At 39.5% G+C, this 243207-nt stretch overlaps 7 protein-coding genes and 2 long non-coding RNA genes across 32 annotated transcripts; 5 read left to right on the top strand and 4 right to left on the bottom strand.

Moving 5' to 3' along the window:
- Positions 1 to 12002: 12002 nt before the first annotated feature.
- On the top strand, positions 12003 to 13558 carry SOD3 (superoxide dismutase 3). The gene is made up of 2 exons (XM_064418505.1): positions 12003 to 12170; positions 12642 to 13558. Exon 2 carries the CDS (start codon positions 12658 to 12660, stop codon positions 13378 to 13380), a length of 723 nt encoding a protein of 240 aa, XP_064274575.1. The 5' UTR covers positions 12003 to 12170; positions 12642 to 12657; the 3' UTR covers positions 13381 to 13558.
- Positions 13559 to 14234: 676 nt separating this feature from the next.
- On the bottom strand, positions 14235 to 65673 carry CCDC149 (coiled-coil domain containing 149). 10 transcript variants are annotated; one of them, XM_064418481.1, is made up of 16 exons: positions 65387 to 65493; positions 57846 to 57972; positions 57026 to 57187; positions 56453 to 56491; positions 45477 to 45584; positions 39886 to 40002; positions 38450 to 38622; positions 36923 to 36995; positions 35535 to 35619; positions 34157 to 34301; positions 27882 to 27958; positions 26495 to 26527; positions 22731 to 22838; positions 21679 to 21720; positions 17729 to 18310; positions 14235 to 17105 (listed from the first exon to the last, which is right to left on the bottom strand). In XM_064418481.1, exons 3-15 carry the CDS (start codon positions 57083 to 57085, stop codon positions 17730 to 17732), a joined length of 1641 nt encoding a protein of 546 aa, XP_064274551.1. In that variant the 5' UTR covers positions 57086 to 57187; positions 57846 to 57972; positions 65387 to 65493; the 3' UTR covers positions 14235 to 17105; position 17729. The 10 variants fall into 10 exon arrangements, with proteins under 10 accessions (XP_064274551.1, XP_064274552.1, XP_064274545.1 ...); XM_064418482.1 differs by lacking the exon at positions 65387 to 65493 and adding an exon at positions 58074 to 58193; XM_064418475.1 differs by lacking the exon at positions 57846 to 57972 and having other exon boundaries at positions 65387 to 65673.
- A 425-nt stretch (positions 65674 to 66098) lies between these two features.
- Positions 66099 to 85554, top strand: LOC135299443 (uncharacterized). The gene is made up of 3 exons (XR_010361428.1): positions 66099 to 68267; positions 82342 to 82479; positions 85304 to 85554. It is a non-coding gene; the product is annotated as an uncharacterized LOC135299443 (long non-coding RNA).
- Positions 85555 to 90642: 5088 nt separating this feature from the next.
- Positions 90643 to 130247, bottom strand: LGI2 (leucine rich repeat LGI family member 2). Of its 10 annotated transcripts, none has more exons than XM_064418488.1 (12): positions 130123 to 130247; positions 127815 to 127940; positions 115791 to 115877; positions 115410 to 115545; positions 111239 to 111475; positions 109826 to 109897; positions 106932 to 107003; positions 103715 to 103786; positions 103099 to 103170; positions 101879 to 102048; positions 97133 to 97297; positions 90643 to 94663 (listed from the first exon to the last, which is right to left on the bottom strand). In XM_064418488.1, the coding sequence occupies exons 6-12, from the start codon at positions 109855 to 109857 to the stop codon at positions 93846 to 93848; spliced, it is 1401 nt and encodes a 466-aa protein (XP_064274558.1). In that variant the 5' UTR covers positions 109858 to 109897; positions 111239 to 111475; positions 115410 to 115545; positions 115791 to 115877; positions 127815 to 127940; positions 130123 to 130247; the 3' UTR covers positions 90643 to 93845. The 10 variants fall into 10 exon arrangements, with proteins under 10 accessions (XP_064274558.1, XP_064274560.1, XP_064274557.1 ...); XM_064418490.1 differs by having other exon boundaries at positions 127826 to 127940; XM_064418487.1 differs by lacking the exon at positions 130123 to 130247 and adding an exon at positions 129267 to 129806.
- A 7905-nt stretch (positions 130248 to 138152) lies between these two features.
- On the bottom strand, positions 138153 to 158708 carry SEPSECS (Sep (O-phosphoserine) tRNA:Sec (selenocysteine) tRNA synthase). Of its 2 annotated transcripts, none has more exons than XM_064418497.1 (11): positions 158510 to 158708; positions 157004 to 157158; positions 154635 to 154753; positions 154388 to 154546; positions 153699 to 153852; positions 150151 to 150253; positions 147863 to 147992; positions 147652 to 147743; positions 140512 to 140605; positions 139804 to 139894; positions 138153 to 138674 (listed from the first exon to the last, which is right to left on the bottom strand). In XM_064418497.1, the coding sequence occupies exons 1-11, from the start codon at positions 158621 to 158623 to the stop codon at positions 138425 to 138427; spliced, it is 1461 nt and encodes a 486-aa protein (XP_064274567.1). In that variant the 5' UTR covers positions 158624 to 158708; the 3' UTR covers positions 138153 to 138424. The 2 variants fall into 2 exon arrangements, with proteins under 2 accessions (XP_064274567.1, XP_064274568.1); XM_064418498.1 differs by lacking the exon at positions 158510 to 158708 and adding an exon at positions 157987 to 158142.
- Positions 158709 to 158828: 120 nt separating this feature from the next.
- On the top strand, positions 158829 to 183033 carry PI4K2B (phosphatidylinositol 4-kinase type 2 beta). Of its 5 annotated transcripts, XM_064418504.1 has the most exons (11): positions 158829 to 158843; positions 159486 to 159543; positions 166079 to 166236; positions 171365 to 171565; positions 172058 to 172189; positions 173481 to 173634; positions 175113 to 175180; positions 175667 to 175763; positions 177784 to 177917; positions 178983 to 179042; positions 181558 to 183033. In XM_064418504.1, exons 3-11 carry the CDS (start codon positions 166102 to 166104, stop codon positions 181729 to 181731), a joined length of 1155 nt encoding a protein of 384 aa, XP_064274574.1. In that variant the 5' UTR covers positions 158829 to 158843; positions 159486 to 159543; positions 166079 to 166101; the 3' UTR covers positions 181732 to 183033. The 5 variants fall into 5 exon arrangements, with proteins under 5 accessions (XP_064274574.1, XP_064274573.1, XP_064274571.1 ...); XM_064418503.1 differs by lacking the exons at positions 158829 to 158843; positions 159486 to 159543 and adding an exon at positions 160281 to 160387; XM_064418501.1 differs by lacking the exons at positions 158829 to 158843; positions 159486 to 159543 and adding an exon at positions 160306 to 160336.
- Positions 159774 to 164518, bottom strand: LOC135299444 (uncharacterized). Its single transcript, XR_010361429.1, has 3 exons — positions 164404 to 164518; positions 163670 to 163818; positions 159774 to 159880 (listed from the first exon to the last, which is right to left on the bottom strand). It is a non-coding gene; the product is annotated as an uncharacterized LOC135299444 (long non-coding RNA).
- A 223-nt stretch (positions 183034 to 183256) lies between the features above and the next one.
- Positions 183257 to 195124, top strand: ZCCHC4 (zinc finger CCHC-type containing 4). The gene is made up of 15 exons (XM_064418496.1): positions 183257 to 183385; positions 183541 to 183659; positions 184218 to 184300; positions 184990 to 185265; positions 185744 to 185824; positions 186141 to 186213; positions 186701 to 186851; positions 187360 to 187460; positions 188629 to 188750; positions 189320 to 189395; positions 189894 to 189945; positions 190644 to 190788; positions 192434 to 192627; positions 194090 to 194195; positions 195084 to 195124. Exons 1-13 carry the CDS (start codon positions 183310 to 183312, stop codon positions 192555 to 192557), a joined length of 1479 nt encoding a protein of 492 aa, XP_064274566.1. The 5' UTR covers positions 183257 to 183309; the 3' UTR covers positions 192558 to 192627; positions 194090 to 194195; positions 195084 to 195124.
- Positions 193318 to 210002, top strand: ANAPC4 (anaphase promoting complex subunit 4). The gene is made up of 28 exons (XM_064418474.1): positions 193318 to 193484; positions 194090 to 194195; positions 195084 to 195216; positions 195838 to 195912; positions 196040 to 196066; positions 196170 to 196214; positions 197686 to 197770; positions 198134 to 198244; positions 198773 to 198856; positions 199113 to 199199; positions 199911 to 199975; positions 200069 to 200111; positions 200211 to 200287; positions 200725 to 200825; positions 200910 to 200961; positions 201254 to 201309; positions 202494 to 202540; positions 203469 to 203525; positions 203687 to 203743; positions 204298 to 204391; positions 205052 to 205149; positions 205663 to 205724; positions 205816 to 205854; positions 205941 to 206042; positions 206664 to 206741; positions 207473 to 207643; positions 208818 to 208941; positions 209298 to 210002. The coding sequence occupies exons 1-28, from the start codon at positions 193377 to 193379 to the stop codon at positions 209511 to 209513; spliced, it is 2400 nt and encodes a 799-aa protein (XP_064274544.1). The 5' UTR covers positions 193318 to 193376; the 3' UTR covers positions 209514 to 210002.
- Positions 210003 to 243207: the final 33205 nt, after the last annotated feature.

Below are 243207 nucleotides of genomic sequence, written 5' to 3'. Positions count from 1 at the left end.
TAAGTGTGGACTCTATTAACTCAAAGAATATTATAGAGAGGGGAAAAAAATTGCAGAGAAAATAGCTTTTCATTTGGGGACAATTATTTATCTTAGCCTTGAAAGATTAGTATTCCAATATTGCAGTTTCTGACATCAATTTTCTCAGTGTCAGAAACAACTCAGACTTCATCTAAGCTTCAAAGTACCCCATGAGGAAGTGAGTCATCGTTATCAACATTTTGAAGAAGGGCAAATTGGAGGTAAGCGGAGGCCAGACTCCTTATTCCATGTCAAGAGAAAGACTAAAATGCTTCCAGAATCTCAATCTGTCTTTCAATCTTAGGACCATATTTCCTTTTGTGATGTGACAATATTCTTTGATGAAGCTACAAACAGCAATTATCAAACTATGTAGTCACACCACCAGAAGTGCTCAGAACACAGAGATTCTCTTCTGCTGGCTGAAAAATGAGACTACAGGGCTATAATGGGGAACTATGTAACTGTGTGATTACATAGTATGCATGCTCTACTCTACCTTGTAGAGAGATTTACCTTTTAAAGTGAAGTCTTTTAAAATCTAAATTTCATGTGGAATTCTAGTTGAACTCTCCCAAAGCTGATTTTAAAATCCTCACCCAGCTGAATATTGTGAGAGCAATCTTGATATTAACAATTACCTATTAAATCAAAAAACCCCTAAGAATCCTACTGTGCCATCTTAGATCCAGTCAAAAACATGAGTAAACATCCATAGTCATGGCAAAAGATATTCATCCTTCCTGCAGAAACAGACAAGTGGATTTTAATAAACTGAATAGCCACACTAAGGGAGACTTCATAGCCATTTCACAGGAGGTTTAGGTTGGATATCAGGAAAAGGTTCCTCACCCAGAGGGTGGTTGGGCACTGGAAGAGGCTCTCCAGGGATGTGGTCACAGCACCAAGCCTGACAGGGTTCCAGAAGCATTTGGACAATGCTCTCAGGCATTGGTAGGATTCTTGGAGTGTCCTGTGCAGGGCCAGGAGTTAGTCTTGGGCAATCCTTGTGACTCCCTTCCAACACAGGTTATTCTATGATTCCATGAGAAGCTCAAACTGATGATGGGATTCAGACTGGAACAGGATTATGACTAATTCACAGCTAGAAAATACATAAATATAGCATAAACAACAAATGCTCATTATGCTACTAAGTACAATTTCAGATTATATACGTGGACCTGCATTTTCCCTTTCCTTGTAGATCCAAGAGGGGAATAACTTTAAAACTAGAAAAAAATATTTTTCTGGCACTGACCATGGGCATTCTTAGGTCAGTTCTCACAGTCAAGTTTTTACTATGAAACAGCTGCTGCTTGCTGGATCTTCAGCCAGTTAATAACTTTCCGCTCTACCAAATAACTTTTTGAGTGGTTTATTAAGTGATTAGGAGTCTGCTCATATAAATCAAGTGGACTTTATTATCCCAGCAATTCAGCCCTGTAGCAGAAGGAAAGGTGTACCTGGAAGTACCACACAAATTCCTTCCTCAATACTCTTCACTTTTCTCTTGGAATTGCAAACCACATCAGCTGTGACTCAAATGCTGTTTTCTTTTTTCCTTCCATGTACAGGGCTATGCCAGCATCCAGCCTTGCCAGGGGTATTGGATCTGGCTGAGATGGAGCTAATTTTCCTTAAAGTATCTCCTGTGGTGCTTTTGTTTGGATTTATGGTCAAAACACTGGTGATAACACAGAGATGTTTTAGCCACTGCTCAGCAGTGCTTACAACAGAGCTAAGATCTTTTCTGCCTCATCCCACCCTACCAGCAAAAGGAGGCTGGGGGTGCACAAGGAGCTGGGGGACACAGCTGGCACAGCTGACCCAAATGACCCAAGGCACATTCCACACCCTGTGGCATCGTGTTCAGCAATAAACAGAGAGACCAAAGTGTTTCCAGAGATGTTGTTGCAGGCAGTGCTGGGTGAGCAGTGGCTGCTGGTGACCAGTGTCTGCTTCTTCATCACAGGTTGCCTTTGCCCCTATTTCCCACCTCTGCTTAAACTGGCTTTATCTCATCCCATGGATTTTTCTGCTTTTGCCCTTCCAATTATCTCTCCCCTCGTGTTGGATGGGAACAAATTGGGTGTGAGCTTCCTACCAGGGTACACACCACAGTAGGGTACAAGTTGTTATGCAAACTGTTCATAGCGTCTGGAAATTTCCTGACTCACCTTCCTCTTGGAAGAAGAGAAATTTCCTCCTCAGTAGCCTTTGGGTGACCTTAGCTGGGCAAGTTCATCACTGTGAGAAAACGGTGTCTCCAGGGTCAGATTATTTATTTATTCTTCATCAACATTCTTGTCTGATTTCTTGCTTTAAGCTCACTAGCTGAGTTAGCCAAATACAAATACATTCACAAATATGCCAGTATAGTGACATTTACAGAGTTAATGTCATCATAATCTCATGCCTTAGGAGCAACAAGTTTCCTTGAGATCCTGGTGTCATATACTAGGAATGTTCAAGTTATAAAAAACTACAAAAAGCATTAGATATTTTCACTGTATTTGAAACTAACATTGAAGCACACACCTTGTGTATTGATTTTATTTTGTTGCTACAGCACGTACCAGCAGTGGAAAAGGATTCTGAAGTAAACAAGTCATTGGGATATTTGGGATTTTATGGTGAGATACCTCTGCCATGACCATTACTCTTTTTCCAGTGAAATCATTATACATCCTTTGCACTGATCCAGCTTAACACATCATGAACATGACCTGTCCTTGGCATGGTGAGATACCTGGGCCTTGCCACAGTGCAGCTCTGTATCTGCTTCAGGATCAGATGTTTCATAACAAGCACAGCAGAGCTTCCAGTAGAATTACTCAGGCGTACTCCTGTTAACAAAATTTGGTAATCCTCTAATAAAAACATCCAATCCATATCTGGCTTCTACCACGTCCTACATGACCTTATAATCCTCAAGTTTAATAACATCTGCAGGTTTGGGGAATAAAGTCTTGCGAGTGACAACACAGATGACAACTCGTGGGAGGAGACCTGGAGGATGAAGATGCAAAGAAAGTATGTAACAAAATGAAGGGACAAAGAAAATGGATTTTTATCCTTTTTTTCCCCCTGCATCTATGAGAACAATTTCTGATGCATTCAAAGGATTGTCTTCCCTTCAAGAAGGTTACAGTAAAATATTTCTGTGTTTTTATTCATTTTTTGCTGGCATGCTAATGCCGAGAGTAGCGACAACATCCAATCCAAGGATTTCTTCATGTGCCCTGGAAAACAGCTGGTTATCCTATTTAACTGGAACTGAAAGACTCCACATTCATAAAACACCCCAGCAGGAGCCTTATTTTGTACAAATGCGTGCAAACTTCAGGGGGGAAATCTGCACCAGCATACCTCATTATATCTAATGGAATACTATTAAGAACTCCATGCCCTATGAGTTGAAAGCCTTTCTGTAAGCAGGTGGCATTCTCAGCCTTGCCTATTAATGCAGACATTGGAGCTGATAAAAACAGAGTGCCTTCATGTGTTTTTCTCTTATCTATCCTCTGTTTTTCTAGAGCCAAACATCCAGTTTCAGAGATGCTCAAATCCTTTGTGCTGCTGAGCTGGAACTAGTGAGATTCTCCTGGTTGGAAATCAGAACCCACAGAACCACGCTGCACCTCTGTGGAGATCCTTTAACCTGGCACCATTTGGGGAGGTTTTCATTCCACTCCACAGTTAAGAGAAAGAAAAAAAAAAGAGAATGTAAATATAAACAATACTAAGAGCATCTTCAGCTAGAAGTGACTATTCCTACATGCTTTTACTCAGAATGGCCCCTGACTTTAATAATTTATTTATTTGTGAATTAATCTTCACAGGGGAGGAATTCAGGTGCAAATATTTACCCCAGATAAAACCTTCAGAGTTTTCAAAATATTTGTGCTAACATTCTCAAGGTGAGTAATTTCGCAATTCAAATCTTTTTATGTAATTCTCCTAAAAATGGCTCACTCACACTGTGGCCCATTTGAGAGTACAAGAAAACAATCTTAATGACTTCCACTAAAATGTCAAAATTATTTTAAACAAGGCAGAAACTGGTTGTGCTCTTAATCCTGAACATCTGATCTCCAAAACCATTTGCCATGGGAGAATTCAAGCATGTGCACAGGCTTACAAAAGCTGCACAAAACTAAGAGGTGTTAAGGTCAGATGAGGGCTGGAACCTCTGAAATTCTGGAGTCTAAATAGGATTTAGGAGTCTGTGTTTTCACCGAGAGAACAAAATTGGGTATAATGAACACACATTGTTAAACTTCATCAGTCTCTCAGGGTTTCAGTTATTCTCACAAAAGTCAACCACTGGGATAAATATGGCTAAAAAGGTGGGGAGCCACTTTACCATAAAAACTATTTTTACTCTGTAAAAGGTTGCACTTTTCAAATTTTATAATTTCTGCAGTTCTGAAAGATACAAATTCAAAGGATTTACAACAAACCTCTTTGAAAAGTACTCAGAGGCTCAGGTCCTGACTTACACATAATTTTCAGTGGATGTGGGTATCCAACACAGATAAGCCATACCTTTTAAAAATTATTTTATTCTATAGTAGCATACCACACCATCTGAGGTGAAATAGCTGCTCTGAAAAAGCCCCCAGGAGTTCAAGGGCTCTCCTGCCCCTTGCTGTGTTCAGGGATGAGGATCCTCCTGGATCCTGCTGCTGAGTGTTGACTCCAGCAGGAGTCCAGGGCTGTTCCCACCCAGGGCTGCCAGTTGTGGCATTCACATTTTCAGAAAAATCCCTTTGCCCAGGATTTTTCTCCTGGGAAGCTGAGAAGCCTCAGAGAACAAAGAAAACAATATTATCTCATTTGCCTCTCCTGTGTTTTACTGCTTTAGAATGTGGCTGGACATTGTTTATCCAACAGGTGAATGTTTCACTGGTTTCATGTGAATTATTTTGACTTATTGGCCAATTAAGGCCAAGCTGTGTCAGGGATCTGGAGAGAGTAACAAGTTTTTATTATTATCTTTTTAGCCTTCTGTAAGTATCCTCTCTGTATTCTTTAGTATAGTTTAGTACAGTGTTCTTTAATATGATATAGTATTATAAAATAATAAATTAGCCTTCTGAGAACATGGAGTCAGATTCATCATTCCTCCCTGCCACGAGGGTCCCCACAAACACCACAGCCAGTGAACAGCCCCTGCCTCCACACACAGTGCCCTTTGCTGGGCTCTCACCAGAGCAGGAGCTGCTCCTGGTGTAAAGCCAGCTGGGATTTTGTCCTCCTGGAACACAACTGCCCTCAGCTTCTGCTGAGCTCTAGGGCAGAGCAGAGCCCACAGTGCCTGCAGGTGCCACCAAGGATTTAAACACTAATGGGGCCTGGGAGCACCAAGGTCCTCCTGAATTTGTAAATAAAGCATCAAGGTATTTCACTTTATTTAGTGACTTACAAGCATTGATGATTCTACATTTAAATGCAGACTTAAGAATGGGTTTAATTTTCCTGGTTTTGGTTAAGGTGTTCCTTCAGTATTGGCAGTTGTACTGTAGTGGTGGGGAACATGGGTGAACTGGGAGACTTTCACAAACAGGTGCTGCTTGCAAGAAATAAGAGGGTCAGAAATGGGAAGTTCTGGAAATTTATTTAGTCTAGCTATTAGAATGAATTAACCTAATCCTTGCTTCTATTGGCTCTTTTGGCAGAGGGGAGAAAGCAATGTGGGGATGTGCACTTAAATGGTGGTGGTTTTGTTAGTTTTTGTATGCTTAAGGTTTCAGACACCACTTAGTGCCAGGCAGCTCTTCAAAGACATTTTGCTTCTCCCAGGGTAATAACAGTAATGAAGGTTCTTTGAGATAGGGTCAGTAAATGATTTTGGTTCCTATGAGGACTGAAAATTCTGTAATGATAAGTGTGGCTTAATCCAGGAGCCACAGACACAGAAAAACTTCTAAAAGAGGCAAACTTTGTGTATTCACCTAAAAGGGAATGGATAGAAGGCCAGAAAAGGAAATTGATTAAAGACATCAGGAACTTTTTATTTCCTTTCTACAGCAGAATAATTTGTCTTATAGAGAAGAAGTAGGTGATTATCTGAACCAACTTTGGTAAATATCTACTATCTCACATGACATTGCTACACACAAGCTGGGGAAAATACCAGTCTTAATCACACTCTTATAAAGCAGGTATGGGGATGATGGGAAATTGGTACCAGTTTAGGAACCAGTCAGTTCCCAACAGGGAAAGCAACCTGCTTCGGATGCGGGAGTTTGTCTATTCAGCTTTGTTCAGCCCTCCTGCTAATGGTGGGGATGATGGAACAAAAAGGAAACGGATTAAATTCACAGCTGACACCAATCTGAAGGAGCTGTAAATACACTGCGAGGAAGGATTAGAATTCAAAAAGTTCATGACAAGCTGGAAAAGTAAGAGGTGGGGAAAATAAAAATATAGGAGGTAACTCTAAGACAATTGTAAAATCCCATGGCAGAAATAGCAGCTACTGAAATATAAAATGCAAATAATTGCATAAGCAGCAGTTCTGCAGGAAAGGGTCAGTCAAAGATCACATTATGATGAAGAGAATAATATAGTCTGCATGACAAGCATGGTGGTAGTCCTTGCTGTTTGTCTGGCACACTGGGGTCTTTGTGACTTCTCTTCCAGGAAGAGGTGCACAGTCCTTAGGAAAAGGTGGTCTACTTAACACAGGAGCCTACTCAGTTTAAGAGGAAAGATTAGGCAAATGGGAAATGTTTAGCTGAAAGATGGAAGAGCCATGGGTTCAGAGTTAAACTCTCGAGTCTGACGGTGGCTGTTGCAGAGAAGAGAATAATCTGTCCCCTGTGTCTGTAGTGGGCACAATCAAAACAATGGTTCCAATCTGCAGTGAGAACCAGGCTACAGAGCTGAAAAACCTGTGAGAGAAAGGACAGTCAGGCCACAGTTGATGGCAGATTCTTCAGCATGATGACTTTTAAAAACAGGATACAGAAGCCTACGTCTTGATTTACTAAGTCTTGATTGCTAAGGTTTGGTCTGGTGTCTGTAAATCTCTTTCAGACCATAGCACAGATACAAACCAAGGGGTGATGGCACACACAAACAGAAGGCAGGGTATGGCCTGTTATCAATGGCTGTGTCTTTTTAGTACACTAAGGATGGAAATATCTGAAAATCATGCTCAGTTAATCTGTGATGATCATTAGAATACTGAGACAGCTCCTATTAAGTTCACAAAAATAGAAATTTATTTGTATTTAGCTATTTGTAGGTAACCACTGCTCATACATCTGACCTAATGGTCCAGCATTTCTATGGCTCCTGAGCTACAGCTTGAAGCTACACAGAGAGCTGAAGTTGTGCAAATATGCACAATGTATGCAATGTGCACTTTGAAATTGAAAAGCCCCAAGATATTTCCATTTGTGGACACTGGGCACTGAGCTTGAAAAAAGTCTTGTGTTTATTTCTTGTCTCATCTCAAAGCCCTCATCAGATTAATGCTACAAAGAGGAAAGGATAAACATTTTATAAAAGATCAGGGAATAAATACAAACACAAATAATGACCTAAATTATCTGATAGCTGGCCTCCATCCCAACTTTTCACATTATATATTTATATTTTATATTCGCATGTGAAGATGAAATTCTGTTAAATTAGGCTGACAGACTTAGAATGAGTTTCTGAGTGCAGTTTGTTCTGAAAACTTACTTACAGATCATCTCTCCCTCACTCTTATGAAATGATTTCTTCACAAGCTATTAAAGAGGAAGAATTTCAAGAATTTTTCAAATTGGCTGATGCAGAGTAGTTTGACAGTTGCATGAGCTTCTATTTGCAAGAGAAATTATTCCCCAGAGAGAACAGTGCTGTTTCCCTTTTGTTTATTTGAGTTTTGTTACGGGTAATGCCCTGAAAAGTTGGAAATGCTTATAGCTTTTTTGTAAGAATATTATAAATGGATGCTTATCTCAGGCAGTAAATATTTTTATTACTTTAAATAGAAATACCAAGTCAAGGAACAGGATTAAACAGGAAGAATAACTCACGACCAGCAACATATTTTCCATTTGCTACAGCAAAATGTTTCATTTTATTTTCTTTTTTTTTTTCTTCATAGGAATCGCAAACCAGTTGCTCCATCGCAGCTCCTGGGGGTGTGGCGCTGCCCGCAGCCCGGTGCCAGCCCTGTCTGCCCCACGCAGGTGCCCAGGAAAAGCGGCTGAGCCCGGGCAGAGCAGCACCAGAGCTCCGCCAGAGAGAGAGACAGAGAGAGAGGGAGAGACAGGGAGAGGGAGAGGGAGAGAGAGACAGAGAGAGAGAGAGAGAGAGACAGAGAGACAGGGAGAGAGACAGAGAGAGGGAGAGACAGGGAGAGACAGAGAGAGAGACAGAGAGACAGAGAGAGACAGAGAGACAGAGAGAGACAGAGAGACAGGGAGAGAGACAGAGACAGAGAGTCAGAGAGAGAGAGAGACAGGGAGAGACAGGGAGAGACAGAGAGACAGAGACAGGGAGAGAGACAGAGAGAGGGAGAGGGAGAGAGAGAGAGACAAAGAGAGAGAGGGAGAGTGAGAGGGAGAGACACAGAGAGAGAGGGAGAGTGAGAGGGAGAGAGAGACAGAGAGAGACAGGGAGAGACAGGGAGAGACAGAGACAGAGAGGGAGAGACAGAGAGAGACAGGGAGAGAGAGAGGGACAGACACAGAGAGAGACACAGCGAGAGAGAGACAGAGAGGGAGAGAGACGCGGAGACAGAGACAGAGAGAGCTTCACAGGCCAAAAGAGAACGGCCAAAGCCACGGCGCCTTCACAGCCACCCCGCCTGCCCGGCTGCTGTCCGTGTCCCCTCCCTGCCCTGCTGTCCGTGTCCTGTCCCCTCCCCGCCCTGCTCTCCGTGTCCTGTCCCCTCCCTGCCCTGCTCTCCGTGTCCTGTCCCCTGGCCGTAGCGCTGCAGATGACAGCCAGCAGCGCCGGCTTTGGCCGCAGACCCCAGTGCAGGTACCAGGACACGCCGATGTCACACGGGGCTGGCGCACGCAGCACAGCCGGCACCTCGCCAAACTCAGTACGTGGAAGTTCTGCTGCCTTGTGTCTCTAACTCCACACAAATGCTGCGTGCCGCTGCTGCTGCCTATGACCCACCATCAGTCCCGTGACTCAGAAATGGCAGAAAGTGCCCAAAACCAAAGGAGCAGATCAGGTGCCCACGGATCTTGACTGTTTCCCTCTATAAATGTCCCCTTTCTTCCAGCTGCTCCAGCTGCTGCCATATGTGGAGAAAAGCAGTCAGCTCCATCACTTACCCCCAGTGACATAAAAGTTTCTTTGTCTGGGTGTTGTTTTTATGGAAAACCATTCTATCAAAAACCAGTGAGAGCAGATCCAGTGCTGGAGACACAAGAAAAGCTACAGCTTGCTATGAAAGGATTCTCTTCTACGCAGTGTTTTCCCCATCGTGTTTAACTCCGTGCTGGACAAATCAAACACCATGATGTCAAACAGCAGAGCAATGCAATGGGAATGGTGTCATTGCAAACCAAGCCCACCATCCCCTGATGGTGACAACATGGACTGGGAGCTTGTGAGCAGAGTCTGCCACAAAGCTCACTGTAGAACAAAATTCTTCCTATGCAGTCTAGAGAGCCTTGCAGAAGTTGCTTTGACTAATCTGTCTTGTGTAGCCCAGGAATCTTTAGGACATTGCTTGAAACACAGGATACAAAAGATCTGGTAGAACTGGAACAAAAGCAGAGGTCTGTTTTTTTTAGAGCAGTGATTGTAACACAAGTGCATGGTCAGGTCACTGTGGGCTTTCTTCCCAGTAACTGCTGTCTGCTTTAAAGGCTGTCAAGCCCATTATTCACACCTCTTTGTAACGAGAAAATTAAAACACAGGCAGTGGGTAACAACAGACTTTAATGATACACCTGGTTAGTACTTAGTGACCATCTTTCAGGCTCCAAATGAATGCCAAATCACCCTGGCAATTGCATTCCTTGTAGTTATCATCCCTTCTCCTTTTTAAAATACATCTTTCTGACAGCGGTCCACAGCTACTCTTTCCTTTTCATTCTCTGAAGTGCAGAGCACTACAAATACATCATTTCACTTTGCTGCAGTCCTTTCTGTCCCTTTGATCATCTCCTTTACACCTTCTGCATTTCTGCTTCTCTCCCTCATGTGCACTACATCAAAAAAGAGCAGCAAGTAGGTTTTTCCAGGGACAGAATCCCAGCTGGTGTAGACAGCACAAATGCCACTAAAGTCAGAAACATTGCTGTATTTAAGCCAGCTAAGATTCTGTCCCTAGTACATATTTCAAAATGCCTTATAATTCAGTAAAAGATTTACAATTATCTTTTTTGTGACTGCTGGCTCAGGAATTTCCTCGTAAAAGTATTAAACTCAATTGCAGTTCACTCCTTTGTGACTCAAAGAGTAAACAATGAATGAATGAATGCTTCTTTCTTCCTTCAACTTGTTGTGACCCCTTAAAAAATGGCTTATGCTGTTAAGATGTGATTTTTCTAATAGTACCTAGACGGAAGTTTGCTTCCTGTATTTTACAAACTTAAACCTTTGCATTTGGCTAATCTTAGCTGAACATTGTTGTGTCTATTTATAAAACTTGCTAATAAAACTTTCAAATGTTTTAAACCCAAGCAATTTCACTGTATTACTACAGTGCAAGTGTGGCCTTTCCCAGCGCAGAGACTGCTCCTATGAAGGTGGGAAGAGCTGCAAAGGAGGCAGCGTAGGCTGGGGGTGACGGACAATCCTGGCTCTCAGCTCCTCTGAAGGCTCAACTCCCTCTGAGCACTGCACGGTGCCCAGGAGCACAATGATCTGAAAAACTTGTAAACACCCTGAAGAAATGCCACTTGTTCCTGCTTCACAGATTAGGAACTGAAGCCCAGAGTAAAGTAACACATTCAATATCACAATATTCAAAAATTAAGTTAGTTAATTCTGTATTTCCCTGGCTAATGATCCGAGTAGTTGGCATTCCTTTAGCTCTACTCTCCCTCATATATAAAGAAAAAAAATTGTCTCTCTCACATAACTGAGTATCTTGTATCTGATGTAGTATATGATACTGGTACGATGAACACACACAATTTTACCATTGCAGAAGCTGACAGTCCCATTCCTTACCCAGCTGGCAGAAGGCATGAACTGGGAAAAGGGATTTTCTTTGCAATTTTCTTACACTGAGAATTGTTCCAGAGTAGTAAGAGATACTCTTTTCTCTGCACAGAAATCTCACCCTGTTAAATTGATCTTGCGACAGACAAATCCACATTTCAGCTACATCAGTGGGAAGTGCTGTGGGCAGGGCAATGCCCCTGAGAGGGGAGCATTTCTTAGTTCATGGGATGATGAAACACATGTGAACTCTCCATGCTCCAGGCAGCTTCTGAGCAATTTCTCTGCACCTCAGTCTGATGTTGCATTGCCTCAGTACTGCTTACTTCTCTCTTAGGAAAGAAATCGCTGCTACTTAAAAAAAAAAAAAAAAAAAAAAAAAGCAGAAGGGCTTCAGTGGAGCAGATATAGAAGAGCAGATACTAACTAACCCCAAAACTTCAAAGGCATCATTGACACGTACCTCAACAATTACACTTTAAACTGTTTCTAAATCCACAAAAACTTTTGTATACATCCATACAGAACAGTTTATGTTGCTCAAGGACCAGTTTCCATTTTGATTAATGAAGAAATAAAAATGCAAACTACTCACAGACAACCAGCACACAAATGAGCAAACTGCCCTCCCTGCCTGCTCAAGTTCACTTGTTTTATATGAGTGCATGAAGTCACCAAAAGGCAGATTAATTTCAAAGTTTTGTGATATATTTTTTTTATGCCTGTGAGGACCAAGAGTCAGACTCACAAACTCACCAGGAAAGGATAAAGCATTCACCCTGCCCAAAGGAAAAATGCCCAGAACGTTCTCCCCTCCCTTCCTTCTTCCCTCCGTCCCGCCTCCCTCCCCTCCCACAGGCTGCCGCCTGCCCCGAGCCAGCGTTACCTAATTTCTACACAAACACGCAGTTTCTATAAGCATCACCTTCCAGCAGCCCTGGCCTTCTGTCCAGTCACATCTTGGTTTAGGCGAGCAGAGGTGAAGAGCTACTGCTGAGGGGTTCTGCAAGGTAATCAACTTGTTGGATTTCTGCTTTTTGTTTGTAATGCCTAGCTAATGGTTAAGTAGATGGACCAAGAAAAAAACTCCTGGCAAACTGCCTTGCTGGAATTTGTTGGAAGTAGAAAAGCCTACTTTTCTACAATACAAAAATACAAACTCAGAAATAGATTTTAAAACATTTTGGCTTGCTTGCTTCCTGCAGGGAAACAGAGGTTGTTTTTGAGATCAAGATCTAATTTAAAATATGTAATCACTAGAATTTCTTTTAGTCACGGGTGCCAGTTGTATATGTTTAAATACACATATGCATTCTGATTGAGTTTCAGTTCATCACATCAGACAAGTTTAGCAAGCAGCAGTCCCCTGGGACCACATTCCAGCTGTTTCACTCAGCTCCCCACCGGCTGTGTGTCTTTCTCTCCAGCCATTCTGCTGCAAAACGCCCTGATTTCTTTGTACCTTCCTGTATCTTTTGCAGGCTCAAAATTGCCAAGATGTTTCTGATTCTTTCTCTGGTCACTGGGCTCACCCTGTTTGCCTCTGGTGTTATGACAGACAAGGAAGACAAGGAAACGGAGTCATTGCATGAAATACAGAAACAAGTGAACGACCTCTGGCAGAATTTGCTCTACCCAGTAACACTTGGTAATGACACTGATGGGATGATTTACGCCAGTTGTGAAATGAAGCCCAGCTCCAAAATAGATGCTGACAAGCCACAAGTGACTGGACAAGTCTTATTCAGGCAGAGTTATTCATATGGAAGACTGGAAGCCTTATTTCACTTGGATGGGTTTCCATTGGATAACAATCAATCCAGCAGAGCTATACACATCCACGAGCTTGGAGACCTCAGCAATGGCTGTGATTCTACAGGGGGACACTATAACCCTTTCAGAGTCAATCACCCTCGTCACCCAGGAGATTTTGGCAACTTTCTTCCTAGAGAAGGCAAAATCAGAAAATACAAAACAAACCTCTTTGCCACAGTCTTTGGTCCATATTCCATCATGGGCAGATCTGTTGTGATCCACGAGCAGGAAGATGACATGGGCAAGGGCAATAATAAGGCCAGTCTGGAAAATGGAAATGCTGGGAAACGTCTGGCTTGCTGTGTGATTGGGATAAGCAACAAGAACTTGTGGGAAGAGAAACTGCCGGAGGTTATGGACAAGAAGAAGAGGGGGCTCAACAGAAGAACGTACAACCAGGCTTAGATCAAGTCCAAAATGCCAGCTACAGTCTGGGCAGCACAAAGTAACTCAGGCTGTGCTGTTGCCCACTAAGATATATGGCTAAAGGATTCCTATTTGCTTGCTCCTCTATGAAATGTATATCACTTTTGTAGAGCTTCCTTTATGTAAGCCCATCAATAAAACCAGCATCAGCTCAAAACTGTGAGTGTTTTCTTGGAGGAGAAAAGATTCTCTTTTGTGCAGTTTGGAAGTTGAATGCATGTAAGCAAGAGTGCATGGGCTAAAGAATCTGTGCACTGCAAGGGTATTTTAAGGGATTGTTAGACACCAAAGGAAAAAAAAGTAAGAATTTGCCTCTCATTAGACAGACTCTTCTGTAGTTAGGTGCCAACTTGAAAACAGAAAATTCTCTATGCTGTTAACAGTGTTGGGTATTGTGTTGCAAGACCTTAGTAGTGGACTTCCCCTAGAAATAAGGGAAAGTACAGAAATTTCTGTGTTGAACCTGAGATCCATTTATTCTGCTTCTGTAAGTCTCCAGTCTGTCTGTGCCTGTTAGTAACAAAGTTATAAACAAAAGTTATAAAGCTGCTTAGACAATGATGATAAAGTTAGCAGATCAGGGAGAATTATTTTCAAAGCAAAAAAATACTGAGTGTGTTACTTCATACAAAACTGTACGAACAAAGTCAGTTTGGGCTGGGAGAAGTGACAGTGAAAATATTTAAGGAAGATAATTCTCAGATTTGAAACTTTCACTTAATAAGGCTTTACTTTTAAAATTTAACACAACTCAGAATATTAAAACACCACCCCATGGCTATCATTCATCTAATACTAAGAAGAGAAAAGGAAACAAGCAGATAGAACAAGTGTATCAGTAAATATTTTTATTAAAGATGACAAAATTTATTAATATAGTTTAACCACATTGTGCTGTTAATCCAGGCAGCAATAAAAGACTAGTTTGCAAATAAATTAAACTGCATAATTTAGAAAGCAAACTACAAAACAGAAGCTGGTAAACAAAATGCTATCTTTTAGAAATGCAGCAGATTTTCAACTTAATCTCAGTTAAGATTTTGAAATACATTCCTGAGCTCATAGGGATTAAAGAAATTCCACTGTCTTTATTATACAAATTCCCATATGCTTAAAAATAGTCTCACTTAGAAAGGAAGCAGCATTCTAAAAGATGCTTCTTAATCTGTCATTTTCACACACTTATTTTACAAATTCAATTAACATTATTTTTCCAATAACCCCATTATCATACTATCAAATGAAATCCTTCTCACAAATAATGCATGACTTCACCTTTAGGTACAACAACCTCCTTAAAATCAGTTTGTGAAATGCAGCTCCTCCTGCTGCCACAAAATTCCCTTCCCAGTTTGCTTCCCCAAAGCCCAACACCAAAAAGGTCTGGTTGTGATTTCTGCACATCTAAGGTAGCAGAAAAAGGGAACACAGGTCCTAAAAAACAAAACCAACCCCTCCAAATCTAAGGTGGAGTTGAGTCCACAAAAAAACGCTAGTTAAATTTACTGGGGGGAAAAAAAAATCATTGTTATATTAGCACAATATCAATTAAAGCAATATCCAAGGAAGATACTGACAAGAAAATTTAATTATTATAACCTAGTGCAGCAACAATGTCTTACTTTTACAAGTCTCCTTGCTTTGAAGTCTTGTGTTCCTGGGAGAGAGCTGAAAATATAGCTAGAATACACATTTGCTACAAGAGAAAGGAGAGAGCCAGTATTGCAGCAGTGGCATCACACTGGAAATGAGGTTTTCAGAGATCTGTGTATCTTACAGGAATTTAATGATTGCAAAGATTTAAAAATTACATCTAAGAGGGAGAATGGTGTGAGGACATTACCAAGATTCCCTAATTGTTGGATTGTACATCAGTATGCTCTCACAGAAAAGACATTCTGAAAAGAATCAGCACATCAGGCACTAAAAAGCTGTTGTCCCAGCACTGCTTCAACCTTACACCAAGCTCTTCGTTCACTAATAGCATTAACTGGCTGTTAAGGGACTGTGAGCAAAATACTCATTCACTCATCTGTGGATCAGGAGAGACACAGGGCAGGGAAATAGTGAAGGGCCCTCAATGTTTCTGAGCTCAACACGTGAAATCTGGACCTTCTTACTTGCTTGCCTCAGTTCTGACTGCACTGATATTTAGCTCTGTGAAGGATCAGTCTGTGAAGGATGGAAAAAATACATCTCAAACAAAATGCTACTTCATGTGACATTCAGCCCTTAGAGGAAAAAAATCCTGCACATTCTCCTGGAGATTTTAGATTCTACAGCTATTTTCTTCTGACTGTCACGAAAATGAGTCAGTAATGCAGTCAGTTACAATTACTGGGAACACCTTAACACTCTTTCAAACACAACTCTTGGGTTTTTTTCAGGTAATGAGGAATTTTAATGGTGAGCAAGATAACAAAATAAAAACTTTTTACTGCTTCATGTCCCTAATGCGCTTAACTATTTATATAACTTTTGTTCCTAAGGACTGCTGCTTATCATCAGTGGAATGCTGCAATGTCCAATTACCCTTAAAGACAAAGTACACATATTTGAGGAGCACTGTAAGTATGGCTTTGTATCCTGAAGACAGACACTGAAAGGGTTACACAAATGCACCTGCTAGGGAAAACACATGAGAATAGAGACAAGCCACATTTTTCACCTTCCGACTATCACTCCTTATATTTATATGTAATAATTTACATACAGCCTTTCTTCTGCTGAATACAAACCATTCATGGGCTCTGACACCTTGATTATGGCAGCACCTGCTACCTCATCTTACACATACAGAAGAGTTTGTCAGTACTGCTAATATAAACTCTCTTTATTCAGCAGCTGACAAGTGGGCTGTAAAAACTTGCAGCTGGCAGTTATTTGTCAAAGAAGTACTCAGTCTGGGAGGGATTTTCCTTTTTATTAGTAGTATTTTATTAAATTTGCTTTAATTCTCTCTGATTGGCTTCAAGTTCTAGGAGTGAGAAATGAACATTTACAGACAATTAGGTCCCAAGCCAGCAGAAAAATTGCCTTGATGGCTGCTGGCCCTCAGAAGTTCCACAGCTGCAGAGACTATTCCTTATGCTACAAACAGGAGAGGAAAGACCTGCCTCCCCTTCCCCAACAGCTGCTAACTTCAACCTCAAGTATTCCCTCGTTGCTGCCTTCCTAGAAGCAGAGTGGCACAGATCCAGCATCAGGACCAAGCCAGGGAATGACACAGCAGCTCCCTTTCCCCCTAGTTATTACAGGAATGTTTTTCTATGACTAAACCTCTTCAAGAGAAGTTTTAGAAAGTGGCAACAATGCAAATAACCCTTCTATTATACCATAGACTGGTGAAATGAGGAGGAAAGGAAGAGTTATCCTTAATTCCAAGTAATAAGAAAATAAAAAAGACACAGAATTCCTTTAGAGAGGAGAGCACAGATGGAGTAGGCTGAAACCTGTCACCCATTAACTAAGCCCAAGGGCCCATTCCAGCTCCTCTAAGCAGAGGAATGCAGCTCCAGAAACTGACAGCCAGATAAGCTGGACAGGACATCACTGGTTCTCCTCTTGCTGTTTTCTCTGCTTTAGAACAGCAGTGCTGTTTCATACAGTAAGACTTCTGGCTTCACCGATGTTTCCTTCGGAGCTTCATTAAATGGGGCTCTCAGTATCTGGTGAAATAACTTGCTTCATTTTCATGAGATGAGCTGGGAGAGGAAAGGAAAAATTTTGGACAGTTGACAAAATACAAAGGTATAAAGGTTTGTAATGAGAGAACTGTATACATGCAGAGATGGTTTTCAGAAACTTCCTGTAAGGGAACAGTGTTCTTATGCTACAGATGGACTGACAGTCACTACATGTAAAGAGAAGCAGAACACAGTCAGAGAAAGAAGCAAAAGCTTGCAGCCTTAAGATGCTTCTCAATTTATCACTCCACATTTTCCATCCTTGAGGACATTTCTCAACATAAAAATACAGTCCAGCACTAGGACCATACATGTTTCAGGAGCCTAGTGATAACAAGATAAATCATTATCACTGGCTTCTTTCCAACACTAATGTAAATTACATCAATCTATAGAGAAACTTCAAATCATTACAAAAAACTAACATGAATAAACCTCATCACTAATTCTTTCCCTTAGGTAATTTACAGTTTTGGTACACTACAGCCAGAACTAACAGAAAAGCATATTTTTAAAGAATTATTAACAGTTCAGTATAAAATAATCAACCCTACAGCAGATTATTTTACTGATCATATCTGCAGCAGCACAGACACTGCACAAGGATTACAGTGAGATGCTTGAGGGCCCAGATTTCATACCTCAAGCCAAACTGTTATCCAAATATTCACGGTTTTCAGCAGCATCAGATGGTTTCTTGTTTTCAGATTCAGAGAGCTCCTCAAAGCTGGTATTTGTGTCTGCAGTTTTAACACTGAGCCCTCCATGCCTTCCAGCACCTTCAGTATGCACCACATCCATGGTGCTGCTATTTTGATCCTCTCTTTCATTTGGAATTTCACTATCTCTCTCTAAGGTTTTGTCATTGTCTTTCAGGGCCTCAGTTTCACCCCTTTGTTCATTCTCAGCGTTTGAGGGATCTGTGGGGTCAGATGGATCAGGGCTGGAAAGTGTGCACTCTGCCTCTGATGAATCATTAAGCTCTGCTTCAACTCCCACGTTCTGCTCCCCCACAGGAGCGCCTCCTCTTTTCGCTTCCAGTTCTGCAACTGTCAGTTTAATTATCTGACTTCCAAGCTTGTTTATATCTTCTTCCTCAGAAGGTAGCTGGGGTAATGAAGGGTAAAAATGTTTATTTTGGATTCTGTTATTTAAGTTTGTTCCCTCTGGAGCCAGAGATTCACTTGCAACAGCGTAAGTTTCATCACGTTCTCCCTTCTGTTCTGCTGAAAGAGAAATGGAACAGCAGGATACTCAAGTCATTTGGAGGCATTTGTTATACATCTGATCTGAAGAATATTACTAACAGTGCTGGACCACAGAGATGTTTATCTCAGTAAGGAATTTTTAAGAGTGCTTCCCTACCCCTCCCAGGCCTATTTCTTAGACAATAAGCAACCAACACTAAGTTTCTTGCTGGACCTGGCCCTGTTTTGGAACCTATCTTTCCCTAATACTACCAATTCTAAAAGTCAGACAGTACCATAGTGTAGAACAGCAAGGTCAGAAAAACTCTTCTAGAGGAATATCAACTCCAAGCAAGGCACTTAGCTATGGAAATTTTTGGCACAGCTTACCATTAATCCCCCATCACTACCAGTTTCAGGGGATAACACAAGCTCCACTTATTTGGAGCTTTTCACAGGTTTTCATCCAATAATGAAGTTTTGTTATTGGTCTTGCAACATTTCTCCAAACATAAATGATTATTTTGATTAGGGCAACAGCATAAAACAAAGCAGCAGCTCAAGAATTTTAAGCATAACATTATACTAAAATGCAAACACTGAAAAAAGAGTCAAAACAGAAAAAATCAATGTGCAAACAAACACCCTTGTGAAAGTGTCCTTTGATGTGTCCATTAAAGGACAGGAAGCCTCATTAAAAATAAGCTTGCAAAGTAAAGTAAGAAAAATTAGGAAATGCTAAAAATCAGTCTGCCTTGAGAGCTCAAAATTACTCTTGTTGTGCAGACATATTACATTTTAGTATTTAAGAATTTACTCCATTTCTCTCACAGGAATCCTGCGTCACACAAGGACCAGCCTACTGTCTCTATCATACCTGCTTCATTTAGAATTTGGGAGATACTGAGTGAATGAGACCAGGGTTTGCACAAGGGGAACAGACACTCTTACTGCCATCAACAAAACTAGGAATGCAACTCTGAAGAGCTGGAATTTAAGTCTGTGGAAAAGGCAGGGATAAATTAACTTTTAAAAGGTGATCACCCACTGGATCTAAGCCTCATTATCTGAGAAGTCAGCTGGAAAACTAGGAGCTTGACGTGCAGTACTGCTCTGCTTGTGCTGTACATCAAAGTGCTCCAAATGAGCCAAAATGTATGTACCACAAACTAGCACTTGAAATTAGCAGGGACTCCACATTCCTCTTTGCAAGCCTCAGTTTCCTCCCTCTTACAGTAGAAAAACAACAACCTATCACCTTGCTGCAATCTTCTGAAGATAAATTGTCTCAAAGCACTAAATCACCAAAGAAAAGTTCATAGAACAGCACTGTTTTCTTCAGGGAATGCCTGAAATAGCACCCAGGAGTACAGCAGGGACAAGGCATTCAACAATGGAGGGGAAAAACCCCGAGTAGCTGTTCAGTAGCAGCTGTGATGCACAGGTACAATCCATCCCATGACACTATCCATCCTGTGCATCGGATAAAGTGAGATTTTGTGACACAAAACAGGCTTTAATTCATATGATTGTACTCTTCCATTATGCATGTTCACACAGGAACTGCACAGTAGATCCTACAGACATCCACCATCCAGCTTAACTGAAACAATGATAACAAGTGCAGATTAAAGGAGGCTTTGATGAGACCAGGGTAAGCAGATTGGATAAAAAAAGCCTGCAAAAGCCCTCTGATTATCTACAGATCTAGCTAGAGCAACACTTGATGCATTATAAAAAGTTCTGATGAAGAATAAGTGTTTGTTCAAAAGCTAAGATTTCTCGAGTCAAACAGGCACCAAATATCCATGCTCCTCTTTAAAAGGCCATAACTGACCAATGTGACATGAGATCTAATATAAAATGCTAAGTAAGAATTTCATTGCTCTTGTGGTTATCTACTGTTTTCACTCAACTGATCATTGAATGAATAGGAAAATAAGAGTGGTTTTGTTTTTATTTCAGTAACACTTTAGCCAAGAGAATACTTGTTTCATAAATGATGGTGGATGAACACACTCCTGTTTTATTCCCAGTTGTCAAGGTCCCTCAGATTTTGGAGGGTACATGGTATAGATGAAAAATTGCAATATGCACCAAGTTCCTAAACCTCAACAGCAGTCATTCTCTGTGCAGAATGGTACAAAACTGACTGCAGAGGAGTTGTGTGACTCCAAGCACAGGGATAAGCCCCACAGCTGAAAACACACTGTTTCCTTTTCAGGCTTTGAAGGTAAAATGGCAGCCCCAAATATCCTTCAGAAAAAGCATCTGGAGCAGCAGAACAGGTTATTCTTGCATCACCTACTGCTAGAAACTATGGTGTTCCCTGCACAGCTGGTTGTAGAAATGGGCTCATTTATGTCACCAAAAAGTTGTCCCAGTTCAGTTATCACAGAGGTAACTTTTATCTCAGTTCTCACTGCAGGTAATCAGATATATTGGGACATAGAAAACCCAAGCTGTTTGTGCAGGCAGAACAGTAATTTCTTAACCTGCTTCAGTCTGATGACAGAATTTCTGTGATTAACCTTGGTTTTCATTATGGTCATGGGATGAAGAGAAGGAAAGAAGGAGATGACCTACTGGGAGCTGATTCTTCCTATAACTGCCACAGGTCTAATCCTGGTCTGTCCTTTCCTATCCAAGGATGTTTACTTCTGCTCTTCTCTTCCCCTGCCCATCTTTCTGTTCCTGTTCCATATCCCCTTGTTTATCCAGTCCCTATACTCACTGTGCCCATTTCTCATCCACCTTTCAATATTTTTTAATCACATCTTGCTTTCACTGCCAATGTTCTGATTCCTCACTCCTGTGCTCTGACCTCTGCTCAGCCACATGCAAGTCCCTCCTCACTCAGACTTCCATTGATGCTGTCAAACCCCATCTACTCTAGTCTTCCTACCACTTCAGAGTTCTGATCTTGGCCTTCCTTCCCACTCTGCTACAGGCTTTTTTCCCCTCTAAGTTTACTTTATCTCAAAGGAATGGTGCTTACAGAATTTTGCCACCACTGGTGGCACAAAGTAAGCTCAACAGAATACCTTGTTTGTTTTTATCAGATGAGATTTGTAAGTGAATCATGTAGAATGAGGTGGAAACTCCAGACTCCTTCCTCAGGCTGGAAGCCTTTCCCCTAGATTTCAAATTCCTATAATTGTAGATACAGGAAATGCTTGCATATTTGAGAAAAAGAAAAAAACAACCCAAATTCAAACATACAGCAGACAAAAAAGGCCACCAAAACCCCACGTGGTCATCAGTGTTTAACATTAAAAGAAAAAAAAAATTAGCTGACGTAGAAAATACAATGTGGAAAGCTTCAGCCCGGAGTTAAGGTTTGGCAGTGTTACAAAGCAACAGCAAGAGGGTCTGATGAGATATGATAGGCAGATCAGACTTGCCTGTCTGATAGTCTTTAATCACAAATGCAATATCAGCCTCACCTAGGACAAATATGGAAAGAAAAGAGCATAATGCCACCAAGTAAATACTTTCAGTAACTGCAGATTTAATTAAAAATCAACAATTAAGTAGGTAAAAGAATGAATATTTATGAGTTATTATTACTCACCAGAGAACCATTCATTACAGTTTCACTTCTTATTTTTAGCAAAAATATCAGCTGATCAAGATTATAAAAAAAGATGAGCCTCGCTGTCACATTTTATCAGATAATGACATAGACTATAAAGTCAAAATTAAGCCACAATCTATTTAGTTTCAGGACTAACAAATAAATTGTTTATGATGCTTCATGGTTAGCTGAGAAAGATCTGGGCACATCATAATGTTATGCCCATTAAAGACTTTATCCAAATGTCAATAATCAAATATAATAATCCATCTCCCATCCATTTTGAAAAACTAAGGAAAAACAAAACAAGGTTATCAGCAATTGTCAAATAAAGTTAAGCTTGATTTTGGAGAGATGTTAAAGTTTGCTATTGGAGAAGGATTTTTAACAAAACACATGTAAGACTATGAAAAAAGCAGTCAATTTCTCTGGGAAAATGAGCTGGGTATTTCAATTTACCATGTGCAATCAGGAGGCCATTCATCTAGACATCACCTATAATGCAGGAAAGTGCTAAACCAGTTCCACAGACTGCTTCCTACTGTGCATTTTAACTGAGGGGAAAAGTGCAGGAATCAGTTAACTGCAACACAGATGACATGAATAACTTCACACAGTGTCACGGTATCTGGCAGAAAATTCTCTGAGGTGCAAGACCTGATCCCTAGCCTTAGCAATCCATTCAATAGTAACTTTTCAGTCATTTCTTTGCTATTTGTACTGGGACCATCTATCTGTTTTACTTGTGGATGATGTATTCAATCTCTGTGGTCACTGAAACTTTGCCTTCTGCTATCCCAGCATGAAAATTTATTACATTTTATTTGGAAAGAAATGAGTGCTCAGCTCTCATCATGTTCTTACGTCCCAGGTGCTCACCTTGCACTTCAGTTCTCTGAGGCTTATCAGGAAACGCTAACAAGGGTGACCTGGACCGCTGTATCACGGGCAGGGCTGGGTCACTGAATGTTATCGTATCCTTCCCACCTGCAACAATCACACTGTTAGAACTGCTGCTTCACCAATTACAGCCACTGTGCATCAATGATGTTCCCTACAAATTTTTAACAATGATACTGAGAAGTACAGAACAGGAAAAGCATCTCAAATGATCCTTTCACAGCGTGGAAAAAAAATACTCTACTGGAGCCACAATATGCAAAGCAAAGGCAGAAAAGATGTATGTTTTTATCTGCAGTACTGAGTAAAGGCCAGATTTTGAAAGACCAGGTTCTGTATGCAGCAAATTGAATTAGCAATTAGAATTCAATTAAAAATAGTAATAATCGGATCATACCAAAGTAATGGATCACTTGCATGCTATTACCAGCAAGTGTTCAGCACTGACTCTTTACTCTCTATTATTCTGTTTCATGTGATACAAGCAGGTTCATCATTATGTAGCTTTATGCTTCAGATTTACATATTATCCTGCAATGCTTCCTTAAAAAAACCCTAAAAACTTTGCATAATTAAGAATTGAGGGAGCAAACAAGTACACATTCCTGGGAAACAGGAGGGATTTTAATCTGAAAATTCCCAAAACATTTCTGAGCATTTTAGTTTTAAACCAAATGGAAAAATGCAATTTTCCAGCTCTTTTGCAGACAAAATAGTGCAAGAAATCCTTCATCTGAGGACTGCTGTAGATGCTTAGTGTTTACATATTTTAGCAATGCAGAAAGCAACACCTGCAGATCCTTTAGGAAGTCCTCCACTATTCAGGATGCTCATGTTTTTAGTGACTGACACTACCTTAAACCTAGAGGGGCAAAGGCAGGAAATGTGCAAGATCAGCTAAGCGTGGTGCTTGTGTGGCCTCCAGAACAAGTGCCAACTGATAAGTAATGGCTGGGGAGGCAGCAAGATACTGCTCTATTTATCTCCATGAGAACCGACATTTATGTAACAGCCACTTCGCCCCTCTAAATCTGTTAGTACGTTTCACCTTAAGGCAACATCCTAAATCTAATCACCCATCCAAGACAAAGACTTTCAAGAGAACACCAGGTCAGGAGACACCTGGAATAAATCCAGCTCTGAGAAAGTTCTGGTGCATACTAAGGAATAATGAAAGTCAAGCTGTTCCCATGGAGTCTAACTGGACCACTCCAATCCCTAATTCCTTTTAAGGGCACTGGCTGCAAATACCTTGATCCTGAAGGTGGTAATGATCTTTTTATACCCTTGCCATGCTGGGCAATACACTGCAGCAATATAAGTAATTAATGCTTTTAAAGCATGGATCTTGTGGAAATTTGATCCCCCTGTCAAGTATGCATCAGAATTCTGCATTCATCAGACTCAGTAATAAAAAACAGCATTAACTAATAGCAAAGAGGACAACCCTCCCACTGTGAGACAAAATTAATTAAAAACATAAAAAATGCAAAACAAATCAAACCAATATTTCAAAATGCAAAACAAATCCAACAAATATTTCAAAATGTAAAAGCTCCTAGATGAAAGTACCTTCCTGTAACAGTGAAGGAATTGCGTGTTGGAAGAACCAAATCATACAGGGAACTTGTGGTATGAAAATATCCAACAGATATTCACACAGAGTCAGAAGCAGCCGCATATCCAAAAAGATACAAAATAATCCAATGGAGGAAGTAAAAAGATGATGAATAAAAAAATGGGTAGCGGTTTTAATACGAAAGTAGAAAGCAGAAGCTTTTAAATTTATTTAATAAAAAAAAGTGAAGCCTGAGCTGAAGTCTTTGAAGATTGCAAGACAAGCTTCACAAAAGATACTTCTTGACTTTCCAGCCAGTATTTACAAAGTAAACACATTCACTTTCCCATTTTTCTCGGAAAACCAGCCTGGTTACAGAAAATAAAGCTAAGCTCAGTATCCACATGTCTTAACAATAGATGTGACCCAAAGAGTCTGATGAATATTTATTTATTAACATCGATTCACATCCATTCATGAAGGAGGCACATAGGGCTACTGCTGCACTACATTCTGTGAATCATGATCTGAAGCTGGATTACACACAAAGAATTTCAACTAGCTGCTGTGTAAGCTCAATTTCATAACTTATATAGCTTCATGTTCCTCTAATGAATTTTTCAAGGACTATAGTGAAAAGTATACGGATCTCAAAATACATATAAGTTTTCAGTAATAGTAAATTTTTTCATTTTCTTCTCCAGGGTTGGGTATTTTCTTATAACCTCTGCTGCACCCTATGCCACTGTAACTGGCTACAGCCACAGCAGCTGCAGAGCCCTTTAATTCTACCCTGCCTCTGCTGATTACTGCAGGGCGAGAGGCAGCATCGAAACTCTCTTATCATCCCACACAGAAGTAGGCTGAGTCATAGTTGGCTCTTTCTTAGACTTTTTTTCAGTGGAAATCTGGAATTTTCAGGAAATGACAGATTTAAAAAAATACGGAATTACCCATCTGAATGTCTAATGACATCATGCAAAAAGAATTAAATGCTGTTTATTATGTACTGTTATTGAATACATTTAACTTATTTCTGTGCATATTTCAACCACAATGTAGCCAAGACAAAGCAAAGAATTAAATGCTTCTGTGAACATCACATTCTATGCTTCCTTCTCAAGGGAAGCAGGATTATAAAAAGAAAATCAAAGCCAAATCTATGCCCAAACTTGCTTTCTTTTCAGCAATGAAAACAAACCTCACAAGAGATTCACTTAACTAAAGCCCATTTTCTAAGCAGGGAAATATAAAGTCTGGTAGGCAGAACTTCCACAGGGAATGAAATTTCACCTTCTCAAAAATTAAATATGCACTTCTTGTTGATTAGCTTCCCCATAGTTCATTCATGGCTTTCTCAAAAAGCAGATGACAAATATGTCACCGAACAAAAAAACCAGAGGCATTCAAGATCTTTCTTCAATAGGATCAAGTATATTAACAGCATTTGGAAGATAATAATATCTTGGTGACAGTGTATGTTATAAATGTTATATAAACAATGATGACTAAGTAGGAACATTAACTTCACAAATCCTGCGATTTGTAATGTGCATTTCTTTCAGCGCTAGAATGAACATCAGCTTTTTTTGCATTTTTTTTTCCCAGTGACAAAAAATTCCACTCACAACCAAATAATACTTTTTCACTCTGGATTTAAGACTGACTAGATGAGATACTCTCCATGTTCTGCTCCTCACCCAAGCCAATATTCAACTGCAGAATCCATTGTGGTATTCTCACACTAATTGTTACACATTGCTGTTTTATGGAGTGGAAGCGTCACATGCTCTGAAAAGAAAACTGGTGACCCACCAGGTGTTGCAATGCTCTTTTTGACCACCTCAGGATTAGAGTGCACTTGGAAACAAAAGTGCACTCCTGATTTAAAAGGCAAGCAAAAAAATCAACAAAACCACAGGGCTCAACAGAACTCACAATACAGTGCAAAATTCCTTAAAAAATATTTAAGATCATCCCCTCTTACTATTTTTGATAACACAAATGAACTTTCATGCAGAGCAGCCTCTATTTCTCCTGTGGTCATCTAACTCAATTGACTGAACATCTTAATCTGCTGGATATAAAAATGTTCAGAAAACATTTCCATTTATTTACATGCAATGACAATATTTAACGTACTGCTAGGATCAGTTACTAAAAAAATATGTTAAGCAGAACCTACTCCCAAATCCCACTGAGACATTGTAGCTCAGGCCTTCAGGCAGCAAAAGAAAGGAAGGAAAGAGACAGTTGTTATTGTATAAATGTTAATTTGATGCTTTACCTATATAGATCAAAATGGTGCAAGAAGTTCCCACTTCCATTTTTTAAAATACATTTTGCAAACATGCGAAGTGCTGCATTTATTAGTGTAAAAATTTTATGGAACACTAGTTTTGAAAAACAAAACTAAACAAACAAATCCCTACAATACCTTGAATCAGTGAGTTTGAGGAACATGTCTTTAGTAATGTACTAAACTGCATTAGCAAGGTCTTAGACAAACATTTCACCTTCATCTCTTGGAGAATGCAGAGGCACAACTGCACTAAGTACACTACCTGTGTTCGGTGACTAACTGTGGAGCAATCTTTGGAAACAGATTTGGACCTCCAGTTCTGGAAAGACTCAAGCAGGACTGAGGAAGCCCAAAAAGGTGAGCTGAAGCAGAAACACACATCAGCCCAAACAGCTGAACAGCACAGGTTTGTTACAAGGGCTCTTCAGCTCTGTCAAGTTTTCTTCTACAGGTACAAGTTAGGTGGAAAAACCAGACACAAAAAACCAGAAACCTAAACCACTCTTTCCCACTCTTACTAGCACTGATAGGAATGTGTAAACAACAAAGCCTAATGATGCAAACACCACCAACAAAGTAGCATAATTTACAGTGGTTATGGAAGACACAATTAGGTGCAATGGGAAGAAAAGAAGCAAGAAAGTAAATGTAAATTAAATATTGCACATTTTCCTAACAACGATGTCTATTAGGAAGCAGATTAATCTCCCATTACTTGAGTAATTTAAAACCAAATACAATACATAAGGGACTATAGGGAATAAGCCTGTTCTGGAGAGATGGACTAGAAAATTTAGAACCATTTACGTTTCCAATTTCTAGGAGTTTATGATTCTAAAGAAAAAAATAGCATTTAAAAACAGTAAAAAAACTAAATCCATGGTTAAAAGAAGTACAAAATTAATAAATAAAATTAGTTGAAAAACATAATGACCAATGACCTGTGCATCATTTTATGCAATGTTTAAATAAAATAGTTCACTTGTCTTTTGCCTGCTGTCTATGGAAATACTTTGATTACTTCAATATTTAAACCTTTTTTTTAGCACTTTTCATGTTATTTTCAATACCTATTTGACTTAAGAGTTTACAAAGTCTATTTTTGCTTTCCACTTAATATTTATTAGACATTTCTAATTTTTCAAATGTGCTGAACAGAACATTCACAAGGTAACTGCCATTAAAAAGAATCACGGCTAAACTTGTCTTAAATGCAAACATACCCTTGAAAATTAAATACTGCAAGCTATTTGCTTGAAATTTTACTAACCTGGAAGACTCCACAAGCCAGCAATTTCCAAAGTTCTTAATTTCTTTTCTAGTTCTGCCACGCGATTACCTAGAATTCTTTGGAAAAAGAATAGTTGTTATACCAAGGTAACTAAAGCCCAATTACTTTTATGACTACAGCTGAATTTTTAAATTGCTACTTAACCAGTGCAGTAAACCTGTATACAGTCATCTCTTTTCACTAACAGCAATGGAAAGCCTCTCCCAGAGTTAAAAGAAAATTATAAATATAATATACTAATATAATGTTAATATAATATATTCATATAATATTAATATAATATATTAAATATATTTGTCTAATGTATACCATGCTTTTAAAAAAGCAAAAGACCTAGGATGTACTAGACATTCAATCTTTGCAGCAAAGAAAAAGAAAAGCAACTTGCAATATTTCAATCTTCTTGCCTGCAAATATCACTTTATTTTCTTTATAGCTTTTACCTTTTAAAAGGTAAAAGCTACACAGAGAAAACATGGAAAACTCAAGACAGCATCTAGATTGAATCTGAAGTTCCAAGACACACATTTTTGCTACTCCTTTATTCAGGGAATTTTCTCTATCATTAAGATTGCTTAAAATGGCAAGGAATATTTTTTCTATTACACCTTTTTTTTTTTTTTTTTTAGAATTGAACTGCTTTCTACTTTACTAAAAAGCTTCAAGCTCTTTAGTGCCTTTGTCATCCACTCAGTATTCACTGTATTTCTCGGGTCATGTCTTCTTTTGTATCTGACTTCATACACAAATACTATTTGCAGTTAGCTCTCCTGCAGGATTTAACTTTTAGTCTTAATTCTCTCCCCAGATCAAATGAGAGATTTCTATCTTGAAAAGAAGGCTCGTTTCTCCAATGAATTTTTGCAAGTGTTTCACAGGCACAGCAAGTCTGCTAGAGTCAAAATCTTTAAATAAATCCCAAACAATACTCACTAGACTGAGAAACATAGACAAGGCAGCAATTCTAAACATGACAGCAGAGATTATGGACAGCAAGTTTTACTCATCAAATTACAGCAACAGGATAAATCAGTTAAATTTGAACTGAATGCTGAGAAGCAGCATATCCCAAGCCAGCAAGGCAATAGTATCTTCCTGTGCATACCAGAGCTGTGTAATGCTGCACTGAGAGCTCCTCAGCAAGGGCTTTGTGTGCAGACATTTGAGCACACTGGGAATGTCATTACTGACAAGATGGCAGATTCTGGGAAGGACGTGAAGAATAGCACTCCCAACAAATATCAAAGGGCTAGGAAAATTGATTAACAAGGACTAAGCATTTTTGAAATCTCTACTGTGAGGGCTTTGCAATGACACAATAAAAGCCTATAAGTATTTTAAAGATTACAAAAATATCAAGATGAGAGACAGTATGTAAAACAGAAAGAGAAAGCTTATAATAAACATCAAAGAAAGTACTGAGAGGTACAGGGGTGTGTGTCAACTAAAAAGAACAGTCCATCACACTAAAAAGCAGAGGAGAAAAGACAAAGCAGTTATGTTTATTTCCCCAATGAAACTCAGTGTTTCAGTAGGTTAAAAAGGTTATGATGGATTTACTACTGTCTTCTCCAATTAAAAGCAAAATTATTCAGGTCTAGATTTCACTTTCAGAATGCTTCCATCTGGTATGAGAAACTCAGCCTTAATAACACTTTTTATAACCCTGACATCTAGCAGTTGGGCTCTGCAGTACAACACAGGTGACAGCAAAAGGCACAGAGAAGCTTTCAGGAAACTCTGCCTTGCACACTGGGAGCCCCTTCCCACCTTCCTGCCTAAGGCCTCACCAAGGGTCAGCTAAAGAACGTGGAATTCCCCAATTAGAGGGGAACAGAGAGAAATGAGGTAAGACTTCTTCCACATCATGTTAGTTCTGGCAAGGAGCTGACAAAACAATGCTGATTTGGCTAAAGATTGTCACCCAAAGGAGTCAGAAGTTTAGCACATCTAATCCTTATTATTTTCATAAGTAGTTCACCACTAGTTCCAGGGCAGAAAACAGGGGAAGGATGCTGCTCTCCCTCCCTGCCAGCCAGCCATACCACATATATCTCAATCCTCTGTAAGAAGTTATTGCTACTGCTCTTGTTATTCAGGTAACAACAGCAAAGTCACTTTTCTCTTGCTTCTCTTAAATTTTATAATTTATTTATCAGCTGTACCACACTAGTTCTAATGGTTTTGGAGAGAATATATCCTGATAATACCTACTGAATCCTCTGAAGAGGCACTGAGTTATTTTTTTTAACCTTTGTTGCAGGTTTTTATATAGAAGGATCATTTTGTGTCTCAGAACAATGCTTGGCAACAGCAGAGGACAGTATTTAACCCCACTCCTTTCATTAAGGAAGAGAGCAAAATACATTCAGTGATGAGTATCATTCTAGTTTGCTTAAAAAAAACTCATTATCCCAAGACAGGTATTGGAGAAATAAAACCTAAATAAAGCTGCAAATTCTTATTGCGATAAATTGTTGAAAGATAAATGTGTAAGCTATTCTGAACACAATGTGGTTTATCTCCAGATAATTTGCCACCTCCATACATGCTGTGGGAAGACTGAGCTGTAGTGGCCTGGGTAGGCCTACCTGGGTGGGTATTTTTAAAGGGGCTGCATGGGCTGGTAGCACCCAATTCCCTAATCTCTTTTTTTTATCTCTAGACACCATGAACCAGATCCTTCAACTGAAACACAAGGATTATGTCACAGACACAGGTGATAGCTATTTCCATTGTTCTCTGGTCCTGTGCCTAATCCAACAAGGGAGTTAGTATAAACCTCCCTCCAGCATAACGTTTTACAGAAATCTGTTTGTCCAAGAGTAGCAATGGCCCCACCTGACTTCAGAAGCCTCTTTCTGGCTCTCTCATGCTTTCCAACCTACACAGCCATGATCTGGAGGGAGCTGTGGTGATTTACGGCACCTGAGCTCCCTTCACCTGACTTTAATTTAGCTCTTGCTGCAGAAGACATACACCCTCATGCACACACCACCACCTAAATGCCTGTAAATAGGACTGTCACAGTCCCATATCCGGCTCTGCACCTCGCACGGAAACATGCGCTCAAGTTACAGACTGACACAATCCTTTTTGTAATTTTGGACATGACTGAACTTGCCCAAGTTAGAAATGTTAAAATTAGTGCAATATATCTAAGCACCACAGCAGCTTTTACGCTGATCCAGCTTGCACAAGTGCTGGCAATTTCAGGAACAAATTGCACTGAAAAGAACATCTAATAAATGGTTTATTGCTGGTAGAATAAAAAAAGAATGTTTATCCATTTGCTAAGCAGAGTTAGGACAATTTGGTTTTGCATTTATGGAACTGTTTAATCTTGCAACACACTACTGCGTAGAGAATTAATTTACAACTGCCTTTTCAAATTAAGCTAATGGGCTTGTGAAGAAAAACACAGGACGTTACTTGAACTTAGCATTAGTAGCTACCAACCACCTTGGAAAAACAATCTGGTTTTTTCCACAACAACTTTTTTTTTCCTGAAAACTGGGGATAAAAAATAAAGGCTAGATTTAGCCTACTTGTCCCTAGGCACATACTCCCACAATTCCTTCTATCATGCCACATCTTTAGAAGAGTGGCAATAATAGTAGTGTGTCTTCTCCAAGAACAAGTGGCAATGGATTTTTTTAACAACAGTTTAAGAACAGAAAGTAAACTTCAACAGAACATCCAAATTCCAATCTACACTAAAAAATCCACTGTCTTCTTATTGCTTCAGTTATTCAGAAAGCAAATCCACCATTCTGCTATTGTAAACTTATACAGCCAACTCTCAATCTGCAAGCTACCAAAGAGGTCTAGACCTTAGAGTAGGTTAACTGTATGGGGGAAAGTAAGTTCATATGGTCTGAAAAATCTCATTTACTGATAGTAAGAGAATCACTACTAGGTCATTCACCCGTCAAATATCAAATGCAGAATTTCCTCCACAAAAAGAAACAACCAACCCAAAATCTCATGTTCTTTACCCAATAAATCTCACTTTCTTTGAACAACAATACGAAAGAGTAAATGTGTCCTCCAAACATACTCTTTGCACAGGGAAAGACTGCTGTCTTGTGATTTATGTAAAACTTTATGTCACTACATGCCTCACATCTTTCTCAACTTCTCTTTTGAATGGAGAAATGTCTTCAACAAAAGAATGCATCTTCTACTAGTACCAGCTTATGACCCTGTCTGTTTAACTTGTACACTGGTCATACACTCACATCTAACCTTCTCCAACAGGTGGGCAGTTTCTTTCCCATTTTCACAAGTCAGCAGACTTTTAGTTATTTACATGACAAATAAGGGCCCTCGTTTATTTGCATTTCAAATAAAGGATATTTTTCCTTGATGTTCTACCTGCATTTCCCTTTTTCACATTAAATTTTTATGTCTTAGGTGTTTCCACTTGTAGTGGTTCCCATTCCTTTCCATATAAAGAAGCTATTCCCTTAATAGCTTCTTTAATCCACTGAAGTCAAAAGTGACAAAAAGAATGAGAATACTACAAAGGAATGTTTTTGAGGCTCTTTGCTCAACTTGGTCAGGATTTATCCATTTTTTTCCCCTGAACGGAATATAACACTACAGTTCTACAGTTCTGGACTGATATGGACTGTCATGTCCCTCTAAGACCTTGATCTTCTGTTGGCCATAGAATAGCAGTTTACCCAATTATACCCTGCTGGCTTTATGTGACCAGTGGGGCACACAGACATAAGGGTCATATCTCCTTGTGTGGGTTATCTCAAGATAACCCATACTCAGTAGTTGAAAGCAGAAAGAGTAGTATCAGAAAACTATCATTGCAATAATATTTGAGAGATGAAAGAGACTGCATATCACCAAAGAGGAATACAAAACTAAGAACTTTGCAAAAAGAAAAATTATGCAAAATAAAAACACTGGGTAATGATACAGTATCAGGATGTAAAAGGCAAGGATTGGTTACATCTGGAACAACAAAAGTTGTTCTCTGAATGTTTTACTTCTGATGTTACATTAGCAGTAAGAAGGGAGTAAGCATCTGTTAGCCCTTCTTTAGCACTGTTCTGTGCAGTAACTCCTCTTGTATCACAGGACAAGAATTGACTGAGCTGCCATCAGTCAGATCTGGGCTACATTTTCACCATTTTAGTCTTCTTTTAGCTGATTAGCCATTTGATGTTTCAAAAGTATTAAAAGTGGCTATTAACTGCTCCTCCACTTCTGTTGCCACATCACTCAGAATTATGCAATGGAGTCTGCCTGGTATCTAAGTTATCAATTTTCAAAGTGAATCATCCATTCTAGTGTAATACAGTTTACTTCAGTACTACTTCTTTTCAGGAAAGATGTCTGGCTGTTGCTGGCATCTGGTCCTGATGTGCTTTTGAGAAGCCTGAATAACCTCTGATTACCACCAGTGACTCAGGGTTAAAAAAAATAACAAAACAAAACAAAAAACTCACCAACAAAAAAGAGGGGGTGAAATTGAGCACAAAATCAAGGAACATTTCCTAGCTCTGATTTTTATACACTGTATAAGGACAATAATATCAGAATGTCACAAAATGTGTCAAAATTTTTTGTAGTCTGCCATGATAGGAACTGTACAAGCCACAAAGAATTATATTGATGAGCAGAACAGCTAAGAGTAAACAAATCCTCCTTTAAAGTTCAGTTCAGATTTTAAAAAAACCCCATATAATAGCAATCAAACTGTTTTATCTGCTTCAACTTTTAGCAAAGTAACTATAGGAGCAACAGGTATCATCTGAATGACACAGGCCACTGAGCATTTGTCAAATGTTACATTAACCCTTTGAGACTCTTTTCTAGGAGCAACACTTACTAAACCCATCAGAACTTATTAGAAAATTCCTACATTGAAAACCATTTACCACATATCTTCTCTCTGCTTCAAGGGTGTCCTTCCTCCCAGAAGCTTTTCTTTAGCTGTTCTTACAGACTTCCTGCTAGAAGTCTGCTTTTAGTTATTACAGTTTGTAATAACCTAAGCAGCAAACCAATCCTTGCATAGCAGAGGCAGACAGGTCTCTGTCACCCCCAGAATTTAAGATGAAAATGTAATTTTTCTCAAATCACAAATCTGTTCTTAGAAACTAAAGAATCCGCCACTCAACCATGATAATGAATTTTCTGTGAAAATGCATCTTCCTTCCCATTGCCCTAAATGTTTCCCCAAACTAACTTTCCCATAACTTGGTATTTTACTTAGAAGTCATGCCACCTACTTGTTGGTTTGTCTTTGGTGTTGTATGACCATGTTTTTTTCATGGATGGTTTCCAGTAATGCAGTGGCCAGTGATTTGAGATCTGAAATGGATTGTGGTGTGGCTGGTAGGCTACATCCATGATCCTCCGACAACAACTCTTGGACTATAATGTTAAAAACACAAATGAGTTTTGGCTTCTCATGCACAGAAATGCAACACAAACATTTACTTAGCATTAAGGAACTATTCCAATTACTTAAATGAATACATATATTTTTCCTTCAATTAGAAAACAAAGCCAAAAGATCAGAACTGTAATTTCCAGCTGGCATAAATATAGTGGCTTTCCAAGTTAATTGTTATTCACAGCAATAGCCAGAACAAGTATAGGCAGACACATCTTACATTAACTTGATTCTGCTTTTGGAAAAATCTTTGTGTTCAGAAGGATACAAAATCATTATTCTACATTCTTTTAATGACCAGTTGGTCATTAAAACTGAAGCCTCCAAGCAATATTTTATACTAATTTTTAGAACCATTATATCCTTCAGGTTATTTAAGACTGGTGTGAAAATACAGTCGCCCATGAACTCTTCCTCTGCAACACAGAGTCTGTACCTTCAAGCCAAATCAGGAAGTTCATTAGTATCATTAAAATATGTAATTAGAATCCGGCTCTGCTTCTTTACATAAATATATATATATACACATGTATGAAAGTACATGGAGAAGAGGAGAAAAGAGAAATCAAAACCAGAAAAATGAGTTTCAACTTAGCATGACACTTACTACTAATCTCGTGTGTGTGTGTATGAATATACCTACATTTCAACAGTAGGGTGGCAAGGAATACTGTTTTCTTCAAAGAATTTTCTCATTCCCTTTCTTTCCTAATCTTGATATTGTCTTTGAAACGGGGAAAAGAGATTATTTTGCTACCCATGAAGAAACATGGGGCACAAAGATTTCTTGTAAAACATCTGAATGTAAAAGCTTCCAAGAACAGCAGTAGAAAACCTGACTTAGTGCCCCTCCTCCACCACCCAATCTACTTTTCATTGGAATGAGAATTGTGACTGCCATTGTTAGCAGAGCAAAGAGATGAATACAGAAGTGATTTGTCAGGGTCTAGAGAGTAAAGAAATATTTGATAAAACTAATGGGCGACAGAATGAATGGCAAAAGAATTAACAAAAGAAGAAGCAGCAATCCAGAGGCAAATTTTATGTTGTAAAGTCAACTGAGAAGAGCACAAAATTAGCACATAGTAATAAACAGGGAATAGGAAGAGAGCTTTTGGTTTGGTTGGAAAAGGAAAGGGTTACTGAAATTAAGAGGTTAGATGAAAGGGATTCAATGAGATATGCAACATCATGCCGCATTTTTGCAATACCTTGCTTTGCAGAAAGGACTCCAGTCAGAGCACTGCTACTGGATCTACTATGAGTCTTTGAATTTTTTCGTCTCTCTAGTGCATTCTAGGGAAACAACAAATATCTTATTTAGAAAAACAGTAGCCAACAAATCCTGTCATTAGGAGGAAAGAATTTGGAACTTTGGATTTTGGTCTCAGAGCAACTCTGCAAGGCCTACACCTTACACCTATAATAAACTATGGGGGTGTAACTCTCAAAGATTATTATTCTCCAGCCTAAAGTATTTGGAATGTTACAAAGACTCATCTGTCTCATTGTAATCACTTTACTGCAGTCTCTCCCACCCACTCCCCCCAATGTATATTTAAGGCTTGCCTATTTTTTAATAATCTGCTGACTGCCAGTGAAGATACTGCAGTATGCTGTAGACAACATCAACTGGAAACAAAAGCAGACTTTTTCCAGCATTTCTTTGGATAGGCTTCAAAGGGAAAGTTCCAATTCCTCTATCAGAGTTTCTATAAGGCCTTTTAGTACCAAATACTGACTTTCAGGAATTAGAAGCAGAATGGTCCTGCTACAGAAGTCCAGATCTTTCAATTACAGTTCTGTGAAACCCACTGGACCACCAAGATGCTCAGTTCTCACCAATAAACTCACACAAGAGACCCAAGCTGCAAGCGGGAACAGACACTGAAATGAACTTGGTATTTTGAGGAGCTTTACTCATGCACAAAAACCAATCAGGGCTGTGACTACTTTATAGTGATCTAAATGAAGAAATCCTATTGACAATCCTAAGATTATCCTTCTCATGGACTGACAAGCAGTTCTCCCTCCCGCTCCCCAAAATGACTTGCAGAAGGAAATAAGAATGCACATCTTCTGCGAAGGGCAAAAATCAGTCCTGAAGGTTTTATGTAAAACAGCATATACTTTAACTTAAAAGTTATAACATATAACTTCTAAGGAAAAGAAGAACAATGAAAGCTTTGTTACCATTAAGCTACATGAAGAAATAGCACAGCCACCAGAAAACAGGGAGACACAATCTTTTTGTGACAGCAACACAGCTGCAGTTATTCACCACTGCATGATCTGGTACTTTTCACCTAGCAGCTGGCTGGAAAACTGATTATCTGCCCCGCAGCAGACTGATGGTTCCCCCACAGAACTTTAAAAAGGCATTTAATTAATTTTTCAAAATACTCTTAAAAGGTATCCCTTTGTACTACCCTCAGCTAAGAAGCCTACAAAGAAGAATGAGCATGTAATATGAATACACACTAATATTGTCAGTGTCAATTTTTCTTTCAAGAACAAATTTGTTCTTCAAATACATTTAACATGAAAATGAAGAGTAACAAAGAAGCACAGCTTAGATGATACACTGAGAAGATCTTACCTTATATTTAGTAATACTAGACTTCAGAAGGTTGACTTCCTCTTGAAGTTGTTTTAATCTCTCTTGAAGATACCTGAAAAAGAAACATAATCCTTTACTTCACGAACCTTCAAATACTGCCTCAAGCAGTCTTCTTTACTATTTGGCATGTCCTCTCTTTGAACTAGCGAGAGTTCTTTTCCCTCTGCAGTTCTCTGAGGGATGAAATAACAAAATCTTACTGTTCTTGACCCCATAAAACTTAAAGTAGGGAAACAAATTGCATCAGAACAGGAGGCTGCCCTTCTGTTAGATTGGTCAAGCATGCTGCACAACTATTTTGTATTGGTCATCAGGTTTCTGGGGAAGAAAGCTAAAAGAATATATTTATGTCTAGAGGAAACAGTCAGGAAGCATTTATGTACGCCCTCTGTGCTTGAAGGTCTGTCAGATGGACACATGAAGATTTGTATATATGTCAACATAAGACTCAGCTATGCAGAACTTTTGCATTGCAATATCCATCACTTACTTGGCACTTCTCATTAGCAATCACAAAGTAGAAAATTTAACAGTATAGTTGAAAAATGGTACACAGTTAAATGAAACAGTACAGTTCTTCCTATTAGAGTTTATGCACTTGGATGAGACAGTTATTTCCAAGTAGAAAAATATATTTTTTATAAATAAAGGGTTTATAAGGTATCTTCTTTAATGTATTACAACTGTAGCTGTATTAGGGTTTATTACAATTTAATTATTTCACAGGAAAAAACTCACATCACTGTCAGGGGAGCAGGGGGCTTAAATTGATACAGAACTCTGTAGGTCACACAAAACCGAAAAAAGCCCTGAAGTTGCGGGGAAGAAGTAACGCCTTTGGCAGTACACTTTCTTGCCTAAAGCATAGGTTTTGTAAATGGAAACTGTCTTACAAGTTCTATTTCACTTTAAGGCAATTGCTGACATTAAGGGAGATACCTGCTATGGCTCTGTCAGTGACTCCTCCCTGTCATCCTTAGTAGAGACCATAAACACATTCTTTTCCCAAGAAACCAGCAAGAATATCTACATGGGTGATTTCACCAGCAACTTTTGTTGGCAAATCATTCCATGCTGATAACCTATCCCTGTGGAGAAAATTATGTCTGTAACTGCAATTCAGGGTACTCAAAGTCCCTGTTTCAAATTCAAGATTAGTCCACTACAGTTCACTGGGAGCTTCTGAATATACAAATTTTTAATATTCTTGCTTTTGGTGCCATACAGTGATGGGAATAAAAAGGTCTTCTCTTCCTTTTCCTTGTTTAGCTTTATTTGGGAACATCACTGGCATCTCTGTAGCCAAATACAACATTGGTAATTTCCTGTAGCCTAGATTTCTCAATATTTTTTCATGCTTAGTTACAGTATAAACAAAACAGGCAAAACAAATTTCCAAAATCTCTTAACTTTCATTCTTGAATATATTTTCTTTGTTGTGATTGACTTCCTGATACTCCTATTACAACAACACACTGATTTTCTGGGAAACAGTAATGCACTCACCTGTTCTCCATACACAGAGCATCTATGTCAATGATACGGTTTTCATGCCCTCCTAAGACATGATTCAACTCTTGGTTTAGTCTGTCAGACTTATCTTGGTAAACAGAGCGTTCCTCTTTCACATCCTGTAACTCATCCAGTGCAGCCTGAAGATCATATCTCAGAGTCTCTATCTGAGAAGAAAGAAGAGCTGTATCAGTATGAGTTTAAACAATAGCTAACATAGGACCCAGCCTGAAAACAGCAACAAGCACATGTTTGAACAGTTTGATTTTGAACAATCAAAAGTCTTTTCAAAGCTCATAACCCCAGGTATTTTTACTCAATTTCATTAACTTGGAGTTAAGTAACTTTTCTAGAAAACAATTAAAATGTAACAGCAAAAGAAATCTCAATCCCTACTGTAATTCTGCTCTACAAACGTATTAAGGTGGTTATATCATATAATTTCTAGGACTCCAAGAATTAAGTCAACAAGCCTTGTCAAAAAGCCTGTAAGTGGGAATTTGCACTAATCATGGGATTTCAGCAATGAGGTTCCATAGAATAAAATCTGAAAAAGTACAAAAATAAGCAATCATGGAGGCAACAGGATGAGCTATGCTATTAAGCAAAAGAGTGAAGAAGTCCAGTGTGAAAGATACTCAAGGACAAAGAGCTTCAAGGAGATGAAACCAAGTGTGAGAAAATTCAGCAGAAGTCTGCACCCACACCCTACAAAACATGGATAAGCCAAGAAGGACAACAGACCACCATTTAAAAGAGGCTGAGTGACAAACAGAAAGAACGTAAGCTTGGTAACAGAGTTAGCAGGGAGGATCACACAGAAAGAAGACCAACAGCCTTTCCAGTAAGGTACAGTGGTGCTGCAATTGAGGGAAGACTGAAAAACTAGAAATTCCTGGATCACAGAATGGCTCATTCATGTTGGAACTGACACTGGTAGGAATAAGTGTGGGAAAAACTGAGAATGCAGAGCCGCAAAATTGTCCAGAAATTTAGGTATCAGTGTTACAGAAAAGGTCTGATGCTGCATGGCAAAGAGCATTCCTACAGACTTAAGGAAGAGAAATAGGTCTGATGTGAGAATTTTTCAGAAGAGGAGAAGAAATAGCTTGGAGGCAGGAGGAAGAGGACACTAACAACACTTCTGCACAAAATTAGATTCAGAGGGTATCTTTAGGAGGTACATCAGCCACTGTACACTCTGCTGAATACTTGTAAGAGCCTTCACTAAAGGGTACCTTTTATTGACATTCATTGACAATATCCAATTGTCACAAGTTGGTGCTGGACATTAAAAAGAAAAGGAGAATCAATAATCTAGACAAAAAATTCCAGAGATGAGGAATTCACTCTAACCATTACTTCCAACATCAATCAGCCCTTCAAAGAGAACAGAAATTATTTACTTATTACTACAATTTAATTATCACCTGTTCTCGAGCCTTCTCCAACTGTTGAACGAGGTCCTCCCGCTCATGTGCTGCAAAGTGGCGAGCCCCAACTTCATCATCTCCCAGTCTTTGCTTTGCTATGGTCATTCGAAGGAGCTGCCATGACAAAAACAATTGGGTAAGTAAGAAAACATAGGGTGTAGCAGCAGAGTATATTTGTATTAGAAAGAGTAAAGCTGTCAGCTTTATATTTCAGCTCTTCCAGGCCAAACATCTGCTATTATTTAAATCAGAGGGAGGCTTCTGAGCTGAGGCTCAAATCCAGTTTTTAGTGAAAAAATCCTGTTCAACAGTCAAAGCATCCACAGGAATTCAGTCAGACCCTGCAACAACAGTCATCAGAGTATACAAATTATGAAAGAATGAAAACACAGACATGTGGTCAATGTTTTTTAGGAGTGACAGGAAAATCTGCTAAATCCACTGAGACTGAAACTAGAGAATTATGAGAAAGCCTCTTTGTAAATATGTAAATATTAAAATTCTCTGCAGCAGAGAAGTCTTTCTTTAGTTAATAAAAATGAACAAAGTGGCTTGTCCAGCTTTATTTTACTGACACTACTTAAAACCCTCCCTGTGCTACATCACTGCAGAATTTGTATTAACAGTGGCTAATACATTTGCTTATGCACTATTTTTTAATCTACTCATATAAGCTAATTCATGTCAAAAGCAAAAAAAAAAAAAGGGCCAACAACAAAGAGATTCAGCCATAATTCTCAAGCTAGCTAATCTGAGCTCGTGGCTTCTGAAAATAGTCTGATTTGAATTAATACACATTTACATTCAATACATTCAATATCCAAAGCAAAATGCAACAACCTTTCAAGGACCATGGAGTATTAAATACCAATCTATAAGGCATTCAGCATTTACAGTTGTTTATACTCAGTACAACTAGGCCTCATCTTTAGGAGCTCCACAGAGACCAGGGAAACCCACCACAATAACCAGCCTAACTTTCCCTGTATCTTTGACTGCCCCAAGGAATTAATGCACATCATTATATTGCAGTGTTAGGGAAAAAAAATCAATCTTCTGAAGTAGAAGATTGTACATTAAAATCTATCTTTGGTATTTATGGGATGCCAGTCACCATAGCTACAATGTGCCAATTAAAATCCTGCTGATGCAAGACAGACTACCAAAATCATCCTCCCTGCTTATTTCAGCTCCAGTTCGGTGCAAGTCACTGAAGCTAGTACAATGTGTGCTGATAAGAACTTCACTTGTTCAGGGGAAGCTGTGGCTGCAAAAGTAACTGGTTTTGGCAAACTATATTTCACTATCCCACAGGTGAAGTGCAAAGTACTGCATAGTTAGTAAGGCTGAGAGGATACTAAAAGATATAACTCCTATTAATTTCTTTATCAAAACAAGTAAAAAAGGCAACTAGCAAACCCCAGAATGGCTTCATAGCTATTGGATTGTTTTAAATGCTACAGTGCTGATGAACAAAAGGTGTGGTCATGTCATTTAATTCAGAAAAATTAATTTAATTTCTAGAATCTCTCTCTAGTGACAAAGACCATACAAAACAAATGTAGTAACATTTTGAGGTTTCAGTCTTGTTAAAAAAAATGGAAATGGAAAGAGGAATCTCACTTTATTAATGTCTCCAATTCCTGCAGCAGAGCAAAACTTCTGTGTAATGCTTGGCACCAGGCTGGGAACTGGACCAAAGCTGTCACTTACGCACTATGAACAACTCTCCTCCAGCCCAGGAGGGGGTGAGGCATAATATATAACTGCAAGCAATTAGAACTTGCAAGGTCAAACAGTCTGTCAGAAAAAGAACTCTTTATTTACTACCAATTTTGAGGCAAAAAAACCCCCAAAACCATGAAGTCTTATGAAAAGAATGCTTCAAAAATACAAATTGATCCAGTAAAATCAGCATTATTAGCATACACAAAATACAGTAAAATATCAATCCATAAAACAACAGAGTGCTTCTTCCAGACAGTTGGCCAATCAGAGAGTTGACAGGGCAGAACAGGCCAAGTAGTTTAATTCTGCATTGTGAAAGTCTCATGAGGCAGCACCACCTGCTATAAAATTCTTCCCTCAAAATGCTGTGACCCAAAGAGACACTGTAATGCCACAGGTTTAAGGGTTTATTCTATATATTAATGGTTTGTTATAAACTTTATACACCTGCCCTCTAGCTGCTGGTATTTTTGTTTCTGTCATTCAGAAATCACTGAGGGAAAGACCACTCAACTTCATTTAGGTTAACATTACCCCTCAGGATTCAGCGAACAGCATTCACAGCTGAATGGATTTAAATTAATGGCATCTTCCCAGAGAAAACTCCTGTTTGTTAAGAACCTATAAACTGTTAACCAAAATAATCCACTTCTGCAACCACCATCTTTTTATTTTAATATCACAGCTTCTTTTTACATCACTTTCAGCCATGATAATTATTTACAAAGTAGCAACACTGTACCAGCCCCACAATGCCTAAAACCAGCATCACTGGGATAGGTGCTGTGCAGGCTAGGAGTCCATAGACAATGCCTGCACCAAAGTTGGACACTCCTGATTATTAATAAAACATGCAGAAAGAAAAGGGAAACAAGCACAACCAATTCTTCATGGAAAGCAGAAACCATCATGTTTAGCCACATTGACAGCAATTGTCTTCACCATGATCTCTTACAAAATCTTAAAATGTGGACCAGAACTCACAAATATGCTACCTGAAGTCCCAGTTCTGCCAAAACACACACGCCCCATTTAACTCTTCTCCCTGTTGCTGCAGGAATGTTCGTCTGCCTGCAATAAGGAGCTGACAGTAACACCGCAGCCATTGTTCCCCATGCACCTTCCTCTTGCTCAGCACTGCTCTTGGCAGCTTACAAAAGCAATTTTTTGCGTGGGTGGGGGTTCAGGTAAAGGCAACTGAGTCATCCTGTCTTGCAGAAGTCTCCAGTTTCTCTTAAGCTTTCCTTTTTACCCTTTCACATGAGAGAATTAGATTTTTTAACTATCTCCTTCTATGTTTTAGTAATTGTTTTCAAGCATTATTGCCAAAACATTAGGAAGGAAAAAAGATTTACAAATAACTACCATAAAGATAGAAGAGTTCTCATGTGTCAGAATTTGTGAGATTGTGATCAATCATAAAAATAAATAGCCTTAGATATCTGTCACTGGAATGCTGCAGTATAACTATTGCTGTATTTTTCAAACTGCAGCAACAAATCCTTCCAGAGACTGTCTGAAGAAATTTTATTATTTGTGCCAACAGAATTCTGCTTGAAATAAGAGGAAAAAATTATTCCAGCTAAACCAAATTCAAAGTAATTTTTTATTGCCTGATGACGTGTTTAACATGATTTCAACAAGTAAAATATCTCCGGTTCAAGGTTTTCTTGCTAATCCAAGTGACTGTATCCTACTTGTAGCAAACATTAAAGTGGTGAAAAACAAGCCAAGCCATCAAAACATTTCTTTATCAATAGAACTAATGTGTGATATTTAAAGAGGGGGTTTTTTTTCTTTTTTGGTCCTGCAAAGCTCTTGCCACTCAGTGACAAAGCCTGCATGAGTCACCCCTGCTCAGACATAGGCAGAATTGTTCATCCATAAGCAGCTTCACTTGCTGCAAAAGCAGCTGTTTGTTCATCTCTTGCCAGAAGTAAGGCTGACGTAGACCAGCTGGGCAGGATGCCCTCCCTCACTTTGGAAAAAGCAGTGAGAACAATGCAGGGGAAAAATGTAAGAACAAGCAAATTATTATGTTTTTTTTGTTTTTGTATATACCATGCATTATCTGGACTCCAGTGCCTGAGGTAGCCCAGCTGCCAGTACAGAAGAATTGATGAGCAGAAGAGAATGGCTTTGTGAACAAGCCTAGAATTTTATCACTGAAGCTTGTAGGGAGAGAAATCTGACACAGGAGGAGAGTGTTAAATCCCTCAGAGAGATGGCAATGCTTTTTTAGGCATTTTGAAAACCAGCAACCTGACTCTAAAATAAGCTCTATTTCTCATTTACTTGGAGAGTGAAGAATGTGTTCCAAAAATGAAAATCCTAGTCTAAATTAATCTGTGTCTGATGCAGCTCTTTCCTCCCACTCTGTATTTAGTGATGCACTATTTTGCACCTTTCAGAGAAAGGCACACTGGGCAGAATAACCCCTTTTGTAATTTTCCATTCATTTTGAGGATCATGAATTTAAATTCAAGCTGAGAATACAGATGTCACAAAGATAACTAGCTAATACCATGTTAACCCACAAAGATGAACCTAAACAGTGCCAGTTCATGCACAAAGAAGGAGGCTCTGTGTTACCAAGATCATATACTTTCATAAGGAACTACAAGAGGTACATAATCTTGATATTTAAACGTGTTGTAGTTTTCCTACCTTTGTTTTCTGTTTGCACTTACAAACCCTTGCTATCTATTTAGGACTGGATTGGGAAAGGCTGTGTGGCATAATCTTGGTACTGGAGAATTGAAAGGCACTGACTTCTACACTGTAATACAGTTCAAACAGTAAAATGCAAATGAAAATAAACAGTGGAAAATCTGGTCTTTAAAGAGTTGAGCAAGTCATGCTGAATGCTATGCATATTACAAATTCAGGTTTCACTTGAACCTTTCCCAGGTCTCTGACCACCTTGAAGGGAGGTCTTTGTGACAAACAGTGAAAAAACTTGCATTATCATAATATACTTATGTTTAAAAGAAAATAAATAAAATAAACTTAAATGGAAAAAGACAAACCTCATCTGAATAATTAAAGACATGTCATTTTTATTCAAATTTTAAAATGCCATAATTTAAAAACTGTAGTTGAGGGAGGGAAGTTATAATTATTTGTTTCAATTTTTTACTTTGCTAACCACCTCAACTCTCCAATTCAACCTCTCACTAGTTTGATCTCTGAATGTACTTTCGCATAAAGCTCCAGCTGTGAATGTTACACACATTTGGCTTGAGTTTAAATATTTCAATTAATGGAGACAACAGGAGTTTGATTAATACCAAATGGCAGATTTTAAGCAATGTTCCACATAACTTGCTAAATTTAGCAATGAAATAAATTGGTTATGTAAGGGTAATGGGATGAGGCCTTAATAGAAAGCTCACTATACACGTTTCTGGTCAACTACTCCATATTTTTTAACGGAAAAATTATGCTCCTTCGTCATCTACTAAAATTTTGCAGTTCAGTACAAAAACCTGGAAATTATCACATGTAGAAAACATGCTTATCTGTACTTACATGTAAGAGGAAAGACCAGTAATAAAATATGGGTTGTGTTTTTTTCTTTTTAAAGAAAGGAACATAGAAAGTCTGAGAGCATTAAAGCAAGGCTAAATACAAAATACATAGTTAAGGACAACAGAGCATAATACATAATACATAGTAAGATGCACTTACTGGTATCCTTTACAGCTTCTGTAGTTTCACTGTTCTAAGCACTCTTGCAATTAAAGTATTCTAAAATTAAAGTTCTGCAACACATTATTTTATTTGTTTTCTTAAAAAGTAAAGACAAAACTCTAGCCCAGTTTACGCATTCCATGCCATTTACTGGCAGTTTGCAATACCTTATTGTCTCCTTGTACTTCTCCCAGTCTCTGTTGAAGCTCTCCAATCTCTTCTCCAAGATGTTTATTTCGATCTTGAGCCTCACTCAGTAGTTGAGCAAGATTTGCCTAGAAAAATAGTAAACATCAGTCAGAAGTCAGTGTCTGTGGAGAGAAGTGTAAGTAGTGCTTGAAAAAAAACCCTTGAATTACTCCTTATCCACCAACAATCTTTACTTTTATTGTTGGTGGTACCCAGACTTCATGCTTCATCAGAGAGATAACAAGAAAAGTCACCTGGGCTCCTTTATCTTTCTATATAGTAGAAAATACATACAGCATGAGCACATACAGACTCCCAGAACAGCACACAAACCCCAAATGAGACAAAGTGAAAACATTTATGCTAGTTCCAGTATCATGGCTGGTAAGAAGAATTAAATCCAGAATACTTTGACAATATTTATACAAAGCTGCCAAAATAATAGTTTTAAACTTGCATATAATTAGACAAAAGGCACAGCTGAGAAAGAATTATGATACAATGAAAGTCCTTAATAACATCTAGAGCAGATTTCCAGCCAGTAAAGAGGCTGTCAGCCAAAATCCCTGACCCTGTATGGAGCTATACCATGGATATCTACTACTGCAAAACTTCAAATATGACCTGATGTTTGTTGTTAGGCATCACCTAGATTCTGGAAAAACAGAGGTGAAAGCTGGAGTTTAAAACCCAAACACTCTGCTCCCCACCCAATAATTCAAGTTAAATGCAGTCATTCACATTAACCTACTAAGTTAGCAGGGCAAGCAGTCTGCTTTATGATCTTACCATTTAATTACATCAGTTTGATCACTGACAAAAAATAAATGCAATTTGCTCTTTTCCTATGTATGCTATCTGAAAATGAGCAAATACTGCAGGTAAATTTATTCCATTTTTACCCTAAAAATGTCTCATGAATACACAAACATCAACTCAACACAGGAAAAGCCTACCAATGACAGCTTTTTCTAAGAGAGTTAGAATCATAGTGGATAAGGTGCAACCTTTCAAGACATTGCCTATGGACAACTTGGCGTGTCATCCATTGCCATAAATCTCAAGAGTATGAAAACAAATTCAAAAAGAATTTTTTGGATCTGCTAATATGACTTAGTAAAGCCTCATGTATCAGAGTCAGTATCTCTGAGCCACACTTACACATATGCCCTGGATTTGAGGCCAATGCATTAACTGATGGCAATTCATCACGTGACTGTTCCTAGTTCTCTTTTGATATTTTAGGTTTAGTTTTAGATTCCCTACCTGCTGTGCTTCTCTTTCAAATCCTCAATTCCTCTATTCTGACATCTCTCTTTTTCAATCTGACTCTTTTACCCAGTGATTCTACTACCACTTGAGTCTCATAGGAAGTTTTCATGAATTTTATCTTTACAACTCACACAAATCAACAAGGTATCTGATAGCCATTACTGCAATCTTGCTCCTTGTTCACTAACAACTGCTATTTCTACAGGTCCTGCTTTACATTTAAGAGAACTAGTAAGAGGAATGTATGAAAATGAATAGTAACGTGAACATAGCTGTGCATGCATATGACCATTTACAGGATTAGACTATTAAGCTAACATCAAGTAGAACTTTTGTACATTACCATTGAAGAAGATAACTCCAAATTCCAATTGGTCTAAATTGATAGCAGCTTCAAACTTTTAAACAGGAAAAATAACTCAAGAAACTGACAGCATCCTACTTGATCAACAAGAAGCCTAAGTCATTGCTACAGCTTCTGTACTTCTGTTGCTTTGAGACCAAAAGTTCAGAAGAAAGTAAGGTAAATTTCACACAATTTTGGAAGGGATTAAAGCATTTTTAAAACTACTGACAAACCTGAGGACTGCAATAAATAATTTGGGGGAAGAATGTAACAGCAAAAGAACCCCTATAAATAGCCAATTTATAGCCAATACAGGACTAAAATTAAGCTGCTTCTGATTTTATTTTCAAGACAACAACCATTCAAGCAATACAAAAGATTCCTCATGTATGCTTTGGTGGATGGATCTTTTTCCTACCTCTTAAATAAATAGTAATAGTCATTCACAGGATGAATGAATCAAGGAGCTTCAGAACACATTCAATCAGTGGTTTTGAAAAGTACTTCTTAATGGCCATTTAAAAGAAAGAAAACAAAGAACCCATGTTTGCAGAAAATTGTATTTACACTGAAGTATCTATGGCTACTGCTTAGATGGAATTTTTTATTTTTTTAAACAAAGTTGACTTTCAATAAAAACTGTGTTAGTTAAAAGGAATATGATTTGCACAAACCTCTCTGAAACACCTCTATTTATAAAGCTCCTTTTTATGATGAATTGGCACAACTCTTAACGCTGCAATAGCACATGTAATTTCAACACCTGGAAAGAACTCAATCTCACTAATCAGTGTTTACAACCGTAACACCAGGATTTCAGCAGTCTGTAGTTAAAACCTGGCTCACAGTAACGGCAGGAAAGGCATTACCATGCCTATACTAAATCTTCCTGCTCAGATTTATTTCCTTTAAAACCATTTCTCTGGGGTTGCAATTCTATGCTGAATTTTATTTGTCAGTCATATAAATGACTTAACGTGACAAAAACCTTTATACTCACGACACAGGTTTTGGAAGAAACTTGAAACAAAGACTTTTAGACACCAAAATAAACCAGCTTTGTTTGACCATGCCAAGAGCATTACAATGAGCTAAGTATAGATTTGCTCCTTCCTGCAAGCCTTGTATTGTACTTCTATTAAACTGAAACAACCAAGCTATGTCACAGAAGTAGTCTCCAGCAATTACTCATTTCCCTGGCTTAGAGGTTCCATACAATGTATAATTTAGACTGTCACGAGTTTCAAAGGTTTTGGCAAGACCTCATTAAAGCACTTGGTTAAATAGGGATAGATAGAGAAATATTTGATTTTCCAAAGTGCTCTATGAGGCTTAAGGACAGCCAGCCAAGAAGATATATTGATTGATACCTGGACGTGGTACCATTTCTTTGGCATAGATAGAAAAACATACCATATGCTTGAAAGACGATAAAACTAACAATGGAGGACTGCCTTAGTGAACCTGCAAGCACATATTTTTTGAGGAAAAAGGAGAAATGGCAATTCATTTTTCCATTTGGCAACTTCTTTCCATATTCATAGAACAAACATAGAATTCACTCAGAAATCCAAGATTAGTTACTTCAACAGACAATAAAGCTCATATTATTTTCCCATGCAACAGAGAACAACTCCCTGTAAATTAGCCAAATTCAGCTTCTCTAAAATCAATTTCTTTGAGAGTTTTTTTTGCTTTTAGGTGAAGCCTTAAAAAGACTCCTGGAACTGTGAATGAAAGAAGTAAATAATGCTTTACTTCTTTCATTCACACTACACAAAACTAACTCTAAAATACCGATGAAGAGAGGTTTCTGAGCCCTGAATAAAGAAGAGAAAGATGCCGAGGTACCTTTCTGCTGCCTTATCCTGTCTTCCCTCTGCAACAACTTATAGCAGTGGAAACTGTTTCTCCTACCCTGCTCTCAGTGCAGTTGTTTCTAATACAAAATAACAAGTATTGCTTCAGCCCCATCTCGGTAGCTGGCCAGTGTCAGACCAGCTTCCAGAGCTCTAGCCACATTCTGTTTCTGGCAGGTTCTCTGGAGCCTCTGCAGCACGACAAGCTATTTGTTTTATATGCCTCTGTTATGGGAAGCTTGTATGTATCATAGACTCAAAGAATAGCTGGAAGGGATTCATAATGATCACCAAGTCAAACTGCCTCTGCCTCACAGGACTGTCCCAGAAGGAAGCCACGTACTTAGAGTGCTGTGCAGATCCTGCCTGAACTCTGGCAGGCTGGGTGCTGTGGCCACTTCCCAGGGAAGCCTGCCCAAGTGCCCAACCACTTTCCCAGTGGAGCGTGATTTGAGCACTGTCTAAACCCCAACTGCAGTGCTAGACATAATACACTGTCCCAATATTGTTTTTCCTCTGACCACATGCAAGTGCAACCACAGCCAACAACCCCATCAGAAGCTAAGAAGAAATGAGAAAAAGATGGCTCTGAGAGTGCCAAGTGGGAAGTGCCTACCTTTATTACATAAATGAAAAAAAGCATGATAGATCAGAACAGACCAGAGAGACAAAGATTCAATGGGACGGCATTACAGACCTCCTCCTTTTCCACTTAGGCTTTGTTAAAATTTGCAAGAACATATTTTTGGGACAAAAGGTAGAAAAGAACTTCACTTTTAGCTACAGATGAGCATCAAAAAATACTGACATAAATATCTATAAATACTTATTAACATAAGCCAGTAAATACCTGTCAGACAGCAACAGATCTTTGCTCACTAGTGACCAATGGCCTGATGAGAAAAAAACTCCAAATAGTCATCCCTGGCATTATGCACTGCACTGGAGTTTGGCTCCTTTAATAATTTTGCAAATCTAGCTACACATACACACAGCGTTACTTTTCTTCACAGCACTTTAAAAATGATGGATAGTAACAGTCTTTAATACAGCTCTCAATTCTTTTACACATAAATCTTATCCAACACTTAAAAAAAGGGAATTAAAAAAAAAAAGTAACTTTTTGCCTTTAGAGTACTCCCTGAAAAAGTAATATGGCAAGAGGGAAGAGGGAGAAACTTCCAACATACCTTTACAGTTTAGAAGTATTTTTAAATACAAACATTCCTATATTGCAATTGACAGTCTTTTATGTTTGTTTCAGCCACACCTTCAAACAAAGAAGAACACTGAATTACAGGTCTGACAGAAAAAGGTTTGAGAAAACATTCAGCACACTTGATGGGTGTGACTGATCACAAATTTAAGTGCGGTTTCTCCTCCAATGAATTCATATGATTGCAGTGGCTGAATTAATACAGAAAAACCTGTTTTACTTACCAACTACCACTGTTCATTCCAAGATATGGGAACTGATGACTGCCCTTAGCACTAGCTTCCTTGCAATAAAATCCCAAATTGTATTTTTCTCTTCAAGATGAAAAAACAGAGAAGACTTTTAAAATTACAGATCCTGGGTATACAAACCAAAATACACTTAATATGGGTTGTATTTTCATGCTGAAAAACAACATCAAAAATCAAAGCTTTGTCAAGCAGTCACTTGACATAGAACAAGAGAACAAGAAAATCCTCTCCTAAATATTCTGAACTCCTGAAGGTATCTTAAACTTTGAGATAATGCACAAAAATAATCAAAATCCCTTACACATTTTGAGTGTTGTTGATGGAATGTTTATTGAGAGTACTCAGGTGCAGAGGTGTGCACAAGTATTGCTCTATTCCATTAAGGTAAGATACAGCAACCAGAGAAGAAGTTGCAGTACACATCAGACCTGAGGGACTATCACATCTATATGTGATATATAGAGAGAATGTGCATTTCTTCTCTCCTAGACTTCACTGGTGGACTTGGCAGCATAAGGTTAATGGTTAGACTCGACGATCTTAGACATCTTTTGCAATTGAAATTATTCTATGATTCTGTGTTAGTGCAAAACCTATTTGTTGAAGAAACAACAGTGTCACTTCACAAAGCATGACTCCTAGTGTGGCTAACAAGTTCTAGGTTTTACATACTACCACCTGCTCTGACCAATGCAATGGAAGATTTCTGTGTCCAGAAACAAAAATCCCTCAACTGGCTATGCTCTTGGAGCTGGGACATTTTGAAATCCATGGGAATATTGCTTTCTATGTGTTGCAAGGACAAACAATGTCACTGTTTCCCAACTGCTACCTCATGCACCTACAAACCAAAGCAAAGTGCACCAGTCCACATTTGGCACATGTATAATGTTTTTCATCTTCAAACCCCTTGTAGAGAGGAGAAAATCACATTAATATTCACAGCAACACTGTGAGATAAATACAAAATTATTCCTTACCCTGTAATGTATTTTATCCACAGATTTTATCTCCTAGGACTCTGAATGCAGCTTTTGCACCTTAACACAAGGCTAGCAAAACTTAGTGAATTCATTAATTTACAAGAAATAGCCACATTAGTCACTATGTATGATCATGTCATGAACAGTCATAAGGTAATCCCTGAAGTTTGCTTCAGAAGTGAATTGTGATAGCTGAGTACATTGAGCTAGAAGCCGGAAATGAAATGGATCCAAATGGATCAATTTGTGGTATGTCACAGCACAACCCTGTCTGGAACCTCTGGTCTTTCTGATGTTATGCCTGCCCAAAAAAGTCATGCCCACAGACATATTCATTAGCAGGAGACAAGCTGTCTGACCAACATCTCAGTGAGTGGATACCATGCTGCTGTGATACCAAGAGCCCTTGAAGCAGTCAGAATCTTGGTCTGAATGAATCACCTTGGGATATCCATGGATAACTGTAACAGCACTAAGGGCCGTGACCTTCAGGTTCTCTGGTGGGCCTTTTTGGTTAGTAGGAAGATAAGCCACCAAGCTGTGTTCTGTACTAGCAATACATAATCATTACGTTATGGAACTTGTTACTGGGAGCCTCAAAGATGGTTCTGTGACCATGGAATCCTCTCTAAGGCTCAGCAGCTGCTTGGGAGACACAGGATCCTCTTGACTACATGAGGCAAAAGTACCTTTTCCAGTAGGCTGAAGAACTTCAAAAGGAGAGCTTTACTCTTGAAATTATGTGGGAGGGAATAAGAAAGCTTAGGATAGGGTGGGCAAGTCAAGAGACTGGGATAATAGGAAGAGAAAGGACTTAGCAACTCACAAAGCTACTGAGCTGAAGTATAATTCCTTTGACCATAGGAACATACAGAAGGAGACTACCATAGAACAGCCTTGTAGGAAAGCTCTAAGTCTGTACCACAGAACCAGCACACTCTAATGCCCCTCCAAGGACTCTAACACATGCAGCAGGGGGAATAAAGAGGAGGAGTTTGAAGACTGTGTGCAGTTACAGGGTTACAAACTCTGGGATCATGGAGAATCGGTGGGATAGCTCACACAGCTGGAGTGCTGTGATGAAGGGATACATGATCCTTAGAAAGGACAGCAAGAAGTTGAGGAAAGGGCTTGCCCCCTCACCCTTTTATCTGTGAAAGCACTCAAACACTGGAACAGGTTGCCCAGAGAGGCTGTGGAGTCACAGAGAATCGAAACTATACCAAAAATGGCAACCTGCTCTAGTGGTTGTGTTTGAGCAAGAAGATTGGACTGGTTGACCTCAAGAGCTGTGTCTTCCCACCTTAACTCTTCTGTGGTCTTGTGGCATTCAGTTCCATTTAATTTGATTCCTTATACATTTAAAATACAAATCCAAGACCTCCCCAGTGACATATGCATTGCAACTTTATTCTTGACACACAGCACCAGTGCAAACCCACTATCTCCAACTGAATGGTCTCACTGAGACCAAATTAAGGAAAGCATATTTAGGACTGTGGCCCCACACAGTTCTTTTTCTAACCAAGCACTTTACTTCATCTTTGTTTATTCAAAGGATCTCATTTGTATGACAAGAACTTCCATTTCATATAGAAGGTCGAAGGATTCACTGACTTGTTATTTTAATGGCAAAGCTTCTCCCACACTGAAGCTATACTGAAAATTTAAGCAATGTAGATGAAAATAACAAGCAGTATACATTAAGCTAGAAATCAAATCTACGTTTTTTTTCTTTAAGTTTCCCAGCATAGCAACCCTGGCCAACAGATACCTAGTAAACTTCCATTAAAATGTCCTGTATCACAGTTAATGCACATGAATACGTATCATAGCAGAACTGTAGAATGGTAGAATTTCTATTTATATAGGATGCTCAACAGACACTATGTATACAGAGAAATATTTTAACATGTCTTTCAAAACAGGGAGTGTCTACTGTTTACCACTGTGCTGGTTTCAGCTGGAGTAGAGTTAATTTTCTTCACAGTGGCTGATATGGGGCTATGCTTTAGATTTGAGCTAAACACAGGGCTGATAATATGGAGATGTTCTTGTTCTTGCTGAGAAGGATTTACACAAAGCCAAGACCATTTCTGATTTTTGTACTGGCAAAGAAATTGGGGGTACCTAGGAGATTGGGAGGAGACAAAGCCAGAACAGGTGACCCAAACTGACTATAGGGACCATGACCAGGCCACGTGATATCATGTTCATTGATGGGGGGAAGTGGGGGGAAGAGAGAGGAAAGAGGAAAGGGGGTGGGGGAGTGGGCAGTGTTTGGAGTGATGGCATTTGTCTTTCCAAGTCACCTTTATGCTTGAAAGGGCCCTACTCTCCCAGGGATGGGTGAACACTATGCCTGCCCACGGAAGTCATGAAAAAATTCCCTGTTTTGTTTTGCTTTGCTTTAACTATAAAGCTACAACTTTTCCTATAAAACTGTCTTTATCTTGACCCACAAGTTCTGTAGCTTTTACACTTGTGATTCTCTCTCTGATCACCCTGGTAAGGCAGTGAGTGAGGGGCTGTGTGGGCCTTGGCTGCTGGCTGGGATTAAACCATTACAAACATGTGTAAATTAATTTTACCATAAAACACACTCTTCCTAATTCCTATTGTCCTGAAACATTTTGCCCCTCCATTACTTATCCAAAAACTACTCTACACCTGGCATCGTAAGACATAAAACTACCTTCAACCACATAAGCATGAGGAGCCAGGAAAGCACTGACAGCTCACAAGCTGTGAACAACACTAATGGTGAAACATCTACAGTAGAAACAGCGATTTCTGTAGCAGCGTTTCTCATTTTCTGCTTCTGTTGGTTGGCAGAATGTGATACATATAGAGCAATCTTTGGATAGAATAATCATAGTATCATAGAATTGTTTCATTTGGAAAAGATCTGAGATGCAAACACAGCTTTGAGCAGGAAAACACTACAGAGCACAGCATGGTAAGATACCTTTAAGTAACAATCTTACAAAACCAGATTTTGAGTTGGCTGCTTGCTGACAGAAAATGCCTGGTTACATGATATTTCCATAAAAACCGTGAAAATTCTGTGCTGGAAAACAGGATGAGAAGGCATGGTGGAAAACAAGACATTTTAAGCAGTCACCAAACATAATTGATAATAAAGGGGAAAAATGAAGACAAGAAGGAGAAGACAGTAGCAATTCCAACCCATCTATTACATTTAAGGTTCTAGACTGGAATTTCAATAATAAGCAGTAATTTCTCAGTTGTGGCAAACAAATGCAACAGATAGAAAACTGTTAAGCATATTGTGTTTTCATCTTATTTCTGACCATGAAAACAGTATGCACTTTTGTGTTGTGTAGAATTCACTGGAGGATCAGGGTCTCCTTTCATAAAGTGACTGAGGCCACAAACTTCTCCCAGTACGCATCTAGGGTTCCAGGAAAAAAGGGAATGGAGGAAGCACAAAAGCCAGAGAGCACCTCACTCTTTCTTAGGTGAGAAAATGCTAAGAAATGTATGTATGGTAATAATGGAAAAATATTCATAACTTTCTTTTATTATTCTCTGATGCATTTCTCAAAACAAAACTATACTCTTCAGAATGGTTGCACTAAGTACTCTAGGTTATCCACCTTGTATGCTACAGACACATTTCTCAAGAAAATAAAAACTCAAGAAGTACTAGCAGTCTACTACTGTACAACCTAACATATATATTGTTCTAGGGGGCAACCTATCAATAACCCCATTTTTTTCTTTCACTGCTACCTAGCATGAATACATAACTTCCTCAGGAAAAAAAAAAATATACTCCTGGGTAGATTATTAAAGGTTTTCGAGGCACTTGCCCTGGTAAGACAAAAAGACAAATTCCCAAAACTTAATATGATCACAGCTTCTGAATTTAGACTGAATTTGGCAAGTATTTTAGAAACAACTGTCAGTTTTATTTGTTTTGAAAGATGAATTAGAAAGGCCATGGGATGGCAAATCTTCCATACACTGCTTTGGGTTTTTTCTTTCAACTGGCTGTTCCTCAGCAACACTCAGAATGCACAAACTTGTAACTGGTCATAAAGGTTTATTAGAATTCTGTTGAAATAACAGAATTGCAAATAAATTATGCTAAATAATGAGGAAGTTAAATGATTCTACACTGAGCCACTGACTTCTTGGCAGCTATTTGTTTAAGTGCCTGAAGGAGTAATTATATTGCCTCTGGAAGTTTAGTTTAAAGCAACTAAAATCCTAAGCCGTAAAATTTTAAGCAAATAGCAAGAACTACATGCAAATTCTCAGGGAAAGGGTTATGAGTAAAACTTCTGATCCATTAACAGAATGTAATAACCATGTTTTAAACATAGTTAAAAGACTCCCAAAACAAGCAATTACAGCAACAATTTTGTTCTTTTAGGTTGTCATCATCTCCCTGCTCACATACTGAGTTTTGGGTGCCATTTTTCTCTAAAAATTAAGATAATTTTAAGATGTGACAACCAACATCCCACAACAGGGACACACTATGTAGATATCCAGGAACAAAAATGCATGTGAGCAGGCAAAAAGTTTTTCATAGGAACCATAAAATGCAATTATCATTGTTTTACCATTTTAACTCATAGAGTCAAGTGGCCTGGGAGAATACTTAATGGAAAACAGCCCTCACAACAATAAATTAACAATTATGGAAAGCAGACAATGCATTCCCAGCTTACTTTTAAATACGAGAAGTCCTGTCACAAATCTATTTTAGGACTCAATATGGAAGAATAAACAAAAAGGAGAATAACCTCAAGTCTCTGCACACTGACCAATTTCAGACTCAGGTGAACATGAAAGCAATAGCCATATATTCTATAGTTCAGGTATTTCACAGTGAAATGTGTAGACAAAAGCAGAATTTCACAATTTAAAGACTGAGCTTTTCAATATTCAGAAATGCTTGCTTTTTTACCAAATATCTTAATTAATATTTTTATTATTTTGCAAAGTACTTTCATAGAAGGTAAATAAAACATCAGCTGAAAAAAAATTCCTACCTGTTTCCTCTTTTCAGGTGGAAGTGATGGATCCCCATCCTACAAATAAAAAGATATATTTTATCAGCAGCTTATTTTTTAAACCAGAAACTATATTAATTCTGTGAATCTAATTGTAGGACATGTATTTTAACAAAAATGTTATCATTTTTTAAAATAAATACTGCTTATTAATACCAGTAATACTAACTTTAACATAAAGAAAATTCTGAAGTTGAAGATTTGTTTACATTACTAGAACAGCAGTTCATTACAAATTTGTGTTGTATTAATTTTCATACTGGTACATTAAGTTGCTGTGGAATAATAATACCACAGTCAGTTTTTAAATGGAATTATCACTGAAACTAATTTCCTCAGAGCATGCACTGCTTTTCTGTGTCCTATATAACAAGCACTGCCTCATCACTGCAGAACAAATGAGTAATAATATGATCAGGGCTGTGCAACTGCAAGACTACTGCAAACAAGAACCTAGACATTTTTACAGCAGCCATTATAGACTTCTTTCCAATTTTTTTTGAGGTTCACCTTTGTCCCCCAGTTATACAGTCTTCATAAAGAACAACCTACAATCAGCTCCCGATACTTCTTTTTCAGAGACTGGTGTCGTTCCCGCAGCTGGTTGGCCATAAGTTTGTACTGGTCTCTTTCTTGTTGACATGTGTCCAGCTCTTTGGAAAGGATGAGCAATGCCTCCTTTTTACTTTCAAGCTTCCTTTTGCACACCAGATACTGCAGAAGAGAAAAAAACCCATACATTAACAAGCCATTTCTACCCAAGCCAGTACTGAATACAAGAGGCTCAAGGTCTTCTGTGAAATGCTGGAAGACTGCACAAGAGCAAAGTCTGCCACAAGTCAACTTATTAATTACAATCACGGGGAAGATATCTCATATAGAAAGCTTGAAATCCATCTGTAAGGCCACATGTTCACCTGACCACTGTGACTTAGAATATTTACTAATTTGAGTTTCTCATGCTTTTTCTTATATGCAACAGCATGAGGAACCTTGCAATTTGCCCAGCAGCCCTGACAAGGCTGCTAGAAGGAAGAAGCTTTTGCAAAATCCCTTTTCTACACGTGTTCACAATATCCAGCTCCCAGGTAGCAACCAATTGTTCCTGCTTCACTTCCCACTGCTGTCCTTCTCCCCAGTACCAGCAGTGTACTCTGGGCTCAGCCTCCCAGCTGGACACTGAAATGGGACTACGTACAGCAAGTAGAAGGGGCTGTACGAATGATATCCAAAATTTACCTTGACCATGAAACAATTACTGTGTGATGCCCTAACACCACACATAAAAGAAACTTAATTATGCTGTGATACTACAGGCACATACCCATTTGAGGCAAAAAAAAGGGAAATAATGCAGGAATGCCAAACACACCTAAAAGAGATGAGCCTTCCCATGCAGCCATCATTTCTCATGTGAAGGGGTCATGCACTAAGTGAAGCAGAACTTGCAAATCTTAGCTGTTCTGCATTAGTCTGATCTGCCTCACTGCCTTTCCACACTGAAAGGAAGAGTAACATATATGTCATCCTCAATGTTACCTATCAGAACTTTCAGGTAACTTTTTTCACTTAGCATGATGTTCAATCAGCAGATTATTACCCATCACTTGACACTGTTCATGCTAAAGTATGTATTTCCATTTCTGATGATACTGACATACAGCGTGGCTCTAAATACTTTCTGAATGTGATCTGCAAGAGACCAAATACCACAGCAGTCATGAAAACAATTTACAGTTTCATTATATCCTCTGACAAGAATACTTTGTCATTATGGGCTCTTGCATAAAGCAACAACATCATCACTTCCACACTGTTCAAGTCAGTGCTGTTCTTTGGGACAAAAATCATTCTTTGTATGTACTACTTGCTTGGAATTAACTTTGTTAACCTCAGTTTCAAATCAATGAGAAAGGAAAAAGTGAGTTTGGTATATTAGTACAGACAACCTTTTCCAAAAATGGTAAATGCTTAGTTGCAAAAAAGTGGGAAGGAAATGAGAAAAGCAGTTCCAAGAAGGATTTGAACCCTCAAAAAGGACACTTCCACCTTGGATTAATTTTATTTCTGGCAATACTGAAGTTGAAATCCTGCCATAAATTTTCTGGATTATGATGCCTTGGCATCAACAAAGGCAAGTGTACCTATGTACTTATGTCCTTACTGATACCTTACACAAATGTCAAATCCCCTGATAAAGGACTGAAAGGTATGAGAAGCTAAACTTTAATATTGTCAGTAAGTGATTATAGTAAACTGCTTCAAACTTGATAAAGTAATTCCTTCCCTTACAGTGAAGTATTTGTCAATCTCTCTTCTTTTTTTCCTCTGTTTCATCCCCTATCTAAGTAATTCTAAAGCAAGCCTTTGCTAAATTATTTTAAAATCTGATAGAGTAGTTGCAAATAAAAATTACTAAAAGCAAACCTCACAATCACTTAAAAAACCCCAACCCAAAAGCCTAATCCCTGAACCAAGCAGCCTGTCCTGTTCCTTTACCAGGAAGAATCCCATGAAGAATGAAGCTGGCCCATCCAGCCAACACCGTGTGGAGTGGAGAGCCCTACCCCACACACACAATGTGAATGGAAAGAAGCCAAACACCTTGCCTTTACACCCACAGTACTGCAGGTGCCTGCAAGCCCTGCCACAAGTGCTGCTGGGAGAAACCACACAGGAGAGTCAGGAGTGAACCAGAGCATGTGGATTACACTGTAAACCCACTACTCACCCAGCAGGAAATATGGACCTAGCAGAAAACAAATGTTGCTTCTGCCATGAGTCACAGCCCTCTACAAAGGACACACTCAGAGCATACAAGAAGGCTTCACCTCTTACAGCAGCACCGGCAGGGGCTGGGGAATTCTCCACTACCTATTAGCCTGAGGATAATGAACCATAAACAGATTGTGGGGACAGTAATGTTCAGGGTCTGAATGAAAAAGAATAAATATGGCCTCCTTGATTAAAATCTGTTTTAACTAGACGAGCTATATACTGATGATATTGGCATCTCTCCCCAATATACTGTTTGGATTTTACTACAAAAATGACCACATAAAAGACTTTTTGAAGTAATTTTTGCCTTTTACACATACTGACTTTCCCAAATAAATAGAATAAAACCAGTAATAACATATTAATTTGTTTCCATGGGCTTATGGTACAAGAAACAATAAAGCCAGAGCATTTCTGTAGAATTTGATTATTCAACAGGGCTATGTTTGCAGTTGCCATTACCATTATTGAAGGAAAACCAAATTTCACAAAGACAGACCCCAAAGATGTTATTCAATATATTTGTTTGTGAATGTTAAAAAACAATGTAGCAATAATGGCCATAAAATGACCCAACAGCTGTATACCAGAAATGGGATCTAGTCAGGGAAATAATTGAGTCCCATCAGCGATTTCCCTTATATAGACAATAAGTGCAACAAAATTGGTATGCTGTCAAAAAGAACATAGGAGTGTGACAAGTTGTTTTGGAGCAATGAAAGCAATAAGGCAAATTTTTTCAAACAATCTGAAAAAAAGTATTCAGTAGATGCTTCTGGCCTTCACTCATGCAGAGACTTTGTTCCCTGCAACTGAAGTAAAACCCACATCTCAGGTGTTGTTTATCAGTGAGACAAGTGAATTCTGTTATGCACTATAGTTACTATGAAATAGTCTTACTGTCTTTTGTTTTTTTTTAAATTATTGGTACAAAATAATCTATTAATTCAAAAAGCAAAGTTAAATGAGAACCAGCTGCTATACATTCAATCTAAAAGTTACAATGTACAACTTTTCAGATCTGTCTAGTCGCTTTTATCTACCAATGTGCTGTTATCTGCAATAAAGTAAATTATAATTGCTACAAGGAAGAACATAATAATTAAAGGAATATATATGACATCCTACATTACTGCCTGAACTGCTTTACAGCCAGATGACTACTGAAATTGAGTAAAAAGAGACTGACATTACAGGAGAGTATAACTGCTCCAAGGTGACCCTCTACATCGAACACTTACTATTTGTCCATTGCTATTTTTAGTCACAAATCTGGGTAGATCTCATTAATGACGCTGTAGACATGGTCTAATAATCTGATGAAGCTGGGACACAGTCAAGGTTTTAGACTTTTTTTTTTTTAAACCAACAAACACAATGAATTCCTATCAGATTTTTTTTTTTTTTAATTTGTACCAATTACTGGCCTATATTTTGGTATTTAATGACAATTAAAGTCATGGAAAACATCTAATTTTCTGAGAGTAGAAGCAGAGATACTATCTCCAGTCTGTGTTTTGGAATCAGTGTGGATCATATTCTGTCTTTTCTTGACACTTGAGGGCCTTGTGTCCTCAATACTGAAGGGCTACTACATTACATTGGGCCTTGAAACCTACCATCTACCATGCTCTCTGAGAAACCATGAAGTCTACTCACCATCTTTTAACAAGAGATCCTACTGCTACCAAACTGCCTTAAGTTTTATCAAATTTCTCCTGACTGTAGTCTTGGAGACAATTCTGTTGTAGAAACTGAAGGGACCCAAAATGCATTGCAATCTCACTGTTGATTGTTGTTGACTGTGTTTCTATAATGTTGCTCCCCTTGACTTCAGATTAAACTGTTAACTTATCTGAAAGAGTCAAGCACTCAGACCTAGAGAAATTACTGGCCATTTGCTTGCCATTCACTTCCTGATGTGATTTATCTCTGATAAAACCTGAAATAATGCAGTGACCTTGGTTTTATCCCAATGTATCGACTCTGTTTTTCCTGCTGCCCAGCTCCTGCTTGACTGGCTCTCTCCAGCTGCTGAAGCACAAAGCAGGCTGGTATCATTCGCTGATGATAGAAGTGATACAAGCAACTCCTTAGAACACCATGTCTTGTCTTGATGGCAGTGCTACACCACACCATCTTCACCAGCCATTTAGGAATACCACAATTTAGTAGTTAACATTACTGTGCAATGTGGCCCAGCCCTCAGAAGTTTTGTATGCTGTGTATCACACAACATTATTAATTTCTCTGTTTGTTTCACAACACCCCTGCGAGTCTCTTAGTCCAACCTGAAACATGGAAACACGAAAAGCAAACACTTGTTTTGCTGCCCAAAAGTCCAGCATGCAGGTCTTCACAGCACTCTCCCACAGCTCCAGAGGATTTTGGAGCACAGTAAATCACAGTGCCAGCTCTTTCAGCATTTTCATTTCACTTTCTAAATGTCAAAGTCACTACAATACAAACTCAACCAAACAGAGACCTTAGATTATCTGCTCCGCTTTGTTCTTCCCTACAGCCCCTGCATTTTGCACATTAAGAAAAACTGTTAAACTAGTGGCTCCAATGCCTGTTGGTCCCCTCACAGAGGTCTGGCGAATTACATTTCATGCTTTGTTTGAGAAGGAAACATGACAGAATGTTACAGAGAGAATATGAATGTGAAAAAACTCACAAGTTTTCCTTCCTCTTCACTCCTGCCCGCATAAAAAGTTGTGCAACCAATGGGAAAGGTGTGCTCTGCCAATTACAAGCAGGGTAGGTATCTCTTCAGAACTCACGTCTGGAAATCATGTTGAAATCTAGCTATTTCAACTAGAACTACTGCTCAACAGTTTGGTAAGTCGAAAATTACTAGGCAAGGGAGCTCAAGAGACAAACATATCACATCCCTCTCTGCTGCTAAAGACCATACACAGTCAATAACCAAGAAATAGCCACTTGTGAATGAAAATTAAATGGAAATTACATCTCTTCAAACTACTTGTAGGAGGCACAGTCACATATGAGTAGTTGTAAACAGCACACACTAAACACTCTAATGTGTGGGAGGTGACAAAAGAAAGAGAAGCATTTTGACATTGGATTTAATTCTAGAGTTGGGTACATCTGAGGCACCTTCAAGATCATCTAGTTCCAAGTCTTCTGTCATGGGCAGGGACACCTTCAACTAGTCCAGGTTGCTTGGACTTCCACCCAAACTGGCCTTGAACAACTCCAGGGATGGGGATGAGGAATGGAATGTACTCTTGGGATAGTATTTTGGGGTTTATGAAGATCACTGGTTAATGGAGGACTTGGGCCACCAGCAAGAAAGTTCTAGCTACAGCTCAGTCTCTTGTGTCAAATCAACAGTTACTGACCAAGTCTTTACCCTACAACTTTATACTGACTTTTAAATACTCTGAACGTGGGTCACTGAGTGACATAAATGTTAGATGAAAACCAAGAGTCCAAGCAGAAAAATTACATGTTAACTCAAGAGAGCAATTAATCTTTCATATATGTATATATTTTAGATATACATATATATATATCCATATATCCATCACCACTACATGAAATTAGCTGGAGAACAGGTAAAATGCAGATTCTTGCTCCTGAAGTGAGTTCTTCTGCATCCACTCTGTGAGATCATCAATGGAAATAATGACTCTTTTATGCTCCTTCAGTGTTTGCTAAGTTGGCTTTGTCCCAGTATTCCTCCTACGTCACCCTACTCAGTTAGTTTAAAGAATGCTCAAGGTACATGTGGTGCAGATTGTTCAGAGTACCAGGTGCACACTAGGCCTGAAATACGCGTGGCTGTAAGTGGAAAAATACATAAATACAGAGGCAAAAGAACAAGCAAGAAGTCAGTGGTGAGCATAATAAAACCAGAGAAATATATGTGAAAGAGTAGAGAGCACTGAAATAGAACCAAAGTCATAAGGAAAAAGAAGAGTAAATATAGAAAAAGACTGAAACAGACAAAAATATTTCTTCTTTTCTAATGAAAAATGAAACGGCAACCTACAAAAATAAATGCTATATGTGGAAGTGTTTGTGCATAAGGACCAAACATACATCCTTATCACTTTTATTAACACCTGTTGCACCACAGTTTTAAAAGTTAGAGTTGCTTTGACAAGTATTTCAATTATTCCTATCTTTCAAACCTGGAAGATTTGGCTTATGCAAATAAAAACATATGTGACTACAGGTCTGAACCCATCAGCTTCTGGTCGTTTACACCAAGATTTTAACTGTCAGTTTTAACTGTCTACCACCTGCAATGGGAGAGTGTTTGTTTAGAGCTTTTCTTGCCTGTGCTACCTTGTATTTTGAAAGCATTTCAAGATTTTTATGAAATGCACAGGGGAAGAAAATTACCCAGAAGACACTGAAGCTAGGAGGCCTTGAGAAAATCTGTACCACTGAGGGATATGGTAAATTCAAAACCTTATTACAAGTTACTTCAGAAGTCTGAGCCACTTTGTCACAGACCCATTAGGATTTGGAGTTAATGGGTAAAACACATGGAGTGAATTGCAACAGCCAAAGGAAGAGGAAGGCAAAAGAAGAAAACCTGTGTCTTAACAGCATCCAGAACAACAGGCTGTAAGCCTGCTGTGGAAACAGAGGGAAAGGAAGGAAAGGTGGAATATAAGTCACTATGCATCTAATTTTTCCTGAAAAAAAGAAATTATATATATGTTTAAGTATCTACAAGAATGCAGGTTAGCACAGTCAATAAACTTTACTACAATTAAGAAGCCCCTAAACTGAAGTAGGTGTTCAATTTTAGGATAGAGTTTTTAGGTTTAACTGTATAAAAAGTAAAAAAGTTCCAAAGTAATTCTAAATGACATTTTAAAGCAAGGAATAGCAACATTTCCTCTGAACACACCTCATGATTTGCCTCCCATCTGAAACCACCCCTATCCCAAATAAAACTCCATTTGGTAAATGACATGTCAGATTTAACACTGCACAACCAGGATACTACTAAAAGTGCACTTTTCACTTTCTCCTGGATCATTTTGTGTCTTTGGAAGTACTGTATTCACAGACAGTCTCCAATTCTGGATGTGCTGCACTAGCACAGATCTGGGCCCATACAAACTCCCATTGAAAGCACCAAGAGCAGTAACAGGTTCAACACCCTAAACTCAAATATCTTTTTTACAGGTCAGGGCTTTAGGCCTTACACTCAGTTAACATAATAGAGGCGAAGCCCTCCTGAAAAAAAAGGGAATTCCCCTGTGTGCATCATACTCTAGGACAGTAGACTCAGACAGGTTTACCCAGGCCAATGCCATTTGCACAAAAGTTTTATCTGCTAGCTATAAGCATAAAATTACTATTTTTACAGTAATGCAATGTAAAAATCAGCATGCCAGCCTGCTTCATGAGTTTGGCTAATAAACAGATTTATCTTCAGTAATACTCTTTTAAATGATACTGACCTCAAGTTGGTTTGAGTTTGCTAACCCACCCTATGTGAAAATGTGTATCTGTAAACACTGTGGATGCTTTAATGGGGATGCAGTGGACAATAAAGTTTCCATTCATGTAACTGGCAAATCCTCCACCTGTTGAGGCTCATGGACACGGCGCTATTACATTCTTTTCTCCCACAGTACAAATGTCACCATGGGTCTCAAAACCCTTTAATATGTGATTCAAGTGAAGTGAGAACACAGAGCACACGGCACAGGGGCAGCCCGGTCACCCAGGCCGGTGCCGCAGCCGGGCTGCGCTGCTCTGCTCCTCCGGGCCCGAGGCCTCGGCCATCCCCGCAGCTCAGGGAATCCTCGGCGGTTTCAAACCAGCCACAGCAGCAGCAGCAGCGCCTAGGGCTGCTCTCCGCAGCCCCAGGGCGGTTAACACACGGAGAGGTTCGCAGGCCCTTCCTGCGGTGCTCCGCAGCAGCGCAGGGCCGCGGCGCAGCCCGAGCAGGGCAGGGCCAGCGGCAGACGTGGCCACAGGGACCGGCACAGCTCCAGCCGCTGCCGCCCGCTGGGCCGGGCGCCCTGACGGCGGCTGTGCCCCTCTCCCGGCATTCCCTCGAGGCGCGGGGAGCAGCCGGGCCCGCCCGCCGCTCGTCCTCGCAGCCCGGCGCCCCGGCCCGCGGCCCCCCCGCCGCCTCACCTCGCTCAGCAGCCCCTGCCAGTCGCTCTCGCTGCGGTGGGAGCTCATGGCTCCGGCGGGCCGCGGCGCCGGTGAGCGGCTCCTCCCGGCCCGGCCTTCGCCGGGCAACCCGCGGGAGAGGCGGGGACTGCGGCCGGCTCTGCCGGCCCGCCCTGCCCCCCGAGCGCCGCCGGGACCGGCTCGCCGCACGGCCGAGCTGCCGGCGGGGCCGGGCCGCGGGGCAGAGCGGTGGGGCCCGAGCGGCACCTGCCGAGGGCTCTGCGGGAGCGCCCGGGGTGCGTGTCCCGGAGAAGATCCTCCTCTCCTTACGTGCGCCTCCTGCATGACAGCCCGGCACTGCTGCCATGCCAGGCCCTGGGCAGCCAGACTTCCCTGAGGACTGGTCCATGAGGGAAGCGGCATCAAGGAGGCTTTAGTATTATATACGTGTATAACAAAATTATGTACTCACTTGTGTTGGGTGTATATTGTAAACCACAGGGAGGACAAGGCATCCACTTTCTCAAAACGTGATAGTGGAACACTGCCCACTTTGGGCACAGATCTCCGTTGTTGCTCAGTTCACGGAGGTGTAAATAACCTAATGACTTGATCTGGATTCTTTATTTCCCGGTTAGCACAGACGCTCCTCCATGAGCTCCTCACGTTCCGGATGCCTGCTCCAGCCGTGCCCTCCGCAGCTGCCGCGGGTACAGCATCCCCACAGGCCAGGTCTGCCGTGATCGCGTCATGTGCGATCTTTAGTGTACTCCTAACACGGCGAGTATACGTGTTCCAGGCAGAGTCCAAGCCTAATTGCATGGAGTATTCGAGCAGTTTAACCCACAAGTACTCTTTGTTTTAAATAACACCACAAACAGCACAAGACAACTTGATAAAATATGCGTGCCTTGTTCCTTACCACAATTTACCCATTGTTAAGGTTTGTTTGTGGTTTGGTGTCTAGGCACAACGTCCTTCTGTTCTCTAAAATGGCTTGGAGAGCCTCATTTGACAACTTCACGTCCCTTTGAGCATGTGATGCCTTGGCCTTGCCACTGAGAACAGTTTCTGTTCCTGGTGCTTAATAATGGCTTATATAGAAAGAAACATAAGCCATATCTAAACTCAACAGGAACTCTCTCTGAGTGGAGGAATATAAATTTTAATAAATGCCTGTGGTTATCTCCATATTAAAGTGGAAAAAAAAGTCTAGGAAAGCAGCTAGCTTTAGTGTGGAACTTCAGTTGAATAGTTAAAAAGTTCACCTGCAAATTATTAACTTAGACATTTTCTCCAAATTATGAACCATTTTCTCCTCTAGCTGTTCCTCATCTCTAGGCATTCTGTAAATTTAATGTTGTAGAGGATACATTTGTGTTTGCTATTTGTCCATATTTTTCTGTGGTTTACGTTGTCATGTGTGTGATATATTCCAATCCTGCATCTCCTTGCAGGCTTCTCAGCAAACTGTTTCTGAAAACAACATCTTATTTGAACAAGCAAGTAGCAAATAAAGAAAATTAAATTAACAAGACCTGTAATTTAAACTCCTGCTTAAAAGAATTGTTAATTGTATTAGAAACTCAAACATTTTCTTAGTGTTGTTAATAGTTAAAGTTATATAATTGCTAGTGCGGATGAACCAAATTGAATCTTTTTCCCAGTTCTGCTTCTCATTTACAAAATTTCTCTCCTTTGTTTTCTTGGTTGTGTAGCATGCCGGACTCAGAATACTCTTGCAGAAAGAGCACTGCTTTAAGAAAGATAACCCTTCAAAAGCCCTCATTTTTGAGGGATGTCACTCATTTTAATCCCAAATATGCTCACACTCCTCACAAACGTAAGGTTTTAATTTTTATTGATGATAACTATTCAAATGAGAAGTAAATATTCAAGAAAGGTTATTAAAACAAAAGCAACTCTCAGTGTTTTCAGCTCTTATGATTTTATCAAAAGGCTGATGAGAGCTGGTGTTTTTCAGAAAGCCCAAGCTTTTGTATGAGAATAAACATTTTCTTTTGAAGTAAAAGTAAGATTCAAGGGAATAAATTAAAAATAAGCTGAAATGGGCCTTGAGTACATTTGATAGGATCAGAAGGAAAATAAAAGAACCCAAATATGTATTTTTTAGTAGTCCCTTTCAGTTCCTGATATCAAAACTTTTGTCAGTTTCTTTCGCTTTTCTGTTCCTCTCTGCCTTACTTACCCGCGGTTACTGCAAAACCCAGTGTAACAGTCCCAGTTGGAAGCAGGCTATTTTTCCAGCCTCTAGGCAGGAACAGATTGAGATATGGGTCCTGTCGTAACTCAGGCAACCAAGTTAAGAAGATGACAGGAAAGAAATACTATCACCCTAGTTTATAAATAGGAAACTGAAGAGAGTAGTGATTGCCTTGCCCAAGAAAACTGAAATTTCAAACAAAACCATGAAGCAAAATTAGTCTGCTGTTTTAACTGCAAAACTAACTGGGTGTCTTGTTTTTTTTTCCTGTCTGCTGCAGTAACTGCTTTTGCACCATTGCCTTGCCAGTATTAGAAGAACACAGTGAACGCCTGAGACAAAAAATCATCTCTCAACCTTCCTCTTCAGCTACCATCCCGTTGTCTTTGTCTCTAGATCTGTTATCTTCTCTTTCTTCCTCTATACATTCACTGGATAAACTTATCTGCTTCTAGTGTTTCATCTTCCTTCTCTGCAATTCTGCTTTGTGATCAATCTTTCCCTTAGTATCTTGATTTCATCTGTCTTTTCACCAGATTACCCTCCACTTCTCTAAGCATTTTCTACATTTCATTAAGAAAGCTCCAAACTTTCTGAAAAACTTTTTTTTTGGCCTGGACAAATTACACATTCAGAATCAGATCTAAGCTACTGTGTCTCATTGATGCAAGTACTCAGGTAAACATATGTAAGAGATTTAAACGGTTTTCATTTGTATGAGATTTAATCAACATTTTAAAAACACAGCTTTCAGAAATCAGCATCTTTGTCATAAATTAAGAAAGAAAATAGCCTGGGTTTGTATCCATGGGTAAGCAAATGAAGGGATTGCTTCAAATTTTGCAGCCTCTTTTTGTCAACATTTGTCTGCTGCACTAACACCATCATTATATCTATGTCCAACTGTAAGGAAATATATGAGTAAAAACCCAGTGTAAATCCTTAAGATCTGGACAGGCTACATAATTGAAATGTAATGAAAACATGTTGTGCTTGTGTCCTGAAGGATGATTCAATCTGACTCTCAATGGATCTCCATTTAATCAGGGTTTAAATACCTCTGAATGAGAATATAACCTATCAAAGATAAAACAATAATTTTTGTACTCTTGGTAATTTATATTAGCATTATTCTATTTCATGTGCTTGCTAATCTGATGATAACCACATGCTCAAAACTTCATGCACACATTTAGGAGGAATGTGTTTGTTGAGGTTACCATTACCTTTAGGTTTTGTCTGTTCCCATATTTGTTTTCTTTCCTTTACTTTTGCCTTTTGTTTTTTAGAGGCTGCTTTTTGTCCATTTATATTCCAGCTACACCTTCTCAATTTTATCAGGTTCATTTCTGGTTCCACTTTCCTGTATCAGCTCTTCTACTTCACCATGCATGATCTGTCAGCAGGACAACATGATCCGCAGATCAGAAGCAGTTTAGCAGTTATTAATTTGTGTTGAATCCTTTTGTGGCCAGCCAAGTCTGTGAAGGACACATCTTAGGCAAACAACAAAGATCACTAAAATTATAGTGTTTCTCTTTTCCTTTTCAATGGTTTTGGACTTTCAATATATTGCTTTCCTTTGTGAATTAGATACTTCCTGTAGCATTAAAATTGAAGGCAGTCTTTATTTTCTTTTTTTTTTCCTTTGCTTTTTTTATGCTATCTTATGAGTGTTAGTTGGTGCAACTGAATACTGGAATTTAGAGCAGAGTATCTCTTTTAGAGAGAGAGTGGAAAAAAGAATTTTGGGGAAGAGACAGGAACAGACTATGATCTGTCACAAACCAACTCTAGGATGAAACTTGGTGTGGAGGTCTGGCCAAAGGGGGAAAACCAAGACAAAGCAGCAGTTAAGAGCAGGGAGCGCAGGGAGTGAGCAGGATGCTCATGGAAAGAATTGAGAGGAAAGTTGTAAGATTGTGGGACAGAGGAGAGACTGCAAGTTTGGAAACAAAATTATTTTGGAAATGAACAAACACAAGGGAACTGTCCTAACTTTTAGATTTTCTCAATGACTGAAAATCCAAAGTCAAGAGTGTTCTGTTACATGGATTTTCTAATACTAATATTTTATGCATAAGTTCATATGCAAGTGCTTTGAATAATTTTGTTTTAAAGCCCAATTTCTCCAAAGCCCAGTGATGTTGCAGCATCTAACTCTTAGGCACACTTCTGTCTAGAGAAACCTCTGGCCTCCAAATACCAAAGTCTTCATTGGAAAACAGCTGATTAGGTTCTTCCTAGCTTGCCTAGGGTGGAAATGCTCAAAAAATGGGTTGCATGGTGGGCACAGGTGTTAAAGCAGGTAAGCAGACCCTAAAAACTGCTAGCAAACACTCATTACATGGAACTGTTCAGTTCAAACACTCTCTTTTGTGGACATACTTAGCCTGGTACCTCGTCTTCAGTGGAGTCCCCCAGGAACACCAGGCTGTGGGTGAGGCTCTGCAAGATGCTGGTGGCATCAAACCCAACTTGGACAAGAAGGCTCTAAGTTCTCTAAAAGCATCCATAAAATTAATAGGTTTGATCCAGGCTGTATTGAAAAAGTTTGGCACGGTTGTCTGTCCTAGTAATAGCAAATAATCATGTAGGGTTTAATAACAAGTTATGTTCACCAGCAGAATTTGTGGCTCTTCTTCTGTTTTAATGCTTGACATTACAGTTGAATAGAGTTAGTGTAAATGAGTTCTGTTTTCCCAGAGGCATCAAATTCCTCCTGTCAAGACAGTCTCTCAAGAGAGACTTGAAAGTCTCTCACTGCCCTCCTGCATTATTATTATTTTCCTTAAAATTTTCTTGGTACTGATGTAACTAAAAATTGAGTATAAGATCAGAGAAAATATTTTGTCAAGTGACTTAGACAGGCACAACTGATGGATACTAAGCAAACATGTACTGCATTTTATTTTCCTCTGAATGCACTACAAAAATATAAAAAAAAGTTCATTTTACTAAAAATCCAGGTGGTAAATTCACGCTACTTTCTGCTACTATGAAATTGAAGAGTGACACAGTACTGCCATCAAATCTGACATATGAGTGATTTTTCAGACCTGTAGGTTCAATTTTCAACTGGTGGGGTATGTCAAATCCCTGAAAACTGTCAGACCATTGTAGTGATGTTTATTGCTGTGACCAAACCAGACTCTTCAGCATGAAGACCATCACTTTACATATGTGGTCAATAATACTCAGCAGACTGTAAGCAAAGAACAAGATAGGATACGTAAAGTACAGCCAGCTTGATCCTGTTCTTTCCAGTCAATTTAGAGAGAATAAAGAAAGAAAGCCCACTGGCAAAGAACAAAAAAATGGAATTGAAACAGAACTTACTGAGAATATCACAGAAAAATAATTTTTCATTTGAAAATGTCTGTCTGGAAAAAACCCAAAATTTCTCAGCTTTAGTGTGAAGTTTCTCTGGGTTCTTGAGGAAATTTCCCATCAAACCCTGACTGTATGCTTTCAAATGGCAATGGCACTGAGCTAAGTTTGCCTGGTTTATGTTCAAATTACACAGACTTTTGGGACTTCAGACTCAGCCTTTTTAAGTGAAGGTTGGTGAGCATTCTCTTACCTCCCTAGAAACTTGTCCAGTCAGTACAAGCAGTTGAATCAAGGAGCTGAAGCTTTATTTCTCATCCCAGAAAAGACTGTAGTAGAAAGGATATAACTTCTCTCTCTTCACATAAATACTTAGTTATAAAAGTACAACAGATTTAACAGAAGTAATGAAGGGGTCTGTTTATATACTTCAGTTTAGAATCAAATAGAAAGAAACAGAACCTTCTAATTACCACAAGAACCATTGGAGTAGATGCTGTTCTAGAGTGGCTGTCTCTTTTCTTTGCCCCTGCTGCTCTCTTGTATGGGGAGAAAAGAGTCTCTTTTCTACATATTTTCCTTTCTGAATTCTAATTGTTCAATGTCACATAATTGCTCTTACACCTAGTACTACCAGGTAGCTTAGGAGCATTTTACAAGTATATGCTTCCCCTTTAGCTGCTCTGGACAAGAGGTAGATATGTAAAAGTTGTAATGTTAGGGTTAGGATTAGGTTATGATTTTACTAAGTTATTATTCCAGTGAAAGTAGATCTATAAATTTAAGTTGTTTAGTACTGCTTGATCTACCTTTGAATTTCATACTTTTTTTCCTTTTTGTTCTTCGTTTGTTACTGTTTATTTTAACTTTCACTGAGAATGTTTGTTTTTTTCCTCATGCTTGTTGGCAACTGAATCAATTTAAAATATAATCTTCTGGTCCTAGTGAGAGGTCATATGTGGATGCTATGTTTACTTATTCACTCTGACAAATCGTGGAGGCATCAAACAGTCAGTACCAAGAAGAACTCCATAAAACTAGATAAGGCATTGGCTGAGGGCTCTGACTTGTGTTCAGCAGTGGACAGAAATCACAGGCTGAAGTGTCTCTCCCTGGCCCTTGCCTTGTTCTCCAGAGGCAACTTGTAGGGAGAAATAAAAATTATGAAACATCTTCTGAATCACAATTTGAGCCAAACCTACTGAAATGAATGAAAAAGTGGATTTCAATCAATTTGTACATGTCATGCATATTTCTGGTACTTTCTTTAGCCATCTGGTTTACATCTACTATCTTTTAAAAGTGAGATTCCTGAAACCTGCCAGAAGAGCAAAAGAAGTAGTTTTTTTGGGTGTGTACTAGCAATTTGGTGTGGTATCCAAAAATAAGGAGACAAAGACACTCAGATCTCATCTGAATAAGTCAAACTGTACATGCTTTTGCCAAAAATATTTTTTTCATGAAGAGTTTTCTTTGGCATAGACTTCAAGGTTTAAATCAATATTGTCGTTAAGTAGAAGTGTCTTTGTTTTTAGAAAAACATTTAAAGGGTGGAATAAATAAAATTAATTAATGCTTTCATCGTTGGAGGTGTGGTCCAAAAGCATCAAACTGTTCAAGCAACTTCAAGGCTGTCCTGGTTCAGGGACAAAAAATAAACCTAAGTTCCACGGTGGAACTTTAAGTGCTATGAAGTGCCTAATTCCCATCAAAACTTTAAGATGTGTAGCCTTTCTCCTTTAAAAGAGGCAGTAACATGTCATCTAACAGAGTGTATTGTGGTCCCTCATTTCATGTTTGAGCCAATCTGTATACACAGAGAATGAGTCTTTCTTGGAACATTGCTAGTTTTAAGACCCTCCTACAAGCTTGCTGTTCTCAGTCATATTTGTACTCAATTCTAAGCTGTTCCTCAGTCTATTCCTAAAATGAGGAGAAAAAATCCACTTAGTAAGAAGGAATCTAAGCCTGGTTGTCAAGGTACTTGCTTGGACATTTTGCTGATGGAGAGTGAGCTCTGTACTTTCAATTCTGCATTGTGCATAGGTTTCACTAACAGCACAAGCACAATGTCATTTTTTTCAACTTTAGTGGTTGGGTAGATTCTGACACACAAGGAAAATGGATCTGTTTCAATTTGGTATTTAACAAGGTGCACAGATGGTGTTAAAAAGCAGGTAGAAGTGGTTAATCACCTGTGAATTTTAGGCATTTTTCTGCTGTCCATAGAGGACTTGAGAAGTGCATTTGCTGCATGGGTTTCTCCACCATGATTTGCATTTTCATGTTTTTTTTCAATCAATCACCCCAGAGTGGCTTGCAAGTCTCTTAATTCCAAAGCAGTGAAGACCTGCCCATGTCCACACTGTAGTGCAACAAATGATTTGGGACCTAAATCGTGTGGTATTTGGTATTCATGTTCAGGCAAATCTGTACCTCATCACACCCTGAATTGTTTCATTCTACTGACACCATCTGTTTCTTGTGCCTCAACCAATTTGTATTCCATTTCAAAAGTTGTCCCCTATGCTCTGCTTTCTGACCTTGTAAATTGATCTCCTGTACAGTCTGTAACAAATACTTTCCTGAAATCTGGATGAATTATGTCAACGATTTCATCTTTATCAATTCAGCAGTGCTTTGAAATGACCCTAATACATTTGTCATACATGATCCTCTTTTAGCAGAACAAGGCAGCTTTCCCTTTACTAAATCACATTCCTAAATGAATTGTAATCTGCCTTAATAAATGTTTCCATTATCTTGCTCACTACTACAGTCAGTCTTACAAGTCTGTATTTCATTCGGTCTTCCCAGTGTCTCTTTTTGACAGCTACTGAAGACACCAAACAATGAAATGCCTTTCAGGTAAATATTAAGTGCTCCTTAAAAGAAGAAGAAAAAATTAAAATCTAGTAAGATATAGTCCTGGTGTTCAATAGTAGTTTTAGAGATTCACTTAAATGAATGGAGAATAAAGGAGGATTTCTTTATTGCTGGCAGTTAGTGGCAGTGATGGATCATGGCATAGACATTCTCAGTATGGCCAAACAATTTCAGTGTATAGAATTTTATATAGCTACAGCTAAAATTCAATGAACTGATTCAGAAGGTTCAGGATAAACTATAACAATAAGTTAAACCCTTAAATCGATTTGGTATTTTAAAAAGATAGGGAGCAGGAGATGTCATCTTCCCTCACAGATCTAACTTTTACTGGAACTGTAAATCCAGAGCAGAGTATTGGTGGATAAGAGTATATAATGTATGATTTAAGACCCATCCTGGAAATCAGTGAGGATTTGAGTACACCAACTCTAAAACATTATCGGAGCATTATAAGGGTCCATCCAGAAAGTTAGAAAGATTTTTTTTTTTTAACAAAAAAGATAAATTTCATATCTTAAAGAGGCTATTTTTGAAGAGTGCCAGGCAAGATGAGAAAAGAAAATGACTGTGAAAAGAGAAGCAGAGTAGCAGAGGCATAGATAACCACTCATCCTACTATCCTCTCAAGATACAAGCTGAGGATGATTTCTATCAATGACTTCCAAATATAACATTATTCAGCTTTCATTATGTTGTCAATCTAATTTGAATGTAAGTTATTCAGAGCACGTGGCTGTTTTGCCTTTGTGTTTTTCTGTAAAGCGCTGCTCCCCCAAGCCAGGAAAAAAGAGAATTCTCGGATTAGAGGAGATAACATCCTCATTGAAAGTCCTGTGTACAAATGCTTGTTTTCTAATCACCGTTTTGAAACCTACCCCTGCTACACTACACTGAGAATTTCTTCTTCAAAGTAAGAAGAATTGCAGCTTATTTTTTGCTAACCCTGGAACAGCCTCTCTGCTTTATGAGCAGTGGGAGAAACTCCTGCCAATTTACATTAGATTCTAGGGAAAAAAAGACCTGAATCCCAAGGTTTGGCTTTGGTGATGGCCTGAAGTTCAGAGAACTCACAATATTGAACAACCTTCATGTCTGAGATTAAATCCTGAATTCTCACTGAAGTGAAATAGAGTTTTTTCATTGACCTTAGAAAAGGCAAGGTTTCAATTCTTCTTTTTGAGACAGGAGTTATTATAGTTTTTGCATTCTATGGCATGGTTACATAGAATTGAGTACTATAGAGATAGCCCACAAGTAATACAGAAAATATTATCCCTAGATCTGCAAGATCTAAGAGAAAAGCCAAAAAAATAGCTTGTTATGTGCTGGCAAGTCCACCTTCCTCATCTTAACTCTAAATAAAAACATAAGAGTTTAACTGAAGAACAATTAAAATCAGAGAACATGCCCTTTATTAGCCTACTGAGTAATTTTCTAGATTTCAGCTTCCCTTTCCCATCATCTCCCTCTTTACAATGAATTTACTCTAAATCTCCCTGGTTTTTTGTTCTGTTGTATTTTTCTCCCCCTCTTTGTATGTATTTTTCTTTCTGCTGTTTGACTCTAGATTTTTGTATCTGACTTTATTTTATGTGTCTGCCTGCCTTTGAGCAGGGTCCGACTGAGGAACTAGCTCATAACTATAAAACTCCAGACTGGAGAGGCTTTCCCTGAATCCCCAGATCCACCATTGGCCAACCCATGATTCCAATCTCACTCTCAAACAAGGACAGTGAGCACCACTGTCTGATAATTACTTTTGGGTCCAGGAGACTAATCCGTGGCTCTCAAAGAGAATTCACTCTGCTCCCTGTGAGCGTGGGTCAGGTGTATGAGGCAGGACTTCAAAAAATGTCAACTAATGCCAGCACAGGAATGGACCAAACAAGATGAATACCTACCATAAAAAGCCAGGGATGTAAAAGGTATATATAGACTTGAGCTAAGCCAGGTGCATTGAACATCCACCTGAGAATACAATAGGAACTAGTTGAACATATGAAGACAAATACTGGCTCCATCTGAACAGAAAAAAAACCAAAAACAAACAAACAAAAAAACCCCCAACAAAACAAACAAACAAAAAACAAACCCAAAAACCACAAAAACCAAATACCAAATAAATCAGCAACTAAATCAAGAAAAGTTAAAGGGCTAAAAAGAAAAGGAAGCTATTACCTGGGGGAAAGCTAGGGGGTGGTTCTTGCCTTCATACACCAGGATGAACATATTTGGTGTGTTATGTCCTGGCTGTGGGAGCTGAACTGCCCTCTTTTCACAGCAGCAAGAGGTGTGTTCAAGCATGTGATGCAAAGTGTGGCCAGTCCAAGCACAGGGAGCAGGTCAGGTAGAGGTGCTGGTGTGCAGCTGCAGAATGGCTCAGTGGGGAATGCCTGCTCACCAAGCAGCACAAGGCATAAAGGACAGGCATGATGCAGAGGAACAGGGAGAATAATGATGGTTTTAGTCCTTTAGAGATTAAAACACAGCCAAGCAGAGGCTGACAGCTAAAAGAATCAGCCTCTTAACAACTTACAAAGGGTGCAAAAAGAACTTGGACGACACCAAGCTGACCTGAAAGCAGCAGAGTCAGAGCACTGGGGCATTACCTGCCAACAAGCAAGTCTGAGTGCAGGCACTAAACACCTCCCAAGCAACAGGAGAAAGCAGTACAGGAAAGCTGAGGAGAGGCAGATTTTCAGGAGAATGCTGGACACAAAGCTACTCAACTCCCAGCCCACGTGGAGTGGTCCTGGCATGGAAGAGCAAGCTGCACACTGTGCAACCTACACACAGAATCAAGGGTGTTACGTGATCCCACATGTAAGTGAAAAATGGTGGGATTTTGTGACTTTTCGAGGGTCTGATTCATGATTTTGGGCTCCAAGTGAGCAGCAGTAGTATTAGTTCTGTTAAACATTCCCTGCTCAAGGATCCATTCCACATATATCATAGTCTTCCTGAATTTTACAAAAGCTGAACAAGGCCGAAGAAGATACAGGAAAAAGCAAATTATGATAAAAGGATGGAAAAACTTCATGAAGTTGAGCAGTCCACAGGATAGCATTTACCCCATGGCTTATCTACATAAAAGGCAAAGAGCTGTCCTGTCCCATGCAGGCTGTACCTGAGATGTTCTCCCACAGACATCCTGTGGGCAGCAGGGCTGTGTTGGTGTGTGTGACCTGGACCATGACTACCACCCCAGCAAGAGGCCATGGGGGAGTGAACTCCCCTATTGCATCTCCTGTTGGGCTCATGCCTGCCAGTACAGCTACCATTTGTCTTTTCTTTTTAAGGTAGTGATATAAATCGGCTCCCAGGTTTTATACTGGCATAATGTTAGGGTGAGAGCAGTTAGCAACCAGTAGGGGAAAATACACTGCCACAATAAATAAATAAAAATGAGGTGTTCTGTTAGAGTATTGGGGCATTTCAAGCCCCAGGGGTTATTAATGTAAACGAATCTTGTGCTTATTCTGTCAGGGAACACAAATCAATAGTACATGAAAAAATAAGAACCAACAGTCTTAAAATCCCAGAAGAAAACAAACCACACAAATCAGATCCCATTATAGATTTCAGGACCATTCTCTTGATCAGAGAGAATTTTTCTTCCATAAATAAAGTTGTTAAAGGTGACCCCATATTAGAGTGAGAGTTTTGAATTTACCTCCCAAAACATCTGAGGTGCTTGAAGCACTGTTTTTCTTTTGGATCAAGCCCAGAAGGTCTGAAAATATGGTTTATTTGGACAGCATGTGAAGGTTTGATTGATCCCAGAGCTCTGCTGGCATAAAGATTTATTGAAGTGTGCTTTCAGGAAAGCATAGTTGATTGTCCAGTGCTATCACCATGAGCACCAGATTCCCCACAAAATCTAACAGCTTAGCTATGACTCTAAATAACTAGTACAGAATTTAAAAAAAAATCTATAAAAAGTGATTGCAGTAAAGAGAAACCAGTCTTGATACCAACACCACTGGCAATCCAAATATCTGGTATTTCTCTGCTGCCCTGTCATCTGCTCACCAGAGTCACAACATTGAGGGATTTTCTGCCTCCTTGTCTCTGAATCCTGAGTTTCTACTAGCTCACATTTTCCAAGTGTTTAGAGGCATATGAAAGCAAGATGTTGAAACAGAGGAAGACTTTTCCTTGGTCACTTGAACCTTGGCTTTCAAGTGTTCAAGTGAAACACTTGAACAAGAGACCTTAATTACCTGAGACTAGTCTAAATTACCTAACTTGCTTCTGATAAGAATGGGTTGCAATGTTTGGTTTGAATCAGAATGGCTTTCAGTCTATGAAAAGCATGTTCTGCATCTCACAGGTTATGTGTAGTTCCATAGCAGAGAAATGCAGATTCAGCCCCTATCTGCACTAACCATATTGGTACCCAGGTACCTTACCTTGCTTATCTGTGTTTAGAAGTCTTTTTTTTTCAGCAAGGGAGCATCACTTTAGTCTTTCCATAGCTTGTTATGTTGTTTACAATCTTACTCAGACTGCTGTTGAAAATGCTTTTTCCGTTTTCCCAGTATGAAGTTACAACACGCTGTTACTGTTTACAGCAAATAGGCTGGCATGACTGTGCAAGCTGAGGAGGAACACACATGCAGTGGGAGATTTGCTGTGATGCTTTCACAGAAACTTGAATTATATACTATTTTTTAATAATTTTATTATCAAAATAGCTCATTTTGTTAAAGAAAAGAAAACACCCTCAAAATTATTTGTGGAAAATGTTATGGAAATAAATAATTTGGAAATGTGACCTGCTGCCAATAATCTCTTAAGAACTGGCCTGATTTTAGTGACCTCTCAGAGGAACATAATACTACCTAGGCTGTTTGGAGGTAGTGTATACTTTCCAGGAAAAAAAAAAAAAGGAAAAAAGCACTAAAAATTAGTGGAAGGAGAAAATATAATTCAATTAAATTGCTTCCAATTTCACTTTTACCTATAGAATTTGGTCTATCAGATTCTCTACAAAAGATGTGGTCTAACCTCTAGGGAACAGCCACACTCATGATCCAGAGCAGGAGGCTGCTCTCTGAAGTGGTGAAATTGCTTCTAGGTATTTGAAGCCTATGTGGTATTTTTGTCCTGCCTTCAGTCCTCCAGCATGGTGTGTATATTCACGTATGTGAACTAAAACATGTTGCTCCCTCTTGGGACAAAAAACCTTGTCAACTAATGCATCAAAACCACTTTTGTGTCTATCATAAAATCATAGAACTATAAAAACAAACTCTGGAGCTCATTTGGTGTCCAACACCTTGCTCAAAGCATGGGAAATGTCAAAGTTAGGTCAGGTTTGCAAGGCTTTGTGAAGTCTAGTTCTGAGTGTCTCCAAGGGCAGAGATCCTACAACTTCCTTGGGCAACACAGTGTTTCACCACAGTGAATTAATTTATTTCCTTCTATCTGATGACAGAAGAAAGTGATGACCCAATGGGGTGCTTTCCAACCTTACCTGTTCTGTAATTCTATCTAACCAGAATGTCCATTACAGCAACTTGTGTCCATTGCCTCTTGTTCTTTTCTGTGTAATACTTAACCAGAAGAAAAATTGTACTCTGTTCCATCTAGCTCTACCCATATTACAAGGCAGGGAGAATAAAGACATTTTGTGGGCATTAGAGCTTCTTTTTGCAGGCTGCCTTAAATTAAATTACCCTGTTGATTCTCCATCAACAAAAATAATGGCTGAATTCAATGGTTTTTATTGATGCATCACACTGGTGTTCAGATACACGATTTCCCATGCCACAAGGCTGCCTTTATAAGGATTAACAAGTCTTCATCTCTGTGGTAGAAATACACTGGATTTTTCATATTTATGAGAAATATGAGGAACTAGTGATACTCACTCTCTTTTACTTTTCCCTTAAAACATATGTGGCAAAACTGAAACCACTGAAATAGCTGGTTAACTGTTATAAATGCCTTTATATTATTACATATAGGTAGAACGTGTGGATGAGAAATTACTGTACAACCTTAACCTAGACTGGCTTGCTTAATTTTTGTTCACCTGAATTATAATATTTTCTTTAAAAATTAACAGTTCCATTAATCATAATTATTTTTTACACCCATAGGAAAATAATAAATTAGATGACTACACTGATGATACTGGATGATTAGGAAATATGACAAAGGCTGCCACAATTTCTTATCTCTTCTGAGGTGCCCGCTTCTACCTAAGAGCAGTGGAAGAGGTCAGGGCAGCCATCAGACTGCCTGGCTGGATGCTCAAGGGATATATTGGCATCCTGCTGATATTCCTGTCAGTCTGGTCCTAAGTGACTTGATCATGGACCTATGGACTTGGGGAAGAGTAGAAAATGCAACTCAGGTGTTCAGCATCCTGTCCTGAGGCCTAATCATAGGCCGAAGTTGAAGAGCTCCAAGTATCCCTTTCAGCTCCAGTGCACCAGAGATACTCATGCACTCTCTAGAGGAACCTGGGGTGTCATAGCAGTGCTAAAGAAAAAAAAAATTTAAAGGCAGAGACCAGCAGCATTGCTCCTTTTCCAGGTTGGTTGCAGTCACTAGTAATACTAGTCCCTTTTTTCTAGATGTGGAATTTTTACACAACTACAGTTAGAGAAGGGAGACTTTCAGAGCACTTGCTTTCAGTCTTGCTTTTTGTAATGACAAGACTATATATGAAGGGCAATGTTCTCAGCTGAGCTCTGGTTCAGGCATTGTTGACTGAGCTGAAATAGCACAAATGTGGTAGCTGTCTAGATATTCACTTAAACATCACCCTGATTGGGAGTACACTGCAGTGCTGACGTGTTCAGACACCCTCCTATACCTTGAGAATGAGGGCCCAAATCCTGGTAGTGGAGTGGTGCAATAGGGAGACAATCTTCTCCCCTGGCTCCTGTGTCATGATGAATAGAAGGGAAGAGTTCAGGGCACTGGTGGGGAGATGGATCCACCATGCAAAGCAGTTAGGATAGATTTCAATCAGTGCTTCACTGACTCAGTGAACATTTCAGTGGACTACACAAGATGTGACATGGCCTTGCTTTTTTTCTGTTTGTTCCATTGAGCACATGTGCTGTAATTTCTTCAGTATCTACAGGAGCAAACCCTGAGCTGCTGCAGTGTAGGGGAAAGGGCAGGAGTTGGGAAACCGTGGAGTGAGGCATCCTGTTAACAACTAGAAGGAGGGGCAGGGCTTAGGTCATGGACCTTGGCATGGTCATGGACCATGGCAGAGGCAGCTTGAGCATCTTGAGGTCCCAGAGGGGAGGATGTACCCCTGCTTCATGGGTCATGAAGACCAGGACAAATCACCAGTCCCTTGAGGACTCAGACTTGCCAGCACTGCATAAGCATACCATTAGTGCCTTTAACTCTGAGTGTCACTTATGTGCTAGGGCTCTTTCATGCTTCCCTTTCCTGTTTGCAGAGGCTTGTTTAATTTTGCTAACGACTCTGAATGAAGATAAGGCCCGTGTGTGTAATAACAGACTAAAATTAAACTTCAAACAAATTATCTGTTAGGGTTTAGGAAAATCTTATCTGGGGAGGAATTAATCCTTGCAGCTTGTTTTGGGGCTTTAGCGGGCCACCAGGGATTTGAAAGAGAACAATTTTTCAGGCTGGAATATACACAGCAACTGGAACAATGTGCATAATTCCGTGGATATGATAAAAGAGAAAAAAATCCCAAAAAGGCACATAAACATCTGAAGTTCTGCTCCCGAGCCAGCATGAACTGACTGCAAACTAAATGCAGCTGCTGTAGATCATCAGCTGTCACTGTCAAAGCCCTGGTCTCTTTGTGACTGATGTCCCTGCTTCCTTTGTCACTGTGTATGAGGACAATCCTGTGAGTCAGCTCTTCTGCCCTAGTGCTGCCTGCTGCAGGGTTTGGAAAGCAGCCATTGCACCCTCCCAGTGACATCAGGTTGCTCTGAGAAGATGATGTTGCTCAGTCCAGCATATTAATCAAATCAACACAGAGGGGGCAAGAAGTGCCCGTGGGGGTTACTTTGCTGCAGAAATGCTCACGTGGCTCAGCCTGCTGTTGGGAATGGGATCAGAGGTTCCCATTCAAATGGGGCTGGCAGAGACTGGGAAAATCAGCCCCATTTGAATGCTACCACCCCATAAAGGTTTGAGGGATGTAGTCCCAGGAACAATTTCAGACTAACACTTTAGTTCTGCTATTGTCTGTCTGACAGACAATAAAGACAAAACAGGAAGACCTCTCAAAACATCTTCTTACCCTCATACCACAGAGATACCTCAACTTTCCTTTTGCAAGAGGTTCCTGGTAGAGGTCTTTCATCTTTTTCCATTCATTTTTTCTTTCTTTCATCTTAGCTGTCCACACCAGTTGTAGGGTGAAAGAGCTGTAGGAGGAGGGAATAAGAGAGAAAAGGAGCTTTAACAGCCAGGAGAAAATAAATGGGTGGTCTTTGGAAGCATAAACTAGACCAATAGTGAGGAAAATCACAGGGGGGAAAGTTCAACATTTACTGGTTTTTTTGATTTTCTTAAACAGATTTTTCTTGCAGTTCTGGGGGCATATATTTGCAGAGTTCAGAGTGAAAAGGCCTCTCACAACTGCACAGCCATACTAGAAGAGAAACTGCTGGAAAACATTGTCTTAAATTTTCATTATCCTCAACCACACAATGGGGTAAGATACAAGTCTTAGGTGGAAATATGCAATGCCTAAACTCTGAAAAAGTTTTCACAGCATATGTTGTATATTCCAATACTGTTTTGGGAATATTTGACTACATTGCCATACTGTCAGATTGTTATGATTTGGGGTACTTAGAGCAATCAAATGAGTAATATAATAGGCTAAATCTGCATCCTGAAACGCCAGAAGACTGAATACACCCATTTGTTCAAAACATCTGACTATATTCCCTGAAGCTGTTTACAAAGAGGAATATCTTGCTTGACAGAAGGGAATGCAGTCACATGCTCAGAACACAGCAGGAAAGCATGAACAAATGAAGAGCAAAACATCCATCCTCTTTGATGGGTGGTTTAGATTCCTTCCCATCCATGTAGACAACACCTCTTTGGCCACTCTCCCTTCCCACCCATCCTTCCCCCTTCATAATTTTCAGCAGTAGTCCTTTTGTATTTGCAGGTCTGTTTCCCACCTGAAGAGCCCCAAGTCACTTCTTGACCTATCATAATTATGCAATTTATTTGGAAGTTAAACAGCTGAGGCCTCACTGAAGTCCAGCTCTGCTGTACTCCCCAGCCAGCACCATCTCAGCAGTGGTACATGTTTGCATGCTTACTCCACCCTGCCTCTAGGCCTGGGCTGCACCAAGAGAGAAGCAGAGATGGCTTAGTGCAATGTGTGCTCTGCCTGGTCAGAAACCACCTCTGTCTCCAGAACAGGCTCCCTCCACTACCTGAGCTGCTCTTGACCCTATCTTGCTTGTCATAAATCTCAGGTGTCAACAGAGGAATTGAGAAATAGGGAAGGAAAGATTTTTGAAATAATATTTTCATTTCAAAGAGTCTAGACTAGAGACAAGAGGTTGAGTAGTTTGGTGTGCTCATGGTATAATAAACCAGCTCTTTTCTACCTTCAGTTTCCATCTATAACACCCATATAAGTCTTGACAACAAATGTCATATGTTTTATTGTAATGGATATTGCTTGCAAAAGGCAAATATGTTTCCAAAGGATTGAATTTGCTACCATGGGAGACAATGTTAGTAATTTGGGGTTAAATACAAAGAGACAAAAGAAAGCTCTCTTGTTAGAGTAAATACAATCTCACTGCTTTGCATTCGGTTTTAGAAGGTTCATGAATATCTTTGTTTTCTGTAACCTTGCACGTTATTGAAAAAGATCTTTCATTTGCTTCTACTCTTTGCAATTTCTTCAGATATTCTATTTCCTTGCATCTGCAGAAACTGAGCTGTTTTTTGTGTGCTTGACAAACCATCAACATCTGCATGTGAAAGATTTCAGAGAGAGAAGAAACAGGATAAAACCAGAAGATAGAATCCTTTCCTAATCGTTTTTCCTTTGATTTTCAGACACTTGTGTAATAGGATGTATCCAACGGTGAATTTTTCTGAAAATATATTTAAACTGAGCAAATTCAGATTTGATTTGTTGACACTAGAGAAAAAACTCAGTGAAAGAAGTAGTCTGTCTTGCTCAGAAGCTACCTCAGACTGAAGCTGTATTTTGATTTGAGAGCACAAACAAAAATAGGGAATTATGCAGGACTGATTCCTTGTGGAGGTCAAACCTGTAACTGGAGGTGGCAGACTGGCACACTGAGGTGGCACATTTCAGTGTCTAGTCAAGATCATGCTGCAAAAAACAGGGAGTGTGGAAAGGCACTGTGATCATCTGGGTATCTGCTTTCCCACACAAAATATTTTGTAACTGTGCTGTGCCTTGGTTTCTCAGTGACAATTGCCAGGTTTTACCAGGTAAAGGAAGAGAAGGCCCAAATCCCATCCTCGGGGTTTGTACCAACTGGAACAATCTTCCTCCCAGTGAATCTTGCTGAATTGTTCAGGTAAATTAGGTGCTTCTGAGGGAAATTTGCTCTGTACATAGTAAGCTAGAGGAGCGGCTGCCACATGCTAGTGCCTTCCCCAGGTGGGAGGAGCTGCTCCCCAAGGAACTCCCATTTTCTGTTGCTTGGAAGAATTTAAATCCACTGCTTATAACATTCTGTCTTTTCCCCAAAGACCTGGACACCCTCAGATGCTGCCTGTGTCAAATAACCACCCATCACTTCCAAGAAAGGGGGTTGCTGCTCTATTCTCATTTCAAGTGTGGGCTCTGGAGAGCATCAGGACTGGGATCCAGACCCTGCTTCCCCTTGGGACTGGGGAGGGTTGAGCTTTCCTATCACCTAAGCTGTTACAAATAATAGAGGGTCTGATAAGCATTCTCCTTAGCCCATCCATGGGGATGTCAACAACTCATGAGTTACCTCAGATAAAAGGGCTTGTGAAAGACCATTTTTTACAGTTGTTATGACTCTAGATAAATTCTACAACGTTTACCTCAGTGTCAGTGTTCATGGATAACTACAGATAGTTGGTGTTCTTCAGCTTAAAGGGTAAATCCTGAGCTAGCTGTCAGTGTGGACAAGTGAAGGTGAAATACAGCAGGGTACCCATAGATGAGCCTGAGACCTTTGTAGTGAAGACAAACTCCATGCCTTGGGCTGCACTTGGGAGCAGAAGTGACTCACCCTCTTTGCTAAATTATACCACTATGTGGGGCACGCATCAGACTTTAGCAAGCTCCTAGTTATTCCAGAAGTTAGTGTGCTGTGCCAACTCATTACTTCCTAAATAGCTCCAGTGTCGGTGCTGAGTGGTGACTTAAGTGACTGCTGACATTCACTAAGGTCACCAAGCTGGGTCTATACTTAGGAACACTTTGGTGCTGCAAATGACATGGAATTGATTTAATCTATACAATGTCTTGTCTCTGATGATCCTTCCAATCACAGGTCTGACCAACATGGACAACAAAGGTAGAAGACAAAATGAATATTCAGCTCACTAACTAAAATGTGGAGAGGCCTCTCAGTAAAGCAAACACTAGAGACAGCACCCATAAGGAATTGAATAGTGGCTGAAAATGTGAACATTCCTGCATTTTTTCCTAAGGAATGTAGTGTGCCTCTACTGATGACTGCAGTAAATGTGCAGCATTTCTCACTGCAGAGAGCTCTTCCTGATTAGCACAGCTCGCTCTACAGCTCACATATTGCAAATGGATCCTTCCCTCTCAGTGCTCACTGAACTGGATCACCCTGAAAAGGCCCAGTGCCTATGGCCAGATGACAAAGACATGTACAGCTCCATTTGGCAGCCTTGAGGTTTCAACATCTTCATAAACTCCCAAATTCAAAAGGTAATTCTCACCCCCCCTACTCCTAAGCTGTTAGCACATCAGCAAGTGACTGCTGCCAAAGCACAAGAAACTCTTTGTTCTCCTCTGCCCACCACACCAAAGGGTCATGATTGGCTCCAGCTGGGCCTCATTGATAGTCTATCAAAAATACCAAATACAAATTATCCTCAGCTGACCTGCAGATGTTGCTACCAGACACCCTAAAACAATAAAGATAAATATCTCAGCTGTCATTTAAGGGGAAATGGCATATGGTTCTTCAAGTCTGATGATTCAGACATAATGATCTCCCAGCAATTATGAAGATAGAGGCAAAGAAAGAAAACTGAAAGAAGATAAACTCTCTATTACCTTTCATTTTACCCCTAAATCTGTCTTCAGCCGTGTCTGAGAAAAGCAGAGGGACCAATCACTATTTGTTACTAGCAAGGCAGCACAGGATTGGCAAGTATGCCCGCACATATGTGCATTCTGTTTTAAGCCAAGGGTGCTAGAAAGGTATTAAAGTGTCAGTTTGTTCTGTATTTCACTTTATTCTCTTGGCTTGGGACAGGTACATCCTTAATGCACATTGAAACAAGCCATGTGAGAGCCATGTGTCCCCTGCAATGCTGGAGTGGGCTGGCTCAGGCACACCAGCTGCCTGCACCTCTGTGACTGCTCCATCATGTGGGGTGGGACTGGAATTCAGCATGGGTGTGAGCACAGCCCTCTCCACATAATTGTCAGCCAGGATTTGTTTATCCTTTTACAGCTCAAAAAGTGAATGTTGTTGTTTGTTGGGGTTTTTTAAATTCTACCTGCACCCATCCTCAGCCAGAAATACGCTCCAAGCTCATCCACTCTGTTTTTGCAACAGAGAAGGAGACCTGGCCAGGCTTTCACAGTCCCAGCTGTGTGGGGGTTTATAGGACAAGCTCCAAATATCACAAATCATAAAAATCAGGTGGTAGCTATTCCTCTGATAGAGGTAGCTGCAGTAAGTTTGTGGGGAGTAACTGCAGAACTCTGTAGTTACTCACTTCATTAAGTCTTAATTGTAACGATTGCAAGGTGCAACCCAAGCACCATAATCAGATCCTGAGGTGACAGAGGCACAGAAAATTGTAATAAGCCTTCCACTGAAATGAAAGGCCTGTAGTTTTCTCCCTAGATGCTAATGGCACAAAGCAGAGTCAGAAAATGCTGTCAGCAGGAAGAGGAGAATATGGGGACCCAAGAAGACCCCTGGGCTTCAGAGTTTGCAAATAAATAGTAGGCAGATGCCATTAACCAGAGTGGCTGATTTAACTTGTGTTTTCTCTGCCTATTTCTAACTTGCTCTCAGAAGCATCCCAAGTAAACCTACACCATCCTGTCCTCATTGTTTTCCATAAAACTCTGAAAAAACTTTTTTCCGTACTGCCAAGACAAAAAAGAAAGAAACAGAAAAGAGATATTAATCCACATGCAGCTCTCTCCATGCATGTGCCAGCCCAGGCTCCATCATGTTGACCCTGCCAGCTTTGGTTGGTGAGTTCTTTCTTGACCCCTTGGCCTATCATTCATGGGACTAAAATGAAGAATTAAGTGTCAGGGCACACCTGCAACTGGAGGATGAGTCAGCCCCAAGGGGCTGCTGAGTCAGAACAACTGAAACAGCCACTGAAGTTGGAAAATGAGCATTCTTGTACAATCCAGTGCTAATGTCCAAGCAGGAAATAGAAATGAACTTTGGAACAGAAGTCAACAATTACAAATGAATAAAAATGGGAGGAATGATACCAGAAGCCCTTCATTCTGGTGATGTCATGGTACCCAAATGCCCTTCAGAAATGCAAATTGCCTACAATGTAATAAAAAGGGCATTTTCTAGAGTGTGCAGAGCTTGCATAGTTTAATTAAGCATAAACTAGGGTGACTCTTGAAAGGAAAATGATGTGGATTGCATTCTGTGAGTGACCTTGGAAAGGCAGTTATAACTTTCTCTACACAGCAATTAAGTAAACTCTCACTTCATATGCTATCACTCTTATTCCTTTCCTTTATTTAGAAACATATATTTTATTCTCTCAGATTCCCTGATCTCACACTGATTTATCTCTGTGCTCAGAAAATGTGATTTGTTTCCCTCAAGGTAACTAAACATTTGTCTACAGCCTCACCATCTCTAGTTTTCTAATCTCTGCTTCAATATTGCTTATATTAAACTTCTGGCACCTGCTTTTCTTGCTTTCCACCAAATTCTACCTTGTCTACTTCACTGACATGGCAAAACTGGCATAAGGAGATGCCTATAGAAATTTCTCATCCAGTCTTTCCAAGACCAACCTAGTGGCCTTCTCTGATGGAGTGATTGTGTCAATGGACAAAGGAAGAGCTACAGATGCCATCTATCTGGACTTCTGTAGAGGCTTTGACATGGTTCCCCGCTACATCCTTCTCTCTAAATTGGAGGGAGATGGATTTGATGAGTGGACTGTTTGGTTGCATGATCACATCCAGAGGGTTGTGGACAATGGGTCAATGTCTGGACGGAGATCAGCGAGAAGTGGTGTCCCTCAGGAGTCTACATTGGGACAAGTACAGTTTAATGTCTTCATTAATGACATAGGCAAAGCAATCAAGTGCACCCTGTGCAAATTTGCCAATGACACCAAGCTGAGTAGTGCTGTTGACACAACTGAAGGACAGAATGTTATGCAGAGGGATGTGGACAAGATCAAGATGCAGGCTAAAGGTTCAAGACCAAGTGCAAGGTGCTGTACCTGGGTCATGGCAACCCCCAGAATCAATACAGGCTGGGGGATGAAGGGATTGAGACCAGCCCTAGAGAGAAGGACTTGGGGTCACTGGAGGGTGAAAAGCTGTACAAGAGTCAACAGTGTGTGCTTGAAGCCTAGAAAGCAAACTACATCCTGGGCTGCACCAAAGTAATGTGGCCAGCAGGCTGAGCGAGGTCATTCTCCACCTCCACTCTGCTCCAGTGAGACCACACCAGCCATGTGGCTCCCAGCAAGGGAAGGTCATTGACCTATTGAAGCAAATCCAAAGGAGGGCTGCAAAATGTCAGAGGGCTGGAGCATGTCTCCCATGAAGACAATGAGAGGGTTGGTGTTGCTGGAGAAGAGAAGGCTCTGGGGAAACTACATTGTGTCCTTTTCAGTACTTAAAGGAGGTCTATAAGAAAGATAGGAACAGTTTTTGGTAGAGCCTGTAGCAATAGGACAAGGGTAATGGTCTTAAATTAAAAGAGCATAAATTCAGAGTAGATGGAAGAAATTTTTTAAGATAAGGGTGGTGTAACACTGGAGCAGGTTGCCCAGAGATGTAATGGATTCCCCATCCTTGGAAATATTCAAGGTCAGGTTGGACAGGGCTCTGAGCAACTTGGTGTAGTTGAATATGTCCCTGCTAATGATGGGCATGTTGGACTTCTCATCACACAATTCTGGGGCAAGAATGGCAATGGCTTATGGGGGAATAGGTAGTGTGGGATGGATTAGGTTTTTGTGGTTGCTATTTGAACTTCTTTCACAGTATCAGTCTCTTGTTTTGTGGGGTATCTAACATCATGTGGCCAGCTGGTTTTGTTGATTCCAAAGGTCAGTTTTGAAGTCAGTTAGATCATCAAGCCTGCAGTTTCTCATAAAGGAGGCTGACTATATGTGGAATGCAAGAATTATCAAGTGCCTGGCTTGCTAGGAAGTAAAAAAAGAAACCCAACCAGTGTTATAACAGCTCAGCTCCATTGCTACTGAGACAGGGAGTGAAAAAGAAATCTCAGTAATTCCTGGCTGTGAGCAGTGCTGCCAAGAGGGAGCAGTGGCAGCAGCTCATCTCTCTGGGCCAAGAGAGAGTGGGACTGAGGGGGTGAGTGGGACTCTTACAGCTGTTCTTGCACATCTGCCTTTATCTTGACCTTTCAAAAATACCCTGCTCTGTCTTCCCCTAGAAATTTGCAGGAGTGACCATCCTGCACTGCTTTTTAGGAATGCTTTTCTCTTGGTATCTTGCTATGACTTTCAAGGAGTAATAGATACTTTTCAAGGAAGATTTGAAGAATGTGGTAATGGATGGGAAAAAAAAGTTCTCCTAGCAAGGGCAAAGAAAGCAGGGGAAGGTAGACAGGGAAACAGTGCTGATTTGCAACTGATGTTTGAGCTGTGATGGAGTTTCAGTGAACCACACTACAAGGGCTGCTGACTCATAAAAAGGTGGAATACCCAAAAGGAAAGCAATGATCCCAGCAATTGCATCCCATTGTGATATGTCAGACATGTCTTTGATTGCATAAGGCTATAATTAGTTACAGAGAGTTGTGCTATTTCTGAAGAACTAAGAGGAAACAAAAGAATTATCCTCTGTCTTAGTGACTAGTAGGATCAATGGACAACACTCAAGGATTGCTTTAAATAAAGTGTATTCACTGCTGATAGATTTACTTTTTTTTTTCAATTTCAGAATAAATGTCAATGATTCAGTAGAATTTAGCAAATCCTAAGATTTTGTTTTGCCCAGAGCAAAGATCTGAAAGTCTTGGAAGTAATTTTAGGACTTGGTTCCTATTTACTCAGCATGTAAGAAATCCACTTAAGTATTTAAAGTATTTTTTTTTAAATTATTTTGAAAATCAAGATCTCTTTACTTTGTGGTAAGAAAGAACAGCTCATGAACGAAACTCACAGCAATAGCTGCGTTACTTACTTGCTAACACTAGATGGGGTGTAAGGAAAGAGTGAAGGGGAAAATCGGGGAACAGCAAAACCTTGGAAGTCCAAACTATCTCAGGCACAGAAGAAAGATTTAACTAATCTGAGCATGGCTTTCTCCACCTTGTCGAAAGCCAAACCGATCATAAATAGACAGGGACCCGTTTGCCCACCCTGTCAATTCCTCTGGCAGTGTAGATCTTCGCAACGTGGATATTTTAACATGTGTGCCACACCACTATTAGTCACATTAACTGCATTTTATTCATATATTGAAAGAGTACATACACATGTCAGTAGCATAGATTGCATCAGCTCCTCTTTACTAAAAAAAGCTCAATGTATATACAACCTTAAAATGCTCCTGCTATAGCTAATGCATATTAAATCAATGCTTATATAAACTAATGAACTTTACATAATTTATGTATTTTAGAATACATTAAAAGTTATCAGTGGCATGTTCTGTTATCCTTTTTCACTGTCCTGATCGTCTAACATTTCAATTAATTATGAATATGCATATTTTATTTACCATTCAAAACAATTTCTATTACAGAATATAGGCAATGGAGACAAACCATGGTTGCATTTGGAAAGGTAGAAAGGATTTTCAATTATTAACAATTTCTGTTTTATGCCTGCATCCTGCAGCTTTTCCTTGGGAGCAGGAAGAGCAGAACAAGGCTCTTTTTGAGGTCTTGCCTTTGTTTAATCCTGTGAAAAGTACCATAATCTTTTCTTAATTCAACTGGTGCTTTTTGTCCTCGCTCTTAGCTGCTTTGACCTCCTGTGCATGAGCTCAGCAGAACAGGCAAGCCAGTGTCTGGCTCCAGGCTCTTCCTGAGGCTAGGAGGGATGCTGAGCTGGGCTTTCTGGTCAACCAACACAGCTACTCAACAGAAGCAGCAGCCTGCTCGCAGAATTAATTTCCCTCACTCTCTTCTTCTGGTCCCATGTGAATGAGCTAGACTCCTGTGGATCACTTTATCCTCTTTATTAAGCCTGTCTCTGCAGATACCATTTTAATTTAATCCAACTTGATAGCCAAGTCTCAAAATCCCCTTGGCTCTTGAAACAGTACAATCTCCTGGTATTCAATACACAAGCCTTTTTCCAGCATCCTCTTGCTTCCCTTCAAGGATCCAATTTCTCTAAACTAGCTTTTCACTCTGACTGATGCCCCTTCCTGAGTCACAAGAACTCACAGTTGAGCCCTAAAATAAAGTGCTGGTGCACTGAGAAATGCCACCCTCATCAGAGTATCTAACTCTAGTGAAACTTGCATGCTTAACAGAAAAGCAATACAAAATGCTTTCCCACAACATAGGCTAAATAAACGTTGCTTGCCAGCCATATCCACTTTAAAAAGTAAACTGGAAACATAGTAAGAAATTTCCTTCACTGGCAGACATGAGTGTCTTTGTTTTGTCAGATTAGTTAGCTTAATCCTAGGAGAGGTATTGCTAAACCCTATTGCAGAGTGTTGGTTTGCATCTACTGGTCTTGATTGAACCACTGGGACTGAGACCCCATTGGGATTCAGAGGGCAGCACTCAGTATCTCAGAGGGTGGGATGGGCCAGGTTGCCAGTGTAGCTAAAAACAAAACCAGGTTGAACAACTCTGTAGGAAAAAAAGACCCCTAACACAGAATTGAAAATCAGGATGAGTTATGTCTCTGACAGGCCAGTAATAACTTCATTTCATAGCAGAGTGGCAAAAGTTGGAGAAGACTGTGACAGGTCACTGGTAGGTTATGACTCCTCATGGGAGCTCTTACACATAATCCTCCTCTGCAGCATACTTCACACCCTGCATATTGGAAAGCCTATGAGAACATCTCTGTTTGTGATCATAGGCCATGTCCAGGGGAAAAATGTCAAACTCACTCAGCAGAAGGATGGTGAGATAGGCCTAAGTATGATGGAATAAAGGATAGTTTCCTTTGCTCCTCCTGCTTTATGCAAGACCTCCGTATTATCAAAGGCAGCAATGCAACAGCAAGACATGATAAAACAACCTAGTAGACTAAGTGTTATGGAAATGTAAAGAAATATCTTGTGTAAGTGAACAAAAAAGAGCTCTGATTATTTTGGGCAAGAGGGGCAAAGACCCTTTCCTGGAAAACAGTCCCTTGCTGTTATCTTGAGAGAGGCTCTGTGTGCGAGGATTGTCCCGAGTCATTAGGATGGCTGAATGGCTTGGTCTGTAACCAGCCAAAACAACAACGAAGCACAGTTTGCCCTCATGCTCCTCTTTAACCTTCAATGGATTGGCAATCTGGCAACAGCCTGCACTCACCCAGTGGAAATCTTTCTTGGAGGTGGGATTAGCTCTAGTCTGAAACAGCTGCACCAGCTTGGTTTCAGATGACTTGGTGATACTGAAGTCACAGTTAGACTTTAGCCAGAAGGAGGATTTCCTGAATACAACTTTGATGTCCCAAACCTGAATTTACTGCTAATGAGCTGTGCTGTGTGGTAGAAACCCTAGGCAATAAATCACCTCACTGAGTGCCGAGGAGCTGCAACCTGGGGTGCATCAATGTCAATGTGTTTCAGGCAAAGCTTAAGCCCTGCCTTCTGGAATGAGGGTTCACAACAAAGTAATATGTTAAACACCCAGAATCTACTGGAAATCATCAGGAAAAATATGAATTAGGGCAAAATGGAATGGATTTCTGGAATACCTATTAAAACAGAGAGTGGGTGTGACTTGTAGTTGATTTGTTCGTGGCATTATGAAGACCTCTGACATTTTCTGTCTGTAATAACTTGTTAAGATCTCATGGTCCTGAAGAGACACACTATTCCTAGCTACCTACTTACTGTGGGCTGGGCTACTTGTTATGCACAATTTATTGCTGAAAAAAGTGAATAATGGTAGAAAAACGGCAATAGATTTTGACTCTCCCTTCAGTCTGCAATGAATTATAATGATGTCTTGGATTTACTGGGAACCAGAAAGAAAGATTTTGAAGAGAGAACTCAGTGTATTCTAGAATGTTCCTGTTTGCTTTTACAATTCATCAGCAACCACGAAGAACAGGCTCTAATATTAAAACTACACTACTAAAATGTTACTTTAGGAGTCAAGATCATTTTTATGCTTTGTATGGCTCACTCTTCATTTTCTTTATGAGATGTTCAACTCAAGGGAGTTTGCTGGATTAAATTTAGGTCATTTTCTTAGATGTCAACATTAATTCTAATGCACTGCACTCCTCTTTGAATGACTGCAGATTGCAAAGTGTCTTTGAAAAAGGATAAAATGGACATGTCATGCAGAAACCAAGTAAATGCAGTCCCTGATTAATATGCAAGTTTGAAAAGTTCAGAAAATGTCATCATACTCCATAGGTGCACCTTGTTTTTGGAAAGGTCTCTTTTTGTTTTGTTTGCGTATAAATGTCATTCTACATAAATTTCACTCTAGCATCTTTTCATAAACTCAAGTCAATGATGATATGTTCAAATATTTGAGTGTTTCCTTTAAAACTAGAGGCAAAGAAAAAATCTCTTCGATCTGTTGACACAGCTGTGAAAGACCGTGGTGCTTGCACGTAGATTTCTTTAAATAATCTGAATATCTTCTTTTCACCATCCCACTGGTAAATCTGGGAGAAGGTATAGTCACTTCCCAAGGCTAGGTAATAATTGTTCTTGAAGGAGAAAGGCTGCAGTGTCATGGCTCCCCGGGATGGAAGAGCCTGTATCTCCACAAACTGTTTGCTATTCCATTTCATAACTCTGGAGTCACCAATGAATCTTGTGAGTGTGATGTAAAGGTCATCTTGTATCCTGAAACTCTTCACAGCCAAGACATCTTCCATGTTGGGGATTTCACTGTGTGGGACAAACTTTTTGGAGGCTTTGTTCCACTGGAGTATAATGGGCACCTGGGAACGGCTAGAGAGGATTAAATGTGATTTCCCGTCTATATCGAGAAACTCAGCATCAGTGTCCCTGAACCACTCATGAAGAGACTGATACGAATAAAATCCTTTGTTATTCCACTTATACACTGTTGACAAGCCGGCTTTCGAGCTATCTGCTATGACAAAAAACATTTCACTGTCTATCTCAAAAAGCTCTATATCATTTGGCTTGGAAATGCGAGATTCTTCAATATCCTGGAATTTGACAAACTTCGTCCAGCTTTCATCAAACTTGTAAATGTGTGAGCCACCAAAGAGCTGTGCCACCACCACAAAGACTTGGTCACCAACAAGAACAGCTTTACATCCCACTATAGACTGACCTATAGCCCAAAGAAAGAAAACAAAACAACACATGTATTAGCACAGCACAAACTACACTTTACACCACAGATATTATTACCACATCACCCCTCCCCATTTTTTAAACCTGCACCATCTCATAAGTCTGTCTTCTGCTACATGCCATCAGAGTGTCTTTTCAAGCTTTTTAGTTCCTACTAACTGGAGAGATGACTTGACCCACCCTGCAACATGTGCAAGTATGATGCATCATAAAATTCTGATTCCTTTTTTTGCAAAATACTTTTTATTTCTCTGTTTGTTCAAGCTTAATTATTTAAGATAAATTTTATTATTTTAAAATGACAAGAGTTTTTATCTTGTCGTTCATCAAATATCTGAAATCCTCTTATTCTTGTAATCTTTCTGTCTTTAGTATTTTTCTTGCTCCAGAAGGGTTAGAGTCAGTTTTTTGCTACTGTACATAGAAATATTGATGCACCTTGTGGATATATCCCCTGACAGCAGGATGAAAAAGATAAATCTAACTCTGTAGTTTGTGTTAGGTATTCTTGAGGTTTTGTTAAACTAGAAATATTTAGCAATATTGCAGTTGCCAGATAGATAAGATCAGGTTATGGTCTGTCTTGAGAATGTCAAGTTGCACTAAACAAGAACCACATCAAAAAAGCAACAGTGAGACTATTACAAAAGGTGTTTTTGGAAGCAGAGAGGAATTCCTCTGTGAAGCACACAGTTTAAGTGGAACTATAGCTGCCCAAGCTCCCCAGTGCATCCTTGGTCAGTCACTACAGCAGATTTACCCTGGCTCCTCTGCTGGTCCCTCCCTGTGGCTTTCAGAGCTGGCCTGGGATGACCTGCCACCCTCGCAGTGTAGGAGAGCTGGGTGTACCTTCACCTCCAGTACAGCAAGGGATCTGCAGCACAGGCATGAATGGTCAAGCTGATCATCCAGGCTCCTTCTGATCTAACTTAGTCAAACACAAACTCTAGAAGAGCTTTCACCTGTCTCCTTCTGCAGAGGACAGCAATGATTTTCGCTTCATGTTCACTCTAAAGGCAATCTTGACAAGTAGCTCAGCTCCAAAAGCCCATGTTGTAAAAAGAGCTAAATTTAGATATCCAAATGCCAAGCATATGGTAAGTAGTGAAATTCTCTGTGGAGCTGGCTCCAGAGCTCTACAGAACACTCTTCAGTCTCTGCAGGAGGCTCTTTATGTTCCTGCATCCCCTGGCAAAAATTAGGCTCATGTACATTTCAGAGTCCAGAGCTCAGACCTTCCAGGAGCAAGCTCTGAGTGTGGAGCTAGGACACAAATCCTTTGCAGAAATGTCTCCTAATCAAATCATTCAAAGGAAGGTGAAATACACCTGGAAGTGTGTATCTAGTGTTTGCTATCTTTGCAAATGAGTCGAACTCTCAACTTCATTTCCAGAGTTTTTCTAGGGCTCAGTTAGCTCTCTCTGAGCTGTTGACTTCTCAGTTTACATCCCTGGTACATATTTTACCCTAATCTACCAAAACACAATGAAACCTAAAAACCCAACATTTTTTGTTTCAAAAATTTCTTGACAGAGGGGTAGCTTCTTGCAAGATTTTGTTAGTGACACACACAGCTGATTTGAGAGGTAAGTGCTTGCTGCCTTTGTAGAATTCCACACCAGAGGAGGATGCAGCATACTCTATGTCTCCCAAAATATAGGTGAAAAATAATTGATCACACACAACAAGGACAGGAGGCAAAGATGCTCCTTTGATAATTTAGCTCCTGAGTATTCAAATCCTCTGTATTGGAGTATCTGGGAAAACAGGCAGCAGACAACAGCTTTGAAGACTCTGTCTCTGCTGTCATGGTGTGACTGGGCACCACAAGTGTTGGTTAGGATCAGAATGGTTGTTAGAAAATCAGCATTAGAACATCACCTGGCATCCACACAGGCTGTTTGGTCAGTAATCTGACCAAGATGTTAATTGATCATATTTGTAAATTGAAAGTAAATGCTGAAGCTTTACAGCACATCTCTTTAGGTAACAATCACAGTTTAAATATTTCTGTCATTTTCAGCTGTCTTCCTGGTCAGCTCACCCTACAAGCATCCTTCAGACTTGTTTCCTCCTACATGCAATAGATTGCTTTTATATTTTGTAGGCACTTTGGCAAGATCAAGTGCTCCTTCAGCTTCTGCTTCAACTCGCTGTGTGATTGAGGCAGTGAATGCTAAGCTGGGCCAAGGTGTGACATTTATAGCAAGTGTTTGTGCCTTCAGAAAAATTTCAACATTGGACAAAAAAAGCCTAGTTTATGTACCACAGTAAGGTTAAATGTGCATGTATTAAGAAGATGCATTACTCCATGGAGTCACTCATGTCCAAACATCACTCACTTCAATCCAAATTCAACTGAGATTCAGGACAAAACCCAATAAACTGATCCCATCTACAAATCTTATCCAGTTCATCAGTGGCTGGAGTCCCAGTGTTGATATACCTGTGATATTGTCGTAACTCCTGAAATTCATTTCAATGTGATCCCACTCCAGCACCATGCAGTTCTCCATGCTGGGCTGTGCAATAGCTACAAACACATCATTCTTTGAGTTGAACGTATCCACTGAAACAGACTGGTAGGGCAAAATCTGGTGGACAACAAAATCTAGAAACATACATTTGTGACAGTTAGGATGCATCCTTGCTGGAAACACAGAGTAAGTGGTCACTGATTAGAATGATGTACACTGAAAAATGAGTTAAATACTCTGGATTTTGTATAACACTATCATGAAGTATCAGTACTCATGCTAGGCATGCACTAACAGGGAAAGTGTCTCCTGCTTTAGGTATCATGAACTGTTCTCTGAAAATGTATTTGTCAAGGAGCTCAAATATGTGAATATCGAAATAATTCAGATTTTCCAGCCAGGCTGGCTACTATCAGTGAAATTTAGAAGTCTCTTTCCCCACAGCTGGAAGTTGCTTTCCCGTCAAGTGAAATGGCCTTGCTAGAATCACATTCAAGCTGAGAGACAGCAACTACCAGCTGAAGTCCAATAACTTCTTAAGTCATGCAAATTTAATCACTTGCAATTTGTGTTATGCTAAACCAGGCAGAAAGTGAAATGATATCTGAAGTTTGCCTGGGGATAACCCCATTTTGCCTAGACCATAGACAAAATGGTGTAATCAAAAACTCAGTTAACATAATGTTTTATGGGGCATTATAATGTAGTTTAGGCTTAAAATACAACCAACCTGAAAATTACTATCCAGTGGAAAACTTGTGCTAGACAATAAGACTGAGAAATCGGAGCAACCTGCCTTTGCAGACTTAACTTGAAATTTCACCCTGGAGTACGTCAGCAGTCACCACAGAACCAGTCTGGGGCAAAGTGAGGAGATTTGGGTCTGAGTTTGACATTTGACCAGACAGCTGTGCAAGATCTCTATTATCAGGGGGGAAAAAATGGTGTAGCAGAGCTGGCAAAGCACTCAGGTCTAAAGTGTGGTCAGAGGCTTGCACTGAAGTCATGTATGGATATAGACACATAGAAAAGGAAAGGCATCTTCCCTATGATGGCATTTCTGTGCAGAACCATGCATTGCTCTGTTTTTAGCTCCATTTGCTACATGCCTTCACCATGCACTGCTATGTTGGAAGGGCCTGAGCATCCAGGGATTTTGGTGAAATGGTAATTAAGTCCTCACTCGAGTCCCTTATTTTGGTGCATTATGAAATAATTGCTTCTGAATGAAGAACCCTCTGTTTCTGCATGCTTGAAAGCCTTGCCCTTGAGGAGTTGCACTTGTGGAGAATAAAGATAGATGACTACCATTAAACAAACAGAGCAGATTCCACAGCTGTGAAAGAAATGACAGTCTTCATTCTTCGAGGGCTATTATAAATAGAGCTTGGGCTTGGTTCATAAATGCTGGTAGGCAAACAAGAAAGTTATCTTCATTCTCACTGGGAAACTAAAAGGGCTGGGGAAAACTGACACTGAAGTATGCAAAAAGTAAAAGCAACTGACCAGTTATAGAAGGATGGAGTAAGAGCAGATACAGTCACACAAAATAAAAATATTTTTTAAATCTTGAGGAAAAAAACCCAGAAAACTAATCCTGAAAAGACATTTCTTGGAATATGAACAGTTGTGAAATTCTTTGGGGGAATCTGTGAATTGAAATAAGCCAGTCTGTATGTGAAAATGGGTAGGGAAATAATTTGTAATCAGTAAAAAGCAATAAACATTGGTTTTAGCACCAGCTGGGAATACCAGACTGTAAGGTAGAAGAGGATTACACAGTGAAAGTTGCTGCCACATCAAGGTTGCAAAAAATTATAATACAGTAAATACAGGACTGGGGGAGGAGCCCTTTTCCAATATCTTTCTCTTTTAAGCTGGATCCCCTGGATGGGAGAGGGCAGAGGACACAGCCCACGCTTTCTCCCTGTGCTGCTGGCTGCATGAGCTCTCCCTCTCTCCCCCCCACCCAATACACAGTTTTGCTCTCCCTGTCTCAAGACACGTGGTTTTCATGCTGTTTTCTGCTGGCTTACAGTGGGGGTGTCCCCCTGTCCTCCAGACACTTGTTCCACTTCTGCTCCCTCTGTGGTTGAGCTGGCATCATGGTGTCACAGGTGAGGGCCCCAGCACTTTCATTGGGGTGATTTTCATTCTGGCAGCCCTTGCTCGGGCTGATCCCAGCACACAGCAGCACTGATGCCAGCACAGGAGAGGAGGAGAGTGAAGGGAACATTATAGGACATTAAGGAAAAATGTAAGTGTTGGCCTGTTTGGGCAGCTGCTCCAAAGCTGTATCCTGCCATTCAGTCCCACTCTCCTCACATGCCTTCTTCCCTGCAGAGGACTATCCAGGACCTGGGTGTGCCAGCAGGGAGTGTTAACCATCCTTTCCCTTCTCCCACCACAGGAGAGCTCCAGCACAGGAGCAAGAATGCAGCTGTACCTATTAATGCAAACTACCTCCCTTCCAGACAGCAGGGAAAGAGAAGACCACCTCCAGAAGAAAATCCCAGCTAGGTAAAGAGAAGGGAAAACAAGCTTCCAAAGCTCAGTGAGATGATCCCTTCTTGCAGGTCTGGGCAAAGCAGGTCCCAGGCATGCACATGGCCTCTTTCCAGTGGCTGTGGGAGCCCAAGGCCTGTTTTCCAGTCTCCTGAAAGTGAGTTACATGTTCCCTGTGGTGCTCACAGCCACAGGACAGCCCCCTCACACACTGTTGAGAGGAAGAAAGACAAGAATTAAGTGAAATGACTTAACCTGCTTCCATGATGTAAGCACTGAGAAATGGAAAAGACAGATGCTATCACAAAAATAATTAAAATGCAGGTCACCAATACTGTCAATCACTCTCCCTGTGAAGAAGCAACAGGACCATTTTGTTCTTTGGCTTTTTATTTTAAATTTGGCAGCGCCTCATTCCATCTCTCCTGTTACCATTGTAGCAGTTCAGCTGATGCAATGATCTGACTGGGCCAACAAGACACACATTTTACCAAGCAAACTGCTTTGTTGCTACATCCTGCACCCAGTCATGCTTGACACAGAGTACTGGAGACCAGAAATGATGGAAAGTCTGATCCCAGCTGGCAAAGGACAGAAATACTATACTAAAGACTAACATGAATGAAAGAGTTTTGCAGAGCCCTACCCACCACTGAATGGGAAAGGAGAATACACCTACAGTGTGTATTCTAAGCCTGTGACTAATCTATCCTCAAGAAAGGAATATGGGCATATTTACATTCCCTTTGGATCTGAGGGAGGCAATAGCAGAGAGGGAGAAAACAGCAGTGGCCTGACACCACAGACCACCAATGTCATACAGAGCAGAATGTGACAGCTACATGCAGTGCTGTGGAGCTTCTCTGAGGACATTTGAGCAAATATTCAGCTGGGCTGTCCTTGTCCCATGGAACGCCTTTGGTTCCCAAAAGCTCTGCAGCATGTGGGGTTAGTTTTATGCTTGATGTAGTTTCACTTACAGACAGAGGGACAATGTTAAGGGTGAATTTTGCCTGGAGCAACTTTACAGTGTCTAGGCACAAAAAAGTGAGGGCTGGTAGGTCAGGATAGATTTGAGGACCAGGTGAGGCTTTCTCTTGTGCACTTTCTCTTGTTAGTGCTACACAATGGCTTAAACCAGTTTGCAATGAAATAAAGCCTCCTTTTACTCTGCATTGCTGCGTCTTGGTGATTTGGCAGACGTAGGAATGTAACTTTGGTGCTGTTCTAAACTTCATTGCTCTCCTGTGTTTGACATTCTTTTATGCAGCAGGTTATTGCACTTTACCTCTGCTGCTTTTCTGACATAATTTTGAATTCTGAGTTCATTCTCTTTTCCTTCACATATTGCCATCAAAGCACCTTTCATACCTTTTCCTGAAATTTCATTTTACATTACTAGTAATCACCTTTTCTCTTGTCTTTTAATAATAATGACTGACTTGATGACAGATGAGAACCTGCACACCTTTGATATTACTGTCTGGAAAAAAGGCAAAGCGCTGACATCCTATTCAAAGAAGATGAAAAACAATACCCGCAGCTGATATTTTCAGTTATATGATGTGACTACATTCAAAGATAGGTAACTGCAGCAGTTTTGGCATAAAATATAAGCATAACCACATGCAAATTTCTCTTCACTCCCTTCAGCATGCTTTACATTACCTTAAAAAATAAAAAAATCAAGATCTTAGGCAAGACAGTAGTCAGAATATTATTGGACTTTTCAACTTATTGGAGTTCCCTGAAGAACTTCTGGCACTATTGCCACCATCTTTGATGCTAATAAATCATGATTTATCAAATAAAGATAACAGCTATAACCACATTTTTGAACTTATTTTCATTGCTTTCTGTGAAATACAAATTTTGGGAAGCTCATCTGCTGTAACTATATGGCTTTATTCCAGATAATAAAAAGCATTCTGTGATGAAAATTAAGCCACAAATTGAGTCATAATCAAGTCTTTTGGAATATGAATAGGCAGAGCTCTTCTCCCATTATCACTTAATCCAAATAAAAACTCAGTACATACTTTGGCATCTAAATGTAATTTTCCCATTTTGTACTTGTTCTCATACTTGGAAGTGCTTTGTAGGTAACCCTTTCCTCCCCCCAGGTCATGCTCATAGAAGCGAAAGGGTATCATCTAAACTTCTGATATTTAACCATTTGTAGTGTGCTTAGAAATATACATTCTGAATACCTGTAGTGGTGCATTCATAATCAAAACTTGTCACATCATTTAACTTCTTATCCTGATATTCTGCTGGACCAATACACAGGACATCAGAAACAGTGGAATTTGTCATCTTTAACCACAAAAACAACCACTTGGCTTTGCAGTCACACTCAAATTTATTTCCCCTTAAATCTCTAAAAAAACACACAGAAATAAACATATTTGAAAACGTTGATAGCAATATGAGTACTACACAACTGTCATCACCTTGACATGCTGAATTTCAAAATATCTGAGTATCCTTGAATTGCTCTGAACTGAAAACAGGGAAGTTTCTTAAGTTTTATCTAGACTCCTTTATTATGAGCTCTCTTTCACTGGGTTTTTTGAAAAACTGTTGCATTCTATGGCCATATATAATCATAGTAATGGAGCACATGTGATTCAAGTTACTTTTTTGGTAAGTTTTCATAGGATGAGGACTGTAATGTAATACATTCTGACATTCAGGTTGTCTGCTGAAGGCCTCCTTTGCACCATTTACCAGTGACACAGAGAATTCCCATTCCTTCACTAAACTGTTCCAGTACTGCTGGTTGACAGAGCAGCCTTGCAGATGTAAAATACAGATGTAAGACTTGTATTTTTTGAGTCGCTGCTGATGCAGAGTCAATTTAGCTTCTTCCAGCTCATGTATGTACCATTTCAGCACTGTACGTGTTCTTTGGTCCTTTGGCAATTTTGTGGCTTATGATTTTACTTTGCTGTTTGGAAGAGCCAGGCCAAAAATAGGGGAATCCTAGGTACACAGGGAAATACTGACAGAATGTCAGCAAACAGCTACAACTTCACAGAAACAAGGAAAAGAAGGTTTTTTTGGTTTTGTTTTTAAACTAATCTCTTGTACTAAAATAATCTCGGGGAATATACAACAATAATAGGGAAATATGTTCAGAGAAACTGTCATTTTAAAATTCATTGTCTCCCTTTCTCTAAAACACAATTTACAAGACATCAGAAAGAAGTACAATAACACAAGCTACGTACAGCATCATGAGAAGCAACAGTGATTTAAGAAGTAGTAGTTACTTTAGAAGACTCTATCAAGCAAGTAATTACATAATGAAAACCAGAACAAAAAATACCATTTTTTCTGTGTAGATACCAGATACAGCACCACACACCCAGCACCTAAAACTAAGAGCAAGAGTGACAGAAGCAGTAGAAAGATTCTCATTACTTACAGTTCAATTAAAGAATCTAAATCACTGAAGACATCCCTTGGCAAAGCTTTGAGATGGTTATTTGCCAACGAACTAGAAAAGAAAGTTAGAGCTTAGTATCATTGCTATCTCTTACCTTGCAATTCTTACAAATTCTGAGCTCACTTACAGGTTGTTAATTATCCAGTACTGTCCAGCCACCGGCACTGTTACAAGTTACCAGGAATAGACATTAATTATTCTCATTCAAGAATGGATATTGCTTGAAGTTCACATGAAAGTAAAATATTTAAAGCTTTTTTTTTTTTTGCCCAGGTGCAAATGTAACCCACAGAGCAATCACTGAGCACACTGGAAGGAAGCAGGAATGTTAATCATGAGCAGGCAGTGTGGTGCTGGTACCAGTGACATCCCAGACCCACCTGTGCCTGTGCACAGGCAGCCCAACATGTGGCAGTGCTGCCCAGGCAAGAATTGCTCTAAGGCTGGTTCTTAATTTATGGAAAGTATACTGTTGACAGCAGTAGGAAGCTGACACAGAGGGAAGAGAAGTTTTCTGTGTAGCAGGAAAACCAGTGGTATCCCAGGAGAGTTTTGTTCAAGTGGAAATTACTCTATCAAGTGTTAAAGAACTTACAGGTGAGTCAGGTCACGAAGGCCACGAAATGCATTTCTTGAAATGGTTTCAATTTTGTTTCCTTCAATAAATCTAGGCCAAAAAAGAGAGTATTTTAAAGTACTTTAAGTAACATTATTATTAGCATCACTGTGCTTTAAGCTATGGTTGCCTGATGCAGCATATTTCTGGGCAGCTCCTTCAGACTGAGTAGTGGGAAGTCTCAGTGGAGCCGCTCATGTTCCCTTTTCCCCTTTCATTGGGCAGACTGCAAGGAACAATGCATGTACCTGGCATCACAATGGATAGCACATGACACAAATGCCCAGCAGAAAGTGAACAAGGCAAAAAAAAATATTCCTCTCTTTGTAGTCCCCTCAGGATGTGTTGTGTGAGGCAAGAGACCTGTGTAGGAGAGCCTCCTGAGGCAGACTTTAGAAGCTAAAGTCCTACCTTCCCCTCTCACAAATCAGCAGCATTTTGAAACCAGCAGGCAGCACAGAGGTTCCAGAGCTGCCCAGGCTGCAGAGCTGCTCTGATGGGTCCTGCTCCCGTGGCTGCACACACACACAGTGCCACCTCTGTGCTCACACAGCCCCGACTTGAACAGTGCACGTTTGACATCTGCACAAATGGCAAGACCTCTGCCTTGGTTCAGTTCTGGCTGCCACAGTTCAGCTCTGTCCAGCTGGGACCTCTCTGCAGGGTGCCAGCTGCACTCAAGTCACAGCCCTGTGCACTGGGGGAATAATGACAGGCACATATCGATTCCAGCAGCACACTGCTCCTCCTGACTGCACGTCAGCATTTCAAAAAAGAGCTGATATTTGAGCATCTTGACCCCTGAGCACTTGAGGACAAATCCCCAAATACACCATGATCCTTACAAAGTGATTGCAGCCAGGTGGCCATCAAGATATTGCATGATACAGCTATACTGGATGAAGACAACTGTATGCTGACTTTATGAAAGGCTTATGAGATGAAAGTACCTCCCTTATTCCTAAACTCCATTTGCCCTGCAGAGAAGTTAGAGAAAAAATGCTATGATACAAGATTTCTTCTCAAGAAAGTGATAATGGGAATACAGGAGATGACTAGCACTCTTGGTTCTGCAGTTTAGGTGTAGGAAATATCCTTCATGAAGTGCCTGGGACCCTGACTGCAAGCAAAGGGTGCAGATGAGAAAGTGTTGTGTCTACATGGGAGATGACAGAGGCAGGTCAGCCTTTCAGGGCTGTGTGGAGTCACAAATTCAATCCACAAGAGCAGAGAGCCACCCTGCCTCCCGACACCCTCACTGGCAGCTGGCATCACTGCACAGCACCAGCTCAGTGGTCCATGCAAATAAACAAGGCTGCACTGCAACAAGCTGGATCTCAGGAATTTGCCAGATTCTTGAATCACCAAGCCTGGTCTCCAAGAGATGCTACTCTGGGAATTCCAGTCTGTTCACCAGCAAAGCTCTCATCTTTATCAGACCTGTCTTACTCTGACTCTGTGTACAGAGTCAGTTTAAGGGTGCACTGAATGCCACTATGAGTGCTGCAAGTGCAGCAGGACACAGCTGGAGATATATTATCTATACATAGGTATCAGCTGTGGGTGCTCCCCAGCTGCTCTTCGGCCAGAGACATTGGCTTTGTACACACAGACACTTGTCATTCCTGTTTGTCAGTGAGCTTTCCTTCTTCTCTACAAAGTCTGGTCCCTGGTAACTGAGAGACATGAGTTATGGAAGCTGTACTGGTTTTACTGGCTGCATGGCCAAAGAAACAAATCACAGAGAAAGGCCACTCACAGCCAGTTCCCAAAAGGTGGAGGGGTGATTTGCTGGGAAGAGGAAAAGCTCTATGGAATTGGCAGAAAAGGCAACCAAAACCATTAACTGAGACCACTTGTTCAGCTGCTAAAAGAATTTGAAACTGTAAGACTTTTCCAGTGTTTATCCTGCTCCCTGGCTTGCAGCTGGTGGTCAGGGACACAGATTTGCCCTTTGGCCACCTGAGGGGTGCAGGGTGTTTCATTCAGACAGGGATCTGGCTGCAGTGCCCAGAACAACTACCACAATGTATGCTGTGCTGCTGGGACGAGCCCATCAGCACTTGAAAGCAGGCCACTAATGGTACAACACAAAATGGTTTCTTTCCTTTTTACAAACTACTGCAAATAATTTCCCCCTGTAGACACAAAGAAAAGAGAATGCCTGGATAACTCGTTATCTCTGAAAAACCCAGACGTAGCTGAAGCATGGATTTTAGCATATACCATTTACCATTAGCTGCAAATTCCATTGTTGGCTACTACACATGTACCAGACTATTATCCCTGAATATGCCCCATCATAATATCTATTTACCTTCAAGATTTTAGCAAGAGTCAGTTTTATGAGCATTGCTCTTTCTGTGAAAAGGACAAATGTCTTCCACAGCTACATTTCAGCTTGGAAAGGTGGGTGGAATGAGGATTTTTTCAGGCCACATTCACATTTTCAAACACACCAGCTCATACTGAGTAACACAGAGAAATGCTGTCCTTTGGAGTGTGAAGGGAGGACAGCCTTGTACCAGAGATAATATTCTTTTTAAAGAAAAAGGGTGAACTAAAAATCAAAACAAAAAAAGACCAGAAAAATCAACTAAGTGAATAACATAAACAAAAAGGACAGTTAAATATTTTTTAATAATAATATAAATAATTGCAATAATATATATTACATGACAGGTATGTTTATGTATTTATGTATTTATAATTAATTAGATAAAGGTAAATTCTATGAACATTAAATAGGGTATCAGAAAAAAGGCAAAGTAGGAGGCAAAAGCTGGGAGAAGAGAAGCATAATCAGGGCTGTACACGGCAGTACACCAATATTCTGCAATTCCTGCTCAGGCTGCCCATAGGTCAGAACAGGCCTGCTCCACCCCTTGCCTGAAATTCAAATCCCCTTAACGGGTGGCACTGTTCTGGAAAGCCCAGGCAAGGTCTTGCTAAGCAATGCCTTTCTGGTGTGCTGTAATTGCAGAGACACCTTGTATTCAAGGCATCTTTTAAAAATGCACTGTAACATCTGAAAAATCATCAGCCACCATAAAGGATATGTGCACAGGAGTGGAACATAAATCCTTCAGCTCCCCTGCTCTTGGGAATAACAGTAAAGACCAAGACTCTGCAGCAGGAGTCTTGGCAATTTATCAAAACATCTTTATTTATAAAGGACATAAAATACCAAACTTACAGGTATTCTAGATGGAAGAGACCAGCAAAGGCATCATCTCGTATAACAGTGAAGGAGTTGGAGTTCAGCAAGCTGAAAATGGAGAGCAGGCATTAGGAAAGCACATTAAAACTTGACACACTGGATTATGCCTGTTGTGTTTATTGCCCATGACCAAACTAATCTTACTGACTTGAGCTCATATCACCCCACCAATGCAGCACTCATAAAATACTATGGAATGGTCTATTGAAAAAAAATTAAAGGCATTACATGATGGTAGTTAATGTCCACTAATCCCCAGGAAAAATGTGCCATTGACCTTGGCTAAATGTAACCTGGTCCTCAACTCTGTGGTCCACTGAGCAGAACAAGCCATCACTAGATGGCAGGTCTGCTGAGTGTGGCCCCATCCACTCATCACCCCTCCAGCCCCACTGACAACTTGTAAGAGTCCACCTGAGCACCAGTCCTGAGCTCCCAAGCACCAGCTCTCATTTATGTAGTCTCACTGGGCCAGTGCTCACTCATCCCAGGGGATGCTCCAAGCCTGACCTCCAGACAGGGTACAGCCTGCAGTGTTGGAGGACAGCAGCCAGTTTGTCAGCTGGAAACACAGACATGTCCAAACCACCGAGACAGAGAATCCTGCCGTCTTTATAAAGCAAAGCGCTGTGTCCACAGGCGGTGAGGAGGAGCTGCAGTGCTGCCTCCTCCAGACGCTGCCTTGCCCTACTCCTGTGTGAACCTCAGGGACAAAGGATGTCAGAGTTGCACCAGAGAGGCTGTCACCTGAGCCAGCACAAGACAGCCAGGGAGAAGGAGGTTCTGGAGGCTTTGCCAGCAGAGTTCATTCCTTGCTGTATTAAAGCACAACAGCAGACAATCTCCAAACTTTGATGTTCAAAGGCAGAGAGGGCAATTGCCTTTCAACAAAATAGCAAAACTTCTAGTTTGGTCTGAAATATTAACACTACTCAGAAGAAATAATTTTTTGAAAATCTCAGAATTTTCACTATGAATGAATATGTCTGCACTAATTGCTTTATTAGAGCAACTGATTAATCTTCCTTTTGTATGGTTTTAGGCATTTTACTAAAATTAATTTAGAAGACTAATGAACATTAAATGCAAACTTTCCCTGTGATCCCTGGATATTATGTTAATACTAGACAAATGCTCCTTAAATTATCCCAAAGAAATCTGCCAAAGATGAAGACCACCATCAAAAATAAATCCTTGCATTACTATTTTACCATGATTACTGCCACAGGAGACATTGTCCTGAGGTGCCCATGTGCTCAGTTATGCATGCAGCTCTTTGTTATTTTTTATATTTGTTATTTATAATCATTATTATTTTCTCATGTTTTAAGGAACAAGTTACAAATTGCACTAAAGAACAGAATTTGTGAGTGCCCAAGTTGGTGGTGGTGGTGATCACCTCTTGCTTCCATATCTGAATTACCACATAAAGGGACATGAGCAACTTCTGCCTTGCTCAACAACCCACCTCTGCCCCACCACCTCCACAAAATCTGCTGCAGCTAAAGAAAAGGGACAATCTTTATCTGCTCTTCCTCCCTCTTCCTAGTGGCCCCATTCAAACCAAGCTAGATTCCCCCCAGCTCTAATTTTCCACCCACAGCTCCTCACCCGTGGATTTCTCCCTTTCCTTCCCAGCTGGCACAGGTGGTGTTTGCCACCATTCATTGGTAGGCAAGGTCCTTGTGTCCCCTGCTGGGGGCTCGGTGCTGACCCCCAGCTCTCACAGAAACTTGGTTTTGGGAACAGTTTCACACTAAAGGAGGTGAAGGTTTCCACCCCTTGCTTTGCCCACCTCCCCCCAGCATTTTGCATGGAGTGCTGCTCCTCCCAGGAGAGGAGCCTCACCATCAGCTACCAGACACCTTCAGAGAATACCTCTTGCTAAGACCAGTTTTAACATCTGGTTATGTGGCAAGCACTCAGTCTGGGTTTCTGGCAGGCTTTGGATCTTTTTGCTGAATTTTCTTTGCAGTGTATCTTTGCCTGGGCGGTCAGTCAGTCCTTTTGGGGTGGAGGTGTGGAGGTTCTGGACAGGCTGCACTGGGCTAGGCAGGACGCAGGCTGCTGCTCAGCCTTGCTGCAGCCTGCCAGAGGAGTGAGTATCCAGGCTCCCCAGGGGGTTGTACCGCAGTCTCTGTACCTTCCCTGCTGCTTCCCAGGACAGCTAAATTAAGCAAGTTTGCTCAAGCTCCTGGAGCAGGAGGCACACACCTAACTGCAACACGGGCAGACCAAGCAGCTTGCCTGGGGTCGGGAAGGAGGGATGGCTGCTCAGTGCTGGCAGCTAGAGCGCTGTCTCCTGGGACAGAGGGGCGCCGGGTCACACGGCATCTGAGGGGACACCCTCCAAGCGGCACGCTGAAGCACGGAGCCCTGCTGCAGACAACACCAGCACTTCACACACAGAGGACTCTTCCCTCTGAAGGCTGTTCTGGCAGCCTCCGCTCACCCCGTTGTGCCCACTGTGTCACAAAGCCAGTGCAAGACTCCTGGGCACAAAGTGAGCAGGAGTGAGAGCCACCACCACATAACTCTGGGGGAAAAACTCAGCCTTAAACTCACTAAAGCTGAAGTTAAAAGAAAGAGGAACTTAGGGCATCCTAAAACATTTTTCCCTCCTTTAGTAACTAAATACACATTTTATGAAGCGGTTTGTGAGCAGAAAATGCACCCCTGAGCAAAATGTTATGAAACAGCAGCTACACTGAGGGACTGTGCAAGCTGTCTTCTCCAGTTTTCTCCCTTTCTACAAAAGAAAGGAAACTCTATTTAGGAGAAACTGAGAAGCTCTATGCTTAAAGGGACTCGATTTAGGAGGAAGGGGTGAAGTGCTACTTGGCCGTGCTCCTTCCCAGTGCCATACTTACAGCAGCTGCAGGGAGGGCAGGTGGGAAAACATCCTGTCCTTGACTTCGGAGAAGGTCCCGTTGACCAGGCTCCTGGAAAAAGAGATGCCGCCCGTCAGGCGGGACCGCCCCGCATCCCTTCGCCCCCCTCCCGCCCGTCGCGGCCGCGCTGCCCGCACTCACAGGGAGCCCAGGCCGGCGGGCAGGCTGCGCGGCGGCCCCGCGGCCCCCACGCACAGCGCGGACTCCCGCCAGCAGCTGCAGGGCGGCGCGCAGCGCGGCGGCCGGCGCGGGGCGGCGGGCGGCGGCAGCGCCAGCAGGGCGGCGGCGGCGCAGAGAGCGGGCAGCAGCCGCAGCGGCGGCCCCGCCATCCCGGCCCCGCCGCTGCCCGCGCCCCGCCGCCGCCCGCGCCCTGACATCAGCGCGGCGCCGCCTCCGCTGCGGCGCACGGGGGTCCCGGCGGGCGGGGCGAGGCCAGGCGCGGCCGGGGCACCTCGGCCTCCGCCTCCCCGCGGGACGGAAGGAGAAAGCCCCGCGGGAGGTGGCCCCCGCTGGTAGCTCCGGAGTGATGCTACCCCAGGAAACCGGGGGGAACGTTCAGGTGTTGGAGCGTGTCCAGAGAAGGGTGTGGAGCACAAGTGCTACGAGGAAAGGCTGAGGGAGCTCGGGGTGTTTAGCTCGGAGAAAGAGAGGCTCGGGGTGAGATTAATTGCTCTTTACAATTAACAGAAAGGAGATTGTAGTGGGATGGATGTAGTCTCTTCCCCCAGGTAGTAAGTGATAGGACAAGAGGACCAGAGGCAATTTAGATTGGTATTAGGCAAAGTTTCTCCACTGAAGGAGTTTTCAGGCATTGTAAGAGCTGTCTGGGGGAGCGGTGGAATCACCATCCCTAGATGTGTTAAAAAAAATCACGGAATCGTGGAATGGTGTGGGTTGGAAGAGATCCTAAACATCTTCTAGTGCCAAAACCCCTACCACGGACAGTTTTCACTAGACTAGGTTTCTCAGAGGCCTACCCATCCTCACCTTAGACACATCCAGGGATGGGGCACCCAGAACTGCTCTGGGCAGCCTAATGTGTAGGTGTGGTACTTAAGGACATGGCTTAGTGGTGAACCTGGCAGTACTGGGTTAGTTATTGTACTTGATGATCTTAGAAGTCTTGTCTAACCATAATGATTCTATGGTTCTAAGACCAACATGAGGAATGTCTAGATCATGAAAGAAGCAAATGGATGATGACACCACACAATTCCAGTTGCTTTCCAGTAGTATGACTGTGTTAAGTATGCATTAATTGAATCATGTTGTATCTGAAAGCTTGAAAGGTTTCCAAACTGCATGTAAAACCACGTTTGTGGTGCCCCAATTTGAATGAGACACGTCGCGCACCTCAATAAAATAATAACTCTTGTAACATCAAATAGTTACTTTTTGTAACTCTTGTAACCTTCACTCTCCTTTGTGTCCCAGCCTCTCTTCTTGGTTTGCTTGGGCCAGGCACAGAATTCCCGTGTCCATTTCCAGGGCTTCAGCTTGTGCCTGCTGCCCTCCCCGCTGCCCACACGCTCCAGCACAGTCTCCTGTTAGGCGGCTGAAGACAGCAGTGAGACTCCTCTTCTTTGTGCCGAGCAGACCCAGGTCTCCACCTCCACCCATACACAGTCCCTGCAGCAGGCAACAATTCAGAAAGCGTGAGCAACACCTGAGCTAGCGGTTTAATTAATTTATCATCTGATTAGGCAGAAACAAGAAGAGAAATTGTTCGAGGTCAGTGTTAGTCCCAGTTTTCTTTGCCTCGTTTAGTCTTTTCAGTGATTTTAATGATTTGTGTAATACATCTCTTTGCAGGAGCTGTTATGCACCACATCTGCATCTTAATTCCACAGCCACAATAATCTAAGGATGTTTATTTCATTGGCAAGCAGACAGAAATTGTTGTGAACCGTTAAAGCTGCTGGATTTCCTGTCATTCTTTATCCTAATGTCATTGAAAGTGCCAGAAAAAAATAATAAAAATTATAAGAATTCTATCAGAAATCAAAAGGTGTTTTACTGTCTCTCACAGTGTCCTTCTGGACAAAATATCCTGCATGCAGCTAGAAAAGTCCATAACAGACTGGGTGAGCAGCTGACTGACAGGTTAGGCTTGAAGTGTTACAGTAAAGGGGGTTACATCAGACTGTCAGCCAGTCACCTGTGGGGTTCCATAGGGCTCCATTGTAGGGCCAGAGCTCTGTAAGGTTTTTTATAAATTATCTGAGCACAGGAAATTAATTTAAATTAAGAAAGTTTGATAATGATACTGAACTAGGATGAGCTGTGGTCTCCCTCCAAAGTAAAGAGGCCCTGCAGAGAGATGTGGGTAAGACTAGGGAGCTGGGCACTCACCAAGCATACGAAATTTGATGACAGCAAGTGACAGATTCTTTACCTGGGACAGGTGGTCCTGCTTATACAAATCAGAGGATGAGAGCCTGGAGAACAGCCTATGGGAACAGATCTGAGGATCCAGGTCAGTGGAATTTGGGTATGAGTCAGCAGTGCCCTGGCAGCCAGGAGGACCGAGCATGTCCTGGGGGGCATCAGGCACAGATGGCCAGTCAGGCAAGGGAGGGGATTGTCCTGCTCTGCTCTGAGCTGGGACAGCCTCACCTCCAGTGCTGGGGGCAGTTCTGGGCAGCACAATGTAAGAAAGGATATAAAGCTATGAGGCCGTGTCCAGACAAGGGCAGCCAGAATGGTGGAAGTTCTTGAGGGCAAGATGTAATGAGGAGTGGCTGTGGTTGCTGAGTTGGCTTGCGGAAGAGAAGGCTGGGGAGTGACCTGAGTGGGACCAATGACTTCCTCCCACTGTCAGCAAAGGGGCAGATGCTGAATTCTCTCTGGTGATCAGTGGACACAAGGAAATGGAAGGAAGCTGCCTCAAGGGAGTTCAGGTTGGTCATTAGAAAAAGGGTGAGAGGCTGATCAGTCACTTCTTCTCAAGGAACTTGTCATTCCTCCAAGCCTGACAGAGTTCAAGGAACATGGATCTGGATGCCATTTAGTTGTATGGTTTTGTTTTAGGTAATCCTATGAGAAACATAGAGTTGGTGATCCTTATTGGTTCCTTCCAACTTGAGTTATTCTATGATTCTATGAAAAGGACACAACAACAACTTCCCAAAACAGCAACAAAGTACTGATTTTCCCATGAACCAAACAAGACACTTCTCCATGAAGTGTGACTGCTGTGGCCATCCAGGGATGCCATTTTGGGAAGCCTTTGATACATTCACCCTTTCCAAGTGGCATTCAGTTTCTGTCAGGAAACACAGCTTCAGGGCTCAGTATTGCTACAAGGTTTTAAATGTCTACAAATGCCATATTGGTATGTAAAGCACCTTTTCTAAAAGACACAAAGCTAGGACCCCAATTCCACAATTCAGTTCTTCATCTTTCACTCATGCTAAGCTGTACTGATTTTCCCATGAACCAGACAAGACACTTCTCCATGAAGTGTGACTGCTGTGGCCATCCAGGGATGCCACTTTGGGAAGCCTTTGATACATTCACCCTTTCCAAGTGGCATTCAGTTTCTGTCAGGAAACACAGCTTCAGGGCTCAGTATTGCTACAGGGTTTTAAATGTCTACAAATGCCATATTGGTATGTAAAGCACCTTTTCTAAAAGACACAAAGCTAGGACCCCAATTCCACAATTCAGTTCTTCATCTTTCACTCATGCTAAGCTGTTTCCTGCAGACATCTAAAAATCCCAGGACACTTCAAAATATAAAACTATTAACCTGCTAGCACTGCCCACAATTAATTTTGCAGACAGGGTTTCTTCTGATTTAACTGATTTAAATGCAATTTATTTGGTAATCCTCTCTATCTCCCCATGGAAGAGGAAGAAGGATTTTCTCCTGCTGTCCCCATCTGGGGTGTTCTGTGCAGCCTCATCTACAGCATCCCTGCTGCCCTCAGTGGGGGGCTGCCAGGCACAGACCACCCCTGCTGGTGGTCTTGAAAGTATCCAGAGGGGTTCCTCATGAGTCAAAGGAGGTTGAGGAGGAATGGGAAGCAGGTGCAGCAGGGTCGGGGTACTGCAAAGGAAGGCACCAGTGTGAAGAGCGTGGGCTTTATCAGAGGCTGAGGAGAGAGCTTGGAGCACCAGCAGGACACAGCAGATGGTCCTGTCCTGCTGAAATTAAAAAATGAATGATTGTTTTAGAAAATTCACATGACAGAAAACAGGTATTTGAGCAGGTTAAAGCTACAAATATGTATATAGATAAGCACATATAAATTTCCTTAAAAGAATATAAAAAAATTGCTTGGTTTAAAAAGTGATGCTTATTTTATCCATGTAGAAGTATAAAAATGCAGTAGTATAAAAATGCAGTAGTATAAAAATGAAATCTCTCTTTATTGAGAAGAAAATAGAAAATTGAATTTGATGTTGAAGTAGAACATCAAAGAGTGAGAAATAATACTGAAATGTGCATTTTGTTGCTTTCCTTCAAATTCCAGCTCACAGACACAGGTGATTTTTATGTAGACTTGCAGGAGCATCCATTTAAGTCATGCCACAAATAAATGCAGTCAGCTGCATATGAAATATTGTGCTATTCAATACCCATAGATAAAATGGCATTTCAGATGGGCAAAGAAGAACTCAGACAGCATGTCAGCAGGCATGATATAAAAACTGAACAGACAGAAGAGGTGTAAAGGCTGTGCCATGCTTTTAAAAGAGTCACTGTAATCGAGTGCAGGGGAACAGGGGGATCCCCTGGGACTCAGTGTACCCCAGTGCAGACCTGTACAATGGAGCATGGGGTCTTCTAACTGGATGCTAAGTGGAAAATACTCTGATTCCCAGATGAGTATAACTGAGACATCTCGACACTTTGATGTATGACATTGTCACTGTCACTTCTCTAACACAGCAGCTCTTTTTCTTTTCAAAAATTTTGGATATTTATCTTGAATTGCAAAGAGAAAATAAATCAGAAGAGCATTTAGGAGCACATAAATATTAAAATAAATATTTTTATGTGAAAGTTGCCAGCTTTGTTTCTTCAAGATCAGGAAGGCATTTCTCACATGTTCTCATTTTCACTTTTCAATCCCTTTTTCATAAACCCTGGCTTTATTGAGTAAGTATTAACATAGAGGTTTTGACTGTATTTTTTTCTGTAACCTGACAGAAGTGGACAGTTATAGATAGAAGGCTGCTGATCATGTCACCCCACAGAAACTGAGAGCATGGAAGGGAAAAACATTTCAACATTTTGACTGAAAAAAATTAATTTCTAGGGTAGTTTGAAAATAAAAGTTAGTTTTGTTGGATCACAACACACCACATCTCCAAAGAAATTTGAAAAAAATATTGTGGATGAGAGTAAAGTATGTCAGTGGAAGTGTTCCCACTATGAGGACCCTTAATTGCTTGTGACCCTGCTGTGGAGAAGGTGTGGAAAAATTAATGCTCTGAGCAATATTCACCTTGCTGAGTGTTTTCCTTTCTTTCTTCACTCATGGTTGATGTGACCTTTTTGGACTCCAACTGCTAGAGGAGATGTACTGCAACATGCAGAGCACGTTATTATTACCTTGAATTTTCTCCAGCTCTCAGACCAAATGTTTCATCTGCTTGGTCAGGATTAAATGTCCTTTGCTCTTGACTTTTGAAGATTTCTGGTCCAGATTGCACACCTGGTATGTTACTGCAGTTTTCCTTTAGAGAAGCTAAGAAGAAATTTACTTTGTTGAAATGTAGCACTACAGGATAGGCTTTTATGAAAACCATTAAAAAATATTCTCAGAAATAAAAAAAAATACAGGTTGCCAAATTCTGCTTATGGAGAGCTGGCATGTTCCCTGCAGTGACACTGTGCTCCCCACCCCCAGTATTTTACACCAGTAGCATGCTGCAGGCCCTGTATGGTAAAGGTGGTTATTCACATTACACCAGAAAAAGAAGACTTGCTCACATGTGCTGCTCTTGTTTCCATGTTTCTAAAAGGTCCCTAAGCCGAGATTCACAGTGGCTCCAAACCCCCAGATCTGGAAAGGAATTGCTGTGGGAAGAAGAACAGGCAGAACAAGTTGAGATGCCCCAGAGATTTTCACACATAACCTCACCTACAGCCCTACTCTGTAATAAGAGTTTTTGAGATGAGGTATTAATAATATGTTAGCACCATAGGAATAAAAGGAATAAAAACTTAATAAACATAACAACCCACATGCCTTCCTTTTTCCTTCAGTTGTGAATCTCTGAGAGACCAAGGGAGTCACAAATTGTTTCTTGAAGAGCAAAATTCATGGAGTCTGAACTAAGGCTGTGTACACATTTCCATGCACCTTCTCTCCCCACATCCTCATCCACTCGGGATCTGCTCTTCCTCACTCTGCCACTTCCAGTGACCTCCTGCAATGGCTGCCCTCCTGCCAACTGTGCCCCATCCCTGTGCCTGCCAGGTGGGCAAGACATTGGCAGCAGCTCTGGCTGGCACAGTACCCTGGGTGTGCCAAGCCCAGGTGCTGCCAAGTGCTGGTACTGCAAAGGCTGAGCAGAAGGAGGGGCAGCTGGATGCTCCTTGCCTGCCCCTCATCTCTTCCTCCCTGGTGGCAGCTCAGGATGTCTGTGTCCTCCACCATTCTCTCCAAACTGGTTTAAACTCAGTGAGTCCAAAGATGCCAAAGAGTCCTGACAAACAGGCACAAATGCAAAAAGAGGCAGTAAGAGAAGTCTAATTTCTTTAGGACATGAGGCAAAAGAAAAACGCCATAAAAAGAATGACAATTCTATGAGAAAAAGATTTTGTTATTTGTGGGATAGCTGCATTTCACTGTTTTGCTATATGAAATGTTACATGAAATTTGACCACTTCCCATAAAATCAACAAGGTGTTTCATCTTTCCACTTTAAATAAGAAAATATTTCTAATTTACACTTGTAAATGAAAGAAAAATGCATCCTTTATATTTTTATGGACAGAAAGACCATGGCACTGGCTACAGAAAAAGTGGCCCACTTCTGAGTGAATTATGTCCTTTGAATTCAGTGAAATAGAATTACCTTATTTTTTCCCATGTTTGGACAAAGCTCAGATAATCTGCAGCCCTTCAAAAACATAGGCACATGAAAATAAATCCTTAGATACCCCATAATTTCAGATAACCCACAGAGACAGGGAGGCCATGGAAGAAGGAAAGCAGGCTTTGTGGGAATCATGGCAAAGGACTATTAAACAAAGGCTAGACTTTGCCTTGTTTGTATCTGTTTATGGACAAATTGTACAGTCAGGTAATAAATTCTATCAATTGCCATTTGATCAACTACAGTTCCTTGACCATTTCACCCCAATTCCACTTATTGATTTCATGTGCACTGAACTACTTCCAACCTTGCCACTCAAACCAGGATTGCTGGGTACAGCACCCTTACAGAATAGACAGTCACTACATTTTGGAAGAGGACAAACCCTCTGCAGTCCCAGTTTCCCTGAAAATGACCCCATATTGGCTCCTGCACTTTTCAGATGAACCTTAAGATAATGTCCATCAAATGACAGATATATGGGGTTTTAAACACCAGTCAGGCTTAATCTGGCACAGCTTTAGTGATGCTAAAAAGTGTTATGATATTTTCTGCATTTGACTTTCAAGAAAGTCAAATCTCATTTCAGCAAATGAAGACAGGCAGAACAGTCAAGGATCACCCAAATAAATGCAGAACAGTCTGAGTATATTGACAGCATAGCATTTGGCGACATCTTTGCTAAATTTTTCTCTTTTTCCTCCTAATTTCTATGTGGTTTTAGTCTGTTGTGAAGCCTGGGCATGCTGAATGCTGCTGGAAGTGTGAAGGGGCAGTGCTGGTGAAAGGGCCTGGGGGCTTGGCCAAGCTCTGCCAATTCCTTTCTCTTCCATGTCCTAGTCCATTTCCACCACAGTATTTATACTCTGAAATACTTGTAGAGATTTGTCAGCTCTTTCCTTGTAAAGCAGTTACCTGAAGGTGGGTTGATCCTTGCTGGATGCTCTCCCACTTGTTTTGCCAGCATGGAGATCATTGGGATAGAAGGTGGCCCTCTCTTCTGTTTATAATTATTTCCATGTGAGAGTGCCTCCCTTCATTTTCTCTTATGCCAGTCCCATGAAAATAATGTGTGGTAACCTCTGTGCTACAGGGAGGAAGTAGCATTTTCACTAATTATGTTCTGGTTTTAATGATGTTACATTATGTTAGAATAGTTTAGAATATTTTATATTTATAAAATAAATTTCTATTTTACTACAACATACAACCTAATCCAGTGCACTGAAAAGCCTATGCCATGTACCAGAGCAAAGAATGCAGGTTTAAAACCCCAGCTATAAGTAGATCATGTAAAATCATGATATGCAGAACTTTAACTTACAATAATCATAACATCATTGCCCACCTTGGCAAATTACATCACTGACTACAGTTTAAGCAAAAATTGCCAAGTGCATCTGTATTACATTTGTCAATCTGTTCAACAAGGCTCATTTTAATTGCTTTGAGACACCACAAACACTCCTATATAACAAGATCTGGCATATTCATATGTGTATTTTAACTATTAAAGATGTGGCACGCTTATGGGAAGTGCTGAGGACCTCAGTGCTTACACTGCCATTCCCCCCTCAAGGCAACACAAAGTCCTTGCTCAAGCTTGTGAGTGACAAAATGATCAGTTTGACCTGGATGATAAATTCAGGTGTGTAATTCCGAGTGCATTTTTCTATCCCACAGCTGATCTTGGGGAAAACTTCCTGATGGTTCGCAAATTCTTGTGAAAACAGTTCACATTTTTCACCCAAAATGTTCTTGACACAATTTGAATCTTTCCTCTTCGTTCTACTAGGAGGCCCCCTCCCCAGCAAAGCAAACCTGTCATCTTGGTTCACCCCTTTGCCAAAATGCATCAGAAGTGCAGAGGGTGGGAGCAGGAGGAGACCAGCAGAGGATGAGGACTCAGTCAGGAATCTCAAGAGAACTTTGACCATAGGTGTCCGTGGGACCTGGTGGGCTGCATCCAAGGTTGCTTACTCTAGTGGCTGCTGCCAATGGAGGTCACCCTCTGTTACCTTTGAGAGGTCCCGGGGAGGAGGAGAGGTCCCTAAGATGACAAAACAAGAGATGGAATGTGTGGAGAAAGATTTTCCCACAAGGACAATCAGACAGTGGTGCAGCTGCCCTGAGAGGCTGTGCAGCCTCCATCCTCAGGGGTTTCAAGAAGCAACTGCATCAAGCCTTGAGAAACCTGGTCTAACCTCAGAGCTGGCCCTGCTCTGAGCCGAGGTTGGACCAGTGATCTCCTGAGGATCCTTTCAATGTGGATCATCCTGTGGTCACAGGAGTCTGTGGTAATGGAGCCTTGTTTATAGACTCCATAAACAAGGATCCTGGTTGTAGGTGGTATCACCAAGAATAAGAGATGCAATTTTGAGCTTTTTTGCTTCCCCTAAATTTAAATTGTCATTAAAAATGATGGATTATTTCAGCATCCTTTTTTTGCATCACCCAGATATGTTCATGTATATGCACATCCTTATATATAGAAACACAGATCGTCTGTGCATTTTCCCCTGTGTATTTATCCACTAAATGCATGTTTTATAATCCTCAGTGTTTTGCAAGGCTACAGGGTAATCTGCTTCATTCAGTAGTTACTCTTGCTCAGGAAATGCACAACAGCCACAAATGCTCCACAGCTTGGTTGCTGGGTAAACTGTAGCTCATTTGTATTCAGCACACTGTGTAAAAGTGATAAGAAGCCAAATACTCCTAGGAAACAGCACAAATGAAATACAGCACGCAGGAGGCAAAGTATTTATAGAAACAAAATATCAGCATTTTCCACACATTTACACAAAGCAATTTCAGTCTTTTCATAGGAAAAAAATAACATCTCTGGCACTCATTTACTCATTTCCCTGCAGTCATATATTTTGGCCAAAAAGCACTGACTACATGGAAAACCTTCAGGTCATAGCAAATTAAAGATCAATGACAACCTAAAATAGATGCTGTCATATTTTCACTCCTAACATGTCTTTGCAATAAGAGCATTGTTTTAGCAAGTAAATAACGTGACATTTCTGCTTGAATGGGATTTTAGCATTGTGGCTGAACCCTGTCCGCAGATCCCAGCCTGTTATGAGAGAAGGAATTATATCTATGTTTAACTCCTTGGGACCTCTGAATTGATTCACTGAAACCCATTAAGCGCAAGACAGAGGCTGCCCATTGGAAAAGTAGCTGACCACATCTGCCTTTGTGTGCACTTCTCAGCCACAGGTTCTGTTTGGGGTGGGGAAGCCTTGCTGTGTCCGGGTGTGATGCCCACTGCAGCCCTTGAGAAAAGCCCCCTGTGCCACACACTTCAGGTGTGCTCCAGGGAAATGGGGAAAGGACTCTCCCCACTCGTGTCACACTGGCTACACTGGCAGAGGGAGAAGCAGGTCAGGCCAGGTCTCCATTGTCCCCCAGTGCCTGGTGTTGCTGCACAATCCCCTCAAGGCACTGTGCACAGCACCCCTGCCACTGCCTGTGACACCCAGCTGACACTTGTCCTCTGTCTTTGAGAGAATAGGTGGGAAGAGATAACTGTTTTTCAAGTGCAGGTAATTGATTCTTCAGTCTGTCAGTGATGTTTTGAGACTCTGATTGTTACGTGTCATCAGCCCTCCTGTCTCTCATATAGCCTTATGAGTACCATTAAGCCTATGCAATAGTTTTTATGGACTGGAGCAAAACCACAGTTATTTAGTAATTCCACAGTAAATGAATAGAATAGGTAACTTTTTTTTTTGCATTAAGCTTAAAGAATAAACACCTGTGCAACTATTTTCAAGTACTATTTCCATTTAGCTAACATGTGAGTGAAGGCTGGGAGACTCCACTTGTTATACCTTCTCCTGAGATCCCTTGGCTTTAGTGATTTCTTATTTGTGGATTTTGGGGGTAGGGCTTTGGAAATTCATGGAAAATATATTTAAAAATCTCATCTGAAGTGTAAATTTAGCTTTTGTTGACACTTTATTGTTGGAATTTTCATTAGGAACACTGAGAAACAGGAAAAACAAGAGAAAATGCTGAAACTGTATAGGACAAAGCAAAGAAATAAAACAGTGGAAAAAAGCATCTGAACTTGGAAACAGCAGAAAGACCTAAAAATGTCTTTTTGTTGCCATAGTGTACAACTGAGTCAAAAATATTTTAGACAGAAATTGTCTTCTCTATTAGCAGAAAATACACTAAATTTAATGGTACTAAGTTATCATTTGCACATCTCTATTTTAGCCTCTGTTCTCTTCAATCTTTACCAACATTGAATAAGCAACTAGGCACATAGTGGTCAGTCCAGTCCAGTGATTTATAAAGAGAAAAACAAGGCTTGGACAGCAGTGGAGACTGTGCAGCAGGAGCCACAAGGTGCTGTTGTGTTCATAGTTCAACAAACTATTTTCTTGAATCTATACCTACACTCACAAAGTCTGCAGGTAAAACAAAGACATTTACAAAATGTATTCCTGCAGAACAAGTTTTGTGCTCTACACCAGCCTGCAAAGCTTCAAATCTGTTCTTACCTGGCAAAGGATTGACAATATGCGCCAGTTCTAGACAAGCCTGAAAAACTGGAATAAACTGGGGTAAAAAAGGATGCATTACAAAATGTATCAAAAGCTGATCCCAAAGCAGCTGCAAAAATGGCCAAAAATGTGGAGGCTTTGCAAGTTATTCTGTTTAGGGGAAATTAGTGCTATGTTGTTTCTAACAAAATTTCTGAGTGCTGTTCCTTTGGGCACTGGAGGGATTAAGAAAACAAAGATAGCCTCTGTGCTTCTAACAAGCCTTTTCTAGGCAGCCTATTTCCAAAACTGCCTTTCTGGTCTTGGGATCATACTTATTTTGGGTAGGTCTGGCTTTCTGCTCAGTTCTGTGTTTTACTCTTCCATTACATCTATAGTCAAGGATCAGAAAAGTTTCTCTTCACAGACCATTCGTTTTCTTCAGTGAATATGTCATACATTGTATCTGCTGCTGATACTAAGTGAAAGATGTTTGCTTCACCAATTTCTGTAAAACAGATAGGTTTGTATGAAACCTACCTGAGACATAGATGAATATACATGTTCAGGACATTTGTTTCACCCTTCAAGATGCTTACTGATTTACTGACATCTTTAAAATTAATGTGTAGGCTCATTATGTTTTGGATCATGTGGCTAAACCAATCCGGTTTCCCCAGAGCTGTAGCAAGGATGTCAATGTTTCTCAGTGTGTACCCAAACAGTATCTCTTTTCCTCATATCAGATTTCTATTTCCCATGCCAGGATCCTTTTTATTTTTCAATACTCATAAATCATACTCATGCAACAAAACAATTCCTTTTATTGTGGAATCTCCTACAGGGTCAGCAAGATCTTATCTAGAGCAATGCACACATGTTAGAAGCTGCAGTTTAGGAGTTGTACTTTTCAGTTAAACTCAAAAAGACAGGCTGGGAAAGTAAGGTTATACCTCTCTGTACAGGGTGTAGGTGCAGAGCACTGAAACTTCAGTAATGTATCAGATGGACCTTGGAGGACACAAGACACTTCCTTGCCACAGGCGGGAGGATGGATCAGTAACAAAAACTCAGGGTAGGTTGGAGGGAAAATAAAGAAAACCTGACTTAGAGATGCGAGACTGATGATAGAGGCATCCCTTCTTGTGCCTTGTCTGAAGTCAGGCTGCATAGCTTGGGAATTTGGGCATCAACTGCAGAATATGGTTTTCAATACTGAGGTGGCTGCTTGGTAAATAACTTCATCGTTGCTCAGCTCTGGTGGGTCCCAAGGTCAAAAGGTGCCATGTCCAAAACTGCCCAAAACCAAGGATTCCAGATCAGGCATGCTTAATTCAAAGGTGACACAGAAATGGGGTGTTTATCGGCCTCTGCCCCCATGAAAGCCTTGAGCCACTCTATTTCCTTAAAGCATAACAAGGGATCAAGACCTTCAAGAAATGCAGTTCTGGACACTATTTTTAAAACATTATGGTAACCACCATGTTCCTCCCTCACACAATGCTTTTCTGATCATCATTCAAAGAGAAAATGACAAATCTATTCTCAGTATTTCCCCAAAAGATTCTCTAAGCCCCAGGGAAAGAGTCTTACCCTGAGGCTTAGAGTCTCCTCCTCCCTGAAAGGAGGAGAGATGTACTTCATCCTTCCAGGTGTGACAAACAGAAAAAAAATCCCCTCAACATAAATTAAGCAGAGCAGAAGGAAAAAATAGCTTGACAACCTTTGGCTTCATAACTCGGGAGGTAAAGAGCAATCTTTCAAGGATGCCACTGCTCTCCAAGTGCATGGCACAGGTTCCCCAGATGAGGCCCAGCCAGGAGCCTTCCATAGTTCCCTGCACCTCCAAGTGAAGCACTCCAGCCCTTTGGACATGTCAGAGGGCTCAGAGTATCTACACCTTTAAGGTCAGAAGGACTATTGGCAGCTACCTTATATATACTCTAGGGGCTACGGATGACGTTCAAAACGGTCAGAGAGCAGAGGATTGCATGAAAGACTTGGGGGTGATGGTTGAAGCAAATCTTAACGTGAGCCAGCAATGTGCACTTGCAGGCCAGAAATCCAAAAGAATCCTGGGCTGCATCAAAAGGAGAGTGGCAGCAGGTCAAAGGAGGTGATTCTCCTCTGCCATTCGGCCCTTGTGAGACCCCACCTGAAGTACTGTGTACAGTTCTGGTGCCCCCAGCATAAGAAGGGCATGTTGGAGCAATTCCAGAGGACCATGGAGTTGGTAAGAGGACTGGAGCACTTCTCCTATGATGATAGGCTGTGAAGGTTTGGGTTGCTCATCTTGGAGAAGACTGTGTGGAGACCTCATAACAACCTTCCAGTACCTGAGTGGACCTGCAGGGAAGCCAGAGAGGGACTTTTCCTCAGGAGCCATACTGATAGGACAGGGAGTAATGAGCACAAATTGAAAGAGGGGAAATTTAGGTTAGATACTAGGAAGAAATTCTTTACTGTGAGGGTGGTGAAACACTGGAACAGGTTGCCCAGGGAGGTTGTGAATGCCCCAACCCTGTCAGTGTACAAGGCCTGGTCTAGCAGGAGATATCCCTGCCCCTTGCAGAGCGGGCTTGGGACTAGAAGATCTTTAAGGCCCATTGTAATCCCTTAACATTCTATGATTCTAAAATGCTATAATGTGAAATACTTTTGTTTTCTTCTTTTTTTTTTTTTTTTTTTTTTTCTCCTGGCAATTAGGAATCAAGCCTCTGGGGATGCAGTCTCTTACGAAAAGTGTTCTGGCCTAGATATACCCTCTAAGAGTCAAGAGGGAGACAAGGGACACGGACAGACTGTACTGCAGGGGTGCTGGAACCAGCAGCTTTCCTTCTCTTACAGGGAGGCTCCAGACCCAGGCTGGCAGAAGTACCCCACTCAGCATTTGCTTAGAGTTAAGTCTATTGCTTTTTATAGGCAGCACTGAAAAAAGGTCTTACCAAAGCTGTTACAAATGCAAACATGCACCCTGAATATCATAGCTATGAGAGGAGGTATGTTGGTCTCCAATGTGGAGGCTTGGCTCATGTGGTCCCACTGGTCCAGCTGTCACTGGCACTTTCTGGCTCCTCCATGGGGCTCCGGACAACATAAAGTGTGATGCCAACAGCTGGATAGTGATGAACCTTGCTCTCCCCATCAGTGCAAATCTGATGTCATGGCTTCCATCAGGAGAATCATCACAACGATAACTGCAAGCTGGAGCTACAGGATATTGCCCTGAACCAGTCACTGGAAGCAGAACACACCTATCAGTTTGAATTCTGAATCAACAAGCAAAAAGAATACCCTTGCTTAAGATAAAAGACTGGTATCACCAGATCTGCTCTATACCAATTGACAGATTTTGCTTTTTTATGACCTTTTCCTTTCTTCAAGTTTTTGCTTCTGCATTCAAAAGCAGAATTTTATACAAGTTCTAGTAAAGATGACTTTGAGTGAAAATGATTAATTTGTTTTGGAGCACTGTTCAGACCCATTTTTAGAAAGAATGGAAAAATACAATCATAATAAAAGAACTTTGAATGAAGACAAAGGTAAGCTCTTTGGGAGTGCAGCCAAAGCTCTGGGCGTGGGAATCACGTTCCCAGAAGTTCCTGCTTGACAGCTGGCTGCAAAAGACTGGAGCATGGGGAAAAACCAGAGACTGGTGTGCAAGAGCAACTAAAGGTCAGAGCAGCAAAGAAGGAATATGAAAATATGAGATCATTCTGTTGGGAATCAACGAAAGGCTTTGAGAAAGATCTGTAAGGAAATGAGGCAGGAGAATTTGCCTGAGAGACAAAACAAGAAGAATCTTGCATTGAATTCGGAAAGAGTAGCACCACCTATTGGTGACCATTTGGGGTGGCAAAATGCTGGCATATTCCCAATTTCACTTATGCAGATAAAGGAGAAAAGCTGCTGCTACTATGACATCTGCTTTTATAATGGCACCTGAAATATAAAGATGGGAATCTTAGTTGCTCTTCTTGTGGCATAGTTGATGTCAATCCTCAATAATGCCCTAAGTACTCAAAAGATGCATAGGTTTGAGCTTAAAAAGACATGATTTGGCCAGCATTATATCTGACTTAATTTAAATTAAAATAAGAGAAAATCCGCAGAAAAACCTTTCTTCTGTGTCTCACACTTACCAGTACTTAAAAATACAAGAAAAACTCTCCATATGCACTAACAAGCATCAGAGTGGAAAAGACTACAAGATAAATATCTGTAATAAAGAACATGGTGCTTTCCCTCCAAAGTGTCTAATCAATCAAAATGTATTTTGCTCTGCATATTTGCCTATTATATTTGCTGACTTGTATGAGTAAAGCTTCTAAATATTGACAGTCTTGTGCTTTTTGGGAAAGAAGGTTTCAAGTAAGGAGCTATCCATCATAGCATCAGCACTCTTAGGAGCTGTTTAGACATAAACTAGGACTCCTTGGGTTGTTCTAGGAGTCTAGTTATCACTTATCATTGCTATAGGAACGGTTACTGGATGGTTACCCTCAGTAAAGGGGTTTCTATCCCAGCACATGTAGCTTGGATATGGTGCAATTAATTTCTCTAATTCCCTGTGCCCTTCTTCTTTACTTTTTTTTTGTTGTTTGTTGTTTTGGTGCTTTTTTTCTTTTATGGCTAGCCTGTTAGAAACCTCCACTCACAGGAAGCAGACTTGTGTGCAGTTCAGACGGGTTAAACACTGGTGGGAAAGGCTAATGTGGAGAGAGTTGATTAAGGTCCCTCAGGAGCTGCAGTTGATGCCCAGGTTGTTGCCAAGTACCAGCAAGAGCCTCAGCTGTCCCTGAAGTTCACTTGCTGTTTGTCAGCAGCTGGTAGGATCAGGCCACGTTCCTGCAAGCTCTATTAACATATAATTGGATATGTTCAATGGTGTTCCCAAAGAGCATTGTTTTATCTCTTGCTTTAGTTATCTTTCACTCATTTAACAGCTGGTTTAATGAAAGCTACAGGCAAGGGGGAGCAGTTCTGCTGGGGCCTGCTGCGCGATCAGCCCTCGCACCCACTCAGGCTGGCCTGAGACACAGAGGCCACGGCTCACATCTCTGTCTACTGCATCTGCATATCACTTTGGAGGAAAAGCAGCTTAATTTCTTTCTGTTTGACATTTCTGAATGCACTGGTTAATTCTATCAACTATTATATTATATTATATTATATTATATTATATTATATTATATTATATTATATTATATTATTTATCTACAATATGGTTATGTATAAAGTGACAATATGGTTATGTATAAAGCGATAATATAACTATAACATAAAGGTATATAACTAAATTATTATCTGGATTTTAGAAAAAATTTGGAAAGGTACTTATATACTGAAAGTGTTCTTGGAAAGTGTGAAATCTCAGGGGAAATTTTGTGTAGTAGGGATGAATTGTGGCTTAGATGAACAGGACTTATGGCACCTGTATTTTAATGATTCAAACTACTCTCTAAGTAGGATTTTAAAATAAAATATGTCTTAGAAACTACCAGTTTGGATAATGTTGGCCTTTGCTGAGACTTCGCAAAGTAAAATTGAAAGCAGACCTCAGTAACAACTTAAGTTTGGGCAAAAATTATCAACTCTGGAAAACAACCCAAATCTCTGTGTAGAGATGCAGCATATGATGCTTCTGTTCTGCACTCTTTGTGTTAAAAATAAAAGATCTATTCTGATATAGAACAAGAAAGAGAATGAATGTTTCATTCTACTAACTGATAGCACTGAAATTTTTCCTGACAAAACCTTATTTTCGACACCTAGTATTCTGGAAAGCTACAAGTAACAGCTTACAAAAGAATAACATTTTATAATGTTGATAAGTTATTTGCTTAATTTTCAGCAACTTCTATTACATTTTCCTAAAACCATAGACTTCAAAGGTAGGATTGCTAGCATGCAAGAGGCTATGTAACTATAATTGCTGAGATATTCTTTTTAATTATTTGAACTATCTGTTAATAGTCCTGAAAACAAACTTTTTTTTTTTTTTACTTTTTTTTTTTCTTTTTTTTTTTTCTTTTTTTTCCTGGCAGTGCATATTCAATAAAGAGAAAGCAGCAGAAATTGTGATGGCTCTCTTCACTGCTCCTCCATCCTTCTGGTAGGAAATCAGAGATCTTTTCTAAGCTCCTTTCACCTTAGGCAATTTGAAATAATTGAAGAAGCTACCTAGTCAAACCCAGTAGCTTGAAACTTGGGGGCTGCTGATTTTATACCCATATATTGCCATAATGTGGTACTTAGTCTTGTGGATCCTATATCATGCATTATTCAGGCAAAAACGTATTTATCCTTGTTGAAGTAGAAAACAGTTAAAAATGGAAGATTTGAAGCAATCTGCCTGTGAAAGAGAGAGAGAGGCAAGGACAGGGATAGTATGTGTACTGAGCTACCTGTCTTGTACCTCACACTTTGACCTCCTGCTTTGGGCTTCTGAGAGAGACAAAGGGCATAACTGGCACAGCTACATGGAAGGCAATTGGCCTTTTGAGGAGATCCTGCTCTCTTGTCCTTGTTACCTGTAAAATGGGAAAGATCCTTACTCAGCTCCATCTCACAGACTGATGAAAAAATCCATGCTTTCTATTTCAGGCTTTGGAGACCTCAGGCAAAAATAAAAGATACATGCAAGTGTTGTACAACCAAAAAGATAAAATAAAGAATTAAATAGAATGTTTAAATGAAAACATTTATGGGGTTTTTTTGTACATGCAAACACTGAGATCAGCTGTCCCCTTTTTATGCCACTGTGAGTTTCTGTTGGTCTTTTTGGAAGGACTTGAACCAAGTCCCTGCTGACATATGTGTTCTTAGTCTGGACCAGTGACATGATCAGTCTTCTGAGTCATCCTTATGCTTTCATGACACAGTGCTTGCACTGCTATGTCTTACTGAGACTCACAGATTCCTAAATACAAATGCCTGTTACTGTAGAGTAAGGCAGAAAAACAGGAGCAGTTACAATCCCTGCACAGAGCTGCCACATAGGACACATCACCAGGATATAATTAAGCATGGGGCCACATAGCAAGACCCTAAACACAAGATTTTTGCCAAGGAAATCTGTTTCTCTCCAGCCAGCACAGGGGTGAGGGAAAAAAGAAAGGAGCCACAGCAGTGCCCTGTACATGAAAATAATATCAGCCCTGCAGTGCAGGAACAACAAAACTGGGGCAAACAGTGGGGAGGGGAAAGCTGAAGGCACCTTACAATTTAATAAACTCATGCCTGATTAATAAAGGAGCAAAAGCAAATGCAAGAACCTTACAGGCCTGCCTACACAAAGAACTGGGGAAAAGCCTAAAGGCTAATCCCTTCACAAGCCCTTACAGTTCTTGTACTCCTCACTGAGTTTAAGACCCATTTAAACATTATCCAAACAATTCCAATCAGCACTTTATGGACATCAGCTGCAGCCATGGCATCGACATTAGCCCTGGAGGCAGCACCACCTGTGTGTCCTCCTCTCACAGACCCCACCTTGACTAAAGGCAGAATGCAGCAGAAGGTGGGATGGAATCACAGAAATTCAAAGCAGCAGCATGCAGAAAAACAAATTTGTAAGGTAAAAAGCTGAAGAACACAAAGCCACTATAAGAAAAAAGTCAGGGGATGACAGCAACCTGGTAAACTGAAAAAGGAGGTGGAATGACAGACTTCCAGAATGGGTAAGATTGGAAAGGATCACAGTGGGTCATTTGATCCAAACTCCCTGCTCAAGTGGGGCCATCCTGGAGCATGTGGCACAGGATTGTGTCCAGATGGTTCTTGAGTATCTCCATGGAAGGAGTCTCCACAACCTCCTTGGGCAACCTGTTCCAGGACCTAGTCACTCACACACTCACCTGGTCATGAGTGTTAGGGTTGAAGAGGCCCAGCTCCCTCAGCCTTTCCTCGCAATAGAGGTGTTCCCATCCCTTAATCATCCTCACAGTCTCTGCTGGACCTGCTCCAGGAGCTCCATGTCTCTCTTGCACTGAGGAGCCCAGAACTGGACGCAGCACTCCCCAGGGCTGAGGAGAGGGGCAGGATCACCTCCCTCAGCCTCGTCCCAGGGTGACGTTATGATGTTTGTGTCCCCAGTCGTGTGTTCTGTTTATGATGGATGTTACACCCTGTGCCTTCAAGACTGGCTCTGAGAGTGAAGGCGGGGACAAGAGCAAGCACGGAGTTTGTCAGCAGCCTGCACTCACTCCTCCACATTCTGCTGGACTGTGTTGTCTGGGTATGGATGGGGCAGAACACAGCCCTTCTTTGCTTTTTAGTTAGTTTAGCTAGCTGAGGCACAGAAGTCTTCCCTGGACTGGTTTTCTTTCCCCTGTCTTGGAACTGTTTGCACCCGCTCCGGATCAGACCCGGGGAGCACCGAGAGCTTTCACCTTGTGGCCTACCCGGGCCTACTCTGGGCAGCAGCCTTTCCCTGTGCCAGAGGGACTGATAACAGAGCAACCACCCACAGCAGAGACTGAGAGACTTTCTGAATTTGTCATCTCTTCAGAGGGTGAATGAGTTTTGTCATGTGGTGCTGCTAAGTTTTTGTGCTGGGGAGTGCTTTGCCTGTTAAATAAACAGGAGTTTTTTCCGCTTCTCTCCGAGGAAATTTTTCCCAAACCAGTTGCGGGGAGGGGCCATGTAGGTTTGCTTTCTGTGGGGGCCCCTTTTGGAGGTTTTCTCCCAAATTTGCCCTAAACCAGGACAAACCTGCTGTCAGTGCTCTCCCTAATGCACCACTGGCCCTCTTGGCCACAAGGGCACTGCTGGCTCATGGACACTTGGTGTCCACCAGGTCCTTCTTTGCAGAGCTGCTTTCCAGCAGTTTGGCCCCAAGCATGTGCTGCTCCCTGGGGTTATTCTTCCCCACGTGCAGGATCCTGCATTTGCCTTTGTTGAATTTCAAATGGTCCCTTCCTGCCCATCTCTCCAACCTGCCCAGGTCTTCCTGAAGGGCTGCACAGCACTCAGGGGGATCAGCCCAAAGATCCTCCCAGCTTCGTGTCATCCATGAACCTACTGAGGAGGCATCTAAACATTCATCCAAGTCACTGATGAATAAATTAAACAGTACTGGGCCCCATATTGAACCTTGGGGGACACCACTTGTGACAGGCCTCCAACTAGACCCTGTGCCACTGAGTATGACCCTCTGGGATTTGCTGTTCAGCCAGTTCTCAATCCATCAGGAAGGAGAACTGTTAGAAGAGTGAGAAGATTTATCATTAAAAATACCCCTCTGCTCTTCCCAACATGTTTATTTTGAGAACACATTCATTGTGCACATGCAGCTTATCTCTACAGCTCAGAGAAAGAATAGATCAGCTCTCTGCTGTCACCTTGACTGATAGACAGCTGTTGCTGTGGCAGAGTGACAGCTGAAAGGCCATGTGATTGATTCCAACACTGTCTTGCTCGATTGCAGCTAACAAGAGGCTTGTGTTCACTGCCTTTATTGAAGTGATTTCTTCTAATTGTCTATTTAACACATTAAAAAATACTGGGAGATACAGGTCAGTGCTCCAGTAAGCTGCTGTTCGGGCAATGTTTCCCAGGTACAAATGAAGATTTGCTTATGCTCAACACAAAGGCTGAAGAGAAAAAAATTAATGATCTTATCAGGTAAAGCAGGTGTTGTGGTCACACCACCAAGGTCACTAGCATTAACAAAACACTTTGAAAACAGAGCTGTGGCGTTCTCAGCAAGGTGCTAGAGTCTTGTAGAGATAATGTACTCAGCCTCGAGGGGAAAAAATATGATGTGCTAACACTCGCTAACAGCTGTTAATGGCAGAGAATTGTGGACAGGAGAAGGATATTTGACCTACCAGTCCTTTGGAGGAAGATGTAAACAACTGGCTCAATTCCCCACTGCCTTGCCCCTACTATGGCCTTCTATGCTTATGCCAAATAAATGCAGCATATATGCTAAATGCTCTCACAGAAAAAGAGCTGAGCTTTGCCACCACTTGCATGGATGTAAAAATCTACAAAAACTGCAAGGTAGAGGAAAACTAGGGTGTGCAAATGCAGGGAGAGGGGTTTATGCAAGAAGAAAGCAAATAGGGAGACTCAGAAATGCAGATATATAGCAACTAAATGAAGATGGCATCTTTTAACTCTGCTAAGTGGTGCCCCCGGAGTCCTGAGTCACTGCTACTACCCTCTATGACAAAAATACATTATTACTGTCTCTGCATTCTGAGCCCCTGGCAGGGCCATCCCATCTAGGAGAGAGAAAACACCACTCCCTTCTCCATCAGCAGACTGGACAGCCCAAGGCCAGCTGCACACCTCACTTCTGCCTGGCTGACACCTGCAGGAGGGCCACCGCAGGCCCTGCCTCACTTGGCAGAGCAATGGCATTTCAGGATGAGGAGCACAAGTTGTGCCATCATCCGAGCTCAAACACCCTCAGGTCCTGCTCCACTCCACCAGCAAATCCACACGTGCCTTACAGCCTTGCTTGAGGCAGCAGCAGTGTTTCACTCGCCATAACTTTAAATACTGATAAGGGTGTAGAAGCAATAAAGAAGCATTTATACTGCCCATTGCAGTGCAAAAAGAGATGGAAAGCTATTTACTTGTAAATGAGCATATGGATCCTGAAGTCATTGGGTGAAACCAGCACCAAACACTCTGAAGAGCCCACAATGACCTCCACTTTCTCAGTGACACAGCGTCACTGAGAAATATCTCCCTTCAAGAGGCTTTGGATTAATGAGGCTGAAATTCCTAAGCATGTCTCCAGAGATGGAAAATGGACTCTATGGGGCCCAATGAAAACATGCACTGCTAGGTCAACATGAGGCACATCTTTTCTGAAGCTTGAAGTGCTATCCTTTAGCAGATTTAGACACAGATTTAACATTCAACAGTAATTTTTAGAAACCAAACCAAAGAGAAAACCAGAGCGTGACAGTTTGTGCCATCTGCATGGGATATGAGCATGAGTTTTAATGACACTAGTTAAAACATTATTTAAAAAAATTATATTGAAATCCATTTACTGATTATAAACCCTCTACCAAAAAAAAGCTAGTGGCATGTGCACTTGCACCTGCTGCTGTTTTGTGCTCCAGTTGACTTCTTGCATAGGAGGTTCTGCATCAGTGGGGATAGCAATTCACTGGTAGGCATCCTTCCTCCTTTCCCATCCTTTTTCTGCTGCACTAGTAAAGCAGTCTAAAAAAAATACACCCAAAATTACTCAGTGGGGTGAGGGCAGAACAGAGTACTGGAAATACATAGTATTAGAGAGTGAAATGAGAGCTATATTTGGCAGTATTCTCTGGTGCTTGCACTGTGCAGGAGGTCAAGACTTGACTATGCATACTCTGATCCTCCTGGAGACTCAACACCTCCTCAACTGCACAGCAAGCATTTCAGGCTATTTCTATTTTTATGAACTTTCTAGACACTTTCCTCATCTTCCATATAAAAATGTGTCTTCACTGTATCCCAAGCCTCTCCACCCACTAAGCTGTTTGCAATTCCTCTACCACTATTGAAATAGATGCTGTATAGAATCAGAAGCCACAAGAAAACAATGAGTAGTAAGCAGACCTGTATTTAATTAAGAATTTATACAGTATGTTGCAATTTTTTAAAATACATTTCTATAGAAAATAACAAACATATTATTTTCCCTCAACAGCTACATTTCTCAATTTGACATATTGTAGACCAAACTAAGCTCTTTTCCCTTCCGGAGTTCCTCAGACTCCAGAAAGTTGCAGGTTTAACTCCTCAACAGTAGTTGTGTCTGCAAACTAGTTCTACTTCACACGTGCTTGGCAGCCCAGTATCAAATCAAAGCAGGAATGCTTTCCCCTACTGGGCACCGAATTCTCCTGCAGCCAGAGCTGAGGGCTGCACCCGTGAACTACCAGCTGAAGTAGTGAACCTTGCCCCAGTGCCTACAGAGGTAGCTCAGAAATAGTTTAGGTAAGGGACAAGAATGGCTGCAAACATTCATTCCATCAGTTTCCATAGCAGTAGGAGCTTTATACGTCGCAAGAGCCAAACACATACAACCAACGTAGAAAGCTTCAAAAATGTTGGAGACCTTGCTCCTTTTTCCTGTATTCTGGCCATGTGCTCCTCTGGTACACTTCAATCACAAGAACTTTACCTCAAAAAGAGTTTTTGGAGAAAACAGATCAGGAGTAATGCTACATGTTCATTATTCCCAAGTGGTGTGTTCCTATTTGGGGTGCCCAGAAAAAGATCAATAACACACACACCCCTCTGCTGCTGTCACTGTACATGTACATGACCAATGCCTCCCTCTAAACAGCACAGGTGTAAGACAGCAGCCTGATATTTGTAGCCCTTTGAGAACACGTAATAGGAACGATAGCACCCAGCTGAAACTCCTCTATTCTTTCTATTCACATTACATTAAAAATCAAACAGTTATAATTCTGCTATAACCAACTCAGCCTGGATTAAAATACAGGATCTAAAGGCAAATTAAATTTCACCATCCACATTAAGAAATCAATTCAGCTTCTGAACTGGATCAGCTTTGAATTTAGTTGAAATGCAGTTTGATGAAAGACTCCTGTTCAGCAGCAGATATAATTATCACACCCATCTTAATTAGACCACGAACTTGACTTTAGGATCCCCAAAGGAGTATTGAAAGCTTGGTCCAGTTACACTGAATTTGGTCCAGAACACTGAAGCTTATCCATCAAGATAAATATATTACCAGTTCTTTGATACAACAGATGCTTGATGAGTAATGGAGCAAATGCCTTTTTAACTATGGTTTTTTAAAAGGATTATTAAACTGCACTAAAGTGTATGCTGTTATCTTTGAGGGGAAAAAAGTATAATATATGAAAAACAATTATTACAGAGCACATAGAACACAATTTTTCAAGCACTAGTTTCAGAATTAAAAACATTTGAACAAAGGTTTTCTGTGGAGTGTCACTTTGTAACCAATTAAAGGCTTTAAATAGCTATTGTTTAAAAAAATTGTCAGTTACAGAAATTGTTTTCCCTTCAGATTCCAAATCCTGTCAGACCACAGTGATTAAAATGTTACATTAAAAAAAATCTAATCTCCCCTTATAAAAGTAAAAGCAGCAACTCAGTTTTTAAAGTATCATGAACAAAAGGCTGTAGCCCATCTATCATTCACATATGGATCCATGTAATGATTCTTCAATTAGAATTATTATCTGTACAGCAGCTGAAGACTGAGAACTGCTGATACACTGCAGATGAGAACATTTGCTAGTCTCTGGGCTCCAGCCTTTCTTAAAAAATGATGATCACACAATACAGATTGCTCGGTTTATATGTGTATTAAGCTGCAATGCCAGCATTTACATTTGCAACATTACAATTTTGCTTTCTTAGGCTCAAGAGAATTTGCTGCATCTGGTAGATTTTATTTGCTTTGTATCTTAGGCAATTGTTATGAGCAAAGCACAAATAGGCAATATTATTGCTCCAAGTCCTTTGTTTTGTTGATTATCTCAGATACTACTAAAAAAAAAGTAAACTAAGAGTGGGCCTGTGAGATGGGTCATTCAGTGTCAATTCACTTGCACTCTATTATCCCAGTGCTATTTTTATAAGGCAGAGCCATCTGCTCCCTCATTTCTTCCACCTGTATAGATCCAGATAGTCTAAGATGCAACATCAGAGGGAAAGAAAAGCATCTCACACAACAGTTGTAGGCCCTGTAAGGGGGGAAAGTCACTTGGGTGATTCAGACTGCAGCACCCTGAGCAGTCCCTGCCTACCCTTGCCCCCTAGGTACATGCTGTGACCTAGAAGATGATGGAGGAAGGTAGATACACAAATAATAGCTGTGAGACAGCCTTACTAAATGGGCATCTTTTCTTGGTGTTTCTACTAAGGATTCCTGCTCCATGAGCCCTGAGTATGTTCTGGAGCCCAGGCAGCCCTCCCAGATGTCTCCCTCCTAATGCAGAAGCCGGAGGCAGCAAGTTGGCTCCTACAGATTTTTGAGTCACGTGAAAGCCTTTAGTGATGTGCTTATTTAGAGATTAGAAAAAGGACTGCAACTCAATTAAGAAGCTTTTCTACTTCACTGTACAATCTTGGAGAGATCTTCATAGATGGCAAATACTGCTAATGCATTTGTTATTTGTTTTACGCCGCACAGTTTGGCCACTGCCATCTTTCACAGGACTGCTTTTAGGGGGCAAGAGCTGCTATAGCCATGAAATCTCCCTGTAACTGTTACACAAAGGAAATGAAACCTCTGCTCATGGGTACATGCTCCAGTGTTATTTCACTACTTTATTAGAGACATTACTGAATAGAGACTAAGAAATTTATACCCTCACTTGAAAAATGCTTTTTATCCTCTGCTGAATCTCCTGTTTCAAACATGCTGTAAAGAACCATGTCTTCTCCACTTACTTGGAAGGATATTGCCATTTGAATTACTTAAAATTTCCTTACATTTATGTGACCTTATAGAATGGTTCTGTCTCTAAAAAATTAATATTAATTAAAACTGAAGACATTTATGGGGATAATGCAAGAAAACAAAACTGAAAACTAGTACAAAAGCTTACCAAAGCAATATAACATGAATACTTAGTTCAAGAGTTCATACATTGTGCTGGGACACATTTCTCAAAATATTTTAGATTTTCTCACTTCAGGTGGCTTCCCTAAGATCTGTGAAGAACTGGAATGACCCAAATTAAATTTTGTATTTGTTTTCAATTAAAGCCATCATCTTATTTTTTTTTAATAAAACAGATTTAAGAAGTAAAAACTAAAAACTACTTAGGCGTACGAACTCTTGTTCAGAGCTTCATTGAAATTTTCAGCTTTGATTGAAAATGGGAAACATTTCAAAGACAAAAAAAAAATTAATCAAGGAAGCAGTTCAATCTGTGTTAGAAGTGACTGAATTACTTTCAGCAGACAATAAATTATGAGACCAAAAAGAAGGCAAAATAGCATTTGCCTTCTCCTCTCGGAGAAGGCAAATGCTATTTTCTTTATTCAGAATCAGGATACTACTCATCAAAATGCTTATTTTATCTGCTATCACACATCTCCCTAAACTCTTGTAGTAATAGTGCTAATATTCACATTCTGTGACTGGTCATCTAAATAAATAATTTATACTCATTCAGTCAATATCAAAAACCAGGAAGAAGGGTATCACTAAGGTGGTTTTCACTGGCTGCTCCAATATGCAGAATACTGAGGCAATAAGGTGAAGAGATGTGGCTCCAAATTTTATGGAAGTTTTACTGACTGGAAAAACTGAGGTGTTGCATAGTCTCGTTAAAAGAAAAAAAAACCAAAAAGGGTGGGGGGAGGGAGGGAGAGGAAAAGGGGAAAGAGAGAGGGAGAGTGAGAAAGAAAAGACAGGCTATTTACATCTCCTTACAGCCACAAGGGCTCAGTGGCCAAGCTACCTGACGTGTCTCCTAGGATGTGTTTGTACAGCAAACAACAATGGTGACTGCAGTCTGGGGAGCTGTACCTGCTCGAGCTTTAATCAATCTCATGTGTAACTCCAGCAATAACAATGTGGAACCAGCAGTTCAACTTAAGCTGAAGATAAAATAGACCTCATTAAGTGAAAGCATCTTCATGATGATTAGCACATTATTAACTCCCACATACTAGCATCATCTCTTGCATGAATTAATCTGAATGTGCTGGACAATCTCTCAAAAGCACCACTATTTTGATTAAGTGATTTACAGAGGGCTCTGAAGGATACATGTCTCAGATCCCACCCAACAAAGTAACTAAAACATTTCCTGACACTTAGAACTCACTAATGGTGGTATCCTGAACAACACTACATTACAGACTGACAAAAAGTCTTTGAACAGTATGCTAGGGTTTTTTTATGCTTACTTTGAACAGTAAATTACATAGAAGCTATGTACAATGTAGTAACCACATTTAAGAATAACAACACATTTTGCAACCTGCAGCACTGTCACCCCGGTGATAGGGAACCTTTGTCTGAGGAACAGAATCTGAGTCTATTGTTTGCTTAATGAATTCAAATTAGCAACTGCACAGATCCACAGAAGTAACAGTGCCAATGGCAAGAGACACTACAAAAATGGAAGTACATCTATTTCAACAAGTGGACTAAAAATGCCAAAATACTCAGGTCTCACTGGCTCTTAAAACTACATTACTTCTACATGGCATTCCTCCTTTCCAGTGAGTTTTTGATCTGATCACCCTATCACATCAGAAGAATGAAAATAAAAAAACAAAGCCAAAACCTCCCAGTGACTGTACCTCTTCACTTCACAACCCCTGACATTCAGTATTAAAGCTCCTTTGGGCTGCTGAACTATGTAAATGTTTTCAAGAGCTGAGTACTGACAGGATATGAGGTACTCTAGGTTCCTCTTTGCCACTGGAGGCTGACTAGTTCTAGGTAGTTCATGACAGGTGAGAACACCTGAAAAATATTACTATTCCAACTCTGTCATTTACCCACACAGACTGAGCACTGTATTTAGTAAGTGCTATCCCAACATTTGCATAAATCTTTGACAAGAAATGAAAAGTGACACATTCGTTGATGAAAACCAAAGTATTTTGAGAGCAGAGAAATGCGTTGCTTGGATGTTCTATATTCAGGAGGGAATTCAGTCACTGCCACAGACATGACTGTTAAAAAAAAACATGTGAATAAACATACTGTGATTTGATAAACACTGTCCAAATAGCCACACACAGATTGAAAGGCAAACTGTAAGTCTTTGAACATAAAGTTTTACTTTGGCAGGTATTAAGTGCATTTCATACATTGCAAAAAACTTGTGTCTGGTCCTTTGTTCTTGGAGAGAGTATCACCTACTTTCTTAAAGCTGAATTCCATCCAAATTTTTATTATTGTTTTCAATAACAAGAACAGAAGATCAAGAATAAATTTCTGCACTGCAGATGCATAGTCCTAACCCAATACAAACCTGACATACTTCAGACAAAACCTTATCTTCCTGTGTTACTAGATCTGTATCTTCTAGTCTTCAAGTTGTTCTGTGGCTGCATCAGCATCACTGATTTCATTTATACCTTTTTCTTGCTTTGCTTCTTTTCTAAAAGTCTTCAAACACTTGTCAAGTCTTTTTAGGAATACATCTACATCTTGCTTTTTAATTCCAATTGCTGAGGCAGCATTGAGGTAAGCACAAGGATAGTCATTTGCATGTGACATAAAGCCTTTAAAAGTGTAGTTATTCACAGTTTGTACAGACCCACAGGGAACAACCCTGAAACAAACAAAATCATGATTCAGTTAAAGATTCCTTGACATTTTATGTGGTACCCTGGGTTGAACACAATTACACAAGTTCCTATTGAAATAGGGAGTTGCTATTCTTACCACTGATGCTCAATACCAGCAGAACTTAAAATCTGTTGAAATGCCAGGTCAAATAGCATATACTACAAAATAATTACTCATGTAACAAAAGGGAAAACCTGAAACCTTTACATCAGCGAAAGAATTCAAAAGTTTTAACTTCAAAAATTGAAACTCTTGAACATCTCAGCCAAAGATGGTTAAAATTACAGGACCTGCCAAGGTTAGGACAGGCAAATTAAAAAGAGCATCTAACCACAGTACATACAGATTTACTGACATTCATCTGTGCAGGAAGTGGAATAATCCAAGCTAATGAAGCATACCTTCTGATGTGGAAACATTCAGCTCTGCTACAAAAAAATAACATTAAGTCTATGGCAGAAGTTAGCATGGCAGCAGTAATATTCAGATTAAGGAATGCTGCCAAAACAAATTTTAAATAATTCTCTTCTTCTAAAAGGTTTAAACCAAAATCATTACAGATTATTTGGCTTGCATTTCATTTTAACAGTGTCTCTAAATTCAGGTCAGACTGGCTCAGACTATAGATTTTTAATTTCTAAATTTTTTAAACACAATTAGTTCCAGAAAGCAGATTTTTTTTTTCCATTTGACAAAAAGTTGTGTAGGATATTAAAAGCTTATTCCCTTGACATCTGGCATAACCATATTTGTGCTGCAATAAACAAAACAAAGATCTTCTGTTGTAGCCTACACCTATACTGTAAGAGCAGACAACATCTGGAAACTAAATGAAATCAAAGGATACTAGGGAATAATGACACTAAATTAAATGGGCATAGATTATCTATTTAGGATACCAAAATAGACATAGAAAGCCTCACGGCTAACTCAGGCAGGGAGACATTACTGCTCTATAACAGTGATGACAAAGGGTGATTACTCTCTAACTCGTTAAACTGCCTTCTGTAATCATGACACAATTGGCATAAAACACTTCACAGGGTTTTGTACAATATATGCTAATACACACTCCCCACTTCCCCAGTCTTTTAAATTCATAATATCCTTACCTTGCTCCAGAAACTTGTCTTGTGAAAAGCATAGATCCAAGCTGGGTAACAGCAGCATCATTAGTTTCATCCAGAGTCTTCAGTGACATGGCTAAAGTAACATAAGGTCAGGTTAAAACTGCTACCAAGGTACTTTTTCTCCAAAGAACCACCACAAATGACAAGTTGCTTTCCAACTTGCTTCCAGAAAGAATCTAGTCATATATTTGTGTTCACATACATAGAAAAAAAAGGAACACTACATATAATTTTTAATTTTTCCACAAGCTGTCGCAAATTACTTCCTTGGTTAGACAGCATGCAGATACTGCACAGGTGGGCAGCATTATTTTGGTGTTCAGCAGAATTTTTGGTTAAAACAAATACCTTGAGTGGGAATTCCATAATTTCTTTTACAACACTAAGATGATGAGCAATTATACCCTAATTTATTGTTAAATTTCATTTTTATAAAGTATTATTACATGCTAACATCTTCAGCCTGTCTTGAATTCATTTCTGTCAAATAAATATATTGGACAGGAGCAAAATAATGGGTCCAAGCTGCTACACTACTTTTATTGTAGATTACCTTTTTGGTAGCCTTACTGAATTTTTATTCAATTGAGTAGAATGTAGTGATGTTTAATATATAGGAATGGTATTAGAAGTGCATTATGAATCCACAGTATATTAGATTTTTTTAAAAGTTAAAACTCCAACAATTACCTAAGGAAATGGGATTATGTGGTGTGTCTAACAGTCTCTCATTGTGGTTATCCGCCAGCTTCTTCAGTTCACTTGAAAGATACGAAAACATCTCCTGAAAAAAAAATGCAATATTTTTGTTATTAGCTATCAAACAGAGAAAATAGCACCTATTTCACAAAACTGTTATGTCTCCATTACATCCTACAGGTGCTCAGCTGATTCTCTTTTCATGTGTACCAAGTAAGTGGATCAGACAATTCTCTGAAATAATTCTATAAAGGAACAGCTCCATTTCCTGAGCACTGTTCTTATCTCTGAAGCTGATACAAAAGTCTCTATCTGGTCTAATATATGTGCTTGGGATGTCATTCATTCTCTCTGTAGCCCTGAAACCTGGGAAGGTAAAAAATCTTGACGAGATTCCCACTGCACAGCAGGTCTTACCCCACACTACTTTTCAAGAGCCTTCCCATGCCCTAGCCCCCTAAGCCGCTGAGAATGAGCTGTTACCATCAGAGATGGCCACGTTTTAGCAAATTGCTCCTTACTCTGTCTTCTCTTTAATACATTCCAGACTAAAAGCAGTATATTTTGCTACCATGTATCACACAATCACATTTCCCCCTACTACAGGGATTTAGTTTTCTGTATGAGAATAAAAATCCAGTCTCCTAAAGAGGCTATAAGTACATATTTGACTGTATTTTGTTTCACACACTATACACTGTCCTGAACAGTCAGCTCTGTTGAGCAGTCTGTCCTTTTCCTAGGACCCCACTCCTGTTCAAGTTGACTACAAGAATGCAAATACCTGAATTTCTGCTCTCATTTAATTGGATTGCACCTTTACTGTGAAAGTGTCATAAGACTGAGATTCATAAATACTTTGGCAGAGATACAAGCCACACTGCACATAAAAGGCTGTTTCTCTTACTTCATCTGTATTTTATATCCTCCCTCTTCCCTTGTAGTAAGCTATGATAATTGTTCATGCTCTTCCTCAGTTTAATATATTCCTCTTCAGATATCAGCTCAAAACACTTATGGGCAGAGTGAGAATAAACACCATTCTTATTGTAAGCTTTAGCATTTTTTCCATCCTTTTTAATGCTTAGTCTCTCATAAAAACTAGCAAAACCATACAGACATTGGGTAGCCTTTTTTAAAGGTATTAAACACCAGGCTTCTCCTCTTTCAGGCCATAAAAATTGTCCTGCTTATCTGCTTCAGTGTGACTGCCTGTTTAAGCATCCTCATCAATTTCTGGACCTGACAAGTGATTTTTCATTCTTTAAATAGAATTACCTCTTGTGTTTGTAGAGCGGTATCCTGCTTTGACCTATGGACTCTGACAGATATAAATTACAGCTTGTGATCAAAATTATGCTTTTGAACAGAACCTCCCCAAGGTCTTATGAAACCAAATGAGGTTTGTGGTACCTAAGTCAGAAGAATGTTACAGCTGCTTTTCTTGAACCACTGTAGGAAACCTTGCCTCCCTTCATGAGCAACTAAATGAACACAGCTCCCCACCTGTACTTCCTAATATCACAGAACAAATATAGATGGAGAAAAAAAAAAGTACCCTCTTACTGTCTAAATGAATTAGCCTATTAGTACAACTATCTACAAAACATAAAGCTTCTGTAATACTTGGAAAAAAAAAAAGAAAACAAAAATTGGGAGGTATCTATGTTTAATTATCAGAACTTGAAATCTGTGAAAAATCATTCTTATTTCTCATAAATCAAATGATTTTGTGGTTTCAGTTCAGAGTTTATTTACAGTTCACTCACAGAAGCTGAAAAATATTTATGTTTCAAATGTTCAGATACTTCTGCCTTTCCTCTGGTCCTTCACTGTATATAAGCACATTGTTAATTTGTTGCTTTCCACAATAAGCATCACTAATATACTAGCCCTTTTATTAGTGGTTTTTTTTTTTTTTTGGAATACAGATCATAAATTATTTTGTGCTCCCTCTGCTGGTTATTTACTTCTAAAACTGAAGCAAAATATTGTAGAAATACACATAAATTGTGAGATAAGTTCACATATGAATTCTCTGGAGATATTATTGCTGAAATTAGTACTGAGAAAAAATATACTGGAACAAGACCAATTTCCAAACAATTTTTGTGTGTTGTATCTAGGAAATTCTCTGATACATCTCTTATAGTATTACTGAATAAACTGCTGAAAGGAATACTGGAAGTATTACTGAAAGTTGGTATAAAAAGTTACCCACCGCATAAATATATTAAATATAATTAAATATATATAAAATATAATTAATTCTATTCAATGAAATTAGGTTACTAGATGAGCCCTTACATACATAGGAACTCGTTAAAATAAAGGAGAATGGAAAGATGGCAAAAATACCCCAAATATGTGTTTTCATCAGACTAAGGCTACATGAACACAAATTCAAAGTCTCCTGTTTTTATGAACAATACTATTTTGCATATTTCTATTGGAAGCCCTCTAGACATTTTATAGTTTCAGAAGTTTGTTGCAAAATAGATTAACTGCCTTTCCAAAAAAAAGGATTAAAGCAATATTTTTGTGAGGTCAAATCTATAACCAACCTCCATTATAAAATATTTCTCATATATGGAAAATTTATAAACACCCTAAGCAATTATATATAATTGAGCTCTTACATAATAGATTTTCTGTAGCAGGCACTCAAGTTTTCTCCAAAGAAGCCAAATATTATGCTGAAGTTACACTGAACAACTCAAGCACTAAATGTCAGTTAAGTTTCATTATTAATTCACTCCTTTACCTTAGAAACTTATCACAAAAGGTCATTAGGCTAGACAAATGAATGTTAAACTGTGTGGAAGTGTCTTTCACTTCTGGTTCTTTGAGCACCTAAGCTAACAAAACACCTTTAAAAACAAAGAACAAGTCTGAACAACACTGCATCAAACAGGCCAAATAACTCAATTGTTTGGATGAAACAGTCTACTTTCACATACATATACAAAAATATTTTCAAGAAGTGTTATAACAATCACTAAAAATATTTGAATCATACTATATTTACACTATAAAACTATTTTTAATAAAACCTACACTAGTGTAGGTGACTCTTGATTTGTTGCTCCATTGTAATAGGCACTGTTCTTGCAAACGAAAATAACAAGAGGGAAACAAGTGAGAAAAAAGACACTAACTCCAGAGAAAATGAAGATGGGAGTACTGAATCAGTCCCACACCAGCTGACAAAGAGGCAACTGATGAAAGCCAGGAAACTTTTTGTGCAGAGTTGAAACTATCCTAGCCTGCTCTAACCACCCAGCTTGCTTACACTCTGGAGTCTGTGACACTCTGCCTTTCTCCCTGGGTCACTCTCACCTGGAAAGACAAGCTGAGCTCAGAGTATGGTCACAGAGCTGTGGGTGGTGCAGAAGAGGACACTGCACAGGAGTAATTTTACAGCCTCTCCACACAGACTGCCAGCTCTCCTACACTTGCCTGAGACTGATCTGGTCCCACCTTCCCCTGCAGCAGCAGCTGTTTTATAGTGCACCCATCACAGCCTCTCCTGCTTGGTGCCTCAGGAGGAGCAGCTGCTTCTGAGCTGCGATCTGACCAGAGCACTTGGTGCTCCACACCCCCAGCAGAGGAGCTGCAGTGCTCAGCAGGGAGAGCTGCCAGCAGATGAGAAACCAGAAGGAGGCTCAGCTTCTTGAAATGCAGCCAAACACATGACAAACTATATGTGTATGTGTGTGACACTAGCATATATACTACACACCCTCCTAGGCAGATTCCCTTGCACTGCAAGGATTTTGTGTTGGATTTACACTAGAAAGTTTTAAAAACATGAAATTAATTACAGAACCTTGAAATCTTTATATCATCAGTATCTAACAGAAAGTGCCCAGTAAGCCTTGCCAATCTGATTTGGTAACACTAACATTCGCATTTTTTTAGAGGTGTTTCTTAACAACAGCAATCAACACATTTTCTCTTCAGCATTTGTGAGACCTTGAGTTCAGGCTCTGTGACCCACACCTCAACACAGGTTTTAAGTATGGCCTCTCTGAAATTTCCATTCATGCTTGGCACTTGTTTAATTACACACAATTTAAAGCAGTTAATTTTAACTAATTTGCCTCCAACTACTCTGAAGTCTGAATATGGTTACATGTACCTCACATGAGGAAAATCCTCCAATATTTTCATATTTGACATGCTACAGTGTAACAAGCTGACTAGAAAAAAAAGGAGACAAGTAACAAACACCTATCTTGCTTTGAGAATAGCTGATTTTTTTACATTTTTAATATCCCTCATTAAATGGCTTTCCTCTTTTCCATCGTAAGTAGAGCAGCAATACAAACTCACACTGAACTGTACAAATAATTTATTCCAATCAGAACAACTACATCAATGATAACTCATGAAACATAAACCCATTATTATACTGAATTGTAAAACCCAAACAATTTCCTCCCACTCGGTATGATTTTAAGTATTTTAGATACATACTCCATAAGGACATAAAAATAACTCCAGTTTTACTCTTAAAATATGCAGACAGATGGATACCAATAAAAAAGCTCTATCACATCCCACAGTAACACAGAAATGCATTTAAGAAAATGAGAATTATCTTGATTGTTAAGTCTAATGAGGAAATCCATAACTGCTGTAAACAAAACCATCACCTCTTTAATAACACCGGTATAATAATTAGTTAAGTGGATTAGAAGGACCATATTGGATAATAGCAGGTATTAAACCTGGCCTGTAGGATTCTGAATGTAAACCCTGAACACAGGGCTCTTGTTCTCCATGAAATCTGAGATGATAACTAAGCCTGCTTATGCCATTACACAGTGCAACAACTATATTTACTTCACATGGCCTGGCTTAGACACACACATACAGATATGAAAATAGCAACTTCTATGACCTAGAAATGTAAAATACAGGACATAACATAACCTGTACTGAGGCATCAAAAGTTGCTATAAAAACACAACCTTTATGTAAAGTTCTTTAAGAGCAAAGGTATTAACAAATTTGTCTATGGACAAGCTTGTTATGTGCTCTGCAAAAGGACCTAGAATCACCTACTGAGATCAGAAAACCACTGTTATAACCATCACATAAACATAGAAAAAGGAATTCTGAAAAGTCAGTACTTCTGCATATCACTACGTATAATCTCATACTCTTGGACAATTGCACACTCCAAAACACCCAGCTTGTCAAAAAAATCTCATTCCATGTACATGCTCCTCTCCCTCATATAATCTCTTCCCTTCCTGTATTAAATAGCTAATCTGTGTAAAAGAAAAACTTGGCAGATTATTTTGTTGTTTGTGTGAAACTAATCTCTTCTCAGGAATATTCTGGTCTTTCTGGCCTAAACTCAAATAACCTGAAATAACACCCATGTGAACGAGGAACAGGTAAAAAGAGAAAGAAAAAAAAATATACCTGAAGTTTTTTATAGCTGATTTTTTTTTTGTGTGAGTAGGTGCAGCTGCACCAATATAGAAAGGAGTACTCAATGTCAAGCTATAAATAGTTCCTGCTGGAAGCTTAATAGCTTTGCCTCTGCTTCCTCAGAACACAGGCAATAAACTACCACTATTGCACTTTTACAATTCAGGAACAAACAGATTTAAGCAAAAATGTTTCTCTTTCTATAGCAAATCCAATAAAAGAAACATATTTATGCCATATATAAGGCTCTGTTTATAGAGTATATTCACATTTGAAATAAAAAGACCTGAAGTTGTAAAAATATAATACTGTATTCACTTTAGAATTCTACTTCCAAGAAAATTAGATGACTCAAAGTATATAGCTATTCATTAAGACATTTATGAAATAATTATTATTTATGACTTGGGACAATATTTCTCATGCCCTTTATACATCTGCTACTGGTAGAAATCTAACAAAAAATCAGCTTAGTAGAAAACAATAAATTCACTTGAGATTCTTCTGGACATAAGAGTAAAAGGGAAAAAATACAATTGGCTTTCAATGAAGACACAAACCAAAAATTGCAATACATACAACAGTCCAGAATAAAATGATGCAGTAGAGGCAAAAGTAACTGCTTTCAGTGCTTCACAAGCTGGTTTCACTTTAGTTGCACAGATCACTTCTTAGTCATTGTAAGGCTGCTAAGTTGATTTGATTTTCTATAGTCTAGCTATTCCTATGGGACCTCAGCTCCAGTACAGAGTTTAAGGATGCCTCTATGAGCAGCTAGAAATAAGTCACAGCATCCAAAACTACTGCTCTACCACATAATCAGAGACAGCAGCAAACTGTCAGCAGAAAACAACTGGGACATAGCTTTCAAATAAAATAATGAAACAGATTAAAATTATTAATTTAATAGTACTTAATTCACAGTATTTCCTTACATGAAGACTCTATAAAAAGAATCTTCTGCATTACTATATATATAGAGAAAAACCATATGTATTAATTCCAGAATGAACTCAAGATATACAATTTTCAATCTGACATGCACTGGATTTTTTTGCAGTGCAATTATACCCAACTAAAAACCTATAGTCTGTGAAAAGCGGAGAAGAAATGTAGCTGTGTGTCTAGATGAATAACTAAAACAACAATATTCTTCTCCTTTTGTGGAATGCACAGTATTTATAACCCAACCAGAAGCTGTGATTCTCCAGAGAATGTGGCACACAAACATTTAATTAAGCACTATCATAGCACAAAGGCACAACAGGGACAAAAGAGGAAGAGCACAGACCCGGGGTTACTCAGGGTGTCCAATCTCCTGGCCTGGAAGCAGTGTGACTATGATATTAGAATACAGCATTTCTCCATTTCAGTTTTAGTGGACAAAATTCGACTATATTAGTCACATTTAGGAACAATAAATATGAATACTGTACAAGATAGTACAGGCCCTCCGTTTAGCCTCCCAGACTGAACAAACAACAACATGGAAATCATGCTTACTCATGAGCACCATTTAGACAAGAAGTAATTGTATCATACTGACTTTCCAGATTCAGAGCTCTGAGCTAAGAATAACTTCAATGGCTTTCTAGACAGAAACTGGATTTACTACACAAAGCAGTTTTGCAACAAGACTTTGTTAACAGCTGACTTCAAGAAAATACTGCTTGCCAAAAAGCTTACCTTTCTCTCTTTCAGTAACTTTTTGTAGCCACTGGTTCCCAGAGACAGAAGTGTAATGAGGACATCTAAAGAAGGAGACGCAGATGCTCTTCCTGAAAAAAAACCCCAATATACAGATTAAAGTGGCAAAAAAATTTATGTGAAAGAAAGCTGATAATCAAGTTTTCTACAGCAATTCTGTATGGCTGAAATCAGCCCATGAACTAGTTACCTGGATACATTTTGCTGATCTCCTGAATGAAGGACTCGTTGAAGCCAGCAATGATAGCACCACCTACTGGAACCATAAAATTTTTGTCCAAGCTCTGAACAAAAGCATCTATTCTGCCAACTCGAGCACCCTTTATCAAAAAGGACAAAAAAATAAAATCCACAGCATACATTAGAGCAAAGGGAAACTGATAGCATCATAATTATATAAAAGTGTAGTTAAAATAAATATAATTCCTGAAACTCTTAGATACTGCATTTGTGATCAAAACATAAAAATCATGGTATTACCTCTTTTAGCACTGCTGACTATTAGTACCATTGTCTGCCTAACACAGAACCTTACAGATTCCCATTTTGCTGTGATTTAAAATATTAATTTTAGTTCCTGCAAGTCTAAGTGTGGCTCCATTTCAGCAACAATCAAAAAGAAACCCCTCAAAATTTAATGGGAATTATACAGTTAAAACTATTCAATCCTGAACACTTTTTACAACTCTCACAATAAAAGGCTACAAGTTAATGCTTCATTAGCAAAGCTTTTTACAATACATATATAAATTTGCATTAAACAAACAGGCTTATTACAGCACTCCTTCTTCTAAGGCTGCTTTCAAAATCAAGATTCAAGTACTTTCTTATAGTAGACATCCCCCACATCCTTATACCAAACCACTTATATTTTCAAAGGAAAAAATGTAGATTCTGCAGTACACCTTCAATTTGAGTAGCATGTAATGGTAAACTGTACAATTAAAAAGTATGAACCACAAGAGAACCTGAAAAGTAGGTTAAACCCCATACATACAAAGTACACACAAATAAATATATTTTTAAAACTACATACTAAATGTAAGAAGTAGAAACAGAGTTAATACCTGTGGCAAACAGACGGGAAAAAAAGCTGAGCCAACTAAACCTCATTTATTAGTTCTGTTTTGGTAGCTTAATACACAGAAGACAGGAAGAACACTCCAAGTTTGTCAGCTTTTTGTTGGTAGCTGCCAGCAGCTACCATTTGATTAAATTGACAAGAGAACACCAGAGGAAAAACACAACATGAAATGGTCTCAAAAGCTTTTTCCTATGGTACTCTTGCAAGCTGTATTCACACTGTGCTCAGCATATACATATTCCTAAGTATACATTAATAGCTACTTTCTCATAAACAGAAAATTTTCTAGCACAAATAATAAATTTTGTAAAAAAATGTAAAATAAATCAGAGTTCAAATGTATGCATTTGCATAAGCAAAGAACAAACAACCTATTGAGCCTAGAAAAAACACCAAAACAAACACAGTAAAAATTATATTTGTAGCATTATAATCTGAAATGTTTATCATTAGAACATTTCATGCAGCAAAACCCAGCACTTCCACAGCCTCATTCATGTTAGTTTCTCACTAAATTTGAGCAAGTTAAATACAATAAATATGTACTAAGTACATTACAAAAAAGCATATACCATTTTCTATTTCATAAATTCCCTCAGTCTTTCAAGATTTAGAAATGCCAACACGATGTTCCTTCACAATTGTACATTAAGCTGGTCTGTTTCCTTTTACTGAAGTCTTAGCAATCAGTTAAAAAAAACAACCCAGCATATTTTACATTGCTAATAGTTCAGGATCCTATAGATCCTATTAAAATATAACCCCCTATTCTTTTGAATGGGTAACAGAAAAGAGAATATTGAAGAACAAAGCACATACAATACAATGAGGAAAAATGCAAGAATTTGGTTTCATGACTGATCTTAGATATCAAGCAACATACACTTCAAACTAAACAGCAACAGAAATGAAACTTTTTTGAGCATAACATTGAACATAAACCAGTTTCCTCAGCCATTCTCTATGGCAACAATATTTTAACAGTGACAACGTCTATCAAATGCTGCTGTAGTATTCTGTACCCTCAATGAAAAATCTGTAACTCACTCTGTTGAAAGCTTAATTTCTATTCAAGTATTATCCATTATGTAACTTTTAGTGAACAACTTTAGGAAATATTTTAAGAAAGCTTAATAAGGGTATTTTTCCATTATAAAGACACATGAACATACACAAAAACTAAATAAATTTACAGTTACATAAGAAGCACATAATAGAAACAACTATTATGTTTAAATTCTCTGTTATGTTTTCCCAGAAAATTGTTCAAGTATCAGACATGCATGGGATTACTCTCAAAGCTATGAAGCATCTGATCAAATTTGCTAGGTTGTCTACAATCACAGATTTACTTATACTTGCAAAAAATATTATTGGAAATACACAGCTCCTACCTGCTGGATAAGATGCATACATTTTGAAGACTGAACTCCATATGCATTGTTGACAATATGTGGAATGTCATAATTAGCACAAATTACAGCCAGCTCCTCCAGCCTGTGAGCATAAAATTGTAATTTAGAGAAGCATTGATTACTGTAGCTCATCTTACAAGTCAGACCATCAAAAGACTGAAAGGTCTACAAGGAAGTCAGAATGAGAAAAGTAACTTTTTTGATTAGTACCTCAAGGCAGTATTTGTCATCTTAAGCTATAAAGTTAAGATGAAAATTCTATTGACTTTTACATATATTGCAAATTGTTGATCTAGTCTGATATTTTTCTTGCTTCACTTTAAGTTTTGTCTGGACACCAGATAATATATCCCAAACCATTAAGCTTTAGATACAAGCTTGTTGTTGTTGTTGTTGCTTTACTATTAACTAACATAGCTGTAGCTAGTCACTTTTTTTTTTTCTTTTCTCTAATATTCAACAGGAAAACAGTCTATAGTAGTTTCAAGAGTGTCTTGGGAATCAAAAGCATCCTTTAACAGGAAGTTTTCACATGTTTCTGTTTATCTCAAAGAACTAGTATTTTGATCCTTTAGCTGGAATCTCACTTGCCTGCTTCAGGTAAACTCATTAAGAACAAATAAATTCTCTAAAGGAATGGAAAGCCCTAAAATATCTGAATATGGACATCAACAAATTGAAAATTTGTTCAGCTGTTTACTTTCACTTGCCTTTAGAACCCCCTGAAATCACAGTGAGCTCAACCTGGATTGATTAATCAGTCAAATTAAGATTTATGTAAGCACACTGATCATTTTAAGTAAGATCCTTCAGCATTTTAAATATACTTATATGCAGTACCCTTTTCTGAAGCACTCCAATCATTCTATATTTAGAAAAAAATTACTCATGATTTTCCCCAAATTTTTGAATCTATTTAAAAAATATAATCTATTTGAAAAAATTAGGCAATATAAAATAATTTAAAGTGATAATAAAGGTAATATTACCTTTAAAAAAAATCAGGAAACTCTACTTCCAATGCATTTTTACTCTATCTCCTCCTGTACAGCCTCTCACTGTAATTCACTGACATACATATAAAATGTGACAGAGTATGAAAACATCTTCCAAGAGGTGACATTCCTTTGCATTCTATTTTTTATTACATTTTCTAGTGTTGTTCTGCAATGTAAAATTCAGCTGCAAGTGTCATATTAATTTTTCCAAACATAAATTCTTAGGAAGTCATCATCACCATATCATCCTAAAAAAATCAAAAGTACCTTATAATTAGGAAACACCAGTAATATAATGTACATATTGATCTTCTACAGTCAAGATATTTGTCAGAAGCTGCATTTCCAATAATTTTTCACATTTATCACCACAGAATTACAAAATATTCTGAGTTGGAAGGGACCCACGAGGATCATCAATGCCAACTCCTGGCCCTGCACAGCACAATCCCCAAGAGTCACACCATGCACCTGAGAACATTGTCCAAATGCTTCTTGAACTCTGTCAGGCTGGTGCTGTGACCACTTCCCTGTGGAGCCTGTTCCAGTGCCCAACCACCCTCTGGGTGAGGAACCTTTTCCTAATATCCAACCGAAACCTCCCCCAGCTCAGCTTCTGCCCATTCCCTCGGGTCCTCTCACTGGTGACCACACAGAAGAGATCAGTGCCTGCCCTCCTCTTCCCCTTATGAGGAAGTTGTAACTGCAGTGAGGCCTCCACTCAGTCTCCTCTTCTCCAGAGTGAACAGACCAAGGGACCTCAGCTGCTCCTCATGTGCCTTCCCCTCATTAATAGAATACTTGAGGAAATATATTATGCAGGACAAAGTTTGCCTTCTGATCTGCTGGTTCTTAATCAGACACATTCCTCACCCTCTAGAGAGACTCAAAGGAACACAGCTTCCCTCTTACAGGCTTCTTGTCAAGTGCAGGCACAGAATTTCACCAAACTAGACACACAGAGGGTGTACAGCTATGTATTGATCTTTCTCACCTTCTGAAAATTAAAGGAGCAATAACCAATCAAGAAATGAAAACAGAAAAGTCTTTTTTCCCTAAAAATATTCTATTGAACAATTAGATCCATTGTGCAATACAGAATGAGAATGCTACAGTTTGAAGAGAATGTGTTAGTATGCAAGGGAAGCAAATGATGCACAGCACCTGTATGTATCTGCTTCCGAGGCTTAGAATGCAGCACTGAAAATGCTACTAATCATATCATAAAAATAAAACATTAACGTAAGTTGGCTACTGAAGTTCTTAACAGTCACAAATACTGTATTTCCCACTTTATTCTTCCTTTCTTTCTCTCCTGTTTGTTAAAGTTCATGAAAAGAAAGCTTTGTTCTTTTTTTCTCTACTACTGAAAGTAAAAAGATACAGAATTCTGCTAAGTACACAGAACCAACTGAAGAGGACACTTTCCCTTTGGTTCTCTTAAATACAGTAGTTTTACAAACACCTTACAGCAATAGCAGGTACTGAGAAAGAGGGTTTATACACTAGAGAATTACTCCCATAGAGTTAAACAGTACTTCAAAGGAAAGCCATAGGTATGGCAGCCACAAAACTACAAAAAATTTTAAAATACAGCCACCACAACTAAATAAAGCCTTACAAATGCAGATATTTAAAAACAGAGATTTAAAATTGCACCCTCTAGAAATGCTGCCAGGGTTTTCTTTCCCACAGGAAGAAGAAGGTTATGGTCTTCAACAGTTGACAGTTTCTTTTAAACAAAAAATACATTCAAATCTTCCTATATCTGTGGTATATTATAACATAGTGCCACTACCTAATAATTCATCTCTTAGTTGTAGAGGACAAAACAATAGCAGCATGTCAAAAAGAGGAAGCAGATAAGGAGAAGATTCATTTACCCAAGCTATAAAACAACCATTCAGTTTTGATAGCTGTGATTTAAGTTAGCCAATAAATCTGCAAGTCAACTTCAAGCAATGTTCATAGTATTCTGACAGAATTATATGATTTTAACTCCCATCTTTCCCTCTAGCAACTAGGTTAACCTATGATAAATACTGGGTTTTTTTAAGGTAGGAGAGGAGAGTGGAATATAATTTTACTCGCCACATTTTAGAGTCAATAACATTTCTTTCCTATGCTTGTGGAGAAGAGTAAGAAAAGGCAACAGTAACATCTAAAAAATGGCCTTAGATATGGAGCTACATTTCCTAGATTATGTTTCCATGAGAATCTACTTTTACTATTTCCATGAAATTTTATGAAAACCCCTAGCAAAACGACATGAATTTCGCCACAAGAGAGCAACATTAACCTCACTTACATAACAGAAGAAAAATCTTCTGAGTAATTCTCATTTTTTTAATATACTTTTCTGGAAGGGGATTAAAGAACCTTTGCTAATCGTTGGCAGCAGCAATTTCAGGAAGATGGATGGTCAAAACATGGAGGTGTTGGTTAGGTTTTGTTGTTGTTGGTGTGTGGGGAGGATGTTTATTTGTTTTAACAGTAACAAATAACACTCTTCTTACAGAGACTGCTTACCTATCAGGAACCCTTGGAGCAAAGCAAGATGTTGTAGAATGCACACAAAGAATATTTTCAGCACCAAGAGCCTTGATTTTGGCCTCCACTGCTTCAAGGTCTGTCCGTAGCTCATCACCTTCTAATACATTTTCTATCACCACAGGCTCAAAACCTGATCAAAAAAAGCAAGAACTGAATGTAATTCAACAAATCTGACTAATTGTGAGGGTTTAGTTCCAAGATATATTTGAAAAACACATCATGCTACTATTGTTCTGATAGATTCTAACAGAAAAGACTGGGCAAATCAGACGGATTGTTACTTTCTGATCACAATTCCTAGGACACAAGTTTTTGCATAAATTTGAGAGACAGATGTGAACCATGAGCTTTGGTTTTACATAACTCTAAGGACAGCAGATTAGCATCTTACTCTGAACTGTAACTTCCTTAGTATTGTGTTCTCACTTGACTCCTTTATACACCTCTGTACCACTGCACACACCTGCATTTTGCAAGGCATTAGGAAGACAGCATGCACATTTTAATTACATGTTAGAAATCAGGAGTGCACAAATAAAACAGAACTACCAAGCATTGGGCCTTTTTTGTATCTTACTACAAGGATATGAATTGATCACTCTGGTAGATGGAAGTTTCGTATCTGTTAGAACACACACTGTGTCATCAATCAGTTACCTTCTTACCTGCAGTTATCATTGATTTAAAGCAAGATTTCTGGTCTATACGTGGCCAGATAATGTATTTTGCCTTTGGTCTCTTGTGCCTCAATGTTAAAAAACACAGAGTGAGACTCATGCCTGTTGCCATAGGAACCACAAAGCAATTGGTCACTGTCCGGACACCTGCATGTAAAAAGAAAGTCAGAAATTAACATGAAGAATCCATGATGTAACTTCACAAACAAGTGAGATTTTTCAAATTTACACCTACCAGCCAGTTTTATAACATCCAGAACTACTGAATTAGTAAGTTTGTTCAAGAGGCTTGAACCTGCAGCTTTGGGCTGTACTGCAGAAATATCACCTGACCTTCCAATTCCATGGATCAACCTAAACGAAAGAAGTTGAAAACACACATCAAGATTTTCATGTTGCAAAGCCATAAAGCTTGCTGACTGAAGAGAATTAACTTGATAAACAATTGTGGAAAACTTTATACGCAATGCAACATCAATATCTGCCACAATCAACTCCATTTTAACAAACAACACATATTTGTATGAAATTTTGGGGGTTTTTTTAACAGTAGATTAACAATGTTCCTGCAGGCAAGCAAAAACTTTGGGAAGATCCACAGCAGCAGCACGTTAGCCTGTGGCAGGTTTCCTTTTAAGTTTCCTTTTTTTCCCTTTTCCCTTTAAGTTTCCTTTTAACACCTCAGCACTTCTTGATGTTTGTCAAAACAGCATTATAAATGCTGACATGTTCAGACACACAACCAAGGAAAACAAAAATTAGTTGTCTGTAGTGTAGCATAGGCATAGTGGTATTATACATACTCCCTTCACAAATGCTTCATGTCCATAAGGCAAGGAAATAATATATACAAAGTGATATACATGGATATATGTATCGCTTTGCCCATCTTACACATCTTCACTTCATCTATCATTTTGCTGTTCAATGTTATGTATCTTGGTATACTATGTCTCTCTGAAGTTTGTTTATAAATTATGGTTATAAACTGTGTTTGTAAATACTGAACATTATTCAGTTCAGGAGTGGAGGATCCTGAAGTAATTTATAAAAGACAAGCTTACAGACCAAATTTACCCATGGCTGAAATGCAGCAGCTGCTCAAGTAAGCTAGTAACAGTATACACCTACTTATGGCTTTAATTTCTTTTTTGTCTTGGCAACAGAATAAAATGCAGTCCAATGAGTATACGATATTCAGAACTTCTTGAGCATAGTTTTACAGCTTAAATTTATTTTTCTGTTTCAAGTTCTAGACTGAAATCAACAAACATTTGATAATTAATTGAAACTTACTTAATATTCACTCCACCTAAAATATTTTCTTCCCTCATTCCTGCTATGTTTTTAATAGCTGTCTCATATCTGTACTTTTAATTTTGTGCACTTATGTACTGCTTCCCAAGAAGTAATCCTCCCTAGGACTGCCTCTTTATTAAGCTAAAAGGAGAGACAGCTTGAAAACCATCTCCTGCTACCTCCATCACTCCCAAAGTCACTTGTAAAACTTATTGCAGAAACAAGTAGAGGGAGAACACCTTGCTATTGCTGACACTCACAGGAGAAGTGAGATGCCAGGTGACAGAGCTGCATTGGAACAGCAGGAGTGAACACCAGTTCAGGCTCCCTCTGGCCAGAAGCCAGGCACACTTTCTCCAGCACTGTCCAAAAGCAGAAATTCCCCAGACATCCTCCCCTCCCCTACCATGCATATCTTAGTCTAGAGAGCTGTACACAAAACTAAAAAAGCCAAACTGATGTATCACTGGATTTTGACATGAATTTATCATGGTACTGTAGGGCTTATGAAAGCCATCAAGCCTAAGTAACTCAACCTCTGTATGGTAAAGCTTACTAAATTCCTGGCCTCTAATATGCTTTTGTGTTTATCTTTTGAGGAGAAACATCCTGGAACCTTCACTTTGTTTCACTCCTGTTGGACAAAACATCACAACAAGGTACTCAGCACAGAACTCAACACACACACACACAAAAGTACATACACAAGGAAATTAACGCAGAGCCTCTAAAGTGATAGAATCCAACACACCCATTAAGAAAGTGTCAGAAGGGCTACAAGGTAATAACAGCTCTTTTTGTCTTTAGAGATCTCCTTACTTCATATAAAATCCATTACAGATAGACTGGGGATTCATCTGCTTATCAACTATTCACATTATAAAGCTATTAACAAATATAAAAAACCCAAGTAGCTGTTCACTGTCAGTGTTCAATATCGTGCAACTGCAATGTGCAGTAGTTTTTAATAACAGACAGATGAAAAGCTGCACCTTGTTATAAAAGGTATGTAATGCAAAGATTATTTTAAAACAGTGAGATCTCTGCTTCCCTTGTAGAGGACAACTCAATAACTTCAGCTTCTACAAATTTAGTGTATAGGACATAATCCATAGAAAGTTCAAGACTTTCTATAGAGTTATTAATGAAAATTTTATATACAAAGCTGCATCAATTCAAGTATCACATTACATGATTTTTCTCAAATGCTATCAAGGTCTTAGATAAACCAAGTCACAATAAAATATGCCATTGGAAAACATTAATAACAAACCTGAGTAATTCAAAATAGTCAATAATTTGTACCTGTAATGCCTTCGGGCAACAAGACCTGACGCCACTCTTCCTTCCCTCTCACCAACACCACAGTTGCCCAGGAAGTTATTGCTATCCATTATAGCAAGTTCATGAAGAAACAATTCAATGGTGCTTTCATCCCATCCATCTTCAGGACATTTCCCCTTAATAATAATAATAATATAAATATGAAATTTGGAAATGAAAAATTAACAAGACTCTATGCAACTGGTTTGATTATTGTTACCCTTCTTCCCCATGTTAAGCAGCAGTTTGTATTTTCATCATTCCCTTTTATACTATCTAATGTTATGAAGCTGTATTCAGAGAAAAGTTAAATAATGATTTTTCCATGTGTGAAACACAATTACATTAGCACATCCCGACACTAAAACAATCAGGATATTTTTTACCTTCAAGTGTTCTCACGCACAAAACACTGCAGGGCATACATGTTAATTACTCCCTAAAAGACTACAGATTATGTGATGTATTCTCTAGACATGATGTACAAGAATGCAACAGTGAAAACTGCATAAAAGGGAAGATATTCGAGAACCAAAAACATGAGCAGAGGGAAATTTAGTTTTAATGTAATACCTCTTCCTATCTACATATTTGTCTTTCCAGTTATTATCTAATAGGGAAGGAGATAATTTCCAAAATATGTAAAAACCTGCAACCAGAAACATGTTCTTTCTTGTGCTCTTTACTGAATTAACAATTGCACCCATCTTTGCAAACTGCAGACAAGATTCTCAAAGCAGGGACCCATAAAACCATGAAGGTTTTTCACAGGTCCTGAGGCTTTTTCACATGGCCCAGTAACAAAACAGCCAATTCAGTAAATCTAACTGGTTTCTGAACTGTGGTATCAAAGTTAAGTTGGAAACAGATTACACGACTGAGGATGCTGAAGAACTGGAACATTTGCTAATTCATTGACAATGATTCTAATACGCTGTAGGCAATGAGATACATTGTTTTGGCACCTTACAAGTATCGCTTTTTGCCTCATGCAACAACATGCTAGTATGTTAGTGTTTTTAAACATTTATTTAACAGTTCTCTGGGCCTTTCTCGGCAAACACACAACCCAGGGCAGTAATTTTCCTCCCAAACGCGGCCTTTCCCTGTGGGCTCCGCCAGGTCCCTGCGGTCAGGCAGGGGCTGTCCCGAGGCGCCGGCGCCGTGCCAGAGGGCAGGGTCCGTGAGCCGGGCAGGGTCCGTGAGCCGGGCAGGGTCCGTGAGGCGGGCAGGGTCCGTGAGGCGGGCAGGGTCCGTGAGCCGGGCCGGCCTGCGCGCTCTCGGGGCTGCGCGGGGCCGCCGCGATCCGGCCCGGCCCGGCCCGGGGGAGGCTTCCCCGCTCGGGGCCGCTCTGCCCTCTGGAACCCCGGTGCGCGGAGGGGCAGCCCTGCCGCAGTGCGGACGGGGGTGCGCAGGGACCGGCTGCCGGCTGCTGCCCGGGGCGGCGGAGCCCCGCTCAGCCCCGGTGCGCAGCGGCGGCCCTGTTACCTGCTCCAGCAGCGCCCGCAGGCGCAGCTCGTGCGCGCGGCGGCCCTGCGCCCCCTGGCGCACATAGGCCGCCGTCACCAGCCGCTCGCTGCAGCCCTGGTTCTCCGCGTTCATGGCCGCGGCGCTCCCGCTGCCGCCGCTCGCCCTCCGCGCCGAGCGGGCCTGTGCGAGCCGGGCACTTCCCGCCGGGAAGGGGCGGGCGGGGGCGGTGCGGCGCAGGCCGCGCCGTGGAGCTCCGCGGCCCCGCCCCGCCGCCAGAGCCGCGCCGCGGGCAGCGCTCCGCGGGGCCGCCCCCGCCCGGCCCTTCCCGGCCGCTGGGCCGCTCCCGGTGCAGGTGCGGGGCCGCAGGGAGCGGGTCCGGGCCTGGCGTCTGTCACAGGCGGCCAGAGTCCCACCAGGAGCCAGAGTGCTGGGCTGGGAAGAGCCTGTTGGTGGGCTGGTGTTCGCTGCCCCGCAGAGTGTAGCAGGAGGCTGTTGGGAGCAGCCACGTAGCTCCCGGCTGCTCTGCTAGGGCGAGGGCGTTCTCTGCTCCTCGGGACGTGTCTGGGGGCACAGGTGCTTGTGGGACCTCAGGAAATAGGAGTAGCCTGCAAAACTGCATCACAACGACAAAGACCCAGCGAGACCCAATTTTTTATTTTTTTTTTTTAAACACAACTTGGGGGAAAGCAGTTTCACCAGTAGATTTGCAGGCCAGGCTTTGCGCCTTTTCTAGGAGCTGCCAGCAAAGCCTCAGCAGGTGGAAGCTTCCCTGGAGCACGGGCAGCCGGCCGCCGCCGCTGTCCTTTGCCCCCCGGCGGCCACGGGGACCGGCAGGCTCCCATTTGCTCCTCGAAATAACTAGTAGGGAGCGTAAAAACATTTAAGAGCCGCGTTAAGTACGTGGTGTGTTTGTTCCAATGTTTAATTATAACCGGCCTGTATCTGGGCAACGGAATCTGTTTATTAAATCTTATCTGATTCTTCTGTTTTACAGTTTTAAGTTCAGACGGCTGATTGGAGTGTGAAGTGTACGTAGCGACCACCCCGCTCCTGTAAGTTTAGTTAGCCTGGTTCGGATCTTTTGAGGTTTTGACGGAGTAATCTTACCCACCTGTTTGAATTGTTGGCTCGCACTGTCACTAACACAGTTTCCCAGCCCTTGGAGCAGAAGGGAGCTCTGCGAGCTGCACTCCCGCCTCCGCGGTGCGCGCAGTCCCCGGCGCTGCTGGCGGTGCCGCGGAGCGGCTGCTCCTGCCGGGCTGTGCCACACGAGAGCGCTCCCCTACAGCGAGAAGGGCGCGACTGTGCAGGTCTTTCCCCTTCTTCTTCTACCGCTCCAGTGTTTTGACAGAGTGCTCAAATACATGAAGGCAGATGACGAAGTTTGCTCTGTTGGTTAGAAAGATAGGGACAAAAGCTTTAGCATGAGGCAAATGACCCAGCTTATTTATGTGACGTAATTTTAATCCAGGTGGCTAATTGAAAAGTATTAGCTATTTGGAATTAAAATTAATGGTTTGTTAATTACTATGACGGTAGCGTGTATTTTTTTTTAATTATGAGTTCTTGTGGTGTTTGAACTCTGCACTACTGAAGAATGAGGCAACGTAAAGGCTTTGTTAGATCAAGACCTGTGAGCAAGTTACAGAATTCTTATTGAAGCAGAAGATGAAAACTACCAGTTAGTTGCATTTAAAAAATACACTAGGAGGTGTAGATGAATGCATAAACAAAAAAATAAGGGGTTTTTTTGTTTTTTTTTGGTTTTTTTTTTTTTTTTGCTGTGAGGTTGGTGAGACACTGGACCAGAGTTCTCACAGAAGTTGTGAATGCCTCATCTCTCAAGTGTGTAAGGCCAGGTTCAGCGGAGATCTGAGCAACCTGGTTTAGTGGAAGGTACCTTTGTCCATAGCAGGGGAGTTGGAAATATCTTTAAGGTCTTTAAGGAAAATCTTTAAGGTCCCTTCCAATCCAGGCCTTTCTATGAAATAACTAACAAGTTATTTCTTATTTTTTTCAAAAGCATTAACTTGCCATCTTTTTAGAATCTCGTGAATTGACTGTTCAATGGAACATTGTTGAAACAGACACAACTCACTTGTAGCTAAAGGGAGGTGTAGTATTACCTAACAGTGTGCTGGGAAAAATGTCAGACTTTTCCCTTTTAATTTGATCTCTTTGTTTGCTTCACAAAGAAGTTCACGTCCGTTTAATTTTCTGTACGGAAAATTACATCCAGTTGCTGTAACCCTCATATATGTGTTTACTAGGCAACAAATGGCTATTCATCTGGAGTCACAGATGACTTCACTTTTAATAGAAAGGAATAGGAACAGAAATGCAAATGTGAACAGATTTTATCAAATATTACAGATATTAGTAGTTACATAGGTAAATGACACTCAGCTTAATTCCAAAGTCCACTGGCTGACAGGCAACCCTAGACAAAACAAACACAAGTCCAGCATTTCAGTAAGGCTATATTTTTTCCAGAATAATGATTTTCTACCAAGAAAAGTGATTTTTTCCCCTCGTAATTCAGATTATGCACATATTAGGTTCTTATACCATGCTCTTAACTATGAGACTAATGAAAAATAAATACATACAATTACTATTTTTAGCTGAGAACTCATTTGCTGCCATTATAACCCATAATCTCAGTTCTATGCAAGTATTTAATGCATGCTTTTCTCCCATATTTCACCAAAACTTGAGGAAAACCTCTCTTCTATGGACAATATTTGGAGAACGCATCCAGGCTGAAATCCGATGCATTATGTTGGGGTTATAGGTGTTTTCGCTTTCAGCAGTTAATAATGCATGGACAGTGAGGGAATGTGGAAATAATGGCAATGTATTCATATTGTTTTCTCTTATGCTGTTTTTAGGCTTCGTTTGGGAAGTTACCGTGACGACGGTATAGAACAATGTTGTGCAAAGTCTGGGGAGGGAGAGCAGCTGGCTATGGCAAGTGGTGGCCAGGAGGCAAGCGTGTTCCAGATGTAGAACTAGGCGAGTGTCAGGGCTGTTTTTGTTAAACTTCCAGCGCTGGAAGCCGCGGGCCGGGCTGCCAGCCGGGAGGAGCCCGCGGCGCCGCCCCGATGGCGGCGCTGGCGCGGCCGCGGCCCCTTTAAGGCAGGTGGCGGGGCGGGCGCGGGGCCGCGCGCAGGCGCGGGGCGGTGCCGCCGGAGCCGGAGCGGCGGGAGCGCCCCGAGCCCGCCCGGCCGCGCCGCCGCCTCCTCCCGCCGCGCTCGGCCCCGGCCCCGGCCGCCCATGGCGGAGCCGGGCGCGGAGGAGCCCGACGAGCGGCTGCTGCTCCTCGTGGAGCCGCCGTCGCCGCCTCAGGCAGAGCTGCCCCGGCGGGGGCCGCAGAGTGCGAGAGCCGCCCCCGGCGGGGCCGTGCGGCAGTGTGTGGAGCCGGGGCTCGAGGAGTTGGAGGACTCGGAGGAGTCGGGGCCCGAAGGGGATGGAGAGGACGAGCCTCTCCTGCGGGCGTCGGGCAGCGGCAGGCGGGACAAGGAGCGCCGCGCCGCCGCAGGTACGGCCCGGGCGCCGCGGGACGCGCGGGGAGCGGCAGCGCGGGCCGGGGCAGGGGCAGCCCCTGCCTTGCTCTGCTTCCAGCGGGGCTGCAGAAATACCTGTCGGGACTGGGGTGCGCTCGGTGTGCCGTGTCCGATGGCACAGCGTCGGTGAGGGGCACAGGTGTGATGACCTCTCTAGATGTATGGGTTCGCTGAATGATAATGAAGGGAAGATGCTGCACAGGGGTAGAAATTGCACTGCTTTGTCCCTGTGTGCAGAGCTGCACGAACTCGTTTACATCTTCATGAGTGTCTCCGCTGTCAGTTCTCCCCGCTCTCTGTGCTTTGTTGGGCCTTGTTTGTTTCTGTCATGCAGTTTGAAACTTGTGGCTTTGCCTCTTTTAAAGACTGTTTTGTGGTGGGACTGGCTGCTGCTTCCTGAACACTTGGAGAAGTGTCAAGTTTTCAGTTTGACTTGAATATCCCACTAACTGCTTTTTTTGTGACCCCCATCATTTCATCTTGAAAAGCAAGTCAGTCTGTGTTTGTTCTTTGTTGTGCTCATATGCTCACTTTGTAACCATCACATGCTTTAAGAGTTTTAGATGTGGGCTGTACTGTCATATTTCTGGCTTTCATAAAAATGCGTCTTCTTTTTGTATTTTCAAATCAGTTCTTAAAGAGAGAAATACAATGTGAAAGTCCACAAATGCAAGTTCTTAGTTATTAACTTGAAAACAGATGTAAGCGTGCCCATTATCTAATTCTAAATGTGGTGGCAAAGTAATAAATTACATGGTATTTATTGCTTACTTTCTTTTCTTTAGACTTGCAAGCTTTCTGATTTTGTGCAAGTTCCTATAAAAGTATACATCTAGGATGACTTTGCTGATAGAAATATGTGGAGTTGTATCACTTCTTTGTTTTTGCCGTTGTAATTATACTGTAGGATTTCTTGCCAGAGATTGACAACACTGATTCTTTTGCAACAATAGAGTACTTGAAAAAAATCAAAACACATCCCGCCCCCACCATCAAGTTTAACAAAATAAGTTGTGTTAATAATTCTGTTTTAGTAACTACAGAGAACTTTTACTTGTTTGGCCATAAAGACAGAAAAATCTTGTCTTTTAAGCACTGGTCTCAAGTGTAGTGCATACCTGTAATGTAAATATGCCATTAAATGTTAGGGTTTTCCTGTCTTTTTTCCTACAAGATCTGCTAAGGAGATAGTGCTTCTAGCAAAGTATTTCTAGAAACTTTAAAATGAAGTTGATGCTTCAGAGTGGATGTTAGAGCCATGGGTCTTGCACCACTGAAGCAATTAGGATGGTGAATGCAGTGTACTCCTTGGAATCTGCCCCAAAAGTGTGTAAGAAAATCTCAGAACTGATATTGATTACAGCATCTCATCCTTTGTTTCTTTGTCCTTACCTTTTCTGTGTGTGACCCTTGAAGGTGCAGGATGGTTTCACATGTCAGGTGGAACCAACATGCACCAGATGTTATTCATGAATGTTATTGCAACACACAGTGTTTCCTTAATGGAGTTATGGTCAGAGTAGGAGAAGATGGAATTGGTTAAAGGGAATACCTTTAATCATGTAAATGTTTAAAAAGTATAAATGAAGCTTAGTGCTGAAGGAGTTCATACCTGTTACTCTTGCAAAGTGTATCAGTTTGGCTTAGCTCATGTCATGCTAACTTGATGGAAGAAGAGGTTGAGGTGCATACAGGGATGATTTGTATCTTTGGCAAGTCTTCATCATTCCAATACAGCGGCTTCACGAACTTGGGCCCTGTCTAAATTAATGTGAAAAAATTTCTCAAGCTTGGTAGTTCAAGTGTGTGTGTGTGAGTCCTGTCTCCTTAGTGGGAGTTTAATGAGGAGAGTAATTTTCAAGAGTAATTGCAAGAGAAACCTTAATTAGTTATAATTGCAAGTCTAGTGACTGTACTGGGAATAAGTTGTGACACAACATGCTTTCTCAGTGGAAAACTTGATTAAAATAACTTGAAAAAAAAGAAACTAACTCAAAAAACCCCCAAACCCTGCCATATTCAGCAAATACTATCTTCAATTAATATGGCTTATTTTCATATGGAGAGGGTTGATAAACTTAAAAGTGCTAGTTTCCTTGTCAGCCTAAATGTTTTTTTACAGCCACATCACTGTTGTATCATGCTTCCTAGCACAGTAGCAATACTGAGCAAATAATGAATTTCAAAAATTATTTATCTTTTCTTCTTTCAGCATGCAGTGTAATGGTTTTTTTTGTTTTAATGTTTTTTATGTTAGAAAAGACATGGTTGAAAAATTTCCTCAAACAGTGAGACTACTTAATGGTTCTAGATTCTAGAATAAATGCACAGAAATTAAAAACTGACCTCTGAGTCTTTCACACAGTCAACTGCAATCCATATGATACAAAGTTCATATGTAGGTTTTCTTCATCTGGAAGATAATTGTGCAGAATGACTTAGCACGATGTTGCACTTCATTTGGCAACAGTATAATGCACAACCCTGATTTTGCTTTCACTTACGAAAATATGTATTAGTTGGAGCTCAGCTGTGTGAAGTAATGTAGGTGTGTGGAGATTGTTGAGACTTGACTGTGAAATAAGAACCACTGATTTAAAATGACTTCTTCCATAAAAATAAGTTTGGTTTATTTCACTAACTCATTTAAGTACTTTGTGACTGAAAAACCTTTGAACCTCTTGGCTCCCTCTTCTTGTCCTACTCTGAAGTTTTATAATTTATCACAGCAGAATTGGCCAAATAATTAAAACAGATTCTGATCTAATGGGCTGTAGATGTTGATTCTTAAGAATGATCTATTAGCTTTAAGGTTTCTATTTGTTGTTGCAAACTTATACTAAGATTTTCCTATTTTTAATGCTTTTTGACTGTTTCTGTTTGGAGTTCATGTTACTATTTTAAGTGGTACATGCAAGCAAGTGCTAATGTTCTAAAAAGCTTCAAAAACTGTCCTGAGCTACAAAAAAAAGTTTGTTTGGTTTTTTGTGGTTTTTTTTTTTTGTTTGTTTGTTTTGTTTTGTTTTTTTTTCCTTTTTAATTTTACTCTTTACAAACTCTTAAGGAGTATCTTTTTTGAATGGATTCTGTGTTGGTTGTCATTCCAGAAGGATGTATATTGAATTTCTTCAATTGTTGAAATGGGAACAAAGCAACTTTATCTGTAAATGTTTAATTTAGAATAATGTACTGTTTGTTAATGGAGAAATGAGCCCTAATGCACAGGCCCATTAGAATGCACTCAGTGAACATGTGAAACAATCCTAGCCTTAAAAGAAGGTATAATAATTACCGTATCAAAACGTGTGAAGAAATATTTAAAAAAATTGAAAAGTCAGTAGTATTCTGGAACCTTCCTTTCTACTTGTCTTTCTAAATGTTTTTATGGAGTCCTGGAGTTTGCACAAATGTCTGCACAGACCTGATTTTTGCTCTGCAGGCAAAGAAATGCTGCTAGTTGCTTATAGTGTTTTAAGGCTGGAATGGAGCTGGTGTGCAGTAGCCACTGCTGTGCTGGTGCCGCTTGTGAGTGCTACTACTTGTAGCAGATTATTCAGTGGATTAACTTCCTTGTGTTCTAGCAGATAATAAACATGATAGCCAAGCTCTTAAATAATGGTACAATCCTATTCTAACAGGGGGTAATGGGCAGGGTACAAAAAAGATGTGTAAAGTCTTTCATGCTTTTTTTACTGTTGTGACTTTGAACTTTTTTTTTTCCCCCCTCAGATTTGTTTAATAAATAAACATTAAAAAGAGAAATATTTGAAAATTGTGAACCCTTAGCAGTGGCAGTCTCAAATTTGCTGTTGCAGATTTGGCTGATTTATCCATGTCTAATCAACTTTTTGTTTCAAGTAAATCAGTGGAAAAACTTGCACTGATTAAATGGACCAGATTTTTCAGCCTCCTGTTGGATGGGTGTCAGCAGGGAAGGCTGTTGGTTTATCAGTGTGTGTTTGCTTATACTTAATTTGTAGTACAAGTTGCATTTAAGACTGATTGTTTTCTTGTTTTTCAGGGCATACAGGACATACTGCAGATATGAATATATTTTTAGATGATCCAGAATTTGCAGAAATTATTCTCAAGACAGAACAAGCTATAGAGTGTGGAGTTTTTCCAGAAAGAATCTCTCAAGGATCCAGTGGGAGTTACTTTGCTAAGGATCCAAAAGGGGTGAGCATGTTACTGCAAAGTCAGACACACCACCAGCAGCAAGCTGAAAATGGAAATTAAAAAAATCTGTCTAGATGCTAATGAATTTAAATAAGTTATTTAATAACTTATTGTATGCCAAAATTTATTTTGGAAAAGTTAATGCAAGTAATACTTAGATTTCTAATTATGTCTTGCTGCATAAGCTAAGGCAAAATAACTATTTTTTCTCCTGCAGTTTTATAATGTTTTTAATGATCTTCACCAAAGAAAAATGGAGAGAAAAAAAGGGTCTCTAACATCTGAAAGCAATTCAGGAATTCCCTTGTGCAGAATCTTGTTCTCTGTATGTTTTAACTGATTTTTTTACAACTGAGCTCCTGATTTCAGTATGGTTTAAATTTCTTTAGCTAAGCCTCCTATATTTTTCTCTCTTTTCTTCATAAATAGCCGTTTATTTAGATCATGTCTCCTTTCCTTGGTTGGTAGATGGGTAAGAAGAGTGCTATCATCAAATCTACCTTTTAACTTGTACTTGTCTGCTGAATCTTAGCTGGAAGATTTGGTTTCCCCTCTGCAAGATTTGGTTTTCCCTTCTGTACTTGGTAAATGGTACCTTGAATAGTGATCATCAGTGAGGTGTCCCAAGGTTACTTTGAGACAGAAAAGTAATAGTTACCTGAATCTTTCTCTTGAAAAGTAGCATGTGGTTAGCATTATTTAGTTAGAGGAAATGATGTCTCAGACACACTTTCACATTGTTTTCTTTAAATTAGAAATATTTTGCTACTGACCTGTTTCACAAAATAAGACTCAACTGCTCAACTTTTGTTAATTTGTCACATATGATTTTAAGCTCAATCCACAGCTTTTAGCTCTTCGATAGATGTAGGTGTTCATTAATGCTGAAGATCCCAGTTGTGCTGGAAATGGAAGTTGGAACACTTTGAATGCCTAGGTTTTCAGGGCATGTTCAAGATTTTTGTCATTCCCATAACAGTAATTTCCCTTTCATTTAGAAGGTAGTATGGTTTTTGTTCAGCTTTTAGTCATATTATTGGTCATTAGAAAATATATTCCTGTTTTGCTAGTTAATTTTCATAGTTGTTTAGTTTGTTTCAATGGCAGTTTTCTGGTGATACATTTTTACACTTCATTGAATAAGTTGGGTTTTTTTAAGTGTAGCTACCTTACATTAATATGAATAAATATGTCAATTTATGATTTTATTTCTATGGAAAGTGGCAGAACCACCCCTTCAGAATCTGAAAACTGCAGTTCATATGCCTGTGTTCCAGGAACATTTGTTAGTAATGAAACCCTTCATTCTGGTGGAGAAAATATAAAGGAGGGTCTCTCTCTCTCTCTTTTTCAAACATGAAGGAAAACAAATCTTTCTATAATGGCCTTGTGGATTCTTGCTATCACATGCAGTGGTGTAAATATAAAAACTTCTTCAGAGTTCCAGCTTCAGGTTCAGTTCCAGCTTCACTCTCTTTTATAGTAGCTTAGATCTTTGTAGATTTTCTGGTTGTGTGCTTATATACACATATTCAAACTTTATGGTCTTTTCAAAGTAGTATTTTAAAGTAGGTTTATGTATTATTTCATATGCAGTAGGAAGAAAATGTAAGTAGACAAATACTGGTTTGAATCAAAAGTTTTTCAAAATTGCTGTGTGTGATGTATCTAAACAGTGTTTGAGAGCGTCGAGCTAAAAATGCTTTACAACTGTTTAAGTTCTTTGAGTTTTTTGTAATGCTGTGCAATCAAGATTTTTTTATTCTTAGAAAGTTAGAGGAATCACTAGGGAAAATAAATCATACCATGTGTGCAAATCTGTTTTGTCTGAAGCTTATCTAGATATCTTGATTGATTTTGCTGGGTTTTGGTCACTAGCAAATGCCTGAAGTACTCTCTGAGCCCTGGCAATGGTGAGAGAGTATTTGTGCATCATTCTAGTATAAACACAACCATAGTATTTTGGATGGGCCATATTATTCCTTGTTTCTGATGTGGTGATTTTCTTATTGGTTTTACTTTTCTTTTGCTGTGTTGCTTTTGTTCCTAATTAAGTTTCCAGTAGTGACTTGCCCTCTTCCCTTCTGCAGGTCATTGATTGAATAAAAGTATTTAGGAAAAACAAAGATTGAGAGAAGACGATTTTTTATATGGTTCAGAAAAAAATAATTGCAAAATATGAAAGTATTTGGGATATGGGACTGTGAGAATAATGATACTGAGTGCTTAGCAGACTTTAAATTTTGCTTTTATTCTTTGCTTTTGTTCTAGAGCTTATCTATGTTTGCTATCCATATTAAAGGTCTGATAAAACTTCATTTTGTCAATAGTGCAACTTTCATGTGTAGAATGGATTTCAGATCCTGTTTGAGTATTGCATCATTCCACTTCAGACCGGTTCTGTCACTTGCTTTCTCCTATTCCTCTTGAGTAATCTCCTCTTTCTTATTCTGGGAAGGAGCTCATTAAAGATGTGCTAAGCCGTTTTACTGGTCACCTTCTGAAGTGCCCAAAATGAATACCAAATTACAGATGAAATAAGCTGTTTCAATTAGGTCACCTTATATGCTTATTTGGTTCTATCAGAATGATAGATAAACTTCAAATTACATAATTAAAATTAGCTTTTTGCATTTATTGGCTAAAGTTGCATAGTTGCATACTGGAAGGGAGTTCAGTACTTAAGGAGCACTATTACAGAATGCTTGAATATGTCTGTGCTTGTTGTTTATTGTGTAAGCAATAAATAAAAGACATTGTGTCTGTTACAAATTGTCCTGCAATATGTTCCTCACAGTTTCAACTAATTGCTAGTGTTAATAGAGTCAGCCTATAAATGCATTTTGACTGGCAAAATTAAGACTGGCCTTGGTAGATTGTTCTATAGATTGAACTTTCATATTCTACTCTAGTCCTCAGCAGCGGTGGCTCTGCAAAGTTTAGCAAAAGTTCTAACTTCAGCAAAACCTTGGAAACCATATCTAGGTTTGACTGTATAGCACAGTGCAATCCAGGCTGGTAACAGAAGGAGCTAAGCTCCTTTTTTAAATGGGCACTTACTAGGAAGTATTAGCCAGAGAGTGATTCAGAAGAGATAATTAAAGGTTTGGCATGTACTTCTAAATACAACACAATGATTCCAAGAAAAGCAAAGCTGCTAGCTTTGTTTTAAGTAGGTAGATACATGTGATTCAATAGGAAAGAATTAAATAGCTTTTTAATAATTATAAACCTAACAGTAGGATTTTGACTAGTATTACAAATGATGTGATTTAAAAACAAAAACAAGAAAAAGTAAGGTATTCAAAAAACATGCTGGTCTCTCACATTGCATAGACTATTTATTGCATTTGTGTAGGTCTAAGTTGAATTTTGTCTGTGCAGTTGTATTCAAGGTTTTGAATGCAATCTTAGAATCACTGATAACAGCATACCAATCCCAAGAGAATTCATGTCAATTTGTTGCTTGACTCTGTTGATAGGACTCTAATTTTATAGTATGAGTGCAAATAATAGTATTTTATAACTTACTTTTCCTTGTAGTTAATGGGAATTAATCAAAGTAGGTGGATGAGACATACAATGCTACTAATGCCTGGTGTCTTGTGTATTTGTTTACAAAGTGAATGAATTAAGTTTTCTATAGTTACTTAGTCTTGGGCAATCTTGGACAAAGCAAGATTGTCTTGGAAAAATTAGTGGAAAAATCTCTAGAAGCTAAAGCAGCTGGTCAGATCCTCTCCCAAATGCAGCTGAATAAGCAGCTACTGAATACTGCTGGTTTCTGACTGCCAGCCAAGATGTTCATGACCTGAATGTGAATCAGCTTTGAGTGCTGGTGCAACAACAGGTAGTGTTTAGCTTATTGAGATACTTTCTTCATAGCGATTTAGTAAAGTACTGATATGGGAAACTGCTTTCTAAACAGTTGTCCTTAAGTATTTATCAGAAAAAATTTTGTTTACTTGCCATTGTCCAGTGAGAAGGGATGAAGATGCAGAATTTCTATGGCATTCCACTTGAGCTACTGAAGAGTCATTATGAGAACTTTATGTACTAGGCCAAAGTTTATCACAGACAATTGAAAGGTTATATATTTTAATGTGGTAATAACCCTGTAGATTGAGGTTAACAAATATAGAACTCTCTGTAGAAGGCACCTTGAGAAATTGCCAATTGAGTGCTTGTGCTGCTGTGGAGCAGCATTGTTTTGACATAACTCTAGAGGAATGTCTAACTAACCTTTTGTTAGTTGCACCCTATTTAGGAGACTGCAGAACCTGGCTGTCTGTTCCAGTCCCAAGCTGCACTTAAGCTTCTAAAGGATTTCTTCTTTGCAGCTTATCTGCTGGCTTTTAACCCTGTCATTTTTTGGCTTGTTAACAGTAAATGTGTTGTTCCTTTTTTTTTTCTATAGCAACCTATTCCATAGTTCATTGTGCCTCAGTTTGCTCTTAGCTTAAGCATTCACCGTTCCTACTCATTATTCCCATATTTTGTGCTTATTATTATTTTTTCCAGCTTTCTCCAGTTTGTTAACAGATTTCTTGAAGCATAGTGTCCAAAATTGGACACAAGGCTCTGACTAATTTAAAGATTTACTGTGTGTCTCTAGTGTAAATGATGGCTGATGGTAATTTTGATGCATTCAAACTCAGGGTAATAAGAAAAATACATTTTAAAGAAAATAAATCAGTTGTTTTTAGTGTTCTATAAGTTTGTCACTTTTCTGGAGCCATTACTTCTCTAAAATAACTGGTCAGTGTGTTGTTGGTGGGCTGAAAATTGTTTTTAAAGTTACTTTTAAAACCACTTTTTTAAGAACTTAAGATAAATATATATTTTAAAATGCAATGCTTTTAAATTTTGACAAAATGTTCTGAAAAAGTAAATGTTGGTTTGGATTTTCTCTTATGAAGAGCTTATTAATTTGTACTAATCCTAAAGAAGCACTTAGTGATAAATTGATTTGGAATTCAGTTTTGTTAATTTCGTCATCTAAAAAGAACAACTGTGAAACACACTGTGTGGGATTTAACCTATATTTTCAAACAACTACTTTTTAAACTAATTTTAATATTTTGCAACTCAAAGTGCTCATATTTTAATTTTACGTTTTTTACCTTAGAAAATTACTGGAGTGTTCAAACCAAAATCTGAAGAGCCTTATGGACATCTAAATCCAAAATGGACCAAATATTTTCACAAAGTTTGTTGTCCTTGCTGCTTTGGCAGAGGCTGCCTCGTTCCAAATCAGGGATATCTCTCTGAAGCTGGTGCCTATCTTGTGGATGAGAAGCTGGGGCTTGGAGTTGTACCTAAAACTAAGGTAAAAGTTAAAACACATAAATTACTGAATTTAAAAAAAAGAAGTGCCAACATATTTGTCAGTCTGTGAACTGTGGTTGTATAGACAGCCTTGTGTATCATGTGTTATTTATAGGTCATTTGTAAACTATACCAAGTACAAAGGCACAGTGGTTTGATGTAGAAAAAGTGACTGTGATTTTTGATTTAATGGATAATTTTGATATCTGAATGGAATCTCTTCTTTGGAACCACTTTCTATCATTTTCCAATACCTTTTGTGCCTCATGTTTTGATGAGATTCTAATGGCAAAAATCAGCATATAAAATTCCCATTTTTGTTTGGAATATGTAAAATAGAGAACATTCACCTTTTCATAGAAATTTTCAACAGATAAATTTTATTGCTTCTTATTTTTAAATTTTTTTTATAGCTGAACATAACATGAACTGTAAATTTACAATTGAAATAATGAGGAATTCTGAGCTGTATTTAACTTTGTTTAATTTTAAGGTTGTCTGGCTTGTCAGCGAGACCTTTAATTACAGTGCAATAGATCGTGCAAAGTCAAGAGGAAAAAAATATGCTTTAGAGAAAGTGCCAAAAGTTGCTAAAAAATTTAATAGAATTGGACTACCTCCTAAGGTAAGATCAAAAAAAAAAGTAATTTGTGCATGTCCTGATTCTTACATAAAATTTTTTTTAGAAAAAAGGTGTATTTTAAAGTAACTTCCATGATAGAAGAAAAAAGTTTCCTGCTTGTTGAAAACTGTCTGAAATTTGATACAACTGTTTCCATGCAACATGTACCCACATCATTCCTTCTTCTGAACTATTTTAATAATCTTTTCACTTTTTGTTTCAGTTAACAGTCCAGTTTTCTGCTGGAGTAGTAACATATTAATTGTTATATATCTCACTTTTGCTATATTGATTGCTTACTACCTGTCCTTTTAGTGTCATGTAGTCTGTTTTTTCCCTGCAGTTTAGATAATTATTTTTTTTTTTGCCTTCTACTGTTTTTATTCTTTTGGGTACCCTGCTCTTGTGTTCTTCCTACCTCCCTTTTGTCTGACTAAAAGCCTCACATCTTTCTTGCCTAATGAGCCTTATTGTATCCCCAGAATATCATTACAGTGTTCTAATCCTAAGCTTTTAAAACACAGGTTACATACAGTTTGGGTAATCCACTTGTGGCAGTTCCCAGCAGTTTAGATCCATGTGACATGGATTGTGCAAGCTTGTATGAGCTTATTCCACATGCTGTGTGTTTATCTATCTGCATTTTAGTTCTCAAATATAAGTTCTTGAATTTCAATCTTGAGCACCTTTCACATACGTATGGAGCCTATGTCAGCTCCCATGTTCTTCCTTGGACTCTTTTGTGAAATGTGTTTAAGTCATTTTTTGCAAAAAACACTTGTCTTGAAGAAAGTGGTTAATGCTGCTGTTCTTATAGTGATGTTTAAGGCTTTTCAGAGAGGAAGATTTTTCTCTTGTAATTTTTAGTGCCCTCTTGTAGTGTTCTCTGAACTATTCAAACAAGTTTTCCAATGAAAAAGTGAACAGGTGTTACTTCTTTCTCTCTGTTTCATATACTTCTTTTAATACTAACTGTTCATTTACACTGAGCTGCCTGTCTATATTTTATTCCTGGTAAACTCACTGAGTATTTAAACAAATATTTAAAAAAAACCACCACCAGAACACCCAGAAACTCACCCTCACATGATTTGACTCTTACTTTTTTTAAGAATATAGGAATGAAAGAGAACTTTATTTATTATTTAATTTAATTTTTTGTGTCATACTTCCTGTGCTCTAAACTTTGAAAGTATATTTTTATGTTAAAGTATATAATTTTTATGTTAATATTGAGATTACTTATGTGACCTACCCATGTGCATTTTCCGAATGCAGTTTCTTAATATTTTAGGTTGGCTCCTTCCAGCTGTTTGTTGAAGGATATAAGGAAGCTGACTACTGGCTCAGGAAGTTTGAAGCTGATCCTTTACCTGAGAACACGAGGAAAGAATTTCAGTCACAGTTTGAAAGATTGGTTATCTTGGATTATGTCATCAGAAATACAGGTATTTGTTAGTATGTCTTGGCATTTATTTTTGTGAGGCAGAAAGCAATGCTGCCTAAAAGCTGGTGCTTAAGGCTTTTAATGCACTTTAGATGCTTTTCTCACAATTGAAGGCCATAAAGATGTAATTTAAATTTTTAAAAAAATTACTTTGGATTAATACATTAAATATTGCAGTACAAAAACAGTCCAAACAACTCTTTGATTGTTGCTCACTATTTCTGAGGAATGTGAGGAGTCAAGAACAAATGCTTTCATTGGGCTTTAATGCTGTGCATAGTCTATTAACTGTTTTCTCCGATTAGGATAAAGGATGGTGAGGTTCTAGGACCCATAAGAAAACCCATGACTACAATTCCTTTTATTCTAATCTGGAGCTGATAATAGCACAGCTCACAATAGTTCATGTTCATTGTGTAGGCACTGAGGTACCACTGCAATATGTACCTGTCTGTTCTCCTGCACTCTTGTTTTTATCACTTAGGAGCTGGGATTCTTCTGTAACCTATGTAGGTGAATTACCTCTTGAGGAATTCAAAGGCAGTTTTATGTTTAAAGTATTTACTTGGCTGTTTTAGCAGAGGTGGGCATCTTTGCTTTTCTTCAGACATACCAGGTCTAACTCACTTTCATTTTTTCAAATTCTCTTTTTAGAAGCAAACTAGAAGAAAGTTTCATAAGAACATAATACTTGTTAGCTGTTGCCATGGGCTGTCAGCTTTATCAAATAAGCCTCAGTGTTTCCAAACAGTGTTTTCTGACATTCTTAAAGTTGTGAGGCAAATACTCAAAATGCAAAACCTCATTATATGGATGATTTTACCTTCATCTGATATATCTAATGATAATAGAACATAAAAATGTGATGACGATTAAACTGAAGGGAGCACCTTAAAATGACAGAAGGTCCTACAAATCCAGGCAGTCATCCTCTGTCTGAAAGACCTCAGAGTGTTTAATCTCACAATTTTGTCTGAACAGTGCAGGCATTTTCAGTTTCTTGCCCTTCTGTTCAGTTTTCCCCCTTCTCCATCTTTGTAGAGTCTGTTTTCTCCATGTAGTCAAAGGTCACATTATCTACAATTTTGGAGGCCTTCATTTCCTCATCATCATTATAACAAGCTTAAAAATTGAGTCATTTGGGTCTGATAGTGTTTTCCTCATGAAAAATGCACACCACAACAATCTTTCTGCATAAAATGTATGAAGATAGTTTATTTTTGCCTTCTTGATATTTTGCTGCATATTCAGCCAGCTGGGGAACCTAAAGAAGTAATACATACCTAGGAACACATGGTAAATTTGGTCTTTCCACTGAATAGGTTATTTTTACATTTCAGTAAAATTAAACCTTGTGTGATGGGAAAAACCCTAACTCCGTGGGTGAAGTGTCAGTTTACAATATTGTTGTATGTCACTCTAGATGATGATTTTTTTTTTATAAATGACATGTTGTGACATGCGTTTTCCTGTTTAAAGACAGAGGTAACGACAACTGGTTAGTCAGGTACGAAAAACAAGATGATGGACTTGATCTGTCAGATAAGGTAAGAGAATTGTGCTGTGAAACTTCTATTCTTTGAATTGTTTAGTTTTGTAACTTGGTCTTGCTGGAGATTAAGGACATATCCTTAATCCTGGTGCATGGTCTCAAGAAATATGATAACTACATATTATTGTAGGCAAAGTGAGTGGAAAAGTTACTTTAATTAGACTAGGTAGAACAGCGCTTGAAATTATTGTTCTGTGTTTTTGCTGTACGAGCTTGGGCTATAACAGTAACAATGTCTACTGTTGCTCAGGTGCATTTCTTCATCCCTGTGTGCTCTGCTTATCTTGTGTTTGGGGCAGGGCTTCTCTTTAATGGTGGTAGAGAAAGAAATTATATGTGATGGAGTTTATTTGGATGCTGCTTTATATTAAGTTGAATTTAACCAGTGAAGCTACAAATATAGTATTTAGTGTTTTTAAAGTGTTTTGCTGTTTGTGTAAGCATGTGAGTATCGCTTACTTTTTGAATATTCCTTCTGTAGGACAGCCAATGGACTATAACTAAAGAATCTATTAAAATTGCTGCAATTGACAACGGTTTAGCATTTCCTTTTAAGCATCCCGATGAGTGGAGGGCATGTAAGTACTGCATTCTTCAATCATTACACTTCTGGGAGTGTAATTTCCAAATAAGTAATTTTTATTTGTGTTGTTGTAATAAGGATCTAGGAAATCATCACTGTAGCTATGTATTGAATTTTTAAATAATGTACTCTTCTTCAGAAAGTTAGCAACAAATGCCATTTCTGCAATGGTATATGTGATTTGGTTCTTGTTCATATTTTTACCTTCAACAATATTAATACGTGGACACTCATAAACATAGTACTGTATGTACTGGTGGAATTGGAAGAATTTAGCAGCAGAATGTTTCTCATACAGGTTTTCTTGAAAAACATAGTGGAAAATAACTTAATTGCAAAGATTTGCAAGTTGTCCCTCTGTTGGCCAAATTTCTATTTCAAATTGAAGGGTACTGTTGTAGGTGGAGAAGTAGGTTGTTTTTTCTTGTTTTCAGCTTTAGCTTACTTTGTAGAAGTCAATATTTAGTTAGACAATTTTCCATCTGCTTGAAAATACTATTACTGTTAAAATAAGGTTGTTTTTCACCACATCTCTGACTACTTATTAGGAGGGAAACACCCAACAGGGCTTGCAGTGATTTCTGTGGGCTATTATCCAGTCAGGTAATTCTGGCAGGTAGGTGTGGGCTAGTTATGCTGTCAGTAGGTTGGCTCAGTGCTCCACCCAGAGCTCTGAGCAGTCTCTATCTTGATACTAAATAGATGCTGTCCTATATATCTCTTGGCTACAGTCACTTCTGTAGCTGTTCCAAAGACACAGCAATTATTGCTTGTTTTATACCATCTTTACTTCAGTATCAAAAAGAATAAACTTGCATGATCCTTTAGAATTCTTTTGCACATGGAATGTTGTGTGATAGTTTTGTCAAAGTAAAGTTGTAGCATTATTTTTACAAATTGCAGTCCCTTACACCCTAGAGCATAGTTTTGATGACTAGAGCTATTGGATCACTGAGGATAACCTTCTGAAAGTGAGAGAGCAGAATCTGCAAAAAGCATGAAATTGCAGCATGGATGAACAACATTCAGGATGACTGAATTGGGATGCAAAATTTAAGTACATTTTTTTTAAAAAATGAAAGATGTAGAGACTTCCCTGAAAAAATAGAGAATTTTTCCAGAAGTGCAAGAATGGAGTTTGGAATGTTGAAGCTTGGCTGGAGTACAGAGGACATAAAGAGCAACAAGAAAGGGCTGGGTAAATTCGAAGTGAGAGTAGGACTGAAGAAAAGTGCAGCAAAGACATAAAGTCATAAGAAAGAACAAGTTACTCAATGCTCACTTAGCCTCAGTTTTCACTTGTAAGATTTGCTCTCTGTCTCTTGGATCTCAAAGCTCATAAGTAGAGCCCCTGGAAATGAATCCCCAAGGCAGAAGTAAGGGAGCACTTAAGGAGGATGGTCATACAGAAGTCCATAGGAGTAGGTGGGATACAGTAGAAACAGTGGCAGCTGGCTGGTGCTCTTTGCAAAGCAGTTTTCTCATCACTCTTGGAAGACTCTAGTAATGTGAGAGGTTGCTTCAGTCTCCATGAAGACTGGAATGAATCATGCTGGAAGCTGTGTTCAGGCTCATGAAGAACAAGGTGGTGATGGGGAAGCCAGCATGGATTTACCAAGGATGAACTGTGCTTGATAACTAGGCAGCTTTTAATGATGACTGCTTCCGTGGCTGAGGGGAGGGCAGTGAATACTAATTTTACTCCAAAGAAAACTGCCTTACTAAACTAGGGGGAGGTCTCCACTGTTGCTTACCATGTTTAATTTATATCCCTTTTATTTCTTATTGCTTTAACTAAATAATTATTTCTTAATATATTCTACTGTTTTAAAAAATGGCTTAGCAGTTGTAAAGCTGCTCTGGTAACTGTGGTCAAAAGGAATATGTGGGGTAACAATGTTGGGAAAAAGGGATGTTACCCAAGGTAACAGAAGAAGAACTTGCAGTAGGTAGTACTGGATTCAGAATTTAATTCTTGCTTGTTTATCATTAAGTGCACTGTTTTTCTGCATTAGATCCCTTTCACTGGGCTTGGCTTCCTCAAGCAAAAGTTCCTTTCTCTCAGGAGACCAGAGACCTAGTTCTTCCTCGCCTTTCTGATATGAACTTCGTACAGGACCTTTGTGAAGACCTTTATGAGCTATTTAAGGTGAATCAAATACTTCTTTAAGTTGACTATTACTGAAGTAGCTGATACCTGTAATGGGACAGTTACATTCACAAAAGGAATAACCATCTAACTGCTGAATACCAAGATACTGCGCTATTTTACCTTTAACATTGACATGGTAGAAAGGGTTTATGTAATTATAAGGAAACTATCACCAATGTGGTTAATTGATGGTAATTAGCTCATCTGAAAACATAAATTAATTATTCTATATCTAAGTTTCACATGATTAATTAAAGCTAGTTTACTCTTACAGAGCTGTGTAAAAACAGCATTTGACATACCTATGTGGTGTGTATACACTTAAACTGTAGCAGTGAGGAAATAATGTATCTAACATAACTTAAAGCACCTCTATACCTTTCATATACTTTATTTTATATGCATATTGTGCTGCTGCTGCTGAAATCGTGATCGTATTGAAAGTCAAACTTTAAAGATACTGAAACAGTCTACAGTATTGACATGTAAAGAGTGTCCTTCTCTAAAACATTTTGTAAACATTTGTGTCAGATTTTCAAGTGAAGTAATCCAATTAAGGACTGAAATAATTGGAAATTTTAAATTTTTAGTGAAAATGCAGCTGTAATGTCAAAACTAGATCCTGAAACACATTTTTGCTATATTTGCATCTTCAGCTCATTTGTGTTCAAAGTGCCTCTGGGCTTGTTAGTTAAGTATTGTTAAATCTGAAGCAGGAAGTATTTTTCTGTTGGAGTCATGAGAGAGAGAGCACTATAATGTGTGATAATATTAAACTTGGTGTCTACCACCTGCTGGTATTTACCAATGCCCAAAAGTGGTATCCACTGATGTATTTTATTTTATGATGTGGAACAGTCTTAATTTTCATCTGTGTAAACTTGATGCAATAAATTGATCTTTTTGTGATTCATACTAGCATTCAGTTTGAAGCTTTTAAAAATTATTATAGTGGGGGTAAATAGGAATATACATATTATGATATTGATGAATTTGCATGCTAAATATATAGCTAAAAATAAATGGGTTATTTACTATAAACTGTTTGTTTTCTAAATAAAGACTGACAAAGGATTTGACAAAGCTACTTTTGAAAACCAGATGTCTGTTATGAGGGGGCAGGTAAGACTACTTTTTTACATTTTCATTCATATATTTAATTTGTCATCAATCCTCAGCTGCTTTCTTTAGAGCTACAAAAACTAACTCCTAATACACAGAATGACATTTGAAGGTACTTTCATTTGAGAAGACTAAATTTCTTTCTTTAGTTTGTTCTTATTTGTGGAGAGATAAAACAGCAGAAAGTGTATGCTGTTTTTTTTATTTTTACAGAAAATGCTTTTATTCTAATTCTGTTTTAATGTTTTTGTGGGGGATAAGGGAGACTTAACTGTGTATTCTTAGCAGGTATTTTAAAAATAAGAGTCAAAAATCTGGATGAAAATTTTGATGTCTGATTTCATTATGCCATTAAAATAAATGTCACTTTATTTTAGAGGATTGACATGATTATTAAAAGCAAAATTAGGTAATAAAATTTCTTCATTCTATCCAATGTTGAAACCATACTTCAAAACAGTCCAGCTATTTTTAGGTTAGAAAATTGATCATATTTAAGTGCTGGGCTTGCTTTGTTTTGTTTTCTGGGTTGTGGTTTGTTTTTTTTTTTTAAACACTAAAGTAAGTGAGGAGGGGGTTTCTCCATTTTCTCCTATTGTACAATTTGACTGATTGGAAATACTGGAGAAAAAGCTTTAGCTAAGAACAAATTTAGTTCATTGTAGGTATAAAAGAGTGATTTCTGCAAGTGTCAGGTAATTGGACTAGGCAAATTAATAGTCCCATTTGCCCTGAATTTATTGAAACCTAGTCCTTGTGTTGATAAATTCAACATGGATAGTTTTAAGCCACACAATTCCTAGAGTGTCTTAATTCAATGTTTTCTCTGTAGAATTTCCTATATCAAGATGCACCTTGCACAAGATTCTAGCTCTGCTTAGTCAAACATAATCCCAGTTAACATCTTTTGTGTGGTAACTAAAAGACATTACTAAATTGAATTATAGGAGTTGTTTCTGAAATAACTCTTCTGAGAAGTTTGTATAGTCACTGGAAGATGGGTTCTTGAAGTACTCATGCATCCTAAACTGAATTAAGTAGGATTTTTTCTGATGAGACAATTGGCTTCAAGGAATCTGTTATTTAACAAAACACTTGAGGAAAAACATGACTGATATAATTGGGAGTAATGTAGCTGAGGTTGTCAAAATTAATTTTCTATTATAAAGGCTGAATCTGGACCCTTTCTTCACACACTGTCTCTCAGGTGGGTTTTAGCAGATATTTGTTTTAGTATTGGGGTTTAGTTTACCTCTCTAGCTATGTAAGAATGTGTTTCACTGTGGGAAATGTCAGGTTTTCAGGCATGGAAGAAATGCAGGTAACGAGCATTCCTTAGATGTTATTGGAAATACATTGGCAAACAATGCCTTTTAGCACTGATTTTAAACTTGGTGTAAAACCAAAGTATATTACAAGGACATTGTAGAAGACTTGGCTATCTAGATCACATGCTAAGGGATTCATTCAGTTGGGATGAATTTGCAGTATATCCAAAGCATCCAAATACATCCTTTTGAGAATGTAAGAATTAGAATGTGAAGAATCTAGATAAAGAAACTGTAGGGAAACATACCTTGCATGGAAGAGTCAAGGTCTTTAAATCTAAGATAGCAAACATAGTTAGAATCCTATTTCTGTGAGGTGTTGAAAAAATTTTGGGAAGGGTTTAAACCCAAAAGAAACAGTTCTCTCAATAACGTAGAGTCTAAGCAACAGGTAACACATCTACAAAGGGTTGCCTTAGAACTTTGAGAACGTAAATGTCAGGTGGAGTTGCTGGCAGAACCAAATTGCAGTAAATAATGCAAAAGATTTTTGGGATTCTGTGGCCATGGAAGAACAGAAGAAGCAGAGGATCAGTCTTACAAGGAAAAAAGGGAAATTGTGCATGTGAAAAAAAGGCTTGATATTAAGGATAATGCAGATGTGTCACTAGAGCTAAATTGAATACTTGCCTCAGTTTTCAGCAGGGTAACACTGAACTCGGAGTAAGTTATGAGGGCAGTCCATGAGCACTGATGTTTTGGAAGAAAAATAACAGACACCTTGGAGCTAAGGGCTGAATTTGGGTCTTAGCATTAGGTTTGGTATAAGCTAATTATATGGCTTCATATCTTCTGATATGAAAATAATTTGTAGCTAAACTACTGGTACATTCTATGTTAGATCATGTTAATGGCTTTCTTATAGGTATTTTTTTTCCACTAAAGGTGCAATGCTTTCAAGAGATGTGCTAAATTTAAAATGCTCTTAGATTTTTCACTCTTAGAATTTTCTGAAAATTTGGAGAGGACTGAATGAAATAGGAAAAGAATGGAAGGGTAGACAGCAGTAGGATGTATTCATGTTACTAAGTAAATAAAATATTCCTGCTTGCAATAGATATATTTTGAAATTAATTTATTGAGCAGTACAGTCCTCTATAGAATTGAAGATTGGCATCTAAAATAATAAGCCTGTTAGCCACAGTTTATTTGTGCACCCTAACCTCACCTGCTTTTACTCTTTTTAGATTCTAAACCTTACTCAGGCATTAAAGGATGAGAAGAGTCCCATTCAGCTTGTTCAGATGCCACGTGTGATTGTAGAGCGAAGCAGCACTGGAAGCCAGGGCCGAATTGTTCATCTGAGCAATGCATTCACACAGACCTTTCATAGCAGGAAGCCTTTCTTTTCCTCCTGGTAGCAACAAAAATATGTGGGGAGAGTTTCTCTTAACTTTAGAAAGCTACTTCTGTGTAAAGGCTCTGCAATAATGTACTTCTGCTGTATACCAAGAGCTCTGACTGCCAACACCTCAGAACTTAAATTCTAAAGACTTAAGAAATGTATTTTGAATGTAATAAAAGTTTACAATTTTTGTGTCAAAATTGTGAATTCTTATGTCAGGGAATGAAAAGAATTTGTCCATACTGTATTTTTATAGGCTAATTTAATGTATTCTGAATAATATTCTGGATAAGGGAAGAGAATTTGCATATGCTGAGAAACTAATTTTGAGTACAATAGGATTTTTTTTGTTTAATATAAATGTGAGAATCCATACACTATAAATTTCTTTTTATATGGCCTTTAAAAAAAGTTTAGAATGTTATCTTTGATTGTGAAAATACTTTTCCTTGGAATTTCTTCCTGTTATTTTAAACTGGTTATAGATTTTTGTAGACTAGTTACTTGAAAAGTCATGCACTTAAAAAAAGAAAAATCAGTCTGTCCTTGAAATACAAGTTAAAGAAATGGAGAAGGAGGTAAAATGCTCCAAGTAGGCTTTGTTTTTGCACACAGGGACCAAAAATAGTTAAATAGTTGAATTACAGCAAAATTCAACCCAAGTAAATGCACAGTTTCTACTGTGACAAAATACACTAAGTGTATGTTTCAGAGGCTGAAATTTCACTGTAGTGTTTAGCACATGTATATTTAAGCACATGTGTGGAGATCTGTGATATTTCTTTGGAGATGCATCACGATGAAGGAATTGAATTGCACCATGTTGTTACAGGTTTGTTTTGCCATTCGTGTTAAAATGTGTTCATCTCTTGTCACCAGAGTGGTTCTTCTGCTAATGACAGAGGCACTAATGTGTTCATCACAAAGCCAGTCTGCCTTCCAAATTCCTAGCTAAACATGGTTTGTTTGGGTTCTTTGGACTGGGAAAGAAAAAAAAATTAAAAGAAAAAAACCTGGAATACCTACAGTACAGAGAACTACTTTTGTGCCCTGAATAATGTTGTGTTCTCCTGCCAATTGCCATTTGCATTTATGTTTGTTACCTGGTTTAAGACTTGACAGTCATGTTTCTAGGTCTGTGACTTATGTAATGTGGTAAATATTTTTATTTTGGTAATTTTCTGGACATTTAAGACTGGGAAGGGGAGAAAGATTGCTGCTTTTATGAAACTTTCAGTATTTCAGACATTGCTGTATTTTGTAATTCTAAGCAATATTGTTGAATTCAGAAATAATAAAATGCTTGTATTTTATATAATTTCGAGTGGATGTGAATATTAATGTAGTGTGCCAGCAACTTCAACAACCTGAAAGATTTAAACCTTAAATGTAAGCCACGGTACAGTGCCGTTCAGAAGGAGGGAAATGCCTGTGTGCCGTGGCCGTGGTTGTCTTTGTGCGAGCAGTTTATTGAAAATCGAGCGCTGCCGCGCCCGGCCTCCCGCGCTGTCCCTCAGGCCCGGCCGCGGCCCCGGCCCGCTGGGGGGCGCCGTGCGGCCGCCCGCGCGGTGCCCGTCGGGACGGAGGCGGTGCCATGGCGGCGGCGCGCCCGGGGCCCGCAGCGCTCGCCCTGCTCGGGCCGGCGCCCGGCGCGCCCAGCTGCCCTCACGGTGAGCCGGGCCCGGGGCTCGGCCCCCGAGCGCCCCTTGCTCGGCTCCCGGCGCGGGCTGTTTTGCCGCAGCCCTTGCGGAGGCCGTGTTCGGGAAGCTCGGCTCTTGCAGCGGAGCAGTGAAACAGGTTGTCCTATCCTCGCGTTTGCCCCTAGGTCCTGCACTTCTGTTTGTGAAGACCAGCCAAGGAAAAGAGGAAGGAAGAAGATTCTACGCTTGTTCGGCTTGTAGGGATAGAAAGGACTGTAGCTTCTTTCAGTGGGAAGATGAGAAGGTAAGAGAGCACCGCTTAAGGCTGTGCTGAAGACTCGGGGCTACGAAGGTGGTCAGAGCTCTGGAGCACCTCCCTGTGAGGAAAGGCTTGGGAGCTTGGGTTATTCAGCGTGGGGAAGAGAAGGCTCCGGGGAGACAGTATAGCAGCCTCCCAGTACCTGAATGGGACCTCCAAAAATCTGGAGAGGGGCTTTTTGCAAGGGCCTGTGGTGGAAGGACAGGAGGTGATGGCACAACTGCTGGCACACATTAATAGAAAGAATGGCTCTTTCTGTCTTCCTCATAATCACCTTTTGAGTTTTTCTCTGTGTGTTGCATGTGATAGGAGAATCAAATGCACAGTTTAAATTCACAATGAGAGGCTTGTGTTGTTTTGCAGCATGCCCCTGTGCTGCAGACATACTTGTTCTTCTGAAGCAACAAACGTGATTATTTTTCCTTGCAAAGTAGCTAAAGCATGAGACCTTTGATGCACCCTTTTTTTCATGTTGAGATTTGATGTACCACACACAGCATTAGCTGTTAGTTTTGTAACTTTTCATGTATGCAAATTTTACAGGTGTCAGAAACTAGGCTTGCAGCACGTGAAGAATATAATAGAAGTCATCAGCCTTGTTTTACACACAGACAGAACGTGGACAGGTATTGTTCATGTGTGTTTTCTTCAGTAAAGATGTAGTAATGCAGGTTTAGGTACTCTGAATGTAGAGATAAAATTTCAGGATTCTTTAAAATATGAAAAGTTGAACTTGGGCAAATAAGAATTGTTGTATGGCAGTGGAAAGGAAATAGCATGAAACACTGAACTAGAGCATGCTGTTTTTCAACCCAGGAACTGGGGTGGAGGGGCTTGGGTTTTTTTGGGGTATGCATAGTCATTGCTCTGTTAGTGCTCAGTGTGCTTACAAGAGGTCAGTAGCAATTTCTGCTAAAAAAAATTATTCCTGACTTTAGTCTGCAAAAGTAACAGGCTTAACATTGTGAAAAGAAGCAAAGGTAACATAGTAGCAAGTGATATCTGAATTTCATGTATAAACATGTAGGACTTTGCTGATAGTTGATGGAGTCTTCACTCTGTAATGCAGTTATTTTATGAAGAATCCCAGTATATTTGGTGACAATATTTTATGCATTTCAAAGTGTCCTTTGAATATTTTTAAAAAATAAATAATATTTCACTCTCGTGGAGTTTTGTGAGAGCAGTGTAAACTGCATTTCTGTTTAAATGTCTGAACTCCTAAAATATTAAAAAAATGCTCCATAGCTCTCCTTCCTGTCTTTGATAGAGGCATTTCCCAAACTTTGTTTCCTGTTGTCTTTTGTATTTAAAGGTGCAAGAATTTTGTTCTGTTGCCGTTATCAAAGAGGAGATTTTGCCAGGAATGCCAGCAATTGCTACTGCCAGCAGAATGGAAAAAACACTCAGATCACCAGTTCCTGTGTGATATCACCACTGCCCAGCTGAAAAGTCCAAGTCAACTTCTGTATCCACTGGAGAATAAAAAAACAAATGCACAGTATTTATTTGCAGACAGAAGTTGCCAGTTCCTACTGAATCTCCTTATAGATTTAGGATTCAGACGAGTGCTCTCTGTTGGAACACCCAGGTACATCACTGATAATTGTTACACTTTCAAATAATATTTCTCTCTCAAAACTGTACAGCTTACTAATGATTACATAGTCAGTGATTCTCTCGTAATTCGTGGTTCACTGTGCTTTAATTGGTTGGGATTATCCAAGCATCTAGTGGGGTCTAGCTTTGAACTTACACCAGACAAGAATGTGGCAGCACTGCAAATAACATGCACACTTGAGATCCCTTTGGTAGTTGTGGAAGTGACATTGAGTTTCTTACCTTAAGCTTTTTTGTGTGCAGTGATCCAGGAGACTCCACTGACTTCTCATCTTTCACCTATTTTTCTGACTTGGAGTATAGGTCAAATGGAATCACCTAAGTTTAGACTACTCTGTTTTTTTCTTTCTATTTGGTTTATGCTTAGTAAAGTACCAGGCATTCTTGTCTTGCAAGATCATTTCTGAAGTTGGTCATTATGTGTTAAATTTCTTCCAATTATACTTCAGGCTTCATGAAATGATCCAGTCAAAAGCATCACAAGAAGAAGAATTCAATGTTAGAAGCCTTCTGCTAGATATTGATTTCAGGTAGGTTTTAACAAATGTTTAAGTACCTGAAGAATATATACAAAGATGTGTATTCTTACTGCTTTAAGAGATAAATTGGAGGTTGTTTTCCCTTCCTTGTTTCTACATCTCTGTTCCTGTACACATACACAAATGATAGCCAAATGATGAAAAAAGTAATATACTTAAAAATTCCACAGTATTGGTTTGTGTCATCAGTAATCAGAACCCAAAGATGATGTTTTTCCTGAGGCCTTTTTTCACTCTAAATATCCTGTCTTAGGATAGACAAAAAGTTATTTGTATTTTTCTACTCCTATCAAAACTTATTTTACAGGTATTCACAATTTTACACAGAGGATGAATTTTGCCACTACAACATGTTCAATCATCATTTTTTTGGTGGAGAGGTAAGGCCAAGTATTTATTGAGTGCTCTGGTAAAAAAGTGCATGTTGTTGATGCAGAATTTTGTAAGAAACTCATGACTAGTCTAGTAGAAAACATCATGGGAAAACATGAATTCATTAAGAACATTTTAATAGAAGCAGCAACTAAGGTGTGTAAGCAATATTAGCTAGCATAAATTTAATAGTCAATTTTGAATTGAATGGAAGAGAACTGCTGAAAAGGAGATAGTTTCATTCTTTGATTTTCAGTAATGTTTTTATATGTTAGCTGAACAGGGCACTTGTTTTCAGTCCTTCAAATCTAGGTGCATTTTTTGTGTGGTTTTTTTTTAATGCTACCCAAGAGGAAATTCACCTCCACAAGAGGGAAGCAAAGTCCCATCTTCAAAGCTGAAACTTCTGCAGTGATCAGTTTATTATTTATATCAGACAATATGTGTACAGTTCTTGAATCATGATTTCTGGAAATTAACCTCTGTTTCTTACAGGCTGCACGTGAAACTTGCAGGAAATTCTTGTGTGAAGAGAATGGTGAAAGAGTAATTATGGTAACTGATCCCCCATTTGGAGGTTTAGTGGAAGCACTGGCTTCTAGTTTTAAAAAACTGATGGCAATGTGGAGTGAGACAGAAGAAGAAGGTATGTATTACAGGCAGATGGGTGGCTTGTGCTGTAACATCACTTTAAGGAAAAAGTACCTATTTATAAGTCTGTGATTCTTGCTACTCAGGTGAATGTGAGCTCACTCATGTTATAATTTCTAAAGATGAGCTATCATGTACCTAATTTATTCTCCTGATATTTTTAGTTCAGTCGTGACGAATTCTCAAATTCTGTCTTAAAAACTCTTCCCTTTTTTTTTTTCCAAATCTACTTTGCAATTAAAATGGACTTTAAAGGTAGAGAAAAGCTGTCAAACCAGTACATTTTCTTAGCAACCTAAGTGGAAGTCAAGAGTTTAGTTACATGGCACTTAGATCTCCACATGTATAATATGCCAGAACTTTCTGTTGCCTAAGAAAACTAATTCTTCTGCCCAACAGGATGTACATATCATGTTTCTGTATTTGGAATGTTCACTGTAAATTTCTCATGATACATGCACTATGTTTTCCTCCTATGTACACCAAAGTTGTTTCATTACTAGGTCATGACAACAGAGAGATGCCCATGTTCTGGATATTTCCATACTTCTTTGAGTCTCGCATTCTTGACTTCTTCCCAAGCTTCAGTATGATGGATTACCAGGTATGGGAGAACCCAATGAATCTGCTAAATGCCAGTTGTGTGCAATGTGAAGAGGAATATGAGTGAAAGCAGGTGCAATGGCAGTGCTTCTCTGTAGCTGGGCCTTGTTCATGTGAAGCCTGGATTCTGTGTTTCTATTAGTCATGTCTGTGATAACTTGATCATGTTCCTGTGATATATCTTTAACTCATCTGTCATTTACCCATGAAGTAATTTCTTCTGGCAGGCTTTCAGTATAACAAATTTGCACTAATTCTGACAGGTGCTTGTTGTAGATGTGAGAGGTAACTTGGTGAAGAGTATTTCATTCTTCACAGATGTTAAATGTCAGTGGGTAGTGCCCAGGCCTAGGAAAAAACCCCAAACATATGTATTACAAAATTAAGGTCTTTCATCTCCCAGCTGCTGGGATCAGAATACAATTACAATGATGGAAATGTTTGGAATTGCTTAATAAGTGAACTTGTCAGTGATAAAGCAATAGTCTGGCATCAGCTTCTTCAATATTGTATCCATTCTGTGGGTAGTTTAGGCACACATACTTCAGTGTGTTTTGAGAGCTCAGTCATGGTATTCATGATGCTAAAGGTTTATTTTTTCATGTAACAACTCTGCATGAATTTTGGTATTGATGTTCTGAACAATGTGTCTTGTAGAATTAAAATTGTTGAAGAAAATGGAAAACTCATGCTAGGCTAGACTCTGCATTCCTGCCAGTGTTCAGAGCTGAGAGTTTTTGTGACAAGTCTCTGAAGGCAGTGCTGGAAAAAGCAGGCTGATTAGGTTTGCAACTTCGTAGTTTTTCGGAGATGGGTTAAGATGTCATCTCTTGTACTGACAAACCAAGCTTTATAAATCCTTTTTAATAGCAGGTTGTTCTCGTAATCAATTGCAATGTTATCTTACATATCCCATGCAAATGAGCAAAAAGGAATAAGTACAATATGATTATTGAAGTGTTGGGAGTCTAGCTTAATACTGTGTTTGCACAAATTTACAGGTAAATGAGACAACTTGATGTAGAATTTGTAATCTGATTTGGGGTTAGAGTCTTGTATATAAACACAAACATTTCATAAGGCACTTATAAAGATAATAAATATGTAAATAGCTGTTCCTGTGCTTGGCATTCAGTTCAATAATCTTTTTTCTGGTTTTATTTTTCTAGGTAGACTATGATAATCATGCACTGTACAAACATGGCAAGACAGGTCGTAGACAGTCTCCTGTCCGTATTTTCACGAACCTTACCCCAAGTATGATTGTGCTTCCTGAAGAAGAGGGATATAGGTAAGATGTATTAATGCTCAGGTGACTTTTGAAAGAGTGTCTTTGTTCTTAATTAGGGCACAAAGCCTCGAAAGGAGTTTGGGATGGTGCTTTTCCATAGTGTCTTGCTTAACTTGGATGCCAGGATTAAGATCACATTTTTCTGTCTCATTCTAAAGTTGCATATTATATAAACAATGTGTGGGAAAGCTGAAATGTCTAAAAAGACATTTAAATTTTTCAGTGTGGAACGACGAGATTCCTTATTTTGTCTGTAGGAAATACTATCTACATCTAAAATACAATTTTACAGCTATGTCTGAAAATACAGTAGTGAAAAAATTAACTTGTAAGAGAAGCATCAGGGACAGAGGAATTTAGTTTCATTTCCTACTGATACTGTTGATAATTTGACCTGAATTTTACTGTGTGGATGATCTGTGTGTAAATGGCCTAAGGGTCATTTATGGAGCAAAGATAGAATTTTTAATTCAACAAAATGATTATGCAGTCCTTATATTAGTTATTAAGGTTGTTTAAAATTAATTGTTTTGTGAGCAAGTAGTGGACCAGTACATCTTTTTCCCCAGGTTTTGCACTGTATGTCAGCGATATGTTAGTTCTGGTAACCAGCACTGTGAGATATGCAATTCATGTACATCAAAAGTAAGTATTTTCACTTCTTTCTGAATTGAAGTTTTAGCAGTAGTCAGATAAAAACCTCTGTAATACTTGCTTTGGTAAAACCCTGTTCTGATACTGAGTTCCATGGGAAACCCAGAGCAGTTCAGTTTCATAGACGTATTATTACCTTCACAGTACATCTTCCGTAACCCACTGGGAATTAATTTCTCTTTCCCTAATTCCTTTGTGTTGCAGACAGGACAGGACAAGTTTGCTGCTTGCCACTTAGACCAGAACTTACCCAGCTGTGGTCTGTTGACACATGCATTTTTGTTTATGCTTTGAAGTTGTAGAACTTGCCAATTTCAAAATTTCATCTGTGGTTTTCACAGATTCTCAGGACTGTTGTTTCTCAGTTACTGTCCTTCCTGCAGAGGAGTTGTTCCTGTAAACAGTGGGGACCATACCTGAGTAGTTCTGTTTTAAGATAGAATCAGTGGGGAAGTTCAATAAACACAACCATTTATTTGCCTTTTGTAGGATGGCAGACGATGGAAACATTGTGTTCTTTGCAAAAAATGTGTAAAGCCCTGTAAGTACAGAAAAATATTTTATAAATAAAAATGCATTTAGTCCAAAGAAACTGAAATTCCAAACCAGAAGAGAAAATATTCTGTGAAAGAAGTAAAATGTAATTCAGAAGACATAGAATAAACAAAAAGTCTCAATTTCACACAAGTTACTATTCTTTAGTTTAGCTCTACTTGCACTCTGTGGAAGTGGAATAAATTCTTGCCAGGGCACACTAAATCCCATTTATATTTATCATGGCAAAACAGAAATATTTCCATTTGTCATATAAGTATTTCCTAATTTCCTAAACTTTGAATTTCCTAAACAAGTAGGCAAGTACTAAAATGTTTGAGAGATCATGATAAAATTACGCTTCATGCACAAATTTAGTCGTATTTATACCTCTGTATAAATTGCTGAAGCCATTATCTTTGTTACTGTTACAACAATCAAAATCTGTAGAGTACATTGTAACATCTGCACTATTTTTGTTTCAAAGATGACACACAGGATAAAAGTTCTAATGCCAAAGCAGTTCACACTTAATTCAACAGTATGTGTAGTAATGTGATAAGGGACCAGGAAGTGACTACATCTCTCTTTGTAAAGCTAATCCAGAATTAAAAACCTCATAAAGTAGCCTATATTTAAAGCTTAGTTTCAGAACATTCATTTTAAACTTCTCCAAGGTCATAAATCATGTTATATATTTTGCAGCTTGGTTTCACTGTAACAATTGCAACTGCTGCACTCTTCCAAAGCACAGCTGTGAGAAGAGTGACGCTGGCTGTTTCGTTTGTGGCAAGGCAGGTCACAAGCGCACTGCCTGTCCCCGTCTCTCCCGCAGCAGAACAGCTTGTCAGTAAGTGTGACATTGCATTAATGCAGTAAAATACAGCCTGCAGATGAGATGAGATCTTATGTCATGGAATCAGTTCAGAAAAAGATGGTTTTCTGCTTTAGGTGCTGATGTCAGCTTTCCCTGTTGCCCACTTGCTTCATTGCTGGGGAGTATATACTGAAGGGAGGGTGGGATAAAAGGCAGGTCACTTACTGGGGCTCCCAATTCCCTGTCTGTGGGTTTTCTTTCAAAACTGATTTGTATGGACTGCAGACTTGGTGACTGGTGCATCGAGCTCTGTCAAGATGTCTGAAAATTGACGTAATGGAACACTTTTATCCCCTTTGAATTCCTCATGAAAGGGCAGAGAAAAGAGTCACTGTAATAAGAGTCACTAAAAGTCACTAGCTATTCCTTCCTGTCTCTTTTGCTTTGCTGTAGCCATATTTTGCTTTTTTCCTTCTGGTACTTCAGGTGCTTTTTGTAGTATGATCTAAATCTTCACCATTAATGAGGATCACATTGAGTACTTTTTTATTCTTCCATAATTTTCCTTTTGTTACATACAGAACAACACTGTACATATACCTGTATGTATCAGAGAGCCAAGTGTGGTTGTCTTCAGATGGAACTAACTGAAAAGAGGAAATGGGATTTGCTAAGAGATGATCCAGCAGATGGCTCAGTCTTTCCAGTTCAGGATAATTGATTGCACTTCAGATTCCTCTCCAGAGTAGTGGTTTTTTCTGTGATTTTGGACTTGAATGGCTGTAGCAGTGGAAGGCAAATTTTCCCTCCCAAAAGCTGTACCTGTGTTACACAGTGAGACTCAGACCATTACCCTCTTGGATCAGCATCCAGAGACTCATCAGATGCCTGCTGGATGGCAGATGGGTACAGGTGTATTGCTTCATGTCCTACTGATACTTAACTGGGTTTTGCTTAGGGAGTATTAAACACAAAAGGTTTCATTTTATATATCTCTCATAAAAATTCCATCTCTTAATGTTTCTTTTTCCTTTACTAAAAAAATTAAAAAAGGATGCTGAAAGAATTTCATGAAACCTCATCTGTTTTTTCTGTCAAGGAAGATACTGTTCTGTCAGTTGTGCCAGAACAGTTTTAGTACTTTCAGGCCATCAGTTAGTTCTTCTGCTGATTCATTGCAGAAGATAACTTAGTATTCTTTTTCTAATAAAAATTTTGTATGTTTTGTTATAATTACTCAGCATTTTGCATTATTACATCTTTTGTCAGAGACAGGAAACAATCCACTTGCTAGTTGTATTTAGGTCCTGTACTAATTGCAGGATGTTTCCTAACGGTGTTAAACTTCACATACTTTCTTCTAAGTCTTTCTATTCAGCATGAAACTCTGTGTGTGCTTTTTTGTACTCAATGAGTTTGTTGTTTCCAATATCTGTGTAAATTTAAATGCTGAATAAATATATAAAATGAGTGTATAATGGCAATAAAGTGGACAGTTTTGTGAAGTTGAAAGACCATAACATCTTGAGATGTAATGTTCATTGTACTTTTTGTGACAGTACTTCACATACTGCCATATAATTCATATACTTATTTGGAATACCAGCAAATGTATTTGTACAGAGAAGTGTGTTTTTCAATTTATTCTAATCTCTGTGTTCCTTTTTTTGCTTTACAGACCTGACAAAAAGAAAGGGCAGAAAACTCGAAAGAGAATAAAAATGGGGATCTGTAAAAGATTGGCTATGAAACATGCCATATTCTCCAAGAGGAAAGTAAAGAATAAGAAAAAAAAGACATGACTTTTCTTGCTGCTACATAGTTGCTCATTTATATTTTTATTGTCAGCCTTTTGTTCCGTTTTCTAAAAATGTAAGTGCTAACATCCAGAATAAAACCTGATTGAATTAAGTGACAGTTCCTTTATTATATATCATTACTGGTACCAAAAAAAAAAGCAACCCCAAAAACAACTAAGTGAACTACCGCAGCCCTTACCATGTATTTGTATAATGTGATATTTTTGTAGTTAGGATTAGCTATTTGTCTAATTTGGTGGGTGTTGGATGTTATGCGTCTTACTGCTGAGAGAAGAGGTACTGGCAGATGATTTGATTTTATGTTGGTATTGGAGGACGTGGGGCAAGGGAGGAAGAGAGGGTAGGTGATGGGAAGCACGAATTCTAGGAATTCAGTCTCTGTTAAGTTACAGTCGTCTCACAGGACGGCGTGTGAATTTTTAAAAATTTCTCTCCAAATGGAAAACTGGCTTAAAAAAAAAAAAAGTATTTAGTACTTAATAGTACTTAGTAAGTGAGCGGAGCGGGAAGAACCTGGCCCGCCTCCCCGCGCCCGCCCTGGCTCGGCGCTGCGGCGGCTCCACCGCCGGGATCTCCCGCACGGCTCCCGAGGCCCGACCCGCGGCCGGGGTCTCCCGCACGGCTCCGCCCCGCTGCCCGCCCCGCGGCCGGGGTCTCCCGCACGGCTCCGCCCCGCTGCCCGCCCCGCCCCGCCCCGCTGCCCGAATCCCCCGCCCCGCTGCCCCGCTCGTTGCCGCGCGGGAGGCGCCGCCCCCGGAAGCGGATCGCCGGCCCGGCGGGCCCCGGCAGAGCCCCGCAGCCATGCCCGCCTTCAGGCAGGTGGGCGAGAAGCAGCTGCCGCAGGAGGTGGTGTTCATGTCCTGGTCCCCCAAAAGGGACCTCATCGCCCTGGCCAACCGAGCGGGGGAGGTGAGTGCGGGTGCCGGGTGAGGAGCACGGCAGGAACGGGCGCTGCCTCTCCCTGCAGGCCCAGATGCCTTCGCTGTTGCTTGGGGCATGTTTCTCGTAAGCCTGGCCAGGCATTTAAGGATAGCAATTTGGTAAATCAAACGTCTTAATACTTACTGCTCCTTCAGTTTTTGCATTCTGATTTCTGAACAAATTCATGTATGATGTGCTCCTCGCTTGTTTGTGGGATTTTAAAGTGCATGGAAGTTCCTATTTAAATTAAATCTAATTTGGAGTACTTTTCCCCCTGGAACTGCATTATGTGATCATGCATGAAGACAAGACTCATGCTTTTGGGCTGTCTGCTAGAGAGCTGATGGTGAATCCCTGTGGGGTGGGAGCTTGTATCCTTATGCAAGGCTTAGCTTATTTCTCTGTACTGCTGTAAACTGTGTGCTGCCCTCTAAAAGAGCATAGGAGTGAATTATCTGCTAGAGGAGCAGGTGGTGTTTAAGCCACAGGAGTTAAAAACTGGTGAAAAACACTGTGCATCTTGAACTGATTTACAAACTTTTATTATCGGGAGAACGTGGTTTAAGTTTGTCTTTAATGCATTTGCTTTGTAGGTTTTACTTCATCGGCTTGCAAACTTTCAACGTGTGTGGAGTTTGCCTCCAAATGAAAATACGGGAAAAGAAGTGACTGCTCTTGCTTGGAGACCAGATGGCAAAAGTAATGTCAAGTATATGAGATGATATGGTGTGATAAAACCCCATGGGAAATCATGAATGATGATGCCTCTCATCTGTGAAGGAAATTTTCAAGTAAACTGTGTTTGAAGAGAGGGGTGGCTTAATTTTATGTGGGTTCATTCACAGCAATAGAGAGATTAACACTGTTGAATGCAATTGCAAGAAAGATCTGTAAGCCAGATTTATGTGCCAAATGCTGCTTTTCAGGGTATAGCAAAATTTCAACCTCCTAACTAAGAAGGATATTTTGTATGAACTACAAAATTTATTGAGGGGGAAAGAAGCTGTCTGATCAGGATTGATTGAAGAACTTACTTAGCAAAGGCAAAATTTCGTAGGCTAAAATTGCTCTAATTATCGACCAGGGAAAAAAAAAAAACCCTTTTCCTTATTAATAGAAATAATGTTGAAATTAGTTGCTTAATAAACTTATGCCAGAAATTTTTGCTTCACTGGAGGTGGGAGAATGGGAACAATCTTCTTCCATGACATGTGGATAAAAACTACCTATATTGTTTTATGATGGCATCTGAAGAGTTTAAGAAACTTCTTTTTAAGCTGGTTACCTGTGATTATAAGGAAGTAAATACAGAAAGCAAATGCCTGCTATTTGCTATTATGGATGAAGAAAATTAGGAAGAAAGTGGTGCAAAAGTTGCTCGGCAATTCCTAATTTCTGTTTTTTGTCCACCAGGCCTTTCTGGTGGACAATGTTATATATAATATTGGACTCAAGTTGGCAAGATTGGAAGCCTCTACTTTATCAGAACTATTGTGAGAAGTGTTAGAAGCATGTTCAGTTCTAGGTCAGTGTAAGATACACATTTTGCATATTGGTTATTTATACATTTTTCTTGCCTTTCTCTAGTTTTGGCTTTTGGCCTTGCTGATACCAAGCGGATTATTCTGTGTGATGTAGAAAAGCCTGAAAGCTTGCACTCCTTCTCTGTGGAGTTGTCTATTACATACATGCATTGGATGGAAGTAACTGAGGAAAGCAGGTGAGTCTGAAAAGAAATAAATCACAAACCACGCAATGCCACCTTATTAGTATATTGGAATATACTTGGAATGTTATAAGCAGTCACATAAAATAATACAGTATTCCACAGCTGTGGGGTTTTTTCACCACTTGGCTAAAATTTTCCTTTTTTTTTAGAAAATAAACACTTTTTGTATGCTTATTTTTAGTGCTGATACCTTAGACTTGTGGTTCTTTGGGTAGTGCATTAAATTTCAGCATGATCTTGTGCTTCTCCTTCTTAAGAGCTGCTTAATCTAGTGTTAGGATATACAGCCTGTTGCACTGCAGGTTTGGGGAGAGTTTAAACAGAAAGCCTCTGACAGTAACTGCTTTACAGGCAATGAAGGATTTGGTGACAAGCCTTTGAACCAGCAGATACAAACTTTATTCACTGGAAATAAAAAAAATGTTTTCAGTTCTTTTATTAATTTCATTACTTGATAATCTCTTATGTGATCTTTAATAATTTATCCTCTGATATTTTTAATTTTTATATAAATAATGCATTGAATGTATACTCTTAACTCAGGAGCTGAAAAGAAAGTCTCTTCTCATTTTAACAGTTTGGGTAATAAAGACCGTATTACATCTTTTTCAGTGTTCTCACTTCCTTTTATAATGCTGAAGATGAATCAAACCTCCTTTTGCCTAAATTACCAGCACTACCAAAAAAGTAAGTGTTACTCTAGTAAGCTTGAGGAAATACCATTTGTCATTTGTTGTCATTATTTTGGTTATTCATCTTTAGTGCTCTACAGCTGTCTGATCATTGTTACTAAGAGTAATTATTTTGTTTTCAGTTACAGTACCACTGCAAAAATTTTCAGGTAAGAAATTGCCATATTATAACTCACTATTTTTTAGTTTTATTTTGTTTTCTGGTATTGAGACAACCTACATAAGCCCTAATCACATGTTTTGTATTTTCAGTGAAGAAAAGTCAGATGAGATTATGAAGCTTCTGGGTGATGTCAGGTAAATTCTGGCGGTGGGTTGTTGATTGAGTTTTTTTGTGTAGTTGCTTTTTTAAAGGGATAAAATAATGGGTAGTTGAGTTTACTGTTAAGTTATTCATAATTGTTTTTTAAGTCTCAGAGAAATTATACGGAATAACTTTTTTTATGTACAGAGTTAAAGTTCAAAGACTATATTAAAGCTTCCATCAGTCACCTTTTCTCCTTAGTTTAGAGGGATTATAAGGCAGTTTATCAGTAACTGCTGTTGGTGTCGTATCTGCTTAGCAGATTTCTTGGGGTGCATTTGAAGGCTGATTTATGTGTTACTTAAGCTGGTCTTGGAGACATTTTTGAATGCTTGTTCTATACAGAGATTTCCTGGGGGTTTGTATGAGTGTTACAAATCTAAAATTAAAAGTAGCTCTGAAACAAACTGTATCAATGTTACTTTACAATAAACATATGTTATTAGAGGACGCATGAAGGGCAGCTGGTGGAAGTGTAATTTAGCAGACTGAGACTGGCTTTGTGCAGTGCCTTTTGCTGCTTTTTTGAGGGGGGCACTTAATGTGTGTGCCTTGTTTTTTCCATTTCACTGTTCCTTACAGTCTCACCACACAGAACAACCACCCTCCTTAATTCAAATCTGCATCTCTGTCTATCACAAGTTACTCCTTTTTAAAACTCATAGCTCTTCCTACAGTAGGATTTCCTTGCTTGGGAGAGAGTGAGCTGTCTGTGGTGCAGGAGCTTTGTGAATTCTCTCTGCTCTCTTCATCTGCTCAATTAATCAAAAGTTTGTAAGATAGTGTTTTCCTAAGTTCTGTGTTGGATTTAACAGAAATATTCTGTTTCAATGTATATTTATTTAGATATATAACAGGCAGAAGTTGCAGTTAATTTTCTTGTATTTGTAGGCTTTTTCCTAAGCCAGTGTAGCACATTGGTATTAATAAGTGAGCAAAACATAGACCTGTCTGTCCCAGACTCTGTTCTGTGAAATGGGTTTCTGTTTCTGATGCATTTCTTACTTCTGAGGCTGTTACTGCTGCTGCATCCATTTCAAATGTTCTTTGTCTTTGAGGTGCTGAGGAGTGCCACTGAGTGCCTGTGACAAGCTCACTGTGCATATATAATCAGGGTAATTCAAAGTAGCTTTGTAATAATGCTTTGCAGCCTGCATTGTGAGGGGAAGGTTGTTAGACACTTGTTACTTTTAGTGAAAAAGGACTCTGTGACTAAACTGTGTTATTTTTTCCCTATTTTCTCAGTTAATGTAGTAATTAATGTTCTTAATGTAAATGTTAAAGGCAGGTTTTGTCAATAAAATACAAGCTAATTTGTTAGTTTGTTTTTAAATTTCTTCAATCGTGGAAGGTAACACAGTGTTTCCTTTTGTGCAGAGATGGAATTTAAGTATTAAGAATTATATCTGTGTGCATTCAAATTTTTTTCGGTATGCTTATCAACGCATTCTTCTATTTTTATAGACTTAATGCTCTTGTCCTCGGTGGCAGCTCAGGATTTATTGAGATATACGCTTATGGAATGTTCAAGATTGCTACAGTAAATGGGGTATGTTTGGTTCCTTTCCATATTTTTTCTTCATAATATACCAAACTACGGCTGAATTGAGTGAAAATATACATATGCTTACACATAAGTGAAACTGGGCTGCTGAATTTAAAGAAACTAATTGATTGGGTTGTTGGTTATTGATGGAAAGAGTTTGTAACTGGGAAATTTAACTCTTGTTTCAAAATTCACTGTTAATACATGATAAAAAGAGGGGGTTTGTTCCTGAGCAGTAGTTGAAAATTACACTTCATTTTTACATGCCATTGAACACAGTCATCTTTGCATGTCAATAGTTAGAGCAGTAAATATGTCTTGGAGGAAATGAAATGTTTTATTAATTTGTGAACTGGAATCCTTCAGGTGGCAGGTTCTTGTCGTGGACTGTGCTTGTCTAGTGATTTGAAATCACTGTCAGTTATCACAGAGATACAAAGCTCTCCAGACAGCAAAGCAGAGATAATGTATTTTCAGGTAAGTAAACAAATTTTAAAACGTTTTTTTAACAGTAAAACTGCTTTTTAAATTACATTCTGGTAGCTTTGTTGCTTTCCTATTATAACAAAAACTACCTGTTCCAGCCATTCTGAAATTAACCCTGGTTTAGCTTTTGAATTTATGATGTTAACATGCAGTTTCACTGATGAGACTGGCAATGGTGATCTGAGCCATTCTTTTAAAATACTACTTTTAGAATAATGTGAATTTATTCAATTACAGTTACAATTATGCCGATTTTCTCCATTCTGCACACAGTCATCCTTGAAATTACTACTGTTGGAACTCCAAAATGTGGAACCTTATCAGGGGTTTTTATAGATGTATTAAAATTAGTTATTGTTTCTTTGAATTGAATGTATTTTCCTTTTAAAATCAACCTTAAGGGGTTGAGAACAAAGAGATTTTCTGTGGGTCCTTCCAATATGTCTTTTAATTTCTGTAATCTGTATTTTGTTAAAAGACAAATAATCTGTTAACTGTTGCTTTTTTCATTTGTTATAGTTGGACACTAGTCTGTTATCCAGTTACTTACCTGAGGTAACTCGAATGGCCCGGAAGTTTACTCACATTTCAACTCTGTTACAGGTACAGTTGTGTTACACTGTCCTTTTAGTCTTATGGTTCTGTAGGCTTTGACATTCTAATGCAAGTGAAATAAATGTTTTCTTGTAAGAAGCTTGAGTTGGTTTTAAGTAAACGTAGAGCTCCAGCTTGGAATTTGATAGTAAATTTTATATAAGATCTACAATGTATATTTCTTTTATATTGTAACATCCATTTTTTGAATGTGCTGTTGAAAGGGAGAAAGGAAATAATACTAATGCTAGTTTCTGTATTACAGTATATAAAGCTGTCATTGACATGCATGTGTGAAGCATGGGAAGAAATACTGATGCAGATGGACTCACGACTAACAAAGTTTGTACAGGTACTGTAGGATTTACCATCCTTTTGGAAAAACACTTTTTGCAGTAGTTCTGTTGTTCTTGTTAATCTATTACATATCTTAATGTTTAAGCATGATGCCTCCAGATAAGAGTCTCTAAGTTCAGAGACAGCCTGGAAGCTGTTGCGTGTCAAGTGCTCTGATGCTGGCTGAAGGTACCTGTGTACAATCAAGCATAATTGTGTTGTGATACTTTTATTTATTCCGAATTAAAAAAAAAAATACTTTTCAGCTTGTGCAGCTGTTGATCAGTTGCTTTCTATTTAAGGCTGTGCTCTTTGCACTCAAGTCATTGATAAACTGATCACTGTAAATGTTCAGTAACAGCACAGCCTAGTTGAGCTGTAGAGCACATGTAATTATCCATGTTTAAGATGCTATTGGATTTGATTAAATTTTGTGTTCATTGACCATGGCCAGAAGTTAATGAATATTGTAATTTGTTTATTTTTTAAAAATAGATTCCTGGTGGCAAACTACTTAGGATTCTTATTGGGTAATGCAGTTGAAAATAACTTGGAACACTAGAGAAATGTCAGTGATTTGAAAATTTTCAGTGATCAGTAGTCTGATTTCAACATTCAAAGATATGGGTGGGTTCTTTGAAATACTTTATATGGAGTATTTGTGAGATAATTTGGTAGGCTGGATTTAATCTCTTCACCAATCTGTTTCAATCATTTTGACTGACAGGAAAAGAATACAACCACTTCTGTTCAGGATGAGTTTATGCAGCTGTTGTTATGGGGCAAAGCAAGGTAGTTACTGTTGTTTTATCTGAGTATGCCTTTGCACTTGATGTTGAAACACAAAATGAAATGCCTGTTTGGTTCTCTCCCCACCTTCTTCAGTCTGGAACTTCAGGCATTACTAATGAACCAACTGACAGTGAAGGTATGTTAACATTTTTTAAAACATACTAAACTAATCTATTTCAATATCTTTTAATAATTTTTATGTTAAGAGATCATTATTGTATTTCTTTGTTAACAGGGTTTAAAAAAGCTTGGTCAGTCCATAGAGTCTTCCTATTCCAGTATACAAAAGTTGGTTATAAGTCATTTGCAGAGGTAAGTCACAGAATTTCCAATGAATTTTAGATTAAATGGCATATTATATGCTTTGATAAAAGACAATATATACTGTCTTGGTGGTGTTTTCTATGTAGGTGGGCTGGTGTGGAGTGGAGACTGATCATGGCAAAACATTGCTTTACTTTTGCATTGTGGAGAACTAGTGAAGTATTTTGGGCAATTTTCATGGTACATCACCTGTAAATTGCTGCCTAGTGTGTTTAATAAGATCTGTGCAAAATATTCACAGTAACTTTGTGTTATTGAGACAATATCTGCCTTTCTCTGTAGTGATACCATGCCTCTTGTTCATGTCAGACCACCTTATAAAGCTTTCACTTTGTGCATTAAATAATAAAAACATAGCGCGCAGCAGAGCACTGAATTTTCAGAGTGTGAATAAAAAGTTATGCTTCTTTCCTCTGCCTTTCTAGCGGCTCTGAGGCACTTTTATACCACTTGAGTGAATTGAAAGGAATGGCTTTATGGAAACAAAAATATGAGTCTCTGGGATTAGATGCATCTGGAATTGACGGTACAGTAGTGTGTGTGCTACCTACCTGCTCTGATTTCACTTTTGAAAGCTTAATAATAATGGTTAGCTTTTTCTTTTTAACAGAGGCTATTACTGCTGTTGGTTCTTTCATCCTGAAGGCAAATGAGCTGCTTCAGTAAGTATAAAGTCTTGAGAGTTTAAAAAGCATTCCTATTTGGTCTTGTATTGGAGGAGATTGATGGGCTGGGAGTAGAGGAGGTTGGGAGAGCAAGACTCCTCTGTTGGTGGTGAGCTTTCATCTTGTCTCACTGCATGTCAGACTCGTACCACAAGAATAGTCTTGAAACATTGCATTGGGCAGTTTGAAAAAAACTGACAGTGCTTGCAGGCTGTTCTGTGGTAAAGCATGAAGCAGCTTGTTACAGTCAGATTTTGTAATTTCTTTCCTTGTTTCTTTCCTTGTTTAGAGTGATCGACAGTAGTATGAAAAACTTCAAGGCGTTTTTTCGCTGGCTCTATGTTGGTAAGATTGGTCACACAGTAATCATCCAGTATCTGTTTTATATTGTAAGCACTGAAATGCAGACAAGGAGCTAGGCCAGTCTTAGTTATAATCATCTATTTTTTTCTGTCACAGAAAATTTCTGAACATATAAAGGGATATAGTTGATGAGGCAAGAGTAATTATAATATAAAACACAGATTATAAATTTGTCAGTTCTCAATTAAATTTAGTATATGTGGAGTGGGTATTGAACATACTTGACCTGGAACTGCTCCAGACTGTTTTCTGCTTCATGAGCAATTTGCTGGCCTTGATTTGGAGAAAAATCAAGGACTATTTTTAGTCTACACAAAATTTGAATTGTAGCCATATTTTCTTGTACTCTGTTCCTTGCTGTTTTGTCCTGTGAAAGCCTAGTTACTTGTAAGGTTCTTCACAGATGTAAACAGTCTCTGAATGCCCACTTGCACTTAGTAGCCACCTTAGCTGTGTCTGGGTAGCTGCAGAGAAAATGTTAGAAGGAAGTGAAGCATGCTGTATTTTAGCCTGCCTGTTTTTATAAATGTTTATGAGAGTTTATAACTTCTGTTTGATCTTTTTAGAACTTCTTTACAAAAACCAAGTGGTATTACCAGATATTGTAAAAGCGCCAGATATGCAGTGTTAGCACTTACTACACTTACTAGCAGGAATATAACAGTTCTAATTTAAAAATTGCAGGAAGCAGAACTATCTAAGTTCTCTGTCCTAACATTATGTTCACTGTTTCATTTCAGACTAAACAGAGAACTTTATCCAAGAATTGCAGATTTAAAATTAATCCTGTGCAATTCTCTTAAAACACATTTTTCTGAGCATGACAGTTTTCATGTATTTTATATATATCCATTTTAGTACTCTTAGTAAGGACATGAATAAATTCTTATGAGCCCTTTTCATAATAATTATGTTTCAGTCTCATATAGGGTAGAATGCAGTTGGAGAATATTAAAGATAAAAATTCTTGAAGATTTGTAATGTGAGCTAGTCAGACTAGAGAGACTTAATTTCAGTCTTGACTTTTAATTCTTCATCCCAGGCTCTTTTTCTTCTAATTAATTAATCTGTTTTTAACAACAGCAATGTCTTACTACCTACGTGTGAAAAATTAAGAATATTAGGAAAACAGTATTAATGCAATAAGAATATAATTTTTCCCTCAGCCATGTTGAGGATGTCAGAAGATCATGTGCTTCCAGAGCTGAACAAGGTAATAGTAACATTTTCAGATAAATGGTGATATCCTTGATATTCTGCTCATCTTGAAAGCAGAATTAAAGGTTCCTTTTTGTTCCCGAACTTAAAGGGTAGTGTCTGTGTCATTTTATTGAGAAAGGTGATGCCTGCACATTGACACTAATATGCTGTTGTGCTTGAATTATTTTTTTTTTCTTTGTTAACACTATTGTATTTAGTACACTGGGTATGCAAGGCCTCTGTATAGCAGCTCTTTATGTGCCCTAAATGATGAAGTTAACCAGAGTGAGATCATAATATCTTTATCAATGTCCCTATAGAGGAGAGGGAATATATAACAACACAATAATATAATAATACAATAACACCTGCATTGTATTTGCAGCCACCGTCACTCTGCCCTCACTTGAGGGCAGAGGTGCCCCAGAAATAGATAGGCTGGAGGGATGGATGGGTAGGGACCACCTGCAGTTCATGAAGGACAAAATGCAAGGTTCTGTTGTGGGGTGGGTTGACCCCCTGTGAGTGCACTGCTGGAGCTCATGTGGCTGGGAAGACGTCAGCTCTGCTGAGATGATGTGGGAATCACTGGATGCACACTGGGCATGAGCCAGCAGTGTGCCCTGGTGAAGGTGGGCAGGGCTGACCAGGACTGTAGTAATGAGAGCATGGCCAGGAGGTCAGGGGAAGCAGTTACTGTCCTTATTTAGCACTTGTTGGTTGCATCTCCAGTTTGGGACCATTCTGTGCAAGCCAAAAATAGTCTGGGATGAGCTCAGCAGAGCACTTCCAAGCAGGTTGGGGGCTGGAACATTTGCCTTGTGAGCACAGGCTGAGGGAGCTGTGCTTGTGCAGCCTATAGAACATGTGTTCTGTGCACATTGAAATGTGTTTCTTACCCTTTGTTTTTCTCACTGTTTTTTTTTTTTTTTTCCTTTTAGATGACTCAAAAAGATATCACATTTGTTGCTGATTTTCTTACTGAGCACTTCAATGAGGTCAGTAATACTGGTTTTCCAAGTACATGATTTGACTGTATTTTTGCTGGCAATAGCTGAGTCTGAAAAATCTTAGACTAAAATAATTTTATCATCTTTCTGTTCACTACTTCTGATTATTTTTGTGTTTAAATAATGGGTTTGTTTGCATTACTTTTTAGGCACCAGAACTTTACAATCGTAAAGGAAAATACTTCAATGTGGAGAGAGTTGGCCAGGTAAAGAACTGAGGAATAAAGGCAAAAAGAATAAGTGAGAAAATCCTTAGATAGAGAAGCTTTTAAAGTTGTGTCCACTTTGGTTCCTTGGCCTTTTTGCTCAGTGTTACACGTACCAATAATGGTAAAAAAGAGTAAATTGTTTCACCTTATTATTAGGAAAATGAGGGTTTAAAACCTTGTAGTTTCACTTTACACATGCTGTATTTTTAGAAAAAGACAAAAATATTTTGTAGCAGTAGTAAAACTCTAAAAGCCAGCTTCAGTAAAACGTATATGTTGGTTATCTGTATGACATTAATCACTGCATTTCAAAACATTTGTGTTCAGACTTGATTTAAAAATCAGTTTCTTAGGGAAATATCACCATGTGATCTTAAACAATAGTTGATTTTTCTTATTGTTTCTAGATGGGTTGGAATATTTAGTTTTAAGACTATGGCATGTTTATTTAACAAGAAATGTTTAATATACTTGCTAGGGGCAATAGTGAAGGGGAATTCTAATGTTCCTGTTTCTTAAATAACAGTCTTAAAAATGTGTTTCTCTTCTAGTACTTGAAAGATGAAGATGATGACCTTGTATCACCACCTAATATAGAGGGAAATCAGTGGTTTAACTTTCTTAAAGATAGTATTCATCTTAAAGGTAATGTGCTTTCATGAAAAAGGAGTGAATGCAAGATATATGCAGAATGTAACCAGTGTAGAAAAGTTACCTTTTTTCATGCTTATGAGTTACTTCTGTAGTGTTACTCATTGGTCTTCATCTGAGTGGAATAAAATGAATGGTCCTTGATATTTTGCACAGGGTTTAGGTAGCTGCTTACCCAGTCAATTACTATTTTCTGGATATTGGGAATTTCCCATCTTTTCTGTACCAGTCTCAAAAGTGTTGGCTTGGAAGGAATTCCAGAAGAGGTCTATTTTTAGGATATCTTAATTCCAGTTCAAGAAAGTAATAGTTATGCTTAGGTTTTACCTGTGGGAAGTGTCCTAACTAGTTCTCTTTCACTGCAGTCTGAGACTATTTTGTTAATTAGTGATGTACAGGAAGTAAGAGACTATAAAGAGCAGATGGTGACAATTATTCTAGTTTAACTTTAGAAACCAAAGACTGTAAAACCTTGACAGCATAAGCTGTGTATAATAGCATTTGCCACAGCTGCCTTTTTCTGCCTATTTAATTCGATAAAAAGGGGGAAAATGATAGCATTTTTGTTTGGAAAATAGTCTTTAGAAAATCTGGTTTTAGAGATAATCATTTCTATAGAGATACATTTTTTAAATTAACTTTGTCTGTTTACAGAAAGCCCACTTCTGTTTCCCTACTATCCTGAAAAATCATTGCATTTTGTCAAAAGGCAAATGGAAGGGGTCATTGATCAGTGTTTACAAAAGCCAGCAGTAAGTTCTGTTTTTACAAATGATAACTTTCTTTTAGGGGTAGTGGTCAACTGAAGGAAGCACTCATGCTTAGCAAGGCCTGAAGCTTTAATCTTTGCCTTTGAGTGCCTATAACTTGGATAGAGTCCAGCTTCACTGCTGGGATTTCTCAAGCCTTTGGCCAGGGAAAGCACAGTGGGGGATTTTTTTTAACGTATTCTGTTCACATGATTTTGGGGTCTGGTTTTAATGCTAATTATGTGTGTGTATGTGCTGTGTACCAGATAACTGTATTAGTTGGCAATACATTGTTCTAATATGGAGAAACATGAAAAAAATGTATGAAGTGACAGTGTTTGCATTAGGGATGTTTATCCAGGATAAATATTGGTGGATTTTTCTTTCAGATGTACTCAGAGGTTGTTGGTAGGTTGGTTGGGTTTTGATGTTTTTTTGGTTTTTTTTTTCTTAAAAATATATATAATTATGAATAACTGCCTGTATTTTATGGCCTATTTTTATTATATTTGTTAGGATGTAATTGGAAGGTCAGTGCATCAAGCAGTCTGCATGTCTCTCTACAAAGTTTCTCAAAGGTATTTCTTTACTAAAAGCAGCTAAAGAAATGTGCAACTAAAACTCATGCACAAGTAGCATTTTATAAACTGTTCTGTCTTTCCTTTGCAGTGAAGATTCCACACCTCAGTTATTTAAATTACCATTTCTGTAAGTATGCTGTTATTCCTTGTTCCATGTAGTTTACCAGTTATTAAAACTTGATCTAAATTTTCATTTCTTCCCCCACATTGCAGGTGGAATGACAAAACATCTAACTTACATTATGTTCTCTTCACCATGTTAGAAAATTCTATTTCTAAAATACACATTTTGAGGAGACATACTGATACTTCCAGGTAAGACAGAGGGAAAAAGTGGTGTGTGAGCTTTGTCACATTTGTACAGAGACACGATTTAAATCTCTTTGTAAAAATAAGGAATGATCATTATGAATGCAATCTCTCTTGAATACTAGAGAAAATTAGGAGTACATTAAGTGCAGTAGGAAACTGCAGCATAAGTTTTTGTTGTATTAGACTCAGAAAATCTCCTCTCAAGATGCAAGATGGTTCTGGGATAAGGAAAAACTTATAGTCCTTTAGATGGCTGCTAAGAGAATTACTTATTTGTGCAAACTTTGCCAAACTACCAAGAATCCTGCTTCCACTGTTGCTTTGTCTTACTGTAAATAGTATTCTTTGGTTAATGTCTTGCAGTTTGTAATTTAATGATGGCTTTCTCTTCTCTGCATAAGCCAGATGTAGTTTTCCATTTGACTCCATTAGTCCTGTTTTTCTGAGGAGCAGAAGAATTTAAAAGGTTCCCATCCACCAATACATAATTTTAGCATGCAGCCATGTATCTAAGCTTAGATAGGCTTTTACCCCATCTTGTACCACAGTTGCCATTAGAGATTTTTGGATTCTCAGTGAAGGGAAAGGTTTTTGTCACTGAGACAATTAACTCTGTTGTTCTAGGTCAGTCAGTAATGGGATTCTTGCAGTAGAGTTTGGAAACTTCTTGAACAACAGTATAAATGAGAGCTCAGACTCCAGGTCAGTATATTTGATTTTTCTTGCAGATTGCTGAATAAAAAAAATCATATTTCCTCTTAGTTTTCTTGCATTGTTACTTTTGAAGTTAACTCATCTGGGTGAATCAGGGTGTAAGAAATGGCACAGGTACATGAAGCTGCAGAATAGTGCAAATCTTACTGTGCACATCATCTCAAAGTCAAGTAAATTTTAGTTTTCTAGTTAAAAACTAAAGCTTTAACACATGTGCAAGAAGCAAATCTAGCTGGAAACAAGAGTTGTTTATCTCTGTGATGTTCTTTAAGTAAGATAAGACTTGGTATGCCTGAATGTAGCCATCTTACAAGGCATATGATAGACTAAACTCACCTCTTTCATGTAGAAAAGCCAGATGTGATTTGCCCTCAGCATCTTCAGCTGTATTTCTAAATTTTCTTTGGTATTTATGTTTGGTGTTTCTTATGTTTCATCTGAAATGTGAAGATTGCTAGTAAGGGTTTTTTGTGAGTTGCTTTTTTTCCCCCTTCAGAATAATTTTTCCTGCATGATGCAGGAGTCTGCCAGGTTATGGCTATCATTCAGTCATAGCTGTACAACTGACCTTTTTTATTATTTATTATTATGTACAATGAAGCTCATTGTTAAGTACTGAATACTTTCTAACATGAGTGCTGGTCAACTTTAAAATATTTTAGTTCTGTATTCTCTTATATTACTTGATGCTTTCTAAATTCTAAATTATTTTCCTCTAGATGCTACAGTTGTTTGGATGCTCACTTCTATGATGATGAAACTGTAACTGTAGTTCTGAAGGAGAGTGTGCAACAAGAGGGGAAGGAGAGAGTCTTGGCTCAGCTGCCTTTATCTTCAGTATATACGGATGACGACCAAGATAGGAAATTCATTTGGGATTCTATGGAAAGGTATTGAAAAACCTTGAGCAAATCTGAAAATGTAGAACTTAAAAGCAAATTAAGCAAATATTGTAATTGTGTACAGTTACTCATATTTTGCACGTGTATAAATATTTTAAAGACAGAAAATCTTATTGTGCCAGGAGAGTAGGATGGGGGAGATGGAAGCTTCCTAAATAGTTTGTTTTGTAATTGTTGGTTTTTGGAAGGTTGGTTTTGGGTTTTTTGATATTGATACTACTTCTGTACCTGGCTGTCATGAAATTGAAGGATCAGCCTAAGACACCTCGCAGAATCAGAAATCTTCCTTAGAAGATGCTAACTTTGCTAGTCAGAATGCTTCAATTTAGGATGTTTTCAGCATATGTGCTCCTATACCTCTGCCTTGTAATAAGAATACACAGTAAGGTATTTCTTGATCTTTCCATGGTTGCTGCCTTTACAAATACTGTCAGCTTGACCTTAAAACATCAGAACTGGTACTGCTGTCTGCGTTGACATGGATAGATGAGAGCATCAGGTGAAAGTGAACACACACACACAAAGGCCAGTGTAGTTCAATTAGTGAATCCAAACCTTTATTTGATGTGTGGTCCTTGCTTTATTTTTCTCCCATTCTTCTCTGGTGGTTTGCTTAAGATGCATTTTTATTTCAAAAATAAACAGTGACACTGAACTGTAAATTAACTTTCTATGCCATAAAGATATTGTGTATTGAATAATGAACAAAAAATATTAAGAGCAAGGTCAAACTAATCTTGGCTGCTCTAATAGGTAGGAAGTGTCTTCATACAATCCCTATGAGTGGGGTAGTGATGTGCATATTTGAAAAGTCATGGAGGCCAATTTTCTGCATCCAGGACTGTATTTGGAAACTCCTCTTTGTGCAGAGGAGAGGTTTGAAAAAAGCCACCACATCCTGCTACAGCTGTTTCTTGTGGGAAGATCAGACTTTACAATTCCCTTCTCACCTGCTGTAATGTTTTTAACTCAGTTGGAACATGCTGTGTCTCTGCAGTTGGATCTCCTGCTCTGGAGTATCATAGTGGCATTGTGATGGTTTCAGAGGCTTATCTGCTTGTTGCATATGATGAAATTTAGACATCATAAACTGGAGGTTTTTCTTAGAACTGCAGTTGTTTCTTGTAGAGCATCTTTGTGCTTTTTTCCTTGCTGTGTGCAGGCTGGATGAGCGAAGCGGTGAGATACCCACACGTACTGTCTTCTTGGAGAGTCAGTGGAGAGTGCTGGAGAACATGAAAGCTCAGTATGTTTCTGTAAATGGCATTAGAAAAGTTTCTTGTGTGGTAAGTGCAGTATTTCTGAAAAAGTCTTTCTGTTAAAGGAAGTGTGCTGACTGAAGTGGTAACCTAAAAGTTACCAATTTTGTTTTTAACAAATAGATTACTTTTTCATAATCTGCTATAGTATATCAGGATACAGTCATGCCATAATAGCACAGGATGGAAAAAGCTTTAACAGAAGGTAATAGATCTGCTTGCTTTACTTCTCAGCCTGTAGAGCAATAAAAAAGTTGCTAATTCCCTTGAAACCTTAATTTCAAAGATAAAGGTTATTTTCAAAGCTATTGGCTGACAATTAAAATGCTGGTGGTGTTTTTACTTATTTGGTCATTAACAGGAACTTCTTACTGTCTCTATAGCTAAGTTCAAACCTCCGCCACATCAGGGTGTTTGAGATGGATGTGGAGGATGATGGGGAAGTTGAGGAAGAAGAGGAAGAAGAAACAACTCAGATTGCAGCTGGGGAACCTGATGAGCCAAATCAGCCTGCAGATGGCCAGGACAATGTGTGTGATGCATCTGCTGAAGAACTGCCTGATGAAACTGAAGAACCTGAGACAAGCCTGGATCCTTGAAATAGGCTTTGGTAATAGTAAAGGGACTGTAAATACTGTTTTTAGTTGCACAAAGAAATTGTCTATTGAAGAATGAACAGAAAATACTAAAAACAAGTTCAAACTCTTCCTGGCTGCTACAGTAAGCAGGGACACTATCAGTACTGTCCCTGGGACTGGGAGTGATGTGGAGTGATACATTTGAAAGGTCATCTACCTAGTTAAAAAGTAATCTGACTTCAGGCTGCTGAGATGATGGATCCCATACCTCCTCAAGCAGCTGAATCAAGCTGGAGTTCTGTATTGCTTCTCAGCTAAGATTCTGTTCTAGAGTACCTTTATTGACTCTTTTCTGTCTGGGACACAGCTAAAGCTTTGAAAGCTTTTCTATTTGCCATTTTTAAAAGGTGAAGAGAAAAAGAAATACCAGCTGAAGTTTTTGTAGCTAGTCTATTGAGTCCTGGATACTGTTATAAAGATAAAATAAAGTTGTATATAAAACCAACAAAACTTGGGGCCTAATCTTTTGCTTCTCAGACTTTGTAATGGGTTTGAAAGCTTCCTGTAGAACCAAAACATAAGATTGCAAATCAGGGTAGGGCTAGTTACACAACAAAATTTAGCAACTGTTAATGAAATGCATAGTTTTAAAAGTTCTTTGGATGACATCTGTCCTTGGTAACACAGCATTTCAGTCTATTGATTCTTTCTATTGAGTTCTTTAGTCCTCAGTGCAATGTGCATGTGCAGTGTATGGTTTGTCAAATCTGTCTCAGCCTGCCTAGTTTCTGTGAATTTGTTCCTGAAAGCCTGTTTTCTCAATCTGGAATGTTCTGTAATGAAAAATTTCAACATGTATTTTTTTTTATTCTGATTTAGCACTGGGAGTTGTGCATAGCTCTCAGCATAATCGTGTTACTTGCAGTTTATGTATTACTGTAGGCATGATGTAGTCCTAAGCAGTAGGAACTAGAAACAGCATTTAGAAATCTAAAATGCTTTCTTCTTCCCTACTAGCTGCTGTTCTTAACTGACTTAAAACTCAGCTCTTTGAATTAACAATTCTGCTTAATGCATGATCTTCCTTCAGAACAGTGAGTGTACCTTGTATTTGTGAAGAGGACCAAGTTTCCATTCTGTGCTTTAAAAATAAATCTTTTGAAATTGCTATTTGGCATTGCAAAATTCAAATACTAAACTTATCCTTTTATTTTGAAATATACTATTTTTAAGTAACTTTTTTTAAGCGGACTCCTGAAGGTTTTGATCTTTTTGGGGAGACCCTGGTAAAACAAGCTTTCAGTTTTAAAAGAGACTAAGTTTTTCCCTTTCCTAGCAACCTCCTTGAAAGCTGCTTGCTGTTCATCATTCTCATGCAACAGATGGTCACATTTCAAGGCACAGTGAAGCTGCAGGACAGGAGGGGCAGAAATGCCCATCCAGAAGTGCTGTGATTTTATGTGTAGAGCAGGTAACTCTTACTAAAAAATTGCTGTTGCACCAGAGCTCACTCAGCTTAAACCTGGCCTTGTGTTCTTCCAGGAAACTTTGGCTTCTGATCTAACTTAGAGTTGTCACATCAAGGGCTTAGAAGGAATTGTTCTGCTGTGTTTTGTGCTATGTAGTTTTAGTCCATGTGCATATGGAAATCTGATCTGTCCTGCCCCAGTAGTTCCTAAATTTGTGTTAGTAGCAGATGTGTCCCATGTCACAGGGGCATGTCTTTCAGACATCTCCCTAAGGTTATTCTGTGCACCTTCCTAGCCCAGTCTTGGATAAACTTGAGTCAGTGGAGCTTTGTGTCTGGCTTGAATAAGTCCGTGTGCACATTGTACATTTCACAGTGACACGGTACAGACACACCGGTGGTCAGTGCTGCTGAATGCATTGCTTATTCCTTCTGGCAAGCTTTTTAAAAATTCAATTTGCTGACAGATTTCTGTAATAATAAATATGTCACTAATGCGTTTATGCACCTGTTTTCAAAAGGATGTTAAGAAGCATTTGATCTAGAATGTATTGATCTAGAAGTATTTTAGGATTTTTGTGGTGTCTGGGTGTGATGGTTTCTCATTTACCATTTTGATCTCTTATCTCTTATGCTAACTGAAGGCTCAATCCACCTTTTTCTATGGGGAGTTTTTATAATTTACTGATAGTTTTGTAGACAAAAAAAACCTTCTGTATTCTCAGCAGGCATAAACACAATCCACTCTATAATACAAATCTTTAAGAAACATTTACTGCTGCCTCTTTTTAAATAACTGTTTTGTGTTTTGCTTTACTATTTTTTTAAAGATCTTAACACAACTTTTATTTTCTGCTCTTCACCTGTGTAATCCCTTTTCCAGACCTTTTGCCCATACCTGTTCTGCCTGAGCTCTTCAAAGTGTGTGCTTCGGTCTCTCACAAGTTGGTGCTGTTTTGCTCCACAACCTGGACATGCTGTGATACCATTGCCTCCCACTTACATGGATTTTGTGGCACATTTGCGCCACTCTTCATAAACAGCCAGCTGAGCTGCTCAAAAAGACAGGAGATGGATGTAGAGCAATAGTGAACAAAAGCTTGCTTTATTACAGATTCATATTTGCAGAGGGGACAAGGGATGTGTAGCTTTGTAACAAAAGCTAAAGCTGGTCCTAATGCTTCTTGACTTTGAAAAACCTACCTAAAAAATGCCTTAGACCCCATTTGTAAACCTTGACAAAATGGGGAAGCCATCTCTCTATGGCATAGAAATTCCTTAGTGTGTGGCCTGTATTTAATCTCTGTAGTCAGAATTGGTTTGTGTATCTTGTTACCTACTGCAGCAGAAACATCTGAGAGCTCTCATGGTACTTGGAACTAGCTGTTGCTCTTGGAGTTGTGGCTATAATCTCAATTTCTTGCTTCACAAGCTGTTTTGGGGGAAGAGCTGTCTTAGTTTGTGCTGTGGAGCAATGGTAGCAGTCTAAGAAGCCCATATGGGAGAGGGAAAGGAAAACTTCACCATGGATCATGTTGTAAAGCAGTAAGGTGAGCAAGAGAGAGGCAAAATGATGGAGGGATCTCTAGGGAGAATGCTCCATTGAGAAGTTCCAAGAAAAAAGCCAAAACTACATATCACCTCTGTAAGCTGAAGAGAAGAAATGCCACTTGTAGGTGAATAAAATACATTTAACTTTTCCTTTAGGTTAAGTAATCTTGCTGCAAGGAAACCAGCAGCTGTAGACGTTGGTGCCAGCGAAGTCCAGGGCTGAAGGACATTACAATGGGCTGAAGTGTCCTGTGGTGTTCAGCATTCTGCCCACAGGGGGTATTATGGCTTCTGCTTGCTCCCAGCTGGCAGCATCCCAGCTCTGTGGTTAGGTAATCATGCCTGCTCTTACTTTTATGCAGTTCTCACACTTACCCTACAGGGTAAAGTAAAGAGTCCTATCAGGTTTAATTCTGCCAGCTCCCCCAGGAGCCCTACCTCCCAGAGTGAGTGTGTTCTTGCTGACAACACTACAGCTGGTGTCCCTTTTTCTATGTGTTGTCACAAGGAGTCCTAGATAGACCTCCTGGGTTCAGGAGTCTACCTCCTGAATTTTGTGCAGACTGCTTGGGCATGCACATTGAGGTGCTTATGAGTTTGTAGATATGAGGGTGTGAGTGAATGAAATTGGGTTTATATTAAAATGAAACTGGCTTCCCTTACACTGCCTGAATTTATGGTTTGCTATGTTGCTGTTGTTGATTATGTAAAAAACAAGGGCAAAGAGAGCCAGTGCCTTTTAAATTTTGAAAGGATGGACCCAGTATTAAAAGAATATTAAGAACTCTTATTAACAGTATTAAGGTGGAGAGAAAGAGCTAGATGCAAATATTTTTAGCAATGTATCTGATGCCTTCTCCCAGGAGCTCCCAAGACCAAGTTGGATGGTACCCTGAGCAACCTCATTTAGGGAGGGGCATCTCTGCCCATGGCAGGGGTGTTGGAGCTAGATAATCCTTAAAGTCCCTTCCAACCCAGACCGTTTGATGATTTTATGATTCTGGAAGACTTAAAAAAACAGTCCAGGGTTTAGGGTCATGTTGATTTATCTGTGGTCTCTATTAAGGATTTTTATGCTTAATTTAAATTGAGGCATCTGATGGCTTGCTTAAGAGTGACACTGAGTGGGTTTGGCTTGAAATTGCAGACCAGAAAGGAATTGTGGTAGAAATTGCAGCCAGAAGAGAATGAAGAGACATTCTGTCCCCACTTTCCTGTCTCAAATGCATTTTATCTTTGTAGATTACTGATATTTCCTTGACCTGAACCTTGATTGCTCAGTACTGAGTGAAGGAGCAGCCTTATCTGTTGTGGTTGAGTATATTGACATTTGATGGGCACAATCTCAGCTGTAGCCAAAGTCCTGTGCCACCCTGTCCTTAACCCAGCAAAGCCAATCAGGGTCAGCCTTTGGTTCTAAAGTCCTGGGTGAAGGAGTTCCCTCAGGAAGGGAGACTTCTTCCATCCTTTCCTTCCTCCTAGCTTAATACTGAGCTACTAATCAAAGCAGTTTGGAAGATGTCAGTAAACATGCTCATCTGATTCTCTTCATAGCATTAACAAGAGAAATATGCATGTCTTTACAGTCAAAGAGGACTGGTAAACAAAATCAAGAAAAATGTTTACAATTTGTTGAAATGAAGTGCATCAGCAGAAGTGCCAATTACATGCTTTGCAGAACAAATCCAGTGGGAAATCTTAATTGCAAAGGCTGTCTCTTAAAGTGAAGCTTTGCCAAAATCTCTGTAGCCATGTTGGGTTGCCTCAAAGAGAGCCAAGGCAGAACTTCATAGCAAGAGTATTTCTGCTAATTATAGGTAGGTGCAGGGAGGGGAGGGTGTCCCAAAAAAAGTAAGTAAAATTTACACTTTCCATCTTGCCTCAGTGTTTGTTGACTGTGTTTTTCTTTTCCTGTGTCACAGCTAGAAACTTTCAGATTTAAGGTCTTGTAATAGACCCAAACTTTCCTTTCAGTTTCTCAGCTTGCATTACCTTTTTTTCCATAATGTCTCTCAATGTACTAATATGTATGTACTCGTGGCAACAGTGCATGCAGCACAGCTGTGTTGAGTTTGTAGTCTGAGTTGAATTTGACTTCCTAGACTGGGATTGTCCAATCTTTGGTGAGCCACTTTGACTAAAACACTTAAGCAACCAGCAGCACTAATTCAGTTGTGGCTGCCTCCCCTTTCTGCTGCACAAAGTATATACAGGGAGTATTGCAGAGGGTTCTGAGTGCAGTCAGGTCTGGCTGGAAGTGACATTGCTGGCTTGCCAAGTCATATTCAAGCTGGGCAAGGTGAAGTCTGTTTAGTTGAACAGCATCCTTCTGTTGTCATATTATCACAAAAGTTCCATGCTATTGTCTCCTTATCACAAAAGTTTTATACCTTCTTGGTGTTTTCTCGTGAGCAGCTCCTCAGAGCACTGACCATTTCTTCCTCACAAAGTAGCCAAATGGCTCCAGTGCCTTCTCAACCAGCCAGCCCACTCCTTTATAACACTTTCCTTCTCCCTGGTCACAGCTGGGGCCTGTTAAAGTCAGGCCTGTTCCTAATCTTTGGTAATTGGCCCAGCTGCAGCTCCTTAGGGGTGAGATTACTTTCTGCACTGTCTTTATTTTCTTATATTCTGTCCCCCCACATCCTTCAGTGTTTCTCCTGTTCATCTGTTGTTCTGGTTCGTGGGTGGGACTTTGCTGTGTCTGGGGATGAAGAGCTGTGCTCTGCCCTGCAGCTCCAAAGCTGTGCTGGTGACAGGCTGAACTCATGAGGGAGCTCCTATACCCTCAGGCTACTTCTGAGTGTAATATTTTGTTCAAGTGAAAAGCTGCAGGTGACTTAGTGAACAAAGTAGCCCACCTGCACACATCTGCAACTGCTTTTAACAGAAACTTGTCTCCAGTGTTCCCAATTCTCTCTCAGACTGGGATCCTTCAACAGCATGAAACTAGACTGGACTCTTTGTGCACACTTTGTGCCTTGGGGAGATAACCAAAATTTGTATTAAAGTGACAATATTTTGAAACAAGCTATTGAGTTTACGTCAGAGAGAGGTTTAAGGTTTTTTTTTTCTTGCTTCCCTTCCAAAGGACTCCAAAGAAATTATGTAAATTCAGACCAAATAAGCTTGACTTTTGCAAAATCATCGCTTGATGGGTGTTCAGCAAGGTCCAAATTTATACCCTATTTTGAGTATTACCAGTTAAGACAATATTTTTTCTTACATTTTGATGTCATGTTGTTTTGAACATCTTAGGATGCCTGAAGTACAGAATCACAGACTTGTGGAATGGTTGGGTTGGATGGGACCTCAAAGATCATCTAGTTCCAGCCCCCTGCCATGGGCAAGGACACTTTCCATTAGACCAGAGCAACTTAACTTTATGAAGCTTTTCTGTGAAGGTTGGAAGGGAGAAGGCTGGGAGGGGTACTTTTAGCATGTAATTTGTTGTTTACTGGTTTGGTTTCTCGTTTTAAATACAAAGGACTTTTTATTGGCGGGTACTTTTAGCGTGTAATTTGTTGTTTACTGGTTTGGTTTCTCGTTTTAAATACAAATGACTTTTTATTGGCCCTTATAGTTTTATTTTTGATCTAGTTTTATGGATTTATAGCATATGTGTTTTGTCAGGTAGTTTTGTTTTCATTTTTCAAATGTACTGTAAGAGAGGTGATAGCTTTAACAACCCTTAAAAGATATTTGGAGGAATTTTATAGCAAACTGCTGTGATCTCATAAATCAAGTACAACTGCACTGAGGGAGTTGAACAAGAGACTTCTAGGTGCTACACAGAACACCACTGGTGTTTTAAGGGGATAGCATTTTTCCCCGAGTCCTCATTGAAAACTCCTCACTCTGATTTGGCAACTACATTATTTTTCCAAGCCCTTCATTTTTCGCCCTTCATTCCAAGCCCTTCATTATTGCCTTCTTTTTTTGTTACCGAAACCTTTCTGTTTCCTTTTCTCTAAAAGTAGTAATAAACAATTGCTCAATTTAGAGTCTCAAGAAGGTGCCAGACTAGGCAGTAAACGAAAGCTTCAGTGCAGTATCCTGTCACTAAGATGTCAGCACTGGGAAGTGGTGCCTGTTTAGGTGGTTTCCTGAAGCTCTATCTTTAATGAGTGTTTTCTTTTATCAATCATCTCTTTTATCAATCTCTTTGAATTACTAGCCTTGTGTAGCACTTCAACAACATTGGAAAATCCCATCACTCTGCAGCAGGGTGAGGTCAGAAAGTATGATTGTAAGTTTTGCAGGATGGGAAACAACTGGCAGGACGTGGCTCCTGCCACACATTGCCCTCCTTGTCTTTTATTCTTCCAACTGCTAATTTAATTACAGCAGATTTTCTACACTGAAAGTCTGCTTCTCAAACCAGCCCCTAATAAGAGGTGGGAATTGGCCTTCTCTAACATCCTGGGAACTTGCCCATAGGGAAACAGCAGTGGTGGAAATCCTCTACTGGTTTCTGCAATCTGAGTGCTGGACTGCTGTTGTGTATCAAATCTTTGGAGACTGCTTCCACTGTGTAGATCTTAATCTTATTTAGTCCTGTGTCAAACTTCCCAGTTATTTACAGCAGTCATAGAATCACAGGATGGTTTGGGTTGGAAGGGACCTTAAAGATCATCTAGTTCCAATCCCTGTCATAAGCAGGGACATCTTCCACTAGACCAGGTTGCTCAGAGCTCCATTCAACCTGGCCAGGGATGGGGCATCCACAGCTTCTCTGGGCAACCTGTGCCAGTGCCTCACCACCCTCACAGTAAAGAACTTAGTAACATATCCAACACATCATGATTGTTAATGTATTACATCATGGACTGTGATTTTTTTGTTTGTTTTTCATTTAAATTTTCAGATTCCTTCCACAGAAAATATGGGGCTGATGCAAGATGCTGTGGCTTCATGGTAGCCACAGGTCTCTTTTGAGATGAGAGGGAATGTATCACTCATAGGTAGCTAGCAAAAATTTCAGGTTGTGACTTCAAAAAATACTCTTGCAGATGGCTTGTAAGCTGCATGGGTAAAACTCTTTCAACATTTTCACTAATTCTTTAGAAAATGGAAAAAATATTATATGGCAAAAATAACTATACATTATTTTTTCAATCAAATAGTTTCCTTAGTTAACTTAAACTTTTGATTACAGGCAAAACTCAGTTCTGATTTTTTTCTGCATACTACATATTCATGTTCTACAATTTTAACCCATGTAATAGTAAGGATATGCTTATATAATTTCATTATTGACAAAGATCTTAATCTGATGTTTAATTTTAAATCCTTGCAGTTCTACAATAGATGATTTTGAAAGAGCTGGTTGTTTATGTGATCAAGACTGCATTTTTGTTTTCAAAGAATATCCTACTAGATCAGAATTGTGGCTTATTTCAAGTATAATAATTTGCAGGATCTTGTTTTCTGAGTTTATGGAAGCATTTTCAATAAAATGGGAAATACTTGATAGTGCCAGTTAGACTAAGCATGGGGACAAAAAGACATTTTCATTCTAGTAGGCTTTCCAAGTGTTATTTAGAAATATTTATCTGGCGTTCAGAAATTCTCTAAAAATAGTTTTGTTTTTCTAAAGCAAGAAATAATTTGGAAGCTTTGAGAAGAATAGATAAGTGAGAACATCCCTGAGAAATTAAACTGCGTACAGTCTATCTTCCTACACATATGTTATCTACATTACAGTAAAAGAGTTTTTGTTCCAAATGTTGCCATCCTCCCAGTGCCTTTCATTTCTCCTTGTGATTCCTGATTATGGGATCACTTTTAGACATTTACTGAAGTAAAAATGTAAGGGAGGCACTATTTTTGTTACACATTGCTGGAAGTTGCTTCATTGTTTGGATGGAATTTACTTAAAATTTCTCAGTCATGTAAACATTTGGACAAATATTTATAGTTTCAAATAACTCAGAATCATTTAGCTAATAGAAGAAGAACTTCTTACCAGAAAAAGTTGATTCTTTCCCAGAAGCTTGCATCAAGGAATGTTACAAATTCCTGAAACACACATTTGAGTTGCAGGGTCATTGCTTCTGCTGCAGAGGCCTTGTGGAGACTGGAATTAGTAAATTAAGTCCGTTTTGCCTGGGTTTCCACAGATTTGGATTGTAAGTTTTTTTTAGTTTCAAGAGGAGTAGTAAATGCGCATTCCTGTCATTATGTATCCATGTATTTGAAGTTGGCATTTTTTAATAAAGTATAAACTACAGACCATCACAAAGACAAGATAAATAGAAAAAACATGTTTTTCTAATCAAGGAATTTCTGTTTGACTTGATATTTTGATAGGGAAGGGGAGAAAAAAGAAACATGTATGTATCAAATATGTACCAAGTTTTCACTTCTGTTGAAAAACAAACCCCAGTTTTGTTAATCAGGGAAAAGAACGTACTGAAATAGTTTTTGCTTTTCCTTTAGCTAACAAAGTATTTATCTGTATTGCCTGTATGTAACCAAACACGTGCCAGACAAAGGATCAGACACAAAGTAAGTTGTTTTTTGTTTTCTTTTTGTTTTCTACATATTCCCATAATTTTTAACAGTGGAATGTTTTTCACAACAGAAGTTTTCTGAGTGCCCTTGATGAAGGGGAAATATTTGGCCAAGAGGTTGTTTCTCTTAGTGTGGGTGGGATGTAAGAAAGTTCACATTTGGGAGTGGATAAAAAATCCAAAAGGGCCAGTCATCAGTAATTTGGGCAGAGTGTGGAGTCTGGGAGGTGAGTGTGAGAGGAAATGGGAGAGACAGGTGGAGACAATGTTGGGCAAAGCTGATGAGATGAGATGAGATGAGATCGTGTGCCTTGGCAGAGTGAGCCAGTGAAGGCTTCTGGAGCTGCCCCAGCTTGAAAGATTCAAGAAGACATTTTGTGTCAGAGCAATGTGGTTCCAGTATGTAGTGTAGTCAGGGACCTACTTCTGTTTTCTGGTTTTTTCCACATTAAAAAAATTACAATTAATAAAAAAAGAAAGAAAAGGAAAAAAAAAAAACCTAGTAATTTCCTTTAGAACTCATCCATCAAGTAGGAGGTCCAAACACCTTGCTGTTCTTATCTCTTAATTGTTGATACAATTGTGTCAGCAATTTTGCAGGTTTTTTATCTAACAGAATGTTAGATAAACTTGCTAAGGTGGATCCTTTGCTGTATTGGAGCTGTAGGCACACTAAAGGAGTATAAAGCTGACCTGCATCTAAAAATAGAAGTACCTGGAAGAATGCAAATGGAAATCTGCGTCATACATTTTTATTTGAACAAAACTAACTGTAAATCAGATATGGGCATAAGAAATTATTTGTCTTAAAATTAGCACAGGGTTCCTATTTGAAGGACTGTGTCTGTAAATCATGTCTGGACATAATGAAAGGTTTATTTTCAAACTGTTGTAGGCAAATGCTGGTAATACTAATGCAGTGCCAAGTATGTAATGCCTTTTAAAAAAAATGTACCTGAAGTTTTTTATCTGTCTGAAAAGTGAATTAAAATAAAGCACAGCTTGTTGGTGACTCCCAGTACCTGCCTAACACTGTTTTTACATGCTGATAAGGCCATCTGTTCTTAGCATAGCTCAAAAGTTTCACATAGGTAGATGGAGCTGTGCTTTAAAAGTCCTGTACTGTATCACTTAATTAAAAAAGAAAATCTAGATAGTCATCCTTGTGATGTAAGCAGTGACTTGACATAATTTTGCCTTGTGCCAATCCATTAAATGTTTATCAGCTGAGCTAGGGGCCTAAGTTCCTTTAGAAGTCTGGATAGATGGATGGATGCAGATATGGACCCACAAACAAGATATGGCATAAAGGTGTAAGTGTTTGGATTTATAAAATCAGCTGCTGAGAGCCTTCCCATGGGACTCGCAGCATGGGAGCAGCAGCCACCCTGCAGTGAGAGCACCACAGCACCATGTGAGGAGGGCATGTCCAAGGGCAGTTCTGTGAAGTGCTGGGTGTGTGCTGAAAATCCACACCCTGCCTCAGCCCACAGCAGCTCATTTAGTGTCATGTCTTCATAGCTTTCTATCAAGTAGAATTGGTTTTGGTGAAAGAGCAACCTGTACCTTCTTTTTTAATTTAATTATGATGAGCACAGAGGGAATATGTGCAGATAAAAAACCATCTAGGACTAACTGGATGGCTCATGTGACAGTGAGAGGTTCTGCACACCAGGTACCTCTGAAAAAACCTGGGCTTCAGTCAGGAAAAGTTTCCTGAGAATGGGACTGAAGCATCTGGGTGTGTGCTGCTGTTGTTATGAGCAAATCTGAAATATGGACCTGGTACATCCTCACAACATGTTGGTGAGAGGCTTGATGTTTACTGCCTCTGGATAAAGAATTTGCTGGCCCTCAAGCTGCTTGCAGTGGCTGTGCACACCTTGTAAGGTTGGCCTGTAAGTGCATTGTGGCGATCAAGGGTCCCTAGATACCTGACAGCCCCACAGGAGCAGCAGCTACCTCACATCCAGAAAGCAAGGAGAAATGGACAGAGCACCTAAAGGGGAAGAAGAGGGGCTGTGTGGGCAGAAAACCTCCAAGTTTGGTGGCTACTTCCTGACTGCTGGATGATTTGCATGTTTTAGTAGATAAAGTATATAAATTGTAATTATTTTAAAGGTCTATTTTAAAAAGCTGGCCTATTCATTACTTTTTCAAAGCCAAACTTTAACTCTGTACCAGGGGACAGAAATCATGGAAGGTTTTTGATGCTGTTCTTTTTCCTTTATATCTTTTCTGTTTCAGATTAAAACAATATCTGTGAGTTAAGATTTCTGATTAAACCTATGCTTTCCCATTTTCATATTTGTGATGTGACACTACAGGACTATTACCACGCCCTCTTTGCTCTCCTGCAGTCATTAGACCCAGCTAGGAGTGGTTAGATCTGGGATAGTTAAGAGTGTTAGAGCCCTACTGCAGAAGAAAAACAGAAGCATTTTTCTCTTTGAGTAACTGAAGTAGTTTAAGAAGAAACCAGAGATCCGCTATTTTTAAACAGGAGATGTGGGGAAAAGAGGAATTGTGAAGTCTGATTTCAGAAATTCTCTGTGGGTTTCTTATACTTTCTGGTGAGAGAAGGAGCTGGTGGAGCATGTGACTGAAGTGAATATGGACCTTTAAGAAGGAAGCTTTACCAATTAGTCTTATTACTTTATATATTTTGACCACACAGAACAGCTCTTCCTTTTTTTACCCTTTGTTTCTTTATGTTATGCCTGTCCAGCCTGCCTTCAGTTTGTGTATATCCTACACATGAAGTGATCTCTTCATAGTAATTGTTTAAAAGTCAGTTTCTAAGAATATTTCACCTATTTAAATTGTTTTCAATAGTGAGAACTGAGAGCAAATTCAGAAAATGAGAACACAGATTAAGTGGATTTGTTTTTAAATTAAATGAGTGGAAAATATTTACATTGTTCTCCAACTGTAAAGGCTGCTATTGAATTCCTGTTTGTCGTAAGTAAACACTTATTCCTGGAGCCTTCAAGCCATGTTTTTTTTTATATCAGCTGCACACTTCAAATGCCAATGTCTTCTGCTTGATGACCTGCCAGAGGCCTCGTTACACTTTCTCTGTTGTCCTAATCATCACACTGGGGAATCTTCTGATACCAGGCTGTGCAGGCCAGCCAGTGTCAGGAATCTTGCCCCCTGCTTTGACTATTTGGGGTTCATCCTCAAAGTGCTTTGGGAAAATGTACTTTTCTCACTAAGAACTTGATTTGGCCCATTAAAATTTCTACTGGCTTTGTTTGTGCAGTCTGAAATGCCGTGGCTGTATTATTGGCACTTCAGAAATACAGGTTTAAGGCTCCCTCAGAGTTCAACCTAAAATGATTTTTTAGTATCAAACTTGTTAATTTGTTGTGGTGGGTAGTTTTTGATATATTGGTAGTGTTCTGAAAGGCAGGATTTATAGAAAGAGATCATTATATTTTATCAGATCAACAGATTTAACTGGAAAAAATCCCCAGAGTTGCATTAAGAAACAGAGCTGCTTCTTCAGTCTTTGAAAGTTTGTTGTCACAACGGATTGGTTGAAAAGCCCCAAAACATTGCTTCTCTCTATAAACCTATTTAGCTTTTGCTTTGAAAAAGGTTAATGATCTGCTTCTGGCTAATGACCTGAGAATATTATAACCTGCTACTCCATGAAATAATAACTCAAACTGAAAGTGGGTCTTGTCTGAAATACCTGGATCAAGAGGGGAGAATTTACAGAGTTTGTGGTTATAAGGATTCAGGTGAAATAGCAGAATTGTTGTGAATGTTTTATTAGCATCAGGTTCCCTAAATTTGTGAGTGATTCAGTTGTTTAGTTGCTGTCTCACAGTGCTTTTCAGAAGAAACCACACTGTAGTGTGCTGCCTGCTAGCTGTGGGGGTCCAGAAATAAGAACAGAGATTTCACTTGCAGAGGGATTTTCCTTCTAAGCCATGGCATGAAGGCCGCTCCTTTTTTAGTCTTTGCTGTATTTCTGTAGTCTGTGTAAGCAGTGCTGCCTTAGACATAAGCACTAGACAGGTGCCAAGGAAGAGACAAGACAGTTTTCCTGTTGCAGAAATCCTACCATGCTGCAGCTCACTCTTTCTTCTCATCTCATTTACCTTTTGTTGCTGTAGCTGGAAGAGTAAAACACCCTCCAGCTGCATCTTTTTGTTGCCTCCAAAAAAAGAAAGATTGGGAAAATAGTGCTGCACTCATTCGTCCATCCTTTCTGCCAAGATTAGTGGGCAGTGTGTGCTGAAAGAGAGTTTGGACCAAAGTGACAGGGAAACTTGCATAAAAAGCTAAATATTGGTTAAACACTCATCACTTGGTACTAGAATACAGCTGAATATTGAACTTAATACTGAAACCCACCCAATACGTATCTCTGCTGAATTATGATGTTTGGGGTGGATTAATGATTCCCTCTGTTAGAAGTTTCTGAATTAAAAATATGAGCAGCCTTTCAATAATCAGGAAACCAGGAAACACAGGAGAGTTGCTAGAACTGTTTCAAAGCAAAGAGTTTGATTACCCATCACTGTAATAACTTTGGCTGTTTTAAATAATTTCAAAATCTCTCTTAATTGCTTTCTAATCTTTTTAGGTTATTGTGTTTATTAATTTAGTCAAGTTCTATATAAATTCATTTCAAAATAAGATGATTAGAGAAGCTTTTTATTCCTTTCTGGATAGAAACAATAGGGGATCTCAGCCTTCTTATAAGGCTTGCTTTGAAAATAACTAATAATTACTAGATTAGTGAACAATTTCTAATTGCCCATTTATGATGTCTCATCTGAATTTGCTTTTTCCTCTGAAGCCTCATTTGGCCCTAAATTAATTAGATGACTAATTAAAGGAAGGCCTTTGATTTGGGATCTGGAAAACATGTTTGAATGAAGGCTACGCCCTCTTCTTTATCTGGCAGCATCCTTGAATATTAGCAGCATGTAACAATTGGGAGTGTCAAGTTATGAGTTGATTCATCTTCTTTAAGTGGTCCCAGAGGAAGAGGTGGAGGACAATCATTCTCCAAAGGAGATTGAAGAGAGTGAGATGTGTAATGTATCCTCAGTTCCTGATGCTTCCTCAGAATATGCAGCTGCTAATATTTAAGTTCTTGAGCTCTGCAACATCCCTGAAGTGCAGACATGAAGTAAAAGGTAGGATTGTGAGCAGAAACACAGCATGTGCATGAAAATAATGTTACCTCAGTTGGTGAATAGTCCAAAATTATTTCATTTTATAGAGGTCAAACCAAAATCTTTGGCAGGCCAGTTGGTGAAGCACTTGTATCCTTTCCACCTGTTTTGTACAGTTGTTTCAGTGAGGGTAAGCTATCAGTCCCTCCTGTGATTGATAAAAGTAATCTGCACACTTTTTGTATATGGAGCCCCAAACACCACAAACTTTATGAATTTTTTTTCCAGGAGGGTATTTTCCAGAGCTGCTAACCACTGTTAATCCAATATTGAATTCATGATTGAAGGTAACAATGTTCTTCAAGTCTAATTTTGGATTGCAGTCTACCTATGTGCAGGTGTCAGTTCATCTTGAAAAGAGGTGCTGTTAAATACAGAGCAGACCCAAAATACAAGGCCTTGGTTCCCTATATTCTGTAACAGGCTATTTTAGCAACAGTCAAAGAGACAGCCCAAGCACAAAATTTAGTCTGGAGCCCTGTGCCTGGGCCAGTCTTCCTGGTGATCTTCATACCCCTGAGGTGATGTTAGCAGCTCTGGTACTAGAGAAGGAGAAGGAGCTCCAAGTGTGTAGGAGGGATGATGGCAAACTCCTACCAACCATAAATAAATAAAGGCTCAAACACTTCATCACAGAAAGAAGATGGCTTAACATGGGAAAAAATCACAGATAATTTTACTAATATTTTGAACCTGTAACTATTGTGAAATGAATAAATGATGTAGGATGAAGGCATATGTCTAGGATATCAGAACTGTTGCTATGAAATGAAGACTTCAGAAGCAAAGGTAAGTCCAATAATATGTGTATATGAGGTCAGGGTTCAGTTTTCAGATGATTCAATATGACAGTAACAGTCATAAAGCAGAGAGACAAGGAGTCTCTTCTAGCAAGTTTCTTCCTGCTCCCAAAGCAAAACTAGCAACTTGTTCATCTTATTTTTAAGATGTTAATTTCAAACAGTAAGGGAACTCTGAAGGCTGACATAGAAACAAATGTCAAGAAGCTTAGTCAACATTAACGCCATTTGTACTGAGAAAGGGGCACTAAATGGAAATTACAATTCTAATGCTGATTGTAAAATTGATGGAGGGAGAAGATAGGACCCAACCTTCTCTTCTCCTCCAACTTGCCTTACAAAATTTAAGAACTTGGCCCACCTGGCTGACACATTGGTGCTGTAAAACTTGTGTTCCCAGCTCCAGCTAATGGGCTGTGTCTGGGAACTCTCAGGTAAGGGAGGCAAAAGCAACTCTTCTTTGAGGGGACTGCATGATCCTCATCTGGTTTTGGCAAAAACATATCAATACAGCTTAGTGAGGAAATAATTTTTTATAGTTGCTGTTTAGTCTGTTTTTGTCTTTCTATAACAATTTGGACATGCAGCTATCAAGCAGTCTTTTCCAAAGAATACTTGTGCATGTGTATGTAAACATATGTGTAGTAAAAAAATACTTATTCACATCCAAAAAACCAAATTGTTTTCTTGTGATCATTGTTTCTATTTACTTAGCAGATAAAAATTGTGTATCCCAGGAATAACAGGAAAACTGGGTCCTCAAATTATAATTTTGTAGTTTTAAAAATTACTAATTTTTCTTGCGAATGAAACTTTGATGGGTTTTTTTGGTTTTTTGTTTTGTTTTGTTTTGTTTTTGTGTTGTTTTTTTTTTTTGCTATTTTGGGGGGTTTTTTTGGTTTTTTTTGATGTTGTTTTTTTGTTGGGTTTTTTTGGCGTGTTTGTTTTTTTTTGTTTTTTTTTGTGTTTTTTTTTTTTTTTTGTTGTTTTGTTTTGTTTTGTTTGGGTGTTTTTGTTTTTGTTTTTGTTTTTGTTTTTGTTTTTGTTTTTACCCTGTAGCTAGATGCTGGTAGCATAATGGCCAGACCAGAAAGACAATCAACAAATTCTTCAAGCTAATGTCTAATTGTCCAGTTTCAGATGACCTCTCTGAGCTCAATTTCATCTTTGTTAAAAAGCAATGATTTAGAAGTGCTTTCCTACGCTGATAACAGTATTTGTTACTACACTAATGAAATTAGTAATCAGATTTGATTAATTATACTTTTCTGTAATTTAATATTTTTCTAAGCTTGAAATAATCTGAAAAAGTTTCCTTGCAGAAGTCAACTGTCTGGAATTATCTGTCATGGCCAACCAACTGCTGAAATATACTTAATGAGTTTTACAGCTTCCTAAACCAGGTTAGGTGACTCATTAGATAATATTGATGATCCTTGTTTACAGTTTCTCAAGCTCTGTGTTGTTGTTTCCTGTAATGAGTGTTAGTAAAATAAACAGCATTATACTTGGTTAAACCCCACTGCTTGACCTCAGAGATCAGAAAGGGATGTACAAAAAGATACAACTTTCTTGTAACAGATTGTAGCTGCTTCTGGACCAGGAGGTGGTTAATAACATGACAGTAACCCTCATTCCTGCAGGCATTCCCCTTCAAAGCAAGTGTGCTGCTTTGAAATAGAAAGTAGCACTGTAGTTTGGACATGGGAAAAGGCTGAAAAGGACCCTGAGTGCTGGATTGTAGTTCAGGGGATGAGGAAAATGTGTACTTGGTGGCACAGACTCAATAATTCCTTCATTTCCTCCCTCTCCCCAAGCTGCTCATGTTCTCTCTCCAGCTCTTCAATCTGAGCTGGACCCAGCCCTGTCCCTTGTGCTCCTGATGGATTTGCCATCTGTTCTGCTCTCTGGAGGAATCTTCTACCAGTCTTCTTCAGGCAATCCCAGATGTCACCCCGAGGTCATTATGGAGATCACAACCCAAGGTCTTTGAGATTCCTACCCGTAAATCTCTCTGCCCCTCAGATACCACTCTCCTTTCTGGGACTCTACAGGTGGCCTTGCTCTGTCTGCCATCAGTGCCCCAAGACCTTTTTTACCATTTTATTTGTTTAGCTGGTACCTTTTGCAGTCTGGATAGCAACTGTGAAATAAAATGCCTTTTTCCCTAATCTGTAATTTCTTACCCCAATCTACCTTTCCATTCAAAACTTTCCTGTTTTCTGTCTCTGTCTCACACTCTTTACCAACCTTACCAATACTCCCCTTCAGGTTTGTATCCTTCCTTTGTGATTCTAGACAGATCATCAATTTCTAAACCCTAATCTCCTTATCTAACCAGCCCTGATGACCAGCTATGACAGCAACTCCTCACTGTTAGATAATTAATTCATGCCAGAGTCTGAATCTGTTTCTTCTCCCAGTCTTCTGTGTCCACGGACTTTTTTTCAGGTGAAATGGCACTCCTGGTGGTGGGCAGTGTCACAAATACAGGAGAGACCATCACAAATTCAGGAGACCAGGCTTCCCCATTCCTATCTCCTGTGCCGTTTCCACCTGCTGCTGCCCCTGTCACTTTGGGCTGATGCAGACTTTGCAGTGATGGAGCACAAAGTCTAAGAGCAGTGCTGAGATAAAGCCAGCTCAGATGACTTTATGTGTAAAATCAACTATTGCTTTTTATTGCTGGTGTTTTTAAGAGCTGTTATGTTGTTCTGCTCTTTTTGGAAGTGCTTGTGGTTACTGTCAGCACAGAAATGCTCCCATCCAGTAGAGGCTACAAAGACTATCAGGCTTCAAAAGTAGGCTCCACTTGGTTTAAACATGATGATGAAAGGCCAGCTGGAGTTGTCAGTAGAGATTTTGGCATGTTTCAGAAGGGCCAAGAGCTGTCTCATGATGGGTGTAGCTTGTTATTTCCATGCTCATAATGCCCAGAGCAGGGCACTTGACAGCTATCTCTGTAGGTAACCTGTAGATGTGCTTCTCAAGGAATTATGTGATAGCATGAGAAGCTTCATAAGCCAAAGTACAGCCATGTTAAGCCTGCATGTGTAAAAGTTATGCTGCTTCTTTTTTACTTGTAAGTCTTTGTTATATACCATATAATTTCTTAAATAATATGCTACCAGGTCATGTTTTGTTCCCCAGCTTTTTGAAGCTGGACTCAGTGATCCTTATGGGTCCCTCCCAACTTCAGGTATTCTTCAATTCTAGGAAATTGAAGTGCATATTTTATGAACACTAACTAATTCAGCTCAGCAGTAGCTCTGGCTTGGTTGATTTTTTATACTGCATATAAAATTTTAGGGAAGTCATATACAAAACCAGTCATCAGAACATGGGAGATGCTCTCTAATACAAGATGCTATTGTTATTTTATAAATGAGTCTAACTTAAAAAAAAAAAAAGTTAAAGCTTTCTCTACCTCCAACACTTCAGTGTTATGAACATTGTAGCTATAATTTGTTTGCACTTGGGATTCTGGGAGAAATTATTGAAGATGAAGAGAAAGAAATGAAGGCCAAAGATCTGTAGGATGCTAATGGAGAGTGGAGGAGAGTTGCAGAGGACCTAAAAAGGCAAACCCCTTTTAAGAGAACTGTATGAGGATTAAAGAAAAAGCAGAAGGCTGTGAAGGGAAGGGAAGGCAACATTACTCAGCAGAAGAGCTGGTGTCTGTGTCAAAGGAAGGTGGGAATGCAGCATCTTGACTGAGGTCATTACAAACTTTGGCAAGACAGGTTTCATGAAATTAGATGTTGCATTACATCTGAGTGTCACCTGGCATGAGGCAGGGTGTGGCCCAATACCTTTTATTTCATGAGTGTAGACATAGCAGAAACACGTTTGAGAAATCTTGTTTCTGGAGTAGCCAGCCTTTCAAAAACCCGGGCTGCAGCACTGCCACTGGTGTGAGACCAACCCTTACAAATCCTTTGGCTGCTCACCCACCACAGGTGTTAATGTGGATGGCTGCTCTGCTGCATGTGGTGGGGCTTTTTGGTCTCTCCCTCTGCAGTTTCTGGAGGTGCAGGGTGCCTGGCAGGTGCTGTGCTGGGGGTGCAGAACTGCAGCACCCACGGGCTCCAGCCCCCTCCTGCGCAGGGCAGGGGCACCTTTCACACCCTTTGTCTCCTCTGGGGAACCTGTGCACAGCCTGGCTCTCCTTATTACTGAGCACCCTTTGGATTATGTATGTAAACACTTTCTGGAAAAAACAAAGATTTAAAAAGCAAATACAGAAAAAAAAAAAAAGGTGCTTGGTTGTTATTTGTTGCTGTACAGAAATTCATGGTTAGGCAAAGGGATTACATTATTTCTACAGCAACACAATTGCTGTGCTCTTTCTGGTAGGAATATGTAGTGTTTCAGTGCACCTCTGGTGATGTTATAACCAAGGTGTGGTGAACAGAGCTGAGTGTGAACATGGTTTGTGAGATCCAGTTGTTTGCCTGTGGGGAAGTAAATCTTTGACTATCAGCCAGCATAGGTGGTATCAGATGGTCACAATGTAAATACATGGTGGACATGAATTAAAACTTTACCAGCTATGGGAAAAGGGTGTTAGCACACATAGCGATTGTCAGCCACTGCTGTCATATTCTTCAATGTAAACACATTTGCTTGACGTGGGAAAGGTCTGGAAGTAGGAATGTGTAAGATAAATAATGGAGGAGAAACCACAGGACAAATCAAATAGGCATGGAAACCATTCTTTAATTTTTGCAATGGTTTTCCTTCCACATTATAACATAATTTGTATTTCTTATCTGTGAATGTGAATTACGATTTAAAAGCCATTAAAATTTATCTTCTAATTATAATCATAGTAGAATACAGAAAATGAAAAATGGATTTGCACGTGGATTTGACCACAGCATTCAGTTCTGAAGTAAAAAATTATCTTGGAAAAATTACTGGTTCTGCCCTTAAATTCAACTTTTCCCAATTTCTTTTCAGTTTGGCAGATTGACAGACAGTTACAAGTATGCTCAAACCAGAATTTGATTACTACCAGATACTTAATTTCATTGTATGAGGAAAAATATTCAAGCTGTTAGTGATGGATAGGGAGGCTTGGTGTGCCATTCATGTTTTTGACTGAGAATCATTTATCTGGAAACAGCCAATTCAAGCACTTAGTGCCTTTTTCATCTTCTGGTCCCTTTGTCCGTGATTAAGTATTTTCTATATCCTAGATGCTTCAACTGAATCTAAAATTATGGGTTTGATGATAAGTTACTTTGTCAAGTTCGGAAACTTCCGCTGCACAAATCAGAAGTGATAATAAATAATAATTTTCTTGTACATCTATAATAAATTTTTCCTAAATTGATGCTTTTAGGGAGCTCTACACTTTCTTAAATGTATTTCAGGGTTATAACGTGTGTTCTCAGGCACTGAAACAACTAAAACTATATACTATAATCACAATTAAGCAACAAGGTATGGCAGCTGCAGTCTGTGGTATGGAGGAGAAAGCAGAGTGGAGGGCAGTCCCTAACTTATTAATAAACTATTGCCAGTGCCATTGCTTCTTTCTCCACCAGGGACAAATCACCCAAGTGTGTTGCTGGTTCTTCTTTCCCGAGTTTTTAAGGGACTGTTTCGTCTTGTCCTTCTGGAGCAGGTCCAGGTCTACAAATGGAAAATACATCTATTATATTCTAATATTTATGTTGAGATAGCTTTTCTATAGGCCAGCTGATTTAACTCCTACTGTAGTGAGAAATGTGCTGTTTACTATGAGTGAGGAAATGAAACTGCAGCCTTTCACTTGCCCCTTTCCTGCAATGTCTGCTATGCAAACCAATGCTCACTGGTTTGTACTCCCTCAACTTTCTCAATTTTCCAAAATAAGACCTATACTTTAGACATCCTGAACTTGCAGTGCTTAATTGGTCATAATTGCACATACCTGCAGTGCTGGGTACTATGCTGGTTTAAAACCTGCTGTTTGTTGTTGTTTTCAAAGTTGTTTCTTGCAAAGGCTGTTTTATCCAGAGCTGTCTCTCTTAAAATTTTCTTTTTATGAAGGAGGAAGCTCCAGCTCTTCCCTGAGAAATCAGTGGGTGGGAAGCTGGTGCTGCTGACCCAAAACTCTGCCTTTTGATCAATGGCCCAGGAATCAAGATACTTGGAGCCAATTCTATGCCAGCTTGTACCTGAACGTGTCTGGTCAAGGCACAGTACCTGCAAACTTCACAGGGGGTATTATTCATTTTCTTGGACTCACTCTTTCCATACCAGGAACTAGGCTGAGGTGCTGTATTGTATGACTTTCCTTTCCTTGTAGGAATGTGATGCTGCTAGTTTCCTTAATATTCAGAGAAACATGTGGCTGGTGCTAAAAATAGTAATGAATAATCATGACTTTAAAGCCAAAGAAAACAAAGAGAGTATCTGGGAACCCTGAGTATGTAAGTCTTCTTATTTGGCTGGTGTTTGCTTAGCCTTTTTATTCAGTCTATCTTTTTTGAAATCAAATAAAACTTTGATAGATAGGGTTTCAGCTAAGCTGACTCTATCTGGAAGGCTAACAAGCTTTCCAAACAAAACAATTCTTTTAATGAGATCATAAAGCTGTTTCCTCAGGAATGAAGCAAGGTTAGATGTTCAAGGCTTAGTCTGCAGAATCTGACATTTTCAGAGGCCAGAAAGACCTGAGGGTTCTCAGCTTTTGTCTTTATCTGTGGTTCAGTGCCATCTCAGCTGGAGGCATTTGGTCATTCCGATACTGCAAAGTAGAGCTGATGTCAAAAACTATATTCTGACATTGTATTCCTTTTTTATGTTCTTTTCCCATTGTGTGAAATGGGGGAGTCCATTAATATCACTCTTCTGCTGGAGCTGTATTTTAGGTCCGTTTTATTGGCTTTTAGGTTATTAGCAGAGAGCAGAAAACACAAGAACAAAACAAGTTGCTCTTAGCAAAGCCCTCCAGGCATGAGTGTTATAAATGATGGTGAAGATTTACTACCTGTGCTTGGTGAAAATCTTAACAAGTGAATAGCAGAGCTAGAGGCACAGAAAAGGAGAGAGATGGCTTTGCAGGAGTCGTGCTGAAGAGCAAGTGTGTGGAGCCCACATGACAGTATTTAACACCATCAATGCCTCAGAGGTTAAGCCTCTTGTGAGCTACTTATGAGCATCTTCTGTTGCTCTGGAAATTGCACAGCTGCCAAGTGCAACTCTGGAGCCTGCTGCCTGTGCTGCAGAGGTCTGGAGATCTGCCTCTCACAGCCTGCAATCCCACCCCCGCCTATTCTCTTATAAGGCTAGCTTTTATTTTTATTTTAATTGCTAGATTTTTAAAATGGAACTGTTTTGTATCATTATATATTGTTGTTATTATAGTGCTTTGTTATATATTTTAATTATATTCAGAGACATGAAGACTGTTGGTGATCAACTGCATGAGCAGCTAAGAGAGTAAGGGACATGGAAGAAGTACCCTGAAATGTGTGCTGTGGTTCCTCATGTGTACCTGTAACTTGTCTGTTCTGGGCAGAAGATGAGTGTTTGTTATGGTAAAATCAAGCCCTTAGCAATGTCAGAATCAGTCTCATTAGATGTCTGTGGAATTTGGGCTTCTAAGTCGCAGAGGACGGGCCCACACCAGACACTGAGTGACGGCACAGGAAGGACTTGAACAGCGCCAGCTCAAGCTCATCTGTTCATAAACAGTGCCTTTACACAGAGCTGTGCGTTTGGAGCCAAAATCAAGGCAGTTGCAGCACATCTGCAATGCACCCCATCACATAGGACCTGGTAGTTCAGACACTGCTTAGCACTGGTGTGGTGGCATCACCAACCACTCTGAATTTCTGCTCCCTCAGAGGTATCTGTCCTCTGCTGCTCCAGCAGTTCATGGAGACCAGTGTAAGCAAGTGAGGAGCCTGAGACATGCTGCTGTTCAGCAGTTGGTAAAAGTATCTATTTAAAGCCTTAATGTTACTTCTGGAATAAGGAAAACTGCTTTAGAAGGCAGGTTGAATTTTGAGAGTAGTTAAAATAAACATAAGAGAATTTTGCAACATACACCAGATCCAGAGCAACAGGTACAGTTCCTTAAAAGCTGATGCAACCTCTTTCAGATTCTTTTAGAAATACCAGAAATGAACTACAGAAAATTCAACCTAGAAACTTGAACTAGTGCAAACAGTGAAACCCTTGACATTGACCAGGAGCCTGTTATGCCTTTTTATTTTTTAAACCTAAAAAGTTCCACTACTGCAGAAAGATGAACACTGTGCAGCTAGAACAGAAACTTATATTTTAGGGTGTCTTTATTTTAAGTCTTCCTCTCCCTTCCTTGAGCTGAGGAGATATTGGTTAGGTTTGGCTTGGGTTTGCATCTTAACTGTACAGAACTGTAATTCTCTGATTAAAAAAGAAAGAAACATTATTTTGATGAGCCACATCTAATTTATCCTTTTTTTTCCTCTTGCAGTCATGGGAATCTGGCTTGTAATCTCCCCATTCCTTGCATGCTGTTTGTCATCAGAAGCAAAGCTGAGGTTTCTGTAGTATGTACAATCAACAGTCAGACACAGATGAGAGTTCCTGAGTGTTCAGCCTATTTAAATATCCCACAACGTTTCTTTCCTGAACTGTGTAAATGAAAAGTCAACATCCAGTATTTCTTCACCCTGCTGAAAACTGCTGATGTTTGCCAAGCACTCTGCATCATCCTGGCTGAAGTCTCCAAGAGAAATCAATGTGGTTCAATGCCCTAATGTGGCCACAGGGCAGGGGCACCTGGAGAGCATTGCTGTGCAGGGTGGGATTATGTCCAGACTAATTACAATGTCCTCTCTGCAGCACTGCTTGGGAGATGCTGTTGCACTGTTTTAGTTCTGGAGCTGGCTTGGCAGTAGATTAAAAAACCTAAATGTTGACTGCACTGAACATGTAAATATATCTCAGAGCTCTGTGAAGGTTATTTGTAGACACTGAGTTCAGATTGGGGCCCAGCCTACATCCCAACTGGAAACATGGTACATATTTCCACCCCACCACTCCTACCTTTTCTTCTTTTTGAGGGATCATCTCCTAATATTCACAGTGCTTTTCTTCTCCTGTGTTCTGGCCTTACCCCACAGCCTTTGCTCAGGAAGCCCCATCTTGCCAAGGAGAAGGCTCACCACTGCAGTGTCTGAAATCATCGAGTCCTTCGCCTAGTCCAGTGGACAGGAAAGATACTTATCACTGCCCTCTGGGAGCTCAAGAGACCAGAGTTCTTGTCCTGACATAACCCATCTGTCAGCAGGGGTCACAGGGTACTGGTTAAGTTCAGAAAATGAGTTTAGGGAAAGAATTCAAACAAGCACCTTTGTAAGATGCCTCTTCAATTAGCAGAGAAAAAAAAAAAAAGCTGCTTTTGTAGGAGTACTGTGGTATGTTGCTACCTTCTGAACACCTTCTGGAAAAGCCGGTCTCTCTCCATTGATTGTGAAGGACTAGAAACTAAAAGCAAAGGTTTTACAGAGAAGCTGTATTTTCCTAAAGAGAGAAAGTTAAGATCAGCACTAGAAATGCAATGTACTTTCTTGTTGGTCTGTGTCACTAGAAATACCAGCTTTTAATAATACCATTAAATTCTATAGATCTCTGAGTTGTTTGATGATACCCATCACAGCTAAAAGTACTTTTTGCCTTTTCTTGGCAATTGCTTGTTGTTGCTGCAAGCAGTCACTGCTAGATCTAATCAAGTTTAAGCATCTGAATCATAAAAATGTAACAGCAGTAGTCTCAAGGAAAGGGAATTTTAATGTAAACTAGTGCTCAAAGAAAGGTGTAGTTGTCACGTGGCTCTGCTTTTGTATCTGAAATATATGGCAAGCAACAGCATGAGGGAGGTGTTTCCACAGGAACACTTAAGAGTGTTGTCCTCAAATTACTCCTGTGAGTCAGTAGAAGAGACATGTTTAAGGAAATTATCAAAATTGGAAATGGCTTTGTGCATCTGTTTATTTTGGGCTATTTAAAAGCATAGTAAGCTTTGCATTTAACTACATTCTTCACATGGTACTGTAATTATTTGCTATACCCATAATTTTTTTCCTTTCTTTCTTGCCTTCTTTGAACTTCTAACTTTTAAACTTTCATTTATTATGACCTTTATTTTGTTTCTCTATAAATACTTGGCTTAAAAAACAAAAATTAAAATCTTTGCTGTGAATTGCTGTTATTAGGATGCAGAATTTGACATATGGGTCTTCAGTATCCTCAAAGAGTGATCCACATCTCATATGGGCAACCATTTTCTGACCACAGGGTTAATTTAAAAAAAAAAAATTCTAGTTTATTATGCTTCTTTTCTAGTCTTGCTGACCAGGCAATTGGTATTTGGTGTCAAACATAAAAAGACAATATGCTGGTTACTATTGAAATTTTTGGTCTCTTCTCATTGTATGAAGGGCAACTGGGTTAGCTAAACGAGGGGCATCTTCAGGCCCCTGACAGATGCCTGTCTCTGCTCCAAAGGCAGTTCTGCTGCACAGTTACTTGGGTTATCAGCTCCTAATCTTTTCAAGTGAAAATTATCTCAAGTATCTCTTGTCCACAGTAGTTGCTCTTACAGCAATCCTGTCCAGAGGTGTTTGCGTGGACAGCCGTGGTTAGAAGAGAATGTACAGTCAAGTCTTACTGAGAGTTACTCATGAACTAAACTTTATGGGCTCCCATCCCACAAATCTTGCCTCTTTTTTTGAACAACACAGCAATTTTCCATCCAAGAACCTTTCCTTCTGAAGTTTTATTGCTATAAAATGTATGAATCACAAAAAGTTTTCATGAATCAGCATTCTCTAATAAGTTGAAGGTCCCAAACACCTACCTCCACCTCTAACATCCTTTCCTGACTCCTTGGGTTTTACAGAATAACTCAGAAACGCAGCTTGAGTGGTCTGCTCTCATTTCTCTTGAAGTGCTCAAATGACAAACCCCTGAATATATGGCCAGTAAGATACTGAATTATTACGCTCTTCCATCAAGCTGTGATGGTCGTCTTGATGTACCTAATTTCCATTCCAATTTTCTGATTACCCTTACGTACACTATTGCTGAATACACGTCCATGTTTACTGTGCTGGCCTTCTACAAAAGATAAGTAATAAATTACACAAGATGTTTTGAATCAAATGTAAAAACCCCAAAGATAATTGGCAGGGCTTAAAGGTAGAGGGATTCAGAGGTGTTTCCTTCTCAGAATTTCTGAGAGCTGCTTTTCCTACCCAGTGATTTCTATATGGGACAAGGATCAAATTGTGCTGGCAAGCCTGACCAAGTTTCCATGAAAGGTAAGAGGACTTTCCTATAAGCTTTTTCACCTTCTGGTTTTATATTCAAGGTCTATGGAGTGGTTCCTCCTCCTTGGAGGAGGAAAGGCCTCTGCCTTCATGGGTGGGTATAGAAGACCCTGTGGTTTAAAAACCTGCAGGTTTAGCAGCCATCCTGAGCTGGCTCTGATTGCTGTGACTTTGGCTGTGGGCAGTGTCCTGGTCTGAGCATGCACCTTCCAGAGGTGTGACTGTGTGACTTGGCACAAGATGAAGGCTGCACCAGGTGAAGGCTACACCAGCTGCTCTGTGTGACACACTTCAATAAACTTCTCTGTCAGGTAGGAAAGTATTATTTACTCTATGACTAAAAGTGAGCCCCATTTTCCTTCTCAAGCATTTTTTCTCAGGAAACACTGTTTTTTGTACAATTGCATTGGGTGAATACTGGTGAGTTCCATGCTGCACGTGCAATCCCAAATACAGTGTGCCCTTACGTGCTATTGTGTGATATAATGACAGCTGAGGTGATGACATGCTCTGTAAGGCAGTTCTTATACTTTTGAGACCTACTTAAAGGGGATTTAAGAATGGACTTTTTATAAAGTATTACTATGTTCAAAAGCCTAGAACCTCAAAAGGCTCATGAGTGTAAAAGAGCAAATCCTCCATGCAAGCCTTTTCTGTCTGTGAAAATGATAGGTGTGTATTTTGTTTTTAAGCAGCAGATGGTTTGTCTTTGCTTGTACCCCTCAGTAGAGATCTACTCCATGATGTGCTTTGGGTAACTGGATTTGTTAAACATACCTCAAATGGTCTCTTCCTTCATTTACCACTAAAAGAAATGCAGGGTTGTGGTTATCTGTGTCCTGTTGATCGCCAGGTTAATGGTGCATCTTTGAAGGGAAAAAGAAAATAAGATTTCTCTTCCAGGAGGAAAACACAGGGAAGCAATTAGGGCCAGGAGTGTGGGAATATATAGACCATACCTAAAATGGCTATAGTGCACTGGGGAGGCTGGTCATTTGGGAGAAGAAATTCTGTAATAAAGGTCAGAGGGAATGTGGGTCAGATGGCTTAAATGGCTGCCAGCCCAGGAGGGAGATAACGAGACTGGAAATAGCAAGTGTGACATATTATCCATGAAAGAAGGGAGAAAATGGTGACCAAAACAATGCAGGTATTTTGAGACAAAAATTATGAACATATGGAGGTTGACAAAACAGAAAGTTGGGTGCAGGTGGGATGTGTTAACCTACTAATGTTTTTGAATAAAAACATCTGTTGCCTAGTCCTGCTGAATTCCTTATCTGTGTTCCTGTGAAATTGAATATATTTTCAGAAAAAAGTAATGCCTGAATCTGGAGAAGTATTAGTGTGAGAAGTGTGATGCTGGTGGAGTATCTGGCAGACATGTATCAGTCACTTGGGATTGGTCCTGAGTATTATGCCAAAAAAGCACATCAGGACTGCAATACTAGAGATCAGCCATGTATACATACAAAATGAGTGGATGGCAAGAGTATTAGCAGTCAACCATTCTTTGGTTTAGCCAGAGAAAGAAGAACAATTTAGAAGGAGAGTAGTACAGAGAGTAGCAGGCAGAGTAGTTTATCCAGCTGTTTCTGGCTCTCTGCCTTCTGTAGTGTGGAAGAAGACATCTTCCAGTGCTAGAAACTCTGTTGTAGCACTAATGGCACATTTTAACTCCTTGAATCCCAGGCCAAGGCTAAAATTCTTTTAGTGAAGCTTGTTTTACCTGATGGGGTTAATATTGTGGCAGAAATGGCTTTAGTATCCAGATTGTTCTGCTTTAGAACAGAAAAAATAAAGATAAGATAGAGGTTATCTCACAAAACACATCTTGCAATTCCTGCAAACCAAAGCCCACAAAAAACCCTGTGCATTTTCTTATCTGTGAAGAATTTACTGTATCGCCAGGATCTGTGGACTAGACTAAGCATGTGCAAGTTACACCCTGAACCTCCAGGCCTGTAGGCTTTCATTCCCACTGGCAAGTTGTAAACCCTTGGAGGAGGATGAGAGCTGCACATCTCAGCCTGTTCATCAGAGCTGGTGCACGTTTCTGTGTGGCAGCAGATCACAGCACAGCTGGGTTTGCTGGTGGCTGGGCGTGAGGACCAACTCCAAACTAAGAGCAGAGACCACCTCAGCCTCCTTCCCCTCCCTCCCTCTGCATGCCTGTCCTTGCAGAGCACAGTTTGCTCACATGTCCCTGCAGATCACAGCTCGCTGTCAGATGTGCAGTTAGAGGGCTTAGTGCCCCTCCTGTGCCATTCCCCAGCCCTGCCAGCTCATCCCTGACTCTGAATCCCAGTTTGTTCCCCAAGGATGGTGTCCCTTGGTGGGTGCTGGCACATTGTGCTGGGACAGCTGCATGGAGTGAGCAGCAGTGATGTGCTGGGCTGCTCCTGCATGCTTTGGAGCAGCAGCCTCCCCTGCACCCGGAGCACTGTGAGTCCTGGGGCTGCTCCCACCCGCAACAAATTCCCTTCCCTGGGCAGTGCCAGAGAGCTGCAGCTGCTGTACTCAGGCTGCCCTGGGAGGGGTGAGGCATGGGCAGAACGGGGAGGAAGGGTTTGATGGTGGAGTTCTCTGCACTGAAGGTGCTCTGGCTCAAAGCAAAGCACCCCAGCAAGGACTGTGGCTAGAGAAGGAAGGTTTCCACCGTTACCTTGAAGCTTGTTGTAAACCCAAATATTGTTTCAAATTGTGGCAACAGGAGCTGAGGCGCTGCAGGCAGCCTGACCTGGAGATCAAGGGGCCACTGGGAGTCAGAGGAAGCTGCTCCACGGGTGGAGGTGATATGATGCTGTCACCTGACTGAAAGGTGGCACATTTTGGAGAACTCAGCAGGAAGTTTGCCAGCCATCTCAAACTGACCACTCCAGTGTTCCTGTGCTTACTGGCCAGGATAAAGCTGCCACTAAACCACTTTTAAGAAAGTATTTCAAGGACAGAAAATTCTCAGAAATGGTTGTTCAAACAGGCATCTCCCTGTCTTCACATTCAAAGAACAATCTTAAGCTCAGGACCACCTGAAACCGGAATCTTTAAAACAAAGATTGCAGAGATGTGCCAGTATCTGGTATGGCACCTGTCTCAGGCTGCATTATCTTATCCTTCAGAGAAATTGCTCTTAATCATTTATAGCTATCTTAATCTTCTATCTTCAACATGTATCTTACATCTTCAACAGATTACACTTTAATGTGAAATGCACTATGCAAAAATTAGGCATTATTATACTGTTATAAGGCATAATTAGCCTTATGTATTTTGTTTAGAGATTACACAAAATGTGCTGGAAGCTGTTCTATATACCTCCTGAACAGATCACACTGGCTTTGCACTAATGCCATTTTATGATCTGCTTTAACTTCTGAAATGCAAGACCAGCAGTAGAATCTGCCACATAGTAAATATGATATCTTTTAGAAATGATGGCACTAAGAAAAAGACTCAGTGACTTTCCAGAGGAAATATCAGTAAGTTAGTGAGAGGCAAACAATAGCATGCTTGATATTACAAATAGATGGGTTGTAAAAGCTATTTCTCCTTCTTCATGCTACCCTTTGCTACCCTTTAATCTCTGTAATATCCAGCTACAGAAGAGCACCTCCAGATTTGCAGGCAAGTTCATGATGTATCACACACGTGAAAGACACACTGCGGCTGGAAGCAACATTTATGGGGACTGCTTCTGTGTCTAAAAGGGGAGCTGGATCGAGCCTTGTGCACTTGTTTGGTGTGTGCAGTCATGCTGTGAACCCTACCAGAAACCTTGGCAGTTTGCTGTGTTCCTGTTTTCCAATTTTCCAGGGTTTGTATTTCATGACACTATTTATTCACTCCTGAGAAACAGCCATGTGTTTCCCAGGGCACCACATCCAGAAACTGGTGCTCAGCTGCTGCCAGGACCCTGTTGTGTACCTGCTGGAGTGTGTTTATCATCCTTGAGGGAGCACGGCCATGTCCCTGTCCCTGAGAGCAGCTGGGCAGCTCTGTCCCATCTGCATCCCCACCACTGCTTGTCTCTGCAGACTGAGGCTCACAGTGGGTGCCTGAGACAGGTTTTCATTCCAGGCACAGAGTTCCCTGTTGCCCTTAATGCACCTGGGCTGAAAAAGGATGCTGGTTGTTATTCCTGCTGCTAAGTTTCAGTGAAAAGAACAGCCACAAGCATGGAACAATTACATCTGATCAAGGGCTTCAGGCTGTGGAAAAGCCATACATAACAATTATTCGGAAATGTCTGCTTCAACCATCTCTGAATATCATGAGCTCTATACTTCATACTTTTTTATTTTATTCAGGAGTATTTTTCAAATAAAGAAGCAAACTCACCTAATAAAGAAAGAATGTGCTCTGTGGCACACGACGTGTGCCAGCCCTTGCTGTGACTGACAGGGGTGAAGGCTGGTAGGTCAAATCTTATTTCCTGGAGCCAGTAACAGTTTACAAGACCCGTGGAGACAGAGCTGATTAAAAAATAGCAGACCAATCCAAGCGTGGTGTGAGCATCAAGGACAGCACGTAACGTATTGTAAATGGGCTATACATTATTTATATAAATTAGCATAAAGTTACAGTTTTACAACTCTGAAAGTCTTGAGTTACACAGCAGCTGTAACAAAAGCACCTCTTTAAATCTTAATCTATGCAAAATGACACTTGTTACCTTCAGCTTTAAAAAAAAGTTCTTCCAGTACAATTAAGAAGCAATTCTTGTCTTCTCGCTGAACTAATTTATGCTTGTTACTTAAACAAAGAAACACTTAATTTGAAAGTAATGGAAGTCATAGGTTTGCTATAGTATAATTCTTATTGAAAGTTCAGAAACTTCAATGAAAATGCATTAAATGATTATTAAGACTGTGTTTCTGCTAACTGATAGAGATACATTGCAAGACTGAAAAGCAAGAGCTTAATTAGGTCACATTATGCCAGAAAATTCCAGCTTATCAATAAGCATAATATTTGGGCCTAAGTTTGAAGAGGTTTTAAAGAGCAGCCAAACAAAATAGCCAGTGGTTTATCAATTACTTTTTTTGAGAGATAAAATCATATTTTCCTGAGCAGAGGAAATGTTTATAATGCTTTTAAAAGCTGACATGATCCACCCCTTAAAGAAAGAAGATGGTCTTTGCTGTAGTATTTCCTCTTTGGACTTGAGCAACCAGCCAAAGCTGAGATCTGTTTCCTTTAGGAAAAGTAGCTAATGATGTATTCAGATATCCTTGAAGTATCGCTCTGTATTTCCAAGAATATTCAAATTCCTGTGTTATGAATTGAGTTTAAGAACAGGACAGAGAATATTTTGTTGTGAGTTTTTGCTGAAATTTTTCTGCCATCACTGAGCCCAAAGGTTTGGATATTTATTTAATACCTGTGAGTTCTGCTTGATGTACTCAGTAGGAAAAGCTGTTTTAGATTCCAGGCCTTATAAAAAGGAGGGAGAGAGATTTTTCATAAACAGAGAGTGACAGAACAAGGAGCAATGGTTTAAAACTGGAACTGGGCAGGTCTACATTAGATGTTAGGAAGAAATTCTTCCCCATGAGGGTGGTGAGGCACTGGAACAGGTTGCCCAGAGAAGCTGTGGATGCCTCATCCCTGGAGGTGTTCAAGGTCAGGTTGGACAGGGCTTTGAGAAACCTGGTCTAATGAAATGTGTCCCTGCCCAGAGCAGAGAGATGGGAACTAGCCAGTCTTTAAGGTCCCTTCTAACTCAAGCCTTTCTATGATTTATGATTTTTTGTATAAAGAGACACAAGTGTAATAAAAGCACATCACTTTGTGTCCTTTAAGGGAAGCAAACAGCAAAAACCCTGCACAAGAGGAAATGCTTTCTGTCTTGGGTTCCTCTTCAGGTTAGCCTTATGTCTATTACAGCCTTCCTTTGTAAAAGCAAAGATTGGTCTTGTTACTCCCTTAATTACCCCTTATAAAGCTAAAAATATTTGTGTAAAAGGATGAACTGTAAACAATTAAAAAGCAGTTACTGCCTGCATGCCTTGGTCAATATAATGCCTTATATACACACATTTACACTTCTGAGTCAATAGGAACTGTAATTGTGTGTGAATAGGAGATTTAGTCTTTCAAAAGTTTGTAAGAAGTTATGTCTTCTTATTCTAGTGAAGTCACTCATTGCATGTATCTTGAAGATGGACACCTGAAGTCTATAGAAAGTCCTGGGGATAGTATTTAAGGAAAAAAAGGCTTGCATTTCTTCATGTGTGACTTAAGGCTGAGGACTTCTATCCAATTTATACTGCAAGGAGAGTGGGAATGGTTCTTGCACCATGTATAATATCATGTTTTCAAGAATAAAATCCTCTAAAAGAATCCACAGTTTCAATGGCTGACAGCAGAACTGGATCAAAGCTGTTTTTGTGGCACAGGCATCACTGAGAGATGTTGCTGGAAAAGAAGGAGACAAATTTTCTGATGTTTGGCACACTCCTAATTGCAATATCTCTCAACTATGCAGCAAGACTAGTTTGTCTAATGCAGTAAGAAAATTACTGCAGTGCTCACACAGGAGAGGGCTGTCCTCACACATGACTTGGCTTGGTTTCCTTTCCTGATTATCCTGGTAGGAATGGAATGGAATGGAATGGAATGGAATAGAATAGAATAGAATAGAATAGAATAGAATAGAATAGAATAGAATAGAATAGAATAGAATAGACTCAGTTGGAAGAGATCTACAATTATCATCTAGTCCAACTGCCTGACCAGTTCAGGGCTGACCAAAAGTTAAAGCATGTTGTCTATGGCATTGTTCACATGTCTCTTAAATGCTGACATGCCTGGGGTATTGACCACCTCTCTAGGAAGTCTGATCTGGTGTTTGACCTCCCTTTTGTTA

This window comes from Passer domesticus, chromosome 4 (assembly GCF_036417665.1).
Source record: "Passer domesticus isolate bPasDom1 chromosome 4, bPasDom1.hap1, whole genome shotgun sequence".
In the NCBI taxonomy this organism is placed as follows: domain Eukaryota; kingdom Metazoa; phylum Chordata; class Aves; order Passeriformes; family Passeridae; genus Passer; species Passer domesticus.
Note: the sequence above shows the minus strand (reverse complement) of the source record. Positions and strands in the feature narration are given on the sequence as shown.

Excerpts from the sequence above, each read along its gene's own strand:
- SOD3 (XM_064418505.1), top strand. The coding sequence starts at position 12,658 with ATGTTTCTGATTCTTTCTCTGGTCACTGGGCTCACCCTGTTTGCCTCT.
- CCDC149 (XM_064418475.1), bottom strand. The coding sequence starts at position 65,434 with ATGAGCTCCCACCGCAGCGAGAGCGACTGGCAGGGGCTGCTGAGCGAG. Across the intron at positions 40,003-45,476 it reads AAGTACAAGGAGACAATAAG|CTCCTTCGAATGACCATAGC; the intron begins GTATTGCAAACT and ends TTGTCATGGCAG. Across the intron at positions 27,959-34,156 it reads CACCAAAGACAAACCAACAA|AATTCTAGGTAATCGCGTGG; the intron begins GTAGGTGGCATG and ends CTTTTTCCAAAG.
- LGI2 (XM_064418486.1), bottom strand. The coding sequence starts at position 110,175 with ATGGCGGGGCCGCCGCTGCGGCTGCTGCCCGCTCTCTGCGCCGCCGCC. Across the intron at positions 107,004-109,825 it reads CTGCCCTCCCTGCAGCTGCT|CTTGCTGAACTCCAACTCCT; the intron begins GTAAGTATGGCA and ends CTCCATTTTCAG. Across the intron at positions 102,049-103,098 it reads TTAGATTCTTTAATTGAACT|AGATTTAAGGGGAAATAAAT; the intron begins GTAAGTAATGAG and ends GTGTTTTTTTAG.
- SEPSECS (XM_064418497.1), bottom strand. The coding sequence starts at position 158,623 with ATGAACGCGGAGAACCAGGGCTGCAGCGAGCGGCTGGTGACGGCGGCC. Across the intron at positions 153,853-154,387 it reads TAAATCAATGATAACTGCAG|GTTTTGAGCCTGTGGTGATA; the intron begins GTAAGAAGGTAA and ends TTTTTTGATCAG. Across the intron at positions 138,675-139,803 it reads AGACAAGTTTCTGGAGCAAG|GGTTGTTCCCTGTGGGTCTG; the intron begins GTAAGGATATTA and ends TGTTTGTTTCAG.
- PI4K2B (XM_064418499.1), top strand. The coding sequence starts at position 161,768 with ATGGCGGAGCCGGGCGCGGAGGAGCCCGACGAGCGGCTGCTGCTCCTC. Across the intron at positions 172,190-173,480 it reads GAATTGGACTACCTCCTAAG|GTTGGCTCCTTCCAGCTGTT; the intron begins GTAAGATCAAAA and ends TTAATATTTTAG. Across the intron at positions 173,635-175,112 it reads TTATGTCATCAGAAATACAG|ACAGAGGTAACGACAACTGG; the intron begins GTATTTGTTAGT and ends TCCTGTTTAAAG.
- ZCCHC4 (XM_064418496.1), top strand. The coding sequence starts at position 183,310 with ATGGCGGCGGCGCGCCCGGGGCCCGCAGCGCTCGCCCTGCTCGGGCCG. Across the intron at positions 183,386-183,540 it reads CGCGCCCAGCTGCCCTCACG|GTCCTGCACTTCTGTTTGTG; the intron begins GTGAGCCGGGCC and ends GTTTGCCCCTAG. Across the intron at positions 185,825-186,140 it reads CTGCTAGATATTGATTTCAG|GTATTCACAATTTTACACAG; the intron begins GTAGGTTTTAAC and ends CTTATTTTACAG.
- ANAPC4 (XM_064418474.1), top strand. The coding sequence starts at position 193,377 with ATGCCCGCCTTCAGGCAGGTGGGCGAGAAGCAGCTGCCGCAGGAGGTG. Across the intron at positions 201,310-202,493 it reads TTTTCGCTGGCTCTATGTTG|CCATGTTGAGGATGTCAGAA; the intron begins GTAAGATTGGTC and ends TTTTTCCCTCAG. Across the intron at positions 208,942-209,297 it reads TTAGAAAAGTTTCTTGTGTG|CTAAGTTCAAACCTCCGCCA; the intron begins GTAAGTGCAGTA and ends CTGTCTCTATAG.